This window comes from Maylandia zebra, linkage group LG4 (genome assembly GCF_041146795.1).
Source record: "Maylandia zebra isolate NMK-2024a linkage group LG4, Mzebra_GT3a, whole genome shotgun sequence".
In the NCBI taxonomy this organism is placed as follows: Eukaryota; Metazoa; Chordata; class Actinopteri; order Cichliformes; family Cichlidae; genus Maylandia; species Maylandia zebra.
In genome coordinates, this window is record NC_135170.1 from 30,049,709 (window position 1) to 30,286,655 (window position 236,947).

The following is a 236,947-nucleotide window of genomic DNA, read 5'->3' on the forward strand; positions in this document are numbered from 1 at the left end:
TTTCTAACTTTTTCTATGTTGCCAATTGTGTGGTGGAAGTGGAATTAAATTCTTGGAGTAAATCATAATGATGGTTGTGGTAAACTAGTTACATTTATGGGAATATTTTTTCACAATAAATAACCATAAACAGATGGTTACTCCCACACTAATTCCAGTTGTCAGTGGTAAATTTCTTTCTCTCTCTCTCTCTTTCTTTGCAATAAAGGCATAATTCCTACATGCTATGGGATACCAGTTGTATATCACAGCAACTTCACTTTAAGTTTTTTAAGTTCTTTGGAGTTTTGCATCCATGTTTATTATAAGGCGTTTTCTGTTTGGTTTCAGCTGCAGCTCATAGGAGATGATGTCATTTCCACTCAAACACCCCATTAGCTATTTAAGCACATTAAACATTCATAATGTTTTAACAGAGGAGTTTTCCTCAGCCTTATGCAGTCCTGTGCGTGTAAGAAGCCTCAAGTCTCTCTAATGATGGAGGATTGTGTTGTTAACTTTTTATTGTACACCTGTCATGAGTAGTAATGAACAGGGTTGTAGCTGTGAATGTCTATATGTTCCCAAAGCTGCTCTGTTGGATTAAAATCTGATAATTTTGGAGGCCATTTGAGTACAGTGAACTCATTGTCATGTTCGAGAAACCATTTGTGAAACGGCATGTTATCCTACTGAACATATTAGCAGATAATGTACACTGGAACATGGTTAGCACAAACAGGGTGGGGATTTGAGACTTTGCTCAGTTGGAACTAAAGGAGCCAAAGTGTGCCAAGAAAATATCCCTCACATTGATACACCCCGACAGCAGCAGTCTGAACTGTTATACTGTTGATACAAGACGGGATGAATCCATGTTTTCATGTTGTTTACACAAATTCTGACTCTACCATCTTAATGTCACAGTAGAGATCAAGATTTTTCCAATCTTCTTGTCCAATTTTGCTGTTCCTATGTGAATAGTAGCTGCAGTTTTACATTCTTTGGCCATGATTATACTCAGCTGCAGACACTGACGCAAACAGCTGGAGGCTCCAAGTCTGAGTAGTCAATGGCGATGTCAGCGTCAACCTCAATTTTATTTCTCTAGGACATTTCATTGTATGAAGACATAAAGATAAAAGCATGAAAATCAGGTCTACAATGGCTTAAGGCAATAAAATAACAACAAAATAAAACTTTACACAGATAAAATACAATTTAGTGTTCACATACACGCACAGATACACACAATTTTTGACAGTAGCCCCAACGTGTGAGAATAAAAAGTGTTTGAATATGGGTTTTTTAATGTAGATAAAGTTCTAAGTCAGTGGGCAGATTGTTTTTAAGAAACAGTAACTGAAAGCACCCTGAGAAGAGTTTTGCACCTGATGACCTGAGGGTCCAACTGGGTTATAAACACTAAACAGTCAGAGATGCACTCTGAGAGCAAACCACTGAGTTCTTTATGAACTAATACATAGTGATGTGCGGATCGATCCTGAAATATCGATTCCTCCGATACCAGTCATTTATGTTCTAGAATCGATTCTCACATTAAAATATCGATATTTTTTAGTAATTTAGGGTAAATTTGTAGTTTATCATTAACAGCAACACAGTGGAGAGAAACTATAACATTCGGATTGTCTACATTCAAAGGAACTACTTCCTCTTCCGCCTTTCATAGTCATGTGCAAAATACGGCTGTATAAATGTCTCGCAGCCCCTTGGCGCGCGCACTCACAACAATGGCTGAGCGTAATTGTGCGAACGTATTTTTCCTCCACAAACAGCTGAGACGTGGTTTGCGATACATGTGGCAAAAAAGTGCTCCAACATTGAGGTGTTGTGGCTATACTTTCTCAACCGTGAGACCTCAGAATTAGGGAGACATTCAAAAGGGCTGTTGGGGGGTGATAAATACATTTTACAATGTTTATTTATTGGATAAAATACCTTAAATGTCACCGTTATTATTAGCCGGCCCGGAAACAGCGGGGGTGTCGAAATTCAGAGTCTGCTTCCACCTGAGGACCCGCCCTTCACGGTCTAAAGAAAGCCGGGTAGTACGTCATGAGTTCCCTCGGTGGAGTGGAACTGCCGTCTGCTCCTTGCTATCTAAAATATAACCGGGCGCTGGCGTAAACTCTCGACCGTCTCACACTTTCTTTAATTAGTTTTCTGTTTGACGTTTATTCAGCTGTGTGAAAACCCCGTTGGAACCCTCCCGAGGTATTAATAAAGTTAAATTTAATTTAATCGAATCTAATAACTTTAATCTCAGCCAAACCGATTTACTCACGAACAAATAAAACACTGAAATAGCCAAACAATAACATTTTTAAGTTATCAAAGTGACTTATATATCATGTTTAACCCGAGTAGCGAAAGGCAGCGGGGGTTTGAAAATGATGTGTCGATCGGCTCAGATATTTGAAGTTTACACAGCTACATTCTCACCTGAAAACATGTTAAAAGTTGTTTGTTTTTTTGCGACCCAGAAAGAGAAATAAGAGTAATATTAAAACTAAGTAGCTGCCGCCATTGTTGGAAACTGGAATTGGCTGCAATATGGTTTTTCAATTTTGTTGTCCAGGTGGAAATTCGGGAGAATGGTGGCTCCGGGATTCTCCCGGAAAAATCGGGAGGGTTGGCATGTATGGTTGTGGCAACATCACTAACATTGTCAAACACCTCAGAGTAAATCATATCACAGAATATGAGGAGTGTATGTTAAGACGAACTGAAGAGGATGAGAGGGACAGGTGCTGCTAGGGCGAGACAGACGTCTCTCATGGAGTCCTTTAGTGCTGCAGGCAGGCAAGGTGTTCAAATAGCACACAACTTCAGTTTTTTTTATTTCTATATGATGAACTCTGCATTATTAAGTGATAAGAACAAGTAATCTGATGTCCTGTAAATTATTATGACGCTATAATTTGAGATACAATAAATAAAATACGTTTTTGTATAAAGTATCGGTATCGGATCAGTATTGTCGATACCACCCTGAATATTACTTGGTATCGGATCGGAAAGGAAATCAGTGGTATCGCACATCACTACTAATACAGCTCTTCCTGTTGTATTTCTTTGAATTCCACTGCCTGAGGCGAATGCATAGTTCATGCATGGTTCATGATGCTGTTTTGTTTGCTTTAAAGAACAGTAACTAATAACATGAGTGCATCATCTTATCTTTTTAATGATTGTTTGAATTTTTGTTTTTTATTTACACTACAGGGCTTAATAAAACTAAATAACTCTTCAAGTCATTCAGCTTTATGAGATTCATGATTCCTTTGATTTCTTTATTCTAAGAATGAGTTTGATTTCTTGTGACTAAAATGTTGTTTCCCAGTCATGTTTTCACAGTTATTGTAGAAAGATGACCCTAGTATTCCAGTTTTGTTTCCTGTCAGGTTTTATGGCATTTGAGATGCCTGATAAATAGGTTTCTGTTTAACTTTTAGTTCAGAATTGCTGTTTTTCAACTCCTACTTAGAGTTTATTTGTGTTTAACTTCTTTAGTCTGTCTTGTCTTCCTATGGTTATACTTAGGGGTGTGAGTGTGTGTAAAAATGATAAGGCATGCGTCACTGGGTAAATGAGACTTGATTTTTATTTAGTTTAGTTCTTTTTTTTTTGTCGTGCATTTGGTTCTTCCTGCACACCCTCCAAACCCATGATTGGGAAGTAAAAGCAACATTTAACCCAATTTGTACATCAAATACACAGTGATTTCTTCACTGATAGACAGATCATGTGACTCCGGACTCCAGTAAGCAGCTGTAATGTGTTTGTCACAGTATGTAAAACTTCCAAGTGTCAAGTGTTTTGCAGATAGCTGAAGTCCTGGGAAGATAATGTGCATTTACACTTGGCATACATCATGAGGCACTAGCAGAAACATAGGTAAAATGTTGTTGTTGTTTTCCATTTGCATGGAATAACCACAATAAGGACTAGGCCACGACTAGAAAAGGGGAAGCCAGTGTCACTAGGTATCATAGGGCAGTCAGACAAACACTTTGCTTCAGTTGCTGTCTGATTATTCAATAACCCAGACGTCTGGTTTTCCATCATTACAGGCTGCCCTGCTGCCTCCCACAGCAGTCATTAGCTTGTTACAGACAATGCCAATTCCATCCAAAGACTCCATTAGCAATTTAACCACATTAAAGGCAAAGAAGTAACTTTTCATAATGACATTCATAATCTTGTAAAACAACAGAGTTCCTCACCACCGTGTAACCCTGTGCCTGTGTGAAGCCCTCAGGCTCTCTAATGACATAAGATCGTGTTATTAACTTTTAATTATACATATGTCAGGAGTAGAAGGAGAAATTGGCAAATAAATAAATAAAAATAAAAAAGTTCTGTGCAAATTTTTCACATGTCTAAATTGGCTTACACAGGATCAGCTGTGAAGGTCTGTATGTTCTTAAAAATTGGTAAACACAGTTAAAATGTGCATGTGAGAGGACAAAAGCAAATTTATTACAGTTTATTGCAGCAGGGAGGGTGACAGTGGATGAGCGATGGGTTGGAGGAAGCAAAGGATGGAAGGTGTGCAAAGTACTTCCTCCATAAAGTCATGCTATATGCAAATGTAACAAGACAGAGATTCTTTGTTGTGCAACAAGTCACCTTTTAATAACAAATAACTTGCTGGTTATCTGATTCCTCTGTAAAACTGTGTCATTAATGGTGTAATAAAAGACCAAATGTAAGCCTGTTCCTCCATGTCTATACAAGGTGGGACTTTTGCTGAAAGTACACTGAGCTTCCTTTCAGGCTTTTAAGGTCAAGAGGCCGCATGCTGCAAACATCACCAATCTGCATGTTTCCTGCCAGCTTGCATGTTATTCTTTGCAGTGCATTCTCCTTCACGATGCTTTGATAGACAGCAGAATTCATGGCTCCATTTAACACAGCAAGTCTGTCAGGTCCCAAGGCATATAAACAGCCCCAGACCATCACACCTCCACCACCATATTTTACTGTTGCTATGATGTTCCTTTTCTGAAATGCTGTGTTACTTTTACACCAGGCCTCAAACTTTCCAAAGAGTTCAGCTATTTTCTCATCAGTTCACAAAATATTTTCCCAAAAGTTTTGAGTTTCAAATGTGAGATGAGCCTTTGTTCTTTTTGGTCAGCAGTGGTTTTCTCCTTGAAATCTCCCATGGATGCCATTTTTGCTCAGTCTGTTTCTTATTGTTGTATCACGAACTCTGACCTTAACTGAGACAAGTGAAGCCTGCGGTTCTTTAATGTTGTTCTGGGTTCTTTTATGTCCTCCTGGATGAGTTGTCGATGTGTTCTTGAAGTAAGTTTAGTAGGCTGATCACTCCTGGGAATGTTCACCACTGTTCCAAGTTTTCTCCACTGTGGTTCACTGGAGCCTTAGAAATAACTTTGTAACTCTTTCCAGGCTGATAAATGTCAGTGACTTTGTTTCTCGGGTGTTTCTTTAGATCATGACGTAATGTGTTGCTTTTTAAACTCTTTTGGCCTGGTTCACTTTGTATTTACTCAGGCTATCTTTGTCTAATATTTACAATTTGTTTAATGATCTGAAACATGTAAATGTGACAAATATCCGAAACTCTAGGAAATCAGGAAGGGGGCAAACACTTTTTCACACCACTGTATACATCAAATGGGGACACAGTATATTTCCAGAGTTTCAGAAACACAACCAAAACACCAAAATAAACAAAACAAAGAAATAATCTTTATGTCCAAGCAAATTAATCATAGCATCTTACTTATCAACAATTACATGACATGCATGAAATATTACTTATCTCATCAACACAAGGGGAAGTCCCAGTGATTCTGGTGTTGGTGGTGGTGATAAGCGTGCAGTAGTAGTAGCCAAATTAGTTATTAGATATTCTGGTTCCAGCTTCTTGTATGTAAAGATTTTTCCATCTTTGTTATAAGCAGTATTTATGTGGGTTGTTGTTTATAAATTCAGGCCATTCGTGCTTATTGTTACTTTTTCTTTTTACTAAATTTTATTCTATTTATTGAAGACATAAATGCAGGATGTTGATAACACAATTAACCTAAGGCAAGCTTTTAATGCTAATGACAAAGTCCAGCAGGAATCCAGGAAACTCAGGACTCAGGAAGACAGAATGAATGTAAACACCCAGGCAAGACTAGAAAACCAGACATTGGAAACACAAAGCTGGAAACAAACAGCAAGCATCAGAAAACAAGGAAAAGAGAGGGATGACTCAACAAAGGATCAGGGGAGACAGAGATAACAGACACTAACATGCAAACTTGGCACAGAAGTGCAGAAAGGGGAAAGCTAAGGAAACAATAAGAGAATGTACAAAATAAATCTGAGGCAGAGAACCAAAAACTGACAAAAAGACTCTGGATACTTAGAATAAATAATAATTATCAAACTAAAAACCAAAAGGAATGTTAAATAATAAAAAAGAATTCAAGCCCTCTTGAAAAACCCTCTGTCCAACGCCCAGGACCACGACATTCATAATTAATTCAGGTTTGGAACAACTAAACCTTATTTATTATTTTGATTGTGCTTTTTTCTCCCTAATTGGTTCCATCTGCCGAGGCTTGGCTCAAAACTTTCTCTTGGATGTCATTATGGCCTTTGGGACTTCTTGGTCACTTTATGGAATATTTGGTGGATTTTCTCAAGCTGCAATCCTTTAAATTTAAATTGTCAACTTCCACGGCTGTGACTATCGAATGTCTCCACATGGGAGTGTTGCAGAAGACATGGGCCTTAGGGAGGGAATATTGGGGTCGTGTGGTTTGGAACAGCTGATCCTTGTGCATTCCAAAGCTGTTTAGTGGTTGGTATTTTTATGCCTCAGTGATCTATTGCCTCCCTGTACAGCTCAGAAAAATCACAACCAAAACACAAAATAGTCAAATGATATCAACAGGCAAGCACATCTTGAAAAGGAACAAACAAACACAGATTCCGAGAAACAGTAGTTCACTGTGCAACGCAGTGCACCTGCAGATGCTGTTCATTTAACTGTGGTTAAAAGTTGCAAGAGTGAAACATCTCTGGCAGGTGGTTCAAATCAAACTTTTGAGAAATCCCATGCTGCAACCACTAGATGGCAACAAACCTTGAAAATTAACAAAGTTTATTTGCCCATTTATGGATCAAAATTATGTACACATTTGACAGGTTCATTGAGAACACATGGAAAATCCATCAGTTTGAGCTGGTTTGGGTTGTGGGTCAGTAGAAGTCATAACAGCGGCCTAAGAGAGTTCACTGAAGGATTACTGTTCTTCAGAAAGCAGGAAATAAAATTAATCACAACAGGATTAGTCACGGGGGGAAAGGCATAGGGGATGAAGTTAAATTGTATAGCCACATGGAAAACTAATTTAGAGAGAAACATGACTAAGCAAGTTCCAAAGGATGTGAAACCCATGATCCAAACATGGATCCACAAAAAACAAGCACATTCATACACATTCAGTCAGTGACAATTTTCTGCTTCTTAAGACTTACAAGTATTACAGATTTTATTTACCTTTGTGATTTTTCTCATTTTAATTTTTCTACCACAAACAACTGTAAAAATGAAAAAAAAAAAAAACATATCTTTGTAGAATGCAGTTTCTATACTGAATAAATAAAACGATAGATGGATAGATATGTTGAATTGAATTTAAGGGGTAATTTGCTGGTTCACATTCATGTCCTTGCTCACAAGATAGATATTTGCCCTGTGTATGCATATCAGTGTGTAGGTATGAACATACTTGTGTTTGTGTACATGGGCGACTGACAGGACAGCTACAAGTAAGATGAATATTGCTTTCAATCATTAAACAGAATGCACTGGCCCCCCCGGGCCATGAAAATGAATGCTTGTTTACTTTGGAAACATCAGTTTGACAAAACAATCAATTTAAAGGCTACTTTTTTTAACCTTTTAATAACATTTTCTTTTCATCATTAAAATGATAAGCTAATTTTGATTGAATTCTTTTCTACCAAAGTTACCCAGGATGATAAAGGAGGTGAAAATTTAGTGCTTAATAAGTGTGCGACAGTCGTTGAGAGTACTTCTTGCTCTTCTAACTTTCAATGTATAGCATGGTGCAACTTTCAAGTACAATCTAGAATAATACAAAAACAGTAAGCACTGACTGATAGAAAGAAAAAGAGCAGCAGCAGATTCTTATTTCACTACTTAATATACTACTTTTGTAAAATAACTGGGTATAAAATATTACAATTATTACAAACACACAAGCCTTATATAAACTGCATAGACCACCTCACAATTAACTTTATCCATCCAGGTCCAGAGCTGCATCGTCCTCCACCAACAAACTGCAGTATGGACAAACAACTCAAAGGTTGACTGAGTTGTTTCAGTAATAGTTCTATTTCTGGTAAAAATGCAAAGCTGTCTTTCACAGTGTATACAAATTGATACTGTTAAACATTTTAATTTGCATTACAAGCAACAAGCAAATATGCTGCTTAAACATGTTCACCACTATGCTGTGTGAACATGTAAACTCCACCTATACTGTTTTATCACTGGTGTAACTCTGTTGCAGAGTAAATTAGGAATAAGGCCATATTGTTACAGCTTTGGGAGCCCATTATCACTTTGTGGAAGCTAGAGTAACTTAAATAATACAAGAACTTCTTTCATTGCCACTCTGGGAACTACCGATAGCAGTGGTTAACTTTGGGACCAGCAATGTTGTGCCACCCTGCTGGGTTTTGCTTTTTTTTTTTTTTTTTTTTTTTTTTTTTTTAAAATCAACAGATCCAATATATTTTTATATACATTGAACCAGCACTAAATTAAGTGGAAATGCTAAACATCAACTTTCAGCAAAAGAATGTAACCACTTGGCACACATACTTCATAACAGGTGTTATTAAGTATATGCGTTTGGTTTTTATTGCCCATTTATTGAATGTACGTGCACAGACAGATGAATATTTGGTCGCATGTAATAAAACATGTCACCGTGTGTTAAGCCTTCAGGTTTTCTCAATTAAAAGATATTGCTAATGCATTAGTGCAGGGGTGGGCAATTCCAGGCCCTGAGAGCCAGTGTCCTGCAGGTTTTAGATCTCACCTTGGGTCAACACACCTGAATCGCAAGATTAGTTCGTTACCAGGCCTCTGGAGAACTTCAGGACATGTTGAGGAGCTCATTTAGCCATTTAAATCAGCCGTGTTGGTTCAAAGACATCTAAAACCTGCAGGGACACCGGCCGTCGAGGCCTGGAGTTGCCCACCCCTGCATTAATGTCATCATGATGGAAGTAAACACACAAGACTACTGTTGTGTTTATGTACACTTTTATTATCAGCACTTGACAGGTGGCAGTCAGGCAGGACATAAAAAGCCAGATTACTTCTTTGTCTCCTCCTCCTTGGACAAGTTCTTGATGATCTCCTCCTTCTTGGCCTGGAGACGCTCCTCTCGGCGCTTGCGGGCCTCTCTTGTCTTGGAACGACGAGCCTCGGCCTGATCGCTGCAGGACAAACAGGAGAGACACCCGTGTTCATACAGTGCATAATCACAGCCACCACAGCTATTTTACCACAGATGTTTAACATCAGTGTGTTTTCTTTTTAGTTGACTAAATCCTTAAAACTGACACACTAAAGACTGAAAACATCCTTTATGTAAGGGTGGAACAAAAACACTGATCTTTTAGTTCTTCCCTCACAACTGCTAAATTATATAAAGATGCAGGTATAGTCAACACAATCCACAGATCATTAGCATTGCTAACACCCAACAAACAAGACTCCTTCACAGTCGCTATGGAGTTTTTCGAACAAACCGATCTAGCGTAACCAACCCTCTGCACTTAAGCTGCACAGGCAGCAGAGCACTTTCTCTAACAGACTGATTTAGGTTTTTTTGTCACAAGAACAGACACCGGAAATCTTTCAGACCTCAAGCAGTAACTCTCCACAGAGCACATCTGTGTAGCAGATAAATCTCTGCTCTTGTCTGAAGAGCTTTATTTCAACCCTCCACAGCTACTTGTGCTTCTGTATTTATCGAGCCATTTTACTTCAGGTTTTGCCCTGCAGTTGATTTAGATTTTAATTTGCTGAGCTTATTCATTTCTATTTTAGCTTTTCTTTTGACTTTACTGAAATGTTTTGTTTCGTCTTTCTAGACTTTTCGTGGTCAGGGCTTTCAAAACAATCCAGATGCCACAAATAGACGTCACTGTGCCAATTAAAGATGTAAAAATACTTACGCCAGGAGCTTCTTGCGGGCCTTGTCTGCCTTCAGCTTGTGAATGTGCTCCATAAGGATGCGCTTGTTCTTGAACACATTACCCTTAGCTCTCAGGTAGAGGCTGTGGTACCTGAAACGGATCATGTGGAAAATAAATGAAGGGCATCACAATTAAATAAAACAAAAAACAAGAACAACGCCCACCCACACAAAGTGAGGGAAAAGGATTTAAAAGCAAATTCTTTAGCCCAAGAATAATTCTATAAATACCAGCACATTTCACTGAGCTGACTTTATTAACTAAAAATCAACTAGATTTTAGAGTGTTCAGAGAGTCTTTATTTAACCACTGCAGAACCTACATGTGCCTGTCAATCTTCTTGGACTCCCTGTAGCGACGCAGCAGACGACGCAAGATCCTCATGCGGCGCATCCAGGTCAGCTTCTCGGGCATACGAGCGTTGGCAGTACCCTTTCTCTTACCTGGACACGCAATAAAGACACATCAAGTACCGATGATAACGCAAACAAAATTTAAATTAGCTTTGTCTTTCAATTTCATCTTAAAAATGTAATCACTTTCTGCTTTGCTTTGCAAGTTTTAACCTACCGTAGCCTGTGTGTCTTCCCTTGCGACGCGCTAGTGTGTTCTTGCGGCAGCGGGCCCTGGAGTGGACCGTAACAGGTTTGCGGATGATAAGACCATCCTTTACCAGTTTACGGATCTGCTGGCCTGAAAATGGAAGAAAATAAAATGAGACGATGGGATGCAATGAATACCACCTTTGTGGTTTCTACCTATCAAAGCAGTGCTGAGTATGATCCTCGGATATCCGCAATTCATTCACCAAGTACAGAAGAGTGTTAACTAATATTAAAAATTTCCACCCCCAAAAAAACCAAACTAGAAAGTAGAACTGCTCCAGAGCGCTTATGCTGCAGTTAAATACTAGATTATGTACATCACTTCATACTCATGTCACTGACTCATATTGGTTTAATATTGCTCCAGTAAAGCAAAAAAAGATAATTGTTTTGGTCAACACTGTAATGAATTACTTAACAATCATTAACCTAACAAACTATTAAATTATTGAAATTTTAAAAAATGAAACCAAGATTAAATATTTAGCAGCTCCACCTAAATCCCTTCAGATGGGCGTCTGACATAAAAACTGCCAAATCAAACTGAGGAGGCCTGCTGCGTTAGTTTCCAGTGTTGATACACATTAACACTGGAGTTCACCTGTAAGATTGTGATGTTATAAATTCACTGTGCATCGAGTATGCAGGGCACTTAGTTTATTTAGCTGAGCTGATCCTCTGGCTCAGTTTTGGTCACACACGTGTAGATAACTTTGCATGAGCCGGTGAACTTTTAAAGTGAGCCGCTAACAAGGCGTTAAGGACAAACTACAAAACTACTTTTTGTTCTGCTTACGGGAGTTGGCGTTGGCGATCTCGTTGGTCTCATTGGGGTCCAGCCAGACCTTCTTCTTGCCGCAGCGTAGTACGCTGGAGGCCAGCCTCTTCTGGAGCCTGAGCATGCTGCGGGAGGCACAAACAACCACCGGTCAGAATTACAGCTGAGATTAGACCCCCAAAATTTGTTCCTGTAGTCTTAAAAGCAGAATGTCTTTTTAAGGCTGTAAAAGTGTTGTTAACACACCAAAGAATTACGAGAGGATTAGTTAAAAGCTAGCTGTACGGCTAACTACCAGCCGGGCTGACAACATGGCCTCTCCGTCTGCTACATCGTGTTACACAAAGCACCGTAAAAACATGCCATGCTAACTTTGGACAGATCTATAAACTTTATATATTGATAAAAAGGGACTTTGCGTGTCTTAATAAAATGGTACGATACTGAAAGCTGCGCATTTTAACGCTTAAATTTTGACTTTTACTATGGAATCGCCTCGGCTCCTACCTCATGGCTGCTACTTCAGTAGGAAAAGGAAGGCTTCAGAGACGGACCGGAAGCTACCATTTCTGAGGAGAGTCCATCTCTGATCTGTGAAACAGCTCGATGTCGACCCATACAATAATGGACATTATTATCACTTTAATTTTTACATAATGGTACTATATATCCATATTGGAGCAATAAATACATAGGAAAGTGACAGAGAGAAAGGAAGTCTTTATCGCATTTTAAAAGTTTATACCGGTGACATCCCCTTTTGCCAAATAATGGCACTGCCCGGCATTGCTGCACTGCATTATGGGTGGAGAGGTAATTGGGTGTTTTCTGACGTTACACCACATGATGGCGGTGTTGAGACAAAAACTCGAACAAACCATGAACGTTAAAAAATATTTAAATACATTTTTCTATTCTTAGTTTCACTTTGAATCCTAAAGGTTTGTTTTTCCTTTTAAAAAAATTACAGGACAGCCCCCTTTTATTATCCTGCAAGTGGCGTTGTGTTCGAGTCAATGAAAGGACAACGTAACTAAAATGACAATGACATTTTTTTTAATATTAAAAAATTAATATGACATATAGTAGTATATCATCAAGTCATTAAACGTCTGGAATATTGATGTGGTCATATTAGCAGTTGTTAATCAGTTTCAGCTGCTTTGGTGATAATCAAACCAACAACAGGTGCACTAGACGAGAAGCAATGAGACATAACCCATGAACAGGAATGGTGTTACAGGTCACTGACAATTTTTCACTCCTCATCTTATCTTTTGACTCTTTTTTCAGTAATCTCACATTTGACTAGGGTCAGTGTTAAGACAAACGCAAAACCTGGACCATACCGAAGTGGCACAGGTATGGTCAAGGTTTTGACGTCAAGTCCTCAGGCCACCATCATGAGGAGTATTTGTGATTGCTTAGGCAGAGACATTAACACCAGTGGCCTGCTGAAGATCATTTTGTAGGGCTCTTGCAGTGCTCAATCTGTTGCTTTAACAAAAGACCAGACACTGGTCATTCAGATGGTTTAAGGACCTTCTTCAGTTCTGTCTAGCTCTTCAGAGAGCTATGTTGGGAGAGACTGCAAACCTTCTGGCAATGGCATCCTCTAATGATCCCTGTGCCTCTCACATATCAGAGTAGGTTCACACTGAGCACACGTGATAGATCTGGAAGTGTCTGAAGAAGCTGTGGAGAACGTTATGCTGCCTGTTACATCATTCTTCATGACTGGTTTGGTGGTGGTCAGTGATGTTGTGGAGAGACATATCCATAGAAGAACACACAGTGCTGGTGCAGTAGGTCCTGGGTTCCTCTTGGCGCATAACAACGCCCAACCACGTGGAAACAGTATGCACTCTCACCTGACTTAAATCCAGTTGAACACATCTGGGTCATTATCTTTCTGTCCATCTAAAACCACCAAGTTGCACTCAGACAGTCCAAGATCTCAGTGATGGCTTGGTTCAGATATGGGAGAATATCCAACCAGAATGCATCCTTCATTTATTAGTTTAGCTTTTCTCACAACATTGTCAGGCATGCACACAAACACGTAGGAACCATACAAACTACTGAGTACCATTTTGAGTTGCTGCAATAAAATTTTGACAAAACAGACTAGCCTGAGGTATCGCTGTTCACTTTTATTTTTTATTTTTTATTGGTTATCTTTGAATTTAGCCCTCTGTAGGTTGATCATTTTCACTGACATCAAACAATGTGGTCTCCTTTTGTTCCATAACCAGTGTAGAAAAATAATTGCTATTTCCAACAAAAAGAAATTGCAAGGAGAAACGTTTCCCATAATATTGCACAAAATATAATTATCTTCACACTGTCTGAACTGTGAGTGATGTAGTGTGAAATTCACCATGTAAAGGTGTAAAAGCCGCTGAGTAAATAATTAACCTGCTGAGTAAAATAGCAAAAGTGTGATTGAGAACCAGGAGTGTCAAGAATGACAAATAAAGATCATTTTCAGCTACTTGAAAACATATAGTTTGAGCTTTGTTATTCTACTAGAAGCAGTCTTTGGAAGATGGGTACACTGTGCTCATAAAGGGATGAACATGGTCAGCAACAATACTCAAGTAGGGTGGTATTTGAATAATGTCTGATGGGCACAAAATGTGCCACAAAGTATCCCCCATACCATCACATCACCGCCAGCAACCTGAACCACTGATATACAGGATGGGCCATTTATATGGATACAGCGTAATAAAATGGGAATGATTGCTGATATGATATTAAAGTCCTGTTTGTGGCACATTAGTATATGTGAGGGGGCAAACTCCTCAAGATGGGTGGTGACCATGGTGGCCATTTAGAAGTCGGCCATCTTGGATACAACTTTGTTTTTTCAATAGGAAGAGGGCCATGTGACACATCAAACTTATTGGTAATGTCACAAGAAAAACAATGGTGTGCTTGGTTTCAACGTAATTTTATTCTTTCATGAGCTATTTACAAGTTTCTCTTTGTTCACAGCCATTGACATGTCGAAGAAGTTAACACGTGAGGAGCGGATCGAAATTGTGTTGATATCTGGTGAACGCACTAACCGAGTCATTGCAGCAGATTTCAATGCAAGACACCCTACGAGACCACCCATCTCCCATGCTACAGTTAGCAAACTGCTTGCTAATATTCGTCCAAAATGCAGCTGCTCACCTTCTTACAGAACCCATAAGCTGAAGCATATCTCCCCTGTTCTGGCCTCCCTTCACTGGCTTCCTTTGTGTCTTTAAGCATTTATTGTATGTTTTTAAACCCCTTAATGGATTAATATTACCTTGCTGATCTTTTAACACTTATATATCAACTTATATATGAGTGTCTTCTTTAAAAATAAAGTTGGTTAGTGAGTGGGATTCTTGTGAATAGACTTACAAAAAATAGCCATCTGATACATTACCATTTGACCGGCCACTTAGTAAGAATGCTGTTATAGTATCCTCTGCTTTTCATCCACACCAGGAGCAGCAGCCCATCACTATGGCAACACTGCAAACCTGTTGTGTGGGTGAATGAGGACCACTTGTGTGACTTCTTCACCTCAGGTAATACAAGTGAAAATCACCATCTGAGGGGGAAGTTCAACACAAAGTACTAGATCATCAACTCTCCTCCTCACTGCAGAGGAATGTGTCATCCAGCAAGAGAGAAAACAATCTATAAACTCCATGAACTTTGTGTTGGGCCACTGTCTGCCCAGGAAGAGAAGCAATATAGCTCATCTGAACTGCCATAGCTTTTGGAGGCCTCGGTGCGTAGTCTCTGTTGTCCTCTGGTGCAAATAACACCCCAGTTTGAGTTACGTTTTTGCTTTGCAGGGGAAACAAAAATGCCTTCCCTTAACAAATATCGAACAAAAGGCTGCTCATTTGCAATGCAATCTTGCATCTAATTAGCATTATTGGAATCTAATGCTTCAAACAAATTATAATAATGCCAATCTTGATTCTATCTAATAATTCAGTAAATGTGCATAGATGTACAATGAGCATCTCTCATTTCTTCTGAATCCACAGCTTAGAATAAATAAGTGTTTCCATAGCATTTGTTCACTCACTCCTGACCGAGACACATTTTCAAATTTAAATCAGCCCTGCACTCTTGCTTCCCTTAAGATTTGAATCCCTGCCATTAAGAGGTGCAATTAATTGGCTGTTGTTATACTTTAACATTTAATGGGTCAAAAAGTATTGATTTGTCTTCTGTAGTATCAACATCACTGAAAGTCTTTCTTCACTGAGCCAGTAAGGAATCTACTGAATCCTCCTATGAGCACCGGGATGCTACAGTGAGTGATATTTTTAATGTTGAAATCATCAGGATGTCAATCATAGTGAGTTTGAACTCCTATTTGTGAGATTTCATTCATATTGTTTATGAAATCATCACTCACATAAAAGGACACAAAAACACAGCAGGCAGAAACCAAAGAGCCGAGAAAATCACCATGTACTGAATTAAAATGTCGTGGCTGCACATTTATTATAGTGTTGATCCTTGTGGAAAAGTAAATGGATACTAGAGCTGACTACCTTGAGCTACCTTGGGTAGCAGTAGAGAGATTTAAAAAAAAAAAACACGAAAGGCTAGATAGAAAGTCCTGTTCTCCTGCTGCACATTATGTTCTTCTTGAAGGAGGATGTCAGCCAGTTGCTGCAGGAGAGTTAAAGGGACTATTCAGAGACATGACTACCATAATTTCAGTAAATATGTAAAATATGATAAAATATGAATATAAGTAAAATATGATCCGTTTTTGCTCCTTCCTCCTATGCAAAACTGAGCTCAGCGGAAGTATGACCTGCAGCCGCAGAGGACGATCTTGTGAGTGGGCATCAACACTGAATCAGGACGTCACACTGATTTCCCCCCAGAAGGGCTTTATCAAAGACTGCTGCAGGTGTGGGGTTCATTTTCCTTTATGACTGGTTGATACAAGAGGAGGAGGTGGATGAATCATCCCTTTGTTTATTCAGATTTACACGGATATCATCAATGCTCTTGTAACAGTTGCTATCGTAATGCTGTGTATCACCACATGGCGGCGCCTCCTGTCTCACGACTGGTGTCACCCCCTTTTTGTTCTTCTTCGCACTCCTCCTGTAATGGATGCTCCCGTGTGTACGCGGACTAGTGTGCTCTTCAGTAATGTGTGGTAGAGGTAGCACTTATTTTTGATATTGTAAATAAATGAGTACTTTTTGGAAAGTCAGAAGCTGTTGCTCATTCGCTATCCACCTGCACACCTCCGCGGCTGGCTTCATCTCCACCACACGTTACACTCTGTGAACTCAGTGTTTATTACACTTCCGTGACTGTCGTCATCTAAAACTCATCAACACCCAAACCTAACGATAATTTTGGGAACCGGCTGCTCATTTCGATTTCAGCCATGCACTTGAGGTGGGAATAATTCGCTATAACAGTTGGCCGTATAAACATCTGAAAATGCCACACTGAATAATATGCAGGAATCAAATACCAAATGGACCCTCAGAGACTTGCACTTGCACTTGACTTTTTACAGCCTTTTAAGGTGTTTCGGGTCCTTTTTTTAGGGGACGCTCTTTGACTTTACAATCTCCATGAAGTATCACAGAAATGTGGAAGTTTGCATCAATAGATGTGAGTTAAAACTGCATGATGAGCTTCAGCGAACAGCTAAAAAAGCTGAAAAACAGATGCATCAGACAGCATGAAAAAAACATTTTGAGATTAAACTTTTCTAAAGATCTTGAATAGTATAAATATTTTTTGGTCAGATTCAGTATACAAGACCTTTATTGTCAGTGTGGAAGCAACGTCACATAATGTATAGGAACAGAAGTGTTGGACCACACCACTTAATCTTTCAATTAAAGCAAAGCAAAGTGGATATTTGTAGGAGCCAAAGCAACTCAGACACAAAGTGGGAGATCAAATAAAGTTAGTGGGTCCCTAACTAGTGTGCAAAAGTGGCCAACCATCTGCTGACAGAGTTCTAAATGTCCTTTGTCTTTAACATCAGCAGAAAAACTGTGCACCAAGTGCTTCATGGCATGGGTGTCCATGGCTAAGTAGCTTCTGGTGCACAGTTTTTGTCATACACCGGTAAAATTGAACATAAGAATATTGCACATCAGGACTGTACATGAAGTACAGTTCAGTGGTGTTGCAGCTGTTGTGAAGAATTTGAGTTTCAATCTGTTTGTGGATGCTTTTATAGCACTAAAGCACCCGCCTGCTGCAAGGAACTTGAACAAATGGTGTCCAGCATGTGTCTTTGTGAAGTTGCTCAGCACTCTTCAAGCAGTGAGTGATGCAGAGATGTTCCAGAGATGGCTGGCAACAATGTTTTGTGCTGTTTTCAAAACACACTGGAGTGGCTTTTTGTCAGCTTTGGTGCTGCTACCTTACCAGGCTGTCATGCAGCTTGTGAGCGCAGTCTGTAAAATTTGGCAAGCCATTATAGGGGGGAGTTGGCTCTCTTTGACTTTTTTAATAAATAAAGGTGTCATCATCCCAGGAAAGGTGCTCAGTGATGTGAACCCCCAGAAACCAGAAGCTGAGGGCTCTTTTCATGGTCTCTGTATTGATGTATAGAGGTGTCTGTGGTTTTCTTTGTAGTCCTTGTTTGGTGGCATATTTGGTGTGATTATGTCCATGATTTCCTCAGTAAATGCATGCTAATAATTCTTTATTACTGAGGTGGGAGTACTGTACAATAACGTTGTTTTTTTTGTTTTTTGTTTTTTAATATATCAAAAATACTAGCGGACAAGAGAGTAGCAGAGGAGGAATATTCCAGCATCCAGAGCACATTGCCAAAAAAAGAATTTCTAAAAAAGAAGAAACTAAGAACTGTGACCTGATGCCTGAGTCGAGTTCAGCAGAACACTTTCGCAGCATTTTAAAGAGAAAGACAAACCAACCAAACCCTTCAGCAAAGAGGGTTTAAAAAATAGTTTGAACAGCGGAACAGCAACAAGATCTGTACTGTCCTGCATGTCAAAGACAATTTAATCTGTCATCAAAAGCAAAGGCAGAACAGGATGCAAATTAATGAAATAAATAAAAGATTTAAGTAATTAAAGTTGTACTGTTACACTGAGTCTCTACTGTGGAGCCTGCACTTATTACAGTAAACGCAGTTAAATCAAATCATGAGACTGCAAAAGTTTCCCCTCTACTCATGTGTCATGCTTCTGTTACTGGCTTCCATCTAATGTCTGTCCAACAGATACGTTTAATATCGGGGCCTTAGGCTAAATAACGCCATCAAAAAGTCAAATCTGAGCAATTGAAAGGTGGCAAAAACTTTGCTTTCACTTTCGGTCTAAAACAATGCGCCTTAATAAAACAGGTGCATGCTACCTGCTCAGCATCAAATGACAAATCGGGAAATAGCTAGCTGAAGAGCTGGTTAAGGCATGGATGTTTTTAAGTTAGAGGACAACAAAGATAAAATGTATTGTTTACTGGATGTGTACTCATGGGATGGTTTGCCTATGCATCTGCCCACAAGTGATGATTTGCATTTAGCTGTCCACTCGTTTGTCTTTTCTGTTGTTGTTCCAACTCCAAGAGACCAAAATTATGTTTAGTTTGATGATTTTGAAAGCTTTAAGTTAATCATTTATAACTTTTTTACTAGATACATTAAAACTGTGAGATGATAGTGATTCGTTTTTTAAAAAATATTTCTGTATTTAGCTAGGTAACGCTAAATTTGGGCCCTCCTAGCAAATCAGACAGTCTTACCTGCTTCTGGGTCAGCATTATAGCTCAAAGTTTATTTATTTTATTTTATTTATTTATTTTACCCAAGGCCACATCAACATCATTCTCCTCTTCTTCAAATCATAGAGACGTAAGGCATTGAGACTCCCTGCTGCTTCAACAAACTAGCTGTCAAATTGAACTATTCTCACCCCCCATTACAGCCCCGCAGGACCTTTGATTCCTGGATCCCGGTGCGGGGACCAGTGGCTCAGCTTGACAGCCTATCCACACCCACAGCATCCATCGCTGCGTCTCGCTTCTCTCCATCAATCGATAAATGAGGGTGGGGTCTGTTCAGTGGGGCGTGGATCTCGGCTTCCAGCTGGAGTCTGTTGAGTTGAGCGCACACAAGGAAAAGAATCGACGTCAAGACAGAAAGAGAAACACAGAAACCCGAGAGTAGTTAGAAGATCCTGCCTTCAAAATAAAAGCCTGCCTGCGCTAGGTCGACTGATTTTGTAGCCATTAGTTTCTACTGTTACATCTTTCACAAATATAAATTTAACAAAACTGGTACCATGTATTAGTTTTAGCACAAGTGTTTTGCATTGTTTACACAGTGCAAACAGTGAAAAAAAAAACATATTGTACTTAACCTTGATGTTGATAGGCAGGTTGTTTCAACTCTCAGGGAACAGTTCATCTCATTGTTCTTTTTTCAGCTGAGTGTAATTCCTTATGGCCAGCGTTGGGGTTATTATTCCAAAAATGTGACATATTACATGTTAATTACATACTTTTAAAAAGAAAAAGCCCAAGTAACACACTACGCCGACACGGCTTATGACTGGTTGTATGTTTGGGCCTATTGTCCTACTGCAGAGTAACACTTTGCATTACCGATGCATTTGAGCATTTTGCTAACCCTGAAAGCGCATAAGGACCACAGGGGTCAAAGTTCATAGGTCGTGCTGGATCAGATGTCCCCAAAGCATCCCTTAGTTGCTCTGCTGTGTGTTCAGGCTCTTTGCAAAAGCAGGTTCTGCCAGAGGTCTCTTACTGTGAAAAGGGAGTTCTGTCTCCCCACCACTGCCAAATTTATTTCTCTCTAATATTCTACAACCTTTACCTTCTTATACATAACAAACGTAGTTTTGAACATGTGCTATGCGGAATAAACATCGAAAACTTTCAAACAGGTAAAAATAACAAAACTTGTAGTGATGCTTCTTTCCTATTCAAAGAATTTTGTTTTGAAAGCAGGATAACCGGATGTACCCGTGCGTCACACCCATAACTTGACTCTTGTGTAAAAGCCTGGTGCGACAGTGTGTAACGCTATAGGCTGGAAGGAGGCAGCTGTTGCCATTATATTATCAACCAGCTTAGACGCATCAGCGGCTTCATTCTCTCCGAAGAAAAAAAAATAAAAAGATGAGTCGATCGACACCATCGTAAACACACGAAACTAGAAACTGAAAATAGATTTTTAAAAAGTTAAATCAAATGGTACAGAAAAGTAGTATGTCCAGGACGCCTTCGACCTCAACCCAGGAGATCCAAATGGACATGTTCGACCATCACCCACACACACAGGTAAGACCAAGACACGGGAAGAGGGTAAAGCTTAAATATTATGGGAGTATTATGTTAAAAATCCCACGTCTACTATTTTGAATTCATACTCTATATGATGCTGGTGACCATTAAAGCTGCTGCACTTCTGAAGATTAACAGGTTGTTCTCCAATTAAGTCGATAAATTTGCCTTCGGGGTGCCGAGACGCTCGTGTACGTTGCACGGATGAATTTAGTCAAATTAATGATTTTAAGAAGAAGTGAAATGGATGAAATATTCTAGTTTTTTGATTTATAGCTACATCCTTGTTCTGTGTTTAATTTTTTCTGGCGTTAATAAGTCTGTGCTATGTAACTGTGATGTGACGCTTGTTTATATGCCGTCTGACCAGAGGGTTCCCAGGAAAACCACGCCTTTGTTTAATTGATGTCTAATTATCGAGTAACATGTTGAATTGACCAGCTTCTTCTTTTTTGCGGGGGGGATTTAATAATTTCCATAAATGAAAGAGCGACTTGAGTTTTTCATAGGTGGAGTTGGTTTATGTTGTTGACATTTTTCCCATTTTGTAACCCCTCCTCCCAAAATACCAACAAATAAACAAACAAACATAAAATAAAATAATAATAACTCATTGATAGCTTTTATCTCCCCATGATGTCACCTGTTTTACAGCCACAAATACAGAGTGGCTTAGGAAGTGACATGACGTTGTGGGCATGTTTAGACATAAATGGATGACAAAAAAAAGAAAAAAAAAGATGAGAATATCTAGAACAAACACACCCACGCTGGGCTCAGTCATTATCTCTCTGGAGAAGGGGAAAAAAACAGAACACCTCACCATCACAGACAACCAGCGCTTCAAACCCTGCCAAGTCCCGCTCTCTCCTCTTTACTCCCACTTCTCCCCCTCAGCTCTCCATCCACTTTGAATGTGCCACTATGCCCATCCTGCTCTCGCCTTCTCACCTCATGTGAGATGTCTGTTTTTAGAAATCAGATCTTTATCTGCTGAGAGGCTGTGGTGAGAAGCAGATGGGCACGGCCCTTGTGCCAGGCAGATTAGATGTAAAGTTCATGTTGACCTGCAGTGGGCTACGCTGTTATATGCACTTGTGTTTCTGCTGTAGAGAGAGAAGAAGAAGAAAAAAAGACACATTTCTAATATCCTGCAGGAAATGGCCAGAGTTCTCTCACCAGCCAGTTCTTTAACACGGAAGAAGAAATGAACTGTGTGCCGAGAAATTATCCAGTTTCGGAGCCTGAGGGCAGCTTAGATTAAAGATTGTGTCTGCTGACCGCTGTCACATTGCAGATCAGTTGGGCTCTCTGAGCACAATATTGTATAGAAGGTTCTGGTTAAAAGAATGAAATATGTTTGTGATACCTTTCAGTGTGCCACCCTCCACCCCTTATACTCCCTGCCTTCCTGCTTTCATAAACAGCACCCTCCTTAATTATACACTTAATCTGGGAGGATGTTTACCAGCAGGAAGCTTCCCATCCCACTTCCTTTGGCATTTCTCTGCTCTTTGGTGACAGAAATCAGCTCCATCATGGCTCCAATCATGCAAACATGCATGCTAATGCATGTATGCACCTGATATCACACACGCTGTGAGATGTGATAAAATTTACCAGCTTAATTGCTGACAAATTTAGTGGCACAGGAGCTTCTCCAGCATAGCAAACAGTGGGATCGGGCTGTGAGGCTACTTTTGGGTTCAATTTCAACTTTATTGTCCCCAATGAGAAATTGATTTGTGGCATGTCCACTCATCAAACAACACAGATATTTTATTATTTAAAAAAAAGAAGCTGGACCTGAGTCCTCCCTAAAATCTTACCAGTCTGGTCCTATTGAAAGGCAGATTACCATACAACCAATGGTAAATGGCCTGTATTTATATAGTGCTTTACATATCCAGTCATCCACCCATTCACACACTGGTGATGGCAAGCTACATTGTAGCCACAGCCACCCTGGGGCGCACTGACAGAGGCGAGGCTGCCAGACACTGGCGCCACCGGGCCCTCTGACCACCACCAGTAGGCAACGGGTGAAGTGTCTTGCCCAAGGACACAACCACAGAGACTGTCCAAGCCGGGGCTTGAACTGGCAACCTTCCGATTACAAGGCAAACTCCCCACTCTTGAGCCACGATCACCCCAATGATACAAAACATTAGAACAGATTCTATAAAACCTTTATTTTAAAAAAGGGTCAACACTTCAGGTGAAACATTAAAAAAAGTTCAGCCATTGTTGGACTTTTTTTTGTGTGTGTTGTAGCAGCAAAATGTGACTCAAAGGACAGAACATTACCAAGAAAAACAGGTAAACATGACAGTATATTTGCACACAGGTCAAGAACCATGGATTTTGTCTTGTATCGCTAGGAAAACGAAGAGTGTTTAGCTTGTTTCAGTGAGTACGCGGCTGCTGTTATAAGAAAGATGTGAAACTGAGACTATCCAACCAAATTATCTTACTACTGCCTGGATATCAAAACACAATCACCTCTCAATGTTAGATGATAACTCACACAAAATCAATAGGATTAATTAAATTACACATTATACATTTGAGTGGATTGGCGGTTATTTATACTGGATCCATATGTTTGAAATGCTGTCTGCAATATAGTTCTTCATGACCCTGATGAGGGCCGCAACCTGACATGGTAAGGTATTAAAGTTGTTCCTCATCATACAATTATTGCTGGCGCTTCAGCGTCTTTAGGCGATGAGCCTTCTCCATGCACCTTGGAAGTAGGTGTGTTGTGCCAGAAATTAACTTTGTGTTTTCAATATGTGGGATTTGCCAGTTGGACGCTCTAAGACTAACATCCAAGCAAAAGGGGGATGTGAGCAGCACCAAGATTAAATGTTATCAGCTGATGCACAGAAACTGTAGGCTGCAGAGATGTAACAGAGCAGGAGCAAGACCCATGCATGGAACAGAGGGGGCATTAATGAAAATACCGACAAAGTCAGATAAACCGTGAAAAGGATGAGCTGATGTGAACGTGGGTTGCAAAGCGGCTTACAGAAAACAGCAACTGTAGGCAGAGTGAAGCACCCCGAATAGCACATCCTGTATGCCTTTTACTGATGTGGACTGACATTGTGATTGTGAATATTCTTCTAAGTTAAATATCCGAATACAAACCAACATCTGTTTGATATTTTTGCGTGACAAAATATTTTCATGAACGCACACAGCACATCTTCAGAGAAGTCATGATTCTTGGATTCTTTCAGTCAGTGTAGGTGGACAGATTTGCCAGCAGTGATGTCATCCTCTATTTTTAAATCTGAGCAGCACAAAGTACAGCTGCCCATCCACATCATTGACAATATCTTGTATCAACACTTCATATTTCATTTCAATATTAAAAACCCACTACCCATGTTAGCCGAACATTGAAACACCATACTTAAGCTATTGTGCAGAGGTCTGGGGCAATAACTATAAAACCACATTACATTCACTTTTTACTCTTCAAAAGAAAGCAATTCGAATCATCCACAATGCAGGTTATAGGGAACATACAAACTCACTATTTTTTCAGTCTGAAATATTGAAAATTGACGATATAGTGAAATTCCAAACAGCACAAATTCTATTCAAAGCAAAAAATAAAGAACTGCCAGGTAATATTCAGAGTATGTTTTTTTTGAAAGAAGGAAGTTATAATTTAAGGGGTTTTTGTAACTTCAAAACAATGAAGGTACGTACTACAAGAAAAGGCTTTTGTGTTTCTGTTCAAGGAGTGAAACTATGGAACAAACTGAATATGGAATTAAAGCAATGTCCAAACATAAAACTGTTCAAAAAGAGTTATAAAAATATGATCTTCTCGATCTATAAAGAAAAGGAAAATATTTAAATTAAGTGAATGTCTCTATTTAAAAACAAACAAACAAAAAATTCATGATGTGATATTATAGTATTTAATATATCAGAAATCTGTTCACTATTTTTATTACAAATTATATCAGTAAGGAAGCTGACTAAATATTCACTGATAATTTATGGGGCAGGGGTGGGATTAAATAAGTGTATACTTCTTCCCACTCCCTTTCAACATGTAAATTAATCAGAATGTTTTTTTGTATGTAATTTGTATAGTATATTTTTTTTTCTCTCATTTCTTTTCTAAATGTACTTGTATATTGTTCACATGTTGAAATAAATTACCAATCAATCAATCAATCAATCACAGTAATTGTTGTGGGTTCATCAGAGGTTGTCTTTTTTTCTGTGGAACATCCTGTGGTGTATTCATCCTATCCCATCAAAAATACTAAATCAAGCATACAACAGAAGGCTCTGTAGATAATTTTTTGCGCTGCTGGAGGCTTAAGATTGATTGAAATGGATTCCTGAGCTGGATTTTTTGGAGAAGAACATGTAACAGATGTGTTCCCTTTTATTTGTTAACACTGGAAACCTCTCGGCCGCAGCGTGCTTTTATGTTCGCACCAGTTGGCGCTGGTGTAACAGGTCATGTTTGTTTAAAAGCAGGCGTGACAGCATCATTCATCCAAGGGCCTCGGTTTGCCCCGTTGAACATAATGTGACAGTGATAGCAAAATACTGAGTCGAGGACACTCACTGTTGGCTTGTAGTTAATCTGTCTCTGGATCCCACCTGCCAATTCAAGATTAGCCAATATATACTGACATTTGGGAAGTTTTGAGGTAGTTGTTCAGTGTTTACAATGGTGAGCATGTTTGTGTACAGGATCTGGGGGGCTGATTGGAAGCAGTAGCAGGTAAATGCAGTTGTTTCTCATGGGAACCATAAAGCAAACAGATGGTTTATTAGAGTGTCACTGAAGAGAATATGTTAGGGTTTCATGCTGATTACTGACCTTTTGTGTATCCTTTTAAGAAAACTCACACCTCTTTTGAATTTTTATGTCTTTTTTAATCATAAGTCATATCTTTTCATGTCATGAGCAACACTGGAAATATTTATGATGATCACATTTTAGTTTTTATTTACAAAATTCTTTCATTTTAATTGGTCAAATATGTGTATAAAAATAAACAAACATCTTCACTGGTGAAACTGGCTTTGTATTGGTCCAAATCAGCTACCTGCTAACATGGACAGATTAGCCAATTGTATCTTAGTCACTAGCAAAATACGATTGGAATCCATATCAGCTTTTATTGCTTTATACTTTTGTGGATCCAAATAAAGGGCAAAAAAGGAAAACTCAAATTTTTTTTCATCCTTTTTTAATTTTACTGATAAGTTTTAAGCTAAAATTAGCCCATGTTACTCATTTCATAGAAACTCCATGCCAGTTCCCTCAGGCTGTTTGAGACAACCAATACCTCTTTTATGCTTTTATTGTATTGTACAGTGTGTTCATACACTCGGGATTATGGGCATTATGGGGAAAGCAATCCTGAGAGAGATAGTTTATTCTGCTGTGTGATAGTTAACATTAACAGAGGATAGTTTTCACTAGAAACTAGAGTGAGTGTTTTGGAGTGGCTGTCTCGAGCTAGTTTCCTGTTGGGTTTGTTTTGTAAACTAATGTGAAAAAAAGAGAAAAAGAATCAAATAGACATTTAGTGTGTTTTTCTCAGGAATCACATCAGATGCAGATGATCTGTGTAAACAAAATAAAATACACACCCGTGCAGTCCTTTAATGGGAAATGCCACAGCTGTTCCTGCTTAAACATGCTGAAAACTAGGGGGCATCCGGATTTGAACCAGAGACCTCTTGAGCTGCAGTCAAATGCTCTACCACTGAGCTATACCCCCTGTGAGCATGCAGCAACAGGAGGATGATTACCTGAGGTGTGTATTAATGTGCTCTCTATGTGGTAGCATGTCTTTTCTGTATATTAATCGACTATGTTTATTTCCTTATCAGCAGTTCGCTTTTCATGCTGAAAGAACAACAACGCCATCCTTCTGATTGCAGACAAATGCGATTAGTCGGCATTGCGTTCCCATGACAATGTGGGCAGGGTGGGCTCATAATGCAATGTGTGGCCTCTGCACAACCCGGACAGGCCGTTTGCCAGGGGTCTACCAATCAGATTACAAGGTCCCAGTTTGCATCACAACATGAAAAATGACATGTAATGAAGGCAGTTCACGAACACACTGGACACATTTTCTCTGCTCGACTTCCTCTACGGTCTGGGACTTGGGCTGCTTTATCTCTGGCTCCATCTAACCGCCTGATCATATTCAGAAGCTTTTACAAACGCTGCACCAAATGTTAATGGCTGCCATGCTCCTCGGAAACAAGGTTTTTCGAGAAATATGTCGAGATAATTATCGTAAACGAACATAATTAAACCTTTTCTGTTTTTTTTTCTCTTTTCTCAAAACCTTCAGGGAAAGTACGCCAAGAGGAAGAGCCGATTTAAGCGCTCAGATGGAAGCACCTCATCTGACACCACCTCAAACAGCTTTGTCCGACAGGTAACATTTCACACCTAATCCTTCCCTCAGATTTAATGAGGGCGCCAGACTTGGCCTCATCTTGTTTAATGAAGAATTACAAGTTTAATGGAATCAAGTGAGAACTTTTAGTGCCTTTGCATTTCAAGAGTTGCTAATGAAAACTCGTGGTTTATTGAATTTATTAAAGTTTTTATTCCCTTTTTTTAACATATGCAAATTGAAATGTTACAAGAGATTATTTAAATGTGTAAATCAATACAAAACACAACACAGTGAACACATTGTAACAAAAAAATAGCTAACATATATCTGTAGTACAATATGAAATAAAAGTGTAAAACACAACAGGGCAAAGAATGAAAAATAAGAAGATAAAATGAGTTAGTGGTACTGTTAGTTTATCACATATACTAAAAAAAGAAAAAATACTTTGTATTAAGTCTGTCCAAAGCTCATAAGAATTTCCATGGAAATTGTTAGCCCTTGTAATTAATCCTAATCTGACTCTTCCAGTGCCAGAGAATGACTGCAAAGCTGTGTTAAAGCCTGCAAAAAAATGTTGTTTAGATACATTTACATTGGCAACAGTAATCCTCATCCACTTTAACATGTGTATAATAACAATATCTATGGGTGACTTTATTGCACATAAATTTATCCACCGCATCCACAAGTAACTGAAAACATCAACAACATGATCCTCATGTAGTTAGATATTCTATTTAACCTCTCATTCATTTAGTATTATAGTTTTTCACAACTACCATACAATGTCATTTTTATTAAAAAAAAACAAACAAACAACCAAAACCACATTTTTGGTCACATTTTGTTTTAGTCACATAAAACAAACTATTTGAATATGTGAATTTTCCAGATAAGTAACATTTATCTGGAAAATCATCATCACTTACAACATATTTATATTGATACAGATTGATTGATATATTTATATTGAATACATCATTGATGCATTTAACGAAATTTACTGTAAATTTCTAAGTTAAAATTTGTAAATTTTGTAGTAACCTGTAAATTTGTATATTTTACTGTAAACCTACTGTCATTTAATGGTCGGGCATTGCACAGCTATTAGCATTTCACCTCATGTCATACTGCGTATGGTTGTGTGTGTGACAAATAAAATTTGAATTTGAATTTGAAAGGTGAGCACTGAAAACATGTTTTTCTGAAACATAAATTGCCCAATTATCAGAAGTATTCAGGATTACTGCATCATAATCTGTTTGTTTCTGAAAATCAGAAACAAGAAACAGTTTTGGATTCTAAACATTCTCACTGTATATTTTTCTCTGTATTACTTATATTTCATTCTCTTCAAAGTAAAAAAATATAGTTTTTATCCCATACATATGAATTTAAGTGTAATGGTTGTAGACAGGTCTAATAAACAAACATAATATTTAATATAAAAAAATTGTTATGGCAGCTAGAATAAGTGTGGAACCAATAAGTGTTTTATTGCAGAGTTAAGAGTAGGTTGCATTTTTATGTTTGCAGTTCTTTCTCTCTTTACCTGTGCATGTCACAGGCAGCACACACACTATATAAATAAACATTCATGATATGATAATATCTTACTAAAACCCCTGTGGATGCAGCTGTGCATCACAGCATTATTCTCAACTAGTTTGAGCTGAGCAACATCTGCACAGATTCCTCCAGGTCCGACTGTGAATCCCAATCCCCAAGTCTTACTCATGCCACACCAATGCCCTCTGATCTGACCCCTCCCGGCCTGTTGATGTGTGTATACATAGATTTCTCTGTCAATCAATGCATGTAGTGAACAAGTTATAGCTTTAAACTTGTCCAGCTGCAGATGTTAATGTTCCTGCTCGGAATGACTGAAGAAGCCTTTCTTCTTGAGCTGTGAACATTTCTTCTCCTCGGGGGGTTGAAGGAGTTGGTTTGGGTATCACACGCTCATGACCCACGCAGCAGTCCTTGTCTGGCTGTGACATTTCTCAAAGACATGCTGCGCCGCAGCTAAATGAGCCCCCCTTTTCCACCTGACCTCTTCATTTGAGAGAGGGAATGATGCGCCGCGAGCTGAATGACATTTACCTGTTCAGTACTGGTGTTTCTTCAGAAAAAAAAAAATCTCACTGCCGTGTGGTGAACACAGGGAGCTCAACTCCCCTGTGGTTTCTAAAGGTTAGCCACATCCCTTGCCTGCACATACCCCCCTTCCCACTGCCTTGTTCTTCATTAAATTTGTGACGGTGGACTACAGGTAGACAGGGCTCATATCACCCACGCTGTATAACGAGCGCATTACCTATATAGTAAGGATGATTTCATGCTTCATGATATAAATATGCTCCCATGCCTTACACTACTGCACATCAGATCCACTCATCAGAGTTGTCAGGGTTGATGTTGAGCTGCCAAAATGTTGCACATAATGTAAAAAGTGATTTAGCAACTCAACTGTTAAGTGTATGGAGTGTTTCCACACATGCACACAATTTTTTAAACTATGTTAAGATATTTTTTTAAAGGTGTTTATTCCAGAAAAAGAAGCATAAAGATGCGTTATATAGGTTTTTCATACATATAGCCCTTATTAGCCGAACAACTGAAAGCAGAGCCCTGTATAGGCTTTACATTCTCACACACACCTACGCAAGTGCACACTCGTTCTTTCACACACACACACACACACACACACACACACACACACACACACACACACACACACACACACACACACACACGAGTAGACGAGAGCCACAATCAACCAACAGTGGAGCGGCTGGTACACTCGGCCTGGTTTCCACGGCAACCGGGCTACTGAATCTCTCCTTGTGTGCAGGCACAGTGGGATGGAGAGACGAAGGAGAGCATGTTTAGATGGGGTTGTGTTTGCTCGTGTGTGTGTGTTTGTGCGTGTGTGTGTGTGTGTGTGGGTGCAGCCTACGTGTTTGTGCAGTGTCAAGTTCAACAAAAACACACTCTGTCTTCAGGTGTGTGAATACAGGCAGGGACTGTCTGCTGCTGCTGTTGTGTGAAGTTGGGATTATTGTATTTGCTCCAGTAGTATTTGGTGATGATGTCAGTAAACAAAATACTTTTTACTTGCATATTTATGTTCACCTTTTTTGGATCAATCATGCCATGATCTCAAGCCAAAACACCCTCATCAGGGACCTCTAACACCCCCACCATGGACTGCTCTCCCTGCTGGAAAGAGGCTCTGCAGCACTCGGTGCAGGACCACCAGGTTATGCACTTGCGTTTTTCCCGAGGTCATCGGAAGTGCTGAAATCTAATTTGATACCATGTTTCTATATGTTAATTTCACCGGTTGCTTTAAGCATTGCATTTTATATGGTAATTTTGGATTCTATATATTTTTATATATTTAGCATAGGTGTTTATACTTTCACCCTGTGCTGAACCAACTGCAGTGAAATTTTGTTCCTTGTACGCTTGCTGTACACTGAATGACAACGAGTCTGTCTGTCAAATTAACAACCCAAAAAACAGACACAGCCATCACTGCTTCGTGATGCAACATCAGTTTAGAAAGGCTGTTATAATAAAAACATGACTTCTAATAAGGACACAACAAGATCCTTCGGACAATGTGAAATCCAGCCTGAACTTCCTATTCCTCTCTAACCCTAAACGTCTACATGAAGCATCTCTTACAGAGAATGAACCCAATTGTATTTTCCGGATTTAATCACCAGTGATGTCCAGTAGTTTAGTTTTTAAGCCGATGCTGATACGACTTCACGTTTAAAAAGAAAACAAACTGAAAGACAAACAATCTGCTAAATGAGGATGACTATATTCAAAAGAAGACTGCTATTTCCCTCTGCAGGAGGTAATATTTGGCAGTCTGGCCCTGTTGGGGGGGGCCTCCCCACCTCTCCACATGCTTAAGTGTAAACCATAAAGTGTAATTTACAGTACAGGGTTCAATCCCTACAGTATTGGACAATGTTGTTGTTTGTATTTATACTTGTGTGCTGGTATGTCTACATTGTCTGCCCACAAGTAAAACACAGGTGTTCATAGTGGACTTGAAATCCAATAATCTTGAACAACAATTACTACAGGACAGAAAATGCCAGAAACCATTCTGAGCTGTCGGAGCTAGAAAAATTAATAAAACAACATATCTTTTGTACACTGTCAGAATACTAACTATTGCATTACTGTAGTGAGCATGCGATTAGTGCTTTTACTGAAATATTATCCTTGAGCTTGTCTGCATACAAATCACAGTAGAGAGCAGCAGCAAACCGATGCACAGAACAGAGTGGGGATAAAACACAAAAGGTCCTTTTGTTATACCAGACATAGCATGAAAGTTGGAGTTGAGGTGGAGATGCAAGACAGCAAATCTTTATCAGAATAGCTATGAAAAAACAGAATCAAGCTGTTGCAATGACCCAGTCAAAGTCTGGACCTCCACCTGATTGAAATGATGTGGAGAGCTGTGCATACACGAATCCCTGCTAACCTCAAGCAACGTTGTAAAGGAGAGTGGGCCAGAATTCCCCCGTTTTCACAGTAGTCCCTGCAGTCGAATCAAATTTTTCTTTTTAACATGCTCTGTGTGATTAATGTGATAGATAACTAACTGATAACTGCTGTTGAATAAATTAACATTGTGATATGAGAACTTCCACCTGAATAAGACTCACCTCAGTGCAAAGTTCATTGCATTACAGCAAAGATATGACATATTTTAGTAGGTTGAGTGCTAAATTTGCATTACAAGACCTGCAATATTGTTTCAGTTAGTTAGTTAGAGTTTTGCAATATTTGAAATATGTTTCACTCATCAAAAAAAGCCATATAGGAAAATTTATCCACAATTTGAATGTCTTAAAAACTATTTGAATCATTTAAAAAGTAGAATAAGTCAAACTTGCATGTGGTTTTGCTTTAAACACAGATTCATTTCTGACATCAGAATACCAAGACCCATTAATCTTCCCATAGACAAATCCTGGCTTGGTTGCCATATATGAAGACTTTGAGTGTTTAGATCCCAGAGAGATGCAAGCCGTCCTCCTGTCAGATCTGACATATGAATCCCAGCAGAGAGCCCCAGTTGCTGCTGTGTTTGGCTGCTCGAGGAGCCAGCTGGTATATGTGTTAGCAGCTCTCTGTTTTTTCACCGTCCCTCAGCTGACTCTGTTGTCACCGGTTACAAACACAAGTCAGGAAGGGGTGGTGGGGCCTATAGCCATGAAGAAGCCCCTGTCATTGTGTCAAAGGTTGCCCTCTGGTGGACACAGTAGACTTTTCTACCTGCTGCCTCCACAACACCTCCACCTACAAGTATCTGCTCTCCAACTGCCTCCTTTTAGCCTTTTAATAGTGTCCTATTTTGGATAATGTTTAAAATGTAGAAGGTCATGGGGTATGAGCGGTAACTATTCAACAGATACTTCAAAGGCTCGAGTCATCAAGCGCCAGTTGCTTCAAAGTGTCACAGCCCAGATCGCTGCTCTTCATGTCCTCCATTCCCTAATGCTGCACTGACTACCTCTCTTGTCTGTTTTACCTCTGCTCATATCCATATTATTCCTCATCTGATACCCCTGTTTCCAAGAGATAGACAAAGAAACAGAGAGAGCTAGAGAGAGATTGGGAAGAATGAGATCAGGACAGAGGCAAGGGGGACTGAAGCAAAAAAGAGAGAGGGGAGGGGGTTTCCCTGGGCACTGCCCCAGTCTTCTCCCACGTCAGCTGGGGCACTGAATGGCTGACGACTGCATACCAAGCCTCCTTCTGGGTCTCAGTGTGTTCACGTCCCTGTTTCTGCCCAGCCAGGGCTAAATATATTTCCCCAGTTTGCAAATGTAGCACAAGTCCTGCAACCTGACCCCCAGCCAGTTCCAGCTCCCTTCCTCTACACAAGGTTCACGTTCCTCTGGGTTGTGGAGGTGGGGGGTGGATATGTGTGTGTGAGGGTGTGTGTGTGCGAAAGGGTTGGAGGTTAAGAGAGCGCTCACTTAGTTTCGGGCGCACGACACTCTTTTCTGGCTTTCTCTCCTGTCACACACACACACATACACTCACAAATACACACATACACTCATGCACTTGTTAAGCTAGACACTCACACTAGGTCCCACGATATACACGTTACTCTGTCGGCGGACTCTGGCGTTGCCCCCTTGGTTTGCCGTGGTGTGGCGAGTGTGGCAAACGAGGCATGGAGAGGACTGAGAGGATTCAAAGGCCTGTGTTGGTAAGAAGGATCTGGATTAATCTACAAGCTGTGCACTTTCTGCTGTGCCTGACTCAAAGTATGTAATGCAAGTGTGTATCAGTTTCCTTTCTGAATGGACTAACTTTTTGAAAATTCAGCAGAGGCTTTGAGATATGACTGGAGAATATAACTTTGTGTACCGTCCTGATAGCGTTATACCCCCTGCTCTGCGGCTTTCTTTGCTCCCCCTTGACTATACGACTGTGCGATTCCATTTTGGGCCGGGCCACAGCTGCTGGAAAGGCGCTGTGTTTTTAATTAGACTTCCAGTCCTCACCGTTGCGTTTGCAGCTATGTGGACTGCCTCTCAGACCAGGACTGTGGCCATTTCAGGGGGGTTTCTTTTACTGCTGTCCCTCAATCTCTGGCCTCGGTTGAATTGTTGATCACTGGTGTTGGAACTGCAGAATATTTTAAGAGAACTACGACTTGATATCGTCCTTGTTGCGCGGGTTTCCATTATGTTTGTAGTTGGTTTGGGGCAATAATTGAGTTAAACTTCAGTTGAATATTTTTGTAATGATTTGCAGCTAAAAAATGTTTCCTCTTTTTATTAATCAATTTATATCAAACATTTGATCATCTACTGTCAGTAAATAACAATATGGGAATGAAAATACATGTTGAAATGTTTCAATTTTCTAGAAAGAAATCCTGAGATTTGTCATTTTATCTGATCTCAGGTGTGATTGCATTAACCCTTTTTTATTAGAAAGTAGAAAGAATAAATGGCACCACTGTGACGTTTCTGTAAATTGAGTATTGACAGATGGACAAATGAAACTTATATATTGTGTTGTTGTTTTGCAAAATTATTTTGTCTAATTTAAATGAGCAGTTTTGTACATAGGGACGCACATGCGCCCACATGACACAAGTCATCACTTTGATTCATTTATGTGCAAGTGAGCACTAAGGACTGAGGCTCAGGAGTTTCCAAATTTGATCTTGATTTAGGCTGTTTATGTTGCATTGCTAACATATTTAATTAACTTACACAATGTTTGTATTTTGTGTGTATTATAGCATGTATATGTCTCATTAAAATCTGCTAATGAAACTATGATCTTTTGCATAAGAATTAGCTTTAAATTGTAGCACATTTGTATGTAGCACATTTAAACACAACAGACATTGTCCAAAGCGCTGCACAGCAAGTAAAATTATCGAAACAATACAAATCTTTTAAGAACAATGAAAAGAGTCATAATGATGGTAATTCATGTATTCAGCTGTACAAACTTCAGAAATTAAAAACTATTAGAAGCTACTGATCAAGAAGACCTAAGTGAGCAACATGAGACACAGACATTGTAAAAGATCTCATAAATAACCAGGAGCAAGCTCATGCAAGCCAAGCACTTATATGTGAGCAACAGTATTTAATTAATTAATCCTGTACTTCACAGGAAGCCAGGGAAACGATTTAAGAATTAACTGTGATCACGCTTCTGTGTCCTTATCAGGAGGCTAGCAGCAACATTTGGAACCAGCTGTTTTTGCTCCGTCCGTCCGTATAATTTGTTGCAATAATCCAGTCCAGATATAATTAAAGCATGAATAACTTTCTCTAGGTCACTGATAGAAAGAATTTTTATAGCTTTAGTTTAAGGTCCTAATTGAAAAAAGCCGGCTTTAATAAGTGATATGTAAACATATTACCAACAAATTTCTTTACAAGTGAATTTTTGCACTGCACAGTAATGTCTTTAGAATTATTTTGTTTTTCCATCTTACTTACATTTACACAGTTGGTTCATTATGTACACTATATACATTTGGTCCCAGTCTAATGTATACAGGCAAATATAATAATCTTTATACTTTAAAATAATTTGATTTTTAGATTTCTAGGGAGTTTAAATGCCGTTAATAATGATCACAGTTTTGTTTCTATGGTAAAATAAGTGAAAGTATAACAGAAAATCTAATTTTTGTCTTCTCCCTTATTCTCGAGGATCATCACAGCAGATGTCCTGAGATTGATCTTTTGCTTGTGTCGCTTGTGTTGTAAACCTTTTCTCTACTGGTGTCAGAATTTGGCAGCCTGTGCTTTCTTGATTTATACGTCTCAAAAGCAATGAAGAAAGATTTTCAATAATGATAAACTCCAAACTCCAATGGGTTTTGTCCATCAAACAGTTCAGTATTAGAACACTTGCTTTTACACTCCAACGTTTGCTTGTTTGTGGGGATTTCTGATGAGTTCACTCCATGACTCATCTTTCTGGTAATCTCCATTCTCCGTCCATCTGGTTGCCATGACACTGCTGTGACAGAGAAGGGGCCATGGCCATTTACAGCCACTGGCCATTAGCTTCAGCCAGGAAATCTTTGGTCTGTGAATAGTAGGTTTGTGAGACATATATTTTGCTACTTCACCATTTCTTCCCTCCTACCTCTCTTACTGAGTTAACCTCGCCCTGGATGTGGTATGAATACACAGTTGGCTCTCAGACTTCTTACTTGTATTGTTGTGTTCTTCTTCTCTTAACTCTTTGATGACTGTGGCCCCGAGGAGACACTGAGATAAAGCGGATAGGAAAAGAATATTAAATCTTGTGGTTTTTCCATGCTTTTTTTTAAATTTACACATCTTCTGATGTGACAATTGTGAATGCATTTTTATCTGAATAATTACCAGGGCAGAGGATCACAGTATGTGTGAGCTTTCTGAGGGTAATTATTTCTTTCTAACCCATTGTGAAGTCTGACAACACCTGTGGTGTTCCTGTTGTTTGTGATACTCACAAATTAACATGTTTGACCTCTGCACTGTTGCCTTGCATAACAGAAAAACACTGCTGATGATCTGCTGTGTTTTTCTAAAGATGTTAGGAACAAACGTGGGGACAAATACAACATCAATGCCAAACGAAGAATTTCATTTTGTAAGCTGAGGCTTAATGCATGCTACTAAAATATATTTGCTACTACTACTACTACTTTATTTCCCAATTATAAGTAACTGCAAAACTCAGCCAATCAACTGATCTCAGTGCAAAACCACATCAGATGATTAGTCAGGTAATACCCATCTATGCATCCAGTTAGCAAACATCACATACGGTATGCTAGTTAAAGGGGACCTCTCTTTTTTTCCTTTAATGTCCCTGCGTACAATTTATAAAAACCCCATAATAGATTGATGTGTACTAAACTGTTCCCATGAGGGAAATGATTCAAAAGCAACATATGGAACTACATTTGTAGTTCTCTATGATGTCATCTCCGACACACAGCTCTGGCTGTAAGCACAGAAGCCCCACCCACCTGCTGTTCGAACATTTTGAAGGGTGGGAGCTAAAAAGGTTATCTTTAAGCTGCTTTAATAGTGTCTATTAAATAAACATGAAGTTGGAAATGAGCACAAGAGGTCTCCTTTAATGTGATTTAGTCTGGATTAGCTGCATGCCACTTTGTAACCCAACTCCTCCTTTTGATGCTGGGCCAAACTCAATCAGGAACTTCAGGTTTGTCGCTGCTGGTCTCTCCGTCAGTGCTTGCCTGTGAAAGGGCGAGGAGATTTCTGAACAGCCAACAAATATAAATTACTTCAGATGGAAAGAACAGCTCTTTTTTTTCCTTTTTTTTTACCGTAGTATTAACTGATTTCCTTACTGCAGGGTGACTCTTTTCAACCCTCATTATTCAAAGCACTTGCTTTTACCATCCCGCCGTCGCTCCTTATTCTATTACCCCCCTACGTTCTGTTGCACTCCCTCTTTACCTCCCCCCCTCCATTTATTCAATATCGATGCTAAGGAGGTGTAAAGTCATCACGATGGCAGCCACTGTGCAGAAAATGGAAGGAAAACAGTTCATGTTCGGGACCATTACTGAACTTTACCTCCCTTTCTTTTCTTTTTTCCCCACTATCTGCTCCTTCTGTGAACAAAGGTTTTTGGAATTTCATCCATTAGATGTGGGAAACTGTAGCATTTAAAAACATTGATATTATATCTGCTACATCCCTTAAAAAGCTTACCCAAAGCCCATAATGTTTTGTTATTGTTATTGACATGTTATACTAAGGCCTATTGACTAGACTGCGGTCTCCCAGTGTGAGAAAATACCACATTGATCACCTGTTGAAATGCTTTTATACAATTTCCCTGCCTCTTATTTCACATCAGGGCATTTCATTTACTATTGATTCCCATATCTTCTTTCTGTATCTCCTTTGCAATACAGCGCTTTGTGGCTGCCAGTAATAAGCTGCAGCCATGGTTACTATGACACTGCTGGGGTCTCTACTAGTGCCCGGCCAATAGGAAAGCAGCTCTGCCATCAGGTGGCCTGTAGCTATTTTGAACAGGAGCTGTATGTGAAGTGATGCAAGCAGCTAAATTAGAGACACAACTCATTGACTTCAGAGAGGGAGACAAGGAGGAGGAGGGGAGGGAGGGAGGGGACTGTGGAGGTGGAGGAAATTAGTTCATTTGTTTGCTCAGTCTGTCCACACATTTTGATGGAATTGATGGGAGAAAGGTGCAGAAAGGTTATCAAGTGGTTTCTATTTTTTCTTTTCCTCGTTTCCACTTTTTTTGGGATAAAATATTGACTTTTGTGTCCTTCACATTTATTCCTGGCTGTGTGTGACATGAATCAAGTTATTCAAGCACAACTTCATAGTGATCTCTTGTCCCTCCCACTCCCTCTATATTTTGCTGCATCACCGACCTGTTGTACTGAGCGTGTTATTCACAGGTAGTTTCCAACGTCATTTCGGCTCTTATTCTCTAAAAACATCCCCCTGGGTTCCCTTCCAGTGTCTGTTAACCTTCTCTTAGGCAGGGCTTCTTATTGGGATGCACTTCTATGGTGTAGAAAATGACTCAGAGTCACTAAGTACAGGCGGCTATCCTCATTAGATGCGGCGTACCACTCACAGGATCATTCTTCCTACTTGAGTGGGATGTGGGCGCACCGCTTTGAGTGTTCGAGTAAATGAAACAGGAAGTGTGGATGGCTTGTAAATGCCCGAGGACACAAGGAGTCACTGGCCATTGCCTTGGAAACAGGGAGGAACTACATTTAGTGTGCTGTTGCCAAGTCACAGAGGGCCTCGGTATGACAGGTGGCAGAGCTAGAATCAACATTAGTATGTGTAGTTTCATTTCAGATCATACAGAGACACGTGAATGCTAATCAAAGGCATAGAGGAGCATTAACTATGCGTAAATGGACGTGCAAACATTCAACCACCACATGATGCTTCACATATGAGCAGCTTCTTTCTCTGAGTAGATATGTTACAATTTATATGAGTTGTTTATTCCTGTTGAACAGACAAATTAAAGTTTGTGTTTCTGAGAGCAGTAGTCTTGGCTCCACTGGTGCTGCTATGTTAACTTTTCTTTTTAACCTGTAATCGAAGGTTTTTTTGCTCTAAGTTGTCATTATAAAGTAAATGTTGATTGCACATTGCAGTGACTGCAGAACTGTACAACAATAACCCCGCCTGCATTTTGATTGGTTCCCGTAACTCTCGCTTTTACCATGCAAATTCAGTAAACCACCAGGGATGATATTTTCCAGGAAAATGTAGTCTAAATTTACTGCACAAAGAAAGTGTTTGCATTTTGTACCAGAGGTGGTTATGTCATGTTTCTCTGCTCATTTCTAATATGAAATCAAACATCTACCTTCGTCTTCTTTCCATTTTCTAAAAAACATAACACGAAACCAAACCTGCCTGCTTTCTTGTGATAAGATAATCTGCTTTGATATTTTCCTCATTCAATCTTTAATGTAATCCCTTTTAAAAACACTCACTGGCCCCTTTATTGGGTGCATGTGTTCAACTACTTATCAAGTAGTTCAAACTGAGCATCAGAGTAGGGAAGAAAGGTGATTTAAGTGACTTTAAATGTGGTGTGGTTGTTGGTGTTGTTGGTGCCTGGGTAATTCAGAAACTGCTCATCCACTGGGATTTTCCCATAAACCATCTCTTTGGTCACTTTGGTCCTGTGCTGGATATTTTAAAGTGCTTTATAAATAAAATTGGATTGGATTGGAATTGGATCTCTGGAGTTTACAAAGGATGGTTCAAAAAAGAGAAACTATCTTTGATATCTGCCTTGTTACCTGCAGAACTTTACTGTAACCTCTCTATACAACAAAGTTACACAGAACACCGTATCTGAATGCACAACATATCAAAACTTGAAGTAGATGGGCAACCTTAGCAGAGGACTGCGCTGCAAGCCACTCCTGTCAGCTAAGAACAAAATTGGACAACAGAAGATTGGAGAAGCATTGTCTGGTCTGATGAGTGCTGAATTCTGTTATTGCGTTTGGATTGTAGGGTAAGAATTTGATGTAAACCCAATGAGCGTTTGGATCCATCCTGCCTTGTGTCAGTTGAACAGGCTGTTTTTTTAATGTGTAATGTAATTTTCTTTGCACAAAAAGGGGCCAACCCTTATGACCAACTGAGCATCATATAATCTAAAATCTTATGGAATGTTTCTGGCACCTTGTTGAATCTATGCCATAAAGAATAAGGCAGTTGTGAAGGCTAAAGGGAGTCCAATCTGGTAATTACCAATTGTACCTAACAAATGTGTGTATGTGCCTAGTGACAAGAGCAAAATAATTGTGATTTCTCATTGTGCAGTGCTGCTAAGATGGCAGTGTAACTGTATTAATATTAGCATTGGTGAGTCTGTAATTGGTGAGTCTCAGTTGCAGAGGCGGGCGAAGTCATCACACTTTCTACAGTCATTGCAAAATAAGAGGCCCCAAGCAAATATGTGAGTTTTAGACTCATTCATTAATGTTCTGTAGTTAATAAGAGGAATCAGATCATTTGCGCTGTCTAATTTTAACTTGTTTTATGTTCATGTCCTTGGGTGTTTTTAAAGGCACCTATAAATAAATTGTATTATTATTATGATCATAAAACTTACATACTGACAATTCACTGATTGGCATCAGAAATCGTATGAGCCTTTGAAATAAAGGTTTACATTAATTGAACTAATTACAGCTTAATTATTTTAGGGAAATGTTGTTTTTTTTTACTAGATATTAAAAATTAAAAAATAATGTAACGTCCCACCTGCTGTACTCCAAAGAACTACTAGGTGTGCTGCATCTATTAGACCCACTGGAGAAACACTGGAACAGTTATTATAAAAGTGTGGGAAAAGCCTGCAGGTGAACTCCTGCAGTATAGGAAAGGAAAAATCGATATTTATTATTAGGATATATATTTATATATCTATAGTTATATTTTAAAAGAAACAGAAGTGATTGATTACATGAAAATCATTCTTTCTTATTTAGACAATATATAGTCCTGATTCGTCTTGTGTCAGTTTTGGAAAAGAAGTAACAGGATGGAACAGATGTAACAGTAGCTATCAGGAGCCTGAAGTAAAGCTGTTAATGGGTCTATTTCCATTAACAGTTTTTCATAATCACTGAGAATACAAACTTAGGCCTATGTGATGGTTGGATTAAACTAGATAGTTGAATAAAATCACACAGTTACTTCTAATGTTTTCTTACCATTAACTTTGCAAAAGTAGGATAAATCACATGTCCTGTGTTGTTGTTGGTTGCTAAGCTTTAAGGAAAACAGAAAGCAACAGCAGCGCCAACAGTAAGATTTGACCAGTAATGCACTGAGTGTAGTTACACAGTGAAAAGCACTGCTAGTATACTCACGTTCTCCAATCTGTGGATTTATAAAAAAAAAAATTTTGTTGACATACTTTAACTCTAATATTGGCATCAATACCGAAAGAAATTCCTAACAATAGCCGGCCACAGTCCAAAGATATCTGTTATACTCACTGTTTGTCTGAGTACACATGTGCAGGGAATTTTTCATCATCATTGCATATGCTGTATGTCATCTTTGTTCATTCTCACCTCTATTTTAAAAACCCACACCTAGTGACTCATTTTTTCTGCCTGGAACATTCATTTGTCCACATTTTTGTCAGTACCTCCCACAAAGCATCAGGCAGCCTGTCAGCTCAAAAACGAAAACAGCAACAAGAGAACAAGTGGGATTGTTATATAAATTGAACACTCGAACACTTCAGAAGTTCAGGCTGCCTCCCTCCCTGCGCTGGACATGCTGAGCAGTACAGCGGGTCGACTCTGCAGGCTCGGAGGAGGCTCGGGTTTTTGATTGTGGCATGGGTGTCTGAAAGAGGGTCAGCAGGAGAGAGTCGAGTTACAGTGCATGAGTGGTGGATGTGTTAGAAACTGTAGCCACTTCATGAGAAATTTATATCCTCGCTGATATTATAAACAGTCCTCGAGCCATTTTTTTCCCCTCTCCACATCTTTCTGTCTGTACTTGACACACCCACACATGCTGAATCTATTGTGCCTGTGCAAAAAATACGATTTAACACCCCGGCCGCTCTCGATGCTGCGGTGGAAGTGTCGGCAAATGAAAACGTTATGCATCCTTCCAACCTCGAATAACACAGAGTCAGCTTCATGCAGTGTGATGGGCGGGGTTCTCTTTGTGTTTATTTAGGTTGTACTTCACAAGGTGGTCTTGATATTATAATCTCAGGATATTAAAAAAACAGGCTGCAACCTTTACTCCTCATATTGAGGAGCAGCTGAAAGACACATACCTGGATTTAAGGTGCAACACGAGTGGACTGATGGGCATGCAATTCATCAGTTAGACTGCAAACCTCATGCTTATTTGGTCTAACTCTGCTTTCGTTATATGAATTCTTTGTGCATTTCAGGGCTCTGCAGACTCCTACACCAGCCGACCGTCGGACTCGGACGTGTCCCTGGAGGAGGACCCTGAGGCTCTGAGGAAGGAGGCCGACAGGCAGGCTCTCGCCACACTCGAGAAAGCAAAGGTCAGAGATCAAGCCTTTCACATCCATCTCTTATGCTGTGTGCTCATCCTTATTGAGTAACTGTCACGTGATTAAGTGTTTGGACACAGTTAAATCTCTTCAGCTGTATCAGGCACCTCTAAAGTGCGATTTAGTGAGCTGCTCTGTGCATACTAATACCTTTTCTCCCATCTTGGCTCCAGACCAAACCAGTGGCATTTGCTGTGCGTACAAATGTTGGTTACAACCCAGGCCCCAATGATGATGTTCCTGTGCAGGGCATGGCCATCTCCTTTGAAGCCAAAGACTTCTTGCACATTAAAGAGGTTTGAACTTATTTCATTCTCTTATTATAGAGTCATTTCAGTACATTTTTCACACTGAGAGTAATTTCTGTGGCTTAGAGCACCAACGTTAACTAAAGTTAATGCTTTTGAGTTCGAGTGAGGATATTTTGGATTTTGGATGGTATTGGGAAAAGAATGCCAGTAGCATATTGGCCCCATCCAAAAACTGTCAGTGGTGGTGGGTGGGAAACCAATGAGGGATCATGCTACAACTTATTGCACTGCCTCCTTCTTTTGTAAAGCCTAGCCAGGCCATGAGTGGGAGTTAGCTGCAATACAAGCTGCAGTGCAGTGAGAAATAGGTGATCCAAATTTGGGAAAAAAATGGGAAAATATTTGCTAAATAAAAGTAGTGCTCTGATTTGTTTAATACTGTTTAATACTTTGAGTGACTCAAGATACAGAATTGTGTGTTTTTACCAAGTTTGGGCTGTCATTTAGCTTGTTTTACACTTTATATTTAGTCTAAAGTTTCATATAAAACCTTAATAATCATATTCAAAAAGTTTTAAATGATGAAAGTTTTAATGCAGCCCTATTTGGGAAAACTTTCTGGCTGCAGAAATGCTCTTGTGCTCTACTGGAGAAGTGATGATTCATAGTTTAAATTAAGCCTTATTTAGCTTATATTGGACCTTGGTGCCGGCCCTCTTCTGTTTGAGATGAGACACTTTAACTTCTCTCCTTTTAAGGCTGCTCTCTCCTTAAGCCATTTCTTCTGATAGTCCTCCCCCGGCATTAAGAAGGTTTGAAACTATAGCCATGTTTGTACAATGGTGGATTCTCATGTTTAATATATCCATGGCAGAAAACAAGGGTCAAATGGTAAAATATATTTGTATAAAATGCTGCATTGCCCTCTGATGCCTGTCTGTTCTGAATACAGAAGTACAACAATGACTGGTGGATCGGGCGTCTGGTGAAAGAGGGCTGTGAGGTGGGCTTCATTCCCAGCCCGGTCAAACTGGAGAACACCCGTCTGCTGCAGGAGCAGAGGATGAGGCAAAACCGACTCAGCTCCAGGTAACAATGAAGAGCGAGCTCTCTGTGTCTGCGTTATCAGCAGCACAAACAAGAACCCACTCTTTAAAACAGGTCACACATGAGTCACACAGCACTCAGCGGCAATGTAAAACATACTGAAATAGACAAAAGCACTGCTGTGAGTCACTCTGTTACTCAGTGCATCTATAGTATAGTATGTACAAAAGTCTCTATAGTCTCTGTATTTACACATGCAGTAGAGGAAACAGATTTTAGTATACATATTAGTTGAATATGAATTTCTGCACAGTCAGCAGGTAATTTAAGCAGTTTTCCACGTGTTCTCTTTGTTTTTTAATGTTTACATTCGCATCATCATATGTAACAATTTGTGTCTTCTTCTTTGTTTAAGGTAGAAAATAAAAATGGAATCAAAAGGAATCATGTATCGTTCTCCAAGCTATGATTTGTGCCCGTTTTTCTGTATTTCAGTAAATCTGGAGGAAGTTCTAGTCTTGACGTTGCCACGGGAACCCGCAGGCCTACTCCACCTGGAACAGGTGAGGTCACAAGGTCGCCCTGTCACGTGGAAACATAGTGCCTGTCTGTGTGTGTGCGTTTGTGTGGGCACCTGAAAGGGTGAGAGAGAGCGAGAGAGATAGCAAGATGAGACGGGCGCCTGATATTTAGATGAAAATTTTAATTGGCTAGTTAGTCAGGCATGATGATGAATCACAGCGTGTCTCAGTGGGTTGCTGTGTGAAGCGAGAAAGGTCTTAGGAGGTCTGTCATTAGCACACAAGACGGGACTGAAATAGAGCCGAAAATGAACTTCACTCATTAAACTTGTTAAGTACGTCTGGCTGACAGAGAGAAGGAGAGACGGTGGAGGAAATGGGTAAACATAAACATCTCTTGATTGACTTTAAAAGGCTTTGCATATCTGTGTAACAGAAAAATCATCTCTCTAACACACCTTGTACATCCTAAGTTGTTGTTCTGACTCAAAGTCAGAATTTGACATAGATTCGAGATATACTAGAGAGAGAGTTAGATATACACACACATTTTAATGAGCTACAAATTTGCTACTTTTGTACAATTTTGTTACAATTACTCAACCCTTCCATGATATACCTTTAAAACAAGACACCTGCAAGGCCCCATTCACCCTCCCTCATCCCTATAGCAACACACACCCTGTCTCCACCCTAAACTTCCCTCTTTGCTTGATTCCTTCTTTCCTACCTGTACCTTTTTCCAGTTCCCGCTGCAGCCATCCTTCTCAACGGTTCGTTCACATCTTTACTTCAGGTTTTGTTTCTTTCTCGTCGCACCAAATTCACTTTCTGTGCTCTGCCTCATAAAATTGTGGTGTGTTCTTTTTAAGACTCTTGTAAGTGTCGTTTCCAGTTTAAATCATACTCTGTGTCACTTTTTTCCAGTCTCTGTGCCATCTCTTGCCTCTCTCTGGATGCATCTCACACTTTATTCTTCCCCCTCTTGCCTTTTCTCCCTTCTGCTATTCTCTCTGCTCTCATCCTTTTTCACTCCACCTCATCTCGCTTTCTCCTCTTTCTCCTGTTCTTTTGTTCCGTCTCTCCAACGTCCACCCTTCCCATCATCAGCTCACGTAGACATGTCCACAGTGGCCTTTGACGTTGACCCCCTCGACCTGGAGGCTGAGGAGGCCCCTGAGTCCCAGGGTGACCCTCGCTCTTCCAAGAGCATGTCAGGCAGCGTAACATCCCCCCAGGCCAACATCCACCGACTGCCCTTCTTTAAGAAGGTAACATTAGAGGGCAAGGTGATCTCTCTCCTTCTCCGTCCTGCATTTGCCCCCCTTTCCTCCAAGATATCCAGGTTTAAGCTCTCCTTCTTCCACTCTACATCTCTCACTAACCTCTCATAACTGATCCGTCCCTGCTGCTGCTATAGATCCAAAATCTAACACTGTTTGGCCCCTCAGGCTCCCACGGTTACAGTGATATGTTTGGATGTGCGTTTCTGTGCTTGTTGAGCTGGGAGAGGCGTTGAGCTAACTGATCCTCTCTGAAATAGCTGCTGCTGGATATCAGTCTGAATCTGTTTGAAAATGAATTCACAGAGGAGGCAGTCAGTGTAAACTCTGCTTTAATCAACAAACAGCTCCTCTCCCAATTCCCCCACCCCTCTAATCCAAACCTGTCAATAACTAAATGTGCTCTTGTGTTTTGTGCTTTTTTTTGTCTCCTCTGGCTTTTGTGTGGATTGATACTGTAGGTGGCCCGGCTAAACAGAAACAGAAGTCGGTGAGTGTGGCTTGTCTTCAAGACTAACCTCTAGCATTTCGTCTTTTTTCCTCCGTCTCCTCGTCTTCTGTTTGTTGTCTCCTCTTTTTATTCTGTGTATCACTTCTGATGCTCGTTAGCGCAAAAATATTCACTGGATCATTTGTAAATTGTGGTGACACTTCTGTCATTTCCTCAGAGCGTGTATCACAGCTGTTAGTGTGCAGATGCAGGTGCAGAGCCGTCCCAGACCCTGTTAGTCAGCACGTGGCTATAATGCGTCCTGACATGCTTTCATTTTCATTTGTGATGGCTGATTTGAGTCACAGTGGCCCACAATCAGCAGTTTTTATGCTTTTCAGTACAATTTCAATCACACGTAAAGGCTGAAGGCTGTTGCGGTAGGAGTAAGAAATACAAGCAACACCATTCGCACAGCAATACTTATCACAGCAATATCTCATAGGGTTTAAAATTCATTTCACGACATATTATTATCAATTTTTTTATTCATTATGCACTTTTAGCCCACTTTAGGACATTTGTAACTCCCAGTCATTTCAATTAAAAAATGGAAATTGCACACTAATAAATGAAATAACTACAGAGCACAAGAGAAAAGAAGCCTGAAAGATTTAATCAAACATCCCACTCACTGAAGAGAAAAGACATTTTTATAGCTTATTGTTATTAACCTAGTGGGGGGGGCAGAAACACTATATTCACAAGAGTAAAACACAAAAATGAGGAGTTTAGCTAGACAGCTAGGGGAAACAAACAGGAGAGAAAACATGATGAGAGTATAATCAGACATCTTCAGTGAGGACAAAGGGAAAGAGGCAACTGTGGTTGCAGCCATATAGTCAGTTTCAAGGTTATTAACTGAGCGAAGTATCTACATAACAGCCGTAATAACATCTGTTCATCTTCTCTGTATACTAAGAAAAGGTAGTTCAGTACTTACTTTATTACCCCCTTTAGCAGCAGATATATTGGACAAGGAAAGAAGATAAGCTGTCCCAGAATTCATAGCAAATGCATCATCATACCATGACGATCAACAAAAGTGCCAAAGTGAAACATTTTGTGTAAAAGTTTTCATTTTGTACTATAGGATGCTAAAATGTTTCATATTTACAATAGCAGAGTGTTAAACCCACAGCTAAAGCGATGAAGTGATTTGAAGGGAATTTGACTTTACTCAAGGAGTAAAATTGTAAAATTGAGAAAAGTGGTTATACTGGCTAAGTCTTTAGTAAATGTCATAAGAAAATAAGATTTATTTCCTAAAGACCATAAGCTTGCTTTTCTTTAAAGTATGAGTTATGAAAAGAAAAGGGAAGTAAAACTGGAAGAAGAACCACCTTTAAAGTAAAAGAGGAAATGACAACTGGGGAAAACAGGTAACAGGTACTGATATACAGACAGGAGAAAGCAAGTGAGGGAATCCTCAAGCTACACTACTACTATTACTATAATCACAAGAAGAAAGGACACGAGCCGAAATTGAATGATATCAACAACAAAAAAAACTGAGATTGTGACATGAAAATAATGCAAATGGGATTCATTTTCTCCCTGGCTGACTAAAATACTTTAAGTTCTTTCTTTCAATTTATGTTTGAAACCTAAACAAATATGGCTCGGCTCCCACAATAGACTGGGAAAGCTATCCAGTTTATACGCCACCTTTCACCCTCTGACAGCTGGGATAAGCTCCAGTCCTTCCATGGCTCTTAAACTGGATTAGCAGACATGATGGATATGCAGAAGCACATGTAAGATCATTGAATATAAATAAGATATATTTTATTTACGCCAAAGCTGTGAAATTTCTTTGTTACAGTAGTTAAAAATGAAGTAAAAATGAAGCCGGGGTTAATACCCATCCATTCCCATCCAATTCTGTTACTTATTAATAATATTACTTATTATTGCAATATAATATAAGGAAAACTGCATATCTAACATTAAAGGATGGGTAAGTCGGGTAATTTGATTTCAGCTTTCCAGTTTAATCTTTCGTCTACGAGACCTCACACGAGTTTTCTGTGTGATACCTGATGGAAATTCGCAGTCATCCTTTGCATCATTTTTGAAAAGTATTGGATATAAATTCGATTTTTTTCTGTTGTATAAACATGAAACTGTGAAACCGAATATCTACACGCTGGAACTGTATAACGTGTGATTGGAGAAGAACAATAAACCGCGTGTCATTCCTCCCCGTGCTAAATTGTTCCCTGCGCTCCTGTTTTTCCCGAACGAATGAGTAGTGTTGTGATGTTCAGGGCTCCAGCGCTGCCCCTTTATAGACAAGAGCCATTTGGAAGCTTTTATATTATTTATTTTTAGCTTCTGTGAATACAAATTGGGTGAAATGAGCTTCCGTTGTTCTGCTTTATGTAATGTAATGTAGAAGCGGGACACTCCAGCACTTTCTCTTGCCTGAAGTGCTGTACAGCGTGCACAGGCGCGGGGGCGTGCTTGGAGTACAAATGTAGAAAAGGTTAAAAAAAAAAATCCAGTTTCATTGTCAGAGTATATCGGACATGTGACTCCTTCCATCCATTTCTCACTAACAGAGGACAGAAACTAATGGATCAGTTGATAATTTACTAATGAGCCTAAAGTTCAACAATGCAGGTGGAAATTTGATTATAAATGCTACACTGATTTTTTAGTTTTAGTTTTTTTTTAATATAAGAAAGTTGATTTTTTTTTAACCATAAAATACTACTCGTACTGCAAACAATACCTTGCAGTAATTATGTGACAGTGCAGAAGGAAAAGAAAGAGCTGCAAAGGATGACGTTTGTCTTAAGAGCTGTGACGCAGTCGTGAGATTTCTCCTGACAACCTGGCATCTGGGTTAATTACGGGCACTTTAATTATGTGAGACTGCAGACTGAGAAGTAGAAGCCAAGGCTTTCGGTGAGAAATTGATCCCTGACCCTGAACATTCATAGACACTCAATAACGCAAATGGACTCCAAATTTCTGGAACTCTCCATCCATCAATCTGACTGCTCACAGAAGAGAAGGAGGGTTTATGGGGAGTGGGTGGGGCTGTTTTGTGTCAAGTTAATGTTGATTTGTGTGTGAGTATAACCCTGTGACTGCAGGTCTTCTAAGGTCTTTGGAAATGTGCTGAGTGTATAACGTGACACCAACTCACGTGCTGTGTTGTCCATGCTCAGATGGAGCATGTCCCCCCTTACGACGTGGTTCCCTCCATGAGGCCCATCGTCCTAGTCGGACCTTCACTCAAAGGCTATGAAGTAAGGAGAAGCAGCGCATTCTCGGCTTGTAATTTCTACTTTCATTGGATTTTACTATTAAATATTACTTGTTTCTGATGTCTGATGTTTTACTAGGTGACGGACATGATGCAGAAAGCACTTTTTGACTTCCTGAAACACAAGTTTGAGGGCAGGTAAGAATGGAGGCTTACACCCATCCAGGATTTTTGTTTTTTAATGATTATCCATAATCATATACACTCCAGCCACTTCATTAGGTACATCTTGTCCAGCCCTTTAACCAGTTTGCACCCGATAACTTCCTCAAGTCTTCGTGGCATTTATTTAACAATGTGCTGGAAATATTGCTCAGAGATTTTGGTCCAGATTAACATGAAACCAGTTCCAGCACACCCCAAAGATGCCCTATTGGGCAGAGATCTGATGACTGTGAAGGCTGTTTGTTTGTATTTGTGCTTTATTTGTTTTGTGGGGGGGTTTTTTACATCAAATTCTGACCCTACCATCCAAATTTCACAGCATAAATTGAAATTCAGTAAGACCACGCAACTTTTCCCCCCCAACATTCTGTTGTCCAGTTATAGCCTCAGTTTCTAGTTCTTAGCTGGCAAGAGTGGCACCCGGTGTGGTCTTCTGCTGCTGTAACCCTTCTGCTACAACGTTCAACATGTTGTGATTCAGAGATACTTTTCTGCAAGCATTGATTTTAACAAGGGGTTATTTGAATTACTGTTGCCTTTACTTACCTCAGGTTACAGCTTGAAGTAGTCTTGTCATTCTCCTCTGACCTCTGACATCAGCGAGGCATTTGTACCAAGACAACTGGATATATTATATTATATTATATTATATTATATTATATTATATTATATTATATTATATTATATTATATTATATACTGGATATTTCTTCTTTTTTGGACCATTCTCTGTAACCCCGAGAGATGGTTGTGTGGGGAAATCCCAGCAGATCCTGTAGATTAGCAGTTTGATAGCTGATTCCTGTATGGCATCAACAATCATGCCACGTTCAAAACACCTAAATCACCTTTCATCGCCATTCTGATGCTTAGTTTGAACCTCAGTATGTCATCCTGACCGTCTGCATGCCTAAAACACTCCGATTAGATACTTCGATTAGTGAGCAGTTGAACAGTTGTACCTAATAAAGTGGCCCATCAGTGTACATGACATTACTGGATCATAATATTGATTCATTAAGGTGTATATCCCTTAAATGTTATAGCCTGAGATGGATTACAGAGATCAGTATTTGCATTAGAAGTGGAAAGCACTGTAACATAATTGCTTAAATAAAATAAAAGTACAATAAAACTGTATATGAGTAAGTGTTTGTAGTTACTTTAGATGTCCTATTTATGCCTTCATCCACTGATATTGAGGATTGAAAGATGAACAGTACGCTAGTCTAGTTGGCGGTACAAAGGAAGGCCAATCATATTTCTGTGTCACTCCATGCCCCTCCCCCCTCTGGACACACCCTTGCAGCCATGATAGACTCTAAATTTAATAGGTTTCTTTTTACTGACCCAGTAATGTGCTGGCTCTCTGTTTCAGGATATCCATCACACGGGTGACAGCAGACATCTCTCTGGCCAAACGTTCAGTCCTCAACAACCCGAGCAAACACACTATCATTGAGCGCTCCAGTACCCGCTCGAGCCTGGGTAAGAGGACGCTTTTGTTATCCACAAACCACAACAGGCAGAATCACACTGAGAAACGCAACGCAGACAGTTCGTGACAATTAGGATTTAATTTTTACTCTTTCAACAGCTGACATATTAAAGTTTAGGGAGAATATTAGTGTAATGTATTTTTGTTCATCACATCATGTTACTGAACATCTTTCACTGTCCTTCATATCTATATTTCTTTAAGTGTGTCTCTCTTTTATTTAGACAGACAAGAGTCCATTAATATTGCGTTGTTGTTGTTGTTGTTGTTGTTGTTTTTTAAATACTCAACAGCAGCTGGGAAATTACATTTTTAGCAAATGTTACTAAAACAGGAGAAACATTGCATTTGCTATTTTATATCAGCCACACAGGGAATGTTGGACTGATCAAAAAGACAGTGTGTTTCTGTGTGTGGACATATCTCACACAAGCTGACTTGTAAATGATTAAAGGGATGACTGACCCCAAAATCACATTTACATATTTTCCTCTTGTCCGTAGTGCCAATTATTCATCTAGGTTGTTATGGTGATTTGCCATTTTTTAAGATTTTAGAGGTGTCTGCCCTCGCTTGCATATAATGAGACTAGATGGCACTCAGCTTAAATTTCCCTCAATCATGACCCAGTTCCCAAAATATGTCCAGAAGTCTTGTTATAAGCAGTTTTATCTACAGTCATGTGAAAATACTGCTTATGTAGGACTTAAGAGGGAAAGTAGCTGCCAGATCCTGCTAATCAAATCCATAAGCACCAGTGGTGGCAGTGATTGAATCGATCATAAAGTCTAAAGTCGAATGTGAAGCCATCTGCCATCAGCTAACGGTTGGCCAAAATCAGGTCATGCAACAGAATGACCAAAAAGGCATAAAAGTGTTGCAGTGGCCCAGTCAAAGTCCAGACCTCCACCTGACTGAAATCCCGCCAGTGCCTTAAACAAGCTGTGCACAAACAAATGCCAACTGCCAATGGCTGCCCCTCTCTGAGCCTGGTTCTGCTTGAGGCCTCTTCTTGTTAAAAAGGAGTTCTTACTCTCCACTGTCACTAAATGCTTGCTCATACGGTGTCATATGATCGTTGGGCTTTTCAGCATTTTTTAGAACTTCTATCCATTCATCCATCTGCCACTTATCCAAATCAAGGTCGTGGGGGGTTAGAGCGTATCCCAGCTGTCATAGGGCAACTGAATAAGGTGCCAGTCTGTCATAAGGTTGACACAGAGAAAAAACAATCATTCACCCTCATACCTATGGCCAATTTACCTTGGAGATAACAGGTAAGCATCACGCACAAGGGCTGGTATCTTGAGATCTGAGGAGCTCACAGAGAAATGGCCTAGATAAATAAAAAGCACTGCAGGCACTACACAAGTTAATATATTTGATTATGGGGTGAGCTATAACTTGTAGTCTTTAGACCAGCGGTCCCCAACCCCCGGGCCTCGGACCGGTACCGGTCCGTGAGTCGTTTGGTACCGGGCCGCGAGAGTTGAGGCTCAGGTGTGAAATGTATGGTTTTCAGGGTTTTTATCGGTTTTCAGCGTTATTTTGTTATCGTTTTTATCGTTAACTCGGTTTTCCTGGGTCTTTTCACGTGTATTATGAATAAATCTTCTTTTTTTCGGTACCGGTACTAGTTTTATTTTGTTGTATTTATCCGCGACACCTTAAAGGCCGGTCTGTGAAAATATTGTCGGGCATAAACTGGTCCGTGACGCAAAAAAGGTTGGGGACCGCTGCTTTAGACAACAGTCACACTCTTCTTCATACAAATATCAACTTTAAAGACTTAAAGACAGACTTCTTAAAATATGGATCAGTCTGTAGCTGGGTTTAGTCTTTTTATTTGACTTCTTAATAAAAAGACAAATGTAGAAAATCATCAGACTTAATATCTTTTAAGCTTTACACATTAAGAATATGTGTAAAATAGCATACTGTCTGTATTCAAGCACAAAATGAAGCTCTTGAAGCTGAATGTTTGAGAAAAACATTTCAGCATCTGTGTTGTCAGAGGTGTGGTTATCAGTGACATCACATGGAGGACTTTTCTTTCAAATGTATACATGATAAATCGGAATATTTTAGGTTAGATAATTACTAACGATCAGTTCTAGCAGTTAACGTACTTCAGTTTCAAGTTTGAGGTGTATCATCCAAAGACACGAGACTGTCACTTATTTTCTTTTTACACCTGCTCTGATTGCCTGAGTCTGATCTGGCCTCCTCTCTCTCTTCATCCTGTCTACACCCATCCTCCCCCCTTTCTCTCCCACCACCCATCCTCTTCCTCCTCTGTCTTTTGATTCAGACGTACTGGGTACGTATGCTCTTCCCGCAACAAAACAATGAAGCATCTCTTTCTCTTTCCTTCCCCTCCCCTTTTTCTTCTAACTATATTCATCATCTGCTCATACATCGTTGTCTGCCTGTCTGCTTGCCTGTCAGTTTCTCTGTTCCTCATACTTCTGTGTGACAGCCTGTAGTCTCTTAACAAAAAGAAACCAATTACAAAACCCAAGCAGGAAGAGATCCGTGGGAGGGCAGCAGAGCGGCTGGTAGCAGAGAGGGAAGACGATACTCTCCCATCCTGCTGTCACCCTTATGTTGTGACTCATAATGCTGTTTATCTTCAGTCATATCCAAGGATAGCATCTATTGCAGCTGGACCTTGCCTTTTAAATTCACTCTTGTCATCACGGGGGAGCAAACGTCTCTCTGAAGTTAAATCCAAATTCGCAGAAGGCTTTGTCGAGGTTAATGGAAACCTTGGCTGCTGTTTCTTTGTACAACTTAAAAGTTCACGTCTCTTGTCATTCTGCAGAGACCCCGTTTCGCCTCCGGCTTTAATTCTCTATCCTTTAGCCCTCTGGAGGCTGCTGAAATGTGCGGGCCACGTCTCTGTGCAGATTGCCTTGCCCCTGTTATCTCTCTTTGCCACTTGGGTTGGCAGCGCACAGACACCTCGGAGGCGCTGAGGGTTGACCAGACAGACGAGGAACATTCTGGTTTTCTGTTTTAATCTCGCTCCTTACACGTCGACAGGCTGATAAAAAGGTGGAGCTGTCTTCGAAATGCTAAATAACCAGCTTTTATAGGCTGCTGTTGAGGAACAATGAACACAACGTTCAGCATTCTACAGCCTTGAGTGGTGCACCTGATAGTATAATTACCGCTGTGCCTATTAGTGCTAACAAAACAACTAATGTTCCACTTCATCTATTTAATGAGGTTGTTTTTTTTGTTTGTTTGGTTGTTTTTTTGTCGTTGATGTTTCTGTTTTAGTTACATGGTGAGAACTTGTGCCCTTATTGTAAGTTATTTCAAGTACCACAGGCATCTCATTCTTAAGTGCCTCCTTTCTCTGCACCTTTTAAAAAAGCATTAAATACATATCTGAAATGTCAGGAGGGGGCAGGAGAATGAGGATGTTCGAGCGCTCCATTTAGCTGTGCATAAATGGAACTTTTAACTGTGGTCCAATCTGATTCATACGCTTGGAGCTGTTTTGTTTTCCTCTTAACTCCGACATGCATGAGTAAGAACTAACACGTCTGTTATGTACTTTTGCACAAAGTTAAGGGAGATTGGCTCACATGCAGTGCTTTAACTCCTCAAACAGAGATCATGTATCTGTTTTGTTGTCTCACTGTATTCACGTGTCTTGTCTGTTTCCTGGGCATTCAGCTGAGGTGCAGAGTGAGATCGAGCGTATCTTCGAGCTGGCCCGAACTCTCCAGCTTGTTGCTTTGGATGCCGACACCATTAACCACCCCTCTCAACTGGCTAAGACTTCCCTGGCTCCCATCATTGTTTATATCAAAATAGCTTCCCCTAAGGTATGCCTGTTTCATTCATTCATTTAAACCGATTCTCATACTTAATTTTGGAATGACTCTACCGTCTTCTGATTCTGATAGCAGTAAATATTGTTTCAGTTCAGTGCTCTGCTATCTCCCTGCAGGTTCTCCAGAGGCTCATTAAATCCAGAGGGAAGTCCCAGGCTAAACACTTAAACGTGCAGATGGTTGCAGCAGACAAGCTGGCTCAGTGCCCACCTGTGAGTTTTGCTTTGCGACTTGAGCTTTTTTAACATATTCTCATCCCCGGCTCATCACACCCTGACACTCAGTCAAATGAATTTGAACTCATCAAGTACCCCTTTGGGATTATTTTCCAACGGTATCTGACGATTAACAGCTGAAAGAAGACAGGTTCGAGGCCCTCAATTCAGTTTAATTCAATTTTATTTATACTGCCCCTCATCCAACAACGGCTGCTTTTATTCTGAGTGGGGGCCCTACAAAAATAACAATCAGACTACACCTTATGAGCAAGCACTTGGCAAGTGCTTTTTCCATCACAGTTTTTTGGGGGTTTAGGCATAAAACCTACTTGGATGGATTTCAGGAAAAGATGTAAAAACTTATATCACAGTACTTTCCGGTTTTACAGAATAACACTTATGCATCTATCTTTACATGAGCGGACTTTGACATGATTTTACAGAGCAATAAATGAGCTACTCTCAGGCTTTGCTAACAAATGATACATTTTTGGCACAGAGCTATAGAATCGCTCCTTAACAGGCTGCCTGTTATGCTTTTACGATAGACCTGATCGTTCTGTCTTGAGTAATATTTAGTCATCATCCCAGCTGGTTCCCTGTCGCTGTGTGTGGAGGAGCATAGAGACCATAGTCTGTATATGGCTGTTGTGTCAGCCATTGGTTTAGGACAATGCATTTTGAGTTCTGTCCACCTCCATATCAGTTTTTTTGAACGAGCGGGTTCTAAGGGCGGCACGATGATTCAGTAGTCAGCAGTGCTGCCTCACAGCTTTGCCTTTTTGTTTGGAGTTTCCATGTTCTCTGCATCCTCTAACAATACAAATACATGCTTGTTAAATTAATTGGTGACACCTAACTTACTCTAGGTTGGATGTAAGTGTGTGGTGTTTGCATATTTATAAAAAAAAAAAAAAACAAGTTATAAAAATGCCAAAAATATCTTGTAGAATTCAGAGGCAAAACAGAAGACAGATGGAGAGGCATTTTCTTTAGGTTCAGAAGTGGCTTAATGAACTCATGTTGACTGTGAGCTCACATATCCACAACGTACTTCCGCTCCTTTTGCAATTTTCAAGTAGGGTCTTGCTTTAAAACTAGCTGCACATGCTACCTAGGCTTAAAGAAAAGTTGAAAATGCTGACCTCCATAGGCCACATCATTCACTGTCTTCCCCTGTGATGCTGGTTGCCATGATTTCTGCAGAAGCACTAAACTGCAGTGAACCGAATAACTACATTCGGTTGAACTCTCACTGAAATAACTGATCAGAAATATGGTTGTTTAAGTTTTTCATTATCAAACTGTATGAATTAGTGTAACTTACAGTCGAACTTCCCCATTAGAATTCAGGTGAGGGGGAACAGTGACTTCAATAAAATAAAATAAAATACCATACAGCTGTTATGAAAGGGAAAGCTAGATATAAACAGTTTTTTCCAGCATACCGTAAATCTGCTTTTTAATACCTTTTTTTTAAATGCCTGACTCTTTTGTTGGGTTAGCCTCAAATGGCTACTAATTCCTTTCTCACCACTGGCATAATTTTTCAGATAGAGTTACCACTTGCTTAAATGCTGAGGCATTCTACATATGATGTCTTGAAAGGCGGAGCAGATGGTTTTGTGATAAAACAATTGGCTGTTACTAGAATTCATGTAAAGACAGAAGGAAAATTCACTTTGGTACAGTGAAATAAATGAAGAGCTGTTTTTTGTTGCAGGAATTATTTGACATCATCCTGGATGAGAACCAGCTGGAGGATGCCTGCGAACACCTGGCTGACTACCTTGAAGCCTACTGGAAGGCAACACACCCTCCAAGCAGCAACCCTCCCAACCCTCTGCTGAATCGTACCATGGCTACGGCAGCCCTGGCTGCCTCCCCAGAGCCCGTCTCCAACCTACAGGTACAGGTCCTCACCTCCCTGCGCAGAAATATGGATCCGTGGCCTGACATGGACGGCACTGTAGCCACTGAGGGGAAAGAGGAAGAACATGCTCTCTGAAGTCCAGTAGCACAGGGGGGTGGGGGGCGACTCCGGCAACTCAACCCAAACTCAGCAGCCTGTTCCTTTTACCCTGGAGTAGGAGTGCACTAATAGCCTGTTTATGCTGTATAAAGGAAACCGCAGATACATCTGTGCAAGAAATTAACACCCAAATGAACCAACAAGGATCCAATTTTCCACACATGAACAGCTAGCCTAAGAACACCTACGAGTAAAAATGATGTAGTCTGCATGTTAGCAGGTCAGCTTTTCCTTCTGTGCACTGTTTAAAACTGTGAAAACAGCTCAGCTGAAAGCACACTGGACTCAAGGAATAACCTCAGAAGGTACCTCTGCCCCCACAATCCCTTCTATTTTACTGTAATCAGACGTAAAATAGCGTCTGCTGCCCCCACCCTGCCCTCTGCAGCTCTGTGGCCTCCTTTTCTTCAGCGCTTCTAGAGGCTGAAATCCAGTTTGCTGTCCTCCTCTCTGTTGCCATGGTACCACCCCTGAAAACAGCAAGTCATGTCCGCCTCTTCAAATAGAAACGCTTAGTTTGGTGGAGGCTGTTGCTAACACTCTGTCCGGTTTAATCAATTTATCTTAAGAGTGAGAGCAAAATACTAATCAGTTTTCATTCTGTTCTTCAGTTGCTACTGGCTCCTTATCAGCTAACATGAGCTGCATGCTGTCAGATTAATTACATGGCACACAAGCGACAGTCTTGCACCGAATGGACACAATTATGCAGGGATCCTTGACAAAAATGAATGAAAAGTATTTTTTTTAAAAAAGATTCAAACTGGATTGAATTTTTAAATTTAAGGAAAACTGTTTCAGGATAAACATGTGAGCTATATCATTTTGCTGCTTTGTTCTGCCATGAGCTCAAACAGCCAGCAGATGGCACTATTGTAATTGTAGATATATAGTTTAGCTTCTTTATAAGTTGCTGGGATCTGTTTTCGTTTGTAGGTTGATATCATCATTTTATAACAGTCAATTAGCAGAACTAAACAATTTCTACTTACTGATTAAATTGTGTTGTTTGAGTATAGACTAGTGTGAGTATGCACAATGTTAATGTGGAATGTGTTTCATATAAGTATCTTCAGCACTAATGCCTTTAAAGTCATGGATTCTTAAGCTAGAACAAGTATGCATCTTTGTTCTTTCTGCCCTGTCTGCTAACCCTGCTAATTAACTGCTGACACCTTGGTGTGCTGTTTGTGTCTCTGCATGCTTTTCGTGTGGCATGGGTGCGGCTCGCTGCAGGGGGCGTACTTGGTGCATGGTGAGCAGAAGCGGGAAGGGCCTCTGACAGAGTGTGGTGGGAGCGGCACGCTGCATGACTATCAGACAGACCTGGGAGGGAAGCCCCAGCAGCAGCACCAGCAGCAAGCATACCTGCGCTCCTCTCGTGGCCAGCTACGAGGAGGCAGCGGGCGAGGCCTTTCACGGCAAGACACCTTCGACTCGGAGACCCAGGGCAGCCGGGACTCGGCCTACACCGAGGCCGGTGACTCCTGCATGGACATTGAGACCGACCCCTATGAGGAGCCTGAGCCCTACCGAGGAAGTGGGGGCAGCCGCCTCCACCTGGCGCAGCATCTCGGCCGACAAGCCTCCTGGGAAGACGAAGGTGCCGAGCCGGACCAGGAAAACCGAAACCACCCTCCGATGCCGAGCCAGACACATCCGCATGGACGTGCCAAGCTGAGGGAGCGTTACTGCCAGGATCCTGTGGACACAGGGGCCAACATGAGCCGCAACAAGAACCAGGATGACTGGGGGAGGGACGTCTACATCCGCTGAATGGTCATCATACCACAGAGCCAAGGAAGCCCCTGGACAGACTGAGGACAGAGGGAGAGGAGGGGATGGAGGGGAAATGCTCTGGTTTTTGGGTTCAACAGGAACTGAAGTGTAGGTTTGGGGCCATGCCGGTCAGGCTAACAAAAAAATCTGTTTACATCCCAGTACAATGTAAAGAAATACATCAACTGCCAGATGCCATTCTCATCAAGTTCTTCTTGTAATTCAGTTTATTTACATTTAGAAAAAATAATATTGGTCTTTTTTGTTTCTTATGTTAATACTGCATGAATATCATGGATTTCTATACTCACAGCACAAGGACAGTAATTGTTACGACTCTGATCTGTATGATTCGATCCTCTCTTCGATTGTAAAGTGCAAAGGTCGGTAGAGCCGTAGTGTATCACGTCTGTCCTCTGCAGTCTTAAACAGGGTCTAATGTCACGGTTCCCATGTACGTACAGTGTCAGGGTTTCTCTTTACCTTAAGCTCACTCAGTGCTTTTGGCTTTCAGGGTTTCCTCCCATACTGATATCCAGAAGTTTTGAGTCTCTCACCTCCACTTTCTTATCACCCAGACCTTAAAAAGTTGGTGGAGAAGTTGCCATATTTTAGCACGTAAATTTATCAATGTTGCTATACTCATGTCAGTGCGATAACAATGAATAATACACTCCAAAGATGTTTACTTCTTCCCTAACCTGGTTCAGTCACCATACCTGACTGTATATGTCTGACCCAGTCCTCCCATTTCTGTTATCCTCTTCTTCATGGGTGCTGAGGGCACCTCCAGTTGTTCTCTGGTTTCCAAATGTGGTGCAGATTCAAAGTAGTTGTGTGAACGAAACGTCCTGCCTTAGTCACTCCCACCCCTTATTTCAAGAAAACTCCAATCACAAGTGCCGGAATGTCTCGCCAAGCCATGTCCGCCGCTGCTGCGGTGGGATGTCTTAACTCTTGTTACACTCGTTTTCATACCATATCTCTGTCTCTTTGTGTCTCGTGGCTGCTCCGTCCCAGCTCGTTGCTCATCTCTTTTTTCTTTGCACCAGCTTCGTCGTCTGTTTTTCAGGGCTAACAGTTATATAAAAAGTACTTGTACGTGTGGTTAATCACTTCGAACTTCCACCCAAACAGCTCGCTTGTCTAATATTAAATACCACTCTCTTCTTACTCCTGATTTCTGACTGAATTAGTGTTGGGTTTTTGTTTTTTTCAGTGAACATTTGCATTATTTTTTTCAATCTTCAGTTCTTGTGAGCTAGTGAGAGGAGTATAAAGTGGGCAGTGGGGGGGATAGGATCAGCTTTGGTCTTTACACAGTTATCTATAATGGAGAATTCATGAATGTCTTTGGTAGGCTGCTTTGGCCCACCCCCGTCTTCAGTTGAATAAATAAATATTAAATAATGATCAGTAAATAATGTTATTGTTGCGTTATCGCAATTGTTAAAATGATGAAATAACATGTATCATTGGTGCCTGATTGTAGCTACATTTTGCTTTTTCTGCCTTTCATTTTTAATCTGTGGATAAATTCGTATTTTAATTAAAAATCGAATAAGAAAATGCCATTGTGTCATTTCATTGTTACAGTGAGATGTGATGAACAAAAACAGCTGTCAAAAATGCTAAATGTCTGCACGTGTATGTCTGCGTCGTGTTGTTTATTCCACTGGATACATGTGAACACATAGTTCAATACAAATCATAGAGTAGATTAGTTTTTCAATAAATTACATGATAATTAGTCAAAATTGATATGAAAAGCAAAAGACAGGCTTGCTGCTTCCATAGGAATTAAGAGGGTAAGTAACAGCCAGGTACTGCTAATCAAATGCACTTAATTAATTAATCATCAGCACCTCTGTGGAAGCAGATATTTTGATAGTTTGCTGGTCTGGAGCATTCAGCTGGGTGTTAACACAATGCCACAATTTCTCCAGGAATGGATGTCTCAACAAATTTGCCCCATGTCAGAAAAATACCCAAGAGCTACATCTCAAACTTGACAGGCTTCTGTTAGCAATGCTAAATGCTAAAGTGCATCATAGAATAATTAGAATTAGAATAAAGAAGGGTATGAATTGAAAGTTCGCCAACAGAAAGCCTCTTCTCTCTAAAAAGAACACAGTATCATAGCTTCACAAAGATGAATCTGAACAAGCTACAAGAGTTGTGGAATAATGACCTTTGGATAGATGGGACCAATGTGGGAATGTTTACCCATAATGCACACCACCAGTTTAGCACAAAAACATCATAGCAACTGTGAAGCACAGTGGTGGAGGAGGGGGAAACTGTGCTTATTTTGTTTTTGCAGCAACACGACCTGGGCACCAACCATGTAGTCAACCATGACCGCCTCTGTATACGAAAATATTCTGGACACAAATGTGAGGCCATCTGTCTGACAGCTACACGTTGGACCAAACAAGGTCATGCAACAGGATAATAATCCCAAGTGCAGTAGCAAATGCCTGAAAAGGAACAGAATCGACTTGTTGAATCAACCTAAGGCCTTTAAAAAGCTGTGCAAAAACAAATCCCTGCAAACCCCAATGAGCAGAAGCAATGCTGTAAAGAAGAGTGGGCCAAAATTTCTCTATAATGATGCAAGAGACTAACAAAGTCGTGCTGAAAACAACTACTCTGCATTATTCTTGCTAAAGGTAGTTATACAAGCTATTGATTCATCAGGTTGTACTAAGCTTTTTCATATGACTGTCTTATTTAAAAAAAAAAAAAAAGCCAACACCACCCTGAATGTAGAAACGATCCCATACTTCTGCTGGGTGTAAACCTGCAAAACAATGAGCCACAAGAATGTTGACAGATTCTGAGAATAAAAAAAACAGTTTCACTTTGTATTCACAGAAACGTAATCTCCAAAATACTCGTGTCAAATTGCAGCACATTTCAAAACACCTGCATTTTCTGAAGTGCAGTTATGAAGTGCAGCTGGCTCACTCCAGGATGTGGTTTTTGTCATCGTCGAGCTGATGCTCTGCACAGGACAAACTGTCACAGACCTGAGACACGGTTTCCATCTGTAAATCGAAATGTGAGACTTACATCAGAGCGTTGCTCAACAGGGTCAAAATGACTGTAATAACAAACTGCTAAAAACTGACAGAACGGGACAGAACAAATATGTAACACATGTTTGCATGTATAACTAAAACTAAGGGTAAACTTCCATTATTATAGTTAAAGCAGGATAATTTTAAAGAAAAACACAAAAAGTTATCTGCAGTATCACTGCTTCAGATTTTGAAGTGTACACATGTGGAATGACATCTTTCAAAGTGTTTCTGATGACTGTTATCTGATCATCTGTATTAACAATAAGGACCATATCACGGTTATAAAGCAGAGTTAATTTCAAGTATATACTGTCTGACATGCAAGTTAATTTAAAAAAATCACATCGTAGATCCTTTAATGTAGCAAACAGAAATACTGGAGAGTGATAAGGTAACATTAAATGCTTAATTATAGTGGAAAAGAAATGTGCAGCGGTAATAATCACAATAATAATAAAAATGATGATGATGATGATGATGAAGATAACAGATACCATAACTGTATTCCTGATGAGAAAGTGTGCTTATGTGATTACTTTTACCTCAATAAACTAAAGAAAATGCCTTTCACCTTCAATATACATTTATTTCCAGAATGAAACCTGGCAATTAATTTCACTTAAAACACTTCAAGCTATAAATAAATTATAGGGAAATAAATACAGGTACAATACTTTGACTGAGGTGAATATAAGTATGCCTCATTACTGAATCTCTTATGGGTTTGAAATTAAGACAAATCTGTCAGATCAGAGGCCCTAATATGCAAAGAGGTCATCAGTGTTGTGATTGTGTAACTGGAGAGTTGAAAGTAGAACTGATATAAAATTGCTTGAACGGTTCAGTGGAAATCCCGGGGAATTCTTTGTTTGAAGCCAGTTTTGCTTTCTGTTGGTTTTTACAGGCCGATAAGTTCTATGGTTTCTCAGAAAGGAAGGTACATAGTTTTACTTCTCTTTCCATATATAGACCGGACATACGCGTGTCACCGACTGCGTCATTATCCCACTCGTGCCGTCGGTGTGGCAGGACTTGTAGGTTGCCTTCAGGGACTATAGGTGAGCTCAGATTTTCGATATTTAAGGAGGTAAATAAATTGCATTTAATGTACGCTAATATCTCGTGATGACGAACGATGATTTATCTAGGATTTTTCGGTACTTATTCGGCTTTTACAAACATATTCTTCCTCAGTTTGGAGCACAAGTAGTTTTCTATAGACCTGATAAAGAGGTCACTACACAATGAACGGGGCAAAGAAAGCGATTTGGGAGACATTTAAAATATATTTAGAATATTTGGCCCAAATAAAAACAAAGCAAAACAATAAAATCTTAAATGCCTTAAATTACTTTATTACCCCAAAGTAAATAATCACATATACAAAGAATCAGAATCAGAAATATTATTAATCCCAAAGGAAATTATGGGCAAGGGCGGCTGCTATTTCTATATTTTTTCCACTTTGTTAAAATGAGGGTAGAATAAATAAAATTCTATATAGTAGAATATAGAAATGCCAGGGTATATTGTATTACAGCTAGGACAATATTTCTGTCCAGGGTGACAGGGTGCCCCATTTATTTGGTACAGCCCAGTATTTCACTAATATTCTCAATTATGGAGTCAGCGTCTCACAATTTAATTGGCTCTATATAATAGTGAACACCTCTCTCACACTCGTGCAACAAAAAGATATGTGCTGATCTGTGACAGCATCCCTACTAAAAACACAAGCAAGTAAATGTGTGAAAGTACAAAGACGACCACACATGACTCCAAAACAATCTCAGTCTTCCAGTGATGCTTTTAAGATGTTGGGAAAATCTCATCTGAGCAAAATCTTTAACTTACAATTATTTAAACAAAAAAAAAGGAAAGAAAAAACAGCCTACCCACTTGCATCTGTAACATAATCCACACCGTCCCACACAAACCCCAACTTACTTTGTGGATAATCTAGCCCTTGGCGAATCCCTCACCGGCCCACGTTTTGTATTCCCCACAGCACTGAACGCACCATCATTACTATCTACGCTGCTCGTGACTCACTCGGCAAAAGGTGCAGACTTTCTGAGGAGGAAGCGCCGCCCACAAATGGTATGCCGAGGCAGAAACTGATAATAGATCCCGCAGCAGAGTCAGTCTGACAGTCAGCTTCTAATCGATACTGAAGTCTGCTTCCTCTGGATTTCTTTTGTATTCATCGCTCATCTAGCACTCACACCTGTTGAACATGGGCTATCTGCTGTCTAAGATGATGGCTGTGTTCGGGGACAAAGGTACATGTGCTTTAATTCTTGTGTTCGTCTTGTTATGCCTGCATTGTTGCTGTTTAGATGAATTATAAAAGCCCGTCGGTGTGTTAAGCTCCTGTATCGGGTAATATGTGATAATTGTGGTTTGATCACCTTACTAAAAACTGATTTCCTGACACAGTAAAGTTTCAGTCCTTTCTTATATACGACACTTAAACCAAGTGTTGGACGTGTTTTACTGCAAGAACAGTCTTTTGATAAGAGATGTGAATCTGTTCAGCACATCACCCTCATGTACCTGCCTTTTATCTTATCTGTGTGTACATTTATCCCTTGAGGCTGAATTTGCAGTGAGCATGCAACTTTAACATGTTTAACTTTCCTACAGAGCACAAAGTCATCATTGTGGGTTTGGATAATGCTGGGAAGACGACCATCCTCTATCAATTGTGAGTGATCTGACTGCTTTCTGAGTCTTTCAGCAGTTTTTTAAAATCTGTTCTCACAGTTTAATCTAATTCTAAATGCATCTTTTCCCTTTTTCAAATACATCTAGTCTGACAAAAGAAGCCGTCCACACATCACCAACTATTGGCAGCAACGTCGAACAGATCACCGTTCGGAAGACTCACTTTTTGGTTTGGGATATCGGAGGACAGGAGAGCCTGCGAGCTAGTTGGTACTCCTACTATGGCAACACAGAGGTATGGCTCACCTACACTCTTCAGATCCTTTCTATCTCTAAAAAACTTTTAAAACACAGTAAATCTTTCATTGAAGTGCATTGGAAGTGATATTAGCAGTTCCCAAAAATAAATCCAGAGAAAGTAAAAGCTTTTGAAGTGCTGGCTGCTAATGCACCTGCATCTGTTTTATGACTTTTCCTGTGATCCATTGTTTACAGGTACTGTATCTTTAATAGAGCATTGTAGACATGCTGTGCTCCCTCTTATGAATCAAGCGTCCCATAGATTGGGTCCTGATAAGAACGACCTTATAACAGGTTTAATAACTATTATTTCCCTTTCAGATCGTCATTCTGGTTGTGGACAGCACTGACCGGGAACGACTGACTGTAACCAAAGAAGAACTTCACCGAATGCTCGCACATGAGGTAGGATCTTTAAAACATAGCGTAGAGACTGACTTTATTAAAACATTTAGGGAAGTTACTTGGTCATAACTATATTAAAAGTGCCTTTTAACATATTTGAATACTGCTTACGGATGATAAACAGGTAGAGGAGGGTTGATCATACTTTGCTTTATTGTTTAAATATGAAGTGTTTTGCCTGTTTTCTTTGAGAGCTGCTTTGACGTACAATCACATTGTTGTTTTGTGAAGCTGCCCTCTTTTGGCATTTGTGTTTTGGTGTTTGACGTTCCCTCCCGCTTTCAGACAGACACTGATTGCTTAATAGATGTGAAAGCAGATTACTCACCCATGACATACTGTGATGAGGAACTTTCTTCTTATAGTCAGCATGTCTGTGCGTTTCTATGTTCCGCTGAGGTTGCTGTTTGTTTTGAACAACATCACATGTTTCCAGTGGAACCTGAGTGCAGACACGGTATCGGTAACCCATTTTTTAATTCTTTTTAGGACCTACAGAATGCAGCCGTTCTTATCCTGGCCAACAAACAGGACATGAAGGGTTCCCTGACAGCGGCAGAGATCTCCCAGTTCCTCACGCTCGACTCCATCACAACACACTCCTGGCATGTTCAAGCTTGCTGCGCCCTGACAGGAGAGGGGTGAGTCTAACGCACCTCCAGCTCTCAGTATCACCGACTATTACTCACCCTTCACAAATATGTGACGTAGCTAACAGAAACATGCCTCTGCATACCACTGCTTCTGTTGAAATAATAGCCTTTGAAACACTTATCAAAATGCTTCTGATCTCTCCCTGCAGTCTACCTGCCAGTCTGGACTGGATGAAGTCGCGGGTTGTGGCAAACTAGAAGAAAACAATGGATTAAAAGTCCTGAAACTGAACCAGCCTCTCGGGCGCTGCAAAGGCCGCAGTATCAGGATTATTTACAGTGTTTTGAGCCTGTGACCACAACATCTGTGACAGAAACTGCCTCACCACGTCTACAGTATGACTTACTGACAATGTGACATCCTGAAGAAACCTGCGTTGTGTGTACCTCAGCCTCGGAAACATGACAACAGACAAGCTTCAAAAACTGTTTGATTGTTTGATTATATTTTAGTAATCTGGAGGTTGTGCACTGAGGGAGAGAAAGTGTTAGTAATGTATTGACATAAGTGGCCTGTGTGTAAATGAGAACAATGTTTGGGCAAATTATCCTACCTCACCAGAAGTATCACGTTCCACTTTAACTGTCAAGAGTGACTAAAATGTTATTATTTTATTATTAGAAAGGAAAACAATAAGGCAGGTTGACAAAGGACAATGATTTATAACACTAAGTCATATATTTTCCTATTAGTATCTTAATTTTCTAGAACTGATCCAGTGATTCCACAGACGCTTTAAAACAAGACAATCCTAATTTCATTTTGACTTAGTTCTCATAAATGAAGATTTTTGTTCTTAGTTCACAAACTACTGATTCATCACAGTTTACCAGCAAACAGTAAGACTATAAAGAAAACAAACAAAAGAACATTATGCAGCTGCTGTGGTTTTCCTTCTCAGGATTTCTGCAATGTTGCAAAAGCCTACAAGCCTGCATCTGATGTTAAAATTTAATTTAACGCCAGCAAATGATTTTAGCTTCATTAAACCTGAATATTTATATTAATTTATTCTTTTTTTAATGCTCTTGGACTGTGTACTGTATATGACAGCGATTTCTTGAATGGGAGAAGGCGCTAGCTGCTATGAGTCATAATTTTGCAATGTACATACTGTATAGTTTGATTTTTTTTAAATAAATGTTATTATTGCTATGTGTGTGTTGTTATTTTAATAAGCGATGGGCAGCATGCTATTGAGGTTGTTAACGCTAGTTTACCTTTGGCTTCCTTTGTCTTTACCATCCTTGTCTCTGTCCCTCCAGCCCTCTGTATACCCTCCTTTACTACATTCACGAATCTTCTCTGTGGTCTTACTGTTTTCGTCCTGCTTGACAGCTTCGTATTGACACGCTTTGCTCTATATAACGTTTTTCTTGTTTATTAAACAATAGCGCCTAAACTACAACGTTACGATAGCACTAACACGACTTCAACAACAAACGTGGCGTTTTTCACTGGCAAAAGAGCAGAATTAGATTTTAGGGGGCATCCGGATTTGAACCGGAGACCTCTTGATCTGCAGTCAAATGCTCTACCACTGAGCTATACCCCCGCACGCTACGACGAGCGGCCCGCTCCTGCTTTAGATACAATAATAATAATTCTATGTTCTTGTTTTGGACATTCTGTTTTTCATAATCACTCGAAAATCTAAATTCGAGTTGATTTTGACGACAGCCGTGGTATTTAATCGCTAAATAATAGACGGTTTTCTGACCGCTAGAGGGAGAAATGAGTTTACATTTATGGCTGTCACTGTAACTGGACGGCGAGAATAAGAACACGCGTCACATTCGTGACAATAAGCACAAAGGGGGTAAGTTTGCATATTTATTTAGGCAAAAAGAAAAAGAAAATGAAAAAAAAAACAACGAAACTTACACACTTTCATCATCACGTGGTTTAACATCACACGGAAAGTTATTAAACATACAACAACAATCCTTCTAGATGCAAACATCATCAGCTGTTTTAACAATGACTCAGCATAAATGAAGAAAAAATTGATGTGCAGAAGTGACTTTTTTGTGAAGTGAAAACTGTGGTCACCTCAGCACTGTGTGACTATCACCACAGCTGAAGACTTTGTGATTTTTGAAGTACCCGTTGTGGCTGAGGAACAACCAGTTTAAGTCTTAAGTCACACATGTTTACCTACCACAGAGTTTGGGATTTTTTTCTTTAGACATGAAGCCACAATTTTTCTGTCCTTTTTAAAATTTCAACTGTAAACGGTCATGCTGACAGGAGCAATCAAGTAAGGAATGTTTTTCAAGTCCACATTCGATTGCCAAATAACATTTTTCTTAGACTTTTATTCTGATATGCCACCTTCAAGTTACTGAAATACACACATGTGAAGGACAAATATATAGGATAAGGTTGACTTTTTGTCCCCTTACTCTTTGATTTGTTGGACCTCAGCGAAGCCCTCGATACAGCTGATCATGGGACCTTGTGTTGTGGTAGCTGGTATTTAACATATACTAAACTGGTTCACTGTGATAGTGTCATACTATCACAAGTAGCTGAGTAAATTTTTGATCAATCTTTGATTTTTGAAGTTCACATCAAGTCTCTGACCTGCTCTTTTTTAATTTTTCCATTTAAGAAACATGGCTAAACTCCTAAAAAGTTGTTCTCAAAAAATGGACTCGACTGTTCATCTCTTGCTTGGAATGTTGTGATGTCCTGTTTTTTGTGGTTGTGTCCTAATTTTGACTTTCCACAAGTTAGTTTTATTGATGCTGCTGTCAAGAACTTTGAGATTTTTTATCTTGAAAAGCATTATATAAATAAATGTTACTTTTAAACTTAAATCAATAGGCTAAAATAAACACAGATATACTACTAAAAACATATCAGGCCAAACTAAAAATTCCAAAAGGTCACAGGAAATACCTAGAAACATGAAAAGTACCATCAGGACAGAAAACAAGGACTCGAGAACAGGAACTGAAATAGATAGGCAACTGAAAAGAGGAAATGGGAGCGCAGACAAAGGCAGCAATCAGAGGGTTTCCAATAACTGACGACAGCAAAATACCATTATGCCTTCGTGAACTTTCCCAGTCCATGTTAATAAAAGTAGAATATTTTATTTATCAAGAAACAATGTGTGATTTAAATGTTCTTTTATGTTTTGGAACAGTGCATACAGTATATATACCAAAAACTATACTAATAATTCAACACAGGTGATACTAATGAAAGCAAATGCAAAGCAAGGAGAACTGACAAAGAAAGCTGTAAGTGACCAGAACAAAAATCCACACGCAAGTGACACAAGCAAATTTAACTGAAGCATTTTGCTACAGCTACTTGAATTACAGCACATAAATAAACCCTTTGATGAACGTTATAGCCTAGGCTGGATCAGGTGACCCTGAGCTATCCAGTCATGCATCTTTATCCTCAGGCTGCTGTGAGACTCTCCGTGATGCACATACCTTTTCACTCCCAATACTTTTATTTTGCACTGCTGCAGTCATCAACTTTTGTAGTTGTCCTGTTTGTTATTCCTGGTTTCTCTCTGCTCTTCGTTTCTCTCGTCTCTGTCAATTCACCCCTAACCCGTGCCTGGTTCTGCCAGAGATTTCTTCCTGTTAAAAGGGAGTTCTTCCTTCTCATTGTTGCCAAGTGCTTGCTCATAGGAAATTCTGTAATTGTTAAGATTTTCCCTCTATTATTATTAATAATAATGCTATTTTTAGTATTATTATTAATGAAACCGTTGCTGTGATTTGGCACTACACAAATGAAATTGAATTGAATCTTGCACACTTATTTTCTTTTTTCCAAGGTGATATGTCAAAATGTCTTTTATGAAACATACCCATTGACCTTGGAGGGTTCCTGTCTGAGGCTTCACTTTAGCTTTAACTAAAAGTCAGAAAATAAAAACAATAGCAATATTTTTAAAATGCATATGGGTATGTCAGCATTGTTTAAAGAGAGCCTATGAACCCAAATGATCCTAAGGGATGTTTAGCAGGCAGCAGTTCCTCTTTGCACGTAATTGCAGTAAGTTTCAAATAACAGGATACCCCTTGTGAATGCAGTAGGTTTTTAACCATTGTGAATATTATGGACACCAACATTTTAATAGAGGAAAATTTGGAAGATGTATATTATCCGTTTATTTACTGTCCTCACATTGTCACTGTGTGAAAACTGCCACCTGCTGCTGTCATGCTGTATACTGTGTTTACAATCGGGATTATGAGACATGGTACTGATTATCTCTCCAGCTGTGAATCTAATAAACTCTCAGCTGTCATTTTCCCTGCCAAAGATTCCATGTTTGCTCGCATAGCAGATAGAGATAATTAAATAGAGAGGTGGTGGAGTGAACCGCATTACTTGCAAACTTTGCTTTTTGCCAGTTTGCATGTCATCTAAAGCAGGCCTTTTACAAAACCGCTGGAAATTAAATTCCTACAAAGAAAGTTTTGTGTGCCATGTAGGCTACGAAAGGTTAATGACAATGTTTAGGTTTTAGGTCTGGCCTTGTTAGCATCATGATCGCCACGTCTAATCTAAGATGTCAGATTTCTGACCGTCCTCACAGCCCGTTTGGACAGAGGGAGGCGCCATTCTGCTGCTGCCATTGTTGGTCTTACTTTTATTATTTCTCTGAATGATGCTGTGATTCCAGAGAACTTCACTGACGAATGAGCAGAGTTGCTGTGTGGTTAATATAAACAGAAAGGAGGCAAACTCAAGGTCCAGACCTTTTGTGGACCCCAGCGAGCTGATCTCTGTGTCTTTGCAATCACCATGGCAGCAGGGGAACAACGTTGAGGAGGAGAGAAGGGGTGTAGTTACAAACAGGGTGGTGTGCGCCGGCAGTGAGACCGAGAGTGGAGAAAGAGGAGAAAAGAGGAGCAGAGACGAGGCTGTCATTTTTGCTTTTGTCTTTTTCAGGTCAAACATGTGTCTGAGGTTGGTGATGCTATTTCTCTGTCTCTCCCAAACACAGCTTGCTGAAGTTTGGGTTCAGCAGCAGACAGGTGAGCTCGGTGTCTTTTTCATGCATCATCATTAATGCTTTTGTTTATTTTGCCTGATTTTGTCGCAAAGATGCTTAAGCCTGCAGGTGATTTTTCTCTGGCAGCTTCTCCATATATATGTTTTTAATCATTTGCTGTATGCTTTGAAGCCAGTGCACTGGTATTTATGATTAGCAATAACAGTTGTTTTCTCATTTACTCAAAAGCTAAGCAAACATTTGCAATTTTTATTTACAGAATGTGTGTTTTTAACATTTTCATCCTGATGTTGCACATGCGACTGCGTGTTAATTTAATTTGCTCTAAGCCACAGAACTTCAGTAGGAATCTTTATGGAGCAGCAAATGGGTATACCATGCCCTTTTCATTTTACACACAACAAGTGAATGAACTAGTTTACAATAAAGGGCACAATAAAAATACCCTCTTCCACAAGCATGCGACAGAGTCTAAACAGCAACCCACAAACAGCCCGTCTCAGGTTAAAATTAGATTTAGACTTGTTTTTCTTCTTGCATCCCTGCAAGTTTGGCACAACTTTTTACGAGCCTGCTGCATGGACGACGTGAGTCTATCGCTTGCATTTCCATCGCGAGATATACAAATATGTCGAGTAGTGGTTGGGAAACATGTTAGCTGATTTGGGAGTCTGAATCTCTGGAAACTCCCTTCTTGCATCCCAGCTCATCCTTTCAGCGATTCCTGAGCTAAAACAGCTGTCTGAGAAAGAGATATGATATAAACTGAAAATTGGTCATACTTTTTCTTCCTCGGGATAGAGCTCATCAGAAAGCTTATTTCATTAAAACAGCGGAAAGTTTGAGAGTTCTTCTGCATCATAGTGTTGCGAAGGAGGGACTCCGTGTTCTTGCAACATTAGGGGTCAACTGTCTCTGTTGATCTAGCATAATCCTCCTTTCCTTAATAGTTCTTATCTGCACTGCCACTCAACATTATATACAGTTCAACCTTTTTAAAAAAATCACTCTGGCCCGAAAGCCATCAACATCATCTGAACCAGACTGTAAAAACACAGAGCCCTGAGGTGAAATGAATCGTGCACCCAGAAATGACCTCAGTGTTTGGCCTCTCATCATTTGTCCTGCTGAGAAGTTTGCTTAACAAATAGCCTGAAGTTAATCCAGGCATTTTGGAGCAAAGTATAAAAAAAATATTACAAGAAAGAGAAACAAAGTGACAGATTGTTTTCTAAGATTGAGCCACAGATAGGATGTTATTGTCTGCGGGCCCTTATTTTATAAAAGTCATGTGTAATGTCACTGGCGATAGCAAAACACGGATGTGTTTTAGGAAAGTGGCAGGAACAAAAACAGCCATCTGCCAACAGCTGAGCAACTTTGAATTATGTAGTTATTTGGAGAAGGCTTTGTATATGAAATAGCTGCGGTCTGAGCTTTGTCTCCTTAATTCATTTCTCTTATCTGAAAATGAAAAGCAGAAATGTTTTCGTGTCTTGAACGCAGAGATTTTGTTTCTCCATAGCAGAAGAAAAGTGAGGTAATCAGTACATTTGTTTTCTTAACAAAGACTTGTCTCTTGTCTTTAAAGGCTCAACATGAAATTTGTTGCACCCTCTTGGGGTTATCGTTTGACATGTTTTATATTCTGGGTGTTATTTTTAAAGGATGTTCCTCTAAAATCATTAAACTATTGCAACAGCATGCCAGCACATGAGAGCGAGTCCACTTATCAGCTATCTCATTAGAACTGGGAGACTTCAAGTTTAATATGTGCTTTCTATTGAAACTGCACTTCTACAATTCAGACACGCTCTTTGAAATGAACCAGGGGACGTTTGGTGCTTCATGCCAAATCCTTCAGCCTCTGCACAGGAAGGGTGTGTCCTCTCAGACCACTCTGAGCTGACCACTTGCAGAAAAAGGCAGCTAAATGTTGTGGTTTGGTAGCTCCTAAAAGAGTGGGCAGAGATCAGTTTTCATTCCAAAACATCTGCCTATTTAGTGCAGGGGGGGAAAGGTTTCTCTTTTACCTCATGAGGCTTTTATTTGGTTATCCTTTATCTTATTCTTTTAAACTTTAACCCAGCAAACAAACCTTTTTTAAAATAATCAAGTTAGACCAAACTCCATCTATATACGTGACCCGTTGTGGCTTTCTTCTTTATTATCTCTTTATCCAAACTCTGTGCAAATGTTAATTTTCTCAGGTATTACCTTCTAACCAGGGAATCACCCGAAACTGCACAAAGCCAGAAAGACGCACTAAACAAATCTCGATGCACAGTCACTACTCAATCCTCTCTCTGTTGCACCTCCTTTCTTGTGTGGGTCTTTTTGTGAAGTAATAACATTTATATGCTAGGTTTCCATTCATTTTCTAAAATGTTTGGCCATATGTTTAAACATTTTAATGAAAGGCTCAAAATTTTTAGAATCAGCCTAACCTTAGTCTAAACAGTTTTTATAGCTATATCTTGCAATTCCAAAGACAATTCCAGTGTTACAAATTAGTTCAAGTGAATCTTGAAATTAAATCTCAAAGCATGACTGAAAAGGGGGGTTTCTATTTTCTTCCACTGCACAATCTTCTATTCCAAGAAATGTTGTTAGACACCAAGCAGACTGGACTGCATTATGCAGTTTCAGCTCACTTGCAGAGTCTGACTCAAATCTCACTGCTTTGTCTGCCAGTAAATTCAATAAAATGCCTAGTGGGGGTCATGATGACCCAAGTAGATATCATAGCTTCATATTCAGTACATGCACTCCTCCCAGCTTTTGTTATACTAGAATATGTCCATCTGCTGCACTGCAGACATCCTTTGTGCTCTTACCTCATAGATGCCACTACAGGGTGGATCTGGTGCTCAGCGATCACACGTCTAGGCATAATATACAAGCTGCCACGAACACATTGACGCAGCACTTAATTGATTGAAAGGGTGGAGAGTAGCATAAATACAATGAGTTCCCTATGAGGTCAAAACATTTGAGCTGCCACTTTAGAAACTTGTTAAATGACACAGTGTAGCTTTGGTGACTGTGGAAGACATCAGCATTATAACTGTGAATGCAGAGCGATGTTTAAAGCAGGCCTCGCCAGTGTCCCACACAGTCTGAACTCTGGGGGTTTGGCACAAGACAAAGCTGAGGGACCAGCAGGCCTGAGCTCTCCTCCCACACTCAAGACAGAAACGCAGGCATCAAACCAACATCAACTGACATTTCGCTGGCAAGAGAGGAGCTCCACTGGGTACTGGCACCCATTGAAACTCGGTTACGGAATTATGGCCAAATTGAAAATGTCTGAGTCAATATATAAATGTTGCTTTCCTGATTATTGTCTGACTTTTCTTTGCTGAGGCTTCTTTATGGAAAACTACAGCAAGAAAGGATTCAGATCTACTCTGTTAATTTTCTCATTAACACAAGCTGGGGTGGGAGGTGTCTGCATGCAAAGGAGCCCTCCCATTGTCCTCAATTAGACTTGACAACATGAGCACAACAAGAGTTAAACAACACACACGGTGTTTTACACTGAACAGATTGAGTTCACTCTTCAGCTACATACACCCTTTCTGAGCTTTTGAAAACAGTAAAATCGGTACTAAAATTTCCAGGTAAATTACAATACACAGCTGTGATGTTAGGCTGCATTACGCTATATTCAACTCAGGTGTGCAAGACTGAGTCACTGCAACAGGTGGCTTTAGCTTGCTTTTAAAACATGACTATCATTCTTTTCCATACCAACGCACTAGCAGTTTCTATTTTGATAACTAATACAAAAGAGTGTAGGCTGCAGGTGGCTAGCCTGACTTAAGCTGAAACTAGTTTCTACTGCTGCAAAGAAATAAATGCATAGTATTGTCCCAGCTTCAATTCAATTAACGATGAAGCTGCAACATTTCAGCAGTGTTAACGTTTAAGATCTTCTCTGTCGCGTTAGCTCATGGATGAGTTAGCAGTACTTGCTAGGATTAGCGTGACCTGGAGAGCAAGCAGGTCCATATTACCTAAGTAACAACCTAAATTATGGCGTTTGAATGTTAGTTTACGGAGTGTTTGAGCGCAGGTTTCCCAGCCGGACCACTGCAGGCCCGGCAAGTTACCTTGCTCATTTTTAATCTGCTCAATTGCGAAGACTCCCTGCAAGAAGTCACCGGAGCAACAGAGACGAACTCTTCGCGGCAGCCGGGCTGACCACGGCAATACATTAACGGTGATTCTGAAAGGAAACTGAGCTTGACGGGGTGATTAAGTTGGCTTTTTTTATATAATCCGAGACCTTTCCAACGCTACTTGAAAAAAATCCCCTGTAGTTTGCTGAAAGCCCAAAACAGCAAACGTTACGTACAGGCGACGACCCTCATTTAGGGTTAGATGAGACACCCCGTAAAGAAGTGGCACTGCCGGGGGTTTATATAGGCTGCTGCGTGACGTCATCGTCGTGTCCCGTAATCTAGGTAAAAATCCCGCAATCAACTGTCGTAAATAGGGCAATGACTGTAGACAGATGAATGTATCTTACCAGGTTTAATTTTTCAAGGCAGGAAAACTGGCAAAAAAAAAACAAAAAAAACATATTGCACGAAAGGGTTTGCCCTTGATGTTATCCCCTAACTAAACAATGCAAGCTGATTCAAACCAGAATTGATTGACAAATGCCAGCAGGAAAACATTTAAATCACTTTATTTTGAGAAACTTGCTAGTCCACAACTGAAATTCATTAGATGGCACCTACAAAACACCAAAGGCAAGGTTAACAGTTAGGAGACCACTCTAGGATGCTGAAAACGTAGCAGTGTATTTTGACTAGGCCATAAAAGGAAAATATTAAGACAGAGGAACTTAAATATAGGCCTAGAAATAATTTTGAGAACTTAGTAACATCTGTTAAGCATGATAGAAACACATGATTGATTGGGGGTCCTTTGGTAGCAAAGTGAACTATCTGAACTGCATAATGAAGCCAGTTTCCTCCTACAACAGGTCAATGGCAGCTGCAAACTATGCAAGGACTATTTAGAGACATTTTTAAATTTAATTGTATTTATTTATTTTTGCCATTATCTTTGAACTGATTCTTTAGAGCTGAGAGGAGACATTGTTCATTGTGTTGCTTCATGTGTAGACCTGCACTGGTTCCAGACGTTGTGCAAGGACAAAGATGTCCACAGGTTTACATCCAACTCTAAGTATAAACATACCAGCAGACATGCATTTTCCACACTCCATAAGAAATTACAGGATGGTGTTAAAATAAACACCTAAAATTAACCAGGAATTTGTGGCTTGAAAGAAAGACAAGTTGTCAATTAAAACACCCAGAATTTTAAAACAAGTCCTACCTACCCCAGTTTGCTTACTACAGTATGGTTTTCTTTGTTTATAGGGTCTGACAGTTCTTTCCGAGCGTCAGTAAATATTATTTGTATCCTGTTTATTTTCATTCAACAAGGGCATTTAACTGACAAGGCTACAGCTGATACCGGCTTGGCTGACTGACTGAGCACTAAGCATGACCATAACACCTTCAGTCTGAATAAAAATGAAGTGTTTCATGTGCATTTTATTTTTGAAGGCAGTGAAATGAAACCAGCAGGTTTATAATCTGAAATGCATCCTGACTAGGGCAGCACTGTAAAATCATATGCATTATTTTGGACAGATGATTGGTACAGTGTGGTCCCACAGCACCACGAAGAGTCTAATGGAGGTGACAGCAATGCTTATAGAACACTGAGGTCATCTTCGGGCCACACTAGAGTAAGCAGGGCAGTTCTGGGTGGAGGACTAAGCATCACTACCCTCCCAGACAATATGACACGTGTAGTGGTAAGTTATACACCACAGTGTTCCTTATTACTGTAATGGTTTGTGGCGTTTAATATGTTCTTGGCTCTTACCTGGTTGTATTTGTTTTACTTGGAGTTAAACACTGCCCTCTTTTGGAAAGAAGCATTTACTCTTCTCTGCTTACGCGGAGAAGCTGTGCCCAACACCTGAAATTTATTATTTAACTGTGTTCTCTGGGAACTTTTAATCCTTTTGCAACATACTCTGTCAACACACATCATGCTTTTAAAGCTCTAATCTCTTCTGTTTTCTGCATGGAAGGAGGATTCTGGCAAATATTACACATGGCGCATCTTTGGTCCAGAGGACCAACGTACTGAGAACCTGTGGATAGACATGAATGATGTCCGGCATGGTCAAGTCAGAGTCCATGGCATTCTGTCAAATTCATACAAACAGGCTGTGGTGAGTCTCACACACAGACATAAGTGAACCGTCTTACTTTCGGTTTCTTTCTTAACCCATAAAAACCATATTAATGAAGTAAAATTTTACAGAGTTAAAAATTAAAATGATTTGAACCCTTGAATAGAATTTCTCCTGGTTTGTAGACTAAGTGGCTCACTACAACATTTCTTTACACCTGGTCTACAAAGTTGGTATTTGTGCATGGGGGTATAGCTCAGTGGTAGAGCATTTGACTGCAGATCAAGAGGTCCCCAGTTCAAATCTGGGTGCCCCCTACATATATATGCACTGCTTACTTTGTTAAGCTGAACTGCTTCTTTACTTCCATGTTCAAGACAACCTGCTGGAAGCAAATGGGTGACAGAAACAATACAATTCATGGGAGCTCTCCAAAATTGGGCAATAGAACATTTGAAAAAAATTGCCTTTTTGTACTCCAACATTTGAATGGTATGATCAGGATTTGGCATTAACAACATCAAGGCATGAATCCTTTCTGCCTCACCACTGCCAATATTCAGGCTGGTGGTGGTGTAATGGTGTGGGCGAAATTTTCTTGGCACACCTTGGGCCCCTTACTACCAACCCCAACTGAGCATTATTTACATGAGTCACCTTGCATATTGTTGCTGACCATGTCTATCTCTTTTTGATCGCAGTGCACCCTTTTCAAATGGCTGCTTCCAGCAGGATAACATGCCACAACATAGCTCAGATCACCTCAACCCTGTTTCTTGAACACAACAGCGAGTACCTCTGCAATCAACAGATTTAAATCCAATAGAATACCTTTGAGATCCAATAAATTTGCAGCAACTGTGTCCTTTAATGACAATATGGTCCTTAATCTATGAGGACTGTTTCCAGCATCTTGTTGAAATTGTGCCACAAAGAATTAAAGCAGGCAAAGTGCTGAATCCAGGCAAAGCATTCATCACAGCACTAGCAAGCTGTACCTAACAAATTGGCCAGCAAGTGTCGCTTGCTCCACATTTTTACTGTATTTTTTCACCATATTTCTTTTAAAACTGACAGTTTTGGTTCATCATCCAGCTGAAGTATAAAAAGAATATGTTCCTGCAACCTGGCAAATACTTAATAATTCTACATTAATTAGAAATACCTGAAAATTTCCTTTAACATTTGATATGAGACCAAGCCAAGATGAAGTTCCCTTGTAAATATGTGGTTGCATGGAAGCTGAGGCACATTAACATATTGGTAAATGTGAGGAGCTGCAAAACTGAGATATATTAATACACTTTAAATATAGAAAGGTGAAAACTACAAAGAGTGAAGACTGATGGTAAATGGTAAATGGTCTGTATTTGTATAGCGCTTTACTAGTCCCTAAGGACCCCAAAGCGCTTTACACATTCAGTCATCCACCCATTCACACACACATTCACACACTGGTGGACTGATGGAAAATTTTTATACTTGGTTACAGCAGGATCATGTTCCCGCTCTTGATCCTAATAATAATAATAATAATGTGAGTTTTAGGCATGAATTATAGTGTTTTGGATGTTAGTTATTTAGAAGAATATCTGCTTTGGAAAGTTAACACCCAGCCAGTTCAACTGTCTGTACTTACAAAGCCAAGTTGTTGCTATAATTCAGTTAGTACACTGAAAAACAATTACATCAGACAGCATGCTGGGAAAATGTTAATCACAGACAGGCTGCTTCCAGTCACATGTCCAGATCCTGTACACCCAATGTGTTGTCATAAGACCAGTTGCTAAACTCACATGTAGGGGGTATAGCTCAGTGGTAGAGCATTTGACTGCAGATCGAGAGGTCCCTGGTTCAAATCCGGGTGCCCCCTTATTTAGATTTTGGTCATGACAAACTGATGTAGTTCTTGTAAGATAACATACAGGATTTTCGTCACATTAGAAATACAGCTGGTTGTAAAATTGAGTATTGTGCTCATTTACAGTTACATGTTTTTATTATTGTACTCTATCAGAGAAGCTCAGCATGTTGCCCAGTTCAGAATGCTGCATATTTATCTTATATGATCTTTCATGTAGCCATGCAGCTCCTTTCCCATAAAGCCACTCTCCTTTTAGGCCATCATTTCTTCTGATTAGCGGCCCCTCACGTACAGCAAGTGGGTGTTGCTTCTGTGCTCATAGCTAGAGCTGTGTGCCTGAGATGACCATATTAAATATATTCCTTTGTTCTTTCTCATTCAGAGGAAGAAAAGTAGAAAAGACTGTATGAAACAGAGCAGTCTGAAAGTCTTTTTAAAAAACAAAGTAGAACAAATCTTTTTACTGAGAGATTTGTCCAAAACAAAGGTTTTCCCAGAGATTTTGAAGCTTCTTTGTACCATATAAGGAGCAGCTGGGGTGCTTTTAACTGCAGAATAACAAATCAAAACATGACAACAAAGAAATTTCTTCAATCTGTTTTTTTTTTTGATGACAGATAAATCATTTTTTTTAATCTCTTCTTTTGTCTGTGTCTGTTTGAATCTTCTCTTTTTGCAGCGAGTAGCCCTGTCCTTTGACTTTCCTTTTTATGGACATTACCTGAGGCAGATTACCATAGCAACCGGAGGTACGTTTTGATTTTCTAACAGATGTTCAAGTGACCTTCTGCAGTGCAGTAAGTTGTACACAAGTCTTACATATTTTTCCTTCTGGCCTTTTTCCAGGGTTTATCTTCACAGGGGACATTACTCACCGTATGCTGACTGCAACACAGTACATCGCCCCTTTAATGGCTAATTTCGACCCCAGCTACTCCAAAGAATCCACTGTGCAATACCTTGATAATGGTATAATACCATCTGACATTTGAACATGTCCTTGAGTATGAGATTGTCTGATCTTTCTGTTTGATTTCTATTTGGCTTTCATTATCTTCAGGTGAGGTCTTTGTGGTCCAGTGGGAGCATGTTAGAATCCCCGGCAAAGAGTCAGTAGGAGGTTTTACCTTTCAAGTTGCTCTTTACAAAACAGGAACCATCACTTTCAGCTACAGAGACGTGAGGAACATTTCTGCTCTTTGCTCTTACTGGCATTCTCAGATCAGGTCACTTGATCTTATTTTTGCAAGTATTAAGTGAAACTTCTTTGTGTTTACCAGATACCTCTGTCGGTAGACGTGATCAGTTCAGCTGAGCACCCAGTGAAAGCTGGGTTATCTGATGCCTTCATGGTCATGTCGCCGTCTTCTCAGTCAGCAGGTCAGCAATAATTGTGCACTACAATAAAGTGCTACCATAAAAAAACACATATAAATCATAATATTTCCATTTCAGATCTCCCACGGCAAATGATCTATGAGTACCATCGAGTTGAGATAGACGTTACAAAGATTACCAACTACTCTGCTGTTGAGTTCACTCCTTTGCCTAGTAAGTGAATATCTAAATCTCCAGAGATTTCTTTCCACAGTCAAAGATTTAAAAATCAGCAGTGTTTTCCTTTTCTTTCCCTGTGCAGCCTGCCTTCTGCATGACAGCTGTGAGCTCTGCCTCTCAGCCAGCCAAACCTCTGGTTGTAGTTGGTGTCACGTACTGCAGAGGTGAGTGGGGAATTCTGCAAACCGACAGTGTTAGAAAAATAATCATTTTAATGTCTCCTGTTTTAGATGCTCAGACGGCATGGACAGACACAGACAAGAATGGCTGGATTATGCTTGTGCAGAAGAGGTATAGTTGGACTAAATATCAGTTTATTGTATTGTATTGTCCACGTTTCAACATGTGTTTATCATTAATTGCACTGTCAACTGTATTGGCAGAGCCAAGGCGCAACATGTGAGGATTACTCCAGGAATGACAACTCCACTGGGGCCTCCATCACGCCAGAGATCGAGGACATTACCTTTCTGACTCCACGACAAAAGGGCTGTGACAGTGACGGTGAGAATATGGAACTAAACTCTGTGTGTTTGCTCAGTAAAAACAACAAACAGAATCTACAATGGAATAAGTATTTAAACTTTTACTTTCAGATGAATCTAAACATCAAGTTGGTAGTGGTGAGTACCACTTGTAGAAACTGGTAAGATTAGGTTTGGGAATGAATTCTTAAGAATTTGTCTTAGTTCCAGATGTAAAAACTGATTCTTCAACCAAGAGCGTTGGGTTTGCTAACACTGGCTTGATCGCTGGCTTAGCATCTGCCCTGGTGCTGCTCTTGGCCCTGATACTGGTATCTCTTTACATCAGCTACCATCCTTCTGCTGTATCACCACTTTACCTCATTCAGGTGAGTTCAAAACATATCCTATACATGTTCAGTCTGAGTCAAGCTGATGTTCATATTCTAAACAATGATAATAATATGAGTATTATTATTACTTGATGCATTTCAGCGACGCAAGAGCTACTGGCCCTCCTTGAAGTTTCAAAAGCAAGAGTCTGGTTACACGGAAGTGGAAGGAGGTGGTCATGAAAAAGACAGCATTGTTGAAGCCGGGCCATGTTAAATCCATGTGAAGGGAATTATGGATCATGCATGTTGTGCAAATAACTACATTGGAAATTGAGTTCCAAATAAAGGATTAAAAGTCTTTTTTAAAAACATACCTTAAAGGGATGGTGCTGTTGTTGAACATTATTTAGAAATGCAAGGTTTTCATAGTCCCTCCACTGCATTACACTGTAAAATGCATGCCATTAAGCTGACATACATAAACTTTGCAGTTTTTTCATCAGATAAGCAAAGATATGAGAAAGTGAGCTTCACTTTCAGTTCCTGCTGCTCTTGATTGCGATTGTGATGCTTTTGAGTTCCACTTTTTTGTCTTGCTCAAATGTAACCCTATCATTTCCTGAACAGTACTCCCGCTTGAAATGCATGCTTTGTTGGGGGGGTGTAACTAAAGATTCTGCATTTTTCTTCTATGCTGTACATAAAATAAGTGTAAACAAATAGTCTAATGTTGCAGCTGGCTACACACATTAAATAATGTAGGCCGATACGCAGATACAGTGCAACTCTTTTGTCAGCAGATGTCACTCTAAACAAAAGGATCACATGAGCAGTGAAGTAGGGTATGTAGTGCAGTGAACGTGGCAGATGTGTAAAATTTGATGTGAGAAAACTGGACTGGTGAAGCACAAAAAAGAAAAGGGAAAAAACCCTATAAAGATGATCGCACAAGTTTTCTATGCGAGCACAGATGGCGCAAATACGGTTAAGTTTGATATGCAAATGCACAGGCGGCGATTGGACCTTCATACTGTTACAGAAAACTGAAATAATGTTGCTTCATTTCCAAGTAAAACAGTGCTATAGTCCCAGTTAAATATATAAATGTACGAATGTTCTCGTTCCTTATTTTGTAGTAATATTTTTTCTTTTTCAGAAATAAAAACAAACATAAAAAAAACAAAAAAACGGATCCTCCTACACAACCTCTTCCCTTTCTGCTCGGACACGCGCAGTCGAGGGAGGAAGAGAGGGGGGCGGCGGGAGCGCGCTTTCCGTCTCTGGTTAGTGGACTGACAGCCAGCTGTGCAGCTACAACGACAACAACCTCCTGGATTTCCTACATACAACTAGATTAGAGTTGGTCTGCTACTGCTTCTAATCATACATTATAGCTGTTTTTCGGAGCAAACACTCGACGGCACACAGCTACGACCAGTATCATCGGCGTTTTCTGTGCTAACTAGCTAGAAGAGCATTCCTCCAACATGAATCCGTTGTGTAGCAGATGTAATCTAGTCGTTTACCCCACGGAAAAAGTGAATTGTCTGGACAAGGTAAGAACCGAAACCTTCTCGTTTTCGTATCTTTCTTTCTTAAATTAATGCTGATACACTGCCGTGGAGTGGTGCAGTGACTCAACTTATTTCAGCACCCCAAAAACTACAAATTTCACATATTTTTGTGAATGAATCGAACACCCCAGCTGGACAGGTATTTCGCTAGCCTTGCAGCCTAACGGCTAACTCACGTCTGGAAGGCGACGGCACAACAGTGCGTACACTAAAATCAAATTAAACCGCATTGTGGTATTGGTGGGTTATCTTAAGGGACCGGAATTTGTATTTTTGTCCCAAAGATGATAGCCTCAAGCTGTGGTACGGATTTACCCCAACCAGCACTTCACAGTGCTTCCGGAGAGCCATGTCTAGTCTAGGCCTGGCTCCAACCGCTGCTTTGACGAAACCTGACAATCAACGTTTTTAGCCTCGATGGCAGATTCATTGTGTGTATTTAAAAATTATCTATTAACGCACGATATATAAAGAGAACGGTATAGTCCCGTTGTCATATTTTTCGTGTCCACTGTTGTTGAAGACAACGTGGACTGATGTGGACGTGTCTGTGTCTAATTCACTGGCTAATCCAGGTCAGGGATGATTAGTCGAGCCGCCTAGTTAGTTTTTAGGCAAAGTAGACGTATAATCTAATCAATTGTAGCCACAGTGGATCTGTCGAAGCTACCAATTTACACGGGAGCAACAACTGGTGTTAACATGGTGCTGCACGTCGTCTTCCTCTTTCCCTTTCAGCTTTGATGAGGCAAAGGTGTCCAGAATGTGTTGAATATTGCAGCAATCACTTCTAATGTAAATCTGTAAAGAGAGATTGCACTCGCTGTGTTGATCAGGGTGGGGTCTGGTTGCTTGATATATGATCCATAGGTTATATCTGACCAAAGAAGGACCTGGGGCAAGTACCTAATTTGTCTAATGGAAGTCTGAATGGTCAATGAAAATCAATGCCTGTTGAGTTGTCTTATCTGTTGGGCTTAACAGATGGAAAAGGTGTAGAAAGACACATTCACAAAGCAGTTTATCTAAAGGAACATCAGCTCTGACTGGATACGTTACTGCTCTGCTTCACGGTTGTCTTCCCCAAGTGCCCTGTATTCAAATACATTTAGGTTTTCCTGCATAAGCACCGTAGTACAAGTCATTTTAGCATGCTAGAAAGTTAGTGTAAATGTGAGTCAAATTGCCTGAACTACAGCTTGAATGCAGGCTGTAATTCAGCCTGAAGGAGCGTGCATTCCAGCAGACAGACACTCCCGTAAAACGTGCTCTGTCAGTGGCCTGCTGTGCTATCTCCCTTCTCTGAACTGAGCACAGAAGTGTAGCCCGCCGTCTGTCTTAGCTGCCATTCCACATCAGCGCACACCCCCTTTTAGACATGCCAAAACAACCTCCCTTTCCCCTTCTCCATGGGACACACACACATTGCCATTCTATTTTTGTTTTAAGCAGCAGAGTTGACGATTTTTTTTCATGTACCAGGCTAGCTCAGGTGAATGCTCAGGGGCCTAAGGGCTCTGACACGTCTGTGTTTTTAATCTAAACCAAGTATCTTAACCTGACAAGCTTCTTCTTTTAATATCCCTCTTTTGAGAGGCTAAACCACATAGGCTTTTTTGTCTGACAGCTGCATTCCTGTATAGCGGGGTAGGGCCCCGCGGGCAGCCGAACACACGTAAAGACAGGAAGTGAATTTTAGTTCAAGCTGTTGTTGGTAACGGTTTTGCCTTGTCATTTGGCTTCCTTTGACTACCTAAAATGCTTGCTGGTAGTAATGAGACGAGATGCATATTTGGCTCTAGTGTCCGACTCATATCTACCAGAGTGGCTTTTTGTCGCTTGAGTTGAGGGCAGCTTTTGAACTGTAGCCAGTGAAACTTTTAACAAGGAAGTGTTTTTTAAAAGCACAGGCTAATATGCAAATCACACTAGGTTCACTTTAAGTTGATATGCAATTCTTGGATAAATAAAATTATTGGTGTGTTTTATTAAGCGATAGATTCAACACTTTAGCGGGAAGTGTGGATTTTCAAGTTAAACTGAGTATCTGTGCAGAGTCACAGAAACACTCAAACAAGCTTTGCAGGAGTGTCTGTGAATTTATCATTGCCGCATGCTGTCTGCGTTTTGTATGACTGAAATATGCAAACTATTCCCACCCACAGGTGAAATGAAAGTTCTTGAACATCTTTAAGGGGGTTCATTAATAATTAACTGTGACGTATGTGTGGTTGTGTTCACAAACTAGCTGAACTGGTTAATTAGTTCTGAAGTTTAAAGCTTTTTCAAATGTATGTAAATATTGTGAGAGTGTGCGTTATGACGGCTTGTGTTTTATTAAGTATGTAAAACATGCACTACTTCGACATGTTTGGCTTGTGAGCCTGTTAGTTGGGTCAACATATTTTGATTGTTCTTTGGAATTTATTTGTTGAAGCATGTCAGACACAGCTTTTATGCAACCAGTTATCTCCCACATTGTATCAAGTTTAGTAGGTAAGTCTCAGCCTAACTCTGAACAAGCAACCTTTTGACAGAAAGCCAGAAGATATACAGATTAGCCAAAGCCAGATGGGAACTTTATTTATATGAAAATGAAATGGAAAACTTTTATGGCGCAAACAAAGAAGAAATAGCATTGTATGTGCTTTATAAGTGCTTTTTATTTGTTATTTTATGTTTAAATGATTTCACATATTTAAACTGTGAGAATAGTGTTTTCGCAAACTGGGGAAAATTGAACAAATATCATGTCTTAATATTTGTACATGGCAATATATGATGCTATGGATATCTCTTTATTCATATAAGTAAATATAGACATGCAATACTGTAGTCACTCTAATTAAAACTGACATTTCATAAACATTTCATAGTTTGTTCATAAAAGCAGGCAGTTTCCCAATGACACGTTTTGATTTCTTTGAAGTGGGACTGTTTGAGGACCTGATCCACAGTCTGTGTGTTACCTACAATGATGGTTAACGGCTCAGAAGCTAACCAACATACTGCTGTGGATGGAGTCCACACCAAATTGCATTTATCCTCCTGAAAAATCAATACTGCTTTTATGTATGCTATATTTAGAAGTTTTTTACTGCTTTATCCACCATTAGACACCTCTTTCAAACGAGGAACTGAAGGCGCTGTGCTTGTAAAAGCGACCAGTCTCCATTGAAAAAACAGATCTACCACAGTCTCTGCTCAGTTAATGTTATAGTGTGACTTTAGTTTTTTAATAAGGTAACTTGGGTCCAAACTAATATGCTAAACATAAACATTTACAGCAGTAGACCAACACCACCTGTTATCTGCTTGGAAGAACTGCTGTTTTCATCAACAATCTGGTCGTTTCAAAAAAAAGAGCAATTTCTTTCTTAATGTCTGGTTTATAACTTCGCATCTGACATGTTTTGTTGCTCTCTAACCAATCTTTTAGAGTTATGGCTAACTTGTGTCCCATTTTTTTTTTACTGTCATTGTTAACAATGTGGTTAGTGTGTAATTCCTCTGCTGTGGAACAATAGTGTCTAAGATGGGAGCTTCAGTTGTACTGCTCCCTTTCAATCCCTGGAAGTTGTTAGAAATCTGGTTAATGGTAATGTTGTTCAAATTGAGGTGCTCTGTACAGTTTATACTTAAGCGTGATATAAACTCTTCTTATGTACCGAAATGTGGTTTATAATTTATAAATTGCTCCTATTAAAAATCACAATAACAATTTTCTGGCTTGCAGAATAGTCTCCCTACTTCTAACATTAAACACCTTACTGTTTGTAGGTTAGTCTTATGCAAATTTGTAATTCTGCAAAAGCTACACAATGTTGTGTAGGTTTAAAAAAAAAATCTTAAAGGTAAAGTAATGTCTGTATTTTCACTCTGTTATTCTTGCTCCAATTTTTGCTCCTTACCTTAGTTTCAGAGGAACCTGTCTGCTGCCTTTGCCTATATTTAGAAAGATTATTTTGAGAGCTGATTCATGTTATCCAAATGTCACAAGAGTTGAGGACTCTGTGCAGCCACTGCCACCAGTCACATCTCTTTGATGACTCAGAGTCACAAACACGCATTAAACTCACAATCGCCTGAGGTGTTGACTCGACATCAAGTGGCCAGGTACTTCTGCTTGGTGTGAAGAAGCCAGTGCACATGTGGGGTTTGTTTTCCCAAACTATTACATGCTTATTTGTACCTGCACACATTTCTTGACTATAGGGGTTTACATCTTGATTCTTGGGCCACAATTTTTGTTCATATTTTTGATTTTCCTTTAGAAGGGATTGGGGAAAAAAGAGGGAAAAATAGTTTTCCCGTACATCTGATGACTTGATCATGATTGCATTCTGAACAAAAAAACAAGATTTCAGCTGCTTTTTGGTCAAATTATTGACCAAAATGATTTTAAAGGAATGCGAAGAAGTATGTTCTGGCTTTTTCCATACCAGCTCACCTGGGTTCTTCAGGTTCATGAATTTTCTTGAACCTGAAAAAAACATGGAAATATCTGTTCATGGTACATAGCAAAATTCAAAAAGAATACCTGGCCATGTGATTTTCAGCATTTTTGAGTTTCTTGTGAACATTAGCCAACATATATTGTTTATTTTTGTCTGCACCAAGGGACAACATTGATAAATTCCTGCATGTATTCAAATAGATAGATGCCACTAAGTGTTTTACAAAAATCTAAATGACCTATCTAAGAATCTTAGGTTAGAGAAAGTTAATGATATACAAATGTCTGCTGCAGGAAATTAAAAACTAGTGGATATAATTATTATTAATGAAAGCATCTTTTTTCTTCTAATATAAATGTAAAGAACCTTTTACCCTCAACAAATCACACAAAATTTCGCACATTTCACATGATTAGAGAGTTTATATGCAGATTATTTACACTTAAGCAGAAGTGTTTTGGCATTTCTTATCAACTCTGTCTCTTGTCTTTTCTGTAGTTTTGTTTCCCACACAGAAATATGTGTATGTTACACATTAGTCTGGTGTAGTTTGAAAAGTTAATAGCATACTGGGGCATAGCCTGTCAAATCACAGTCTGCCTGCTGGACAGCAGCAATGCCCTGGGCCTGGGTAAAAATTAATGGTATCATTTGGGCTAATAATTAACCTGCCTACATTAATTCGTTAGTTTCCTATAATAGCACCAGCCAGATGTGTGAACTTTGTCTTTAGGCATGTGCTATCTTGTGGAAGACTAATCATTCACACTCGCAGAGCTGCTGTGCACTGTGGTGTGTGGTGTGTTGGTTTTGGCCACTGTTGGAGACAAACAGCCCTCACAGCATGTTTCAAACTATACCACTTCCCAAATTGTCTGTACTGAAGTTTAATTTCTGGATATTTAGCCATAGGTAGGGAAATATTTCATTATGGTACCAGGAGACATCCTTGGGTGCACTAAATTCCTCTCATGTCTAATATGGTGATTAACAGAGGACGGAAACATGCATATTCACTTAATGTGGAACATAGATAGTAATGAAACTGTTTTTGTGTTAAAGTGATAATGAGACTGTCAATTAATCAAATGGGGAAAGTAACACCAGCCAAGCCCTTGAAAATGTGTCTGCTTTAGTGTCACTTAGGAGGTGCCCAAATGGTGTTTCCAACCAATATTTCTATTGAAATCTATTGAAAGCAGTCATTTGGTTTTGTTTGGTTTACTATTGGACCATGGTGAGTGAGTAATCTGCCCTAATTATGTGCTAAATGTGAAATCAGAAGTGGTTGGCACAACAGGCCTGGGGTTGCTTAATGCTTTAAGCCGGGCACTTCTATCAGAATATTTTTAGTATGTTATTATATGCATCTGGTCAGACTCTCAGTAAGTTTCCTCCTGATTTGTCTGCATAGACTGTGTGTTTAAAGGGTTACTGACCTTCCATACATCTACATGGGATTTTACTTGGTCCATTTGTATTTGACTCTTACTGAGAGGATGCTGTGAGGCTGAGTGAACGTCTCGGCTCTTGGCTCGATCGTTGGGTCCACACTGACACAAATACATCATGCATTAACACATATAACCTACATACAGTAATACACACATCCACCGACAGGGTTAATTCTCACGCACACACAGACACAGGCGTACATACACAACTGCCCTTGAGCTGTGCTGATGCAGGGAGACGGAGCATTTTTTTTAAAAATGGTGTTTTATTTCTAGGGCTCTAGTTCTGCAGTGTCCTCATTTTACAGCTGACTGCCAGATCCTGTCTTGGCACCCAAGAGCCAGGTTTTCCTGGAGCTGGACAGGGCTAACTGCAGGATGACCTCGCTAACACATGGCTGGAATGTTTCTCTCATTCACATATTTTTGTTTGTCCATTTCTTTCTGACTGCTACCTACTCATCTTTTCATAGATAGGTGATAGCAGTTTGTTGGTGGGTTTAAGAAGGCAGGGTAGAGTTGAGGGTTCACCCATGGTGCTATGTGCATGTATGGGTTTTTGCAAAAGGGATCTTATCAGTTGCCTCCCAGTGAGTCTTTAATCCTGCTGTTCAATGCCACTACCATTACCAACACTAGTCCTTGTTCAGCAAGCGTGACATAGCAGTACCTGAAGCAGTTTTGCACCTGCTGCAGTTTCTTGTTTAGAGTAGCTCTCCAGGTCATGTAAAAAGCTGCAGTCCAGCATGGTGGAGATGGAGGTTGGTGTACTAGTGTCGAGAGCCACTGGTCACCCAGCAGATAGGGAAGGCCTTGGTTTAGCTGGTTAGGACCAGGGATGACCATGATATTTCAGTTGTAAAACATTATAATATTTTCACCTCAGTATATATCTACTTTTTGTCTAAAATACAAATGTTCTTTTAACCAGTGTCTGGTTGGATGCACATTACCAAAATAATACAGGAATTAAACTTAGACGCAGTGTTTTTGTGACATGATAAATACGCCATTCACAGAGAACCTACCTGGCTCTACCTTTGAATGTATGTCAGTAGTCTTTAATCCCACAAAAACAGTGTTGCACTGTATTGCCAGGGATAGATTTCTAGAAACAAAACAAATCCTGTTTTCCTTGCTTTTCTAACAATACCACTGAAACTTAGTCAGCTCAGGCATGATGTCACTTCCAATTCTGACATTTGACTTCAGAGGAAATAAAAAAACTCAGCAGTAAGAGAGAACTTAATCCAGCATGAAATGTACCAGGTAACGTTATCATGCTCCAAATCTGCCTTTGGGATAGTTGGGGAACTTCGAAGTTAAATAGTTGTGGAAGAATATCAACTAGTATTTTTTTTTTTTTTTTTTTTTTTAAATGCATAAAATGCCCAGCCACAGTTGGCAGGTGACACATTTCCAAATAAAGAGGGGGTTTTCCACTAGTAAATCAATCACTCTGTTCTCTCAGATAGATGGGGGAAAAAAATAACCAAACACACTTGGAGGAGTGTCATTGTAACTAGGTGAACTACCCAAGTAAAGTCAATATATAAAGAGTGTGTTCATATATCATACCATTACTCAGAATGTTCAGATTACACTAAGATGAGTGGCTGATATTTGCATTGTATCACATATTGGTGTTGAGTGACCACAATGATGTCATCTATGGCCACTGCTACGCCTAAAGATATGTCTGCTGTGGGCAGTAGGCTAAATGCATACTAAGCACTTAAAGTGTCATTGGTGGTCCTTTACTCTGTCCATGATGTTTAGGCTATAAATTTGAATATTTAGATCTTGCTGGAGCTGTATAATTTCCCCTCTTCAAAAGGCTTTGTTTCCTCGGTGCATTTCGGCACCTGTTTAGAGTCGTCTGCAAGTGATTAGATCAGTTGAAGAGACTGTTTGCTTTGAACTGCCTGAGTAGGGTGTCTGCCACCCGAGAGGGTCATGTTGTCCAAGCAAAGGTCTCGCTTGATGAGGGTTGCCATGGTGGAATCTGGGTTAGCAGGTTGGGCAAGACTTAGGGATAGTTTGCTAAACAGATGAGTTCAGCAAACTTGTTCTCAAGGTCAATATTTATTCTAGGAAACAACGGGAGTATCAAGGTCCATGCTCCGCTCACGTGTGTGACTCAACAGAATTTTCATTTACACTTGTCTATTTAGGCTCCACATGGATAATTTATTACTAGTTTATTATTAAAGAATTGGGGGATTTTGGAAGGGATAATAATAGAGACTAATTAATAGTGACTATGATACTGGGCTGCTGCGTTGGAAGTAGATCAACCTGCAAAGATGGCTGCCAGCACAGCTGCAGATCAGCTGAAGCTATAGGAAATGGAATCTGCTTGCAGTATGCTGTTGTTTGTGAAGGGATTTGCCATTGTAGTTCTAGACAGAAGAAGGAAGAGCAGGAAAAAGTAACATGTGTCCATCTGCAGTTCCCCCAGGCTTCAGCTGGGTTGTAGTGGGATAAAGAGTTTGCATTCGAAGGCTTGGCACAGTGTGTTTGGCTGTGGATCACAGCTCCGCTGAGGAGAGCCGAGGCCTGATTTCCACTGTGTGCTGCTTCTTTTGTATGCCTCAGTACAGTATTGCTTACCCCCAGCTACAAACACCCATGCCAAACACATTCATACACTTGCTTGTTGTCAGTACACACCTCTCTGGGTGGGCTGTTAACATCCAGACAGAACAAAAGTTGATCTCAAAATCAACCTGAAGCCATATCTTTTGATTTGATAATTTCTGAAGCCTCCATTGTGCTGCATGTTTCCACTCATAATAGTGCCAGGATTGCATTGTCGATCTACAGCGTACATATGCAATAACCCTCAACATCATAGTGATTTATTCCAAGCACCCTGTAACACATCAAATTGCACTGCACACAACAGAACCTGATGTTGTATTTCCATATGCTTCTGTGGTTTTATCCTCTGCTTTGAATCATCTTTTCCTTGTTGTTTGTTTGGAAGACTAGTGTTTAGTGTATGGGCAGTTGGTGTAGAAAGTGATAAAGAGTAGGTGAAAGAAAGAGAGGGAGGGCAAAGCGCCTCAAGGCCATGTTAATAAGGACTCACTCTTTCTCTCTCTCTCTCTCTTCATGTCTCTGCACTCCCCCCTTCATTCCCTTGATGATAGCAGGAACAGCCAGATCATTGCTTCACTGTCTGGCGTTTTCTTTCTCTTGCCCACCCCTCCCAAACATGCTCCCTTCCTCTTGCTTTCTCCAGCTCCTTACTCCTTACAGCAATTTCCTAATGTTGTAAACCTCAACATCTGGCAATAAACCCATTCTGATTCTGATGTTTCCTCCCTCCTCTCGGTTTTCTCCAATCTTCAGTCCCTCTCTCTGAATCTTCAGGCTGCAAATCAGCCCAGTGAAGAAGAGGAGGCATGAGGGCGAGTGGGTGGTAGGAAGGGAGAAAGGGTGGCTAGGGAGATGGAGGCACAACATCTTGTGACAATGGTAGGGGAGTCGAAGAGTGGCCTGCACACCAAGCAGAGTCTCTGTAGCAAGTATATCGCTGCTTTCTTTGCACTTAACCTCATAGCTTATGGTAAAGGTGGGAAAATTTGTGACCACAAGAAAATAAACACATAAACTGTACAGCTATCCTTTTTTCGCTCACACAAGAGTATCGAGACCTGCTTATAAATAGCAAATACAGTTTGGTAGCAAAGGAGAAGTTGTTTTGTTTCTGACTCTTCAGTGCCAGCTGACGCAGACCTAACAGTTGTCCTAACTCTGTCATTTCACTTCCCTCTGTTTGCTGATGTATCAGCGTCTCTTTGTATACAAGTAAAATAAATCGAACTCTCCTTGCTTAACTTATTGTCCTCTCTGTTTTGACAGTATTGGCATAAAGGATGCTTCAGCTGCGAGGTCTGCAAAATGACTTTAAACATGAAGAATTACAAAGGCTTCGAGAAGAGACCATACTGCAATGCGTAAGTTGTCCCTAAGTTAATCACTTTGTGTGTGTCAGTGAACATGTCTCATGTTTTGCACTCAAGCAATTCAGCTTGCATCCCTAAGACAGAGTGACAGCAGTGTTTAATTTGTCCACAGCCTGAAATGGGACTCTGTTTGTGTGTGTGTGTGTGTGCTGCGACCCAACTAAGGCCCCTCTTTCCCTCCCTTGCCGGTTATCTGTAACTATTCCAGCTCCCCCTTCAGAGAAAACGCCTCGATGTGGTGTGGGAAAGTGCCTCCCTCCCTTCTCCTCGGTAGGGAAGGGGGGGGTATCAACAAAGGAAATTCCTGAAGTTCCTCTACAGTGACACAGGCGGACACTGAAAACTACCATGTCTGCTCACGCTTAAGCACTAAAGGCTCATCAGGAATTTGTGGAATTCCCCTCTCTCATTACTTATAATGATTTTCTTCTCCTCTGTGTGTGTTTGTGAGAGCTTGAGTGGAAGTTCAGAGAGGGAATGAAGGCAGGAGGCGTGGCTTCATGTTCTGACAAGCTCTTTTGCTGAACTGCCATTTTATTGTTGAGGAAATGACTCAAGACAACATGCTACCATTGTCACTTTCAACTTCAGTGTGAAAATAGAAGTAGTATGCTTGTTATTGTCAGCAGTGACATGTAGGATTTAGCTTCCTTTGTGATTAAAACCTTTGTTCGTTGGGGTTTTTGGGGGTGTACATTGACATTATAATATAGCCATTCCAGAGTTAAATGCTTCAAAGTAACTGCAAGTAAGTGCCAGAGGTTTCAAGATGACTGTCAAGCCAGAAGGACTTTGCAGTATCTCTCGAGCAGCTGGAGGGACACGAACATGTCGTATGTTTCATGTCATGGTGCGTATTGGTGCAGAAACAGAGTAAGAAAGGCATTTGAGAAATTCCCTGCCCCACCCCTTTTAAAAAAAGAAACTGAGATAAGAAAACCAAGTGTTGAACTGATTTGCTCATTTGATTAGAACTGCACAGTCCAAACAGACAGGAGTGTAGAGTCTAACTTGATCGACTGGTAGAAACATACAAATGCTAAGGAAAAGTCTAAATGTTACGGTTTCATTTTTGTTTTGAAACCACATTTTTCTTCTCAGTGTATTTGGCTGCTAAAAGTTGTTGCCTGTGCATGTTTTTTTTTTTTTTTTTTTTTAATTTCCACATAAGCTTCTAACAACCATGTGCCCTGTCCGGTAATACAGGTGATGGCAGCTTGGTGTGGCCATTTAAAAAAAAAAAAAAAAAAAAAAAAAGTTTCCTTGTCTTTCTGTTCATTGATCTGAATCTGATTCCCTTTTTTCTCTGAAGTTGGAATATGTCTAACTGCTTGGGAAGCTGCAATTTAACCTGAGAAAGCGAGTTAGAAATGATTAACTGCCAAATGTGATAAGCAAAACCTGCCTTTAAATGCAAATCATTTCTGGGTTAAACTGCTGTGTAGGTCAGCCAGTTTATACAGTAGACACGTGTATCTATCATCATATTTTGACCTTTTTTAACTGGAGAAGCAAAGGTCTTACTGCAACAAACAATAGCTCCAAGCTATAGTGGACTTTGAAACTGAGCCAACCAAATTGAATTGAACCTCTGATGTTTAACAGTTAATACTTGAGCTTTTCCTACTGAAACATTTACATCGTCTCTGCATTTTTGTTGTCCCTGTATATAAATCAAAACTGCCATGTAAGCAGAACAATTAAAATACAATTAAAATAAAGCCATACAGGTGCTGTATACTCGTACAACTGTGCCTCCTCTGACTTTCCCTGTTGGCTTGATTTCAGCTGAGGTCTAATTATGCCACAATGAGTGTAAACACCTGTTTATAGGCCTAATTATAAGCTTATATATGATGATAATATGTGGTAATGTTAATGACTGTTATTAGTCGTAAAACATCTGTTCTTGTTTTAGTGTGTAACTCAGACTCTTATCACTACTTCCATTCACATTTATATTTAGCTTGTTGGCCTCCTACAGCAGGTGACATCTCATCCTACTATCCCATTTGTTTACTAAAAATTAAAATGGCCTCTTCTTTTCCCAATTTCTGCTTCCGATGTTCCCTTGGTAAGGCAGGGAGGCCCTTCAGAGCCTGTTTATTATGCCTCTTTCCGTTTGTTTAAAACAGCCTTGTTTGAGTAAATATCATCAGTGGAAGAGCTTGCTGCTACTTCAAGAAAGGAATGCAGCTCGCATCCCCTGTTATTATTCTGTGGGATAACGACTTTATCATTACTCCTCTATATTTGTACTTAGTAAGTGATATAGGCGCTGTTTATTTTCTCTGTATTCCCATCCACCTCCTCCCTGAGAATCTCTGGTTAGATAGTTAGAAGTGGTGGGAGATTAGGAGGATAAGTAGAGAGGATAATTCATTATTCCCCCCAGAGACTAAAGGAGCCAAATAATAGGATACTACCTTAATGGCTGATGTGATATTCATTTGAGCATCACACAGTGTTGTTATAGCATCTCATGATTCCTTGATTTACTGTTATTTTTACAATGCAATTTCCTTACTTCCTCTGGCCACCCTCATGAGATCGCTCATAACCAATAACCACCCTCCATAATATACATACTGTGTTTACATAAAATGAGCGATTTAGATTACTGTAACTCTTGACTATAAGTGGGTGTATATTAGCTCAACAACTGTAAGGCCTCCATTTGTCTGGCTCTTGTTACTTTCCCCCATATTCTTTGGGCTTATATGTATCTAGTATCTGTGTCTACATTTTTATGTGCATAAAACAGCACACCCTCTTTGCTTTTCACCATGCTGTCCCCCCAAACACACACAGCCAAGCACACACTATCAGTGCCTCAAAGAGTTTGAGAGGAACTCTTCAAAAGGAAACGTTTAATAAGCACTACAAGCTCATTCATTCCAAAGAGGGCAGAGTTGCAAACTTATGTTCTAAGTGTCAGTTAGAAATTTATCACATTAAATTTTGCATTAATGTAGTAATAATAATAATAACAATAATAATAATAGTGATAGTGTGGAATTAATGTACAAATGTAACAACAAGTTCTTTAAAAATCCCCTTGATTGTCACACTGTAGCTGATTATAGTAAAAATAATAATTACTATTATTTTGGTCAGTATGACAGTCCAAATCATATTGCACTTGAAAACTGTTCTTTTTAGTTAGGTTTTGATGATTGTGTCTTTTGACTCTGGCTCACAATAGCACCTCTAGTCTTTGTTGGCTCACCTCCACTGTTTGAATGTTTCCGGGTACAGATGGGGGTGAAGAAAGTCCTGGGCCACGGTCGAGCACCGGGTAGAAATGAGAGCTTCGTGGCTAAAATGGATGCAAACGAGTAATCCTTTTAAGCAGATTATTTTGAGTTCATAATTGATGCGGAAAAAAATGTAATTGATATTAAAATCTGATTTATTGTCTAACTCTATTGTCCATTGTCACAAGATAACTCAAGTTGATTTATTTTTATGCTGGAAGCTGACTGACAAAGAGACTGTTATCTGTTGCACATAGTGCAACTGTGTGTGTGTTTGTGTGTGTATTTTTGTGAGGCTGCTGTTCAGATTTCACAGTTAGCTGCCCCTCAGTTACGCATTGAACTTGTTGAGTAGGATGCTGTGTAAATGTAGATGAAATGTTCTTGCTGAATGATTCATTACAACCTTTCCAGGTCTCACAGGGTCAAGCTGGCCACAGCATCTCCTGGTTCCACTATTCAAACAGGCCTCTCCTCCATCACAGTAGGCAGCTTGAGTGTGTGTGTGTGTGATTACACATGCGTGGCCTCCTGACTACCCCACTCCCCTCCATTTTGATCACTCCCTGTTTAGCATTTGTGCATGTGTCACCCCTTTCCGTTTGCGACTTATTACCTTGTTATACAAGCTGACAGACAGATGAGTGTTCTTTTGACTCATTCATAGCCTCAAACTTGCACAGAATCATAAGCTTGGTTATACACACCGACAGAAAGACACACACACACACACACACACACACCTCTCAGATCTCACTGAGTCACTAAGCTTGTATCTGAAATTTAATAGCCCTTGAGTGCAACAGTTTACAGATACAAAGGTGACATAAACACAGTTAACACAGATCAGTTGCAAACTAGACACGCCCAGCTTTAGAAACAAAAAGCACATATTAGTTTCCCAGCTTTGATAAAGGCACACATACCCGGACAAATTTAAGGGATAGATTGCTTGTAAAATGACCTGTAGGGATGCTTGATAGCAGCCAGTTTGAAAAAATTTTCTCCATACAAATAGGCATTTGTCAGTGCAACTAGCATACTCACAGAAAATTGCTAGTATGTACAAAGTACTGCTATTAAAAGGACAGATTCTTTAAAAATTATTTATATAGGGTCAAGGATCTGTAACGTTGTTGATGGATAAAAAAAAATTAGAGCAATAGTACCATGGCCTTTTTTCCCTTTAGACCACAAGGGTTTTTTTTGCTCCTTAATTTAGGATTTAATGTGGTAATTAATGTATGCACTCAGCTGTGAGTTGCTTGTGTACGATAAACAAACGAGGTTAGTGCGCTTCTATAGGAAAATGCCTTTTTGCTTTTATCACTATATGTCCGAGAGCAGTGAAAGTGTACTTTAATTTGCATGATTTGATTAGCTCACCTCGCCTTAGGTGCTAGGATAGCAAACCACTACATCTAAATGTGTAGATAAATGTTGCTTCAGGAAATTGAGAGCCGTATACCTCTGTGTGTAGATGGACACAGAAACGCTGTTTGGGTTGAAATTCCAGTTCCAGTTTCTGCTGTTGTCCAGATCTGACTACTTTTTTTCTACTTCCCGTTCTCCAAAATTGTCCCTTTTTAAAATTAGCTGGTGTATGCTGTAATTAGCTGTTGTCAAGGAAACCGTAAACATATTGCCTAAGTGGGTTACCCAGAGGCATGAAGACTGGTTAAAGATTTTTTGAGGTCACCCAGTGCTAAGAGGCAGGCTGGGAACTTCAGTTCATATGAGCAGTTAGATAAGCTGTTTGGGCTCTTCCGCTCCTGCTGGACTACTGCCATGTTCTTTTGCAGCCTTAAGGACCACACTGAACTGGCAGGCACAATTATTTGTGGACCTGAAGGCTACTTGTACTCAGAAGCCTCCAGTGTATAAAAACACTGAGTTATGCCACATATACACGCAAATGCACACATTAACTAGTGATTGCAGTTCATGCAGTCATTATGTAAGTATGTAATGAACAGCTTTTGCTTGGTGTGCTGCATGTGAGCATGCTTATGCTGACCAAAACAGTATTTATATTTGCTGTATGTTTTCCAAACAGAGCATTTTCTCCTAAGCAGCTGGAGTTCCGATGGTTGTTACGGATCTGAGACTGCCAAGAAGATTCCCAGAATCAGTTGAGGGGGGAAAAAATGGTCCCTTTGCGGTTTGCTGAAAGGAGCTGCTTATGACATCATTCACACTCGCCCATGATCTCTTTGACTCTGTTGCTGTGTTGGGTGCATGCTGTTCCTCTAGTGTGCCTATATGTGCATATATGTGTCAGGGTTTTTTTTCACACCTGCTATGGTTCGCCACAAAACATTGCAACCTTGAGCCCACACCTAGTTTCCTCTTTCTCAGAGTACCTTGGCTCTCACTGACAGAGCGTTGTGTGTTATACTGACATGCTTTTTGTATGCAGGGGCTCTTAACTCAACCTCAGGACCACCTTGAATAACAAATGACCCCAGAGTGGGGCCACAGACTGCACACTGCTTGACTTGTGCTGTTTTTCTAGTCTTGAGCATCACAGTGAGAGTCTCAGTGGAAGCTGGCAGCTGCCTATGCGTGTCTACTATGTATTTACAATCTCTGCCGTTCTGTGTTTATTTTACAGACACTACCCCAAGTCAAGCTTCACCTGTGTGACTGACACTCCAGAGAACCTCCGCCTCAAACAGCAGAGCAAGATACAGAGCCAGGTAACCCATTGGGAATATCCATAATATTCACTGCTGAACTAAACTTCAGCTGTACAACATACGAGTATAACACTGTGCCATGTGTTTGTGCATAAGAGGCAGTAGAAAAGTATGCTTAATTTAAAAATTCAATGATGGTTAAACTTGGTAGTAAGTCTAACACGACCAGCTTTCAGATTACATTCTGTCTTGCTCCATTTTAGCGTCCGTCTGCATGCTCACTGCTTTAAAACAAAGCCCTGAGAAATCAAGCATGAAATTGACACAAGTAACACATTTGAAGCTGGGAGGCCCATAGTCATGCAAACTAAAACTGAGACAAACTAGAACAGAAACAACTCAGCATTTATAATCAAAAGATGTACAGACTGGAACATATGAAAAGGGGCCTTGCTTAAATGTGTTTTGCAAGAATTTCAGTTTCCCTTTATTGAGATTTGAAGAGAAAAAGTCTTGTTAGACAAGAAGACGTTGCGACATTTATGGCTGTAATACTGAATGTAAGCTCATTTGCTCAAGGACCTCATTATACCCACCATCCAGTGCATGTCAAAAAACACTCTACAACAAAGTTCACATCAATTTGCCCACTTTTTTCTGACCGCTGTTTCTGTTGTTCCCTTACATCTTTTTTTTTTTTTTTTTTTGCTGTCTAGTGTATTGTCCACTTCCACCACAGCTGGGTGGGTGCATGAGCGTATTGTGTCAGCGTTTGACATGCTCCCATGAATGTCCACTAAACAAAAGACTAACTGCTTATTTTAAATAGTTTAAATTTAGCTGATTCTTTTTCTTTTTTTGTAAATTAGGCTGGAGGCTGACACCTATAGTCAACCTCACTTTTTCTAGCAGTGATACCCACTTGGCAGTGTTTAAAGTGGGCAAGATAATTGATTCCACTACCTTTATGTTGAAGCTTTGGTTACTAGTTATTTTGCAAATTATTCATATCAAATGTAAATTACTAAAACAAATATGCTAAAATCTGCTAGCTTAGCAGTATACAAAGTGAGTTGGTTCAAGAAGGGCAAACTGTTGCATTGGACGCTGTCCGTGCAGTTGTTTCCAAACATCTAGGTTAAAAGTGTTCAGTGTGTTTGTAGAAGGATGTAAACGGGGAGAAAATAAGGTGTAGTATCTAGGCCTTTTTTAATATCCTGCTTGTTTGAGGATTCCCCTTCACCAGTGTTCATGTGTTATAGCCTTTTGTTTACCATTTATGATGGTTACAAACTGGATTATATGGACTTACATTTTTGCGCTTTTATAGCGTATCATATTGATGTGGATACAATTTGCCAACATTCCTGTACTTTTAAAACCACACCAAATTATTAATGCAGTTTGAATACTTCTTGTTGTACAGCAACACTCAGGGTTCACTGAGCTACCCAGTTTCTCTGCTCCTATTTTTCTGCAATTAGTAGCTTATCTTGGTCTAATTTGTAACCACAAAAAACACTATGGTTGTTCTTGCAGTTGCTAAAATTACAAACACCCAAATGAATTATAATATGTTATAAAAAAAAAAAAAAGAAACCCCACTGACCAAAATATCCTCCTTAACTGGGTCATTCCTTATTGCCTTAATAGAAAAGAGAAAGCCAGAATAGAGAGTCGGGGAGATTTGTGCTCGCTAAAGACTGTTTTCCTCCTGAACTGCTTGCAGTTAATTTTGGATGTCAAATCATAGAGTAAGTTTAAAATATTATCTCTGTCCACAAACTTGTTATAGTAGGCATTCCACTGCCTTAAAATTTGTCATTTTCAGTTTCACTTCTCCAAATAATAGTAAGATGTCTGGGCTTTGTATAATAGAATTCCAGGAACTTGTCTACGTCCACTAAAGTAAGCACAGAAAAACACAAAAAACAACACACATTAATTCAGACGTACACAAAGATTAGAACAAATCTTTCAGCACAGTTTTAGTCTCTAATTAGAAAAAACTATGTGAGAGGTACAGCTGTTGAAGCCTCTTTACTTTGGAGAAAGAAAACGACACACAATCCACCAGGAAACCTGAAGGAGAAGCTTGTTTTTGCAGCTTGTTGTAGAAGAGAGAGCGCTGTACAGAGAGGCAGGCAGGGCATATCCATATCTTATCCAAAAGTCTGTGTCAAACACTAGAGATGAGTGGGGTGTGGATGTGACGGGGGGTTTTGCAGAGTATAGGGGTTTGGATAGCGGTCATATGGGGAGGGGGATGACTGAGGAATCAAGGGACAGATGGTGTTTTTCTACATGGATTGTGCATCCAAACAGCCCCCACAAAGACTCCATAATACTGAGAGAGTGTTATGCTAATTGTTTACTGTATCCAATAAGATCCATATAATAAATGCTAGTGCATGGCTGAATTTTAATCATTTTTTTTTCTATAGCATTTCTTAACAGTTATAACATGCTTCATGATTTGAATGAAACACAAACATCAGAAATGTGCCTTAAATGCAGTAAATGCAGAGATGCATTCAAGCATGAATTCTTATTTATGATATAAATCGATGTTTAAAGAAAGGCTACCATATAAAACGAGTTTTCAGCAGGTGTTTGAAAATGAACCACTGAGTCAGCTGAACTGATGAATTGTAGATTTAGGTGCAACAACCTTAGAAGTGCCTCTGGATGTGAAAAATGATCAAGGAATAAGGTCTTCGCGGGTCTGCTGTATAAGGAGAAGTCTGGCCACTGAGAAGTACATGTGAAAAGTGAGCTACAAAAAACTGTATACACCCAAGTTTTTGGGTGACGGTAAAGGTTTGATTTTCTCAGTTAAAAGGAAAAGTTTTGCTGGTGATGACGGGTCAGTTTAACCACCGACTTCCACAGTGGAAGTTTTGGGGGCAGGAATTTCAGTTTTATCGAGGTTGAGATGGACAAAGAGTAGTGTGGGATGTTGTGACTTTTATTACTCCTCATTTGCAGTTTAATGTCACAGTGGACAGGAAAATATGATTTGTGACAGGGGGGAAAAAAAACACATGAACCTTAAATTTGTCAAAAAGATTTTTTTTTTTTTAATCCCTTTAGCAAAGTTGTCACCTCCGTGCAGACGTTTTTGTGTTTTTTAGCTGAAGGGGTTGATTGTGCTGTCAGTTCAGCAGACACCCTTAAAGAAAAAACATCCTGTTAACTGCTGAATCTTTTGAGCTAAAGTTGTGTTTTTAAGGGCACTTTTTAGGTGTTTCTGTGTCATCAAATTAAAGTTGAGGGGAGGTTTGTTTGTGGAGATCGGTAACTGTCTAACCCCTCACCACCACCACGCTGCCGCTACTGCGTTGCTACGAAACCTTATTGCTATGGTAGCAGGGTTTGTCACACCTCATTACTAGACTTTGTGGGGGGAAGACAGAAAGAAACAAGACAGAAAAGGAGAAAAAAAACTAGAGAGAAACGAATTGGGAAGGAGGAGAGGAAGAGCTATGAATTGCACATGAGAAGAGACGGGACGGCACCAACCAGAAAGAGGGAGGAGTGTGTGGTGAGAGAGTAAGAGATAAAAGTGAAATTCCCTTAGGAAGGAAGGCTGGTGGAATGCAAATAGAAGCAACGAGAAAGATTATAATGAGGAAAAGATCCAGCTCTATGGGATGACTGACTATTGCCGCTGAAGCAGTAAAATATGAATGAATGAAAAAGGAGCACAGCAAGAGCAGAGTGTGGGTGGGGAAAGAAAGCAGAGGTATGATTGGAGGAGAAGAAGCTGTTGCATAGATCCCAAAAGACAAAGGAGACAGGCTTGAGAAATTAAAAAAAAACATAAGGGGGATCACATATTGAACAGAGAAGAGCAAGGAATGAGGGACAAAGATGGGTCGAGGTCACATTAATCTTCTTATCTGTGTGTGCATGCCTCAAAGCTGTATACAATTCCTCATTGAACGAGGATCAGCTATAGTTTTGCCTCATTTTCTCAGTGGACGTCACACCGAGGGTGACGGCAGATATGGACCAATTACAGCGCATCACCTACGCACTCGCGCACATTAGCTGTGAATCACAGTAACATTGTGTCATCACAAGGCTCCGGGAGATGAGAGGGAGGATTGGTCACTGTATTGAGCAGTGTCAGGCATTATGTGGATATCTGGGGGAGAGGATGCAAGGGTGAAGCTTTGTTTCCTGGTAATGGACTGTGCAAGCAGGCGCCCTCAGTCTTGGAGGAGTGCAGGAAATCAGTGCAGTCACCATGGAGGCAGGGACAGAGTTTCAGTGTGGGGGGTGGAGTCTAAAATTCTCAGAAAAGATGACACAGAGAAGCGCTAAAATGTGTTACAGCTTTAGTTCAGAAATAAAACGTGTTTTCCTGTTTCAGGTTTGTTAAGTGGTGTATGTGGTTGTGGCTTTGAGTGATCACCCACGGTGTAGCAGTGAGGGAGAGCTTTGTAATTTCTGATTCCCATCTGACGTTACATGGGCAGGACGTTTCCTCCTCTCTGCCCCTTAGGGTCAGAATAGGGTGGGAAGGCTGGAAAATAACACACACACACACACACACACACACGCTGACACTGTTTGTTGCACAGTACCTCTCATTTTAACCATATATGGTTACTACCACGTCCTGCATGTAAGGCCTTCACTCACTCAAGCAGGCAGGAAGTTAACGTCACCACAGAAGACAAAGCAATATATGCAGGGCAAACCCTACTCAGTTTGTGCATACAACACAAACAGAGAGCCTATTTGATGCGTACAAGATTATTGAATTTGCAGAAAACGTAAAATTTGACTAGTAAAGGCCAAAAGCAACTTTGTTGTATTGTCGTCAAGCTTATGCTTTATAGTGAGAGATGTAAGTAAACAAATACAATTAAATGGTCATAAAACTATAATTAGTAGTTTATGTGATTGATCCAGTTTGCGGATAATTGTGTCCTGTAATTTTTTGGGTGCTTTTCCTGTGCATATCAAACTGAAAAAAGGAAAAAATGTGAAACATCTTGTCCATCTCAAGAACATATCACAAAATAATCCATATTCAGATATTCCTCTAGATGCAGGGCCCCGAATCATGTGTGGTGTGAAGGGAATTTTCAGCCTCAGAGGCAGTGTGTAGATTTGGGCTGCTGTTGTTGTAGAATCTGGTACATTTGTTTAAATTTCAGCTAGCCTTCTTATGGAAATACCCAAAAAAGAAGATGCAAAATATAAACGAATGTCAGTTTCCCAGAGACGACTTGTCAACATTATCATGTTAGTCCATCGCATGTTGTTGAGCTGTGGTTGAGCTGTGATCGAGCTGCCAATAAAAGAATTTTCTTCCTTCCTTCCAAAGAATTTTATAAACCCAAAGCTTTAGTTCAGCAAAACTCAGCACTGACATTAGCAAAACCAAGAATTTTATTTCACGATTTTTAATTTTTTGTTACTTTTTACAATTATATATGAGTTGTAAATTGATTTCAGAGGTGCAGGAAAATACCAAGTCTCCATTATGAATCCTCAAAATGTTGAATATGATTTGTTGAAAGAATCTAGGTCACTGCATCTATAAATAACCATTTCCACTGCATTTGCTGGATTTTCCTTGTTGACTCGCTAAACTGAAACTGTTGATGTCAATGTATAATTCATTTTACATGTAATTTGCCTTGCGTGTTGACCTTGCCTTTATTTCTAACACGATCCTGTTTTGTTGTGCAGGTTCTTTACAGGGAGGATTTTGAGAAGAATAAAGGGAAGGGTTTCAGCGTGGTCGCAGACACACCAGAGATGCAAAGAATTAAGAAAACGCAGGACCAAATCAGCAATGTAAGCGTCACCAAAGCAAGTACTCCATTCACTCCACTTGTTTGTTTATTTCTCAACATCTTAATAATAAAGCAGACTGAATATTTGGAGCTCTTTCTGCGTTTCCCCCCCACCCTGACAGCCTGGTATGAAGCCAGTCTGCTCTGTGTTGATTAGTTTCCCTGTGTGACTATAATCTCTTTGCCAATATTGAACTGAGGATTTCTTCTATGGAGAATGATTGGTCTACATGAAGTACTCTGCAAACGGCTCTTCAGTTCTTTAAGATTTACTGATTTCACTGCTTTAAAGGGAAGCGGTGGCATTTTTAATCTTTTGGGTGTAAATTTTTAATTGGGACCAAAATGTTTGGAATGGGTCCAGTTATTGAGTGAGGACACTGTGAATGGCTACCACAACATAAGATTTAAGATCAGCCAATACGGTTAAAAAAAAAAAAAATCAATATTTCTGCATTACCTCGTTGTCTAAAGACTTTTGAGAATCTTGAGAATCCACCAGACTCAGTTAGTCCACTCCGAAGTTCACTTGACTTAGTCTGAATTGTTTTCCACACTCGGAGTCTACTGAGACAGCTACTGTGGTACTTAACTCGCTAGGTTCTCCACGTTGGTCAGTCATCTACTCTTACCAGTTTCAGTTACAACTCCCGTAATTATTCATCTTCTGTCACACTAAAATAAATACCACTTTATATGCATCTATTGATCTAATCTAGTCATCTATGGTTTAAGACAGCGGTCCCCAACCTTTTTTGCGCCACGGACCGACAATATTTTCACGGACCGGCCTTTAAGGTGTCGCGGATAAATACAACAAAATAAAACTAGTACCAGTACCGAAAAAAAAGATTTATTCATAACACACGTGAAAAGACCCACGAAAACAGAGTTAACGATAAAAACGATAACAAAATAACACTGAAAACCGATAAAAACCCTGAAAACCATACATTTCACACCTGAGCCTCAACTCTCGCGGCCCGGTACCAAACTACTCACGGACCGGTACCGGTCCGAGGCCCGGGGGTTGGGGACCGCTGGTTTAAGATATGGCAGCCTGCTTATCAAAATGTCTCTTACTAATGGATAAGCATTGCTAGGCAACTGAGCATGCCATGATTGTTGAGTGCAGCATGGGAAATTAGAAAATTGTACAAGGAAAGCAAAACAAATAATTTGTTAAAAATGTAGCAATTTATATTGAGGAAGGAGCAACAGCACCAATCCTGAAAACAGGCATCTGCAAAACAACTGTAAATCCCAGGGGACAGCTGTCTGTGCCACGCCAGGCTGTAATCACAACAACACATTTTTATTTTATTAGCATTTTTACAATCTCTGTTCAGATGAGTGTTTTGATACTGTTTTAGAAATAATCTCAGCGCGTAATAACTTGCCCTTAAACACGTATTACATGACCTTTAGCGAGTGCTGGAGATGAAGCAGAGTAGAGAAAGTAAGTGGCAGAAAATGTGAAAAATTAAAGCCAAGGTTTATTTTTTTATTTAAAACAAACAAAAAAAAAACAACTTGATTTCCTTTAAAGCTTAGTCATTATGCTTCAAATGAAAGCTTTGGAAGCCACCAGAATAACGTGGCACATTTTTTGTCATCATTTTCTGTTACATTACCTAATTGGTCTCACCTCCTCCAGCTCAAGCCTCAGAGAATTTCCCCAGATTAAGATCTCAAGTTCTACAATTTTTTTTGTATACTGTTGCTTTTAAAATCTTTTTGTCCTCTTACTTGCTCTTTATACATGGTAAAGGAGTTCTCTCCCATTCACTTTTCATTGGGTCCAATCACCTTCACTTTCCTCTCCCTCTGCCCCTGTTATTGATTGATTTGCCATTTCTCTGTAAATACACAACAGGAATGTAGAAATGTTTATATTGTTCACCTTGTGTCCCCCAATCTGCTTAAGTCAGCTGCAAAGACCTTTCTTTCTATGTGAAACAAATTGACAAAACAAAGACACCTCTTCATACATACCGAGCTCTGCACTGGCCTCGCTAATGGCATAATTGGTGTGGAGGGTGATGGATAATTACAGTTTTCATGTGATGAAGATCTTGCATGTTGGAGATTAAGGAAGTCAGCAAAGCAGGAAAACAAACACATATATTATATGCGTTTATGGGCGCGCACACAAGCCACAATTTCACTGTTTAAGGATAGATTTAAGCGCATCGTGAAGTGGCTTTAGTTGAAGCTGATAAACGAGACCTCTGCTTGCAATCAATTTGTCATTCACAGCCAATCATAAAGGAGCCACTGCAGATGAACATTAGTGTCTTTTATTTCTCTTCTCTGGACACTGAAAAACAAAGTGCAATAAACCCTCTTCTAGTCTCATCTCTGTTTTGCCCTTCTCTTTGCCACATCTCTCGGTCCATCCTTCTATATTTCCTGCCACCAGCAAAGATTGAGATGAATCAGGGGGGATGGTCGGGGGTAGTTCAGCAGCAGCTAGGGCAAGTCCTGTAAATCCACACACAAACACACCATCTGTTCAACCTGTTTCTTCAAAACAAACTAAAATAATCTCTCTCACACACTCTCACTTAGCATATTGCACTTGAGAATAGCCACTGTGTTCTCCCAGTCACTCGCTTCACTGTCCTTACACAAACACTCCGTCGTCCCATCCAGTCGGTGAATACACTCCTCACTGACGCCAGCAGCACAGTGGGCTCTTTGAGCCGGGGCATAAGCGGGAACAGAATACAGGGTTGTAAATCTTGACCGAAGAACTGTTGAGTAAGTCTGTTATCAGTCTGGTAATAAGGAGACGGGTTAAATAGAGCAGTCACTCAGTTTCTGTTTCATCAGTGCTGCCTGTTTGATTTTGAAACACTGAACACAGCCTTTGTCGCACTGGCTGGAGAAATGGTCATAAAGTCTGCCTAAACATCTAATTGTGCTGCTTTTTTGTTTTTGTTCAGTTATAACTCAGCGTATGGCTTACAGAATGAAAAAAATCCATTTTTTCTCTATTCACTTACACTTGAGACTGTAGTACTTTAATTTAAACTTGATTCCATTTCATATGCTTAGTCATACAACCCCACCCTTCTCCTTTTCCTCTCAGTAGTTCCTTTTGAGTCTTGCTCTGTCATTCCAAGCGAGTGTGTAAGACTCGGGGATTTGAGTGACTTGTTCTCTGTACTCCTCCTCTGCTCTTTTTTTTTTTTTTTTTTTTTTTTTTTTGGTGTGTGTTTGTGTGTATGTTTCACCTGTCTGATGTGTCAACAAGCCGTTGCTATACACCTACGTCCTTACACTGCTTCCGGTACCTGAGATGTCATTTCCTCTCAACATCAAGCTGCTTCCCTGAGCATTTGCTGCAAATAGTGCGCCCCACCTATCTCCACAGACACTGAGAAGCTAGAGAGCAAGTGGGAGACCCCTGGTGGATAGAAAAGGAACTGTACAAACTACAAGTCCTTTTTGAATCTAGAAAAGACTTGAAAGGATTTGAATCTCCTAAGAGAAGGTGCGTTATTCCTCATCTTCATGAATGACCTGTTTGTGTTTGTGCATTGCAGATTAAGTACCATGAGGAATTTGAGAAGAAGAAGATCGGAGGAGAGGGTCCACAACATCTGCCAAGCAACCCCAGTGCAGGTATGACCAGCAATTACTAGTAAATGTAGCAGAGAAGTAGAAGGCAGAAGTGAAGAAAGCACTGTCTGAATCCACAAAAATATCTGTGTAGCTGGAAAATGTACATGAACTAGAGAACAAAAAGCATTACATTTTTCTTTAGCTTTCTTGGCTTGTCTGCGCTTGGTTCCTCCCTCCCAGAGGCTATAGGAGCTCAAGTTCTTCACTGCACTCTTCTGCTTTTTAATCTTCTTAGCCATAAATGACTACATTACTGCAAGCATAATTCTGTTTCACAATCACAGCTGAAATCATAATTGTACATAATCTGTTTTTATTCATTACTCAAGTCAAACAATTGTTTGCTGAAGCTCAGACACAGAAACTTTGCAGTAATAATTGCAAACAACAACAGGAGCAGTTATGTCAGAACAGTGCTTTCAGCATTAGGAAGAGGAATGACTAGTCAGCCTGCTATTTGTATTTCGTGTGCCAGTTCAACACCTTTACACAGAAGGTCATTGTTTAGAGGGTTGTGAATCAAGAGCATGCGTGCCTTGGCTTGCCATGTAAGTTTTTTTTTTTTTTTTTTAGCATTTACTGTAAAAGAGCTTTTGCACAAACAAACAATAAATACACAGCTTGTATGCATGGAAAATACATGGAAATGAATATCTAATTATAGACTGTACTGAGTCAATGTTTACAAACTTCTGAATTTAGCCTTTGTGGAGCTTTTTACATTTTCTCAGTGTTCAGTAGTCAGATTTTTCTCAGTGCTTTTTTTTTTCTTTTTAAACCTGCGTCTTAATATTCCTACACGTATTTATTAGTTATTATAGTCATTTATCTAATTATTTATGGGTCGTGTACCTGAATTGTGTAGCTGTGAACTTTATGTATGTGCAACCTACTGTGCGTAACCAAGTCAGGTCATTTCTGACCCCATTATTTTATACAGGAGAACATTTTAATAGGTATTGTGTTTATATTAACTATACTGTTACCTGTTAAGCGAGATTTTTTTAATTTAATTACAGTTCTGTCATTTTTATGCAAATATGGTATTGTACAAACAAAATGACCTTTTATTTACACAATATTTTTATTGTCTCTCGCTTCTTAAAAGACAGTTTCTCTTCATTTTAGAACTGCTAGAGAAGAAATGCATTTTAAACGGTAACATGTGTTTGAGTGGCACCAAAACAAAGATGAACTGGTGACTCTTTAATAACGTTAGCAACAACAAATTGACTAAAGTATTAAGAGTGTTTTGTTTTTATTTTTCGCATCCTTTATTACTTTGTTTGTAGTTAAAACAAAATGTATGCAAACATCTTGAGCTTGTATAATAATTAAAATATTTTGTGTATTAAGTGATCCCACCCTCCTTAATCCTTGCCACAGCAATGGGCAAGTGCTCTTAAAACTTTGCAAGGTAGCAGAATTTGATGCTACTTATGATTTAAAAAAATCACAGAGCCGCATACTGCCATAAATGACCTTTTGTGTAGGTTAAAGCACCAATTATAAGTAGTACTGCTTATGATTCTAACTCCTTCATTATCCCTGTACTCCTTCACCAGGTGGTTACCAGCAGCCTGCAGCCACTCAGAACTACCACTATGATCCTGCTCCTGAACCAGTGCGCCAGGCAGCCGCTGCCCCGCCTCCCAGTGCTGGGGTACGTCCTTCACTCTTCTAATTAAATTCACCGATTCCAAAACCTAACAAGAATCAGAAGATTTGTTGTAATTTAATAACACAAAAGCAAAACACATTCTTTCCAAGATGATTAAGCTCATTGTCAGCAGACTGTAACCGTTTATAAACTAACCAAGCTCATTCTTTTTTGCTGACAGAAGCGATACAGGGCAGTATATGACTACTCTGCCGCCGATGAGGATGAAGTTTCCTTTATGGACGGAGATGTGATCGTAGACGTGCAGCAGATTGATGAAGGCTGGATGTATGGCCGCGTGGAGCGTACCGGCCAGCAGGGCATGCTGCCTGCCAACTACGTGGAGGCCATCTGAGCTAGAGGAGAAGAAAAAGAGGGAGAGAAAAAGGAGGAGATAGAGAAAGGGAGGGAAAGTAGGAAAGGAAAAGCCCAGTGCCATCTCATCTTAGCGCCGCTTTCTCTTATTTTTACTCTTGTTCCCTAACCTGCCCTGAGAGACCCTGAACCCCTTCCCCCTCTACATCCCTGCTCTGCTCTCACTGTTCGCCAGCCACAGACACACACCCTCTATCTAGCTGTCTGTCCTTCTGTCTGTCTATCTGCCTGCCTGCTTCTCTATTCGTCCGTCTGTGCTAATGTCTCTCTATTTGGATGTTCGTCATCCTCTTTGTCTTTGTCCCCATCCTGACTCCACTCTCATGCAGCTGCAAGTGGGAATGGAAAGTCCTCAAAGATGAATTCACAGTTCATTGCAGTATGTCAGGGGTCCGTGCCGTGTCACACAGCTCCATCCTAGCTACGCCACTTAGCAATCCTACCACTAAAACATGCAAAAATACTGAAGAAAATGTTTGTTTGTTTTTTGAAAAAAAGATATCCCTGAAGTGAGTAAACCTGCAGACACAATTCAGTGAAGAAACTAGCTCAAAGTGTGTTTGAGTGGCGTTTTAATGGGCCCATTTGTCTTTTTCTTTCTTTAATTTTGCAGCGTGATCTTGGCCAGACTGGAAAAACAGTGTATAGAATCTCAGTCTGTCTTAGAGTGATTTTTTTTTTTTTCACTTGAGTACATTCCTTTAACCTCCAACGCTGTTGCTGTTGCATCAGTCAGCCAGTTTTCAGTCTTAACAGAGAGGTTTTTTAAATATATTTATAGATGGACACACATCTCGCCAGTCTGCTCAAGTAGGCACCCTCATGTTCAGCACTGTGCTGTTGTCAAACTGGAATAATGACCTAACTGTAGAGCACCTCCTGTTGAGCCTTACACAGGCTTCCTGGATACAGGAGGGATCAGGGACACGTTAGGGGACTTCATCAGTCTTTCTCTTGCAGTTACACTGAACACACGTCTGCATGTACAGTATACACGTTTATTCCTGATTTTGCAGCCTAAATGCCTTCAGTCCTGTGAGAATCACAAAGATATGGTGATCAAGATTAAGCTGTTTTGGGGGGGAAATGGCTCTTCCCCTTTGCTAAGAAAAAAATATATCACCATCACAGAAATCCTTTATAAAAGACGAGGCCAAGCACAACTCGATATTGTGAATCGTTTATTTGAAATTCATTCCACCGTTTTTGAAAGAGTACATTCCAGTCTTTTTTTTTTTTTCTTTTTTTTTTCTCATTTAATGTGAGATTTTTTTTTTATGGCTGTGGTAGATGTTGTCATTTTTCTCGCTCTTTTCTTCCTGAACTGTCCTTGTTGTTATTAGATGTTTGTTTTGAGAAAAAAAAAACAGATCTGTGTATTTAATAAATAAACCAGCAACTCAGTTTGCAAGACAGAAAAGGAGTAGTTATGGAGACTCTTGTAGTCACTGTATTAGATCAGTCATGGGATAATTACTTGGAGTTTCAGGACAGCGCTAACTGCTTGTTGTTAAAGACAGTTTCATTGTTCTGCAGCTTCAAAGAAGGGAGAATTTAGAAAAAGAATCATTTAAAATACACCTGAAAGTTGATTTTTATCGTATGCTCTGTTCATTTTAAAGGCAGCTGCCACCTGAGCCAGGGCGGCACATGTGGCAGGCCAATCCCAACAACAAGCCAGCCACCGCTCGCTGGCAGCTAAATGTTGAAACTGGTTCTTGAGCGTAAAATGAAGCGTTTGCGTTGCTGGCTCTTCCACAGAAAGACTGCGACACAGTATTTCTGTTAAAACCATAACACGTGTAATTGTCATTATTGTTGCCATTCCTCTGTGGTGTAAATAATGTCACAGGCCCCTGACCTTATGCACCTTTCCCCTTTTCTTGCAGTTTCCTTCTCCTGTGATGCACTGTGACTGTCACAGACATGAGCGATCAGGGTGGGGCCATCCTTACAGTGGAGCTGGGGAGCGGGGAGGGAGGGGATTTCGGCTTCATTAAGTGAAACAAGGCTCTCACTATGTAGCTAGATGACATTGTACAATTGTATATGTATCATAAATGTAAGTTAGGGGGAATTGTTTTTACAGGTCACGGTGCTCTGGGAAGTGGCTTGCCTGCAGATAAAAGCGTTTCAATATTTTTGTGAATGTGGAGAAGTTCTGTGATTTTTAAAAGCTGACTCACGGTTGATGCACGTTGTCAGTTGGTGTTGAACAATCAAACTCTCTAATGTCATGAATTGTGACAGTGCTGATGGAAAAAAAAAAGTCACTGAATTAGAAAAAAGACTCTTCTAATCTTCTAATAAATGAGAACGAATGAACACACTGTACAGCATCTTTCCTGCATTTTGCATTAATCTCTATTCGACAACAGGATATTTGCAAAACAGACGCTAGATCGGAAAGCTGGTTTAGAGCTCACGGTTGTGTGTGTCTCTGGGGTAAATTGAGGAATTTTGTGGTTTGGCTTTGAGTGAAATGATTGTTGTTCCTGGCTGATGGTGCATTTGCTCAAATTTAATTATCAACGAAACTACTCACACTGGTAGATTCTGGATTGCGTCCAGTCCAAACTTATCTCAAGTGTGTTGATTGTTGTTAGGTGGTGGTGTGGATGAAATGAGGGAAGGAGGGGGGGAATGGCCAAAGACGGCCAGTATTGTTTAAGTGTGGCTCAGGATGGATTTGTTAAGGCACTGTGTGTGCGAAGATGTAAGCGTGCGAGGCTGGGGGGAGAGGGGGCGACTGAGGGTGGCGATCCTCTCGATTTCCCAGTCTGTGAGAGGCGGCAAGTTGTTTGTCTGACCTGGATTTTAGTCAGGAGTTAACCTCTTTGCGCCAAATACCGCTCCTCTGCTCTGGCATCACTACTGAACCCTAACTTCATATCATAACCCTGCTTCCATTCAGTTTCTGTCTTCTTATGCTGTCCAACCTCCTGCTGCAGTTCCTCTTTCCTTCAGCCTTCATCGTAGGCTCCTGCTCTTCTGATGAATCATTCCCTGCTTCTATGATACTGGTTATATACTGTAGACTTTGCAGAGTGAAATCATATAATCCACAATTGCAGGTTTAGCATTCAGACCAGTTTTTGTGCATTCCATCTTAAATTGTTTTTGATATAATTTTGTTATTTTTTTAAAGAAAAAAAAAATATACCATATGCATATTGACATACACATGTATTCAACACTCTGAATACATCCTCAGATTAAGGACCTGATATCATCTCCTGTTGCCCTGATACAGCACTTCAAATTGTACTTATGATTCTGCAGATTCAATAAAATGTCATTTTTTTTTCTCAAGACTGCTCTGTCTGTACAGTCTCTTCACTTGGACACATGAATAGCAACGCAAACGTAAAAATCTACATAGGTGTGCAAGGCCCTTTTTCAGCAAATGTCACATTATGTCGCTTCTACGAATTTATGATGCAAAAAAGGACAATTGCTAAATAGGAAAACTTTTTCATGTTATGTTGTCATACCTAAAAACCATTGTGCTGATTAATGAAGTAATATGTTTAGCTGAGTCTTTTGGGGGTTTGGTTCTAAGTCTCAAAATGGTTCATTAAAGGACCTTCATTAGCGTGCTTGTGCTAATAAATTCAAGCTATTCCACGTGGGAAAAGAAGAAACAGTATTTCATACAACAATTTTCACCACTCCCCTTGCAGAAGAGGGAAAACCGGCTCCAGCCAGAATTCAAAAGAAGTGGGAAACACTGGTGCATAACTGATAACACAGGCTCCTCAGAGTCTCTAATTTAAGACCTTGAGAATCTGGCAGGTCCTGAACTGCTAGCTTTATTAAATATGAACTGCAAAGCACCCTTCTCACCATTCAAGAAGTGAATCAGGAATGTTTCCATATCTAAAACCATACTGGGTTTGCACTAAATCTGTGGAGATGCCCTAACCAGGGAGAAATGGATTAATATTGTCCCTCATTTGGCAGGTCTGTCAGAGAAACTCAGAACCGTAACAGCCCAGTGTGCTTCAGACCTAACAACACAAGACGAGACAAAACAACACAAGTGTACATTGTGCAATGTGTTGAGGAGCGTTTGGACTTTTACACGGGCGAGACCAAAGAACCACTCGTGACACGTCACACAACGCAGTTATACATCTTCAGCTAAAGCAGAGAGGACACGGGAATAAAGGAGGGTATTTATGTCCACACTGAATGACCGCTGTTAGACTGCTGGTGTCCTAGAGCACCAGTCATCAGTCACCTATAACACAGTCTGGAGATCCCTTTCCAGGTGATTCAATCCCCACTCACACCATAACCCATGTGACCTTAATTATTTCCAACATGACATGGTAGGACAGTGTCTCCAAAGGGATTCACACCTTGGCCTCTGTGACAGTAATGACCTACCTTGATTCACACCTGGGCTCATGTAACTCACAATGACAAAGATGGTGACTCTCAGGATCTCTTCAATGGAGACAATCCCACAAGGGGTAAAATACCCAAGACTCTCCATTAGTTTCTAGAACTAAAGAAGCCACTTGGATGGGAAGTAAAATGTCTTCACAAGCAGAAAGAAGTCCATTTGCCTTCATTTCAAGTGCTTAAAAAAACAAAAGACCTCAAAAAGGAAAATTCTGAACCTATTTGTGAGAGGTGAGACAACTGAAAAGATGCTGGGGGGAGTTTGATGACCTCTTTCAAGCATAATGGGGGGAAAATGTGGTAAATGGGAGATTTGTGCAGATTAAAAGGGATCTTCAACGAGGATGGTTACTGCTCCATTAGGCAACAAGATTTGAACATAGTTTGATTGAAGCCAGTTTACTTATAAAGCAGGAAAAGGTCAAAACGATGTAGTTATCAGGGAGAATTACTGGTTCAGTTGTGGTATGTGGAACATCCTGATTGGCTATTGTTGTTGTTGATCTTGTGAGAAATAAGAAAAACCCATCAAGCTAATTCAACTTGTGGAAGGTTCTCTACTTCTGTCACACCAGCCCTTTGGATGTCCTCCTTCACTACAACCATGAATCTTCTCTGTGGTCTTCCTCATTTCCTCCTGCCTGACAGCTCCATATTCAACATCCTTTGAGCAGTACTATCTCTCCTCTGCACATGTCCAAAACATCTCAGCTTTTCCTCTTTGTCTCCAAACCGCCCACCCTGAGCTGTCCCTCCGATGTGCTAATTTCAGCCTTGGCCATCCCAATGAAAATCTTAACATCTTCAACTCTGCCATCTCCAGCTCAGCTTCCTGTCTTTTTATCAAAGCCTTTATCTCCAAAACCATACATCATAGCAGGTCACCAACATCGCCTGCTAGTCTTCTGTCACAAATCACCCCTGAAACTCTTCTCCACCCCCTGGCTACGCTCTCTGCTTCACCTCTCTTGCGACTGTCCGTTGCTTTGGATGGTTGACCCCAGTTATTTACACTCATAGACTCTTTCTACTCTTTGTATGTTCTCTCTTGCTTCTCCTGACTTAAGACTTTATTGACTTATTATTGATTAAAGCTACAAACTGTCCTTTTGGTAACAAAGTAAAGATTTTGGGGGAAGTCATCCATGGAGGCCAAACACGCCTTTCTTGGGCAAACGTGCCTGAAAGCCAAAACTCCGGGTTAGAAAATCACATGTGTTTTCTTTTCCCCCTTGCACGTTCGCTTTTTGTGTAGGGCGGGGCGTGTGGAGCTCTCCGAGTTCTTCCGATCTGTTCCGATCTTCGCCGATCTTCTACCCTCGGTGGTAAGGTCGCTGTTTGTGCTGCGTGTTCTCCTCACATCCGCACAGTCTGTCTCCGACCGAGCTCCCATCATGGTGGACATCTTGGTGTTGATGTTTTTCGCCGTTATGGGCCTCGTCTTTCTCTCCTACATCATCTACATGCTGTGATGAAGATGCGTCCTGGTCAGGCGGTGCTGGAGCCTAACGGAGGGTGTTTGTTTTTCCTCTCCTGCATCCCCGGTTTACGCCACAAACAGAGGTGAGTGTTGTATTTGCAGGTGTTATTAAGCGAAATCCTTCTGTGGTGGAAAATGAGTGCATATACCCGAGAAAGGCCGGTGTTCCTGTTGCTGTATCGATTTTGGGATGATTGGTTTCTTTCATCGCCGTCAGTGTTAGTAAGTTGCCAGCGACAGACCTGTTAATGCTTCCCATGTTTCAGGGAGTAGAGCCACGGCCAGGCCATGATGGTTCCCTTTGGAGCTTTCATGTGGGGATGAGAGGAGCGATCCAGGCAAGAGAGGAAAAACAAATGGAGAAGAAGTGGAAGCCAAACTGTTTTGCACTCTGCAATCATTCCCCTCCTTCCTTCTTTGGAACAGTCAGATCTGACCAGGATGCCCAAACAGAAATTATAACCCTCATCATCATTTTCTGTGGTACTTCTGTGTCAGTATTACTGTTTAGAGGAGTAGCGATGTTACCTGCACATAAGGATCCAGGATGGCATTCATAAAGGTGTAGAATTTGCCTTTTTTTTTCTTTTTTTTTTTTTTTTACGATGTGCGATTATTTATTTATTTATTTATTTTTTAAGGATGGATTTGATTTGAAGTGTTCAGTTTGACAGTATTATCCAGATGTTTTATCAGCTCTTTTTGCACAGGTTTGTGTTTCAGCAATCAGTTGGAGAGCCTCAGTCACTATACTTTCCTTCTCACTGTAATCATCATTGTCCACTAAATTAAGAGGAATGGAAAGGTATTTGTTGCACTATATCAGTTGCTTTAATGTTCTGAAGCTTTGCAACTACATTGCTCTTTTTCTGTTTTTGTCCTTATTTTTTTTTGGCCACAGATGACATCCACAAAGAGGTGTTGTTTGTGTATATCTGAGTTTCATATTATCTGTTATTTTTAAATAATGTTCACTGATGCGCACACACAATTTTCTGATAATCGTGAAATGTCAAATAAAGATGATTCCAGTAAACCCAGCTGCCTTCTCTTTCGCTTTTTGGAAAGCAAAGTTGAATTCATCCTTTTTGGGCATTATCAACTGTCACGGTCAGTTTTCAAGAAGATGACAAGCATTTCATGGTTCGAGCTTCTCAAATAGATGGAGGCTTTCCTGCTTATTCTTAGGTGTATTAAGTTTAATACATTTGCTCTTGGAGTGACAGACCAAATCACTATTTGTTGTTGTCCGCAGATATTTTTATTAAAATTTATATTGCTTGAGTTGTTAATAAGCAAAAGCAGGGCTGAGGTTGCACCAGACCACTAAAAGTGGATTGTGTTGCCATATTGATGTAACCACAGCTGGAAATTACAGGAAAGAATAATCCTGGGGGGGGAATAAGAAGAACTGTTGTCCTCCGCAATTCAATATTAAAAAGGTCTTCAAACAAGAGTCGAATGTAAAGGCAGAGGCTTTAAAACATGTTCTAAACCACTGGTTAAAGTCCAGAACAATAGGGTCAGGTTAAACTTTAGCAGAAAACCTCTAAATGAGCCCACAGAGTTCTGAAAAAGAATTCCTTGATCCAAGCAGATTGAAGAGCAGAGTGTGGCTCATGACCATAGCATTGTACACTTTTTGGTCACTCGAGACACGACTGAATATAGAGAGAACATATTTCATCCCTCTGAAAATGGGGGACTATGTACAAAACTCTCTATAATTTTTAAGTAATACAAAACTTCTATCAAACTCATTGAATTAAACCTGAAAGTCTGCTCTTCAAGTACATGTTGATAGATTTAAAATCCACCGTGGGAGGTATCCAAGGGCAAAATTACAAAAAAATAAAATAGACCTAATTATGCTTTTATTATGAAATTTCTTAGGCAATACACTCTGCACATCACATCCACATTTCAGCTACTGAGAAAACATTTGAGCAGGATATATATTTTTAACCCTTGAGCATGTTGGAAAAATATTCATTCTTCTCTAAAAAGAATGGGTATGACCTGAAGGATGACTAACAGTACCATATTCCATGCACCACATTTCCTGCCAAACCCGCCCCACGCTCTGTAGCTGTTGTGGATTTTTGTGCCAGATGCTCTCCTGCAGATGGTGCTGTTGACCTATAGCAGGCTGTGGGGCCTGACCTGAGAGCAGCTTATCTGTAAATAGATCAGAACAATCCAGATGCATATATGGAACAACAGGTTACAGGAGGTGGGTGGATAAAGAAAATACTCACGTGAAGTTTTTCAAGTTGATCACAAAAATGCTTGAATTCCAGCTAAAGGCATATTTTAGTCGCTACTCAAACCAAAGTGTACTGTTACACAAAACAGGATTTATTCATAATTTTCTATTTTATCAACAGATGAAGGCTCCTCTGTCTTATTTCTCAATGAGGACTCTTGAACATTTGCATCTCTCTGCACGGTCACAGGTCAGCTTCTGCATAACAGTGGATGTCTTACCCTAACAATTATTTTTAATGAATCCTGAAAACACGTAATGTCTCCTTTAAGTTATATGAACTTAAGCTAGTTAAGCTAGATTAGCACAAAGTGTAAAAACATGGTAACATGGCTAACCTGGTTCACCCCTTACTCAAAACGTTTAACCTGTATGAATTACACAAATATAACATAATATGTTAATTTGCGAGCTGTAGAGTTGCTGGTATGTAGATTTAGTTTAGCTTTTTTTCCTGCTTTGTTCTCACTTTTATGCTAAGATAAGCTAAATATCAGTAGCCATGCAGTGTAAACATAAACTGTAGCAATTTCAATCATATCCTTTCTGAAACTATATAAATCTATTTCCTAAATGTTAAACTGGGATGCATCAGAGTCGACCCTGATGAAAGCGTTGGTCAGTCAATAAAGTTGTTCCTCTTCCCTTAGGTGTTGCTGGAGTTCCTGCATTGTGAATTGTTTCATCCTCTCCATGCACCTTGGAAGTAGGTGAAGTTGTGCCAGAAATTTTTGCTCTAAATGTTAAACTACTCATTAATTCATTCCTTCCCACCTCCTCAAAGCACTTAGCTAAAGTTTCTCCCACATAGGCAGATAGAGCCCCTCTGGGGAATGATCAGAATTCCTCTGCTGATAGTATAAGCTACCGCTCTCACCATTACAATACACCCACTGTTTTATCAGAGAGCACACACACACATGTGCAGTCATTTTACTTCAAACAGCATCTTTGGCACGGCCAGATCAAATGACACTGCAGCAAGCTGACACTACACTTGTGAGTCTTCATCTGGGTTAGAAAGAGAATGAAGCATTGAAGCTGGACTAAAGGAAAGATTTCAATCACACTCCTGTTCGCCTCATATCAGATTGTGTCACAGCTATGTTTTGTGTCCCCTGAAGCTCGACAGGCCAGAAACAGGTGCTCTTTTGTTTTTCAGCTGCAGAGACCTTGACTTTCCCCCGGAGCCATAGTTTTGGTCTAATGCAGTAACACAGGACATTTATATGTGCTTATAATTATTTTAAAAGGAGAAAAAAACAATCTAAATAGTACCGTATCACTGCTACAGCTGCTGACAGCATTCCTGGCATTCCCGGGGATATTTCGTTGTCTTTTATATTTTTGCTTAATTCTCTGGATAGCTGGAAGAATGTGCACAACATTACATCATGTCCAGATGCTTCCGGTGCAGACTTTGATGGCTGAAATGTCATCGATTTAAAACCTAAATGTTTTTAGGATTTAAAGACAAATAACGTGGTGTGTTTTAAGTGGTTCGTTTTAGACTTCTTACTGTCAGAAAATTTCTTTGATGCTTTTTTTCACCTTGTTCTCCATTTGTCAACTCTGGAGCTTAAAAAAATGAACATAAGGAGCCTTTCTGGGAAATAAACTAAGTAATCACTCACTAGAAGAGAACTGGGAGCAAACTGAACACAACACAATCATAAAACACATCAAGTCGTTCCATAATAACCCCTGGAAGTGGAGAGTGGAGTGGGAATAACAAATAATATAAGGAAAGACTTTCCCGATGTGAAGTTTCCTTTTAAATTAATCCTGCACAGTTATGGAAAGCCAGGAGGAACACATGCACATCGACAGCGTAATGCATAAACTACTGCCTGCTTAAATAAAGGATAATAAGTTTACATCTTTTTCAAAAATCTCTATATTTCCATTCATGAAGGCGTCTCCTGATTTTAGATGGTGATGATAATAGATGTTGTGATATGATGAATCTAATGTATATGTATGTGTTCAAAGTTCAAATATCAGAACCCGCGTGACTAGATTGTAATAACATCTCGTATCTGTGGCACCTTTAACCTCCGGCAACTTTTTGCCAGTGAGCCGGAGTTTGGGATTGAGAGGATAGAGAGTGTAGTGATAATAATACAATAGGTGAAGATGGAGGGAGGTGGAGAGGATAGAGGCAGAGCAAATAAAGAAAAAAACAGGCAATGAAAGAAAAGAGAATGAGGGAAGGGAAATGGAGTGCCTCTGTGCTTATAGCCGTGGCCTTCAGTGTTAGAGTTCCTGTTGTTGTGGGGTGGGAGTTTCCCTCTGTGGCGGCAGTGAGGGAAATGGCAGAGGATGTCTTTTTCCTGGCTGACCAAGAATGCCCGGCTCTCGAGGTCTTTTCTCCTCTCGTGTGTGGTTTTTAGTCATTTTTTGCCAAAGTTTTTAGTGTTAATAATACAAACATCTCACCACAAACTCCTCGTTTTCTTTTCATTTCATTTGGAACACTGATGCATTGCGGGTGAACTATTTTCTCCCTGGGGGCACGGGGATATCTGCTCTTAAACGCCCAACAGATCCTGACAACAGATTGGACTACACGTCCCAACATGCTCCCCTCACAATAGGAGGCGGGGGCCATAAATCCTGCCAGCCAATGGTTTTACGTGAAGGGGTTCTGTGGTTGGTGAGCTGCACGGGCAGCTGTTGTCAATGGCAACAGAGGTTTGCAGGGAAGCATGAGCTGGACAGCTGGTAGAGGGTCCTCTGCTAGGAGTCACATGAGCTCCCGGCAGCCAATCTCAAGCCTTCCGCCTTCCTCTATCGGCTGCTTCTTCTCGCTCATTTGCTGTTCTGGTTCTCTTCAGCTGCAGCAGGAGGGGGAGGGGAGATGGAAGGAGAGGAGGGAAGTGGAGACAGGGAGAGGGAGGGAAAGGAGGCGAGGCCAGCGTACACAGGGAACGAGTGAAAGAGAACGAAAGCGGAGAGCGGGAGTCTCTTCCTTCTGTGTGGCCATCAAGCAGAGAGGCGAGAATTGGACGTGCACACTGTTTCCCCTCTAGCTGTCACCCAGAGCGGCAGGGGAAGAAGAGGAAACAGAGACAAGGACAAAAGATGAGTGTCTAGCTGGATGTTTCAGGCTGTCACACTCAGAGACAGAGTTATGCCTGTGTGGAGAGGCGAAGCAGCAGCAGCAGCGCTCGGCTGCCAGGCTGCCTCGCCTGTGTGACGAGAGCAGGACTGCATTTCTGCTGGGAATACTAAACCAGGAAAAGAAAAGAGAGAAGGCAGGCAGCCGGTGATCTTGTGCCATGACTGGGAAGAGGAGGAGGGAGGAGACTCGTTGAAATCATGGACCAGGTGAGGATGGAGATGAGGAGGAGGGGAGGAAGTGAAGGGGAAGTGAAGGGGAACACCACCTTTAATGTGCTCCACATATCCACACCTCTCTGACACAAAGCACGCAGCGCAGACGCAGCAGCGGCTCCTGGTTTATTCATAACATGCATCACAACTGTTTTCATTCCCTCGAGGCAAAAACCAACTGCACAGCATGCTGCCGAACCCACGGTGTGTGTTTTCTGATTCACCCCCGGCGAGCTGGTTTTCACTCTGAGTGGGTGGGGAGGGGGGGGAGAGGCCGGGCCGGCAAAGGTGTCGCCACCGGCAAGTGGCAGGCCTCTGGAGAGATGACACAGTTCAAAACATCACCGGCTCATATCTTAGGTGAACACTTTGGAGATGAGCAACAGAACAGAATGAAAACAGGGGTGTGGCTGATTTTTACAGGATAACATGTCGTGAAGCGAGTGGCACCTTCACCTAGAGTCAGACAGGAAGGAGTAAGGGGATGGGATGTCGTGCAACAGTGTTTACATCCAGAGCGTTACTGATAGAGACCGAGGCAAGCCGAAATATTGTGTACTCATGTCACAGCCTTTGCAATAGGTCTCATCGCCTGCGCCACATGTTTACTCAGCGCTGTAACTTGATGCATGTCGAATGTCCCTCTCTTGCGCCCTAAACAGACAGTGTTTGTGACTGCTTTGGTGTATTTTATGACCTGTTTCTCAGAGCTCTGTTTGCAGGCTGATTGCTGCAGCTGTCTTTTGGTGTTGTCTCCACGGTGGAGGCGAGCAGCTGCTGGTAGTTTAGCAAAATGATGGATGGTTTAGAGGAGCAGAGACAAGAAGCAACACCAATCAAGTCTCCCTCCCTCTCGCATCTCCCCTCCATTGCCCTCAAATGTGTCTCCTGCTCATTGATTACCTCATCCCCCGTGTCCACCCTCCCCCTGTCTCACTCTGTTGCTTTGCGTCCTCTATGCTCCTGAGAGGGGATCTGGTGTGAGCATCAGGTTTGCGATGAAGAAGAGGAGGGATTACGGAGTAAATAGGTGACACACCCAAAGCCCAGCCCTTGCCTCGGGGTTAATTATTCATGCTGTCCATGGGTGGGGGCGTGCCTGTCCTGTATGTGTCTGCCTGCTCAGGTTGGGGTGATGTTAGCCCCCTTGGTACAGCAGGGATGATGTCATGACTGCTGCTAGCCAGACAGTCAGAGTGTCTTTGTTATTGTGGGTGGAGATATACTTAGAGGCAGGGGTATAAGCTAGCAACCCAAGCAGCAAACTTCAGGTAGTAACAGAGAGCTCACGATGTGTTTGGAGGACCTAAAAATGTCACGTATGACTTATTAACCAAGTCTTACACACACATTCTCATGAAAAGTATCAGTTCACCTTTGCAACAACAATGACAAAAAAAGAGAATGGTGTCACTTACTGTGCAGTATAGATCACAGGAAACAAAAACTATTTATAAGACTCCGCAGTGCTGTGAAATGCTGACACGGCGTGGCCTTGGTGCAGTGCTAAAGCTGGGTCAGTGTCATTTTAATAGATGGACTATATTGTGATGTAATGTATGATTATACAGTAGCACTTTCCTGTTCACATGACTGTGAAGCATTATCTGTTGTTTTTTGTTTCCTGGGTGTGTTTACAGTAAAGCAGCCGCGAGATGGTTCTTGGTACACAGTCTAAGTCTGAGAAACGTTTAGAGATACAGTGAGAGTTGGAAGCCTCAGCATGCACTAATATCACCGTGTGGATGCAAAAGAGGCATGCGGGCTTTACTGCAGTCATCGAAAGGCTTGCAAAGTTTACACGGCATCGTCACACGCTTTTGTCCTTCTTTCTGTTTGTAGCTGTCTATTGAAGGACACGCATGTACATTCGCAGTGATAAGGAGGGCAGAGGCTCAGTGAGGGACAGGAAAAAGGCTTGTGAGATAAAGCGCCTGTGAGAGAGAATCCAGGGCAGCAGCGGGACACCTCTTACTCTCAGAGTCCGTCTGCGATGCATTCTTCTGTGTCCGAGTGTTGCCACGATCCTCATCCTCACTGCACTCTCTGGTTTTATAGGCTTATAAATGTTCTTAGTTCAGAGCGCCTCCTTCCATGAGGATGATTAAACTATTAGACTAACTGCAAATCAGCGTGGGTCATTAGTGCTTTGTGATCAATAGTCATTAAGGGAGACATGGGCAGGGCTTGTGGTGACTGCTGGCGTGCGAACTCGAAGGCCGGAGATGGAGTTGCATGACCGCATCCATCACGCAGAACCACATCACTCTTTCTACTGTAACATCCTTGGACTCCACTGGAGTAAATTTGCAGGATTCACAGTTTAAAGTAAACCTTATTTATTTTATATTAGGCCTTGGTGCACTCCCCCACACTTCTTCCACTCTAAAACAAGTTGTTTCAGCTCGTCTCCTTTTACGCCAACTCTCTTCTGATTGTCTGCATCTTGCAAACTAACTCTTGGTGCAGCAGGCGGTCTTAGTCGTGTGCCTGACAGGGCTATATTAAGGATACCCACTATCTTTTTATTATCATTCAAATCCAAGAGATGAAACCCCCCCAAAAAAAAAAAAAATTATACTTTTGGCTCACCGGCACTACTTGCACATATGTTGAACTTATTATGTGAAACTTAATATGAGCAACCACAACTGCAGCTGTTTGTGTATGACAGAAAATAAGGCAGAGCATGATAGATACATTTAAAAGTGTGTCACTACATCAGAGGGAATCCCTGATACAACTGGATGAGGCACATTCATGTGGACAGGGGTGACGCTGTTGTGTTTGTGCTGCTGTCTGAGTACAGCTCCCTGGAGGCTCAGTAAAGGAGGCTGGGCGACATGTGTAACTTTAGTGTGTATATGTGTGCATATATATATCTATGTGTGTGTGTGTGTGTAAGTTCCTGTGGCTGTCAGCCAGAGTTATCTGGCAAATTGCTTTGTCTGTTTCCCATAGATGTGACTGAAATGGAATGCAGTCAGAATTAGCTCAGGGCAAAGCAGCCACGGAGGGAGATATTTTATGAGAGTGAAAGTGTGTGTGCCTGTGTGTGTGCGTGTTAGTGAAGAAAGGGTCTTATTAGGTTACAAATGAGATAGTGAGAGAGAATGTAAAAGACAAATGTGTGAGAGGAATGGATAAAGAAAAAGAAGGAGTGTGTGTGTGTGTGTGCTTCATGGTAGAACAGGTGGTCTAATCTGATGTCCCACCCATGGCACCCCGAGGCCTCCTGTCTACAGCCCTTCAGTCTTTGCACTCTGAAGAATTTCTCACCGCGGGGCAGCAAACAGTGAGAGACTGTTAAAGATAAACTTTGAATGTGCGCTTGCATCCAAGCTGAAATCGAACAGTCACCAGACGTGATATTAAAACCACGGCCACAAAAACAGCTCTGACCTACCCTGACCTATCAGAGCAAGGAGTCGGGACCTCTGTCTGGCGGCAGATCCTCTTATGGATGCTTGTTATAGCTGGTTATGTTTTCTGTGTGTTGAAGTAGTGTGAAAGACCCAGAATTTGTCAGCAGCGTTTTTGCATTCTGCTAAGATAATTAATGCTATTCATTCATACAGTCATTCAGTGTTTATATTGATATTTTTACCCATGTTTAGAGCTTCTCTGGTCTCAGTATGAGTTCTGTAACACTGAGTGGAGGGGAGTTACAATGACATATATCCACACTGCTGTAGGAAAGCAGAGTTCACAGAGGTACATAGTTCCTTGCAGACATTTATGGTACAAATGGCTGTCACCATATTATGCACAGTCTCTGCAGCAGCAAGTAGGCTCTAGTACTACTACATGCTTATCAGTGTAATACTTTTCATGCAGGCTTCCATTTCATGTAAAATCAACCAAATCTATAAAAGGAAAAAATTAAACTAGAACCTCTCAGAACCTGTAGTCAGCTTCATTAGTTATATGTGGAGCAGCACAATGGTCTGCTCTCATTGTTAGCTCTGCAAAAGACTGGCAGCCAGCTGGATTAGGATCCACCCCCCGCCTACCCATGACCCTGAATTGGATAAGTGATTAAGAAAATCAATTGATGGGTGGGTGGCTGTAGTATATTTATCAAAGCTATGAAAAACATTGCTGTCATAGTAAAAGAAGCTCTATAGACTGAAGTCAGAAGAGACAAACAGAAGGTGTTTTATCATTTCCAGCATTTTCAATCTCTTGTAAATTTTTATGTACAGAAGCCGGCCATCAAACCCATTTTAAATCAACATTAAGCGTCACCATCCGAAGCTTAAATTTGGATTTTTTTCCAGCATGATTTTTTCTATAACTTTCCTTTGAGCCTGAATATGATGAAATGTGTGCATAATAGCATACTGTTAGCCTTTTTCCTTTAGGCATCCAACATCTTGGAAGAAGTGTGAGCTTTTGACCCACCTCTGTGTCTATACTGAGAGATGTAGCTCAGTAATTTTATCATAACATGAAGGTAACATTTCGCACAATTTGATTAAATATACAAAAGAAATTAACTTGTTCTGAGGGAGTCTAGAAGAAGCGGCTCGTTGATTTTTCAAAGAGAAAATTTTAGATTTGTATCTATTCTCTAGGCTCTATTTTTCCACAGAAATCCTTTCAACTCATTTTTAAGACATTTAAAATGCAGAAATGCATTTAAACATATTGTAAATATCATGTTCATGTCAGGTATAAAGAGCTGTTTGTGCATGTGGAGTATCTTAGCACAGGGCTCATGTTCTTAATTCAGTTGAATTTTTAAGGCTGGAGATAACCAACTGTTCGAGGCCAGCAGGCAAACAATGCACAGATTGTCCCGTGAAAGAAAGTAGGACACCCATCTCCAGCAAGTAAACATCTCCCGCTCAGCTTAGGACCTCAACCTCAATGCACTTAAGTGGCAAGCAATGAATGCAGATGGCAGAAGCGGAGGGGGGGGGGGGGGGGCGTTCTCCCGCAGGGGTCAAAGGTTAGCCAGTGTGGCTAAAGCCCTTCCTGTCAGCAGCACTTTGCATCAGTCCAGCCAGGGAACGGCAGGATGATGACACGGGACGAGAGCAGCTGAGCAGGGATAAACCAGCCAAAACAGAGGAATGAGGTTTATCGGTTGCATTGGGAGACCGTCCAATTAGGAAGCCATTTGAGTCCAATTTAACCTAATGGGCCTGTTTGGCGTGCTCAGTTATCAGTTTGACATGTTTTCGACTCCCTATCTATTCCCACTCCTGCTCTGTCATCCTTGAGTCTCAGAGCAGCTGACTTCAGTGGTTGAGGTGCTGCACGAGTATGTCAGTCTGTAATGAACAGCTGCTGTTTCATTACTTTGATCATCTAACAAGCTAAATGGATGCTCTAAAGTTACTGGGCGCCACGGCAGCATATCAGTAATGACCTGAGCTTCATGACCCGCTGACCTCTTGGCCTATTCTCCTTTGTACTGTCCAACTTTTCCTTCATTCACCGCAATGACCCGACTCTATCACATCATGAGTTCAGACTCAGATTTTGTGGCTCTCATGTCCAGAATAAACTGTTCCCTTCCCCGTTTCTCACATGGCCACATATTTCTTTCCATTTTTAGGGCTCATTAAAATCCTTGTCATCACTTTAAATCACATGAAACCCCATAGATGGGAATAAAATGGAAAAACTCATCTGAGATACATGCAAGGACCTAATTTTGTTTTTATTCTCCACCCTCATACTGTATCTCACCATCTCTTGTAGGTATGGAGCCCCCTTGTGGCATCCAGATGCCACTGTGGCTCAGTTTCTATCTTTCAGGGTTGGGAGCGAGTATTATCTATTTAGGGAAATCTCTGTGGTGAGCAGCAAAGGAACAGATGGTTATCCTTTTACAGAATCCAACCTAGAATAAGACGATGTTTGCTTATTTTGTTATTAACAATGATGATGGTGCACATTTACATTAATTCCACGAGCAAAGTATATAATCCTCTCTGTCTTGGCCATTAAACACTGCAGGAAAAAAGCGTCACATCTCAGTTTGTTATAAAAAGCACTGCCCTCATTCTCAGATTTATGGTTAATACTTGTAGATCAACATCTTTATTAGTGATCTGTGTTTTGGAAAACAGCGCTGACTTTCCTTTTGAATTCAAAGATTTTACAAGTGAGCAAATCCACTCCTTTTATCTCAGTCTATGACTTTAGTTCAGAAACGTGACAAAAGCATTTAACACATGTGATCCAACTGTTTTAAGCACTTATAGATGTTTATATTAAAAAAGTGGTGACCTCTCTGAAGGTTAGAAATCTGTCAAAACGTTTCTCTTGTGTGGTCTCACGTCTCCTCCGAAATGAGAACACCCTCCTTTAAGGCCATGTCTAGACAAACTTATCTCTGAGTTTTAAGGCCAGAGAAATGCTGGGATTAGGGTATGATCCCTTCAAGCGTACGGGATTATTCAGTTTACTGTATATACTGCAAGAGGTGTGGCTTTATGTGCACCACAAAGCAGATCTGTCATGGCCGTAAGGTCCTTGAGACGATTTTTCTTGCTGCTTCAGAAAGTCTGATGATGTTTATGTTGTAGATTATAAGTTATGAAGACCTTGGGGGTGCTTGATTATTCTGAACTGAGTTATTTATGGTAAAACTTGCTCCATCTTTTTGTAATAAGTGCTTCTGTGAAGGCAGAGGATTAACTTCAAAGACTCAGATCCAAAGACAAAACACACTTTAATCCCCTAAATGTTTTAGGAGAAGGAAATAGTCGTCCTAAGATGCCCAAAATACTAAAGTCTAAGGATGTGACCATGTGACGTTAAGTTACAGGACTTTTTTTAAAGGTATGAAAATAAGGAACAAACATTTGCCTCTGGATCTGGAGCTTATGTCATTCTATTAATATACGAGTTATTTCTGGATCCTACTGATTCATCGGTAACCAGCAGAGAAATCTGATGCAAACATGTTGAATGATATTGCACTCACTGATTCCCGAATGTGACTGGAAAACATATCTCATCGTCCGAGCTCATTGCCATTGTTTTCCCTCATGCCACAGGAAGTGATATGAGAGAGAGGAAAAAGATCTGTGAAAGGTAAAGAGGCAGCAGACACGTTCAGCCAGCAGGAAGGAAACTCCGTGCTCTGCTACTGGAACCATGAGTGTCTGTTTATTTTATTTCTCTGTCTCTCAGAAGAGATTTAAGGGAAAAGAAGAGGTTGTCCTTTTGAAGAATGTGTGCCAAGCATTTATAGTAACAGTGGCCATTTATAGAAATAGTGGAAACCCCTGGAAGCTATTTCAGCCCTTGTTGTTTTTTGTATTTGTCTGGAACTTTGAGGAATAAATTGATGGGGAGACACACTGGCGATCTCAGGATGCTAATTCTCCACTCATGTGTACTGACACTAACACCTGAACATCGATTAGTCTTCTTGTTAGACTCTGGGCATTTCCTTCTCTTTGTTCCTTTATCTCAAACACTCCCGCATGGCTGTTCTTATCAGCTGTCTCCATGTTAAGGCCTGCTTCTGTATCAAAAAGAAAACTCCAAGAAGTTGAGGCCCAGCAGTTCATGAGTGGAGATGAGATAATGTATAAGCTTGTACAGGAAGATGGGACTTAAACTCTCTTTACAAAAGGCTTATATGCATAAAAACCCATAAACCTCTATCTTTGATACAAAGGGTTCTTTTTGCAGTGGAAACTGGATCGTGCACTATAGGATATGGCGTATCAGCATGTCCAGTGTAAACCCCAGGCTAGCAGTAGTGTGTGGCTTGCATGTGTGTGTGTGTCTGCAATGAGTCACTCTCTCCATCCTACACCCAGCTCAATGTCTGCTCCAGCAACAAAAGCTCTGAGCCTAACCTGTCTCTACCTTTGCAGATTGGGTGCCCACAGGCCTTTAGTTGTTTATAGAGGAATGAGCGAGGCAGCTGCAAGAGCGAGTGGGGATTACAGTGAAATGTAGAGATGGGTGAGGGAGGCCTACAGGTCAATAGAGAAACAAGGAAAAGAGTATATGCTATGTTATAATATCAAGGAGGTTCGTTACTGACCATAGCTACAAAAAACAAAACAAAACAATGAGCTTTCAGTGTGCCAAGCTGTTGTTCCCTCTGCTCTTGGTGTAAACCTAAAGCTTTCTGGGCATTACCTGACAGAGGGGCATCAAACGAACTGGTAATTCAACAGTCGTGACTACGCTCCATCCCTAGCACCTAGTTCCCAAAATACCTGTGATGTTACCTACTTGGTCCGTCTAATAGTGAATTCAAATTGAGCAGGTTAATAGTGAGAACAAGTGTGAAGCAGACTATCTTCTGATGTGAGGAAGGGCAACAATGTTTCTCCCAGAGTTGAAGTTCATTTGGGAAAACGGCTGTTTATTATTTTTCGACAAGCACAGTGCAGAATGACAGGAAATGAGCAGAGAAAAGAGAATAGCTTGCAACTTTTGGGAACTGAAATATGACCATTGCACAATCTTAGTCTATATATGCTTATCCATATTAATAAAAACATTACTAACACTTTCCCTGTTAACCTTCCTGTAAACCCCGTTACCACTTACAAATGACGTCACATTCATCCGTGTCAATCTCTTTAAGCATGCAGAAATAAATGGAAACCAATTACTGCAAAATGGCTACAAAATCCAAAAGCACAAATGAAAGGTCTGCATCATTTTGTAAATGAAGCTCTTAGAAATCAGTGTAGCGTGAATAGAAAGCATCTTCTGAATGGGGTTCAGTCGCTTGGCACAGCATCAAGTGATTACAAAAGCTGCGGCAAAGGCTGCAATTCAGGCTCGGTGTTTAACTACTTTTATTTATGTAGCGGTATGCGGTACAGTTACAGTCCCTCTCTGTCCGTTTAAGCTGCCTGGTCAGCTGTTTCCTCCTCTCGTGCCAGTTGTCCGGCCAGACAAAGAGGACTCCTCTGTCATGCGGGGGTGGGGGCGGGGGGGGTGGGGGTCATGGCTCTGGTTGGAATCCATGGGGTCATCGCTCTCCCTCTCAAACTTCCCATAACACCCTTCAAAGGAGTGCCACGGGAGCTTTTATGTCTCAGAGTGAGACATACAGCAGAATTGCTTTCATAACTACATCTTACTCACACATACATAAATATTTCAACCTGTCTCTTTCTCATCTTTGACACCCACGTTGCAATCACACGCTCACATATGTTCAGATGTGCTTAGCAATGAGCAGCTGAGAGAATTACTACAGCGCAAGCATATGGGAGGTCAATTTTTAGGTCATGTTTCACGCTATCAAACCGAGAACATGTTAATCAGCCTTTTATTACATTTGAAACAAGGATTTAAAGATGGTTACTCTTTATAATAGATTTGAAAGCGAGTGGGAGATAGTGTACCTTGGCAGGATTTCCACAATGTTTCCTTTTGGCTCTTAGCAGTAGGAAAACCCTCCAAGTACCATCATTAAATGCAACAGTATCAAGGAGACGGATATAGAGCGACTCTGTAGAAGCTTAAGGAGAACGATGTTGAGAAGTTCTGGCAACTAGACTCCTCAGACATGAAGTAAGCGTGTGCAGAGGGCGTTACGGACATTTACTGAGAGGCTGGGCACAGTAACTTAGGGGAAGTGAAGTGAAATAGAGGAGATATGAAAGAATTAGGAGATAGAAGCCTTGGGCGTGAGGACTGGGCGGGGTTAGCTTGGAATAAATGGAGTGATAACAATGAATAGTAGCATCCTAGTGCACAAGCTGTGCGAGGTGGCCTAGAATGGTATGAGGAATGCCCACCCACCATTCCATCCATCCGTCCTGCCGCCTTTACAGCCTCAGCCAGGCAGCGTCGGGCCAGCGGAGGGAGGCGGGAGTCGAGGGGTGGGGGAGCGGTCGAGCGAGCAAATAGGATGATGGTTGTTTATGGGTTGGTCCCACAAGGCGTCGGGCTGTGTGCGCGATTATGTAACGGCTGAGGAGAGGCTCTGGATGCTCTCTGCTCATCCCCAGCTGACCCTCGAGGGAAAGAGATTGGGGAGGGAGGGGTGTCGCCTCACATCACAGTCACAGATCGGGGCTTACTCAGTCAGTCGTGGGGGACATACCCAGCGCCTGAGGATGTGTGTCAGTGAGTAAGCCCGACTCAGGGATGTGTTAGCCGTCAAGTGCAGGAGAAAAAAACGCTTTCTTCTGCCTGCACTTACTACTCCTTCCTGTCCTTCAACAACAACCTTTTATAGCCACCTGCTCAGATATAACACACAGCCCCTCAAGTACACAAATCTTTCTCTCCCCCTCCCTCCCTTGCTGCACCTCTTTACTCTCAGCCTACCAGCAGCCATCAATAATAGAAAGCCCATTTTGCTTGCCTGACAGGGAAATTAATGTGTTGCGTGACTGTGGATCTGCATGCAATATGGGATAAGATGTGGACAAGCCCCAACTCAGGAGGGGTCTCCAACATAGGATCGCTCTTCCCACAGAAGAATGTCACGGCAAAGACTGATTTATGCCTCCGATTGCTTGAATTAAAAACATACTGACCGCAGAAAGAGGCTGCAGAGTTAGATCCTGATCCCAGGTCAGAGTTAAGATATAAAGTGTCCAGCTGCACATCCCTCACACTCCATGAAACCCCCCTTTTCCCACACCAGAAACCAAGCTTTGTGAACCAGACCGTCTGCACCATTACCCTTCTTACTCTCGGAGACCATCTGCCCTTCTCTCCCACCTTAAGACGGGGATACTCCAGCTAAGTCTCTTGCTCCGCCATGGTGGATTTACGGACAATCTGATATTCACTGAAACTACTCTGACCGCTGTAGATGTGTAACCTGGGGGTGGATTTAGGACACATATGGTAATTGTCTGTGTCAAATGAGGGATGAGTGAAGGTCATAGCTCTGGCTTTCGAAGAGTGTCCCCTGTAAGCTTTTGGCAGGGATTGTGTGTCTCCAGGCAGGCTTGAAGCAGAGGTTGGAGTCCATGAATGGAGACTGAGCAGACATGCAGAGATGAAAGCTGAATTGGCAGCTGTGGCTCTTGGCGTGGGAAGACTCCCGTAAGCGGCTTTTTCCCACTATGATTCCAGTTGGTTTCCTCACAGGCAAGGAGGTTTTGAAGTGGCTCCCTGATACTCATACCCCTTCAGAGTAATAGCCACATGGGTCCGCCCCCCCCCCCCCCCCCCCCCCCCCCCCTAGCTTTGAGTCATCACAGCAGCCAAAGACCCCAATCTCAACAATTTTATCTTCTTTTTAAAAAATTGTATTTATTTTTTATCCATAGCTCGTGCTGAAGTTTTTATTTGCACTTTATATGATGCCATGGAGCATATGTAGTTACACTGTATCCTCCTGGCGGCAGACTACACTTCCTTTTGTACTTATGAGTAAACTTCCTCTGACTACATCTATTGAGTCACATGAACTGCATCCAAAAATACAAATCTCAACACTTTTCCGAGAATACACAGACTGCTCTGGGTGGGAAAAGAATTAGAACAGCTATCAATGAATTATCCTTTCAGGCTTTCTTTAGCCTTTTTTTCTGTCATATCCACATTCCCGAGATTCTTGCTACTCCTGAAATTATACCTAATGCATTGTTTTCCCAACCCTGTGGTTAATTTTACAGTAAATACTCATTGGGAGGTTGCTTTTCTGTGTGATCTATGATGATTAGGCAGCTAACTATTTGTTTAAGCAAAATGCCAGAAACTGACTCACTCATTTCTTTATCTAAATCTGAATATTTGCTGTTTAATTGAGCTCTGTTGAATAAAGTGAGTATTTTGTGGGTTTGAACACATCACCTTGGGTTACAGAGGTGATTTGGTTCCCTTATGACAACATTCACAGTAGGTTCAAGGTTCTTTATTTGTCACATGCATAGTTATACAAGTATAACACACAGTGAAATGTAGCCTGACACGCTCCTCGACATGTGCAAAAAAATTTGGGGGGGGGGGGGGGGGGGGGGGTGTGTGTAGAGGAAGAGCATTATATATATATATATATATATATATATATATATATATGTAGTATATACATTGGGTGAATGTGCAGTAGTAGCAGCAAGCAGGTGAATTCTGTACATTGATATGAATAGACATCTGACTATTTTACAGGATAGACAATATAAACATATTTAAAATTAAAGGAATTGAAATGTACATTGTGCCTTGGTTTAGTGTCTGGAAGAGTCCTGACTCAGTCAATTATAGATGATGTGAGAGGGCGGGTGTGTGTGTTTAGGGCACGGATGGCTTGGGGATAGAAGCTCCTCTTGAGTCTCTCTGTCCTTGCCCGGAAGATGCGGAACCTTCTACCAGATTGCAGAAGTTGGAACAGTTTGTTGCCAGGATGGACGGGTCCTTCAGTATCTGCGCTGCTCTAGTCCGGCATCTCCTGGTACAATTTAATCAATAAGACGTAATGTAGAGTCAGACAAATACTTGTAGTGCCTACTGTAGTTTACGTTTTAGACATTTTAAGGGACAGACTGTGTCAGACTGTGTTATTGTTGACATTTCATAGGTTCAGCAAAGAAATAGGACGTTCATATTGTATGTTTTGTTTTTATACTTCATAGGTCAGCGATAAGTGGTTTAACAAACAACAACAAATTCCTCAGTTACAAGGAGTGGACTGAAAGTGACTGAAATGGCAGCTGGAAAGCCAAAAGGAAAACTTGAAAGCCTGGAGAACTGTTGTTCAAGGCCACTGCAAAAGTTACAAGAAGGTCTGGCTCCTCGAAAGCAAAATATAAAGCAATGTGTAATAACTATACATTTACAGTCACTTTCCAGATTATAGGAGTGCGTTTAAATTTAAGTCCATCTTTATACAGTGAATTGAATATTTAGTAGGACATAAAACTTTTTAAAATAGCACCACATCAAAATGATGGAGCATAAAAGTGTTGCATATAAGAATACAACACTGGTTAGATCTAGTTTGTCAGGTTTCACTTTTAATTTCACCGATAATTATTGTGACACAGTGACTTTTATACGCGCTGCTTTTGCATTTTCACAGTACTCGAATTCAGTTTCTAAGGTACTCCGATCAGAGCTGTGTTGGGTGTGCTTTTGGCTTGGAGCCCTCCTCTCGTTCAGCGCACAGCCAGAGGGAGCCCGCATGCTTCGCGTCTGCAGGGCGGAGCGCACAGATTTATCCAACGCACCCTCATTTAATTTGACTCTCTCCGTGTGAAGTTTAGTACTCTAAAACAGCTCACTTCCGGTGCAGATAGCAACCATAAAAGCTTAAAAACGGCTTTAAATCGACTAGATACCTTCTCTCAAACTCATCCACGTTTAGAGCATTTCTATTGATGGCAAGTCCAAAATTGCCTCCCCCCCCCCCCCCCAGCGAATAAAAATAGACTGTTAAATCTTACGATAAATGACTACAGCACTAATGTTTATCTACAGCTTCCAGAAATATTTTTCTTTTGGAAGTTGTTTCTTTGAATTTGGGAATTTGGACACATTCCTCTCTCCAGCTTTACTTTGAAGGCGGAGTCTCTTGGCTTCCTGTGCACCCCCTCTTTGTATTTTGATGCCGCTACAGTCAGTTTCCAGGCAGGGCGAGTTCGCAGGGACTTAGATATGTACAACTGATGCGGTCTGCCGGAAGAAGAAGGAGAAGAAAAGGAGGAGGAGGCGGAGGGGCAGCGCACCGGACTGCCCCAAACAACGGGAAAAGACTTGGGAGTTGTTTTTTTTCCTTCTAGGAGGAAGGAAGCTGGAAAAGTGTCGAATATATAAGTTTGTGTTTGGAGCATTGTTACCCTCAGAGCTCCCTGTCTGCCTGTGCGGCAACAAATCTGCCTCTCCTTGTTGCAGCCAAACAGTTTCTGCTGTCCAATGAATGGAGTTGCTTTTTGCCTTGTTGGAATACCTCCCTACTCTGAGAACCACGTAAGTACGCCGAGCTGACAGTGTGGTCCTGCTCCTTACTTGTCGTTAGAGGTATTGATACTTGGACATATTGCGCTGTGGAGCGGTGCGCGCTCGGGCCGGTCAGAGAGCGTGATTTCCTAAGAGGATTAACTGTAGTTTACATAGCCACTGTGTACACACACACTCACAGTCATACTGTACAGAAATAAGTGTTTGATCAGAGTTTTTCTGCAGCTTTTGCGTCGCTGCTGTGGACGCAAGTAGTGCGCAAAGAAATGAATTTAATCAGCCGCTTTACGAAAGCGAACGTCCCATTTTACGCCCGGGTGGGTTCAGTCTTTTGTCCGCGTCTGGACTGCATCGGGACGCGGAGGAGCTGTCAGTCCAGACGGGACGTCCCAAATGGGGATGGTGCGTCACTCCTCCACTAGTATCGAGCTTCTCCTCATAAATCAAACATATTAATCACGCGGATTTGGCTGCATGGGGAGTCTTAATTGATTTAGCTCCATCAGGGGATGCTACCTTTAATCAAAACTGGTGGTCTGCTGCTTTTAATCTGTTACAAATAAGCTGTAAAGTGGTGGGAGATGACTGCTGACACACGAAGTGGTGGTGTAACAGTAAATGAGAAGATGGAAAGGTGTGACTTGGTCTCAATAAGCATCACAAGATACCGCGGCCACCATCACTCACTTACAGCAGCTGTTTTAAGCCTGCAGAGATATACATGCAATGGTAAGTTGTTGTTTTTTTCTCCTGAGCAATGCTCTGGATGTCTGTTGGTGTGGCTCTGGAGCTGTGCATTGAAGCACTCATAGTGAAGTCATGATGTGAGAGGAGAGGTCTGCTTGCATGTGTGTGTCTGCTCAGATTTAACCTCTGAGGGTCCTTATCTTCTTGTGTGATATGGCTCCACCGTGAAAATGCAGGACTAGCAGATATTTCCTGTTCTTTGGTAAATTGCATTCATCTTTGTGTTTGACAGGGTGACGAGGTTATGTTTGCCAGTATCTCTGCTGTGTGTTGCAATATTGCTCTGAAATCATCAACCTCCGCTGTCACTCAGCGGAGGTTGTCACACAGCTTGCTAAGTACACGAGGCTCCGAGCCCTCTCAGCAGTACCTCATCCCTGCTGTTCTGCCCCGGTGCTGGAGTTGTACAGATCCCCTCAGCTGTACAGGACACTGAAAGACAAGAGTTCACGTTTAAAGAGCTACAGGATCCACATTAGGTGGCACAAGTCAGAAGACTGCAGTTCATGTTCTGTTTGGTTGGTTTGTGTTTTGCACTTTGTGTTGCTATTTATGTTAACTTCCACTCAGCAGTTAGATTCAGACACCAAAAACTACTTGGTTTAGTTTAGAAAAAAAATGTTATTTGGGTTGAAAAGCTGACATTAACCTTGTATGTTGAAAAATGACAGTGTCTTTAAATATTATTTATTTATTTCTATGAATGAATTCAGAGCGAAAAACCTGTCTTACTATTTCCTAAACCCAGTGTTCCCAGACCAAACTCCCATGGCACCAAGTGTGCATGCATTTTTAAAGCCGGCTCAATGCGGACTACAGATTAATATAAGAAAAACAACTTGTGCATTCCTGATCTACACAGCTGCGTTCGGTTTACTGGCCGGGTGCTGTGTGTGTCTGCTCAGATTTAACCTCTGAGGGTCCTTATCTCCCTGAAATAGCAGATATTTGCTTTTGTTCTTTGGTAAATTTCATTCATCTTTGTGTGTGTTTGACAGGGTGACGAGGTTACCTTTGCCAGTATCTCTGCCGTGTGTTGCAATATTGCTCTGAAGGAATCAACCTCCGCAGTCACTCCGCGGCGCGCTCAGTCTTGCTGTAATTAGGAATTTGTCTGTTTTTATAGCTCGGCTCTACATTTTTTCCCTCCTCTCTGTTCTTGCAGAGTTTATCACCTCCAGCAAAGAGCAACACTTCCTCTTGTGTGGTCGCACATTGATTGAGCCTCTGCTGTTTTATGTCACTGCAACAGAGCTGCGAAAGCCCCTTCAGACCCACTGAATTCACTTTTATCTGTTATGTAGTATCACAGTAAAACATGAAACACTTTGATGCCGTGCGTGTTCCCACATAAAACTGTAATTGAAATGAACAGGAACTCATAAAATTCAAAGGGTTTGATATCCCTCAGAAAGCCTTAGCTGTCTCTTGTTGCAGAGGCTTCTGTGCTGAGTTCAGCTCGTCTCATTTCAGTCCCTGATCTGTTCTAAACCCTGTGCTTCAGCCAACACCCTGCTCTTCTTTTTAGCAGTGTCTTTTTATTTATTTTTTATGCGATGGTGCAGGAAATGAGTCGCATACATCCATCAGCACAGATGGAAATGATCGGGATTGTTCTCCTCTCTTGCCCGAGTATTGGCAAGCGCACAATTGAACATTATTCCTTAGCGAGATGCAGGATGACACTAGAATCTAATAAAATGTCTAATTTGTCAAAATGAGGCGCAAAGTGAATCAGGCTTTGTGTGTTCCTCCAACATTCGAGCACAGAGAAGAGGAAGGGTGGAAAGTGTCTGTGTGATGAGAGCAGTTATGATGTTGTCCAGTGGGACTGGTTTAATGTTGTTAGCAGTTCTGCTCTAATGTAGCAGTGCAGCGTTTGCGGGTGAGATCGATACCGGCAGCGGAGAGCAGGGAGGGGGAAGAGGGCAGGATGAGCGGCACTCCTGATGTCTAATGCTGCATTGTGCCACGTGATGCTGGAATATGTTGATGATGGGAAACATGAGAGCACTTTTATGAAAATCTTGCCTTGAGCTGGTCGATGTTAAAGCTCACGTTTGTCCCTGCGGCACGCCTGTGTTTGTTCACTGATACACTGCAGACTAACGCAGCATCACCCTGTAGCTGTTATTATGTGCAAATCCTTCAGTTCTCTCTACTGATCTGGAGACAGTTATCACACTGAGGTCCAGTCTCAGAAGTTGCTCATTGCCTCAGAGAAAACCTCTTCTGGCAGAGGCAGTGGATCACAGGACAACCACCTCAGAGAGGCTGCAGACCTCAGACCACAGAACAGTCTGCAGGTCCAGGATCAGCTCCTGGTCAAGGCAACCTTAACTGAAAGCATCTGTAAGAGGCTGCAGAGGAAAGCATTTCAGTGATCATTAGCAGATGGCCTCACCACGTAGTAGGCACATCGCAGAGCAGATGCTGCAGTGCTGACTATTTTACAGATTTTCAAAACGGTTAGGCTTTCTTGGACTTCTTTTTTTATTTTACAAAATATGCATTTTCCAAAAAACGTTTTGCTTTCATTCACTGCTCTGTACTGTTAAAGTAAACGTTGGTTCACTTTACCGTCAAACAGGTGGTAAGTGTCACCGCCACCATGAAGCAGAGTCACATCTGTAGGTGAATCTGCTAACAGGACCTTCAAGTTTTAATATCCACATTTGGATCCGAAGTATTCGTACTGAGGGAGTGATAGCATGACATTATCGTATCGATATTTGTACTTTTAGTCATTTGGTTACATTGTTTCATTTTGAGGATGGTAAAACAAAAATGTTTAGGATCAGCTGCAATGTACTAATACTACAACTCATAGGCTAATACGACGTATAAGCTGTGAATATTTCTTTATTACACCATATATTGCAATTAAATTGTTTAATATAGCGATTCAATTGTTAACAGTGGAGTCAAAAGATAAGCCAAGTCAGGAAACTGTACAAAAAAAGCCCCAAAATGCATTAATCTCTCATTAAAGCTGTTCCACGATTGTTGTGCACCTTTTGTTTTTGTTATTCCAGCCACGAAAGTAATTCCTTTGCTTGTATTGTGCATTGCATTATGGGACAGGATTGTCCACAGAATCAAACAGAATCAAGCAGTACCCAAAATATCGGCGAAGCTACACAGAGCACACTGTAAAGTAAAGTTTGTGTTTTCTCTGTGTTATTGCAAGATGTGTTGTTGAGATTTGGCGCTGTATTAAAAAAAGAAAATCACTTAAATTGAATGGACCATCCTACATCAGTCAGTTCGTACCTCACACCTCCTCCCCTCCGCCGTCACCCCTGCTGCATTCCTCTAACCCAGAGACAACAGCTGCACCGCTGCTCTCACACCTCACATCCACAGTTATTAACCCTGTGAGTCTGTGTGTGTGTTGACACATGTTAATGACACTCAGACACAGTCAAGCACACAGGTGTTCGCAAAATTAGCCACTCCTGCTTGTTTACATCCTACTTAAAGGGTCAGAGTTACACCTAAAACTCATAATCTGTGCGCAGGTGCATGAAACGTACACACAACAGACACGCACAGATGCTTTTTGGCATTGAGGCCAGTCTGAAAACTAGCTCTGGGAGAGTTTTAATTTGGCCTTCTCCCCCATGTGTGCATGAGGAAGTCCTTGATGTTGTACAAACATGGGCCAGCCGGTATAAAGGTAGGCGAAGGACATCAGTCATCATTGACCTTGTTTGCTGTGGTACAAGGGGAGCAGCTGTTGTAGCTCTGCAAAGCAGGCGTGTTTCTGCTACTAATGGCTCCTTATTGATCTTCCTGTAGGTAGTCAGCCAGTCTGCATTTCTCTCTGCCACGGTTAAGCATCAGTAATTGGTTTAGTTTTGTTTTTAAAAATTTTACATTTGTATCTGTTTATTATGCAGTGGATGAAAGGTGAGGACTTTTATAGGGTGTGCATGATGCTCTGTGCACATGTGCAACATGTTCTCATCCCAGGATGCAGATACTGCTGTTCTGTCCCGGTGCTATGGGAGTTGTAGAGATCCACAAGATCTCTTGCTGCAGAGCCTCAGCAGCACTGGACAGTGAGGGATAAGAGTTCATTTTTAAAGAACTACAGGATAGCACAAGTCATAAGTCTGCAGATCACTTCCTGTTTGTGTTTTGTGCTTTGTTATTGGGCTTTCACTCGCTATTTATGTTCAGTTTCACTCAGCGGGTAGGTTTAGACGCCCAAAACTACTTGGTTAAGTTTAATGGAAGTGGAACTCAAGTTTGTATATAAACCATCATAATCAAATAACTTGATATTTGTGCTTCCTGGGAGGCATTGCTGTTCTCTGAAACTGGCCAAAGAATTAAGAGAATTTCTAATTATTTACACACTGGTGAGACACTCTGCTGGGTGAAAAGTGACGGATCTCATACCTACCTAGCCCTTCTCTTGCAGGGCACGCTCGGCCTGTGTTGTGCCTCAACTGGGAGATTTTCCTGTGGCGTCTGACTGGCAGGCGGTGGGAGGTTTGGTGTAAAACAAAGCCTCTCTCTCAGAAACAGATGAGAGCTAATTAGATTCAGCCTGTCGATGGTCTGGCATGCGTGAGTACCTCTTTGTATTTGTGCCTACAAAGACGCTGTGTTGGTGTGTGTCTCGAAGTGTTGTTTCTGCAAAGGAAAATATGAGGCTGTTGTACATCACATTACATTGCATGAGGGGTTTATTGTTGACATATTGAAGAATGAAGAGCACGCCAGGTCTTGTTTGGAAATGCAGACTTGACTCTGTCTGTATCTGCTTGCAGGATCAGTCTGAAGGCAGCAGCTCAGGGTGAGGTTTGACTCAGGGTCAAGGTTCAGAGGTTAGGGGCCCCACTCGTCACACACTTGGCCCCCAGTAAAGAGGCTAAAGAGGCAGGCGGGAACGCCTGTCACTGTGTGCAGCAGGGGGGCACAAGGGTTAACCAAGGGCTCCTGTGTGACTGATTTACATTCACATCATCTGATCCTGCATGTTGTTTCGTCTCGGTGTCGACTGTGCACAGTTCTACTTTTCTTGCACATGTTCTGTTTTTGCAAAGAGAGAGCTGTCTTAAGAGCGAGTGTGTGTTTGCAGAACACTATATGGAGCGATGCATCTTGCTCTCATCAGCTGTGCACTTCTTTTTTTTTTTTTTTTTTTTTCTTTTTGCAAACAGCGGGGATTGCACTGGAATGTGAGAGAGACTAGGGTGGAGGAAGGGTAAAGAAAAAGGGAAGATAACAAAATCGGGAGAATCCTGATGAGTCATGTGAGGGGAAGCACTGAAAGGTAAAGAAATAGGAAAGAAAAAGAGGTTGTTCCTCCATAACTTCCATATAACCACCCAACTTCTCCCTCTCATCATATAATATGCACCATTTGCACTGATTGCATAAGTGGATGCATAACGAGCCCATTAAAATCCTTTTAGTTTCAACCAACCAGGCTGATTAGAAAACATCAGAAATTGTGTTTATTTTTGTTTCAGTGTGTCTTCATGATATGAATCTCCAATTACACGTGATGGCTCAAGAGCGCTAACGTAACTTTCTTTTTCGGTGTGATGCGAAATGTTAAAGCATCCAAAGAAGAAAAAGAAGAAGAGTTGTGTTTGCTTATTAATGAGATGATGTTTGCTCACTGTATTTAACTTCTCAGAAATGCTGCTCTGTTGTTTATACTGTAAATGACAGCCGGCCAGGTACCGTCCATCAAAGCTGCAGTTGTGAGTTGATGAACTGTGAATTGCAGGTCACACACACGGTAGATCGCTGTTTTTTTTCATCGGAGGTTGAGCGCTGACTCACTAACCTCTATCTCTGTTTCCCAAACATCCCAGGCCGCAGTGCTGCAGTGTGCATGCACGCGCAACAACAACAGCAACGGTGTGTTTCGTGCTATTTGTAAGCGGTCTCAGACGGGAAGGCTGTTTTGACAGTCTGGTGAAATCATGGGACAGAGATTATCAGGAGGCTAATGAGCTAAGGATGCTGGGAAAAGATAAAGCGCTGTGGTTTTCCTGATGCCTGGTGGTTGAGCACAACATCGTCTCTGTTTACATATTCGCTTAGATTCTCTCAATGGATAATCCTAGTCATACGATTTATTTGGTTTGCTGGTTTTGTGTGTAACATTACTCTGAGATGTTGTCTCACTTTGTTATTGTGCAGCTTTAAATCAGTAGCTTGATGCTGCTTGTATTCGGGTTTCAACACTTAACAAGAAACTACAGTCAGAAGAGAAAAAAACATCCTTGCTAAAAAAAAAATCCAAGTTTTAGCTTCAAATTTTGACATCCATCCATCCTTTTTTCCACTTATCCACTTCAGGGTGATGGTTTTGGGTTGTGGGGAGCCTGGAGCCTATCCCAGCTGCTATAGGTAAGAGGTGGGGTACATCCTAGACAGGCTGCCAATCTGTCAAAGAAAGCTGGGACAACTAAGGCTAATCGAAAAGCAGCAAATTTCAACCTACACCTCCCAAAATATTCATATTCTCTTAAATATCATTAGATATGCTAAAAGTATTGTAAAGAAAGAATCAGCTGATTCTGATGGGTGACCAGCTGTTACAGACCCTTATTTACAAGGAGGTCACTACAGTTTGTACCTTCTTGTTTGATTTGGGAAAGTTTTTATCCCAGATGCCCGTCCTAATTTAACATTGAGGGGTTTGTGTATCCTTGTCTGGTGGAAGTGTAAACTACTACACTATGGAGTTTGCAAACTTAAAAAATTTGGGTCCCTTATTTTTCTTTCTTTTAAATTTAGAGCAAAGAAACCCATATTTAATCCAGATATATGGATTTGATTTGAAAGTGAAATCAAGCTAAGGAATGTGGCTCAGGAATGTGAGACACAAAAGCTTAAAAGCTTAAAATCAAAGGCGCCAAACTAAAGGTGAAATCAAAAATGATTACCAGATATGGACTAAATTTTTGAGAAAGCATGAGCATAAGAAGAGTAGAGCACAACATTTAGTTTGCTGGGATATGGTCACCTCTGCGACTCCCTGATAACTGCCGCCGCTAGGGAAAAATTTGTATTAACAACTGGTGAAAGAATGTTTGCAGATAAATTGGCATTTTCCATGCAAACGACAGGTAACTTTGGCAGTCTTTTTGCAACCAAAGCAATGGCAAGGAGGTTTTCCAGACTGTATATCTCTTTGTGACCTATTTCACATAGCATCAGCCAACAACCACTCACCAGCTGTGCAGGAAATAGACATTTTTCCCTAGCAACCTGGGGTTAAAAGGGGGTCGCTGATCAGTCTCTAGGCTGATGTGAAGCCTTACTTGCTCAGGCAAATACACAGCAGTTGTGTTCTGTTGGCTGAAGGTTTGCATGAATTCAGATGTACTCAAACTCAACTCTAACTCTGCACACATTGAGCTTCATTATTCTCACTCGTATCTCTTCCGGCTTCCTTCTCTTCTCTACTCTTTGTTGGTCTTTTTCCCTCTCTGTGTGTGACTGTGTGTGTCACAGTTCTTATTAATAGAGTAGTACTTTTTTCTTCTTCTCTGGCTTCTTCCGAATTTGAAGCTTTCTTGTTTTTTCATTTCCTTGTGAATCGCTCGTTGCTTTGATCCCCTCTCTGCTTCCTTCTTTGGGCATCTCCTTTCAGGATACTCTGCTGCCGCCGCTGCTTTCAATTCTGTCTGTATGTGCCGTCTGTGAGCAGAATGTCATCCTTAAAGCAGCGGGTATTCACATGTAGGTTTTTGCCATGAAGGGTTTGTTTTTGTACAGTTCTTGTATATCCAACCCCCCCACCCACCCACCGCCCTGAGTTTACAGAGTGAAAACTAACAGTCCAGTGTGTTTCTGTTAACTTTCCTCTTCACTATAAGCAATGGCAACGTGTCTTTAATCCGAATAACAGAGTGAAAACATATGCGAGTGTATGATTCCTGTGTTAACAGTTGGAGGCCTCTCCAGGCGTCCCATTAGCTAAGCAAAATAAGAATACAAGCGCGAGCCTAATTTCCTTCAGGTGGCAAATTTGACCTTCTTTTCTGAGGTGATAGAAGTCATGAGGCTACAAAAGGACAGTTTATTTCTGCAGGGTGAACAGTCTCTGGGTTGCATTAAAAGGCTGCTAATACAGAGTGACAGAGGTTAAAGATGCAGACATAGCATCATCAGCTTGGCATATGGATCTCATCGTTGCTCGGCGCGCTCAAAAGGGCAGTGCCTTTGGGATCTGCTCGAATATTAGGACTAAACAGGGTTTTACATCACAGTCAACAGGAAGGAGCAGATGAAGTGATAGCGTGGGACGATCGCCCTGTATTCGAAACATGCCAGTCAGTATCTGCAGAGCATCTCTGCTCTGCTGGGGAATGCTGAAGAGAAGAGATGGTTTGCAAAAGCCCCTTTGGATTTAATCTGAGGATCACCAGGTTTATCTCAAAGTGAGAACAGAAGCTGAAGTTACTGCCAGAAAAATCACGCCTAGCAAGTTTCGCTTGACCTCTGCATCACATGCGTTTGGCTGTGCTTCAGATTTGACTAGATTGAAAAAGGGAAGAATTGATGTGTCTGCCTCCAAACTCCTTTAAACTGTAGTAATTGATTACGTGCAGTTGCTATCTTTTGCCCGGTGGCATCATGCGTACACTGTTAAAGAGAGACTTTGCGAGCCCGTGGAGAGTCATGTGAATCACAACACTGATCTTAATTTGAGATGGTCTATGTGAAATATTGGAAAATCTTACTGAACTTTTAGACAGTGGGAATTTGTCCAGCTGGGTTAAGAGCTGCATCAGTGTACTCGTGCATCTGCAAAAGCAGTCTTTAAAACTATTTTCACATCCCCAAATACCCAGACGTAACCCACAGATTCCAGGTGATCAGATTCCATCTGTGAGACCCAAACATAAGAAAAGCTTTCATTAACTTAAACTATTCTTCACTACTCTGAGAGCTCCCTAAATGGCTACTCTACACCCCAGACTCAGCTTTGAGAATTGCTGGATTGTACAGTCCTGTGTGAACTTAGTGATGGAGACTTCCTCGGCGTGGTGTGAGCGGTGGTGCATGGCAGGAATGTAAGAACCAGATGACCACAAATGGAAACTCCAGGGCTGATGGAGGCAGTCAAGCAGGCCATCTCGCTAGCTCTAATAAACACTCTGACTCCTTTCTGCAGTCGTCTTTCTCTTTCTTTTTTAACTGCCTCGCTCAGTTTCCCAACCTGGCTTAGCATCGCCTCCACCACGCCCCACATGTTGGACCGCCGCCTGGTTTTTGTCCCCCCTAGGGCTGAAGCTTAAGTTCAGCTTCAGCCAAGGAGAACAGCAACGTCATCTCCGAGTCCCAAAGTTATAATTTTCATCTGTTAATTATACAGAAGCAGAGATGAGCTAAATATATACATGTGGGTCTGAAGAGGGAAGCAACCGAGAAGAGGGGGCTCAAAGTACGGCCGCGCTTCTTCCAAACGCGGGCGAGGGGGGTGGAGAGAGTCAAAAGGCCTGCTGGAGCCCTGTGGTTTTCTGTTGCTGAGGCCTGCTTCTGAAAACAACCAGGAAAGAAAGAGAAGAAAAGGGAAAAAGGGGAAAAAGAAGGGAGGGGTAGCAAGGGAGGGCATCTTACTGCAGTGGAGCTCCGACGTGACGCTCTGATTGCTCCCAGCGGTTGTGGTCAGTACAGTGGAGCGGTGAGGGGTGGGGAATACAGTGCAAGGAGCAAAGTTAGCTCTCTGCCAGATGTCGTCATAGATCCCGTCAGTATCAGAAGACTCGTTATACGGTACAGCTGGGAATTTACCTGATAAAACCCAGCCGTCGCCTCATAGTGGCTTTCAGAAGCAGCAGGATGTGGCTGTTGTTTCGGTCCTCTTTGTTTCATGTTCTTTGGCTAAGCGTGAGGGGATGGGACATGACTAAAAACACCGTGGAAAGAGAGCAGATCTTTAGCAGGAACCAGTGTGTTTTGATTTAAGCGTTCTTGGTGACTGCTCGGCCGTCACACATCTTTCATGCATCAAAAGGTGGAACGTTTTCAGACTTCCAGATTTCAGACATGTCTGAAAAGAGAGGAAGGATCTAGCATTCACACCTGGCTCTTTAAAATGAGCCAAGTGGTTTTACAGTCTGAGAGTCTTAAAGTTCAGACCTATAGTAACTATTAAGGTCAAACATAGGCAACTTGATAGTATTCATGGCAACTTTGAGCTGTAATTATCATCTATTTAACATGCCATTCCCTCTCACCCTTCACTAAAAATAAGCGGACACAAAAAGTTAAACTGTTAATGCATGCATGAAATATCCAGTAAGAGACGAAGCTTCTTCTTCATTTTAGTTCCGTTTTATTATCGAAGTGACCTGAACATAAAACATGCAGTCGACTAGAGGAGCCACTTCTCGTTAATTAGGTTAAAGTGGAGCACCGTCTCTCCACTTAGTGTATGTCATAGTGTGTGTGTGTGTGTGTGTGTGTTTTGCCTGTATGCTTCATCGCTCTTTATCACATGCACAAATAGAAACCATCTTTTCCTTCATACATCCAGGTTTGATCCCATGCAATATGGCCTGCGGGTCTCTCCTTGCTATGAAAAATTTATAGCCACGAGAGACCCACCCATTAAATTTGAGAAGTATAAATGCGACACTATCAGATGTTGAAACTTTTTGAATTTGCTTCCAGAAAGCCCGTCCAACAAAGTTCAGACGGGGAGAGCAAAAGCCTGCAAAGATTGTGTCATGTTAAAACAAAACACCGGCCAACAACATGAAGAAGATCATCCCAGTGGAGCTGAGGACGTTACATGTAATTGGAGGAGAAGTTCATCACTGTGGAAGACTTAAGAGGCATTCACACAACTATATATGGGGATTAAATAAAGATTCAGATAATCTGAATCTTGTAAACTGCCTGTGGATGGTTTTGATATTCAGGCTGTTTACAGGAAAATCATTTTATAGATCCAGGAGCATTTTTGAAAACCATGTCAATGAATAGTTGGTTCTTTTATCGTAAGCGATGCAATTCAAACACACTCAGAAACAGTGACACTTACTGTGTGCCTGAGATTATTTTTAGGGGTTTTCATGGCTTACTTGCACATCTGTGAAGGCAGCATTAATGCTGAATGATACATACATGCTGCAATTCCGCCAGCATGCTTTTCAAGACAATACCAAGATATTGTCCATGTGCTCAGTTTGCCTGCCTGCAACCCAAACCTGTTACTCATTAGCAGAATTTGACGACTTATTTAAAAAATCTATACCAGAGGAGTCCCCAAACTCTTGAGTATTTATTTGCTTTAAAGAGTACACCTCTCTTCCCAAGCAATCCCAGAATTCTGTTAAAAGAAGAGGTGATGTGCACGTTTTTGGAACGCGAGTTGGAAAACAGGGCAAAAATCCATAGGATAGATTATTCTCAACACTCACTTACACATCTCTTAGTGTGTTTAATCATTTGTCAGCAGACTGTCTGTTAATGGATTCATTTCTTAGCCTTTAATTAGCTTGATTGAGCAAAGAAGTGACATTTTTGTGGTTTAGCCTCCAGCCGTGCAGTCTGGACTGTCGTCGTTTATGTGCTGCGTTATTTAAATGAAACAATAGAGGAGGTATTTAGAGTGCGTCTCTGCGTAAATACGCGCCTGCGCCGCCGCTGTCTGAGCCCAGATGTTTAAATCGTCCTCTCCTGTCTCCTCTCCATCTGCTCTCTTCAACTTCCTGACTCTTGCTTCTGCTTTAGATCACTCTCTGTCCTCATTTTTTATTCCCTCCAAGTTTCCCCCGCTTTACCCCGGTGTTCGCTCTCCAACATCTGTCAAAGCCCCCACCCTTTCGTGTTCTGCTTCCTGCTCTGTATCGGGCATTTTTGTCCACGTAGATGCTTTGTAGGCCGGCGGGCTGACTCATGTATCCCAGCGTTCCCTTGTGGCAGAAGTAGCACAATAGGCACATTTTTTGTGTTGTAATTTCCAAAAAATGGGTTATATGAATGAATCATATAAATTGAATTAATGAATCAATTCTTGTGAAAAGGAGCAGATTGTCACATTTGGGAAGCTGGAGTCCTAGTCCACCTAGTTAAATGATTTAAGAAGTTATTATCAGTGCTAAATGATTACCTGTGATTTAGGTCCCTAATTGAGATTGTGTTGTTACTATCAACTTATCTGATGTGTTAAGCCAGCCGAATGATTGTTGATTAACACTGCAGTAAAAGAGTGACATGCTATAACACTGAAAGCCAAAGATTCACTGGTTTGGCAGGTTTTGTAAGACTTCCGTTATGATACACCACAGCTTCAGATTTCACGCTGTTGGGCATCAATGTTTTTTTACTATTTTCGGGACTAAACAGACATTAATCTTAACCTGGTTAATTATAGAAATAATCTTTTTGTGGCCTGTTTTTAAAGCAGTGTAATGTCGGTTCAGATTAAAAGCTTGACTCATATCAGTAATTACAGACTTCTTGTACATTATTAGCTTCATGGAGCTAATAATATCTTAAGTGTGTGAGTGAGTGGGCGGGAAAAGGTGACTAAAGAGTTGATATTTCAGTTCTCAGCCAGCTCACTTGGGCTGATGTCATGTGGAGTGCATGCATAATGCAGTGGGTTTAACACAGAAGACGCTTCTTCTGGTTTGCAGATTTGAGTCATGCATTGTTGTTGTTGTTGTTGTTGTTGTAAAAGTCCTCTGGCCAGTCAGGGAGGGTTAGACCACCCCGGTACCACCTCAGCTGTGTGTTGATTAGATATCTGACCCTTGCACGTTTCGTCTCGCTCTGCACCTGCTATCGTCTCAGAGCTTCGCACAACAGAGACCACAACAGGTGTGACCTCCCTAATGTCCAGCCACAGTCTCCCACCCCGAGCTTATCCATTTGTAACTCATTTACAACCACGAATCGCAGATAACGGCTTATAGGTCGGCTTCTTGCACTTCCTCGCCCTGGGCACACACTCATGCCACCTATTGTTGTAAAACTTTACATTTACTTGTAGCTCATCACCCTTTGCTCTATCCCCTGCGGCCCAGTGCCCTCTGGGCTTTTCCCCCCACCCATCTGCTTTTAGACCCTGGGTTGCAGCTGCCCTCTAGTGTCTGCTGTCTGCTCACTACATCATGAATGCTGTTACAAAGGCCTATAGGTTCCATGGCATGGGGATTTACTGGAGATTAAAGTTAAAATTAACCATCTTAAAACAGCTACATCCCCTTTTTTCACACAAGCGCTTGCTTTTGTACAATCCACTTCAGCAGATTACGCTTAATGTCTGTCTAGACGGAGAAATCGACTCCATGCTGATGCCATCTAGAGCCAATTATTGAACCGCTACATGTGAAATGTGCTCTAACAAAACTTTTATTCACTCATTCTTTTATTAAAATAGCCTCATGTTTCATAACTGTAGATTATATTTAGTTAAACCTAAGAAATACTGAGGCACAGAAAAGTTTTTCACAGCCGCTTTGTGAACACTCTTTTAAATGTTTTCTTAAAGCACAAAGGCAAATACAAAAGTCCCCAATTCTTGGTGGGAAAATGGAAAAGACAAACAGCTTTGTTTAAGGAAAAAGTGTGGCTTTGATTTGTTTGTTACTCATCTTGGGGGACCCCCTCGGAGCTTGGTAACCGTGGCGGTGCATCGGGCATATATTTGTGGTAAAATCTGAATCATTCCTTAGTTTCCAGTGTGATGACACAGATAACTCATGTGGGCTCCTTTATCGCCTTTCCTGGCACATGTTGAGTGCGTCACCGGAGTTTGTCTCACCAGAGGCGACGGGATTTTCCTCAAGGGTTTCCAGACGTCAGATTATAATGATATTAAAGTTCTTTATCTATGTATTGTCTTTGTTGTGTCAGTCATTGTAAGCATCAAACCCCGTCTGTCCTTTTCTGACCCTTTTTGTGCCTTTTCTTGCAGCCTGTGTTTAGAGACGACACCCTACGGTTGTGTCTGCAGCGCGGTTTGTTAGCGACAGGCCAACCAAGCGCTCAGTCAGCACTCTGAATGGCTTCACTCTGCTCTTTCTTGCCTTTTTTCTCCTCATCACAGCTCTGTTTTGTAGATGCAGCAGAGAAGAGACAGACTTTTGTTTTGCTTTGCGAGGAAGCTGCAGTGGGGAAAACAAAAAGGGTAGGGAGGCCACTGTGTGTTAATCGGTTGGCTCACTGTCATGATCCGACTATGAGAGGGATTAAAACATATCGCCAGACTAATCTGTCCCTTACACCAGCGGGCAGTTTTCACTTTCCACAGATGTGTTTGTTGTCGGAGAGCAGTGAGGGGCAGAGACGTCGCTCCTCTGAGAGCTGCGGTGCATGTCGGGCTTTGATTTCCTGACATTTCCAGGAGTTTTGCGCTCCCAGGTTAAGATCTAAAAGAAACGGGGGGAAGAAAAAACCTCGAGTGCTGTTTACTGAGCATTCAAATCGTTACAAGTTAGATAAAAAAAGGTATGCTGTTATGATTTAAATTAAGCCCATATGCAGGTGATGTCTGCCTGCTCGGGCATGTTTCGGCTAACCAGTAGACCATGTGCTTTTGTTCGAGCTCCTCACGTGTGGCTCACATCAGATAAACTGTAACTCAATGCCTTTATTTTCATTTTTCTTTTGCCAGCCATCTCTCTTTTTTTCTCACTTAACCTCCTGTTTTTGTAAGTGCCGTCATGGTTCATGAAAGGGTGACCGAGAGAAAGAGAGGGTGTGAGACAGCCAGAAACCTTTTGTTTCCAAATTAGGCACTCCTCCCGCCTCACTAAAACTAACTGTTATTGTAAAAAGTGCCATATGAAATCCCACCTCAGTGCTGCCGCTTTGAAATGGATGCAGATTTTAAATCCCCGTCTGGCTTTTTCTTTCTCTCGCATCTCCCCCTCCTGGTGATGAATCGGACCTCCCCATGGTGATCCAGCAGGGCGGTTCCGGGTGGTGCATTGAACCCGAAGCTCTGGTCTGAACCACAGAGAGAAGACAAACCCCCCTACAGCCACAGCCTTCTGACTTTAAGTGGAACCATAATTACATAGCCTAGTGTATTTATACTCAGCAGTGACTCAGTGGGACATGTGGCATGTGCTTGTGTGTATGCATGTGCACAAGAAAACCAGCCTTTTGTATTCACATGTAACTGGTTTCTGTGTGTGTGTGTGTGCCTGTGTGTGTAAGTGAAAGTCTACTGACTCAATAAACTAACTGGGGATAAAGTGAGGTGTGGATCCACCTCAATGTAGTTTGTTATTTTTGCAGGAAAGATCATTAAAAGAGCCACTATGTAACTCTTGGAAGTAGAAAAATAGAAAATGTGTGACGCCCATAAAAATGAGGTTCGTTATTATGATGACGTACGAATTAGAAGCAACTATTAAGGATGCATATCAGTCATGCAGTGCAAGCGCCTTGCTGCTTTAATAGGCCTGTTGCTAACATGCAAAAAATTGAACAAGATCAGATGTTTGCATGCTGTGTATAAATACATGGAGCTTATTAATAAAAAAGCTTTTTAAAGCCTTTCCAATGTTTGCTGTAATGCAAAATTGAGAACATGAAGAGCATGGCCTGCGAGTGATATGTGGGTGACTGCAGGCCAATTATAACATTCTGGACTCTTGATCAAAGATCTCCCATAATGTAAATCAGTTTTATTGTAAATAAATTACTCTTTACATCATTCAATGACTGATCCCACAGACTGCGCATAAAACATGGTTGTATTGAACGCAGGACCACTGCAGGGATCTCGAAGTGATCACATCTGGATGAGAGCGTAGCTAGCTTGATTAGCAAAGCGATTAGCATCACACAGATACTTGTGAAAGAATGATGCACAGAAACTAAACTGCTTGAATTTCATTCACCAAAACTGGCGTGTAGACTTTGACTGACTGTTGTCCTGTCACTCAATGTTGCATAATTTTACACCATAATGAAATTTAAATTGGTAAGTAGAGATGTAGAGAAGGGAGACGTTAACTTCACAGTTAAGGAAGTATCTTTAGCCTTTCCAGATTTGCTTCATTTTTCAGCCTTGCATTTGCAGCCTCACATTGCACAATATCTTAACTTCCTGGAGTAAATGTAACATATTTTCCTAACGCACATGTATACATCCTTGTGTGTTTGCACAAGATTAACAAAAAAAAGAAAAAGTGACCCACACGGAAGAGAAACGCAGGATATCATATTAAAGTGCTAGATGACACCAAAACACTTTGAGTTCATATTTTATATTAACTGTGTTTTATATTTTTTGGTACTTTTATTGGACACGCCACTATTATTCACTCTTCTTGGGGTATGTTTCTGCCTGTGAAAGTAACAGACTCGTTAATTTATCACCTCCTCAGTGAGTATAAACTATCAAAGCCTGCAGTGTGTGTTCTTGTTGGCATAGTGCGACATATCCAGAGGGTACGGTGTTTTTTGCGGATGACGGCCTTCTCCAGTCGAGTTGGAACTTGCCCCGCTGTTCGGCAGGTGAAACCTGTCTAACCTCATCGGTAACGGATGCTCGGCAGGTTAACAGTGACGACAACCGGAGGGGAACGTTGGCTGTCTGTAACAACAACATGGTTACCTGTCTGCCGCTCTCGCACGTACCCTGGACGCCTGGCTGTTTGGTGAGAACTCACCCCTGACTGATTTAGTGGTTTTTAGGTGTCACTGTGTTGTATATGGGTGGATCCTCTGGGAAGGAGTGTGTCTGCACGTGAGAGTGGGAGTATAGGCTTGACAAAGAGGTCATATTGACATCCAGTAGCGACCGTGTTATTTTCAGAGCTTTTACAACCACAGCAGCGCCCGTTGCTCTCCTTCTCTGTCTTTGGCAGCTTTTTTCCATGTTCTCTCATTGTCATTCTCCCTCCTCTGTGTTTTCCCCTCCTAACTATAAGAAAAAGGGAGTAGAAGACTAAGCATAGCAGCCGCAAATGTTTTTTTTTTTCCTCTCTCTTTGTGCTGCAAATTGGCCTCTTTCTCTTTTCTCTCCCCTTTGAGTGGAGGGGAGGCGGTGGAGGCAGGGCTGGCTTTTGTGGAGTTTAGCAGCGGGACCAAAGCTCTGTCACTGTGTTTGTGTCGCTCACACACACATATGTGCAGCACACGTGCAGCACAGGAAGGATCCAACGTGGATTTAACCTACCAGCAGCAACCCTACAGGAGATCTCTTCACCTGGACTGTTAACAGCTGACCCGCTCTCGGTTTTTCCCAACGTATGGCTTCAAGAGTTCCGCTTTACAGTGCACAGGTGTTTGTTTACTGATGACAGTCAGACCGGTTCATGTGGAAGGAGTCAGTAACTGTCTGGATACAGTCCGAGTAACAAAAACAAGGACTAAAGAGAAAGCAAAAGAGGAGAAGCAACAGAAAAGCAACAGATCGAGTAGCTGATGGTCGCTGTGATAAAGTAAACATTCGGGATTAAGATGAGAGAGAGATGAAGTTTGTCTGGCACTAGAGGTAGAGAGGGAGGGTGAAAGGAGAGAGTGGGGGCAGTGGGAGGGAGGAGAGACAGAAGATCCAGCCCTCTGGGACAGCAGTTGTGTGTTTTGGGGGGTGGACAGAGTGGCTTTGAATGCAGAACATCACTGGACACCGACAGGAGGGCTGCTGTCAGTTGGTCTCTGTGTGTGTGTCTGTAGTGAAACCAGACCTACCTCTGATCCCTGCACCACACACACACTCCTCTATCTGCTGCCTTTTTCTTCCTCTGGTTTGAACCCCCCAATAGTGCGGATGAGGGTCTTGGAGAGCTGACCGATGGAGGTCAGGAGCGTCAGGCTGTGATGTGTAACTTGTTGGATTAAACTTTCCCGAGGCTCAGCAGCAGCAGCAATGGACTGGAGCCAGGAGGCGTGAAGTTAAATGACTGGAGAATCGGAAGACACTAAAAGCAGCCACCCTGTCTTGGCTCGATTGTAGGTCTGTGTCTGGACACCGTCCAGGACTTTGTGTTGGTGCTTGAGTGTGTGCAGCCCATGTTGGTGGCGAGCGATGCGGATCTGACCAAACTCAGCGCTCCGATGCCCGCTGCTATGCTCCCGTGTCCTGCGCCAGCCGGGTCTGACTGGAGCTTCCAGAACCCGGTGGGGGTGGACTGCAGCTCCCCTGAACCTCGTTGCATTTGGCTGGCGGTTCTACGTGGAGGCACGACCTCGGAGCCACCCACTTCGCCACCTGCCATGCCTATTGGGCACAGCCAGAGCTCTCATCAGCCCAGGGTAAGAAGGGGTCACTGGTCTTCACCCATCTAACGTTAAGATGTGGTGACTGTGGCTAAAAGCATCAGTCAGTGGCTGCTGTTAAATGACAAGTTGAGTCCAAATTAAATGCTTTAGCTAGATAACTTGATGAGGATTTCCAACAATGTATTGATCCCCATCACAGCTTCTAATAGCAAGATGTGAAATTTGTAGGAATTTCCTGTTTTATCTGTTTTTAAAAATAAGATTTATCAGTTAAAACTGTACATTGCTTGTTTGAATAGTTTCTCATAAATTTTTCTGTTGTCAAATGAATTGACCAGATTGCTTATTTAACATACTTCCTGCTAAATCCTCGGCCACTTTACACTCCAAGACATCGGAGATGTTTTTTGTCGTGCTCGTGGTGACTTTTGTGGTTCTCCAGAATTAACACAGCAAACAATGATATCAGCAATACTCTCCAGAAACCGCTGTGTGCAATTAGTCATGCATGTCAGCAATGCTTCTCTGTAACTGTACTCATTGTTTGGAGCCGGTTAACCCCTCAGCTGTTGGTAGATTCTTTAAAGTTTCTGGAGAAATGCCTGTGTTGCCTTCAGGCTCTTTTGTTTTGGCAGGCACACTTTGTTTAGACTTCTTTGAGTGGATCAATATAATTAAGAAAGTGTAGTTTTTACCTACAGTCAAGGTGGCTTTTAGCTGCAGTTGGCCTGCAAAGACCACGTACACACCGGATTATTGAATTTGTTGTGGACTTGTTAATTCTGAACAAAAATATACTTAGAATTATGAATTTAAGATCAGATAAGCTACATTTAGCAAATAAAAATATTTCCCAGCTTACTCACGTTTTCCATCCATTGGATTAGGAATGGCTTGCATATTGACCCTTTTCTTCCTCCTAGGAGCTAATTACTGGCTAAGCACAGTTTAAGGTGGCTTCTAAGTACCACTTTGATCGAGGTGTCACGCAGTTGTACAGCTGTGCATCCCCACCCCCAAGTCCCAAATGCCCTCAGAATTCAGGCCATTACTTCCTCATTTAACCGTGATCATTTATGTGGAATATCACATCTTTTTTCACTGCTTTTTTTTTTTTTTAATGGTTCTCATCATCCGCTTCCCCCAGACTCATTGACACAGTTTAAAAAATGCCATAATGAGGAATGTAAGTGTGGGGGGAGGAAAAGGAGAGGCTGTACGGACACAGCTGGGACAAACAGACACTGTACACTGTTTACATTTTAGGAGAGGGGGAGGAAGAGCAGTTGCACCTAGCTGTCTCTATCTGTTACTTTAAGTTGAAATATGCACTTCTATTATCTCTCTGGCACATCATACGTCTGGTATCTTGTTCTGCTTTATTATCGTTGAGATTTATTGCGTTTGAGGGATCACAGGATTGGCGCATTCAATTCTTTTTGCATTTTTTTTCTTTACGTTCAGCTGCCGGCACGACCGCAACACCCTCACGAATTGTAAAGGTGAAAATCTGTCATGTAAAAGTGTGATAAAGTGCAGTGTTTTGTTGCACTTTCACCTCTTTGCTAAAGCAAAAAGTCGAGGCAGCGAGGATAAAAAGTCCCTGGTCAGATTTAAACCCACGTCACAGACTAACTGCCATGTGCTGCTGCCCACTCAGCTATCAAGTCATGCTGTAAAAGTTATTCTAAAACCGCTCCTCCTGGAAATGATTCTAGGCCTTGGATTGAATTAAAATAGCTTAAATGAACTTCACTGCTACCAGTGATGCAGGTTTCACTTGGACAAATAGGCATGTTTTGCTATTCAACAGAAAAAAACCCTGTTTAACAGACATTGCATCATCACCTGTTGGCCTGGTTGAACTGGACTGGACTGTGGGGCTGGACTGGTTTTTCAGCAAACATTCTGCATTCACACACGTTCGCAAGTATGGCCCCTTAAACATATTGTTATATAAATTACAGAATCCGCCGGCTTCCTTAAGAGAGTAAAGGTGGATATTCACGTGCACGTCACACATTTGTGAGACATAGGATGCTCGTGGAGGTGCAGAGGTGGGGGAGCGCTCTCTGTGTGTGGCCGGTGAGTCCAGGAATTATCAGGATGAGATGGTTTGGCTTTTTTTCGCGCCGTCCCCTCTCCTGTTCCCTCTTGGCAGCTCGGCTCCGGGCTGCGGACGCAGACAGCTATGACCATCGGGATTAAAGGCTCGTCAGCATTTGTAACAGCCGCAAAGCTCCACTTTTCAAACAGGTTGCAGCTCTCAGCTGTTTAAAAGAGCATTATTGTTCTGTCCTGCTGGGGTTTTAGCAGGAGCCGGGCTCCCTGACAGTCACTGCATTCCTCTGAACTGCTTTACCTCTGGATGGAGCGAGGACAAGAGTGTGTGTCTGTGTGGACGTGTGCTACCCTACACGTACGCTGTTCCCGACGATTATGCCGTCAGCTTTACAATATTGTCATGTCCTAGAAAAGCCTCTTAAGACTCAAAAATCCTTTATTACGGGATTTCAGGGGAGATTACCACCCCCGCTGTTTATTTATAGCGTTTTTATTCTCTAATAAAGCTGATGGGGCTCTAAAATTTTGGCGCCGCAATTTAAACATCAAACATTTCCTCTGGATTTTATAGATGCAGCATGCTATGTTGTCCTTGAGCTGCTCCTTTCTTGTCTTATCAGTCCTTCATCTTAATTATATGGTTCTTAATTGAAATCAGGAGGAAAATGTCCTCGGGGAAGAGCCGGCTGCTGCTGCTGTGTGTTGGCAAAGCACACCACTTTACCCACTAAACATTCACTCAAAGGAGGAAGCTGTGGTGTGACATTACAAGCTTTTCTGCATATTCAGTTGTTTCCAATGAAGCATTTTTTTTACTCTTTTTTTTTTAATGACATCATCTACAGGTGATAACAGGATTCTTCAGTTCTCTGTACTCGCTGAAGTTTATTTGCTAATCAGCCTCAGCAGGTAATACTTCTTTTGGCGAAAACAATGTGAAACAGTTTAAGTTCCCACTTGCAGGGCAGGAAATACCAAATGTCTTCTTTTCTCAGCAAAACAGGAGCGAGGTTTCCCTCGTCTGTGCTTCCAGCCTGCGTAGGAAGTCAAGATTAGACTGCAAAACCGCAGATACAATTTTCCAAGTTCCTTGTTGGTTAAACCGAATGCCCTGTCCCGGAGAGGCCTGTCAGCAAGCTTAAACTGTTTTTTAATTTTATTTTGGTAGCGGTGGCAGAGGAAACTGGTCGAATCATGCTCAGAGGGCATGAGAGGGGGTTCGTCTTGTTTTAGGGGGAAAAGGTTGAGTCTAGATTCGGCAGAATGGCCGCGCAGAAACACAGCCCACACAGTCCAGAGCTGCAGAGTGGGAAACTGTCCTCCTGGCTCAGAGACCCAGGCAGACCCTGTGTGTTTTGGGTAATCACAGGGTTCAGTATTCTCAGCGCCGGGAGGGGCCATGTGGTCGAAACCGGCGTGCTGGAGCCTGTCCCTCGCTGGGGCCCGATACTCCTCCTCCTTCTGCGTCTCCTTCTCTCCTCATCCTTCTCGTCTCATTCACTCTATCTGTGCTCCCGCCCCTCCTGTGCCAGTTGCTGTGTGTGTTTCAACTTGTCCAAAATCAACCCGCGCCCTCCAAGGAATTCACTCTGTCTCTTCCTCCTTTCACCCTGTTGCTCTTTCATTTCCTCTTTTTTTTCTTTCCTGGCCTTTTCTTTTTCTTTATCATTTTAATTTGACACTCCAAGCACTCCCCTGCCTTCCTCACGCACCTCTTTATGCGGCTCACATAATAGGCCTCGCTGCATGCCTCTCTAAGAAAATAGAAGGGTTATTTTACATTGTTTAGACTGCCAGACTAAAGATCCAGCTTTGAGAATCTATGGATATCACAGTCTGTGAAACGTGCACATCATATCTTCCAAAATAATCTTTTGTGATCGTTTGGAAAATAGCCAAGATTAATCAAAATTATATTCGTACTTTTAAGTTTAAGCGTTTTAACCAGCAAACATCTTGATGTTTCTGAAAGTAGCCTATAAGTGCAAACTTATTTTTTGGTTTCTTTTTTTTCCCTCGATGGAATGTGAAATTAGAGGAAAAGAACATGTGCGGTAAATGTCGGCAGAGCCAGGTTTCCATTGCAAGAATAGAAGTGGAGAGAGAGGAAGAAGAGGTGGAAGGGAGGAGAGGTTGGAAGGAAGGAGAAAGAGGGGTGAAGAATGGAAGTGCCTCCATAACTCTCCGTGGTTATATTTGTAGGGTTATCCCGCCCCACAGTGCTGCCCCACTTCCTGCCCTAAGCCTGCCACTTCCTGTTGTTCTGTGGCCATGCGGAGATTTGCCAGGACAGGCCTGTGCGCGTTATTGTGCTTGTGTGTAAGCATGTTTATCGGGAGGACAGGAAGCGGAATGTGGGGTGTGCATCTAGATGATGTGGTCTAGAAATACTAACCCACTGACACGAAAACATGTATGCAACATACACAATCACAGAATCTGAAGACGCGCAAAACAGTTTAGGATTTCGACTTTTAAGGGCACACTGACTCATATCTCAGTGTGGTTTGAGTAATCTGAATCTCAGAGCATTCACTCATTTTTCATATCAAGTGACATGCACATCAAATCACACCTAAAATGACATCTGTGGCCTCTGTTGATTCATGGCTTGTACACTCATAAAATAAGTCCCTTTATTAGGGCTGTGCGATATGACCAAAATATGACCAAAACTCTATCGTCCCGATAACGATATAAATCACAAAAATGTAACATTTTCTGTAAATTCTGTGAATCTCGGGCAGCTCGACTTGCGGGGAGTGTTTCCAGCTGCGCGGCATGTAGCTGGAGTGTTTTAACCGATGCATGAAACGATACATTTTTAGACATAAGTTGTAACGGCCGCCGTTTTCTTTGTGAGTATTTATTACACGGCGTGCTGCGGGGAAAAGCCTGTTCTAACGTTTGAGTCTAAGGTTTATTTTTTAGTACCTGGCGGCTCTTTTTTTACTTCTCATCCGTAAATAATCTGCTCTTTCACGTGATTCAGTTTATTTTGAAAAGTCTCAACAGGATCTTGAGCTTTATTGTGAAAGGTTTATGTGGAACATAAACAAGCGGACACGTGATGGTTTTACCTTCGTTGTTGCTAATGACAAAACAGGTGCTTGTCCGTCAGTAGTGTGGTTATATTAAATATAAGAGAAAGAGAGAACTTTAAGAAATTAATATAGCCACTATCGTGACCATCAAAACGATGAAAAAATATTGCCGTAAACAGTTTATTTTGCGACACCACGAAACAAAAGATAGCGTAAAATGAAACGATAGATCGTCATCCGATATATATCGTTATATCGAACAGCCCTACCCTTTATTGTATCTTTGGGGCTGTAATGGCATGTCACAAAGTGACCTTTGACAGGGGTGTTCATCCCATATTAAATCAATAAAACCTGTGGAAAAAACATCATAAGATAAGTAAAACATCCAGTATACAGATGTTTTTGTTAGTCATTAAATTAGTTCAAATGTGCTGAAGATTCTGTGTGGGGAGTAAAAATTCTGTTGTTGCAGGGTTTTAAATAATGGATTGGATTTATATAGCGCTTTTCAAGGCACCCAAAGCGCTTTACAATACCACTATTCATTCACTCTCACATTCATACACTGGTGGAAGCAAGCTACAGTTGTAGCCACAGCTGCCCTGGGGCAGACTGACAGAAGCGAGGCTGCCATATCGCGCCATCGGCCCCTCTGGCCAACACCAGTAGGCAAGTAGGGTAAAGTGTCTTGCCCAGGGACACAACGACCAGGACAGAGAGCCCAGGGATCGAACCGGCGACCTTCCGGTTACAGATGTGATTCCCAACCCCCTGAGCCACGGTTAAAGGCTTATAGCACAAATTAAAAATGTATATTCTATTCAGTTTCATTTATATTGTGCCAAATCACAGCAGCAGTTGCCGCATGCCTTAGTAAATGTGCAAAATCCAGGTGAATGTGAAGGCGGTCAAGCAGGTGGTACTTGTTTGTATCCGTTGACAGTTTTGTGCATTAATGTAACAGTTAGTAGGTGAGAGGTGGATCACATTTACTTTTAATAGACTCCTGTAGCCTTTCTCAGAGTGTATGACGTTAGCATTTAACCAGTGTACGAACTTATTTGGGCAACCTTTACCTCTGTCATCATTTACTTCGTCTAATCTAATCTAATCTTCAAGTAGGATTAGATAAAATGTCATCATTTAATATGGTGTCCTCCTGAGCTCATCGTTGATTTAACCAAAACAGTGCGTAGGCGTAAAAATGTGCGCAATGTGATTTAAGATCCCCGTGCAGCTCCTGGTTTGCTCGTATCAGTGTCAGCCCTCATCTTTAGTTAATGAAAAACAAATCAATGTCTTTTTTTGTCTAAATGATCATTTACTAAGAAGAAAAATGATCCGACTGTTTATAATCTGTCTTTCTGAAACTGTTAAAAATGTTATTTTTGTCTGCAGTGCATTGCATTTTTATGCTGTAGCATCCATCAGTAAGATGCTAAGAAGTTATTTTTACCATCAGTATGCAGAAGATTGCAGCTTTAAACAAAATAAAGCACGGCACGGTGACTGAAAGACCGGGCTGACTTGGTCGGACTAGTCATTACAGTGTTTTAATTTAAGTTTGGGAGAGTGTGAGAGTGCAGGGAGTTCAGTTTTACTAAGAAAAGTTTTGCAGTGACTTGATGTGTGCAGCAGACTTAAGCTGTGAGCTGGCACTCAGATTCCCTTCTTCCTTCTCTCCCTCGCTCCCACTCCTGCCTGTTTGGTCAGGTGATTGTGTTTGACTGACAGATGTGGGTCGATGGGGCAGCAGGCGGGTGATAGTTCTCACGTGTGTCTGTCAGCTGAGCTTGCCGGACTTATTTACTCGGCAGCAGGAATGAGAAATTTAGAGAGCTGTGCTGAAAATCTGCCTTTATTCTCCACGCTCAGAGTCCCTGGATCTTCTCTCCCTATAATAAGACCAAGGTCACTGTAGTCTGAACTGGGTGATACCCGCATTTCCCGCTTGGCCCCGTCTAGATATGGCCTCTTCCTGATAGTCCCCCCTGCCCTCCCCCAGGTGTGTTTATTGACTATTGTTCTGAGGCTGGGTGGCATGCAGAGGCTAGCAGACAGGACTTCACAAGGAAGCTGCTAATGAGCGGTCCGGCAGCGGCGGAGTTAATGTCACTGAGTACAGAGGCACCTTGTGCTTCTCCAGTGAGCCATAAATCTGGACAACTGCAGGTTTTTCTGGAGTGTTGGTACGAATAATGGGAAAGAACTGATATTGCTGACATTTCTGATGCCCGTAAATCTTATTAGAAGCAAATATTCCAGCTTACTAAATGACAAATTGCAGTCATTTCGTATAAAATTGCTTTTCCTGCTGGGGGTAATGTTTTTAACCAGATCTCTTTGTGTTTACAGGCTAAGGGGCGGAGGGATGGTTTCTCCTCAGCCGGTGACAACCCTCGGCCGCCCATGGCGACCCGGCCGGGAAGGGAGGGGGTCGGCATGGGCTGGAAGGGTCCCCGGACGCTGGTCCTCCATAAGAACTCCCAGGGTTTCGGTTTCACATTACGCCACTTCATCGTTTATCCTCCAGAATCCGCTTTGCACACTAACCTCAAGGTGAGAGTCACAGATGTCTGCAGGTCCCTGAAACACTAGAAAATGCCTTAAATGTTAAAGGTGTTTAAAAGTGTTGAATTATGTTATAAAAATACCAGTTGTGCTTCAGGGCTTAGTGTCACAAAGTACTTTGTGTTTGTTTTTATAGTACACATGGTCTCCATTTCATCCTAGCTGGCATTTAAAGGGGTTTCGAAGGCCTTAGCTTTAACTCGCTGAACTCAGGAGAGAGCCAATTTGAGCTCAGAGATAAAGCCAATCATACTGTGGCTGCGGGTCAGCGAGGTTGAGCGGAGCAAAAAATGTACACAAAGACAAAGGGAGAAAACAAGCCTGGGTGATTAGAGACAGCAGAAGACGAAGAAACCGAGCTGTTAGAGGTAGAGAGGCACAAGATCTGGAGACAGAACAAGGACCGGGGCTTAGATTTTACTACTTTGAGGAATTTAAAAAAACACCTTCATTTTACTCCTGTTTGTTTCACAGGCCTGTTTTTGTCCCTGGTGAATTCAGGCTTGTTCTGGTGTTGGGAAATGAGCCCGAGTGGTTATTTAGCTGTTTGAGGTGTGGGGGCAAACGTCTCCAGATGTGAAATTGAGGGATGTGGAGGCTGGGGTGGGGTGAGCCAGCTGAAACAAGGCCTCTATTATTTTTATACCACCCCACCATCTAGCAGCTGCTGATAGGAACACGAATTGAATGGGATCTGTTGTCTTATCCTGGTACCACTCACTGGCAGCCGGGCCGTACCATGCCAGCCCTAGACAATAGGCCCACTGCTGGCCTTTGGCCTCATTTCTGCCCTTGTCTCCTCTGCCTCAGAAGGGATCACATGTTGTTTTTTGGACAATTAGACTCACAGATCTTTCTGTTCTTATCTGAAGAGGCTTCATGGAAACCTCCCAAATTAACCTCTTAGTGTCCAATTAGTACAGATTCACAGGGTCTGTGACTCATTCATGCTCTCGATTTATAGGTCCACAGGTCGTCTGGGTCGTGGTTCTAACAGGACCCTTCAGCGTCTTCACAACCTTCTCTTGACACTTCCTCTTATTAGGATGTAACTTGATTTTTATTCACTTTGGAAAAAAACAATATTTTATTTAATGTGAAATGAAGTGAACTAAAAAAAGAAGTAACTACAGTACCACAGATTTCTTTGTTACTTAATTTCTTTGCTTATTTACGCTGTGTAGTGTCAAAGTACTTGTTACTGAGTTACAGCATACAGCAGTCATGCTATTGCCATACATATAAGCTGAAATAAACAAAAGTACTCATTCAGATAGGGAGGACATACACTGGATCTATTTTTAGATGCTAGCTCCTTTTATTATTTATTATATCCTGAAGCCTGTAGTAGAAGATGTGAAAAACAGCTCTGCTTTTGTTACCTGGTCAAAATTCACTCATTCTGAGGAGACATTTGGGTGGTCTGTGGTCTTTAGCTACCAGCCTTGTGTTTCTCGGCACATTTTGCACATTGCTGTCACATTTCTTTCCTTACGAGCAATAAATTCCAAGCAATGCACATATTTGCCACCGTTGAACTGGGAACTGAGGAGACTGTTTTTGGAAGGGTTTATGTACCTGCATAACCATTTGATCAAGGAGAAGTTTCTTGGATCGAGAGGTCAAAGTTCAGTCGCTTTCCTCGGACTTCCATGACCTGGATGACTGAGAACCTCCCCAGATAACTATCCGTCCAGTAACTTTGATCTTAATACTGAATTTTGGACCAAAAGTGTGTTACATTACATTAAAGTAACACGTTATTAGTGTGATGATACAGTGAAGAATTGCTGTTTTATTATCACTGAAAACTGGGATGTACCTTGTGAGCAACAGGATGGATACGGATGCATTTTTGTGTAGGTTTAGAGTCTTTTCAATCCAGTGCCAGACATCCGCATAAATTAAGGGATGAGCAATTTTCCAGATGTATAGAATCCCTAGCATAGACTTTTGTGTCCACCTCTTCCCATCTCCTTCCGGATGTGGTGAAATTAGGACTGGCCGGGTGGTGAGTGTCCCCAGCTATGAGTTCTATTCTGGGGTCGGCAGCTATCCTTTCTCTGCCTCTAAACCCTCCACCATTGTCTGCAGAGCCCGGAATGAGCCCACTCAGCGCAGGATAAAGCCCGGCAGCAGTCAGCCCACTGTGCCCCTGCCCACAAACTGTCCACTCAGCTTAGTGTGTGTGTGTGTCTGTGCGTGTGTGTGTGTGTGAAGGTGATCAGAGAACCTGCAGCTATCAGATCTCACCACCTCGTTTCTCACTGTCCCCGCCTTTATTTACTCGCTGTGTGTGTGATGTCATGAGCACCTGCAGATTGTCAAACCAGATAGTCAGTGTCTGTGCTGGATCTGCAACATTAAGAGCTCATGAAAACAAACAGGTCGGTGTCAGGAGGTTTGGCATAAATTGTCAGTGAAGTCACCGACACGTGAAGGAAAGCTGTAAACAGTTGATCTCATCCTTCCACATTTTGGTTTCTGTTCAGAAAAAGGTCACCTGGGGTTGAGAACTGTGGCCAAAGTTAGAAGCCGTATGCTGCTGAAGTGTCTGTGTTTAAATCAGGAGTATGAGGGCCCTGTATGAGGCCTTTCTACTACATGATGTAAACCCCGAATCATCACTTGGTAGCATTCCTGCCTGGAAAAGTAGTGATAGCTTTTGTTTTTCCCCTCAGTTTTGTCTAAAAGTTGAATGCTGAATGGGCATGAAAAAAAAAGCACTTTATTATTGGTTGCAAAATTTTCCATGTGGCACAGCCAGTTTCCGTCCTGCAAATCTTTGTATATGGTCAATTTTGTGACAGTGTCTGAAGTAGCAACTTTTCCCACATTTCCAAAAGTAAAACCTTTTTTTTTTTAAAGCTCAGCGCTTGCGTTGCATCACATGTCGACCTTTCTGTGCATGTGGAAAAGTTTACCCCTCGCTATCAGATCTCTCTCATCTAGAACTTCTTAAACGCGGCCAAAGACCATCTCAGCAAATGTGTTTGTAATTACTAGGACAACAATAAATGTCTCTTACAGGAATTTTACGCTTTAAATTTGCTCTAATATGTGTAATTCTGTCTTTCTGTTTGCAGGATGAGGAGAACGGTAACGGAAAGGGTGAGCTGCCTCTATTTTTTGCCTTCTCAGTCTTTTATTAGTGCTCCAGTTAAAGCTTACTACAGGGATAGGGATAATGATGATGTAATTGAGGCAAGACCCTACTGTACTTCCCTCATGTCTCGCCTGCTCTGCAGCCTTTATGCGCCACCTACAGGACGCTATCCAGTACTACATCTAAAAATCCACCTGCAGTTAGACTTCTGGTTCTCCAGCTTTTTCTAGTTTTCTTGACTTGAGATGCTGAAAAAAGTGTGAATATTTATCAATAAATATCAATAAGAAATTTAATTTTACATAAATAAACATGCAGTAGTATAAGCAAACTCTTATTTATTTTCCCTGAAAAAAATTTACCTTACTTTTGCAACCCACAGTCTGACAACCTCTGAGTTAGATGCTCATGGACGTATTTACTCGTCTGAAAAAGTGCTACTTTCAGCTGCTACCTGGTTCACTCGGGGTTGGGACAGAAGGTAGCTCTGCATATGTGAATTGGAAGAATTCAACAGGAGATGCTCTTCCTAACACAACCCACGAGGCATTTGTGCCTTCTCCCGGGATTCACCTGACGAGGGAGTTTTCACTCGTGAGGTGAACGCGTAAACAACTACACTGTGGAGCCACGTCGCTCGTGTCAAAAACAAACCCTTAACAAATATCTGATGGGCGCTGGTAGAAAGTGTCAGCAGTAACTGTTCGTAGGTGTAGCGCAGCAGAAGGGGAACAGATTTGTTTGAGCCTGCAGCTTTACTCGGCGCTTCTGAAAGATTTGTGGGTGTAGCGCTTATCAAACAACCAGCCTGGCGTGGACTCCCAGGTGATATTCATGAAGTAATCGCAAAACAAATACATCAGAGAGTACATCTGTATATCAATGTCATGTCTGCTTAGATATGCATGTGAATTTACCCAAATGAGTTCATGCAAAAAATGTAAACTAATGGATTGTTGTACTGTGCACCTCCAATACAGAATGGCATTTTATCTATGTTATTTTACTATTATTTACTATTTGACTATTGTTTACAATATTTGGATGATTAATAATATTATATAATATTATATAATGGTAAATGTTCATGTGTAACAACGTTCATACCCACATGTGGATTTCTTTTTCTTTCCTTGTGCATTAACTGAATCTGTCTATGTCCTGATCTTTGCGCATCCCCTCTTTTCATGTTGTCATTCAGGGTTTCAGAAAGGTCAGTTGGAGCCAATGGACACTATATTTGTGAAGAACGTGAGAGAAAAGGGTCCGGCCCATCAGGCAGGCCTGTGCACAGGTAAAAGGAACACGTTGTGCAGGAGTGAGGACGCCTCGATTTGCATTGGAAATCTGTTCTGCGTGCAGGTCACGTGACGCTGCACGAGCATGCAGAGAGAAGTTGACTAACAATAAAAACAAAGGAGACGAGAGTTACTACAGAACGAGAGCTCAGTGTGTGTGAGGTTTTCCTCTTGTGTATTTCTGTGACAGCAGAGCAAACCAGTACTCGGTGTTAAAGCACCAGCTTGATTTAACGCAAACTGACGCATCCACGGAGTTGCACGCTACCTCAAACGTATGCAAACACACGCCCTGCGAGCACCGCGTATGTGTTTCAGCTTGCATAAAGTAACCGCAAATGCATATAAAATTTGAGCAGGTAGTTATCGGACGCCTTTCCTCAAGGCTTTGGTTCACAAAAGCTGAGCTGTTCTAAACATACCTGTTCTTTATGCTTGAAAGCTATTTTAATTTTATTGATGTACTTTTTTGCCTTTAAGACATAGAACACCACATGAAGTGAAAAAGTGTGAGATTAAGTTCAAGCTGGCTTTTGATGCCACCCAATACAGGTGATTTGCTTAATGTGGTTTTGGTTTTGCTGACTTTAGACAGCCCAGAGTCAATTATTCAAAAAGTTCACTACTTATTTTTCACTCCGGGTCATTATTATTTTGATGTCTGCCTTCAGGGAATTTACCCCTTACCCATTTTCTTTATCATTTCCTCTTGCTTTAAAGGTCAGAGTTTACTGATTCATTGTTCTCAAATGTATTAGTGATATAATATGACAATCTGTCCATGCTGTGCAGGGGATCGTCTGGTGAAAGTGAATGGAGAAAGTATTCTAGGAAAGACGTACTCACAGGTGATCGCCCTCATTCAGAACAGGTAAGAATCCCTTCCTGTGAGCCCCTTCAGAGCCTTTTAAGTGTTGATTTATTGTCCTGTGAGAGAAGTCATAGGAGAGTGACACAAAAAGTGGAGATATGTGCACTGACTCGTGTATATCTTCATGCTTGCCAGCTTACCATCTGGCTATAAGCCGAGCTAGGCAGCAACAGGAATAGCTTGTTTCACCCTGAGATATGAGAATAACCTCATGACAGATCAATGCGACGCATCCAAATCATATCTAATGGCCCAAATGTAATGTAGGAGGGAGTGCGTGACTTCACCTTTACAAATATACTTGTTTAACTGGGCCACAGGTGTTTGTTTTTTTAAATAACATAATTTTATCAGTCTAAATGCTAAAAATTCACACAAGGGCAAAAAAAACATTAACTAAAAAATCCCAACAACCAACTATTCTGATTGGCTTTCTGCCTTTCACGTAGTTTGTTAGTCTTTTGCTGCATATTATGAGTTTTAATGGAAGGTATGAAACATCAAGTGACATACCTCAGTTCAGATTACCCGATGGAACTGATTCATTATCCTCCTGCTCAAATCAGTGCATTCCTAACTGGTATTCGTTTAAGAATAGCTGGAGTTTTTTTAAGGTTTCTTTTGTATTTGATTTTATTGTATTTTTATTTTAGCTATAACAATCCACAGGTACAAATGTTGCCTCTGAAGTCTTATTCTTGCTCTTGTCTCTTTTTTGTCGCACGTGTCCTGCAGTGAGAGCGTGTTGGAGCTCTCCATTATGCCAAAGGATGAAGATGTGCTTCAGTTGGTAAGTGTGAGTATGAGATTTTTCACACATATTTTACCCCACCCCCACCCCCACCTCAAATACACACACAAAATAAACCCACACATATTACATGCATTATTTTAGGACACTGCAGAAGTCTGCAGAGATGATTCACAGCGTCACTGTTGAAGAATTTCAAGATTTTGTTAGACTGGCTGCAGAGTGACTCACAGGCTCTCCGCTCTGTGTTTAGATTACAACACATGATCATTTAAAACCACTGGTATCTGTCAAAGTTTGTGCTTGGGGAAAAAAAAACCAACCCAAAAACTCGGTTGTCGCTCACACACCCATGTTCCGTAAAACACATTTTTATCGCTCCACAGGTTGCTCTTCCACAAGATCCAACATGCATCGTTAAATGCCCCTCCCATTAACCTGGAGCAACTCGTCAACACACACAAACACCAGATGAGCTGATTTAACTGGTCTTTCTCACAGATGCAGAAACATCACCGTTCCTCCCAGAAATGCCCCAAACTGCCCTCTCCTTCCAAGCGTCCTGCCGTGTCTTAATATTATAAACCCCCTCCTCTGTTGTCTCGCTCCTCCCCTCGCTGCTACGCCTGTCTTTGCTGCATTCCTAGCATGACCTCACCAATCCCGCGCACCTCCCTCCACACTCCCACAGGGTGGAGTAAGATGAGGAGGAGGAGAGAGGGAGTTTGGAAAGATCTGAGAGAGGCAGAAACAAGTCGATAGAGCAGATAGAAAAGTCACAAATACAAAGGAAAAGAAAAGAAGTTAAAGTCTGGATGTTTTAGGACGAGGACGCGGTACAAAATGAAGAGCAGAATGTTTTAGCTGCAGAGCTGTCGCATCCGCGGTGTTAGTGAGCTCTTCTTTTTCTGCTTGTGTGGCTTCGGTCTTAACGCACAAGCTGTGGAAAGGCTCTGGATTCTGTTGGACAGCCTAAACGTTTCATTAGGTAAACCTTTAAAAGTGTCAAACTGATTTAAAATGTCTTTGTCATGCGAGTTTAAAAATAACTGGAAGTAGGTGTGTTTTTGGTTTAAATATGGCAGTGTGGCCGATTCCTGAAATGATCGGGTAATTTAAAGCTAGTTATTTACATTTGGATTCTCCTAAAGCAGCAAAGTGTGTGTGTGTTTTGTATTTGTTTAGATAACATTAGAGGATACTTTTGTATTTATAGCTAGCTGCAGTGCGGTGAGTGTTGTGGCTTTTTCTCGGGGGAATTCTTCCAGTTTGGTAGCTAGTTTGTGTTTGTGTGGAGAGCCGAGGCCTCGGGGACAAACTGTGGCAATAACTCAGAAGCTTCCCCTTTCAGGCTGTTGTTGTGTGTAAAGCAGCACGACACTGTGCCGTTGTCAAACTTGTTTACAGGAAGAGGCAATTTTTGTTTAAACTTCTCATTCCACACATACACACACAGGCGCACACAGACACACACCTACCTACCTACCTTTGTAATTTCTCATTTCTTCCTGTCACGTCTGTTCTCACGGTTCCTCCATCTTCCCTCCTTTCTCTAGGCGTACTCCCAGGATGCCTACCTGACGGGTAATGAACCGTACGCTGGGGGAGCTGAAAACCTTCCGCCGCCACCCCCCCTATGTTACCCACGCTCCAAGACGACGTCGGTTTCTGGAGCTCCCCTCTCATCCCCCATGGGCCAGAACCAGCTGGATAACTGGAGTCGCTGGCCAGGTTCTTCCAGCCCCTCATCACCCTTGGACAACCGATCTGCTGTGTGCAGCCCCGCCAGCTGGCAGGAGGGGCGGCCAGGCGAGCCCGGTGGTGTGGGTCACAGCAGTCCAGCCCACCGCACAGAGGAGATCCAGTACGGTATGACCAGCCAGCAGCCTCAGGGCCAGATTAGGGGACGCTCCTACTCTTCGTCTTCCTCCTCCGGAGGCCCTTTGTCCAGCCCGCTACAAGTTCACTACCCCAACCACCATGGTGCCAGTTCTTCACAGGCTCAGCCACGCAAGTCCAGCTCAGCCTGGACCAGTCCCCCTCAGCCACAGGTCAGCCACAGCCGCAGTGACCGCTGCCAGCAGGCCCTCTCTGACTGGTACTACAACCAGCAGCCGGATCGCTCAGTACGCAAGATGCAGACCCGCCATCGGAGCTACTCACAAGACCGGCTCAGTGAATCAAGGAGGCAGCAGCAGCGTACAGGTGGCTGGCCACACAGCGCCTCCCAGGACACTCTGCTCTTACTTCAGCAGTCAGGACCCGGACCCCAAGGGGAGCCATACTGGTCCTACGGAGACCACACTGCCACTAACTATACTCGAACACGCTCTGAAAATTTGCTCGCCCTCTACGACCACCATGGTCGCTCGTTAGAGATGTTGGACCGAGGAGCAGCTGGACTGGTCTCACCTCGGATTGACAGGCCCGCGTGGCTCCAGCAGGCCCCCAAGCCTCCCCCGAGGACTGACGCTTACCACAGGCAGGGCAACCATTTTAGCGCAGCGCAAGCTCCTCAAGTGTCCCGGCAGTCACAGCCAACCTCTAAACACCACCCACAGACCCACACCCAGCCACAGCCGGCGCCCACTCAGAGCAGGCGGCTTCCTCCTGGACAGAGCGTGGACGACCTGCCGGTGGGCTACCGTAGCTACAGCCCATCTTTTTACCGCAAAACAGGCCGCATCCTGCAGCAGGCTCATTCGTTCAGGGACCCTTCATACTCTGGCCCCCACTTAAACTGGAACCCAGTACCTAAAACCAGCCCTCCAGAGGGGACGCCAGCACCTCCCACTGCCTCCACCACAACTCCAGTTGCCTCCGCCACGCCCGAATCCCAGGACAGAGGGTACAGGCCAACAAACCACGAGAGGGAACGAGGGGCAGTGGAAGGGCAGGCTGAATTGGTGGCACAGACCCAGGAAGTGGTGATGAGGCAGAAACCCCCCACGGGGCGGAGGAATGTCCAGGGTATGCGTCACCCTCACTATGCCCTGCCTTTGGATGGGCTAGAACCCTCTTTGTTTTCTCCTGATCCCAAAGACTCAGCCCCAGCTCCCGGTTCCACAGGAGATGTAGCCTCAGGCAAACCAAATGGAAACCTTGCTCCCCTCCCACTAGAGGATGACTCTCTGGCCTCCATCCCCTTCATAGGTGAGTAGGGAGCCTCCAAGCTTCCTCCCATGTCCCTTCTCCTACTTCCCTAACACAAAAAAACCCCACACTGACCTTGAGATTTCATTAGTCGTCCTCTAAAATGTAATCTACACTGAGTGTTTATTGAACGTTAGTGAAAGCTTAACCGAGAGGAAATGCAAAGCAGATGAAAATTTGAATTTGTGTGTTGTTTAATTTCCTCCTCGTCTGTATATTCAGACGCCAGAGTCTGCCCAGACGCAGTTTCCGATCCGTCTGTGAATGTTTGCGTTGGGTAATTGCGGTATTCCCACAGTCTTACGCACCATATTAGTCGTATGTGCGATGGAAGTTCACTAATCCTGCTGGCTGCCCTCCTGACTTTAAGGTCACCTCACTGTGCTGAGGAAATGAGGTGGAGGTCTGGACTTCCTGAATGTGGGTTGTTGTTTAGAGGGATAATTTTCAATTTCACATCGGTGGAGTTTGATTTTGTGTGTTGAGGCGTGACAGGAGCTCAACAGCTACTGACAGTGGTTTTAATCTAAACCAGTAATACTAATAACGAGCTGTCATAGCACCGTCCGAGTAGGACATGCAGTCTTTTCTGTTTGTTTTCTACAGTTATGGCCTGCATATGTTGCCGTCAGTGGGAGTTGACTGCAATCGTGTTCGAGCTTGTTTCTTGCTCTGAAAAGGCTCAAACAGAAGGGGCCCTGTAGGCTTCTGATTAGATTCTATCACTTGACACGGACATTAGTCAAAGTCAAACCACAAGCAAATGAAGTCAGCCGGTGAGGCTGGACTTGCCTATATCGCCCACTCGCAGGCTGGGGAAAACTTGCATTAATGTTGAATAGATTCAAATCAGCTGACTGGGAAGCTTTGACCCATCTTGGAATGACTGTGGATATTTGAGCCAAGCTGCGCTCTGCCTCATTTAAAGAGAGAAACTACAGGAAACCAGGAAGGCATCTCTCGTCCTCGCTGTCAATCCGTCAGAGCACATTCTTGCCTCGTACTTTCACCTGAATTAAACGAAACCAAGCAGCCAGAGCAGCAGGTCAGGACATGTTTAATATCCACAAACTGAAACTAGGATAGACAAGAAGTAGTTGTTCGTTCGTTCGTTCGTTCGTTCGTTCGTTCGTTCATTCGTTCTTTCTTTCTTTCTTTCTTTCTTTCTTTATCTAACTGACGCAGATGCTGATATAATCTGAGGCTGTTTAGGGACATGCAATTTCATGGGCTGTTGTTTTTCTTCTTCTTTTCAAAGCATGGGTGTCTGTGAGATAGCAGTTCAAAGGCAAACCGTGTCTGAATGCAGATACTGTATGTTTTTATCAAATCTCGTACACCATATTGAATTTTTCCTAAATTCAATGAAGTGTTTAATACTTTCTGTGTTTCTGGTAGCTCCTACAAAATGAAACGACAAATTATATCGAATGCTGCTGCAGGATTTTATTGTGCGCCCACTTGGAGTCTTTGTAAGCTGTAAATTGCCAGGAGGTTTTTGTCATGGTCCTTGTGGGGAACAGTGGGGGCTCCTGCCTTCAATGCAGCTATTGTACTGCTCTACTAGATGAAGGGTTTTATGTGGGGGTTCATTCTATGACTGTCTTTACTAGCTGGACCCTGGACATGATGGACTTCGTGTACTGGCCTGTGTACTGGCCCTCTGTGTTTTCTTACAGGCACCTGCTTTCAATTACTTTGTATTGAAAGCTCAAGCTCATTCTCTCTCATTTTCTTGGTCTAAACTTCTTTACATTGAATTACAGTTGCTACATACAGGTTAGTTTGATAGTCAGTTAATTCTTTGAGATATTTCGTAAGCAGGAGTACAGGTAGTACAGCTAGTAAAACATGCTGCAAAAACTCAGGCCTCAGACTATTTATATTCAACTCTTGGCTCTGTATGATGTCAGAGAGAAGGAATATCCCTAAGAAACTCCACATGGAGTTGAAACCTTCTAGTTGTGAGGGACAGCCAGTCAAAGGAAAGCTGGCATCTTTGCCCTAAAGGGAGAGGAGCTGGTTGGTTTCAGATAGTTCAGAGTCCATGAAATGAGGTCCAGTTTAGATGTAATAAAGATAAATAAGAATTAATTGGAACTGTATATCATGCAGAAGATAAAAACTAGAAATCAAGCACAATAGGTCCCTCTTAATAAAGTAAATATTCCAAAGAGGAATGAGTCTTTAAGCATTTCTTCTATCTTCACCATTTGTCCAGGACAAATCTGAGTCAGGAATTCCTCCTTTACTATATGTACTGTAGAGCAGCAGCACAGTGTACTTCAGTATGCTGCTCCCCTCTGCTGGTCTGTCTCTGTGTCGTGTTTCTGAGCTCACTCTGGCTGCCTGTTAATGACGGCCTTTGTTAAACCCACAGCCCGGCTATTTCTGGGCCATGCTGTAAACAGGCAGATTCCTTATCCCAGACTGGGAATGTTTTCCGCCTTATGTCGGCCTCTAAAATGCACAGGAGCGAAGAATAGAAAAGCGAGGGCGGGAAGAAGAGCATGAAGAAAGGGAAGAGACGAAGGATGTTCGAGGACTGGACTGTAAGAAGAGAGATGGTTATTAAAATAGGGAAAATTAAATATGAAACCAGTGCAGGGTTTTTCTAAAATGACCATGTGGTGGTCAGTTGAAGTGTGGCGGAGTGAGGCTGTGCTGCCCTCTGCTGTTTCCTCCGAGAGCAAACCAGAGCCTCGACGCATTTCGGTCCTGAGAGTTTAAAACATCACGGCAAATCCAGCTTCTCCTCACTGCATGCAAATATCAGACCAGCCCCTAATCCTCGCTGTCAGTCAGGAAGTGTGAGCGTGTTTGTGTATGAATGTTTCTGTGCGTTAGAGTTTCATATCCCTTTACCTGAAACTGCTGATGACTAGTAGCCTGTGTGATCCTAACCATTTTATGCCTTTGTCTTCTTAAAAACTACGTTTCTTTATCAGCATAAAAAAATCCCCAGAATTCTTATGTTGGAAAGAAAATGAAAAGATCATTCATGCCCAATAATTTATTTTCTACCTTTTGGACAGTAACGGTTTCTCTTGCATATATCAGATCATGCCTGCGCTAGGGTAGATTTCACAAAGAACTGAAACCATGAGCCAGTAAACCTGTAACAAAACCCCCTCCTCTCTGTTAGCTACTGAACAGTTCTTCCTATGGCAGCAGAAGACGCAGGTATTGTATTTTCTGTAAACTTTTTGCCTGTTCAGCCATGTTCCTGTGGGACTTTTTCTTACTGTAGTTGGGTCGCAGCTATGCTTACTTTCCTGAGAGAGGACAGGAGCTTTTAGTGACTTCTGCTTCATCTGTGTGTTCTTAAGTGACCATATAAATGTATGTGTTTCTGATTTTCTTGTACTTCTCACGGGAATCTGGAAGTGCATCATGTTAAAGTATTGTGGTAAATGTTTTAAGGTGATAGTCAAATTTAAAGTGAAAGAAACTGTGAAAAGCGTTTTTTTTTTAAGTCTCTCTGATGGTAATCCCCCAATTCCTCATCATTCCTCTACCTTAAAACCTCTCCTCTCCTTACCTTCTCCTAACCCAACCCATTTTTTTCTTACCTTCTCGCCCTTTTTGCTAACACCTAACCCTTCTCCTTCTCTTTCACCCTTTCCTTCCTTCCCTCCACCTGCCCACAGACGAGCCAACCAGCCCCGGCGCCGATTTGCGCGCCCGGCACGTGCCGGCGTCCTCCGTTGTCTCCAGCGGCATGAGTTCAACGCCCGCCGTGGTCAACAGCCCCGCATCCCCCACCTTCACCTTCCCCCTCACTAGGCTCTTCTCACACGACTGCAGTGAGTGCCCCCTCCTCCCTCCCTTCCTCGCCACTGCATGCAGCCAAAAATTAAGATTCTCCTTTTATTTCCAATGTGGATTTATAAAGCATGAGATTTGAAGAGAGTATACAATTTTATAACTGCTGTAATCTCCATCTTATGAAGCATTTTGTCTCCTTATTGTGTTTTAACTGCCTTATTTTCTTAACACAAATGGGGGGGAAGCTGAAATCTTGAACTTAAGGATGCACTTAAGTTGTGGAAATTTACGTTTTATTTTATAGAGCTGAAAAAAAGTTTGTTTTTATGAGAAGTGAACTTTAAAATCTCACTCAAAAACCAAAATAGCTTGACAAGATGAAGTTTCAGCAGTTTGCATGTTGAATTTGTAGATTGGACTTGAACACATTGGTTTAGATCATTTTTTGGTCACAATTCTAAGCGTGCATGAAGCCCAATCTGTGTATTTTCAAATTAATTTAGCCCATATTGGTGGTGCACAAACCAAGACTTGCATGATTGTGAAAAAACTGCACAAAAAAATGAATATGGGTGTGTACACCTGTATGCCAGAGGTGAGCAAACGGTCCAAGGAAACCAGTCTAACCCCCACTCCTCTAGCTCATGTTCCTACTCACCATCTCCACCAAGTCGCTGATTCACTCGCCCTGTTAAACCCCCCCTCTTCCTCCACCACCTCCCGCTTCCTCCCTCACTGCCCCAATCTCCTAATCCAACACCATCCACTCTGGTGATTGGCATTACATCAACATTCTTTCTGTTTTTTTTCCCTCTTTCTCTTTCTTTCTGCTCTCTTCTCTCTCTCTCGTTCTCTCCATTCATTCATTCATCCCTCGCTGAGCAGGCAGTATTAAATCCAGTCGCCGTTCCTCCTATGTTCTAGCCATCTCCAGCGAGCGCTCCAAGTCATGTGACGAAGGACTCAACACGTTCAGAGAGGACGGACGATCCTTGTAAGTACTGCAGATCCCAGACACCTGATAGAAATTATATTTCACATTATTAATATTAACGACTCTTTGTTGTGATGTTATATTCAAGTAGGAGGCTTCCAAAAAGAGTGAAGAGCTTCTTCACAGATGGGGTGAGTTCCTCACTTTTTATTACTGCACATAAACTGACACGATCTGTAAATACTTTGCATGTTATCATAAAATTCAAAGACGAAGCTAAAATGCAAACAAATGCAACTAAATCATTATCAACCCACATTGAATTTAAACTAGTCATTTGTATTTATTTAACTAAGGCAATGAATTAATTATGGCAAACCAACATTAATATTTTTAAATGCGGTCATACAAAAAAATGTATGGATGGTTGCACAAACATCTAAAACAAGTTATTATAATCATTTTAATTCTCATTATCAAATTCAGGCTGAGGTTTTGAAGGAGTTTCAAATGACTTCTTCCTGCCACCGCCGAGCTACAGAGGCACAAATCATATTAAACTTTTGTCATTAAAACCAGTGAGGTGTTTTTTCTGTGACACGCTGCCATAAAAGAGTCATAAAGTCTGAAATGAAGTGTTGGGACACGTGGCTTAAGTTTGCCAACGTTAAATATAATTTAACTACAGCTACAGTGAGCTGGTTACACTGGAACACTATGAGTGTGTCTTCTGTTATTACAGCTTTTTAAATCAGCTTTTTATTTGTGCAAGGAAAGGATTGTGTTATGTTTTAATAAAGCTTTTATCAGGTAATATTTGGCCATATACAAAGACACATAAAGGTGCGATAGCTGATAGTTGAACTGGTGGTTCATCCGTTGCAAAATTCTGCAGTATGGAAACTACTGCAATCTTCTGCCAGGTCAGCATGAAGAGTACAGTTTTCTTTGAAACTGTTGCATGGTATTTTTAAAAGCAATTTTAAATTTAAACAATAATTAGCAACACAAAATAATATGCATTGATGTGTTTTTGCACATTATAAAAGAAGCTTGAGAATTAAAAAATAAACAGAAGGTGAAAACTAGCTGAAACCACTTTGTGAGCTTTGAAAACTAACTTTAAAAGAAAAAGTAAGATGCTTACTTTTGGTTTCTGTTAAAAAAAATGTTATACAACCAAAATAAAAAAAGACTAAAACTAACACTGAAACCAATAGAATCGAAACTAAAACGAAAGATTTTCAGATAATAAAAACTAACTTGAAATGAGAAAATCCGCTCTAAACACTAGCTAACTGAAAACAGAAAGTCAACAAATTACCTGAAAACTTTTCCGATTGTGTTTCAGTCTCTGGACAACATCGGGACAGCGGAGGAGGTTCGGTCGAAACGTCACTCCACCTCGGAGCTGGGAAACATCACTTACAGCGATGTATGGCGAGAAGGATGGCTGCACTACAAGCAGATCCACACCGAGAAGGGCAAGGTGGGCAAATCGAGCTTGATTACAAGAGAAATCTGGAAAGCATAGCAAAGGAGTCGCATCACATCTCCTCTTTCCTTCACAGAAGGTAGGCAGCGCCATGCGTCCGTGGAAGCGTGTCTTTTCGGTTCTTCGCTCCCAATCGCTGTTCCTCTACAAGGATAAGCGGGAGGCGGTGCTTCGCGGAGCCACAATTGGAGGTTCGGCCGAGGATGAGCAGCCGATCAGCATCCAGGGCTGCCTGGTGGACATCGCGTACAGCGAGACCAAACGAAAGCACGCCCTCCGGCTGACCACCCAGGACTTCTGTGAGTACTTGCTGCAAGCGGAGGACCGGGAGGACATGCTGAATTGGATAAAGGTCATCGGGGAGAACAGCAAGATAGACAACGAGGTCAGAGAACACACTTTTACCGGGCAGATTTTCAATAACTGTATGCATTTAATATGTTCTCAGTGAAAACCTCAGACTCATAATGCAGGTGTGTTTATGTCTCGCAGGAGCTCGGCTTTTCCAGGCAGGCCCTCATTAATAAGAAGCTTAATGACTACAGAAAACAAAGGTGAGTCACCCGATCATGAATATTGCTGTCCTTTCTCCTCATCCTGCCTGGATATTCCCCTCCCACACACCAGAAAAATGCAGGTTAACTTAAATTGAAGTTAAATTTACTCTAACCTGTCCTGGATTTTTGCCACCGGACGAGCAGATACAGCTAAATTTAAATGAACCACAACAGTAATACCTACACTGTCTCTCTGTCTCCCCCTACAGTCCAGCTGTCAACAAGCCAGACTCCTCTCCCAAGTTGTCCCGTATGAAGCCTCCCTTCCTGCTCAATAAGACGGAGAACGCTGCTGGAGCGCCACGCTCGCCCAAACCAGAAGGCAAAGGTCAGTGTCGGGGAGACTCGAAGCCATCCACGCTGGCATTCGGCATTTGCTGAATCCTGGGCTCTAACTTTGTTACTGACTTTGTCTTCAAACTAATCTTGGAATCAAAACTATAAAGAATTAATTGGACCAATTATGAGTGTATTTGGAACTCCTCAAAGTTGTGAATAGCTCATCATTTAGTTGTCATATTCACTCTTGTTGTGGAGGCACCTTTAGTCAACTGCTTTGTTGTTTCTTCTCTTTTTTTGTCCATATTATTTCAATATTTAATTATACCATGCTAACACAAAGCAACTATACATAAGACTGACCTAAAAAGTGCAACTCTTGCCCAAAGTAAGTACTAACCTTTTCAAATGTTTAGAGATTTTTTTAATCCCATTCTATTAAAGCAGTCTGCTGGTTTTCAAATCCTTTTTTATTTTTGTTTTAATGGGTGACAGCGTTTGGATAAGAAGGTGTTTAGTCAAACATGGAAGTTGCTAAGTTTCTGTTCAACCTGCCTACAGATGAGAGCAGCCCTCCCAAGTCTCCATGGGGAATTAACATCATGAAGAAAGCAAAGAAAGCTGGGCCCAAAGCTTTCGGTGTGAGGCTGGAGGAATGTCAACCTGGTACAAATAACAAGGTTAGCCACACTGACCTCTGTCACCACCTGAATGCGGTAAAACTGTTTTCCTTTTCCTTATTTTCTGTGATCACACGTTTCCGTGTCTCCTTCTGCAGTTCGTTCCAATGATTGTGGAGATCTGCTGTGGCCTCGTGGAGGAGATGGGTCTGGAATACACCGGCATTTACCGAGTCCCAGGGAATAACGCCATGGTGTCGCTGCTCCAGGAGCAGCTCAACAAGGGCGTGGACATCAACCCTGCAGAGGAGGTGCAGAAATATAAATATACATTCAGTCGTGTAAAAAAAAAAAAAAAAAAAAGTGCAGCCTCTTTCATTTCTGAGATTTTACATATCAGCACATAAAAAAATCATCTGGTGCTTCGTAGGTCTTAAAATAGCCTGTAAACGCAACCTCAGATGAACCTCAGTGCTGTAATTTATTTAGCAAAAAATAAGCCAAAATCCAGAAGCAGTAAGCAGGTGCTGCTAATTGAATGCACTTGATAAACTGATCATTAGCAAGTTTGAGCGCCTCGTTTCCAAACAATTTGAAGTCTGTTATTGTCCAAGAGGTAGAAATGGAAAACCTTCAAGAGTCTTTCCAAAGATTGTTTGAAAAGATTCCAGGAAATTCCTCGATAACAATGTGAGAGGCTTCTAAAGTCATGCAGAAAACCACAACTTAAAGTTATTGCTCCTGAATGTGTTTCTACAAGCCTGCTGAATCATTAGTATCTGCTTTTTTTTTTTACATGATCATAGAAGGCAAGAATACTGTCGATCCTCAAAGAGAGGAAAAAAAGAAACAATTAACTGGCACTTTTAGTACAAAAGGTGATTGGTGGAGTCGTCTCTGTGTGCTCTGTCGTCTGCAGAAGTGGCAGGACCTCAATGTCGTCAGTAGCTTACTCAAATCCTTCTTCAGGAAACTCCCAGAGCCACTCTTCACCAACGGTGAGACCAACAGGTTCCAACATGCCATCGCAAAACATCGCTATGCAGCCTAATCACACAGCTTCATCTGACTTTTTATATCTTCTCATATCTTAACAGACAAGTACAACGACTTCATCGATGCCAATCGGATGGAAAATGCATCCGACAGACTGAAGACCATGAAGAAGTTGGTACGTGTTTACCCGCTTGGGTTAAGTGCGCGCAGAAGTCGGGCAGGTTAAACAGGTTTACGGTTTTGACGTTTCACTCTGTTTTCCTTTCATTTGTACAGATCCGCGACCTCCCAGATCATTATTACCACACTCTCAAGTTCCTGGTTGGTCACCTGAAGACTGTAGCCGACAACTCGGATAAAAACAAGGTGGGATAAAGGGAATTTGTAAATGCGGACGAAATGTATCACTGTTAAGTATTTGGTATTAATGCCATCAATATGTTCCTGGCGTCTCTAGATGGAGCCTCGTAACTTGGCTCTCGTGTTTGGGCCGACGCTGGTTCGGACGTCTGAGGACAACATGAAAGACATGGTCACTCACATGCCCGACCGCTACAAGATCGTAGAAACGCTCATACAACACGTGAGAGATGCAAACGCGCACGAACAGTATAAATCACTTACATCCTTAATAGTATCCAAGTCATGCTCAGTATTTCTTTCTCCGGCTTTCTTGCAGTGCACCTGGTTTTTCACTGACGAGCTAGACAAGGATGAGAAGGTATGCTTTCAAAGGCAATGATAGATGCTGCAACTGACAAAAAAAAAGTGCAGAATGTTTGGCACAAAGTTGCAAACGTCACTGCAAATAACTGCAAAGCAGCTCTGCGAAAGAATCTCTATTGCTCTAGAAAATGACAGGAAAAAAAGAAAATCCATTATTGCGGGAATTTGAAACATTGTATCCAACATTTTAAGAAAAATGACTGGTTGAGTGAAGAGTCACATCATTCATTATTTCTTTTTATTTGGTCATTTAATATTTATGATTTTTCTTTTCATGATGTAATGGAGCTCTCTGACAAACCCAACAAGTCACTCTGCTGTTTGGTGGCGACATTTAATTTTTAATCTTTGTGAAATTGGAAATTGTTGAGACATGCATTCAAAAGCAAATCATTCAAGACTTATTGACCTTTCTAGGAATCTTCTTCCAGTTTCAATAACTAATATTTCCCTAATGATAATTGTCTCATAAGTATGCAGCAGCCGCTACACTTGATCTCCAGAAATGGAGCTGAATTAATGATAGCTGCATTTGAGCTCTTGGCCTAGGGATTGAGATGCTAGCCACGTCCCCAATTTGAGTCTGTCTCACTCTGTTCTTCATTTGCTGTCATGTACTGCCCATAATAAAGACATAAAAGGCCCCTAAAACTACGGCGGATACTTAACAGTTTATGGATGCAATGCTCCGAGTTTTTAAAGTAAATCTACCCCGTCCCTGCAGACACCAGTGGACACGGAGGACGTGCAGCCCGCCCCCAACATCGACCACCTGCTCTCCAACATCGGCAGGACCGCTCTGCTCGGCGAAGCCTCGGGTGAGCACGCTGTTTACAGCTCCGCCTTTCTGTGACGAGCCGCACCAGTAGCACTGAGTTAGAATTAGTAAACGCGAAACGAATGCTGCTGCTTTTCATTTAAAGCTGGAAGTAGGTAATTCCTCACTTGTGTGTTGAATGTTGTGCGGCCAGGTTTGTCTAAAACAAGACAACAGTAATACATTTATAAATATTAAAAGAAACCAATGATCACTGAAGTTCCACTGAGAGGTTTTTACAATTAATCTGAAGGAATATATTTCTAGGACTAACAGATTGTGTTTGCTTAAAGGCAGTTGATAGAATTCCTGGCCTGATTCAGAATTCTCCTTGGAAGTTTGTCCCAGTTTAAAGTATGATTTCCCTACTTTCCAACAGAACTGGAAAGCAGCTCAAGGAATGAACATCCGTTAGCAGTTTGAGTGTTTCGGTGTTTGATAGTGTGCCTTTACTTCTCTTCTTTCTGCTGACCTCTTTTTTCCCCTCCATGTTGCTCACCTTTCACTTTCTCTGTACATTTCTGCATTTCTTTCTCTCAGCTGAGCCTGTGGAGCAGCCACTGCGGTAGGATGGCACTGTTTGTGTGTGAGTGTGTGTGCAACCAAATCAGTGCACCATACTGTGAAAGTAATAATAATGGGTGTGAGAGAGTGTGTGTGTGTGTGTGTGTGTGTGTGTGTGTGTGTGTGTGTGTGTGTGTGTGTTAGCGGTGGTGATGGTTTGTGTCTCCATGGTCTCCATTACCCTCCTGAAAGTCAGCGTCTCCCTCTCAGCGTCAGACTGAAGTCTCTGTAAAAACATGTCACTTCAATGTCGGCCCCAGTCTGACTAATGAATTAATGGATGACTGGATGCTCTCTGAGTGTTAAAGCTGCTTTATCTGACACCGGAGTGTAAACTGTGCTCTGTCACTGAGAGACAACTCCTTCACTGGTGGCCTGTGCCTTGCCGAGCACTGCGCTGCACTCATCCTACAGGCAATTTCGGTCTGTGTGGCCCCATCGTAAAAATCCTAACATCACTTCTGCCTGTAAAGGGACTCTGCATGGTGCTGTTTCATTGTTTCATTATCCCTTCAAAAGAAAATATTTTGTGTAAAAGCTTCAAGATGGCAGCTGGAAGCTCCCTCCTTGTAGCCAAAGTGAGTGCAGACGTAACAGGAAGTCTGTTTAGCTTGGGGTGGACTCACAGGGACGTGTCCTCTCATGTATTATCGGCACAGTGTGAACTAGGAATGTCTAATGTGGCACTGGTATATATGGTAACAAGCGAAGCATCTCATATTATTATCTTTTAAAAAGAATATATGCAAAATAAGGTTATAAGGAAAATTACATTCACAGTTTGTTCCGTACTTGCTTGTCAAACTGTAAAGTTGCTATGTAGAGCAACATATAACTGTATTTGAGTCAGGACTACTATAGTCTGTTCTGAGGTTTCCTAACAGCCAGCCTGCATACAAGCAGGAAGAGCAGCAGACCTGGCTTCAGTTGCAAAGGATGTGATACTCATATAGTCAAACACATTGCAAAAAGAACAGCTGGGGTGGAGATGGGTTGCAAAGCGGCTTAAATTATGCGCCTTATATGAGATTTGCCTAGAAATGTATCAGCTGATGTAGGCTTGAGATCAGTTAATCTGCCAGGGCTGCACTTGAGCTTCACTTTGCCTTACCCCTGAGATCTAAGTTATCATCAGTGATGATCCTAGCTTTCACTTGAACCCTGTGCTACTAGAATGTCTTTTCAGTCAAGGCCAAAGAAAAATCCCAATTTTTTCCAAAAAGTACTTTTTGCTTGTCTCCAAACATAGGGTTAGGGTTCAAAGGTCGGACTGGGATCATCACCAGTGATGGTATGGAGAGAATACTCAAGTATCCTACCCATCAAATTCATATTTAACATGTGTAATATCCTAATAACGTATACCAAATCTATACTAATCAACAGAATTATACAGACGAAAACAAAAAAAATGTTCAAGAAGAAACAACAGAAATCCTGCGATCCTCACATTAGAAAAGTTCAGATGAAAACGATTCAAAAGGGTCGTCTGTTAATATTTAATTGTTTCTGTCTATAAAGTCCGCTCATAGCTGTCGCCATAGTTAACTTAAGAGGCCAGATTTTCAATAATAGAACTCAGGTGTTGTTGGTTTTATGGGTGATTTACAAAAGTTGTTTTCAAAATCCAGGCGCAGTCGGTTCATTTCTTACTTTGCTCTCTAATTGTAAATAGTGACAGTAGTTTCTTTATATGCTAAAGCCAGTTTGGGCTGGCATAATGCGTTAGTAATGCGTTAGTAATGCGTTAGTAATGCATTAGTAATGCGTTAGTAATGCATTAGTAATGCATTAGTAAAAACTGTGTTGGTCCTATGTGTATCAGAATTGTAGTGGGTAAGTGATGTTAGTGTAGCAGTAAGAAAGGCTGTGTCACATTTTGAATGTCATCACTAGCTTTCTAGTAAACAAGAGAACTTCTCTAAGCTGAGCAGAAAATACACTGACGTGGTCATTACTGCTGAGTCCCTGAGAAACAGCTCCATCCAGAAAACCTTACCAACCCTCCCCGGTTTCTCAAGAGATTTGGGTGTTCCCTTTACTACGATACATGAAAGACAAATCCAGGGCTTCATTCCTGCATTCATTTGTGAGGATTGCGTTTCTTTTCGTACTGCTTCTTTCACTGACCGATGCCATCCGTGTTTTTCGTGATGTCATCAGTGTGTGCCGTGATTTTTCTAATGAGGTTTCTCCTCCAACACCAAACCCTGCTTCCCCCCCCCAATCATTGTTTTCCCTGAACACAACTCCAGTGTGTGATTCAGTGTTTTTGTCCTTGTTATGGTCCGAGGCCACAGAGGAAAACAAGTTCCTTTAAAAATCCATCACAGGAATTGGAGATACAACTGCAGCTGCACTGCTCACTGCAGAATAAACCGTTGTATAGAGATGCAATTGTGATTTTTTTTATTTTTTTTTTCATTTAAGGTTAAGGAGCAGAACATCACATGCATAAATTGAATCCAATCAAAACTGTTCAATCTGCATCTGCCAGGTCATTGTCGACCCCTTTATAGGCGCTTAGTTAACTTGCACTCTTTTAACAAAATGTTCCTCTACAAGAAAATAGAGTCTAATGCTGTCAAAATGTATTAGACCTTATAGGAAATCTAACATCTTCTTGTTTATGAAAATGGTTTCCTATTTGTTATGTGACCAAACAAAACTAACCCTAACCCCAGACAGGTTGCCATGACCTCGGCATTAGGAGGTTAATCTGAGTCCCTGAAGCATCCATCACCATAAAAACAGCACAGAATGAACCACTGCCTGCAACATGTGAAGTACTGATTAAACTTTTTGCAGTTTTCTGAGAATAAACACAATTTTATCCAAAAATTAGCCGCACGTTAAGACGCAATGTCCCAGGCGGTGTTGTCCACTTTGCACCTGATGGAAAACAACCTGCTTCATAGCAAAATCAGCATTAAAGTCTGTAGGAACATACAGGGAGCAGTGCAGGAGCAGTTATTTTATTTATTGTTGTTTTTTTCCTTTTAAAAAATAAGTGATGATCACAGCAACTCCCTCTGTGTCCTCCACCATGACTGTTCTGGCCTTTTGTTTACTTCGTCCGTTCTGACCCACAAATGTCTCCATTTCCTTTTCCCCAGATTCAACCAACAGTGATTCAGCGAAATCAAAGGTAACCTCCCCTCACATGAAGCAAGCCTGATTGTCCAACCTCCTGCACGCACAGATTCAGCAGTAATATTTCCTGCTTTTTCAGGGGTCATGGGGGTCAAAGAAGGACCTCACAGCCAAGGAATTCCTGGCTCTGTCCATCATGTCAGCGGTTACTGGCCGCAAACGCAGGAAGCGCCATAACGCCCGCCGCGTGGGCAGCAGCACCGACGACGACTCTGAGCATGAGCCGATCAAAGCTGGACATTTAGGGGCAGGAGAGGAAGAGGAGGTGGAGTCGCCAGTAGGAGACACTGCTCCTCGAGCAGAGGGAGAGGAGGATGATGACGAAGAGGAAGAAGAGGACGAGGAGGAGGAGGATGAGGAAGTTGCAGAGAGCGGAGTGAAAGAGGAGCGACAAGAGGAGCCGGCCGTTAAACCCAATCGGTTGTCCTGTAAAGTGGAAGAGGAGGCGGGAGGAAGGCAGGCAGCCATGTTAAACGAGGAGGAGGAGGTGCAGGCGGAGGTGAAGGGGCCTCAGTGGCGAGCTCCAGAGGATGCTCGCTCTATAGTTTCAGGTTACTCCACCCTCTCTACTTTAGGGCGGAGCTTGGGATCTGAGGGGAGGGGGGACGATGCTGATGATGAACACAGCGAGCTGGTGAGCGAGACAGATAATGAGAGCGGCTTCGCCTCGCGCTCTCTTACACAGGAGAGACCCGATAAACACCCGGCGCCACCTGTAAACACGCAGCTGCTGGCGCCGCCGCGAAGCTTTCTCTACACACACTACAAAAGCCCCGCTCTGTCAACCAGTAACATTCTCACCCCACCCACTTCCCTCACACAGAGACCAGACTCCACAGAGAGGAGCGACGGAGGGGCCCGCTCCACCACACCTTCTTCCTCCTCCTTCTCGTCCTCCTCCACCACTCACAGACTGCACTCGCGGCCTTCCTTTAACTCCCACAAGCTGATCCAGTGCGACACTCTGGCCAGGAGGAAGCTGAAGTCTGAGAAAAACAAGACTCGCTCCCTGGACCTGATGGAGTCTCCCGAGGGCACGGCTCCATCCGAGGGCTCCGGCTCAGGAACGGAAGGTGCACCCACAGCAAAGAGGGATACCTCCAGAACCAACACTTCCTCAGGCAGCAGCCAGGAGAGTCTGCGCCCAGCCCGACCCAAGCCTGCCGTGCTGCCCAGCGAGGCCGCTTCCTTCACTCCGACCGGCCCGGGCGGGAAGTCGCTGGCCGATCAGGTCCGCGCCCGACTGCTAGGCTCAGCTGACAACCTGCACCGCGTCGGACTGCGGAAACCACCGTCACCCGAGACGCGCAGGAAGAAGCGGGCTTGGCGCAGACACACTGTGGTGGCTTCCCCGACTGAGATGTCCGATAAGAGACCCCAGCTGATTGTCAGCGATTTCCCCTTATCTCCTAACAATCAAAACCAGGTCAAAACACAAGGGCTGCCTCGGGATGCAGAAGGTCTTGACCAAGGACCGGCTACACGTCAAGCACCCACCTCCAATTTCCACCAGTACCTTTGAACCCTGACCCCAACCACCGCTCCAAGAAAAGAGGCCAAAGCTGCTGATTCTCAGTTTGTGCGTAAGGATGGGGGAGTGGATGTCCAGCTGAGCTGCTGACGGCCTGCAGGTCAGTAAACTGGCAGCAGTGCAAACGGGGATGTGGTTGGTGGACAGGTGAAAAACGGCCCACCTTATTTGTTGTTGTTGTTGTTTTTTTTTTACTTTTCATTGAGCTCCATTTGCATGGCAGGGTGCGTTCCAGTGTTGCCAAAGCTTTCATTTTCTTTTTCCTTTAAGTGTGCTCTTATAGAAATGATAGGACAGAGACACAAACAGACGTCATCACGGTCGACGTAAGAGCCAAGAATTCTGATTCGTGTAACAACTGAGCATCCCTCGTCTTCTCTTCCTTCCTGTCTGGATCACAGATGACGTAAATTAAAAGTTTAATCGACCAGACGAGGATGCTGAAATGCAGCTTCTACAGTTATTTAAAAAAAATTTAAAAAATCATATAAAACCATTTCAGGAGGGCAAACAACTGATTCTTCATATCAGTCCTCCTAACGTTTCCCCTCTGACCATTCACACTGTAAAACTCCACCAAACTTCAGCTCACATGAAATGCAGTTGTCTCCCTCTACTTGTTAATAATGTTTATGTGTGTTTGCCCAAAAATATTTGTGACCATGTCTAAACGTGCAGGTGTTTGTGTTAAACGATTTTTGTAACATTTGTACAAAGCCTTGTTAAGTTAACCCTGTAAATATAAATATTATGTTATAATATTTGTTTGTACTTTTTTTTTTTTTAGGTCTTTTTTTTAAGGTTTACAAAAGTGCAAATAAGTGCACAGTTGTTTTTTTGTTTGGTTTTGTTTTCAAGATGTTACTTGAAATGTTTCCCTTAATATATTATTTGTTTTTGTTTTATATTCAATATATATATATATATATATTAAATATATATATTTTGTATTAAAGTAAAATTTATTGCAATTTCACCTCTTGGGTGTACCCGTTTAAAGGAGACGAGATAAACACGACTAAACGTATTCCTTATTTCCTCATAGATGGCCTTTCTGATTCACAGCACTGTGCAGGAAACCTTTATCTCACGAGATAAGTCTTATAATAAAGATTATCTCGTGGCTAGTTACACAAAATGTACACAACACTCTGTAGTAACAACATGTAGCAAGTTCTGAATTTTAATCAGGTAATTATTATGTGATATCGGACAGTTTGCAGACAGCTGATCATGCCGCCAGGGCTTCAAGTCTGGCATTACTGAGCATTGCCTCAACAGATCAGCTCATATTCACTGAACACAGGAGCTCAAAAGAAGATGCCTGACAGTGTTTAACAGACTGGTGTAGGATTTTTTTTTTTTTTTGGTGTTTTCAGCACACAAGGTCAGGTTCTAATAAATCTTCCCTGAGTGGGGAAATGGTACGTTGGAGGAAATGAAAAAAGAAGAACAAGAGTCTGTTGTTTCTGTCTCGTCTTGACCGCAGAACCAATTTGCAGTAGCGAAAAAAACATGACCCGAGCGAGAGGTGCAAATTCAGAAGTCACAAAAGGCTTGCTTGTTTCCCTGCGACCAAATAATAACCCAGTGAAAGAGAAGAATAATAATAATAAATAGGTTCTAGTCTCGTCTTACCTCAAGGTTTTTTCTACAAGTGCCTGATTTCGGGAATGTGTTTTTGTTCTGCAGTGCCATGCTCGGTTCTTATCCTTCCATTTCCTTTTGTTATTTCTGGGTCTCCTCCCCTCCTCTGCTGTGGTTGACGGTATAATTGAGGCACTGACCCAAAGATGTGTACATTAAATACAAGCAGTCTAACAGAGAGGCTGTACAAAACAAAATAAAAGAAAGAAAAGTAAAGCACACTTCAAGCCAAGGACACTTCTATGCACTCCCTTTGCCTTTAACAGAGGAGGGGAAAAGCATAGTATTCTCTCAGCTGCTTCTTTTGTTTTTTTAACAAACTGAGGTCACCTCTCTATGCCTAATAATCCACAGTGTGTGAATAAGGTACACCTAACACACCCCCACCCTACAACTGCATTAGGTCATGCCAGACAGCATCCAGTTTCCTAAAGATGAACAAAAACCTCATCAAAGGGAAACGTCGACAGTCTGAAATGTGATTTTACCTTTTGTGTCGTTGTTGTATTTTAAAAGCGTTTCTTTTTTTTGTACATACTATCTTAATATGTAACATATTGTATTGTGTACATTTGGAATTGCTTTCGAGTATGACTAATATGAAAAATGACTGGACTAAAAGGAAAAAACAAATAAAAAAACATGGTTGTCCGCCTGAACTCATTTCCCTCGTGGCTGTGTGCTTAAAAGCAGGTTATATGATGTAAATAAACAGAACTATGTTTAAAAAAAATGTGTTTGCGTTTGTGACTTTTGTGTGCGCGCAAAACACATTTTTTACAGTGGAGATGTGCCTCACATTTTGCAGCGCGGGCATCTTAAAATAGGAGCTGACTGGCTCCCCCTAGAGGCTTGAAGAGGAATAAGACATAAAGGGAAACGGAATCTGGAGTGTTGAGGGTCTTTATTTTAATTTATGGGAATGTTTAAATATTTATGGATTCTGTGAGTAGTAGCTATAATAATGGGATTCTATTAAAACGGATGACCCCACCAAAGTAAAGACACACTTTTCATCACATTCTTAGGCTTTGCAAATGAGCAGCACTTCTCACATGATCAGTAACCAACCTTGTCTGCATGGCTGTCCACAGGCTCTTCAGGAACAAGTCTCACCACTCGCCAGACATTTTGGAACCCCCTTTAGGCATTTATTTGCAAGATATTTCTAAATTAACTTAATAAAAATTTAAGTTACACCTCTACCACTATCTACCCTGCTACATAATTATCCCATCGATTGCAAAACAAATCTCTGGGTGCCATGTCTCTTTGTATCAGGCCTGCCTAAACTTGTGAAGTTACTAATTTTAACTGGGGGCGGGGTGTAAATATATATTATGTGATTGGTAGCTGTAATGATGAGAAAATTCATTATCAAGTCAGAATAAAGACACGATTTTCTGCAGATCCTTGACTTGCAAAAATAACCACAGTGTGTCTGTATTACAACCTAGAAAATTTAGTAAAATAAACAATAAAATCCCACTTGCATGTCTTCCTGTATACCTCCGAGTGGACTAAGCTTTCATAAAGAGCATCTCATCCATATCCCATCCCCCCTTCTCATGTAGTCTTCCATTCAGAGGCCACTGATGCCTTGTGTCTGGCCCATATCGGAATCCTTGCAAGAAATCTAACCAAAGCCACTGACAGCAGCTCCTAGCTGCAGCTTCCTGTGTTTGAGGACAGGCTGAACAACACATGGCAGTCTGATTCAGAACTTCAATTTTTATATTATTTTATTGGAACTAAAAGGTTAACACACAACTGTTAAAATGTTCACGCTGAAGTCTTTTTTTTTTTTTTTGCAAAAAAGTATCTGAAAGGATGGCCCAATTAGCTGCAAGTTCTTCTTGTTCAGTTTCTGGAGGGGGGAGAAAAATAATCCGACATACAATATTTGCTCTTAAAATTAAAAACAGAACAGTTTATGTCAATGGATACCTACAAAGTTGAGCAGAGGAACAAACGGAAATTTCTTTTCAAATACCTCTTTATAAAAAAAGGAAAAAAGAAAAAAAAAAGAAATCAAATTTGAAATATTTACAATTCTCCTTGAAAACAATAACCGAATGGGACATTAACAGCTCAAATAGAAAGTGAAACGTCAAATATTTACTTATTTTGTCCAGGTGACAAACTGCTTACAGAAAAACTTATGATAAATTCTTTTAAAAATGCAGTAGTCCCATGTTTTACCTTATCCAAAGGATTTTAATTTGTAGCGACCTGGCCCCTGTCCTTGCTGGGCTGGCTCTTCAGGAGCAGCTCCATGTTTTGGGCTTTCAGTCTCTCCAGTTCCTTCTCCATCTCTTTGACCCGGACCGAGCAGTTCTGACCCCCGGGCTCCACGGCGCGTCTCAGCCGGTTGTTCTCCTCCTCCAACCGGGACATGCACTTCTCCAGCTCCAGGTACTCCTTGACCAGCTCCTGCTTGGTCATATTCTGCAGGCTCTCGACGTGATACATCTCGTAGGTCTCGGAAAAGTCTCTTTGGAGGAACTCTCCACCCGCGTTCCCGGGCCTCCCGATGCCATCGCTGCCCCCGCCGCTGCCGTCATCGTAGTCCTGGTCCTCGTTTTCCAAGACCTCATCCTCGCTGCCAGTGTCCTCCATGCAAACCCCGACCCCAGAAGGCCGCCTGACCCCCATCTGGGTGTTGAGGTCGGGTTCCTCTCGGTCGTGCTCGTCCATCAGGAACTGAGTTGTGTTGTAAGGGGCAACCGGGAGCCCTTTGGCGAACATTTCCTCTCTTATGCGCGAAGCTCTGGCAGTCTCCTTCTCTTCTAGGGCTTTCTTTTCCTCCCAGGAAAGTTTGTTATACGGCTTCCAGTGGCGCTTCTTCTTGGAGGTCCTGCGCCTGTGCCTTTTCTTGCCTAGACGCGCATCTAAGCCCGTATCAGAGTCGATGTGCAAACTATCCACTTGTACCTGCAGCCGTCTGTCTTGGGCGTTTTTTCCCTGTGTGGTGTGGTGGTCTCCTGTCGCTCCTTGGATGCTGCGTTTCTGATGAGGCTGAGTTGAAATCGGGCACTTCTGGACCTCGTTTCCGGCTGCTAACCCAGGGCACACCTCCCTCTGCCCGCCTTTCATTTGCCGTAACTTGTCTGTGTTGATATCCTCGCAGTTCTCCGCCCGCTGCTCCTGCTTATGCTCGCTCTGTCGCCCCCTGTCGCCGTTTTGTGGTCCATCATGGTTTCTAGCTGGGAGATGCTCCAACGCGTCTCCACTGCTCCCACCTGAAGGGCTGGCTGAAGTTTTCAGGTGATGGGTCGTCTCCTCTGGCTCAGTCATCCTGGTGTTCCGCTCCTATGGCTCCACTTTAGCACATTTTTAGATGATATTCATGCTCCCGTGACTGAGTTTTAAAGTTCGTTAAAAAGACGTTAATTTGAACAAAAATATTCTACAATCTCGCGTAATCAATAAAGAAACTTTTGAGATTGTTTGCGTTTGTAAACAAACGCGCGCAAAGTAAAAGTAAACTTCCGAACAGTAAACACTTGTTACTCCTCCAAGGGTTTGTCAGAGCAACTGTCGCTAACTACCATTAACTGTTTCGATGCTGTCAGAGTTATCGTTAACCCGGAGACAGCGTTCCGCCGTCACAACAGTGTCCAGTGTGCCGCTCAAGAAGAGGGAGCTCGTGTTTATATACCAGCTCCGCCTCTACCCGTGCGCATGCTACTGCTTTCAACTCCTGATGGATTGTGGGGTATGACGTTTTCGTTTCGGCGAAGCCTTGGCGGAGACCTTCGCACCAAACTACATAGCCCACAAGTCTACCATAACTGGCGAGCTTCTTGACCAATCAATTAAGAGGATCTCGAGTCCGCTAAAGCCTACCCTACTCTTTGTTGATTGGACCAGAGAATAATTTTGCTGTTGCTAAGCTCAAGGTATTTTCTGATTGGGCAGATCAATAGTCAATCACAGGACCGTAATCCACGCAAAGAAAGCAGTCCCGGGCATTTTACGGACGCTACTATTTACAAATGAAGGGGTTGTGTTTGCAATTGAAGAACTAAAAGTTAATCTGTTTACATTTGAAATAAGTGATTTGCAAACTGGAGCAAATATGCGTGGTTTAAACACACAATAATAGGCTTTGTTTTTATTTACTCATCCAGCCAACATAGGACAAAATCACCCATACAATTAACCCCCCCTGTATTTTAAGCTACAACAACAAACTGTCTTGCGGAATCTAGTCCGTCTTCGACGTTCATTTGAGAAACTAAGTAAATACAGCTTATTCAAAACATAAATTTTTGTACATGTCAGCTGCCATAAAAATGCGTTGCTCAGGCGCCATTTAAGAGATTGAATGTTTCCGTGTCAAAAGTCTCTTCTGTGCGGAGTGATATGTTGTGGGGCAGAGGGCCAGGGGAACTCTGGAATCAGCGTAAACAAACGACATTTATTGTGAAGCTGCCGTGGAGAGCGCTGTTCCGAACCCCTCGTTGTTAAAGGGTGGGTCAGGCGATCTCACACTTGCTCAATAATCCTATTAGCAGTTGACGAAGTGGTGTAGATCAGCGTTTGAGTTTTTCCGCGGAGCCAACGTTCTGATACGCAGTGTTAGTTTTACACTGTTGTCTCGTGTTAACGGCTAAGGAGACGCTAGCTAGCTAACGTTAGCCAAACGTTAGCCAACGGGCGCTACGTGTCGTGGCTCCCAAACTAAACACTACACTACTCCACATACATACGAAGCCATACGTACTACAACAAAAATAAACTTAACGTTTAACTCATTGGTCACAGAAAACGCTCCTAGTCGGTCTGAGTATGACGAAAAACGCCATACTGCACTAAAGCTAGGTAAGCTAACGTAAGTTAGCGTACGCTACCGTGTAGCGATAATATAAAAAGTATTAAACCATGAGTGATAGACCGTTTTTAAATAAAATTGTTTGGCTTGTGTCAGTTTGTCGATTCAACTGCAGCAAAGCAACTACAATGCGCTGTGCTACTGGTAATGATAGCCATCTGCTAACTAGGCCAACGTGTTCATATGGGGCCCGCGTAATTCCTGGGCTGTTTTATTCCGATGTGATTTTCTCGTTTCACTAAAGCGATTAGTGTACACATTTCAAGTACTGCCACAGTTAGTCGAACTGTACAAGTCAGAGTACCGAAAATATACACAAACAGACTGAAAACATTCGTTTTTTGAAACAGTCCTTCACATGAGACGTTTGAGCAACTGTCTTGCTTTCAGGAAGTAGACCGCGCCTGATCTTTCCAGTTTCCCTTTAGTTAACTAGTGTTAGCAAGCTCTAGATGGGTGTAACTCGCCAAACCAATAATCTTCTACAGTATTCACAACTTTTCTGTATTGTCGGCTTGTGTGAAATAAACAAATGGAAATAAAATGCTGTGGGGAAAAAGGTTGAAACCTTTATGTGGAATATGTTAATGTGGTTAATTTGTTTTATTTGTTTTCTGATGCACATTATTTACATGTGCATACTACATGCATACATATTTGATGTCACAATGGTTAAAGAGTTAGTCATTATTCTGTGTTAATCCTTAACTGTGCATGCTTCACTGTGTCATCCACAAATTGTGTCCAGTTTTCACAAAGCAGTTTGCTTCCATTAATGGAAGAAGTGGGTTATTCAGTCTGTGGCCTTATGTTGGGTGACTGGGCTCTCCTAACACTGCCAGTGAAGACTGGTTACAAACAACACAGGCCCACTGTTTCTACTAATAGAAGCAGGCAGAGTTTCAGCTTTGGCAAATAAGCAAGGCAAACTGGGAAATCCTTTGAGAGGGGAGGTGATCTGTTCTAGTTAATATGAAACCTAATGACCATGGAGATTGAGAAACAGTACCAGGGCTTCCCATATTCTCAAATCAAGGAGCGGTGCGCAGCTACAGCACCAGAGCTGCTCCTGCATAGATCACAGCTTGTGAGGATTAGCAGGCATGACTTAATCTCTCACCCTGTCCAACATAGTAGTTGCTGCAATTGAGCGGAGATGAAAGATATGTGTAATATACTATTATACGCTGGTGCACGGGCCTGAAGAGGAGGTGCAGGAGGAGTTTGTGCAGACAGCAGGTCCAGATGGGTGTTTTAGTAAGGGAAACAGTCAATCCACCAGCTTCATTAAATGACCAGGTTAAAGAAACATCACCTTAGGCTCCATCCACCCAGCCTACCAAACCTGTACGTGTGTGTTTCCTTTGCACATGGCTGTGACTCAGCTCTGTCACTCTCTGCTCTCTGTTATAACTCCATTACTAAGACTTAATTAAGTTTGCAGGCAGTGCTCTGGTACTGTGAGCACCATCTAATAATCAAAAAATTAAAAAAGACTGCAGTGCAGGTTTTCACTTTCATAACCAACCCTTTAAATCCGTGCAGACAGCATGAACATACTGGCCACAGATGATGAATGTGGCATTACGGAACTGATTGTTGTTGTTGAGAGCTAAGCAGTTACTTTTAATAACCAACAGGGGACGCCAGCTCCTCAGTCACTGGCATTTGAATGGGGAACAGTTTTACTAAAGTGGAAGCACTTTTTTCTGCTCTTGATCTCCATTTAGAGGAAGGTGTTTACATATTTGAAAGTTTGCCTGAACAATCAGGGTTATATGTTTGCTTTACCTCCTCTGAAAGAAAAGATTTCAGCTGTTTAAATGTTTGCTGAGCCTAGACAAAGGGTAACCTGCTCTTTGCCTGTGGACGTTAATCACGCCACTATATTCATGTAAGTATGCAAGCTTTTTAAAATTTATATATGAAAAGGTAGGTGAAACAGCACAATTTTTCTTTTTGGAATACAGCATGGCATCCGCGCAAAATAAACTCGAAATAAACATTTCAAACAAGTCTATATTTGGGTTTATTTATTTTATTTACAAAAAACAAAAAGGTCCCATAAAAAGTTTTTTGGTTTTTTTTGAAGAACAGATTTAACCAAAAAGGCTTTGATACGCAACTGTTGAGACTGTGCGCACATAGTGCGCTTTAAACCATTTAAACAAGTGTGTATACAAATTAATGTATGGAGGGGGACTTGACCATACCTGATCCACCACCAAGGTCCCTTTACGTTTTCGTTGGGGCAGGAAGAGGAAGAGGAGGAGGAGGAGTAAGGTGTTGGCTCCAGAAGCGTGCGACTCGTTTGGAGTCCTGCGCACAAACATGAGTAGCAAATCTGGGGAGGGGACTCCTGCGGTCGGTTCTCTCTCTCTCTCGCTCGCTCTCTTTCTGCGGGCTGGGGGTCTGTCTGGGGCAGTTTAAGGACACCTGCGCCCTCAGCTTCCTCAAACCCCTAAAGTTACAAGCTTAAGTTTATTTCGCTGGAGTTTATGTAGCGATCATGTTAAGCGTAGGCACCGGCAAGACCAGTCCCAGGGAGCACAGGAGGAAAGTGAATGAGAAGACGACGGACCTCATCAGGAGGCTCGGTAAGGACACCTCCAAATCTGACCTGCTCCTAGGAGTTCACCGTCAGCTCCAGGCTGAAGTGTTTTGTTTTGTTTTTCCGCTCATTGTTGGTACAAACTTAACTGAGGCTTCAGTGATTTTTAGTCACCTTGTTTGTTATGTTGCCTTTTTCTAAGACAGCAATTATAATCGGTAGCTATTTATGCCTTCATAATTCATAACATAGTTTCTCTTAGAAGGCGGTGTAATTCGAGAAATCTTTGCATCTTTCTGAAAAGATGATTCATTTCACCTACTTTCATTGATAATTGCTCACGTCTTAGTTACAGATTGTTTGGTTTAATTTGTAGTCTCGTTAATTCGTGTCATTCATTTACTTCCCCCAGTTTACAAAAAATACATTAACAAAACAGGCATAACAGGTTTGCTTTTTTAAAATGATGATGTTCTTAGAAAGTGAGTAATGACCGAGCTTACAGATAATGGCATCAAACAGAAGCGAAGTTCTGAGTATTTGTGGGTGTAGTTACAACAGTCATGTGTTTATGAAGAGCAGAGTTGCTCACTGGACTACTGCTCTGATTCAGGCTCCTCGCCATTCCCATCTCAGCCTACTCCCCTCACAGTTCAGTCCCGATATGTCACTGCCCCTTCCCAAACTCGCCCCAAAATAGACACTTGCTGAGCAGCCATAGCGCACCTGTCAGAATCTCTGAGAAGACGCTGGATTTCTGGAAGGCTGAACCAGTGTTAACGACGTATATATGCAGGCATACAAAATTAGCTCACAGACAGAAATGTTGGATGAAATCTTTGCTTTTTATTTTATTTCTTTTTTTTTCTTTTCAGTTTTATATGTATAAAGGGGACGTATTGTGTTTTTTTTACCCAACCCCATATTTTTAATTCCTGGACTTTAGTAGAGTAGTTTTGCATGACTCACTTGTAAATATTTATCTTGAGGTGTTGCACTGGCACAATATGATCCAGTAATAAGCTGTACTATATCAGGGATTTCCACTCTCATTGATGTACAGTGGCACATAGCCAAGAGTAGAAACCGGTCTGAAACTGAGCATTCAGAGCAGCATGAAGCCTGAAACTTTGGCAGTGTTTCACATGAGCATCCAACATTGTAACAGCATAAGCATGAGGAATGCACTCATGACTACCTAATTAGGCACATCTGTTCAACTGCCTATTAAGACAAATAGGTAATCAGCCAATCACCTGGCAGGAACACTGTGCATTTAGGCATGTAGACATGATTAGAACAACCTGCTGACGGTCAAACGGAGCACTGGAATGAGGAAGAAAGGTAATTGAAGTGACTTTGAACATGGCATGGTTGGTGGTGTAAAATGGGCTGGTCTGAGTATTTCTGGTCTGCAGTATCATAATTATTTTTGGTCAGTTTTAAATCATAATTTTAACACAATTACTGAGGAAGTAAATCCAACTCTTTTTCTTAATATCTTATAAACAAAATAGAGTATTAAGTGTTTTATTGGTCAACTGAAACAGGAAGTCCAGTTAGCTGACAAAGAACAGCACAAAGTAATCGAAACAGGAACATATGAGGGAGGCACTAACAAGCTGACACAGTACAGCACAACAATGAGCTAAGAAAACCATAAGGGATTAAATATGCACGTGGGGTAATCAGGGGTATGGAAAACACCCGTTAACACAGCTGAACCTAACTGAAGAAAATGAGACAAAAGATGCAAAATTAAATAAAACACACGAGAAACTAACTAAATAAAACGAGGAATAACTAAACAGAGGCTCTCTAATGCAGAGATGGGGACTAGACAAGATACAGGAAACGCACCAGGAGAGGAAAATGTGAAACTTGGGGGATTACTGATAAACAGACTCCGGATCATGACGTTAAACTCCAGGAAGATAATTATAACAACCCAGAATGGGGCATAATAATTGTTTTATCTGCAGTGGTGTAGTGGTTGCTGGTTTGATTCTTGCCAGAGATACAAGTTTTTGGGGGTTGGCATCCGTTTAAGAACTCTGTCAAATCAAACATGTGGAGTTATCTGCTGTGGCAGCCCCTAGTGGTAAGGGGGTGGCTGCAAATAACAACTTTATTTATCCTAAAGTCGCTATAGGCCAAAATTGTGATTGAAAGCAAAGACCTTAATAAGTAAAAACAGTATGCAGAAACAATCTCTTATAAATTCAGCTCTTCTTGCATGTTTAGTGAAAACAGAAATGAAGAATTTTAATGTTTTTGCAACAGTGTGTAAACATGGATCCATACTTCTGCAGTGGCACCATGTTTAAACTCTGACACTATGCACAGACTTGTTTAAGCATTACTGAAGTCTGAAACTGTATCTGCGCCTGAAAACGCAACACTGGCATTGCTATATTTGAGTGTCCCACTAATACTTAATAATAAAGCAAGTGAGGTCACCCAAGTAGACTCACCACCACCACTTGTTGTCATAAATTTGTCAGGTGACTGTCCACCCACCATGTTTTAGCCGCTTTCACATCAAAGCGAAAACACCGAATAGTTTCGCAATCTGCAGGTGGGACTGACCTAAGTTCAAAGGTTTTGTGTCATGTGGTGTCACAGGACTGATCCGCCTTCCTCGTTCAAACATTTCTCACTCACAGTGAGCCAAAGTGACGAATGTGGCCTGAGAGGCAGAGATTTGTTAGTTTTGAGATAATCCATGTTTGAATCAGACTAGCGCAAACATGGATAAATATATTCATTGCCACAGACGTCCCCACAGGGGTTTTGGGGGATTTGATTTCAGGGAGAGAGTCTGCGGCTGTTGGCAGCGCTGTTAACGGTGGTACACAGCAATTAGTTTCTTGTGTGAGCCAACAGCCTGCATAAGCCAAGGATTTACAAAACAACATCCATGATGAGTTTCAGTCGGTTTAGACCGAAGAGATGGGACAATTTCACACGTTGCATCTACAAGATGAATGTAAACACGATCGTGAGCTGAGGTGATGTTTTCGGAGGCCGCTGCAGGGAATACGTGGTATCTGTTTGGTATCTGAGTAAACTCAGCTGTAAATCTGAGAGCTTTACATATGCTTTATGTCTGCGATTGTGGTCAACAACATTCCCGGCCAAACAGGTCACAATCAACAAGGTTATCATCTGTTATTCGGTTTGAATGGTCAGGTGTTTAGAAGGATTTAACCTCAGTGGGATCTAACTGAGCCCCAACATACAATAAATAGCATCAGTTGTGTAACAACAGACACTTATTCCGACTGTGTATGTGACTAATAAAATTTGAATTTGAATTTGATTGTGAATAACCTTTTTTTTTCTAAATAATCACAGCTCCGCTGTTTTTGTGTGTGCAGGCTCACATTGTAGCAAAGAAAAGTATTGCCAGTTTATTAGACAAAAGGTAAAATATATACTGACGTGTTCAAGCTAAAGTCAGCTCTATTCAACTCCATTCAAATTTCAATTTTTTTTCAAGTTGTGCACTGTCCAAAAGAAAATAGGAATCCCCTTTCCCTTCTACCAAACCATACTGCTCTCAAAGTCTGGTTTTCTCCTGCCTATGGTTAAGTCTGCCAACCTCAGGTTGGAAAACAGTAAATCAACAGTAGAGGTTTGACTTTAATGTGGCTTAAAAATCACGATCATAGCCTTGTTAATACGCATTGCAACCTTAAATTGTGCTTTGACGGCATATTTAACCACATATTGGCAAATAAAATGACAGTTTTTTACAAAAGCTCATTTATTTCTCAACATTTTTTTAATATTTTACTGGAATCCAGATATTGTTCAGAGCGAGTCTAGTCGCACACAGTGAGTCCTGCTTACTGTGTGGTCATAACTTGCTTATTAATGAGCAAATAAATGATGTTTCATTCATTATAAGAGACAAAGAGAACGTTTGACTAAAAGCTGTTTGTTTTCGACTGAATGCAAAGAGGCTGCTCTGCTTTCATGTTCAACTCCCTGCTGTCCAGAAACCATTGGCAACGATTCTGCATTTCCAAATAACACTCACTTTTTTCTACTCAGTCCTTTTTTGGGGGGTTGGGGGGGGGGGGGGGGGGTTCACATCAGGAAATTCCACAGAGAGTCCCGATTCCAAAGAAGAAAAATACGGTTTCCAACTGATCATTTTTCTTCTTTTGAGCTGGAATCTCATCATTTTGCCTAAACACTTTTGATTTTGGAGATGCAGACTGGATGCCACTGTTTGCCTCCTAGAGGGGACAGCTATGCGACAGAGCTGAGAAACTTTAATTGGCCCGTATTAAATCTACAGCCCCTATACTTGTCTATCTTTATGCGAGAATCCATGCTAGCTGACTCTTGTGACTGCTGCTATGCTGACAGAAACGTGAACCGTGTCCCGGGAGGAGCTGGTATGTGGGCCTGAGTGAAGAGGACTCATGCAAGCACAGTGCACTGACCAGCTGATATAGTTATTTGGATTTTAATCCTCCTTTCAGCGTTAAAGCTACACTGCTGCTCACAGTGTCAAAGCACCCTCGGAGGAATCTCCATTGCTGAGTTAATTAAAATGTTAATTGTTTTCCGTTATTTGCTTTATCCACTTGCAAGTGGCACAGTTGTAGAGATAGATAATGTCAGTCTGTTGGGTTGAGACGAAAAGATCTCTTCTAACTATTCATTGTATTGTCATGAAATTTCATTTACTTTCACGTTCCCCTGAGAAGGAATCTTATTGGCTGTGGTGTCCCTTTCTCTTTCCTGCATGAACATTTGGTTAATTGACATTAAATATGTGATGCACACCTCTGTTACCTCCATAGGAGATGAACTGTGTTTTTCAGTCCTAGCTTTTACTGCTTTGACTGAGGAACTCATTTACAGGAGGCAACACTTTTTAAAGCAATGCTCATTAGTAGCATCCCTCTTAAGTAGGCTTTTAAAAACTCAGTGTACAGTACAGCGTCTGGGTTAACTGTCCCAGACACTATTATTTCAGCAAATTATAAATACCTGTCTAGCCATAATTTTGGGATTATACTTTTTCAAAACTACACAACATCTTCTTAACTAACCTTGTATTTTGGATCGTGTCATCCCAGACATTCTCTTGGCTGCAGTTTTATGTCTTCTTCCTGCCGCATTATCACAGTTGCCTTGCCAACTGGAGAAATTGCAGATGTTGCTCCTCACTGAATGATCCTTGAGTACTTTTATTGAAAACCCTTTATTTCTAAGAGAGTGCCACTGTGCCAGTATTATCCTAAGAATGCCTGATTTGAAGTGGTACAAATATTTGTTGAGCCAATCATGTGGCAGTGATTGCATTATAGTCTTGTATACACGGTTAAGATAACCCCCCCAAAGGTCAAACTGAGCATCAGAATGGGAAAGAAAGGTGATTGGAGAGATTTTGAATGTGGCACAGTTGTTGGTTCCAGACAAGATGATCTCTGAGTATTTTAGAAACTGATGATCTACTGTGATTTTCTGCACAGTAATTCCTAGTTTTTCCAGAGAAGAGTAAAACATTTCCAGAGAGCAAGACCAATGCATGACATTATCACGTCAAAATAGACAAATCTCTGAGTAATGTTTCCAGAAACTTGTTGAATTGATGTTATAACTAGCATATAGGCCGTCACAGGCCCGGCCTGGTATTAACAAGGTGTACCTTGTTAAAAGTCGGCTCATTTGTATGTGTTAATTAGCCAAACTTTACTAACTACCAAAATATAACCGGTGTTTAGTTTTCATCTTTATGCACAAACTCTAGCAGTGCTTTAAAGTTTGGTGATTTGGAACTACTTCAGCCAGAATAAGCTAAGCTTTAGCTTCTGTAGATGTCAGCTAGCTGACTTGTTTACATGTACCTGCTGACAAAACCCACTCTCAGTAAGCGCCTCTTTTTGATGGATATCTGGACTCTATCTTGATTTAAAGATAAGGTTTAACAGTTGTACTTTTTTAAAACCTTTTAAATTGTCAGTGTTGCCTCAGCGGGTTTTTTTTTACTCCGAGTGTGCTATTACATTAGGCTTATCAAGCAAATTAGCATACTTTTTCTTACAACATCATCATTAAAATCACAGCTTTAATTAATGACTAAATATCTGTTGGTAATAGCTCATTAGCAAAAGGTAGCAAATCAAAATGGCAAACTAAGACAGTAAACATGGTAAATATCAGTAAACACTGACATTTGTGAGCATGTTTCGTACAATAACATTAGAACTGGGGCAAAAACACTTCTATGCTACAGACTTTTCAGCCTCTTTTAAAATAGTACACCAACATGCTAAACCGAAATGTTATGAAGAGGCTTTTCAGAAGTACACCAAACTGTACCAAATTTCTTAAATCTGTGGATATGGCCACACTTGGGGACTTGTAGCTACTCGCACTTTGCATTGTGGGCAGATAATAAAATTATACAGGCAGTAAAACAAGAATGTGGCTGTAGCGGGAGAGGGAATAATAAAAAGTGAAGCAGGAGGTTGAGAGAGAGCTAGTTAAGGCTGTTTGGGTAGCTTAGCGTGGTCACTGACCTGCAGTTAATCAGGTCCTTGTGCTGTGCTTGTGGGAATGCCTTGCATGTGGTAACAGCTTGGAAAAACAGGCTTGTTATGGACGGCCTGGCAGGGGGAGTTCTTTGTTTTCAACCCTGATGGGGAGAAATCCATGGTTTCACCCAGTGCGCTTTCAGGGATAGGGAGGGAGTGGAGGGAAGTTTCTGTTTGCTATAACTTTGGGGGTCCATTACTTACTCCAGAACTTGGCACTGACACGATGAGGACTGTGATTTAAGAGCTAAAGAAACAAATGAAGCCCTTTCTTTAGACATGAACAGAAAAGACTAAAGCCTGAAGAATAATTTGAGCAGTGAGTGAGAGCTGGTTTTGGCTGTTTCCTTCAGCAGTACTAAAAGGGAAGGTTCCATAAGAGAGCCCATTTGTTCTTGCAAAAGACTAAACATGCCATGGCTGAATGCTGTTTAACACCTGTGTTAGTTGCATTACTATTGCCTAGTAACGCAACTAACCTATGCCTATTCAATAGGCTAATTGCAGCAACCAAGTTCTTAACATAACTTTTTAAACCAGTTAAACCAGTTGTTTGAAGCATTTACATATTCAGATACATTTACTTGATTAAGAACTGTTAAAGTGAAAGTCAAAACATTTTCAAACCCTCCCAATGAGAAATGTAACAACTTAACCTTTTAACCTCACATTTACTGAAATGATTAACTAAATGAGAAAGCAGCAAAGTCACAAACATGCATAATTTAAAGGAAACACTCCTTACTACTATAAATACATTAAAAAAAAAACCTGTTGAAATACACAGTGGAAAAGTATTTGACCTCGTCCTGATCATCAAGCAAAATGTAAAATTAGACAAAGATAACCTGAGTAAATACAAAATGTTGCTTTTAAATGATGATTTAATAATTAATTAATTAAAATAAATCTATCCAAACCTACTTGGCCCTAAGCATAGCTGGACTGGCCATCGGGCATACGGGGCATTTGCTGGAGTTATTCTGTCTTTACGCTGTCAGCTGCCTCTTCTTTGCTCATTCTTTGCTCATTCTTTCCCCTCCCTCTCCTGTTTCTACTTCAATGAACACGATCATGAAACTGATCAATGATCAGCTGATCAGCTTTTCTCTCTTGTTTGTTTATCGCCCACTTTGCGCCAGAAAGAGGAAACCAGCGGATGTCGCGCTAAACAACAGCTGCACGTTTAAGCTTGATCAGCTGTTGTTAGAATTTGTTTAATATTAATTTCAAGTATCAGCTGATGTTTGCTGGAACCACAGCTGTTAAGCTGCTGGTCATGATATCGGTTTGGATACGTGGTGAGAGGGAAACATGAAGATGAAACCAGGAGATGTCCTTACTGAATCATCAAGCTGAACAGGTGATGGACAAACAGGTTTACCTTTTAGGTGACATGAATGAGTTAAAGGGAAGTTATGAACTGTTTCTGAGAGACAAATAACACCAGGATCCTTTTTTACGCTGAGAGCTGGTAACTATGCAGGGGCGGATCTAGCAAAGTTTTGCCAGGGGGCCAGGTAGGGCATTAACAGGGAAAAGGGGGCACAAAGAAATATGTTCTTATTCTCATTTAAAATGTCTTGCTTTTATTAAATAATTATCTGAAGATTACAACCAAAGTTTTTATCTGACGTAAAATGTATAGAAATCATACATATACCAACAAGACAGTGTCCATCACTTTCACAACAGCGTCTGTTTTCATTCAAAGGCTTTATGGCTTTTCCTGTAATACCTGGGGGGCCGGTCTGTAGTCAAAATGCCCGGGCCAATTTTTTGTTCCAGTCCAGCCCTGGCCCTAAGTGAAAAAGCAACTGCTCCCGGAATCTAATAACTGGTTGTGCTACTTTGACAGGAACAACTGCAATCGAGCATTTGCAATAACTGACTGAGTCTTTCACGTCACTGTGGAGGAACTTTGGCCACCAGATTCAGGTCATGAACTGATGGCTGGATTTCATCTTTCAGGATTTTCTGGTAGAGAGCAGAGTCCAGGGGTCCATCAGTTTTAACAAAGCAGCCTCAGCCCGTTATACTACCATGATGTTCGTTTTATGAAATGCTGTTAGTTTTATAGCAGATCCAACAGGACTCATACCTTCCCGAAATGTTGTCTTGTCTGTACACAGAATATTATTTCCAGTCTTGGGGACCATCAAGATGTTTTCTGTCAAATGTGAGACAAGCCTGTGTGGTTTTCACCTTGGAACTGTCCCATGGATACTATTTTTGCCCAGTCTTGTAGATCATGGTGTGATAGGTTGCTTTTTGAGATTTTCTTTCTTAGACTACTCTACTTTGTCAGACAGGTTCTATGTAAATGATTTTTTGATTCACTGGGTCTGGTTGTAGTTAGGCCTGTGTTATATGTTGCTGTGTGGCATCCAGAGGTGTGGACCCAATATGCGGGACTCAGATGGAGAACTGAAGCTGACAGCAGCTTTATTGCTGAATATGCAGGAAACAAGGATACAAGGAACTTAAACTGAACACACCGGGGAACACAGGTGAACTAAATCAGGCTAACAAGCAAAACTCAACACAACACACATAGGACGAGAGGCAGGAAACAAGCTCCAGACACACAAACTTGATCCAGGGAAGAAAATAAACAAATGGAGACAAGCCTGAGGGGATACGGCACTAAAACGACTGGACACGGAGAAACCAGACAGACAAGGGGACACGACTGGAGAAACAGACAGGGACCATGTGAAATAAAAAAACAGGTGATGAAGTAAACAGGAAACAGAAATGCAGAGTAGACACAGACAAAAGTAAACAAATACAGAGACGGAGACTGGACACAAACAGACAGAGAAACAACCAAGGAAACAAGACTAAGACAGAGTGGACAAAAAAAGGGAACTGACTCAACCAAAAAAGGGACTAAAAACTAGAATTATAAGCACTGGGTGGAAAAATACTAAACACCAAAGCACTAGGCAAATAAAAAGTTATCATTATAAGTAATAATCACATATAAATCCAGAAGCGAATCAAAAACTCACAAAACTCAAAACACACAGATTCTAACAGTCTACGTGTAGCTCTTGAAATAATTGAATTCACCTTTTCAAAACATAAAGTTAATCACAGTTCATTCATGGTTTAATGAGAGGGGCAGACTACTTCATCACATAGGGTCAGGTTGGTTTGGATAGCTTTTCCCCCTTAATAAATCAAATCATCATTTAAAAACTGCATTTTGTATTTACAGGGGTTGTGTTTGTCTAATATGAACAATTTATTGATCTTAAATTTAAGTGTGACAAATGTGCATTTAAAAAAAATACAGAAAGAAGGAAAATAAAAGATGAAGTGGGCAGTTTTCACACTCTGAGCCCTCTGTGGGTCTCTCATATTTGAACCTTCTGAATGAGAGTGGAAAAACTGCTGTGTTTTCTGCTTTGTAAACAGACACTGCTTCAGCCTGAGCTGTGGATTTATTTTCATTCCCAGTTGCTTCTGCCATTAATGAATAATTTAGTCTCAGATAAGTCTTAAAGTCTGTTATGCTACAATAAAGGGCCTTTAAAATTTGCAATGCGTTTTTTCTTCATTGATTATATGGCCTGACCAGTTCCACAGCCAAGTGGTGATATATGCTTACTATCTAAGGCACCACTGAAATTGTGAATCTTGCATCTCCAGTGACGTTAATAGCGAGGAAACACTAATACGAGCAATACAGCTGGACAAACATTTTCACAAGCCGTCCATACTCCAGCTGTTATAGCAGCTTTCATTCCTGCTGCCTTTTGGCCTGCTCCTGCCCCCGGAGAGAAGTAAATCTACAAACTATCATGACAGAATTACATCTCATTGATCAGCTTTCTTTTAAACTGACAGTGGTTTATTCACCCTAAAGAAAACAGATAAATACTACTAAATGATAAAGTCATGGTTTTTTTAGATGATCCATGAACGCTTGACTCACACGCCAAATGCACCGGTCATTTTTTCCAAGGTTTGTATATATAACACAGCCCAAGGTTTTGGATATAAGAAAAGATGCGTTGAGCATATTTGTCCAAGTATTTGTTCAAGGTCAGTTTTCAAGTAAATAAGATGGCTGAATGAAAGGCAGGCATTTTTAAAACCAGCAAACACTCTCAAGCTCTCAAAAAGCTCAAAGGATAAACAGAAAAGGACTGAATAAAGCAGATAAACACGAAAGCAACTATAAAGTCACATTTTTTAAAAAATTAGGTGATGACATCTAAGTACTGAGACACATAAAAAAACCACATTTTATTTTACAATATTTCTGAGATTATTTCAAGATGGAGTGATATTTTAGTCAGGCCCCAATCACAGAGGCCTACAGATCAGTCTGTGACCATCTAATAGGGAAAAATGCATGTATTGTGCAACCAGTTGGCAAGCAGCTGGTGGGAGTTGCTAGTGTTAATTTGATTACAATGCTATACCAAAAACCTCATTTTGATTGCTTTCACTAGCAGTTTGCTGTGGTTACGGCAGTTTGGGTGTAAGTAAGATGGCAGCTTGTCTGTAAACACAAACTGCTTGCCAAGTGGTTGTGAAACTGTAATTGTGTTGCAAATTGGAAACGGACACCATTCACCTTCAAAGTCAAAGCTACACCTGTTGCAATGTGTTGGCTTCAGCGCTGACGTGGAACTTTTACTCTGGAGGTGAACGTTCTACATTTCTGGTTTCCACCACACTTTTTCAGATTTCACTACCATTTAGAGAGTATTTGCAGACAAATCAGCATCTTTCATGCAAACCACAGGTAACCACAATTAACTGCTAGCAACCAAAGCAATCACAACAAGGTTTTTGATAGAGCACCCTCTATCAAAACAACCAGAGGTTTCCAAAAGGTTGCCAAACACTCTCTAGGCCTAAGTGACTGATGGGTAAGATAGCTAGGCATGCTAAAGCTGCAGAAATGGCACATACTACAGTTCTGAAAATGTAAACAGTGGTTTAGGTTGAGTTAAGTCTCCAATGACTTTGTTTGGGTTTTTTAAAAAAGCATATCCTGTGTTATCCTCTTAATTTTCATTTACTCCAATATGAGGCTCAGTGGATTGCATGGATGTAATGAACATTTAGTCTCCCTAGTTATAAATGGGGGAAGAAAAAAAAGTTCTTGAGGAAATGGTGTGCGGACAGATTTGTTTGCTTTCACTGCCAGCGCTGCTGGCTTTGTCATGGTCCTGGGTCGTTGACCCAGCGTTTTGTGTTTTGTGACTATTTCCCTCTGTTCTAGTTATTCTGTGTCCTCCCCCCTTGTGTCCGGTTCGGGTTCTAGATTTCCTGTTTTACTTTGTAGGTCTGTGTCTCGTTATGCCCATTAAGTTCCAGCTGTGTCCCCTCCTGTGTGCCATTTCCTCATTACCTGGTGTGTGTATTTATAGTTGGTGTCTGCCTGTGCTCCTCGTCGGCTCGTCTGCACTCATCTGTGTATTTCTGCGTATCTCTGCATTCATCTGCGTTCCATGGTGTCCTGTCTCTGCGTCCCTCTGCCCCGCACCCCCTTTGTACGGTCTCAGGTTTGCTATTTAGTTTCTCCCAGTTTAGGTTTCCGTTTGTAAAGTACTCATACCTCGTTGCCTGTTTTTGTCACCGCCACCTTTGTAAATAAAACATCACTCGTATCATCAGTTTGCTGCATCTTGGGTCCTCCTTTTCCTCCACACCACACGGCTCCCTCCGCCAGCCGTGACAGGCTTACTGATTTGCTCTGCAGGAAGAAATGAGCAAATAATAAAACAGGCGATTTAAAAAGAACAGGCTGTGTTTACAGGGCCAAAGGCTGATTGCTGTATGTAGCTGAAGTAAAAAGATGAGAACTGCCTTATTTTTTTAAAATGTTATTTTAGTATTATTTTAAAACTCTTTTATGCAATATCAAAATTAGCGACTTTTGATCAGTTTCCACCATCACAGTGTCTTAAAGCATGTTCAATCATCCAGGTAAGTAACTCCCAAAAGGTTGATTCTGTTCACCTGGTCGTTGCATTTTCAGTGTGAGAAATGTTTCATCACTCATCCAGGTGACTTCTTCAGTTTCAGCGGACTGAAGGTTTCCCCAACCTTATAAACAGTACACGGCACAATGACTGAAACTGATAATTTGCATATTAATGATCAAGGAGCTGACCTCACAGCCCATTGTTCAGTCAGAGGGCTAGTTTCAGTTATTGTGCAAATGTACTGTTTAAAAGGTTAAAAGTAATTAGAAATATCACAAAGCAGAGTAGCCACATGTGATTAAATTTTTTACACCTATTAGTAATGCTGATGAATCTATGCTTCATATGCAGTCAGTTTTAAAATGAGGTTCAAATATGTTTTGCAGCTCCACACAGAACTTGTTGGGCAAAAGTTATTCAATAATTGTTCTTTTGATAGTAACGGTTGTTGACCCCAGGATATGTCTCTACACTCCTTACATGGAATGACACAAAATTTTGTAGACCCTTTATGGCTTATTGTCACATTTGTAATGCCTCTGGCTGAATGTCATGAAGTGTACTTTAGAGGTGATCCCTTTTGCTTCATCTAGGTCAGACTTTTGATCAAAACCGATGAGATTCACATCAAACACGGGCAATGATGTCTTGAGCTTTTCACTGAAGTTAATGCATGTTGCATGCTAACAGTACGTACTCAGAACCCATAGTTCACTTCATAAATCCACTACAGACTCACATGCATAATTTGTGACTCTCCATAGGGTAGTTTTGTCTTAATTCAAACTGCTAATTGTGTCCTTATTGGAAATGATGATAACAACACACTAGCTGCTGCATTTAGCAAACATTTAACACTTGTCAAGCTACTGACCAAACTCGTTAGATATTCAGTGTAGAAGGTTGTGTGCATAAACTTTAAACAGCAGCACTTCAAGCCCTTATAGAAAACTTCTTCTGTCAGTCTTGATGCATAAACATAGTAAACATTATATTGTTTGCGTGGGTTCTCTGCAGGTACTCTGGCTTCCTCCCACAGTCCAAAGACATGCAGTTAGTGGAGTTCGGTTAATTGGTAACTCTAAAGTTGTGAACGTGAGTGCGAATGGTTGTCTGTCTTTATGTGTTAGCCCTGCGACAGACCAGCAACCTGTCTAGGTGGTACCCTGCCTCTTGCCCTAAGACAGCTGGGATAGGCTCCAGCCCCGCTGCGACCCTCAAAAGGATAAGAATGGAAGAGAATGGATGGATGAATCTGTAAGCACTGTCATTTTGTGCTAAGCACTTCAGTTAAAGCATTGCACTGTCATTTGTCTAAAATTTCATAAAAGTATGCCCTGTGAAGCTTGACTCACTAAATAACTGTCAGAAAAAAAAATCATACTGGAGTGTTTATTGAACCTTCTGACAAAAAAGAAAGAAATGAGATATCAGTTTGCATATGTGACTTTTAATTTCAGTATCAGTTTTACTGCATCTGGCGTTTGTGCAATCTATTGCCCAAAAATGTAATGTGCAATTAATTTTAAGTTTTGTTGATGATGATTTAGAGGTCTCAAAACACTGACATAAACTCCTGTATCAAATATAATATGTTTGGCATTAGAGTTAAGGAACTTGGGAAAACAGATGTGCACTTATGAACCTGATTAAACTGATCAAACAATAGGCATGTATGTGAAGACAAGCTGAACTTAAGTTGCTGATGATGCATTTGCACAGTGTCAACCAGAGTCATGCATGCATTAACAGCTCTGTTTTGTGAATGTGTGTATTCTCCAGGGCTTCATGAAAATGAGGACATACGCGTGATGATGGCAGGTTCCAGCATGCTGAAAGTTCGGTCTACAAGTTGGCAAAGGAACCGAAGCATGCGGCTGCTGGAGGATGGACTCACCGTGTGGTGCGAGTCCAAGAGCTCCCGCAAAGGCAAAGCCCAGCAGACATGTAAGTTTGTCTGAAATCCAGCTTTATGGTCAGAGTACTCTGTAAGGAGAGCTCAGTGTGTGGCGGGGTGGGGGGCTGGCTTGAGCAGACATCATGACCTAATGAAGAGGAGAAGTGGGGTAGTTATGAATAGGAGTTGAGGAGGAAAAGGAGCTTTGATTGTGAGCATGAGTGAACTAATACGATAAATAGAAAGGAAACTTAAGTAATGGAAGAGTGTACGTGAGAACAGCGCAAACTGAATTATATTTAAAGCAAGCAATGTAAGCGTCCCGCCATTAGTCCAATAGAAACTGAGATGTGATTCAGTGCGCTCATTCAGCCTGCACATTGTTTGGGGTTGTTGAGCTGCTTTATCTTGGCTCTGTCTTCTGCCCTCTCCCCTACTTTGCCCATTTAAAGACGGTTCTAGTTTCTCTGGTAACTGAGGAGGGTAATCATGTGATCTGTAGTGGTTATGACTTACCAATTCAAGCTTCCTAATATACATTTAATAGTCTTACTGACACTTAGACCTCCGACAGAAATGGGCATGAGCTCTTTGATGGGATCAGTTTATAATTTACCAGCGCATAAAACTGGATTTAGCTTCTGAGACTGAAAAGTAAAGCCAGTGCAGAAATTTCTTAAATGTGCATTTATTTCTTTAGTTTCAGAAAGCATTAAGATTATTTTAAAGTCCTCAATAGAACATTATGGTATCAGTAGCCTAATTTAAGTATTTTTTTAACAGAAAAAGCATGGTATGCTTCAGGGTGTGACTAACTTGTGATAGGCCCTTTAAATATCACTCCAGTGATTGTTTGACATGTGGAAGGAGAGTGTAGCTGCTCTCTAGAAAGTCAACACAGAGGAAACATGCCTGTAGGTTACCCTGGTTGAGAGTGGTAGGTCGAGATTCCCCCATGTTTGAATGTTTCACCTTGAAAAACAAACGTCAAGCTAATGATCAATGTCCAAGTTTAATTGAATTGAGTGTTTTCTGTTATAGCGGGTAAACAAAACTGATATTACATAGAATCCTATAGACTCAACTCCCACTTATGCAAGTTTGGGCCTGTTATCACTCTTTGCACAAACTCCTTAAGGTTATGTACACAAGGTGAAAAACAAGATAAGTTATAGTTGGAGGTTTGCAAGTTGCTTAAGGGTAAAATTAAACTGCAAAAGCAGATGAGATTGTTTTGGGGGGTTTTTTTGCTGTTAATATTTATTTTCAATTCTTTTAGCGATCGGACCTCCTTGAGTACCTAAAGCATCTTTTGCAAAGCACCATTTTCAGTAATAAAATAGTGGGGAAGAAGTTAGTAGACTTTATACTTAATTTCACAGCTCATCCATTATATTATGTAATGTTATTATAATGCCTTGCTTTTCAGCCCACTGTTTTAAACAACTAGTCATGTAGTAGCTATATTAGGATGTTGTGCCAAAGCACACAGGGGAAAGATAGTAATGTCTTTTATCTAGTTATTCAGGGAATCAATTCATGGATGTCAGCGCAGTATGTAGGACACAAATCTTGTTCAGAGCGCAACTCTTCTGTCATGGCATCAGAGGGTTGGACTGATGGCCTAAATTACCGAAGCACAATTCCTGGAAGAGTTAATGAAAGTAAAAGAGCAAAAGAGACTTCGCAGCAGCATCTGTTCAGTCTCCCATTCCATTTAGGTCTTTGTAGCTAATTCTTTCTGTTGAAATGAAAATTTACTTCCAGGTGGAAAGCTTTGAGCACGTAATATGAGATCAGCTTTGTTTTCTCCCTTGTTGCCTGACCTTTGGCTCTCCCACCTCTGTGCTGTTTGTGATCTCCACCCTTATGTTAGAATGCAGTTTAATCCTAACCCTTGCCGCTTGTCTCACAGCGTGTGTGGTTGGGCAGGTTTGTGGGTCAATGGGTGTGAAGGCCGTTTTGATTGTGCCAGCCATGCCGCAAATAGACACAGAGCGGCCGAGCTGCAGCGTGTAACACTCCATAGAATGATGACATCAAGCAGCGTGAGAACAGAGTGACCACTTAAGACACTGGCAGGCTGCTGAGGACCAAATCTCTGTACGGGATAAAGGTCTGGCTCTCTTCCCTCTTTCTAGTCTCCCAGGTCTGATTTGATCTAATGTCTGAAGTTCAGGGTTGCGTGTGATCCTGGCGTAATATACACCACCTAAAACTTCACACTACACATAGGCACACACCCACATGTATATGTTACTTTTACCATGGCTCCGAGATGACCACAAAGGAAGAATGCGGAGTAATTTCGAAGAGGTGGATTGCAGAGGCTTTTATGACCTCTAGCAAGAGAATGAGGTTATTGTCAGAGAATACTTATTGCCCAGCAGGCATCTCAGTGCAGAAGCAGAAGAGCTCCTGTGCTGAATAAAGTTCTAGTGTTAGAATAAACTAGGAGACACTGTGTGTTAGTGTCAGCCTGTTTCCTCCCCTTGTTTATAGTTGTAAATCTGAGGTTTTTTCCCGGGCCAAAAATGAAGACTTGCAGTGCAGTGCACTTATGCTCTTTAGGATGTTGAATTGTTGAGATTCAAAATGTAAAAATGCATATGCATATTTTGGGGAAAAAAACGCCTTTCCCCTTTTTGAGCTGGAAAAAATAAAAACAAATAACGTAAATCCTATATTTCCTTACTAAAGTACAAAGAGCATATAAAATGTTAAAACTTACAATGCTTATGAATTTTTAAGTTTTGAAGCCAACCCCTTGTGAATATGGGAGTTTCTTCTTCTTCTTCTTCTTCTTCTTCTTCTTCTACTACTTCTACTATTTCTTCTACTTCTTCTTCTTCTTCTACTTCTTCTTTGGAATGCCAAAAGCTTTTAATGACTCACTGGTCTGAACTGTGGACAGACTGGATTCACAACCGGCTTAACAGAGTGATGTTGTGCAGAATGCAGAACATGTTTGCTACCGTCATGCTAAAATAAAAAAGACCTCGTTGCTGGTTATTTATATTCTTTTTAGGTGTGGTCCTTTGGGTGCAGATATGTTTTGGGGCTGTCTTAATATTATGATGATGTGATGTACCGTACATCCAGCTGCTCCTTTATTTCCCACACCCCTCCCATTTATCCCAGGTTGGAGCTGGCAATAGGACACTACTTTTGACCCCTGGTGGTTGGGTTTTGTGTTTCCTCCTGATTGTGAACATGTAGGGCAAATGTGCTATTTGCTGTGCTACGGAAAATGTATTTACGGTAATTGAGAAATCCCTTAATTATTTTTTACTTTTAGATTAAGGAAATAGCCCATTTGAACTTTGCTGAATATAATAATTTTCTTGGTAATTCTTAGTCAGGCAGGTGGAGAGCCGCTGCAGGTGGCATCCACACAACCTTTTGAAAAATAATAATAAATAAATAAAACTTTGAATAAATAGGTTTTAATTTTATAGGGAGGGGGGGGGGCACAAGACAAGATTTCATATATATTTTGCACTATATTTTATCTGATACTGAATGGCCTCTAGCAGCACAGTTAGATTTCTTTTTTTCATGTCTCATACTTTAAATGAAGCCTGATTCTCAAGCTGTCAGTACAGGAACCTCACACTGAAGGTCTAAGTCATTACTCTCATGTCATTTTTTGTTTTTTTTGTTTTAAAATTAGTCTGCTGACGAACATGTGTGGATATAATATGTTTCGCAGTCTCATTAATGTGTCACTCGCATTCTCTAAAAACGCCTCACACTTGACCTTTAGCTGCTTCTTGTGCAACCATGGTCTCCTGCTGAAGCAGTTTACTCATCGATATTATCGCTCCTGTCCCAGTTGCAGTGACGGAGGTGGAGTGTGTGTGTGAAGGCTACCAGTCGGAGGCACTGAGGCGGCTGTCTGGAACCCTACCAGAGAACCAGTGCTTCACAGTGGTCTTCAAAGGAGCCAGGAAGAGCCTGGACCTGAAGTGCCCCACTGCAGAGGAAGCTCAGCACTGGGTGCGAGGTCTCCGCATGTTAAAGGAGCGAGTGGCCAGAATGAGTCAGAAGGAAAAACTGGACCAATATCCTGCCCAATTTCCAATATGCTAGAATAAATATAGCGTAGCTGAGGCAGCATTGCTATGGTGACTGACTCTGCTGTCACATGTACCGTCCTACGTACACAGCATAGCTAAGGTGAGAGGTAATTGCTCGACAAAAAAGCCCTGTCTAAATATAGGCCTGCTATCACTCTTAATTATAATCTCTCATAGCCAGAGGAAAATAGCAGTGTAGTGTTCAGGTAGAGTATAAGATCTTCCCCGTTGCTCTGTTTGTTTCTCATTTTGTTTTCATTGTGAAATAAAACTCATGTCAAGTGCAGCAAGTGCTTTTCACTTAATGTGGCTGTGCAAGGACACCATAAACTGTCAACAGGTTAAAAATTGACATTGAATTGTAAATGGCTTTTGCTTTAATGGTCCAACACAATGTGAAAAGCACTAAATGCATAAAGATGAGTCAGTTGCTGATAGTTATCGTGTCAAAAGGCTATAGCATTATCAGTCTGGAAAAACACTAAGAGACAATTCCAGTATCTGTTTTGGAAGATGATGCTTTACTTGACTCAGTTTCAAATCAAATTCATGTACCAAATATGCATTTTGTCCTTTAATTCTTGCTAGAAAGGGTGAGTATGAAAAGGAAAAATACAGACCCTTTCAATAACAGCAGGATAGAATAAAAAAGAGATCAAATATAAGAAAAAGGAGGTTTAGCAAAAATAACCTCCCTTGGGAAAAGAGCAGGTATTAAGTGGATTTATAACAAATAAAACCCAGTAACATCCCATATAAAAGTACCGTCTTAACAGTTTGACTCTATGCTTTAGTCTTGCTTGATTTCTTAACTCCCTACACTTGGATTCGGGGGTACCTCAAGCGAGCAGATCAGAACAACGACGGCAAGATGAGCTACGATGAGGTCAAACGGCTGCTGCTGATGATCAACATTGACGTGAGCGAGCAATATGCCCGCTGCTTATTCAAGGTCAGAGTCATGTGATGTTTTAGTACCTGTATGCTCATTAAACTGCAGCACTGAGTGTAAAGAAGTGAGGGAATTACAGAGCTGTAGAGTTGTTGCTATCTGGTTAAGGAGGTGTCATTTTACTCGGACACCCTGGAGTCCAGAGTCTGTGTTCAATTACCAACCCCAGCAGCAAGCCAACCACCAGCCTCACTCCACATCTTTACCCCCTCCCTCTTATCTTCCCCACAACAAATCACGAGCCATTTATTTCTCTTTTGTGCAGGGATTACTACCTGCTATGTCCCTCACTTCACTATTATGGCAGAATTGTTAGTGTTATTCTTCTTCTCTGTGCAGCTTACAGTGCAAAGAAGCATGTTTTCAACGTAGGTGCGCACAGCTGCGTTGAATTATTATAGAGGTGCTTTTCCCACAGGGAGTTTGATGCACTCCCAAAATAAAAGTGAACAGCCTTTGATATTGTCTATTTTCTTCTCTGTGTGTTCACTTTCTTGGCTCTTTTTAACACACACCTTTTCTGTGCATCTCAGCGGTGTGACCAATCTGGCGATGGCCGCCTGGATCACACAGAAATTGAAGAGTTCTGCAGGGAGCTGCTGCGACGGCCTGAGCTAGATGCCGTGTTTAGACACTATTCAAGTAAAGGTAACGTGCTCTCCACTGCTGAGCTGCGTGATTTCCTGGGAGATCAAGGGGAGGACGCGTCGCTGGATCATGCTCGAAGTCTTATACTCACCTATGAGCTCAATGACCGGGGTAAGTTGTAAAAGCAGTCATTAAAGGACTCAAAGGAGGAACCCAAAATATTTATATATAAATACATTCTGAATGTGACTTTTGATGCCGTCTCCATACAAAAGAAATAGCGATTTAGCCTATCACCATAAAATCTGAGGCACAATCCTGCTGCTGTGCAAAAAAAGCAATCCAGCAGTGAGAGCTCGTTGTTTTAAGAAAGAAAAGTTGTGCTTTGCTTCGCTTTTCTTATCACTGAGTTATTATAATTCAGCCATAATGACAGTACTGATTATACTGTATGTGCACTCACTAACCATTTTATTAGGGATGCCTTCTTAGTACCTGTTTCGGCCTCCTTCTATGTAGCATTGATTCAAGAATGTTCAGGAAACAATCCTCATTTTTGGTCATGATGACATTCCTGCAGATCTGTCAGCTGCACATCCAAAATAGAAATCTCTCCTTCCACCACATCCTAAAGGTGCTCTTTCCGTGACTTTGAGAGTGAACTCATTGTCATGCTCAAGAAACAGTCTGACATGATCTGAGATTTGTGACATAAAGGGGCATAAAGGGATAGAAGTATTGTGTTTGAGAGAAACATATTACGGAAAAAAAGCTATTTATTTATTTTAATCTTCTGTCCCTCACAATGGACATGGGGTCATGTTTAATTACAGAATGAATGATATTGGTTCCATTTCTGAAAAAAAAAAGAAGGAAACAAATCTGAGCATTAAAACATCATTTTAACATGTAACCTATCAACATCACGCTTTTTATTAAACTTCATTGTGTACACCTAATACTTACCTCAACCGGGCTTTTTAGGTCTCATCACCCAAAGCATTAATAGTGATCAGGAATGGTATGACAGAGAGGCTCCTTGCATGAGTTCCTTAGATTGCATTATATATATCTATTAAAATATAGATTTAGTGTGCATATAACTCTACACTCTAAAAAAGCCTTGTAAACCTTGTATGTTTATAAGAGGTCTACATGAAACGGTACATTTGGAGCCTAGGTTATGAGTTGTGCCTGTTTGTAATTTGTTTATCTGTCTCTGGTTTGTGCACACCAACATTGGATTTCTTTTTTTCCTATAACCTAGTTATCTATTTTCAGAGGCCCACCTGTTTGGTGGTTGTGGCCAGTGTTGTCCTGTTTACATGTCTCATGCTAAAAACCAACTTCAGCCTAATTTTGGTGTCATTTAAACTGAGTTGAACTAATTGTTAAATACAGGAAAAGTAAAGCTGAATGCATTTCTACCATATTATATATCATTAATTATGTAAATCAACAGGATAAAAGAAGAAATCAAACTTTAAGCAACTTTAGGCCTGATTCTCTTTCCACAATTTTGAGCTTTTTTTTCCCTCCATCTGTCTTCTGCTATCTAAATGATGGACATGAAAACGTGAGGTAGTAAGTTCTGCTGTCCACTGTAAAGGACACTGAATAAGTTTTGTTCATGAAAACAGTAAAATTACTAAACATATCAGAGTTGATACTCTTAAACTGAGGAAACCTTTTAATTTTCTTTTAGCAATAATGTCATAACATCTGTTTAAAAAAATCAAAATTATCCCAGCTGTCATTTGGGAAAAGGCAGACTACACCCTGGATTGGTCAGTACAACTAATTCCCTTGACAATAATTACTGTAAACAAGAAATAATATTAACCACAAGAAGAATGTAGTTATGACTCAACTGTATGACAGAATTTAGTTTCAAATTAAGACAAGAAATTATTCCTTAGATTGGATATATATATTTAATAGAATATAACTTTTTATAAACCTCTTATGTTATTGGGGTGCGACCGTGGCTCAGGGGTTTGGGAGGCGTATCTGTAACCGGAAGGTCGCCGGTTCAATCCCTGGGCTCTCTGTCCTGGTCGTTGTGTCCTTGGGCAAGACACTTTACCCTACCGCCTACTGGCCAGAGGAGCCGATGGCGCGATATGGCAGCCTCGCTTCTGTCAGTCTTCCCCAGGGCAGCTGTGGCTACAACCGTAGCTTGCCTCCACCAGTGTGTGAATGCGCAAATGAATGAATAGTGGTATTGTAAAGCGCTTTGGGTGCCTTGAAAAGCGCTATATAAATCCAATCCATTATTATTATTATGTTCATGAGAGGTCTCAATAAAAAAAAAAAAAAGTACATTTGCAGCCTAGGTTATCTGAGTTGTGCCGGTTTGTGATTTGTTTATCTGTCTCTGGTTTGTGCACACCAACATTGTTTTTTTGTTTTTTTTTTCTAAAACTTGGTTATCTATTTTCAGAGGCCCACCTGTTTGGTGGTTGTGACCAGTGTTGTCCTGTTTTAATGTTGCATGCTAAAAACCAACTGCAACCTAATTTTGGTGTCAATTAAACTGAATTGAATTTAACTGATTGTTAAAGACAGGAAAAGTTAAGTTTGATGCACTTATATCATAATATATATTATTAATTATGTAAATTAACAGCATAAAAGAAGAAATAATACTTCTGGCAACTCTAGGTCTGATTCCCTTTCCACAGTTTTGAGCTTTCTTCCTCATGCTGTCCTCTGCTTCCTAAATGATATACATAGGCTGATATGTTATGCCATTTCACGTCTTCCATGTATCCCTGCTTTCTTTTTACTTGTTTAAAGCCCTTCGTTATCCTGTTAAATCCACTTAAAGATTACAAATTGATGGAAATAAAATACCATTTATTACAGCTCAGAAGAACCTGCTCATGACACAAAATGGTTTCACCATGTACATGCTGTCTCTGGAGAATGATGTCTTCAACCCTAACCATGCCAGAGTTTACCAGGACATGACCCACCCCCTGGCCCATTACTTCATCTCCTCGTCACACAACACTTACCTTACCAAGGACCAAGTCACCGGTGCGAGCAGCACTGAGCCGTACATGAGGTATTGAGACAGAGAAGAATGCAACATTGGCCCTCAGTCAGTCTAGTGAGATATGTGCCTGTGGTTTCAAATGAATAAATCTGTCACTGTCAGGGCTCTAATTCAGGGCTGCCGCTGTGTGGAGCTAGACTGCTGGGATGGAGATAAAGGTGAACCCGTCATCTACCACGGGCACACACTCACCTCCAAAGTGCCCTTTAAGGAAGTCATTGAAACCATCGGTCAGTATGCCTTCAAGGTAAGAGATTTTGTAGCTTTCACTCATGGAAATATGCAGTTATGCGTTGTGCTTACAGCTGTGCCAACCCACTGCACTTCTTTTGGTTATACACCTGACTCTGAGGCAATCCTGTGGTATTTTGTATAGTATTATACTCTTGGGTTTTGCATTGCTATAATGTGATCTAATTGCATTTTAACGGCTTAGCATAAGAGTTTTCCTGTGTTTCTCCCTGCAGACGTCCCCATACCCTCTAATCCTGTCCTTGGAGAATCACTGTTCTGTGGAGCAGCAGGCTGTCATGGACAAACACCTCCGTAGTATCCTGGGCAAAAAACTGCTCACAGAGCCTCTCAGTGACCAGGCACTGAGAGACCTGCCTTCTCCCGAAGTACAACAACCACACACATAGAAGCACAGCTGGACCCATTTGCCTTTCTAATAAAGTAATTTATTCCAATGGCATTCCTTGCAGGAGCTTAAGGGGCGCATTTTGGTAAAAGGAAAGAAACACACTCCTCACCTGGGTGAGCTGGTGAAGAACAGCAGCTGCACCAGCTTCTCTTCGAGCTCTGAAGATGAACTAGCCAGCAGCATTAAGAGCACACCCATGAAGGATCCTGCAAAGGTCAGTTCAAGAAAGGCTTGTTATTGAGTCGTGGAAGCTGTTAACACAAACGCTTTAGTTAATTGACCAATTTTCTTTGCATTGCCTTTTCCAGGTCCGTTCGAAACTGTGCCCCGAGCTATCCGACCTGGTGGTTTACTGCAAGAGTGTCCCCTTCCGTGGGTTTGGAAATGTGTCTGAAAAACCGCCAAATGAAATGTCTTCTTTCTCTGAAAACGATGCCCTCAAGCACATCAAAGAGTCTGGTACAATAGTGGAGATAATTGCATCTTGACATCAGATAGAGAAATTCAAAAAGTTTGCCAGCATCGTGTCTTTTGTGCAGCTGGTTCAGCTGGTTCTACAGAAATTATAATTAGCCCTCAACGTATCATGGCTTGTGGATTTCTGTCTTTTTATTTACAGGGAAGCTTTTTGTAAGACACAACAGCAGGCAGCTGAGCCGGATCTACCCTTGTGGCCAGCGCCTTCAATCATCCAACTATGATCCTCAGGAAATGTGGAACTGTGGATGCCAGCTGGGTTGGTACTCCACACTGAAAGCTACGCTTTTTAAAAACCCAGAGACGTGTTTTATTTCTGTAAACTTACTGTCATGTCACATGTAACCTGCTGACATCTCTGATTCCGTTAATTTAATCCCGTGTCCCTCCACTTTCCTCTTTCTGCCGTTAAGTGGCTCTAAACTTCCAGACGGCTGGGGAGCAAATGGACCTGAACCAGGGCCGCTTCCTAGCAAATGGTCACTGTGGATACGTCCTCAAACCCAGCTTCCTGTGCAGCCCCACATCCAACTTTAACCCAGAAAACACGGGAGGAGGCCCCGGTCATACCCCGACTCAGCTGACTATACGAGTGAGTAACTGTTACTAAGTTAAGGGAAATGAACATTATAGATAGATAGATAGATAGATAGATAGATAGATAGATAGATAGATAGATAGATAGATAGATAGATAGATAGATACACAAAAATCCAAAGAATTTAAATTCATCATGAATATTTTTTTAAAGCATATAGATTTTAATAACCACAATATATGTGATGAAGTTTTTCCAAAGTTTCGTTCAGATGTGCCTACCTGTTAAGGAGGAGATAGACGTTATAGTAAGATTTCTGTACCGCTGTTCTAAACTTAACATAAAAAGTAAGGAAATTAGTGTTTGGTTGATTATTTCTTTGTGGTAACAATACTTCTTGGTAATAAATCTTATATACCACTGGAAGGATACCACATTTGTAAGGAAAATGCATTTGTGGGTTGAGCAGTAGTGTTGAGAATGTGGGTTGCACTCATGAAAAACTTGCCAAATCTTCTCTGCCAACGCCAAACAGCTTATTCTGCTAATAACTCTTGTTTGGTGTTATTTGTTGGATTGGATAATTGAATTATGAAGAAACAAGACATATTGGTAGTTTAACAGCAGTAAATGCTGGTTGAAAAATGTCATCCCATCCCACAGCAGTGTGTGACCAAGCTGGTCACCAACATGAGGAGTTAGAGACAAATAAAGAGACTTTCCAACGGTATACAGGGAGTGCAGAATTATTAGGCAAGTTGTATTTTTGAGGAATAATGTTATTATTGAACAACAACCATGTTCTCAATGAACCCAAAAAACTCATTAATATCAAAGCTGAATGTTTTTGGAAGTAGTTTTTAGTTTTAGCCATTTTAGGGGGATATCTGTGTGTGCAGGTGACTATTACTGTGCATAATTATTAGGCAACTTAACAAAAAACAAATATATACCCATTTCAATTATTTATTTTTACCAGTGACACCAATATAACATCTCCACATTCACAAATATACATTTCTGACATTCAAAAACAAAACAAAAACAAATCAGCGACCAATATAGCCACCTTTCTTTGCAAGGACACTCAAAAGCCTGCCATCCATGGATTCTGTCAGTGTTTTGATCTGTTCACCATCAACATTGCGTGCAGCAGCAACCACAGCCTCCCAGACACTGTTCAGAGAGGTGTACTGTTTTCCCTCCTTGTAAATCTCACATTTGATGATGGACCACAGGTTCTCAATGGGGTTCAGATCAGGTGAACAAGGTGGCCATGTCATTAGTTTTTCTTCTTTTATACCCTTTCTTGCCAGCCACGCTGTGGAGTACTTGGACGCGTGTGATGGAGCATTGTCCTGCATGAAAATCATGTTTTTCTTGAAGGATGCAGACTTCTCCCTGTACCACTGCTTGAAGAAGGTGTCTTCCAGAAACTGGCAGTAGGACTGGGAGTTGAGCTTGACTCCATCCTCAACCCGAAAAGGCCCCACAAGCTCATCTTTGATGATACCAGCCCAAACCAGTACTCCACCTCCACCCTGCTGGCGTCTGAGTCGGACTGGAGCTCTCTGCCCTTTACCAATCCAGCCACGGGCCCATCCATCTGGCCCATCAAGACTCACTCTCATTTCATCAGTCCATAAAACCTTAGAAAAACCAGTCTTGAGATATTTCTTGGCCCAGTCTTGACGTTTCAGCTTGTGTGTCTTGTTCAGTGGTGGTCGTCTTTCAGCCTTTCTTACCTTGGCCATGTCTCTGAGTATTGCACACCTTGTGCTTTTGGGCACTCCAGTGATGTTGCAGCTCTGAAATATGGCCAAACTGGTGGCAAGTGGCATCTTGGCAGCTGCACGCTTGACTTTTCTCAGTTCATGGGCAGTTATTTTGCAACTTGGTTTTTCCACACGCTTCTTGCGACCCTGTTGACTATTTTGAATGAAACGCTTGATTGTTCGATGATCACGCTTCAGAAGCTTTGCAATTTTGAGACTGCTGCATCCCTCTGCAAGATATCTCACTATTTTTGACTTTTCTGAGCCTGTCAAGTCCTTCTTTTGACCCATTTTGCCAAAGGAAAGGAAGTTGCCTAATAATTATGCACACCTGATATAGGGTGTTGATGTCATTAGACCACACCCCTTCTCATTACAGAGTTGCACATCACCTAATATGCTTAATTGGTAGTAGGCTTTCGAGCCTATACAGCTTGGAGTAAGACAACATGCATGAAGAGGATGATGTGGACAAAATACTCATTTGCCTAATAATTCTGCACTCCCTGTAGGATTTATTGCTAAGAAGTATTGTTAGAAGAAAAAGGAAGTTTCCTTCCTTTTTGTGGCAAGTTTATTTTTCATAGTGTCATTTAGTTCTTGTTATTACTGTCCATACTTCAATTTTTTTCATAGAGGAGAGGCCATCCTCTGTTGTTCCTCTGGAAGAGTTCCCTTATGTCTAAACTAGAGTCTAAACATAGAGCTATTGTGTGCTATCCAGATTGTCAGATTTTGCAAAAAAGTTGCCTCCAATAGACTTTTTTTTTATACATTTCTAATGATAATTTCATGCACACAATGATGAATTATGTTTTGCTTTTTCAGATAATATCTGCACAACAGCTGCCAAAAATCAACACAGAGAAGGCGAGCTCCATTGTGGACCCACTAGTGTGGGTGGAAATTCATGGGGTGGCTATTGATAAAGCAAAACAAAAAACCCACCGCATTGACAACAATGGTAATATTTATTTATTTATCCACAACAATAAAATTTTAAAAATACATTTTTATATGTATTTTTTTTTTTGCAGAGTGATAATATATATGTTATCTATGTATATTTAAATTCAATGCAGGCATTTCTGTAAATCAGTGTTACTTTTATAATGCAGTGACAGGAGACAAGAGATGATGTCAGAAAGCTTCTTTGTACCTTATTCAAATCTTGGAATATATACTTGTGTAGGAGTCTTTTCAATCCAATGCCATGATTAGTTTGTTTGAACGGTTTAATGCACCAGATGGTGTATTTACAGCTCTTGTGCGCCCTCTGCAGGTTTCAACCCTCGCTGGGACTGTACTCTGAGCTTCCAGCTGCAGGTCCCTGAGCTGGCCCTGGTGCGGTTTGTAGTGGAGGACCACGATCATGCTGCCAAAAATGACTTTGTGGGGCAGTTCACTTTACCTTTTACAAGCTTTCGCATAGGTGCTTATTAAGATTTAGTCTACAAGTCAGTCTTCACTCTCAGATGTTCTTTTTAATATGTGTCATACTCTTTTTTTTTTTGTTTCTTCTCCCCACCCAGGTTATCGACATATTCACTTACTGAAGGCAGATGGTTCTAGCCTTTCTCCTGCTACACTCTTTATCCATGTCAAAGTGACTCGCAGAGGTGTTCCTGTCAAAACTATGGCTGAGCGTATTGCCGCTGCCAAAGGCAAAGCGTGACACACATCTGAACAAGACAATCAGATATCTGGACAATGAAGGACCTTGGAAGGAGGAGCTCCGAGTGTAAACAGACAGAGACAGAATGCTGCCGTTGTCTTACAGTTCAGACCCCAAGTGGTCCAGTTTGCACAAAACCACTTCCCAGTGCTTGAAGAAAGGTGTCTGTCAGAGATGGACACATGCCCTCTGGTGACTGTAATTCATAACAAAAAAATGTAGAAAAAGGGACTGTTAGAGAGAATGAAGATCATTTATTTTATGTCATCATTTTATTTTTTAACATGTTTTTTTAACTTGAAGAATAATGATCGCTTAAGTAAAATAGCACTTCTTAAATTGATGCTATAACAGAATTGCAATGAGATGTAAACCAAGTGTAACTAACTGTGTTTGACAATATACATAAACATCAGTGTTTTAGATGTTATTATTGGCACCATTAACTGTGCTGTAATACAGATTTAATTTTGTGTTAGTGAGTGCCCCAGGGCGCCATGGCCCATGCTGCCCAGGTACAAGTACTTGATACTCCAGATATCTGGGCACTTTTTTAAATTCTGTCTGGAAGACAAATTCTAACATATTCTTACATCTTCCAGCAGAACATGACAGACTTAACTTGCAAAGATAAGCTTTTTTCTTAAATGTGTTGTATTTTATCTTAGCATCATTTCACATATGTTCAAATGTGCTTGTTTAAAATCATATTTGACTTTTAACGATACAGTATTTCCATATAAGCTTCTTTCATTTTGTCAACTTTTGTCTTCGTATTCAGATCTAGAAAAAAATGCTGTTAAAAACTAATTGCATCAATCTAATACAACCACTAATTACTCCAGGATACAGTGAATCTTTTAATACTCTTATAAGGAGGTTCACTGATAATAAAATGGTCCAGCGATGAAAAGTAATTACTGTAATTACAGTTTTAATGGTCACGCTGGTTTTTGAGAAGAATGTAATATGTATTTAATAGTGGGTGAAGTAAAACTTTGCTCTCTTAATGTTTAATATAGAAGCTGTGGGATGCGTTTGAGTGGTTATGTTTGCAAGAAAAATGTTTTTATAAAGCACTTCTAACAATTTTTTTCACATGCTGTCAAAAGATACAAGTGTCTGTTTTAGTTTCAAAAGTCCACAGTGTTGTGTGTGGACACCTGACACTTTAATAAATGCATAACCAGAAGGTTCTAATCTGTGAATTTTTGTCTGACTTTTCTGTGGTACTCTAAAGCTGTCAGCCTAAAACATGATAAATCTTTATATTCCAACATTAGAACTATCAATGGATATGTCCCTGCCTGATTAGGCCAAAAGTAAAGACAAAAAAATGAAAACTCTTAGCAATATTTATGAAATTTCACATTACACAGCATGGCAGCAATTTCTCCAACAACTGGACTTCTTTTGTTTCCGAGCATCTCCGTGAATTATGAGTTAATCCACCCACTGAATATTTTGTGGTAAACTTAATTAAATACAAAAACACACACACAGTGGGTTGTGAATGTCAGTCAGCAACACCACAATGACAGAAAAATGAGGTCAGTATTAGTAGTTTTCCCCCTTCAAGAAATATGTTGCTAAAAAGTCTAAAATTAACGCTAAAATCATCACAGATATGTTTTTAACATCAGCAGAAATGGTTCAAAAATACACCTCAAATATATTAATATAGTCCCTGTTGATATTTAGGTCAAAATGTTGCATTGCTAACAAAAAGTAATCACACACGGCTCTCTGAAATAATCATTAGCAAATATAATCATGTTATCGTCTCATATGACTGCCACGATTTCTTATACTGTGTATGTTGCAACTCTGTGGGTATTTTGTCCAACTGTTGTTGCCGTAGCTGTAGCTCCATTGCTGTAGTAATTATTGTTAAACACCGTGTCACTACTTTTAATGTATTCATGCAAAACGTCAATAGAAGAATATCCTGTTAGCTTACTTTATGCAAAAACTGGGTTCTTTAATGCTCCTATCAGGGTTTATTTATTATGAAAATAGATTAGATGTGGGCCTAAAAGGTTTTGGCTGCTTTGGAGGCGCTAATCACTACGCAGACTACGTAAAAGAACAGCTAATGTACATTTTTACCTAACTGTTAGTGCATTTTAACTGACTTTCAAATAAGAAATATCAACGCCACAATGCTTAATCTACTCAGATGGTCTCATTAAATAATCCACCTAAATCTGAACATGACTTTGCCTTCTTACTCACCCTGCTGTAATATTAATTTATTAGGCCTCAGATTATCTTGCAAGATTCACCATCTTACACGTGTTTCCACTCCAGTGATTTCATTTGCCTTTGGGTTGTATGGGCGCCACATGGCTGTTTGTCTTTAGAGGGAAAATATATTAAATACACAAAAAAACTATTTTTACTGGGGCTGTGAGAACTTAAAAATGGACGCTTTAAAACGACAAACCGTGCCCGCTCCATTACGAGCCTTCTGTTTATCGTAAATATTTGGAAATGATCGGGTAAAAATACACGACCATGGCTACGCCTCCACTGCACGTTTCAGCCAATAGCGTCGAGACTCTTTTAAAGGTGTCAAGGGGCACGCGGTGGAGTCTCACTTCCTGGTTGAAGATGGCGGATGAGAATGAGACAGCACCGATGCCGGAGAAAGAAGATGTAGAGGATCACGCACACTGCAGCGACTGTGAAAATGAAGAGCACCACTTTGACGATGGGTAAGGAGGCAGGCTTACTCGGTCGGTGGCGTAAAATACGTCACGGCTCTGGAGATTTTAACAAAATTAACTTAAACTAAACCTCGGTGAGCAGTCGGGATAGACGGCCATCCTTCGACGTTGTCCAGCCCATTTTCTTTCATCCTATTGGTTAGTAGCAACGTTCGCTTGCTTGTTCTTTCATCCGATTGGCTGAGAAGGATGTCTTTTCCAAATATAGGCTGGACTTAGCGTTTTCCTAAGTATATGGTTAGAAAGGAGAAAGCAAAGTGCGTTTAGAAGCCAATTTTACACCAAGACGCATGTTTCTGTTACTCATAAAACTTGCAGAAAAAATAAACTTTTAACTAAATTGATAGTTTCCGGTGTTCTTCGCATGCCGTTGCTGTGTTGACGGTAAATGATGCAAATCACGTTTGCGCCAGCTGACATGTAGCGTATTAGCTTGCATGCTAGCGTACCTGGCATTGTCTGTGTGTGTGTGGATTCGGTGCAAGATCAAAAGTGAAACAAGCACAAACGTGCATGCAAAAAGCACTCAGCTTAAACATAATATACCTGGGCCCCGGCGTTGTGAAGTGAGGGCTTTGAATTCCCTCTTTAGTCACATAATTGTTCACGATCTTAAAGCAGCCTAGCTCGGTTGCTCTTACTCAGTACAAGCTTTGATAGAAACCCTGTTTTTTTTTTTTGTTTTTTATTGTATTTTTTTTTTAAAGAGAGAAGTGGTGTCACATATGAAACCGCGTGTCCGCAAAGCAGCTGACCTTTGTTTTTAGTAGAACAAGTGGAATAAGAATGCGTCTCTGTAAGATAGTTTTCGCAAACATCTGATCACTAACTGGAGGAAATCTGACTCCACAGCCACGCGTTTCCGTTTTTAGAGACACAAAGAAGCGAATAAAGATAAAATCTGAGAAATAAATTAACCTAATGTTGCAGAATTCTACCTCAAACCCACGTTGCTGTATGGCTAAAGTAGGGTGACCATATTTTGATTTCCAAAAAAGAGGACTCTTGGCTCAGTCATGAAGGACTTGCTTAAAGAAACATATTTGACATATTTAAAAGATTCCTTCTCTGTGCAGTTAATGGATTGTGAATTGTAAACTATGTCATATAGGCTTTTACAAGTCAACAAGTGCAAAAAAACCTTAAAAGCCCCTGAATTAAATAATGGTACAGAAATAATGCCTCATCTGCATAAGAAAAATTACCAGTACTGGGTCTGTACGAGTGAAATCTCTTTTGCAGTTCGTCTGAAAAGATGCACTTGCGCTTTGGGATCTTTTAAACAGTTGCTGTGCGCTGTCTGTCCCGTCTGTGAGCGCAGAACAACTCAGAAAGCAGCAGTTTGGGGATGATGTCACACACATGGGTCCTCTGTTGGAATATAGGAAAACTCGGCCTTTTTTTTTTTATCAATCTCAAAAATCCCCCCGGACAGAACGTGAAAAGTGGACATGTCCGGGGAAAAGAGGACGGTTGGTTACCCTAGCTAAAGTGAAACATATTCCCCTGCAGGTCTTTGAACCTTCCTGCACTCAGAAACAATTGTTTGGCCCCTTAACTGCTCTACCCTGTTGAAATGGAAAGTGGGAGAACAAACCATTGAATGTTTTGTTGTCCATTGTTCCAGTCACTTGCTGGGCTCTTGTACATACAGTACATAAACACACACGCACAGATACTCTTCTTCTAGATGTCATCTGATTCACCATCTGTGCTGGTGTTTCAAATACAGGCTGCGTACTGGCCTGCATTTCTCCCCTCTTGGACACTAATGAGATTATCCTGTGTAAGTATGTTGCCAGAAGATGAAGTAGCTGGCTGGAGATATGTGGCTTTTCTGGTTGGAGCAGATCAGAAGAGAGGGTTATTCTGAAAATCTGCACTCACTTCTAAACATCCTGCAAACAACTTGGGAATTTCTGTATGTTTTAGCTGAAGGACTGGTTTTATTGTGTTTTTAGCTGCCCTAGAGCTACACCTCGTGTTGTTAGTTTAAACACACAGCTACTCCTCGGCTAACAAGGCTTTGCATCAGCAATGAAATGTAAATTGTGTTGGAAGTGTCGGTGGTTTAATAAGCTTGGGTGTTGTTTAAAAGCAGATCGCAGAAAATAAATTTCCACCATGATTTTCTTTTCTTCTGAGATCAGTCTTAAAAAGGATGCCATCTATTTCTGTCCTGTTCCAGTGAGAGGGGTCTTGGGGATGACACTGGCGCCAAGAAGAAGAAAAGGAAGCAAAAAAAGAAGAAGAAATCTGGTGCCACAGAAGCAGCTCAGGACCCCCTTGCCAAGGCATGAATTTATGCATTTCTGTCTTAATGGGTTATAAACCTAACCTAAAAGGAAAGGAGAAACGGTCCAGTTAAGGTGTAAACTACTAAAATCACAGTTTAGATACAGAATGGTTAAAGACTGTTTAGATAGGATCGACTTCTGTTTGTTGTTGTCTTGTTTGATGTATATTTGTGTTTACTTCCCAAACAGGTGAATTCGTTGCCAGCTGATAAGCTACAGGAGATCCAAAAGGCCATTGAACTGTTCTCTGTTGGCCAAGGTCCAGCCAAAACCATGGAGGAGGCCACTCGGAGGAGTTACCAGTTCTGGGACACACAGCCTGTGCCCAAACTAGGTATGGTTACAGATGGCGTAGTTCTGTATTTCATGCCAATATGTAGCTTATAGGTCAAATCTTTAGGGATTGATAAAAGAATGTTTTTGTTGTTGTTTTGGGGGGTTTTTTCTGCATGTGGACAAAAGTGGGCTTACACAGATGGTCAGTTAACACAGAGTGAACAGAAGGGAAAAAGGCTTGTGCTTATGACTCAAGTATGCAAAAGCTCGGTACAACAGCATTATTTTGCAATCTGTTGGTGAAATGTGCCTGGAATTGTGAAAGGAATTGATGATTAGGCATGGTTATGAGGAAGCTGCACATCTATTTCTCTCATTTCAATATACCGCAGATGTGCTCTTTTTGTTTGCAATCTGGTGAATCGGGAGGCCATTTGAGTACACTGACCTCATTTCATGTTCAAGTATCCAGTTTGAGATTACTTGACCTTTATTATATGACATGGTAGCCTACTGGAAACAGCCATCAGAAGATGGGTACACTATGGTCATAAAGGGAATCACACTGTCAGCAACAGTACTCAGGTAGGCTGTGGTGTTTAAATGTTGTTTTATTCTGAGGGGCCCAATGTGACCAAGGAAGCTTTCCCCACACTGTTGCTTCACTGCCAGTATCCTGAGCTGTTGGCAACATAAATCTATGCCGAACTCTGACCCTACCATCCGAATGTCACAGCAGAAATTAGGACTCATCAAACCAGGCAGTATTTTTCCTGTCTTCTGTTCTGCAGTTTTGGTAAGCTGAATTTTAGTCACAGTCTCCTGTTCGTAGCTGACAGGAGTGGCACCCACTGTAGTCTGCTTGAAGGTTTGACTGTTGTGCATTTAGAAATGCTCTGCTGCATAGTTTTGTTGTAACAAGTAGTTAATTGAGGTCCTGGTGCTTTTCTATCAGCTCAAAGGAGTCTGCCTCTATGCTCCTTTGACATCATCAAAGCGTTTTCTCCCAAATAACTCACTGGATATTTTCTGGCCATTCTCTGTAAGTCCTAGAGATGGTTGTGGGGATAATCAGTAGTAGATCAGCAGTTTCTGAAATATTCAGACCAATCCATCCAGCACCAACAACCATGCTACAGTCATAGTCACCTAAATCGCCTTTCCTCCCTATTTTAATGCTTGTTTTGAAATTCAGCAGGACATCTTATCAATGTCTATCTGCCTACATGCACAGAGTTGCTGTCAGGTAAAGGGCTGATGAGAGATTTGCATAAATGTTGGGAATGTGTACCTAATGAGGTGGCCAGTGGATGTGCCATTGCTTTCTGGTCTTCTAAGAGTGACGGTCTAAAAGAGTGTATATAATTTGCAGGTTTTTGTGCTTTGTCAGACTTCTGTTTACTTTTCCTTCAGGGGAGACGGTGACATCACACGGCTCCATTGAACCTGACAAAGACAACATTCGAGAAGAGCCCTACAGCCTCCCGCAGGGCTTCAGCTGGGACACCCTCGACCTAGGGAACCCCGCTGTGGTAAGAAAGCATATAAACACTCACAGCAAGCATGCACAGGAGGAATTCGTCTTTCAGTAACAAAGTCCTGGACTCGTGGTGCTTTGCACTACATTTTGTTAAGAAACTAGTGTTTTGTTTTTTATTCTAAGTTTGTCCTCTCAGTAATTATGTGACTGTTTATGCAGAAGTGCTTGTTGTTTGGTCAGAGTGTAGTAGCAGTCCAATCAGAAACTTTGTCCTTTTGTCAAATGTTCATTGTAGAAATGTGGTTTGGTTTTGTTTTTTAATTTGGTGCTCTTGACTTTTTAAGATGACTCTTATTCTTTTCTTCTCTCCACAACCAGCTCAAGGAGCTTTACACCCTTCTCAACGAGAACTATGTTGAAGATGATGATAACATGTTCCGATTTGACTATTCTCCTGAGTTCCTGCTCTGGTAATTTCTCATATTTAAATATTGTTCAAATATTAATACAAGTGCATAGAAATGTGTGGCATTTTTGACTGACCTTGTCCTCCTCAGGGCCCTGCGACCTCCTGGCTGGTTGCCTCAGTGGCACTGTGGAGTGAGGGTTAACTCCAACCAGAAGCTGGTTGGCTTTATCAGTGCCATTCCTGCCACCATCCACATCTATGACATGTAAGTAAACAGAATAGTTTGGCGGGGGGGGGAGTCGGTATGTTATTCTCCGTCCATTATTTACTTCCCGATGGAACTTGTTTTGTTTCTATTACTGGCCTATGACTAGTATTTCTAATAGATTGTATTCAGTGTGTTATTGAAATAAATAAATGTCTCATGATTGTTTTTTTTTTTTTTCTGCTTTAGAGAGAAGAAAATGGTTGAGATTAATTTCCTCTGCGTCCACAAGAAGCTTCGCTCCAAACGAGTCGCTCCAGTTCTGATCAGAGAGATCACCAGACGGGTCAACCTGCAGGGAATCTTTCAGGCAGTGTATACTGCTGGAGTGGTACTACCCAAACCTGTGGGCACATGCAGGTGGGTGTGACAGGGATATTTTCTAACCCCAAGCCCTAGGGTTAGATTTCATTCACTGCTTAAATTGGTACTTAATGACGTTTCCTTCGTGCAGGTACTGGCATCGCTCTTTGAACCCTCGAAAACTAATTGAAGTGAAGTTTTCCCATCTGAGCAGGAACATGACTATGCAGCGGACCATGAAGTTGTACCGCTTGCCAGAGGTTGTTGGCGACTAACACAAATTTTCAGTCACTTTAGAAATCGCCTTTCTTCCAGCATGTCTTTTAATGTATTCGTCCTTGTCATCGCTCTTTCAGGCCCCAAAGACTTCTGGTCTGCGGCCAATGACCAAGAAGGACGTGCCCGTGGTGCATCGCCTCCTCCGTGAATATCTGAGCCAATTCAACCTGGTGCCAGTCATGAATCAGGAAGAGGTGGAACACTGGTTGCTGCCCCAAGAGAATATTATTGACACTTATGTGGTGGAGGTAAAGAATCCAGAAAAAAGCTTTGAGGGGAAAAAAAACCCCTTTAAAATTCTCTCCAAGTAACTAAGGGTTACTTTGTTGTCATTACAGAATGATGGCAAAGTGACAGACTTCCTGAGTTTCTACACTCTGCCCTCTACCATTATGAATCATCCTGTGCACCGCAGTCTAAAAGCGGCATACTCCTTCTACAATGTGCACACCACCACCCCCCTGCTCGACCTGATGTCTGATGCCCTCATCTTGGCCAAATCGGTGCATGTTCAATCTTTAAAAACATGTTCTCTGAAATGTTTACTTTCAAAAACCTAATAATTTTTCCTGTTTCTTTATTCAGAAAGGGTTTGATGTCTTTAATGCACTGGATCTAATGGAAAACAAGACTTTCTTGGAAAAGCTTAAGTTTGGCATCGGTGATGGGAATCTACAGTATTACCTGTACAATTGGAAGTGTCCCAGCATGGGGCCGGAAAAGGTGCGTTTCTGAAATGACTTGTTTCTTTTAAAAGATTTCGTTTTGGGCTTTTTGCCTTTTTAGTGACAGGTTTGCAGTGAAGAGTAGACAGGAAATGGGGGATGGAGTGCAGGAGAAGATAGGGCAAAGTGCTGCAGGTTGGCAAATGTGGGCTGCTGCATTCCTGTCATATGGGCACCTGCTGTAGCACAAATATGAAACTATCTTAAGGGAATTTTAATGTTTCAGGTTAATTTACCAAAAGATATAATTGTTGTCTGTATTAATTTTGGGTATAAATTGTTCTGGTATCATTGTGCTGCTCACATAAGTATTTGCTTTTTATGGTTGTTCATGCAAGAGACTGTTTAACCTGTCACTGCAGTTGGATTCACACTTGTATTGCAGTTTTGTTTGTGGCATCATGTATTTTATTTTATTTTTTTAAAGGCTAATTGTTCACATCTTTCTCATGCATCTAGCTTTTCTGTTACATTTTCATCCAGTCTCATGCAGTACTACTACAGATGCCTTACATGTGCCATAGTGACTCCTGCACAAACCCAAGCTACATTTGTGACTGTTTTCATAACTGCTCCGTTGCTTCTTTTCCAGGTGGGATTGGTTTTGCAGTGACATCCCTTCTAATGCAGAAAGCAAGTGGCACCATCAGGTGAGGAGGTGGCACAATCGCACTGGCCACCTGACAGATGAACTGATGACCTCCTACTTTAAGAATGGAAACCCACCGCCCATTTTTACTTTTTGACCTTTTGAACTTTGACCTGCACTACCGCTGCCAGGCAGGGAGGCAGGGGGGAGTCTTCAGCTCTTCCCTCCTTCCTCGATCACATGGACCTTAAGCCATTGTAGTTACCATCCCAAACAACTGTACATCTGAAAGCTGTCTTGATTGTACCATACTCACAAGAACAGTTTGCACAGGTTACTGGATACCAAACGCTCATTGTTGGTGACAAAGCATACCATATGTGTAAATAATGTCAAACATAACTGCGAATTACACCCTAACGCATACAGACTAGAGCCTACTGTTTGTTGGAAGTGCTTTTTGCAACTACAATAATTCTGTCATCCTTAAGTTTTAGAGATAAAAATCAAAAGGATCAAAATTATTTTAAAGAGAAAACGGCTGAAAAGGTGAGATAATAAATACCAAAAGTGTACACAAGAATAAGGGCTTCTGTTTTAGAGTGTCCTTGTCAACAGTTTTTTGTCGTTTGTATTTTGCTTATCAGAGTCGGTTCTGGCAGTAATGGAGGCATTTGAGCAAAGCTTGAAGATGAATTCCAGAGAAGGCATTTATTTTCTGGAGTTTCTTGTCATTAACTTTCTTCGCCACAGCTTGCTGCACTAACTAGAACCCAGTTACACAGACTGATTAACAGTTCAGACAAAAAAGTCAATCATTTTCTACGTGGTTAGACTGCAATGGAGAGGTTTAAGGCATTCTGATCAACATTTATAAGCAGGGATACAATTTATAAGGACACCTTAAGTTCACAGGGCTCCAGTTGCAAAATCCACCTTAAGAAGTCCTTCGATTTGGCTCTCACTGTATACAAGTCTTAAGGGCAAGGGTTTTTTTTAAGCTCAGTATGCAGATTTTGCTTGAGGGAATCACACAGGATGTCTTAAAGAGTCAAAAACTTAATGTATAAATGTTGCAAACTGTAATAGACCATAAACAGTTGGAGACAAGTTTACATATTTGATGAGCTGACATCACTGATAAGGTACTTTTCCCTGCTACAAGTCCACAATATTATTAACAATCATAAAATTTTGCACCTCACACATCATATTTAGCTTACACTGACCATGCCATTAGGTAGAGTAGGTGGGTGTTGGAACTGGACCTGTGAACAGCAGTCTGGACTTGCAAGACCTGCAGCGTGGATGGATGATAACTGGGGAAATGCCCCAGTTAAAATATTTTGTAAAATGTTGGTTCTATTTGCAAACGGATGTAAAAAAAATAAATAAATAAATAAATAAAATAAAAAATGAATGGTGCAGGAAATGCATGAAAAATATGTAGATGTTTCTTTTAGGGTTGGAAGGGTGTAGAGCAGGGGTCGGCAACCCTGGGCACGCGTGCCACAGTTGGCATGCGAAGGGTTAAGTGATGGCAAGACCATAGCTGGACTGGCCACCGGGCATACCGTGGCTTGATGGATTTTTTTTTTTTTTTTTTTTTTTTTTTTTTTTTTGGTAACGGTATAAACAATGGAAGTGGTGGATTGACCAGATGCTGGTCGGTGTGTAGAAAAAAAACAAAACAAAACTCATTTGTTTGGTGGTGGCTATGCCGGAGCCTCCACAGATTCATTAACATTAATAAGTGGTGGAGGCCAGCAGGTGGATGAGAGAAAGGGGAGGCAGGAGAAGGAGAGACCCGAGGCGGCCGCCGGTCCGAGTGTCAGGTGAACTGAACTTCAGGTAAGAAGTTATGACCTGCAGTCTGTCTGGGTCAGATATAAACCAAGTTTAGGTGTAGTTTATTTTCGTTGTGCTGACTTTTTACAGTCAGTTACAATAACTCGTACTGCGTGCTAGCTAGCATGACGGAGTGTCTATACAGCTGGGTGGGTGCTATGATGTTACTGATAGTGAACTTTAATTCACAAGCTTAGTAGAGTTGCCAACCATCCCATACAAAGATGGAATCGTCCCGCATTCAGAGAAAATATTAGGCGTTTGGTGTTGAGCTGAGAAGGGAGCAGTTTGTCCCGGACTTCAGCTAGAATGGAAAAAGGCACAAAGGTGGATTTATTCTGTTACTCTGCACAGCTGCCTCTTCTCTCTCCCCTGTTGCTACTTCAATCATGAAACTGGTCAATCATAAGCTGATCGGCTTTTCTCTCTTGTTTGTTTATCGCCCACTTTGCGCCAGAAAGAGGAAACCGCCGGATGTCGCGCTAAACAACAGCAGCACGTTTAAGCTTGATCAGCTGTTGTTAGAATTTATTTAATATTTCTTTCTAGTAGCTGATGTTTGCTGGAGCCACAGCTGTAAAACCTGCTGGTCATGATATCGGTTTGGATATCTGGTGAGAGGGAAACATGAAGATGAAACCAGGAGATGTCCTTACTGAATCATTAGAGCTGAAGAGCTGATGGAGAAACAAGTTTACCTTTAAGGTGACATGAATGAGTTGAAGGGTTGGGTTGAATATTAACAAACATGCCATATTGGCCCAGTTTATTTCTCTTATCATTGTTGTGAGGAGACCATAAATAGCGTTTGTATTTTCTGTTGTACAGTTCATTTGCTATTGTGGAGTTCTTGTTATGGATAAAAAGTGTCTTTTTTTTGTTTCAAAACAGCTGATAACTATTTGCTGATAGCTGCCAACATCTGCGAACAAATATTCTATAAAGTGGTTCTATATATTGTGTAACTGTTCATACAGAGCGTTATTAAATTTATTGCTAATGCAATCATATGGCACACTGACTTCTGAGGAAATTTTAAATGGCACTTGTCATCAGAAAGGTTGCCTACCCCTGGTGTAGAGCTTACTGTGAGGTTTTGGTAAAGTCTGATTAAATGGGTGTTAAATATAGCTGTACTTAAATAATTTCCTCCCCAAATACACAAATGAGGGTTTTAAGAAGCTTTGAAACATCACACAATGTTCCTCGGCAAATAAGTGTTTTTTAAACATTTAATAAAATGTCTAAGATAAGCCGGAGCGAGGAATTCTGTAACTGCAAAGGTGGAAGGTGTTTACCTTCTAGGCAACTTTTTAAAACCTTATTACGCAGAGACAGCCCAATTGTAAGATAATTTATTAGCATTATTGTAAGGTCCTTACCTTACAATGTAAAGCGCCTTGAGAAAACGGTTTGTTTTTGTTTGTTTTTTTTTGTTTTTTTTAATAGTTAATTTAATCAGTGGTTTAACAAAAGTAAAACACTGCAAAGAGATGTTGTGGATCATGTACACTACCCTGCTGAAAAGACAAATTTTATGCTTTGGCCATGGAACTTTTACAAATAAGATGAACACTGCTTTATGTGAATAAAGCAGCAGCAAAACACAAG

General features: G+C 41.3%; 9 protein-coding genes, 1 long non-coding RNA gene and 4 other non-coding genes across 32 annotated transcripts; 9 read left to right on the plus strand and 5 right to left on the minus strand.

Annotated features, from left to right (window-relative positions):
* Positions 1 to 9,317: 9,317 nt before the first annotated feature.
* Positions 9,318 to 12,294, minus strand: rpl19 (ribosomal protein L19). Its single transcript, XM_004552352.4, has 6 exons — positions 12,166 to 12,294; positions 11,677 to 11,783; positions 10,846 to 10,968; positions 10,598 to 10,718; positions 10,255 to 10,365; positions 9,318 to 9,510 (listed from the first exon to the last, which is right to left on the minus strand). The coding sequence occupies exons 1-6, from the start codon at positions 12,168 to 12,170 to the stop codon at positions 9,387 to 9,389; spliced, it is 591 nt and encodes a 196-aa protein (XP_004552409.1). The 5' UTR covers positions 12,171 to 12,294; the 3' UTR covers positions 9,318 to 9,386.
* Positions 12,295 to 20,736: 8,442 nt separating this feature from the next.
* On the plus strand, positions 20,737 to 60,507 carry cacnb1 (calcium channel, voltage-dependent, beta 1 subunit). 4 transcript variants are annotated; one of them, XM_004552354.5, is made up of 14 exons: positions 20,737 to 20,982; positions 27,342 to 27,428; positions 42,402 to 42,521; positions 42,704 to 42,826; positions 43,734 to 43,870; positions 44,324 to 44,391; positions 45,460 to 45,620; positions 49,302 to 49,382; positions 49,479 to 49,537; positions 50,942 to 51,051; positions 54,749 to 54,900; positions 55,026 to 55,121; positions 56,851 to 57,036; positions 58,396 to 60,507. In XM_004552354.5, the coding sequence occupies exons 1-14, from the start codon at positions 20,893 to 20,895 to the stop codon at positions 58,933 to 58,935; spliced, it is 2,010 nt and encodes a 669-aa protein (XP_004552411.1). In that variant the 5' UTR covers positions 20,737 to 20,892; the 3' UTR covers positions 58,936 to 60,507. The 4 variants fall into 4 exon arrangements, with proteins under 4 accessions (XP_004552411.1, XP_012774878.1, XP_004552414.1 ...); XM_012919424.4 differs by lacking the exon at positions 45,460 to 45,620 and adding an exon at positions 46,094 to 46,122; XM_004552357.4 differs by lacking the exon at positions 58,396 to 60,507 and having other exon boundaries at positions 56,851 to 58,358.
* On the minus strand, positions 26,685 to 26,756 carry trnac-gca (transfer RNA cysteine (anticodon GCA)). Its single transcript has one exon. It is a non-coding gene; the product is annotated as a tRNA-Cys (tRNA).
* Positions 60,508 to 60,570: 63 nt separating the features above from the next.
* LOC143418401 (uncharacterized) lies at positions 60,571 to 65,890 on the minus strand. The gene is made up of 3 exons (XR_013098400.1): positions 65,725 to 65,890; positions 61,867 to 61,988; positions 60,571 to 61,741 (listed from the first exon to the last, which is right to left on the minus strand). It is a non-coding gene; the product is annotated as an uncharacterized LOC143418401 (long non-coding RNA).
* Positions 64,104 to 67,205, plus strand: arl5c (ADP-ribosylation factor-like 5C). The gene is made up of 6 exons (XM_004552358.6): positions 64,104 to 64,306; positions 64,671 to 64,731; positions 64,839 to 64,986; positions 65,313 to 65,396; positions 65,886 to 66,037; positions 66,199 to 67,205. The coding sequence occupies exons 1-6, from the start codon at positions 64,261 to 64,263 to the stop codon at positions 66,245 to 66,247; spliced, it is 540 nt and encodes a 179-aa protein (XP_004552415.1). The 5' UTR covers positions 64,104 to 64,260; the 3' UTR covers positions 66,248 to 67,205.
* A 328-nt stretch (positions 67,206 to 67,533) lies between these two features.
* trnac-gca (transfer RNA cysteine (anticodon GCA)) lies at positions 67,534 to 67,605 on the minus strand. The gene has a single exon. It is a non-coding gene; the product is annotated as a tRNA-Cys (tRNA).
* A 3,153-nt stretch (positions 67,606 to 70,758) lies between these two features.
* Positions 70,759 to 81,863, plus strand: LOC101474122 (plexin domain-containing protein 1). Its single transcript, XM_004552359.2, has 14 exons — positions 70,759 to 71,065; positions 76,719 to 76,885; positions 77,168 to 77,311; positions 79,816 to 79,885; positions 79,983 to 80,105; positions 80,197 to 80,315; positions 80,417 to 80,516; positions 80,592 to 80,687; positions 80,776 to 80,857; positions 80,924 to 80,984; positions 81,077 to 81,197; positions 81,290 to 81,316; positions 81,383 to 81,546; positions 81,653 to 81,863. Exons 1-14 carry the CDS (start codon positions 70,987 to 70,989, stop codon positions 81,764 to 81,766), a joined length of 1,467 nt encoding a protein of 488 aa, XP_004552416.1. The 5' UTR covers positions 70,759 to 70,986; the 3' UTR covers positions 81,767 to 81,863.
* Positions 77,518 to 77,589, plus strand: trnac-gca (transfer RNA cysteine (anticodon GCA)). The gene has a single exon. It is a non-coding gene; the product is annotated as a tRNA-Cys (tRNA).
* Positions 79,074 to 79,145, plus strand: trnac-gca (transfer RNA cysteine (anticodon GCA)). The gene has a single exon. It is a non-coding gene; the product is annotated as a tRNA-Cys (tRNA).
* An 866-nt stretch (positions 81,864 to 82,729) lies between the features above and the next one.
* lasp1 (LIM and SH3 protein 1) lies at positions 82,730 to 113,640 on the plus strand. 2 transcript variants are annotated; one of them, XM_023152534.3, is made up of 7 exons: positions 82,730 to 83,048; positions 92,848 to 92,942; positions 98,823 to 98,907; positions 104,557 to 104,679; positions 108,215 to 108,293; positions 109,859 to 109,956; positions 110,135 to 113,640. In XM_023152534.3, the coding sequence occupies exons 1-7, from the start codon at positions 82,980 to 82,982 to the stop codon at positions 110,306 to 110,308; spliced, it is 723 nt and encodes a 240-aa protein (XP_023008302.1). In that variant the 5' UTR covers positions 82,730 to 82,979; the 3' UTR covers positions 110,309 to 113,640. The 2 variants fall into 2 exon arrangements, with proteins under 2 accessions (XP_023008302.1, XP_004552418.1); XM_004552361.3 differs by having other exon boundaries at positions 82,731 to 83,048; positions 104,557 to 104,664.
* A 7,775-nt stretch (positions 113,641 to 121,415) lies between these two features.
* arhgap23a (Rho GTPase activating protein 23a) lies at positions 121,416 to 187,654 on the plus strand. Of its 14 annotated transcripts, XM_004552371.5 has the most exons (25): positions 153,441 to 154,637; positions 162,071 to 162,274; positions 165,373 to 165,397; positions 166,594 to 166,686; positions 167,483 to 167,561; positions 168,297 to 168,357; positions 169,869 to 171,465; positions 175,116 to 175,271; positions 176,119 to 176,227; positions 176,316 to 176,358; positions 177,519 to 177,656; positions 177,739 to 178,047; positions 178,155 to 178,216; positions 178,429 to 178,547; positions 179,060 to 179,178; positions 179,277 to 179,429; positions 180,038 to 180,116; positions 180,216 to 180,289; positions 180,391 to 180,480; positions 180,572 to 180,697; positions 180,794 to 180,835; positions 181,565 to 181,658; positions 182,198 to 182,222; positions 185,338 to 185,369; positions 185,454 to 185,592. In XM_004552371.5, the coding sequence occupies exons 1-24, from the start codon at positions 154,395 to 154,397 to the stop codon at positions 185,351 to 185,353; spliced, it is 4,056 nt and encodes a 1,351-aa protein (XP_004552428.1). In that variant the 5' UTR covers positions 153,441 to 154,394; the 3' UTR covers positions 185,354 to 185,369; positions 185,454 to 185,592. The 14 variants fall into 14 exon arrangements, with proteins under 14 accessions (XP_004552426.1, XP_004552424.1, XP_076739491.1 ...); XM_004552369.2 differs by lacking the exons at positions 153,441 to 154,637; positions 182,198 to 182,222 and adding an exon at positions 121,416 to 121,814 and having other exon boundaries at positions 185,454 to 187,654; XM_004552367.3 differs by lacking the exons at positions 153,441 to 154,637; positions 182,198 to 182,222 and adding an exon at positions 135,364 to 135,689 and having other exon boundaries at positions 185,454 to 187,654.
* Positions 187,655 to 190,276: 2,622 nt separating this feature from the next.
* Positions 190,277 to 192,389, minus strand: hexim1 (HEXIM P-TEFb complex subunit 1). The gene has a single exon (XM_004552372.5). The coding sequence runs from the start codon at positions 191,847 to 191,849 to the stop codon at positions 190,770 to 190,772; it is 1,080 nt and encodes a 359-aa protein (XP_004552429.1). The 5' UTR covers positions 191,850 to 192,389; the 3' UTR covers positions 190,277 to 190,769.
* Positions 192,390 to 195,695: 3,306 nt separating this feature from the next.
* plcd3a (phospholipase C, delta 3a) lies at positions 195,696 to 225,344 on the plus strand. Of its 2 annotated transcripts, none has more exons than XM_004552373.4 (15): positions 195,696 to 195,986; positions 210,234 to 210,398; positions 214,184 to 214,412; positions 215,250 to 215,379; positions 215,913 to 216,138; positions 218,836 to 219,037; positions 219,131 to 219,275; positions 219,496 to 219,648; positions 219,733 to 219,885; positions 219,980 to 220,130; positions 220,291 to 220,407; positions 220,562 to 220,740; positions 223,290 to 223,425; positions 223,744 to 223,893; positions 223,994 to 225,344. In XM_004552373.4, the coding sequence occupies exons 1-15, from the start codon at positions 195,899 to 195,901 to the stop codon at positions 224,134 to 224,136; spliced, it is 2,367 nt and encodes a 788-aa protein (XP_004552430.3). In that variant the 5' UTR covers positions 195,696 to 195,898; the 3' UTR covers positions 224,137 to 225,344. The 2 variants fall into 2 exon arrangements, with proteins under 2 accessions (XP_004552430.3, XP_004552431.3); XM_004552374.4 differs by lacking the exon at positions 195,696 to 195,986 and adding an exon at positions 197,173 to 197,284.
* Positions 225,345 to 226,695: 1,351 nt separating this feature from the next.
* Positions 226,696 to 234,908, plus strand: nmt1a (N-myristoyltransferase 1a). The gene is made up of 12 exons (XM_004552375.6): positions 226,696 to 226,853; positions 229,054 to 229,159; positions 229,352 to 229,496; positions 230,852 to 230,970; positions 231,297 to 231,388; positions 231,476 to 231,592; positions 231,782 to 231,952; positions 232,047 to 232,155; positions 232,252 to 232,422; positions 232,513 to 232,677; positions 232,760 to 232,897; positions 233,492 to 234,908. Exons 1-12 carry the CDS (start codon positions 226,750 to 226,752, stop codon positions 233,510 to 233,512), a joined length of 1,458 nt encoding a protein of 485 aa, XP_004552432.4. The 5' UTR covers positions 226,696 to 226,749; the 3' UTR covers positions 233,513 to 234,908.
* Positions 234,909 to 236,947: the final 2,039 nt, after the last annotated feature.

Coding starts and splice junctions, on each gene's coding strand:
- nmt1a (XM_004552375.6), top strand. CDS start 226,750: ATGGCGGATGAGAATGAGACAGCACCGATGCCGGAGAAAGAAGATGTA. Junction 231,389..231,475: donor TCTCCTGAGTTCCTGCTCTG/GTAATTTCTCAT, acceptor TGTCCTCCTCAG/GGCCCTGCGACCTCCTGGCT. Junction 232,423..232,512: donor TTGACACTTATGTGGTGGAG/GTAAAGAATCCA, acceptor TTGTCATTACAG/AATGATGGCAAAGTGACAGA.
- hexim1 (XM_004552372.5), bottom strand. CDS start 191,849: ATGACTGAGCCAGAGGAGACGACCCATCACCTGAAAACTTCAGCCAGC.
- LOC101474122 (XM_004552359.2), top strand. CDS start 70,987: ATGTGTCTGAGGTTGGTGATGCTATTTCTCTGTCTCTCCCAAACACAG. Junction 71,066..76,718: donor TTGGGTTCAGCAGCAGACAG/GTGAGCTCGGTG, acceptor TATTTTGGACAG/ATGATTGGTACAGTGTGGTC. Junction 81,547..81,652: donor CACCACTTTACCTCATTCAG/GTGAGTTCAAAA, acceptor GATGCATTTCAG/CGACGCAAGAGCTACTGGCC.
- cacnb1 (XM_004552354.5), top strand. CDS start 20,893: ATGGTACAGAAAAGTAGTATGTCCAGGACGCCTTCGACCTCAACCCAG. Junction 27,429..42,401: donor CAAACAGCTTTGTCCGACAG/GTAACATTTCAC, acceptor TGTGCATTTCAG/GGCTCTGCAGACTCCTACAC. Junction 51,052..54,748: donor CAGTACCCGCTCGAGCCTGG/GTAAGAGGACGC, acceptor CTGGGCATTCAG/CTGAGGTGCAGAGTGAGATC.
- arl5c (XM_004552358.6), top strand. CDS start 64,261: ATGGGCTATCTGCTGTCTAAGATGATGGCTGTGTTCGGGGACAAAG. Junction 64,307..64,670: donor GGCTGTGTTCGGGGACAAAG/GTACATGTGCTT, acceptor ACTTTCCTACAG/AGCACAAAGTCATCATTGTG. Junction 64,987..65,312: donor CCTACTATGGCAACACAGAG/GTATGGCTCACC, acceptor TTTCCCTTTCAG/ATCGTCATTCTGGTTGTGGA.
- arhgap23a (XM_004552362.5), top strand. CDS start 154,395: ATGTTGGTGGCGAGCGATGCGGATCTGACCAAACTCAGCGCTCCGATG. Junction 154,638..162,070: donor AGAGCTCTCATCAGCCCAGG/GTAAGAAGGGGT, acceptor TTGTGTTTACAG/GCTAAGGGGCGGAGGGATGG. Junction 168,358..169,868: donor ATGTGCTTCAGTTGGTAAGT/GTGAGTATGAGA, acceptor TCCTTTCTCTAG/GCGTACTCCCAGGATGCCTA.
- lasp1 (XM_023152534.3), top strand. CDS start 82,980: ATGAATCCGTTGTGTAGCAGATGTAATCTAGTCGTTTACCCCACGGAA. Junction 92,943..98,822: donor AAGAGACCATACTGCAATGC/GTAAGTTGTCCC, acceptor TTTATTTTACAG/ACACTACCCCAAGTCAAGCT. Junction 104,680..108,214: donor GCAATGTAAGCGTCACCAAA/GCAAGTACTCCA, acceptor TGTGCATTGCAG/ATTAAGTACCATGAGGAATT.
- plcd3a (XM_004552373.4), top strand. CDS start 195,899: ATGTTAAGCGTAGGCACCGGCAAGACCAGTCCCAGGGAGCACAGGAGG. Junction 220,741..223,289: donor CGACTCAGCTGACTATACGA/GTGAGTAACTGT, acceptor TTGCTTTTTCAG/ATAATATCTGCACAACAGCT. Junction 223,426..223,743: donor CCACCGCATTGACAACAATG/GTAATATTTATT, acceptor CGCCCTCTGCAG/GTTTCAACCCTCGCTGGGAC.
- rpl19 (XM_004552352.4), bottom strand. Junction 10,719..10,845: donor GGGAAGACACACAGGCTACG/GTAGGTTAAAAC, acceptor TTGCGTGTCCAG/GTAAGAGAAAGGGTACTGCC. Junction 10,366..10,597: donor AAGAAGATTGACAGGCACAT/GTAGGTTCTGCA, acceptor GATCCGTTTCAG/GTACCACAGCCTCTACCTGA.